The sequence below is a fragment of the Rosa chinensis genome, chromosome 6, assembly GCF_002994745.2.
Source record: "Rosa chinensis cultivar Old Blush chromosome 6, RchiOBHm-V2, whole genome shotgun sequence".
Lineage (NCBI taxonomy): Eukaryota > Viridiplantae > Streptophyta > Magnoliopsida > Rosales > Rosaceae > Rosa > Rosa chinensis.
In genome coordinates this window covers 60354626-60630350 of record NC_037093.1, presented here as the reverse complement: position 1 = coordinate 60630350, position 275725 = coordinate 60354626, and the positions used below count along the sequence as shown (strand labels likewise).

The following is a 275725-nucleotide window of genomic DNA, read 5'->3' as shown; positions in this document are numbered from 1 at the left end:
TTAAAACGGTGTTTTATCATGGTCTTAGAATTTTATTTTTGGAGAAAGTTTTTCATAAGATGTGAGCCGTAACTAGTTTTTTGTTTAATATTATAAATTACATGTTTTATGACTTTATCATGGTCTTAGAAATTTTAAAAGAAGAACAATAAATTGTTAAGCTCTTTTAACATACGGAGCAAAAAAAATGCTCTCTTATTTTCTCACGAGAGATAAAATCATGGTCTTAGAATTTTAATTTTTTGGAGGATTTTTATTTTTTAGAGAGTTTTTCATAAGACATGAGTCGTAACTAGTTTTTTGTTTAATATTATAAATTACATGTTTTATTATGGTCTTAGAAATTTTAAAAGAAGAACAATAAATTGTTAAACTCTTTTAACATACGGAGGAAAAAAAAAAAATCTTGTTCTTGTAAAAAGTCGAGCCCTCTCTCCTAGGGTTTCGTGCAAGCGGCGACTAGTTGCATGACCGTGTCTAGAGCCGTTTCTGGCTAGCAGCGGCGGCTGGTTTGAAGGCAGGAGATAGCGGCAAAGTGTTGGGCGGTGGATTCTGAGAGGTCTTCGTCAACGGCATTTTGATTTTGGCAGAGTTGTTTTTGCAGGTTTGGATCCGGTGGCTCGACCGTCTGTGCTTGATGCCTGGGTTTGATTTGGTGTCGGTGTGGAAGGCTCTGCTCAACTCGAGGTTGCGCAAGGTGGGACAGATTCGTTGTTGCCGGTCTAATCTGTTGAGCGTGTCGGGGTTGTGGCCCGGTTTGCTTGGATACAGCGGGGAGGCGACACAGATTCCTCCATCTATGGCCTTCTAGAGAAGATGGCCGCCTGAATTTGTAGCGGCAATGGTGTTGCTCAGAGTGGTTTCCTGGGCTTGGAGTTGGGCCTGGGGTTCTGAGTCTGTTTCTAAGTGAACTAAGCTGAGCCTAGTTCGTGGGCTATCAAGGAGGATGCCTTGACACCCTCACTGGTTACTTAGTGAATTGGGCAGGCCCGGCCCAAGAGTTTTAGACCTACTTAGGCACGTTTGGGGCTAGCTATGGTCTTCAAGTGCCAATCTATTCGGATCATGACTTTTTCAAGAGTTGGTAATTATCTTGAATGTGATTGGTGTATGTCAAGTGGCTTATGGATAAGGAGGTGCTCCTATTTGTTGTCTAGGAAGTGGTTTTCTGTTAGTACCACAATTGCGTGATTGGTTAATAGAAGGCTAGTGAATGATTTTGCCCTAGAAGACATGGAGTTTCTTTGTTTATAAGTTCGCTAATTATAGCGAGCTTATCATCGACTTGTAATGAGTTTGCTTAGCTTAGATTAGGGTTTCCGGATTTTCTTGCCAGTTATCTTTTTGTAAGTGCAGCTAGACTCTAGCCAGTGGCAGTTTGCCGGCTATTGATTCTAATGATATAAATTTCTATTAAAAAAAATAAAAAATCTAGAACAAAAAAAAAAATGCTCTCTCCTTTTCTCACGAGAGAAACCCTAAGGCCGTCACCAGTTTTGACTAGCAGCGGCGTTGCAAATTCACTGATTTAAGTCAGCGAGATTTCTCAACTACGTAGTGGTCCTGAACCTTAGACATGGAAGAGTGGCAACGCTTCTTTCTACTCCCCTACTTGGCGGCGGCGACGATTGGATTCGACAGAGCTGTTTGATTATTTTAGCTGGGTCGGGTTCGTCTAGGTGGCGGATCTAATTCCCAGATGGTGGTCATCTCGCCTGCGGTGGTGCGAGGTTCCTTGTCTTCTGTCTTATCGATGATAAGCGAAGCAGGGGTATAAGCTGACTTGGTGGTTGGCTTGGATTGGCATCTGTTTTGCTCGAGGCCGACGACGCTTGGGATGGGTTTCAAGGCTTGTGTTTCTAGTATCTTCCTGCTGGCAGGAGCTATGGTGAGGTACTGGTGGTGGTTTGCGGCGATGGCATACCCATGCCGGAGTGCAGACAACGGGGACAACTACGGAGGAGATTTTCCTCTTCTCTAGGGTTTGTTTTTGTTGGGCTTGGTATTGGGCTGCTTATCCAATATCGGTTTTGGAATGGGTCAGAATATGATTGGGCTGCATGGGCCTTCTTCTAGGTTGAGGCTGATTGGAGCTTTTCTTTTTGGGAGGTTCTGATGAATGGAAAGGGAATGGATGGTGACAAGTCACCTTTTACTCCAACTATTGTTTGATTGTTGTTCCAGGTCGCAAAAACCGGTACTCGATTGGTTCTGTTATTTTATTGCTTGAGAAATTGTTAGAATAATGGTGCGTGAATTTTCTAAAAGGTAGGTGTACTTTAGGTATGTGGTGTTCTATTATTTTAGAATAAGATGTTTGTATGTTCTAAAGAACGACTCTTTCTGTCGACTCCATAGGGGGGGTGTGTCGTTTGGTACTACTCGCATAAAACCGAGTTGACCTCTTCAATTAAAAAAAAGGGTCTTAGAAATTTTTATTTTTTAGAAAAAACTTTCCATAAGACGTGAACCGTAACTAGTTTTTGTTTAATAATATAAATTACATCTAGTGGACCGTAAAATTTTCAATTAGAGTTTAGTGTGAATAAATTGGATATCATGATTAGTCCGAAGGTTTGTTAAATTTGTTTACCATACATAATACATAAGAGGAAACCATGAAACTATGAGGGCAGCCATGAAAACCTTTATTTTAAAATGCGCCGTACAAGTGGAAAATACGAGCTTCAAATTCTCTTCAATATAACAAATGAGAACGGTAAGACGGCTTTACGTTTGCATCATCTCAATCCAAATGAAAAAAAAAGTGAGGGTCCCACGTTACCATTTACTCTAGCTAGTTTTGTCCCGTACACTGCAGTAATTAATAGAGGAGGGATGCAAGATAAAAAGAGTATCTTGTGGTGAGGTGTTGCAGAACTGCAGAGCACAGCAAACTTAGGCGGCCTCTTCGAATTAGATCAGGTCTGGAGGGAGTGTACTTATACAGTTTTTGAAAGGACCCCGGCTGCAAACAAAAGATTCCTTCGAGAAAACTGCGCCCACAACAGAAGTCGAACATAACATATCCTTCTACCATTAACTAAGAAATGAAGAAAGAGAAGCTATTAATCAGAATTTTTGCATTTACCCGCAAGGAGTAGACAGGCGTACACTTGGTTGGTAAAGTCTTCAATGACCTCAGTCTGCTAGCACTTCCACTTCTGCTGATCCAAGTCATTACTTAAACCACGTTTTCTTTTTTAAGGAGAGTATCAAAACAAGGGAAGAATAGCTTTGGGAAACTAACTCACTTTTCTTCAGCTTTTGGCAACTTTGTACTTGCAGTTACGTCCCATAATTTTACCGTGCAATCAGCAGATCCAGAAGCAAGGAGTGAACCTTCACCACTGTAGTTTACAACAAGAGAATATTTTAGAGATAATACATGTACAGTTGTACACCAGTACCTAAATGACAATTTCCATTCAATGTGAAATTCGTAGTATGGAGAACAAAATGAATATCCACCTGAAAGCCAATGTCCATACGCATGAGGTATGACCCATCAAAGGTGTAACGCAGCGGCCACTTGAAAGATCCCACATCATGATTGAGCCATCTTCATCACCCGAAGCCATGTACCGACCATCAGGTGACATTGCAAGAGATAAAATCATACTCCTGTGGCCAATGAATATTCGGACACACTCTCCACTCTGCACGTCCCATAATCTAACTGTTTTGTCACTAGAACCAGTTGCAATGTAGTTGCAGTTGGAATGCCATTGTACACACTAAAATATCAATTTTCAATCCATTAGAATTGGTTTTGAAGGATTGCAACACAAGGTATAATCAATTCATGTTCAAACATCTTCAAAACACACAAGTATACTCCCAGAACAGAGGCTTTAAAAATATAAAAAAATCTGCAGAGAGAGAGAGAGAGAGAGAGAGAGAGAGAGAGTACTGACATCAACATCAGATAAGTGCCCTGCCATTATTCTCAGAGGCTGTATTCTGTCCATAGACCAAATTCTTGCTGTTCTATCATGTGATGCACTGGCAAAATAATGACCTACTGGGCTAAACTGCACCAGCAGAAATGCTACCACATTAGAGTATAATTATAAGACTGAAAAATAAAAAAAAGCAAAAAAATGTTGGACCAAAAAAGTCTAATATATAGTGCCTTCCACCAGAGAGGAGATATACAAGCAAGCAGATGCATTTCAGAAAGCTGTTGATAAAGATTCAGCCAATCAAATGTACCTGAACATCCCAAACAGGGTAGTTATGACCCTTGTAGCAAACAAGATTGGAATTTAGGTTTGTGCTCCACAACCGAACTGCAGCTCAGCAATTTAGCTTGTTACTGTCATAAACAAGTTCCTTGGAACATATAGAACGCAATACAAACCCACAAAGAGAATAATGTAGGTCAACGTACTAGTTGAGTCTGCTGAAGAGGAAAGTATAAAATCACTCAGAGGATTGAAAGTAGCAGAATAAACTGGCCCTGAATGACCCTGAAACAATGTATATGGCCTTTTCCTACCATTTGATCCAGCAACTTGTTCACTTGAAGCGGTACCATTTTCACCCTGCAGAATTGCTGACACAAGCATTGTTTAATATAAATTTATAGTAAACCACAGTATCCGAGCAGTGAGCAGAAAACAGACAAGTAAAATAAGCAGGAACATTTTCAAAGACGTATCAATTTGTTTACAACCAATTCTCCTATGACAAGCCAGGAAATCATGAGTACAATGTTGGTAATAAAGAAGAAATTAGACAACGGAAAACACAAAACAAAAGGCACCGTAAAGGATTAAATGAAACTACTTTCTCCGCAAACCTAAAACTATAATTGGTCATACTTTTCACAAATGATCTTGCATTTCCTCATTTTTTGATAATTGAACTTCTTTAGCACGGTGGACAAATGGATATATCCCACAAGTGCCAAGTAAAAGCACAAGTATGGTTTAGATGACAATTGCAAATTTCAAAAACAACTCTCATTGAGAAAGGCTGAAAGCATCAGCATGCATGAAAGCAGAAGTAACCCAGAATTTTCAGATAAAACCGAAGTTTATAATGACTTACAACCAACATATTGTTGCCCTATCTTTGCCATATCCCAGACCTGTTGAAGAATGCTTAAATATTAGCACTCAGGTGAAGGACAAGGGGAAGAATATTGAAGTATAAAGAGCAGATGAAACCTTCAGCGACGAGTCAGAAAATCCACCAGCAACCAGGGATCCATCATGGGATATAGATGAACAATTTAACCTAGCAAATTGTTCAACAAAAAGATAAATAGTGGAAAATTGGACTCAAACACTACCAATCATCATTGGAAAGGGAAAGTTGAGGACATTACCCATTGTGTGTGTTGATAAATGTATAAAAGCTGACAGATGGCAACGCAGCACTACTCAACTGTACACGGTTTCTCAAGTCCTCAAGAATAGACTGTTCAACTTCTGTTGGACTGAAACAATCAGGAAAAGATTAATCCATAAACCGCACCGGAACCTAAACATGAACCACCAGTTACGATACCCAGACTGTCAACCCAAAATCATACAAAAAGGGTATATCTTAAAAGTATTAAGAATCCAGTACTTCATAGCTTGCTTCTACTACAGGGTGCAATTCACTCCAATTAACCTCAAGTTATACAGTTTTCTAATTTTATTAGATCCATTACAGATTAGCACCACCAATATCTTGGCAATTGCAAAGTCTTATGAGAGCGAAGAGGGAAGAGACCAAAAAGGAAAAAAAAAGAAAAAAAAAAAAGAAAGAGGATTCCAGAAACTACATTACTGGCAAAGTAAGTTCTGGTTTGACTCGTGGTGCTGTAGGTACAGTGGTTGCCTCGGGGCGTGCACTTTTCACTGTTGCACTAACAGCCTTGTCCTTTTTTTGCTTTTTGATTGAAGCACCCTGTTTACCTCCTTCAATTGATTTTTTCTGAATTCAAAAGATAAAAATAAGAATAAAGACAGATATCATCACAATCAAAAGTCAAAGTTAAAACCATATTACTCAAAACACTAATATTTATGAAGCTATGGAATTATAATTCAAAGCAGATTTTCACCTTATTTTCATCACCCTCCCCTTCTTTGGTTTCCCCTTCTGCTTTTTCAGAATCTAAAGCCATTCCCCCGGCCTTTTCCAAGCGTTCTTCCAAGGAATCTTCAAGCAACTATATCAAATATAGGATTCACAGTCAAATTCCAGCAACTAAATGGAATATATAAGCGTGACTCTGCATGCGAACTCAAGAAAACAAACCAGATATTTCAATAAACACATACCCGACTGGCACAGAGCTTATAACTATAGAAATCTTTTGGCTACAATATAAAACCCGAAAGCTTCACGCAAGGAAATTTTTCAGTAATGAGTAGCAAACCAACCTTACTATATATGCAAATTTTTCTATCAGTGCTTAATTAATCATATACCTTACAGATAAACTGAGAAAGCTACCTCATTTCTAGCTCAACTATATATGTTTCTTTAATCTAACAACAAAATCGTTGCACTTTCACCTACATAACTACTCTGGTTTTTCTATAGGCAGATAACTTTGCAGAGGTGAATGAAAAGTATTGACCAAAAGGATTATTGTACAACTATATTAAGTAACTATCATTATTGCAAAATCTGCACAGCTAGCTGTTTCTTTGACAGACAAACAATTGCTACCCTCTTTGAGAACTTGCAAATAAAGACAATGACTACAATTATAAAACAGCAGTTTTAGGTAGCAGTTAAAAGTAAATTTTAATTTGCAAAACGTGAAACAAAGGAAGTTTAGCTTTAAGAGCACAAGCTACTTCCAATATACAACAAAATTATTCCTTATGCAACTTGTTAAAAGAGGTTTGGATTGTTCAAATTGAGCAGAGGAACACAAAGGAAAATGACATATGCACTATACTACTCAGCAGCATTACTGACTAACCCCCCAATGAATTTCCTTCTGGTTTATTTGATTAGCCGACTCCTGGCTGCCTCCAGTAAGTGTTACAGCCTCAGCATCATCAGTAATTGAGCTAGGTTGTCCAGGAGAAACTGCAAAACCAATAAACACACACATAGATACAGGAATCCATTATAAAAACATATAAGTTGTTGTCAAACAGATATTACCTTGGAAATTAATATGCTCATTGATAATCCCAAGCATTGTGGTGGACTGTGACTTGTGCAAAAACTGTAGCAGAAGCTCGTAGGAGTACTGGAAAGACAGTTGACCAAAAATAAGAAGGTAGGAGTACTCAAAAAACTAAAAACAACCAGAAAGTTACCTGACATATCTTTATGTTCACTTTGCTTTGCCTAAGAGAATGAGCAAATTCCATCTCCTGAATAACAAGAGAAGGGTGAGAGATCATCTATGGTGTTGATGTACTCTTGAAACATAGATGCAATGATGATTGTTCAGGAAAAAACCACCTCTAAATGAGAGGGAGAAAGAACTCCTTCCAACTTCTGTAGATCTCGTAGGTGCATCATTTCATGGTCTTCACGGAAGCTATTGAAAAATGTCCGAGCTGGTAATATCCACAATAGTCATGTAAGTATAAAAGAAAAGGGACCATTTGTGCACCCATTGAATTGCATATATGTCAGAAATATGAAATAAATAAAAACTGGCAAGGAGTAAGAAACGCACCTTCTTGAATATGACCTTTGGCAACCAGATCCATGAAACAATGAATGAATACCGGATAAAGAACACGAAGCAACTCATGCTGCATACATATAAACTCAAAGAATAGTAAACACATTGAATTAAAGTCCACCAAAAAGAAACCAAGAAATCAAAAGATTAGTTTACCCGGTACAAATCCAGAGAAGTATAAGTCCATGACCTCAACTTGGCATATCCATCTTGGTAACGTGCTGGACCATCCTCAAATCTGAAAAACAAAACAGTATCACTAGTGATAACGAAACAAGCTTGAATCAAGAAGACTAGCATAAACAAACCGAAAAAAGTGAAGAGTGTTGGAATTTGTACTGTACTTCATTGTACTACAAACACTGACAATTGAGGGCGAAAAACTGATATGCCTGATACCGGACAAGGAGGATTCAACTCCCAGATCTAATTGATGACAATGTTGTAGCTATCCTACAACTAACTGATCCAGCAAAGTGAAGAATTCCAGAAAGTGTTCCATGGGCGAAATTTGGTACACAGAAACAAAATCTCAGCTCCTAAACTGGAATATGCATATATATATATATATATATGAGACGCTTACAAAACAAGAGCCGAAAGTGTGTCCTAAGCATGAATATGAATGCGAGAGAGAGAGAGAGAGAGAGAGAGAGAGAGAGAGAGAGAGAGAGAGAGAGAGAGAGAGAGAGAGATTGTACTGACTCGGAGAAGGCGAGGATTTGCCTGACGACGTCGGGGTCGAATTGAGAGACCGGGGAGGAAGACGGCTGAAGTTCTTCTTGGAGAGCGTGCTCCGTTAACTTGAGCCCTTTCTTCTTCAGGTAGGCTTCCACGAATTTCTGAAGCTTCTCCTCGTCCATTTCAAACAAACTAGCAACCTCTCCGATTTGCTTTCTTCCTTTTATGTAAATCTTCCTCGGCTCTGAAATCCTGGGCCGTATTCAAGCTTATGGGCTTCAAACAGTTTGGGCTTTTTTCTTTTCATTACTTGCTTATTGGTTTCCATTGCTCTAATTTAGATTCTGGAGTCCAATCATGTAAATGGCAATGGTCCCAAAATAAAGAGTGTTCATGACCATTTATTGGTTAGGTTAGACCGTTAGAGAATGAGATTGGGGTCAATCGCTTATATATCTCATATGCTCCAATGTGGGAATGGAAATTTTCATAAACAAAACCAGGAAACCTCTATGCATATATAGTTTGTGATAGACTGTATCATCGATCACCAAGGTACATTTGTCACTTGTTTGAAACTTGTAGCAACCTGCACTGATTTCTCAGACCCCTCCCGATCTGCTTTATCTTTTTCTTTCAAAAAGTCAGCCAACCTGACCCGAAACTCTGCTTCTTCTTGCTCTCTTGCAAGTCTCGCGTCTTTGTACGTCTTTGATTCTGCCGCAAGGCTTGCAAGCTTGCTCGCTCGGCTGCGCATGAAGCCCACATTCATGCCTAACATCTCACAGGCTTGCAAGGTCTTGTCCCACGTCGAAAACTCAGACTCCTCGGTGGTAATCTTGCAGAATTTAATTGCATCTGCAATATTGACCGTCTCAGAGATTAGTCCAGCAACCAGTTGGCTGTTAAGAGACTCCACAAGATTTTCATGCAGGTATGAGTTTTGGCTGCGGCAAAGCTCATAATATTTCTTCAGGACGAGTTTAGGAACCAAGATGTTACAGCCATTGAATATGATCTTGAACTTCTCGATGCATGTCACTTCTTTAAAACAAGTGACAGAAGACTCCGAAAGCCCAGCTCCTTTGAAAAATTCAGGGTCAATATCATCTTCACTCTCTGCACCGGCTTCATAATTGTCAATATAATTGAACATATCTTCTTCTTCACTCTCTGTACTTCCGACATAATTGTCAATGTACAATATATCTTCAGAAATATCAGCTATTGTTGGAATACTACATGTAGTAACGGATGCCATTTGAGAGTCCTCTGCGTGATCTGAATTAGGTAAATTATACAAGGTGACTTATGACTGCAAAACCGGCCAGTTATCCAAAAACCTGTTGAATTTTTAAACAACTTACCGGGAAACTTCAGTTTTTTTGAACCATTTGGTTTAACTATATAAACCTAAACAAGTAGGCAGCAAAAGAATTAGTGGTTCTATTTTACAACGTATTTGCATCTTCAAATAAGCTTTGCATTATAGAAAAAAGCCATGACCACAGAGCAATGACAAATGTTAATTAATTTAACTAAATGTATCACAATGTCACTCTCAAAATCAAACAATATACAGCCATGGATCTAAACAAGCAATTGAAGGACTGAATCATATATATATTTACCTTAAATTCATTAGCCCTGACTTTTTGGAAGACTAAAACATCTCCCTCAAGCAAATGGTGATGAATGGAAAACCCTCTCCATCCAGCACTCAGTCCCATCTTATGACCGAGATATGCTGTTTTGAACTTATCGCCAGTTTCATCTTCCAATATAATCGTCTGGTCGCTTGTTCCTATATGTTTGTGGCAGAATGTCGAAGGAAGACCCTGCCAAGTGCCAACCCAAAATCCTTATAACCGTATTGGGTACATACACTACGTACTACTAGCTAGTTCTTGATTACCTTGCTAGATATAACTAACAATTTTACAAAAATTATACTACTGTGAAGAGAGAGTGATCACTGAGATTTAATTACCAGCCAGAAGCCTCCAGCAACATGTGATGGAAGCATCACTTTGACAAAATGAGGACATTTTACTGGCATTTGATCTGCAAGTTCCTCAGCTCTTTCGAGAAGTGATGATTTCTCAAATATGGCTCTCTTTAATCGTTTCGGCCTAGTTGGTAAAATTTAGATTTCTCACCACAAGTAATGTATTAGGCAAAACAAAATATAAAGTAATAATTCTCTAACCTTTGAGCTGCCTTCTTTGAATTACCACAGGCCACCTGTCCAGAATGTAAGGGTTGAATGAAAAAGAAAAAAAATGATCCATCAACAAACTGTAATTAAAATATTAAAATAACTGCTACCTTGCCGGCCATATCAAGAAAACGATTTAGAATTTGGCTAAAAAACAAGTTTGAAGTAGATAATTTTAACTCCCATATTGTGGGACATGCAAGGTCCCTCCGACCTTTTTGAATGATGCAAAAATTATATTGGCAATAGCATTGCAAATAGTTGTGTCTTATAACCAAATAGCATACGTACAATGAACATAAAAATGAAACGTTCTTCGAAATTAATTGCCAGTAGGTCGTTGCTATATATAAAAGGCTCGATGATGCACATGAAAATGTTCAAACTATATCCAGAGAAAAGATACAAGTAGCTAGTAAACTTAATGTATAGGAAGCCCAGCAGGGAAGGGAAACAAACAAGGCAAGGTTGATTAAAGCTCACGCATGCAGCGCGCAACTGCTTCTCACATTGTTTTCAAGTATCTGTTTCTCTTGTTTATTTGAAGGTCTTTCTCTCTTAGCGATCTTCTTAGCCTAATAAAATAGTAGATTAGTTACTCTGTTAACAACCAAACCAATTCAATTATAAGCTGAAACAGAATTACCTTGGAGCTCTGTTTTGCCATTAATAGACGTAGTCTCTGAAACTGAGAACAGGGAGTAAGTGAATACTGTTTTTTCTGTTTACTTGTTTTCTTTGCAGAGAATCAAGTTTGAAGACTGTACAAACATAGAGGTATATATAAATACACAGATCGCGAGAGAATTGAAAACATGATCGAGTTGAATTGAAACACACGTACAACGGCTAGAAGATTACCTCAATTGGGGGCGCCTTCGAAGGTGGTAGTGATCGTCGTGTCAAACGTACTTGACGCCGTAATCTAATCGTGTCACGTTCCTTAATGATAAATATAATGAGTCTTTCATTTGATTTAACCTTCTTGTTTTTTAGAGAAAATTTAGAATCATCAATTGGCATTTAACCTAATTGAAATATTTAAACTATTGATTGCAATCTAAGCAAATAAGTCCGAGAAAGGAGAAAAGAAAAAAAAAGAAAGAAGGAAAATATGTACTATAAAAACCATAATCACGTACCGATCATGAACGTGGTGGGTAAACATATTAGGGCATCTCCAACAGACTAGCTATTTCAACAAAAAGTTATAAATTTGGTTAATTTGAGATAGTTTACCACTCCAGCAGAATAGCTATATGAAAGTCAAATTTGGCTTTTGCTAAAATCTCTAGCTAAATTTAGCTAGGGAGGAGAGAGAAAATAGCAAAAAGCTAAACACTCCACGTTCAATTTTTTTAGTTTAGCTAACACTGCTGGAGGAAAAGCTAGAAATTTACTACCTAAATTTAACTTTTAGATGATTTAGCTAAAAAAATAGCTTTTACCTAAATTTAACTTTTAGATGATTTAGCTAAAAATAGCTTTTAGATGATTTATCAGATAAAGTAATCTGGGGTTCACATCCAAAACCAATTGGCAATGGATAGAGTGGCCCAAACCCTTATAAACCCATAGGCAAGGTCCCATTTTTCCCATGTGGGATGTATATATTCTCAACACGCCCCCACACGTGTGGCGAATTTTCAAGCCATACACGTGGACAACTTGGGTGACGTGGAGCCTGTGTGGCCGTTAGGCATGCACACGTGGGTAACCCGCTCTGATACCATGATAAAGTAATCTGGGGTTCACATCCAAAACCAATTGGCAATGGATAGAGTGGCCCAAACCCTTATAAACCCATAGGCAAGGTCCCATTTTTCCCATGTGGGATGTATATATTCTCAACACGCATAGTACTAGAATTCAGGCAGCACTCCACTACTAGAGACCAGAGTTGCAAGTCCATGCATGATCACCATGATGTGTGTCAACCCTATCAGTAGAAGCAGAAAAGTTATTTTATATAGGGCTAAATACTGTTTAGTACCCTGTGGTTTGTGCCCTACATCAATTCAGTCCCTCGACTTTCAATTTCATTAAAAACACCCATGCATTATCAAATCTCGTCAAATAGATCCTTCCGTCATTCCTCCGTCAACTGCAGCTGTTAACTCGCTGACCTGGATGCCACGTCAGCTCCTATAGGCCCCATCTCTAAGGAAATTGTCCATGCCTCCATTCTAACCCATAAATCCTACCATGCCGAGCATTGACTTTCTCTGCAACAAGGCCCTGTTTCCGATTCTAGAATAGTAAAAGACTAGAGCAACCATTCAACAATCTCGAGATCGAAAGTATACATTTAAAGACTATGATTTGCGAGTTGTCAACACACTGCTTGGCTCTTATTTCTGCACAAACAGCTTCTTGAGTTCAACCGGTGATGGAGTTCGATCTTTGGAAATCGATTTCAGCCAAACTCAGTTTCCCAAACTCACTGTCGAACTGGTTTGATGATGAATCGATGATTTATGATGTCAACAACCAGCAACCTCCCAATGACTCACCTACAGCAGCAGTCGAGACCGAAGCCAAGCCCAGCAATGCCGGAAAAGTCACCGGCGTTGAGGAACAGCGCCGAAACCGAGAGCAACTTATAAACCAAATCAACAAAACTCTATCAATTTCAAAACCCAATTAGACTAACGTGTAGAGCATGATGAGAGGATTGATTTCCATACCACTTGCAGCTCAAACGGTGCCAGAGTCGCCGGAACTCGCTGAAGTCGGCTGGAAAAGTTTCAAGCTTTCGATCGTCGATTCTCCTTTCTCGTTCAATGCATGGATGATCCGATACCACATGACTGTTGGCAACGGTGAGACGAAGCTAACGATGTCTGTGAGCCGGCCAGAGGTAGCCTGACGATGAAGTGCCGACTGGATAATGTTGTCGGGTCACGGTCTCCCCCTTTGCGGGTCGAGGCTTCAGGTTGCTTCTGGAGTGATCTGGAGCCTTGATTAGATCAAGGGGCATTTATACCCTAAGCTTAATTTGTTTCAAGGGCTAGGATGAAGTGGTGGTTAGATGGACGACCACGATTCCATCAAGGAATTTCCTTTTTCTCTAAATCATTTTCTAAAATAGCATAAACGAGGGCATGGGCAATTTGAGAATTTTTCCTTAAAGAAGGGCCCACAAGAGCTGACGTGGAATGCCAGGTCATCGAGTTAACGGCTGCAGTTGACGGAGGAATGACGGAAGGATCTATTTGACGAGATTTGATAATGCAAGGGTGTTTTTGATGAAATTGAAAGTCGAGGGACTGAATTGATGTAGGGCATAAACCACAGGGTAATAAACAGTATTTAGCCCTTTTATATATTAATTGGAGGAATATTAATATGCACCCATGATCGATCATAGGTGATAGTTTTTGAACCCAAAAGTATTTTTGGCAATATCCTTTAAGAGGGTTTGTGTAACGCCCCAAGCTGCACCTCACCAGCCTGAGCTCGTTACAGTGCCGCGAGTCTCTAAAACATAAACCAAACTCTCGATTTACATCCAAGAGAACCGCTAGACATTTTGTTTGAAAAACTTTTTGTAAAAACACAGCGGAAGCTACAAATATTCTTGAGGTGAAAAACTTGAGTTGCTGAAATCTATTTCATTTGTCTAGAACTTGAATGAATGTTCACACGAAGGATACAAACTTTAAGGAATGAGAACTATAATCGCCACAAGCTAACTATCAACAACTTTCGGAACACGAAGTTCGAGAAAAAGAATGTAAAACATAGTCCAAACAATGGTTTACCGGACTTCTTCCGCACACCCAGCTCCGTCCGCTTTTGTCCTGTCACCAGTGCACGGTACCTGCATCCAAACTGTTGTAGGGGTGAGCTTTCGTCCTCGCTGCTCTGCAGGAAACTCTACCACGACTAGGTTTGAAAATCAACTCAACTTTGTAATCATTTGGATTTGGGCCCTGTGTGAAAACAAAGCGAATACATATATAAGAACGACAAACTTAAAAACTCGATGCATGATTAGAAAACTACGTGCGCTTTACCTGATGGCCTGGTTCCGTAGAACAAACATCTGACCTTACCAGTCACAGAGCGCCAAACTTAACACACTAGCTACACACACGGAACCGTGTCATCATTGCGATTGCGCACCGTCCGACCGGTGTAGCTAACCCTCTGGATGTTTAGGGGTGGCTAATCCCCAAGGAAGTCATCGACCACCTTTCCGCTCTCACACACCGCTATCAACAATCTTATATGCATGTTAACTTAAAAACATTTTAAATTTGAACTGACAATGTACTTTCATCATGCATCACATATATAATCAAATACAAAAAATCACTAGCCAATAGAGAGTCCCGAGTCCCCTACCTGGATTTCAAAGCTTTACCATTTCACGTTGTTCGGAGATCACGAACCTTCCGTTCCTCGGGTAGCTGGAGTCCTAGATTCCGACATGATTCCATATCAATAATACTTTCTTAGGGAAATAATTATGTAAGCCTCGACAAATTAATTTGTCCGACCATTCCCTAGTTTGACCAGGATTGACCGTTTTGACCATTGTTCGACCAACATTTGACCAATTGTAATAGGTTCGATAATTAACCCAAATTACCGAACATTTTACTTTAATCACGGTATCGACCATATATATTAGGTGCCCCCAAATTTTATCAAGGCCACCCAATATATACACATTTCTTTTCTTTACTCACTAACATTTTACAAAATGCTTATACAAACCAATGTTATAACAAATTCCCAACTTCATGAACAAATGAATTCGAGTATCCTTAACAATTTCGTCACATAGTAATTGGAATTACTATGGACACCCGACCAAGCTTATTCCATTCTCAATTAAGGTGTGCCCAAAATACTAAGGACACCTAAGATCATAACTTGACCATTTTTTTTTTCAAACTTTCCACAATCAATTCGAATAACCTGCCTTGGCAACATAAACTTGCAAAACCAGAGATAATCTCAAATCACCAAACCACACATCAATTCAAATCAAGTCATTACTAACCCACTCTGCACATGCAAACAACAAAGCAATCAATCCCAATCCAAAGTTTCGATACCAGTAGCTAGCAGATTCATCAACACAAAATCGAGAAGCTTTCAATTTCACATACACTCAAATTCCAACAATTTTCAGAGAACAGAACTTTGATTCGAGGTTCTGCATTATACCTTTGAAAGCTTTGATTCGAAAACTGTTGCCTCGGTGCTCAAACTCGGTTCTCCTGGACAAAGTCGATGATAAACTGTTGATTCGATGCCCACAACCCAGCGAGTTCCCGAACCCAGGTCCAAATTGTGGTCAGCCTTCGTCAACAGGAGCAGCGAAGCCAGAACGAACCAAGAAAAGCCAGAGAAGTCGCCGGCGTCGAAGAACAGCGTCGGAACCGAGATGAACCCAGAAACGAAATTGTCAAAACTTGATCGAATTGAAAAACTAAGTATGCTGGGGTGTAGAGCATGACGAGGAGAGGAATTTTCATACCACAGACGGCCCAAACAGTGGCCGGAGTCGCCGGGAACTGCAGAACTCGCCGGAGAAGTCTCGGAGATTCCAGGCGTTGAGTCTCCTTCTCCGTTCACTGCATGGATGATCTAAGGATGCAGGGAGGTAGGCGACACAGAGACGAAGACGTGGGTGCCCGCGCGCCGTAGTGGGGTGGCCGGACTTGGAAGTTCCGGTCGGGTCTCTCTCTCGGGTCGTGCTGAGTCTCGGGTCAGAGAGCACCGAGCTCTCCCTCTCTCTCGATTCTTCTGGTTCTTCCCACTAACAAAACTCATGTATATAGCTTGATCCAATTAATGATGGATGGCTAGGATCAAGCACTGGGTAGATCAATGGCTGGGATGAAGCGGTGGTGAGATCAACGGCTAGGATTGCACCGCAGAAAACCCTATTTCTTTAATTTATTTTCTAAAATTTAACCACTTCGGAAAATCGCTATAAATAGCTCGGGTGTCCGGAAAATTCTCCGAAAATTCCAGCGAACTCGTCGTGTCGTATAGTTTATTATCCAACTCTTAGATTGAGGATTTCACTTTTTGAAAATTTCCTCGAGCATTTTGACATTTATCGAGATCGTTGAATAATTTCACGTACGATCTCCATTAAGCTCGATACATTTTTCCGGGACTCACAGTTTGGCATAACAGGCCGATACCTGGGGCCAAAAAAAAAATCTACTTGGATTTGGGTTATACCTTCGCCCATTCCGGAATCCATAAGGAAAACGAGCCCTTAAAGGATTCGAGTAGTAGAGACCGATTAGGAATCTTCAATCAATAATCCTTCTATGGGAAGGAACCGTCGAAACCCTAGTTATAAATACCAGGTTTCAAGGGACAACAACTCTTCAATCAACTAATCGCACAGATTATCAAAGTCTCTCTGGAGCAAACCTACCTTCAACCTAGTTGAAACCAGCGAAGCAAGGGTAACACCCTAGCAACCCAGCGAAGCTAAAGTCACGCTTTAGCAAACCCGTGCTTTCTCTTACTTCCCGATGGCGTAAGAGATCACACCATAAGTCCTTACCCGTAAGGCAAGAAGTCTTTTTTTTGAAAGGCAGAGAAAAGAACATGGTGACGAGGTTGGCGCTCTCCTCATCCACAACGTTTGAGAAGAAGTCAGGTCAAGGGACGCCTCGACAACTACACCGAAAGGTGTTGGCACGCTCGCGTACTCAAAAGAGACAATTTGTTACCCAGACTGGTTTTGGAGCCAAACATTTTGGCACGCCCAGTGGGATTTGCATTAGAGTTTCTTTGCGTTAACAACTACAAAAATTGAATCAGACGACACCTCTCAGACTAGGGCTGGGCACAAAACCGAAAATGGGCAAAAAACCGCCCGACCCGAACCGGAAGAATGGTCCGGTTAACCAACCCGATCAAAAAGAGCAGGAAAATTCAAAGGACCGAGCCGATCCGAATTGATGCGGTGCGGCTTCGGTATCGGGTTTGAGACCGACCAAATAAAAACCGACCCGACCGAATTTAATTAATATATATTTTTATTAGCTATTTATTTCCTATTGGTGCATATATCCTTACGATATATCTTACCGCAGAGTATTCCTATGACTAAATAAAACTGAAAAGTGGGAACCCTAGCTCTCATTCGCAACTGTCTCTCTCCACACACAGACACAGCCGCTCTCGGCCTCTCTCAGTCTCTCTAGTCTCTACTCTCTAGTCTAAAACCCTAGCCCCAAAACCCAGTCAGATCGCAGCTCGCAGCTCTACATCAGCTCGCAGCTCTACCTCTACATCAACTCTCTGGCTCTCTCAAACTAAGATCGATTCATTCAGTTCATTCGATTCATTTGCTCTCAGCTCTATGGTGAGGTTTTGAAACCAAAATCTCTTCGATTCATTCGCACATTTATACTGGATTTTGACTTTATACTGTGTTTTGACTTTTGACTATGTTGATGTGGTTTTAGTGTTTTACTGGTTTAGATTTATAGGTTTTGAGATTGGGTTTTGTTCCGCTTGAACTGTTGACTATGTTGCTTTATAGTTTATACTGTGTTGTTGTGTGTTGATGATAAGCCTGGGTTTGGATTTATAGCTTGCGTTGTTCCTGATAAGCATTCTGTTAAGAAATGTTGTAGATTGTTCGATATTTTTCGATTCATTTCACAGTGCATACATATATCAAAATTGGTTGTGTTGTTGCTGATAAACGTAGTTCTAAACTTCTAAACTTCCAATATGCTTTGTTCAGATGATGGAAGGGAATTCAAACACTGTGACTCCTACTCCCACAAGTGTAGAGGCTGCATCAAGCATAGGGACTTCAGTACCCTCATTCCCTGCTTCGGAAGTAAACCTTACTGCTGCTGGTGCGATTGTTTCAGTTCCACCTGGTCCTGCTGCCCTTGTCTCAGGTCAACCGACTGACTCTACTGCTGGTACCGATGCTCCTGGACTGGAATCAACATCGAAGAGGAAGAACAAGTCTGTGGCTTGGGAGCACTTCACAAAGATGAAGAATCCAGATGGGACTCCGATGGCCAAACCCCGAGCGAAGTGCAACAATTGCCCACAGACTTATGCCTGCCACTCCAAGTCTAATAGGACGCCAAGCATGAAAACCCATCTGCTTTATCAGTGCAAGAAGTGTCCGCTGTACATACATGCCAAGAAACAGAGGTACTTGACTTTTGATAGCATTGAAAATGGGGGTAATGTTGTGGCTGTTCAGTATGATCCGGATAGGTCTAGGATTTTGCTTGCTAAGATGATTATTAGAGATGAATTGCAGTTTAGTCATGTTGAGGGGGAGGGTTTTAAGGAATTCATGCGGGTGACAGTGCCTAAGTTTCATCTGCCTTCTCGTAGAACCATTGCTAGGGATATATGGGATTTGTATCAAAATGAAAAAACAGCTCTTAAAAATATCTTGGCCACTTATGGACAGCGAGTTTCCCTCACTACCGACACTTGGACTTCCATCCAAAATGTCAATTACATGGTCTTAACTGCTCATTTCATTGATGACCAATGGACTCCATAAGCGAATCCTAAGCTTTGTTGTAATTCCTAATCATAGGGTAAAACCATCGGGAAACTTGTTGAGTCATGTCTTATAGGTTGGGGAATAGAGAAAGTGTTTACAATTGTTGTTGACAATGCTTCTCCAAATCAAGTGGCACTTGATTACATGAGGGAGAAAATAGGGAATTGGAGGGAGTTGGTGTTAGATGGTGTGTTTTTGCACATGAGATGTTACTGCCACATCCTCAATTTAATTGTTAAGAATGGCATGGAGGAGTTAGATTCAAGTATTCATGGGATTAGGAACTGTGTTAAGTATATAAGGTCTTCACCTGCTAGGTTAGAAAGCTTTCGGAAGTGTGCTGCTCAAGAAAAGATAGAGAGCAAGGGTGGGATAGTGCCGTTGGATGTCTGCACTAGGTGGAATTCTACGTATTTCATGCTAGACATTTCTGTGAAGTTTAAGAAAGCATTTATGAGAATGGAAGATGAAGATTCTCAGTTTGAGAGTTACTTCCAAGAAAGGGTTGGTGGGAAAAAAAGGGAGGGGCCTCCAAATAGTGCTGACTGGGAGAAAGCAGCTAGATTAGTGAAGTTTCTGAAAATCTTCTATGATGCCACTCTCCAATTCAGTGGTACCAAGTGTGTGACTGCAAATCAGCCACTGTTATGGATGTGTACAATTGTTGCTGAGTTAGACAAGTGTGTGAAAAGTGACGATCCTCTAATGGTGAGCATATGAGTGTCAATGAAGCGAAAATTCGACAAATACTGGAGAAAGTTAGAAGACATGAACAAGATCTTATTGATTGCTGTTGTGTTAGATCCTAGATATAAGATGTTGTATCTAGAGTACTTTTTTCCGAAGCTGCAGCAAGATAGAACTGTGGTGGCTGAGATGGTTGATGAAGTGAAATCCATGTTTCTGCAACTCTTTAATGAGTATGCAAATTCTGATCCAGAGGCTACACAAGCAAGTATGGATATCACACTACCTAAAGTTGATTCTAGCAGTTCTGCTCAAGGTGAGGACGATAGCCATGCAGCCAATATCGATGAATTTATGATGCTGAGGCAAGAGAAAGATGTGGTGGAGATTAAAAATGAGGTAGATAAGTATCTTTTGGAGGCTACTGAAGACCCTTCTAATCCTAAGTTCCAGATCTTAGAGTGGTGGAAAGAAAATGCACCTCGATATCCAATCTGTCTCAAATTGCATGAGATGTGTTTCCTGTCCCTGCATCCACAGTGGCTTCAGAGAGTGCTTTTAGCCTTGGCAGCCGAGTGGTGGATCCTTTTAGGGCCAGCTTGACTCCTAGAATGGTTGAGTGCCTTGTGTGTTGCTCGGATTGGTTAAGGGTTGCTGGGAAGTCTCTATTCAAAGAGCCAACCAAAACTGAACTTGAGGTCTATGGTGAATTGGAGAAACTTGAGCAAGGTAAAATTTTGTTTTAAGTTTTCTTATTTTTAGTGTAACTTTTATTCAAATTTGTAAACTTATGTTAGTTTTTGTTCTAACATTGTTTTCATGTTTGTGCTGCTAGATGTTGGAATTACCAATCTTTCGGATATTGAGGAGTGATTATGCAGATCCGCTTGGTACAACCGTACAAAATACATAGTTAATTAGATTAGTTTATTTGCTGGATTATCTTGCTGCAGCTCTGCGCCTCTGCCTATCTCTTACAGTTGCTAATATGCTTTGTTTACAGATTATGGTCGATGGAAGGGAAGTAGCCAAGATGAAGAATGAAGAATGAAGAATGAAGAATGAAGAATGAAGAGGAGAAAGCCAAGTTGAAGTGTTGCTTATGTTCTTAGCTTTTTTTAAAAAAAGATTTCTTTTCAACTTAAGCTTATGGTCTTGAACTTTGGATTAGTTGGTTTGTAAACTTAAGTGGTTCGGAACTGTTTTGGATTTGTATTGCTTGGTTGCATGCTTCTGATTCTGGATTAGTAATATGCATGTTGGTATGGTGATTATGCTTTCTTCTTTGTGTGTCAGTGAGTCATTAGGTTGATAACTTGATATATCTTATGTTGATCATTTGCTCAGTACGTGACTAAAATGTTGTTTGTGTTAGAACTTTGATTCTTTGAAGCTCATTTTTTTCTCTGGAAATTGGGCCATTAAAAGTTGTAGACTTGTAGTCATTGAAACAGGTTGAAAAATATGGAAATCTTCAATATTGGACCTTAGAAAATTTGTAGCCCTTTTTTTTTTTTGAAAACTGGGCTAGTATTTAAAAAGCCCATAACCGAACCGGAAATCCGGGTCAACCGAAAAACCAGCCCACAAAAAAAAATTCGGTTGCGGTTTGGATTTTGGCCCAACCGAAGAATCCGGGTCGAAAACGGTTTGGGCCCTAACCCGACCCGATCCGACATATGCCCACCCCTATTTCAGACGACGCATCATAATTTTCCGTCTGATTGATTTTTATTTGTTTGGACGTCGTTTTTATAACATCCATCGTCTAATATGGAATTATGAACTAGTTCCGAAGACGTTTTAAGACAAAACCGTTGTATGATCCTAAAAAAATTAAGCGGCAAGTTTCCCACCATGTTTGTGCGAGTCCTTGTTGATAGGATTTATCCAAATTGATATAGACCGGGCTTGAAATCCCAACACTTCAGTAAAAAAAAAAAAAAAAAAAAAAAAAAGCCCCAAAGCTCATTCCTCACTTTCTCGACAGCGCCTCACTCTTTCTCGACACAGACCCAAAACCAAAACCTAAACCTAAACCTCCTCACTCTCTCGACAACGTCTCCCCAAAACCAAAACTTTACCCTTCCAAATCCTCACTCTTCACTGTCTCCCCAAAACCAAAACTTCACTCTTTCAAACCCTCACTCTTCGCTCGCGCCTCACCTTCAAACCAAAACTAGTCTCTCTAACCAATTGTTCGCTTGACATCGTCATGGCAAAGCCTGTTCTCCCTCACCATCTCCGGTACCAGCCCCTCAAGGCCATCACCGACCATAATCCAAGAGGTCGTCATCCTCTCCGTCGATCTGAAGGCATGCCTGGTAACCACTACTACACCGCCGTGTTCTAGCCCCACGACCACATCATGGGCTCCCCTCCAGTGGTCACTTGAACATGGTTATTACACCTCCGGCGGGAAGAAGATCTCGGCCACCTCGATCTACTTCCAGAGTCTGCCTTATAAGGTGAATTCCTCCACTGGGTCATTGATTACGACAAGTAAGGGGAAAAGGCCTTGGATTTCAGGCAAAGATTGACACCTAGGTTTTGTGTGATTTTTCGAATCGGAAGAACTAAATTGGAGAATCGATGAGTAACCAGAATAACAGAAATTTCTAGATAGAGGCGTTCAGGCACAGAGTGGTGGTGGATCCGAAATACGCCGACAAGACGTGGAAGGTTTTGGAGCATGCTAGTGGCCTCAGCTTTGAAGAACTTTACAGGTTTTTCAATCTCTGGCCACCGGCATGATGATATCAGAGGACGAGGATGAGAGCTTGGCTCCATTCCTCAAAACGGAGGTGCTCTCAGAGGTCTCCAACTAGGTATCTACTTCATCTTTCTCTCAATTTTTGATTTCCCCTAATCTGTTCAGTTTCAAAATCCGATCCTTAGGGTTTGGTTTTCTTCAATTTGTCTTGAATTTGCGTTTTGGATTTATTGGGGATTGATTGGTTTTAGGGAGGTTGTGATCGGAAACTGCGGAAATGGGGTTGATTTCAGGGATTTTGTGCACAATTAAAAGAGATCCATTTGTGTGTATGGTTGTCGAAACCAGTTATTTAAGTGATACTGGCCTATAAGAAAACTATTTTCTTTTGCAGCGTGATGAAGAGAACATGGTGGATCTTGGTAGAAATTGCCCGGTTGAGTTTAAGGAGTACTATGTCCAAATGCAAGCTGCCAAAAGAAGCCAAGCACCTGTTCCTTCACAGGTAATTGGAGTTTCTTAAGCCTTACATTACTTCTTATATGCATAAAGTTGTCTTTCTGTGTGAGATTTGAGAAGAGGCTGCTATTCCATCATGATGGAAAGAACAATTAAAGATCATGTTCTGTTTGTTTCTCTTAAAATTTCGCTCGCAATGGCTTGTAAATTTGTGATTTTGTTGCTTTTTGTTTGATTTTGTTTAATTTGAGCATGGTGCACACACCAGATATGATAATCTTAGTTTCCTTATTCACAGGTCCAACCTCGTTTTCCCCAATAATTGATGCGGCAATTGACATTGTTGAAAAAACCAATGGACAATACCATGTTTTTGTCATTATAGAAGACAGACAGGTTGGTGAAATATGTTCAATGCCCTTTAATTTTTATTTTTTTTCACATGGTCATTTCATTTTTTCTTTATTGTACATGTTCTTCTTACGGCCTTGAAATGCGTCTATCTTCACGTAGGTTACCAGAAGCCCTGATACTCCACCTGGAAGATTCAGTGCCCAAGAACAAGCGACTGTAAATTCCATAGTTGCTGCTAGGTAAAGTAATGCATTCTGCTTCTAGAGCACACTAATTTTTGTTTATAGTGTCCTCATTATCAGAATTCTTTAAATAGCAAATATCCTCTGTCAGTTATCTTGGTTGGAGTTGGGGATGGACCGTTGGATGCAATGTAGCAATTTGATGATAACATTCCTCAACGAGCATTTGACAACTTCCAGGTACGTAATTAAGTGGCACTCAGAGTTAATTTTTATTTCCATTCGATAGCTTGTATCCCACGACAATGCAGATCATCTTTGTCTTGTATAGGTTGGTTATATAATCAATATTAACATTTTGGTGGCTTCCTAGTCATGTGCTGATTTTATTGATATGACTGAAGATAAGTTATGAGTTCTCTCTATGAGGAATGAACCATATTAGTTTCTTACCTTTTTGTTGATGGTGGTGCTCTTTGAAGCATGGTTACGGATATGAAATATTGAATGATACAAGAACTTATCATCATTAGGATGAGATCATAGGATATCGTGGGAGTACATAAATTAATATTAGATGATATATATTACATTTTTCTATACTTCCCTTTCAATATTTCATAGAAAATTCGGTTATACCTGATTTCTATACCTAAGCCCTAAACCTCTAAGTCCTTAGAGGTTGTTTGGCGACCGGAAAAATGGTGACTATGATTGTAGTTTTCCTTCCTTTATTAGCTTTGTGTTTCCTTTTTTTCCAAATATGATTCCTAGTTATGATCCACATGACAGTGAACATGGTCTGAAGTAGAGTATATACTGTGAGTTTGATTCTTTGATTTGCTCTATTGGTGTTAATCTCTGTTTTGTTTCTCACTGCTTGCATTAGTGTTCTGCTTTCTTAATTCGTTATCTACAAGTGGGGCGGTGGCAGGTGTGAACCAAATAGCCTTAAAGATTTGTTTTCATAGCTTCATTGATACGTTAGTTCACAAATTGAGCCAATTCCTATTGTCTTGTATGAGCCAATGTCATACCCAACTAGATTGATTTCTAACTTCAACTACCCTTTGTTTTATGTAGAGTTGGCCAGAGAAAGGAATCTAATTTTCCATTAACTTCTCGTCTTGTATATACAACTTGCTTTCATAAATTTTATTTAAATAACTTCTTTGTCTTGTTGGAGCAAACATGCTTCTAGATTCAGATTATAGTAAATTATACTTGTAGACTATCTTGTTGCAGAAGACTTTTCTAACAAAAGAATTGGACTATATGAATTGGAAGGTTGTGATAACAAGACCACAATACATATTGGATATTGCATCGCAGATTGTTTAATTAGCTTTATGATAGTGCTTTATCAGAACAAATGGGTATGTGCTGGCATCATTTTGATCCTCGTATTTACTTTTCCTTCCCCATTTTGCTAAAGGTAAAGATGTATCTTCAAGGGGTTTAGTTGATCCTATTGGTGGACTTTCTCGGGCTGTTGCAATAGCAAAGCTCAAGGCAAATATACCACAAGACACAGAGGTTGGTGACGAAAATCTTATTTCAGTGGCTAGGCATAAGATTTTATACCTAAGCCTACCTCTAAGTCCTTAGAGGTTGTTTGGCGACCGGAAAAATGGTGACTATGATTGTAGTTTTCCTTCCTTTATTAGCTTTGTGTTTCCTTTGTACATAAATCAGGTGTGATAGTTTTTATGAAATTTAGATTTTGTCTTTAATCAGGAACCTATGTAAATCAAACTAGTTTAGGAATTGATAAATTTTGTTTTTACTCCAAAACTTTGCACATTATCTGCATTTATGCACACAAAGATGTTACATTCATAATTAATTAATCTAATTGCAAGTTTCTGTAGATGTGATTGATCATTCACTTTATTTCATGATTCAACGCATATATACATAATAATTGATGCAATTTTGAGATAGCATGGTAACGACTAATGAGGTATATTACAAATGTGCATGAAACACCCATTATGTTTTCAGTTTTACAAATGAATATAGTTTAACTGTCAATTTTTATGATAATGAAGAATATGACATCTAGTTATCTATGCATGTGTGTACAGATGCATGTATATATTTGTAAATTTTGAACACATTTTAGGTGTTTCTAAGGGAAGGATAAAGGGATGAAGGTGGAAAATGATAAATCTGTGATTGGATAGTTCAACAACAACAAACTAGAGGTTCATGTATTTTAGTTGTAGAATAGTAGGGGTGCAGTAATTTGATCTAGCATCTTGAGAGGCTTGTGATACTTTTGCTATCTGGGTACTAGACTAGATAATTCTGTGATATCTCAAAATGAGAGATTCCCTTAAATGCTTTAGTAAATCAAAAACTAAATGCTGAACTAAATGATTTATCTTTGTCTTGTATACAATAGGTGTTGGTAGTCTCGGGTGAGCAGCAAAGCTTGCAAAGCTAGACTATTGATCCAGATGCAGCTGGAACTATAGAAAGACAGCAAAAAGCTCCTAAAAGGTCTATTCGTATTAGTGCTTGGAAGCTTGCAAAGCTAGATTCCAATGATGCCATGAGAGCGGCAAGCTTGCCAAGCTAGACTCCTTAAGTAAATTTTTGGATGTATATTGCTAGGAGAGTACTATTAGATGTACTCCTTTTGTGGATAAAAGATTACCTTTGCACAATCCATTTTGGTGCATGACGTGGATTATAACAATTTCTTCTATATATTGTTCAGTTACTGTTAATTTGGTCACTTTTGATTCCGCTTCCAGCATATATAATGCATTGAATCATTCTTTTAGTACAACGATAACCACACAAAACTGTCATATGTACACAATATTTACAATAGCCTTAAAATTAAAACTGTCGTCTGAATGCAAAATAGATCACGGACGTTATGAAAAAACTGTTGTGTGAATAACAATCACACAACGGTTATAAAAAAAAAACGACTTCTGAATCACAATCACACAACGGGTTTTTAAGTTCCCCGTTGTCTGAGTAACGTTCACACAAACGTTAATGCTGTCGACATGGATGCCGAGTTCTTCAGATGACAGTTATCTAAATTAAGTTTCATCAGACGGCAGCGAGATATACGACAGTCAACTCCGTATCAGACGACAGTTTTTAGCCGTCGTCTGATTCAATTTTTGTACTAGTGGTTCGCCACCATTGGGAAGTCAAGCGGAAACCCTTACCAAAAGGTTAACGCTAACAGCCCAAAGCATAAGACCTCCAGTTACAGGCCGCACTCTCGTGCAAACTGTCGTGGTCTTTCCGAAGAGCAAGTTATCCAAAGGTTTTCTCTCAGCCCGTCATCGTCCAAGATATCGAATCTTGAACAGGGAGGAAATCAACAGCCCATTTCTGAGGGCGGGAATTCTGCCACGGCCCACCCCTAAGGAGGTTGGTGACATTCCTATAACCACTAATGCTACTGTGGCCGACACGGTAGCTACAACTGATGAGTTTGTGCCTACCCCTATCCCAGAGAATGCAAGCATCGAAGAAAAGTTGGCCATCATGCAGGCCAACATTGAGAACTTTTGGGAACATTCGAGCAGGTCATATGTGGAGTCTAAACGAGCTACTCTCAAGATGTTCCAGCGAATGGATCGGGAGACTCATAAGCGAATGGAGGGCGGTACGCGCCAGGCTAAAGAGAACCACAAGCAGCACATGGCTATGATGGCCGCCCAGAGCAAAAATATTGCCACCGAAGTTGCGGCTATTCGCAATGAGGGGTCCAACCTCACAACTCAAGTCGCCATGTAGAAAGTCGAGTTGGATCAAGTTAAAGAGGTTTTGAGGAAGACAATAGGGAATCCTAACACTATCGTTAGCACTCTCGGCCAACCTGCGGGTCCGGAAAGTATGTGCCACCAAACGCTAGAGATAAAACCAGTAACAGTAATACCTCAATACCCCCTGTAAGTGCTACTACTTTATCTGTCAAGAATAAGGAGAAAGCCCTGGTAATTGGTGGCAAAGACAATACCATATCACCGGTCGCACAGAAAAGCAAAAACCTAAAAAAAGTGAAGGTACTCTTCCTGATCCTGTCGTGTTTGCCCAATACGATAGCGATGGAGCGGAGAATGTGTATCAGGAGCTTCCAGGGAACTATTATGAGATTGACCAGGCAGGAAATCAGTCAAGATAATGGCCTTGGCGAAGGATGTGTTTGGGCAAACTCCTACTCTTCAGCAGTCGCATACCCCTCATGTCATTCACCTAGGAGAAGGGACAGTGGCTGCTAGTCAGCCTACGCCTACTTTGCAGACTAATCGCCAGACTGTAGCGATGCCTCCTCCTCCCGGGCCAAAGTATGTAAGACGTGAGGAGGTGGAAGAGATGATCAGATTGGCTAATCCAAGGGCCAATCTTGACGAGGTCTATGAGGGACCTTTTCCGCCGCACATAATGCTCACGCCCTTTCCCAGGGGCTACAAGAATATCATATTCTCTACCTTTTTAGGAGAGGATACTGAGAACGTGTCGACTCACTTGGCCAGGTTCAAGGTGCAATGCGGCCAATATCAGAATGATGACAGCCGAAAATGTAAGATCTTTGGCACTTCTTTATCAGGGACTGCTTTCACCTGGTTCTCCAAAACTGATGCAGGGGTTGGTTGCCAACTGACCCCCAATGGAAAAGCTATTCCGGGATACCTTCAGAGCTATAGAGCCCGAAGTTGACTTGGCCTCTCTTACAATGGCTCAGCATCCTATTGAGTCTGCTGTGGCTTATCTTCAGTGGTTCCAGATTCAAAAGGCCAAGCTGAACATGGTACTGCCGGCGAAAGAATTGGTTAAGTTGGCAATCAAGGGCTTGGAGCCACGCCAACGAAAGAAGCAACATGGCAGCTTGTTCAAGTCCATGGGAGAGCTAATCACGGAGGTAGACAGCTTCGAGCACCTCCTCAGAGAAACTGATGCCAGGAAGAATGCATCTAAGGGAAAATACGTTCCCAGGAAGCACCAGACAATGGCTGCTATAAATTACCAGCCAACCACATATGATCCCTATTATTAGGGTGAAGAGGTGTTTCTGGAAGAGGATGAAGAGGAGGAGAATGATGTTTCTGCCTTTGAACTAATTGGAAGAAAGAGTTCTGTGCTTAAGCAGTTGAAGTTGACCAAAGAACCAGTCAAGCTCAAGTCTGTGGCTTTCACTAAACCTGAATTTGCGACTTATACATATGATGTGAACAAGCACATGAGATATTGGATGAGATGATAGCCGCGAAAATGGTGAAAACTGACTTTGGGCATTTCCCCAGACCAGAGCAGCTAAAAGGAAAGAAGTATTGCAAGTTTCACAATCTGTGGAACCATAACACAGCTGAGTGTGTTAAGCTGAAGGATCAGATCTAGGTTTGGTTGAATAATGGGAGTCTGTAGGTCGAATCCCCAACTACCGAGGCAGTATTAATAGATCTGAACCCTTTCCCTAATACAGGGGTGAACATGGTTGATATGTTTTGGAATAGAAAGTGCCAACGGAAGCCAACTCTCGACTTGTCTATTGAGAGCAAATGGGGTGAAGAGGAATAGGTGCCAGCAAAGAAGAAGCTTAGGCTTGTCAGTGAAGCCTCACCTATTATCCTGTGTTCACGATGCAAGGAAGAATGTGGCATCCAAGTGTCACACGAAGAGGTCGAACAAACATTCCGCTTTGGCTCATTCCCACCGATTAAGTGGGCTTCGCCCTTGCGAAACTTCCAACCTTCCAGCCCTAGAGGAAGAGATAAAGCTGAGACTCCATCCTCTCCAAAAGACTCCAACCTATTCAGGAAGTTAAGAGCTGCAGTAGAGGAAAAGAAGCAGGATGAGAAGGACAAGGGCAAGCAAAAGGATATCCTAACTAAACCATACATTCCACCTGCTACAACCTCTGCCATCAAGGAAGGGAAGTGGTACACTAGAGAAAAGGGTAAGGCTGTGGAGATCAGCCCTTCCAAGAAGAGAAAGCTGGAGCACAGATTTGGAGAAGCCAAGCAAACATTAGAGACTCTGGATCAGGGCCTAATTAAACAGTTGCAATTGGTTAAATTTCTAGAGCAGTATCAGAGAGAAATGGAGGTGCTAGCCGCCAAACCTGTAGTGGCCCCCCGTAGTTTCCAGAAACAAGCGAGTTCAGTGTCTGGTGCACCCAAGCCTAATGTCTTCTGCAGAATCACTAAAGAAAAGACACCGCCACCTATAAAGAAAGAAAGCTCACCAGCTTCAGGCCCAGGTTGTTTCTCTAAGAGCCTGAAGCAACGCCCTAACACGGAGAGCTTTCAGTGGAGACCTAAGAAGATTCAGAGTATAGTGGTCATAGCTTCAGGAGATGCTCCAACAGAGAAGCAGAGGCAAGACCTACCAAAGTAAATTCCCGCTCTCAAGGAACAAAAACAAGATTAGGTGGTGGTCCCCATGGAGGAGTCATTGGTCACGTTGCTAAGCAGTTCAGTGCGGAAATCCCCGCTGACAAACCCAAACTCGACCTTGACGACGATATGGACGAGACAGAAGGGGTGTCCGGGTGGACACCATTTGCGGCATGGTCTACTTATTACCCACCAAGTACACTCTACCGGTTACAGCTCAGGAATGTGTAGAAGCTGAAGAAGCCGGCGAACAGCTGCTGCAGATCACCTCAGCAGCCATGACACTAGTGGAAGAAGCAGTGTTCCTAGAAACTGAAGAAGCCAACAGCAAATATTTTTTCATGAGTTTTAGAAGGCCAACACTGGCCATGGTGTAGCAAATGAGGCCATTATACATCACGGCAGAAGTTAATGGCGTCAAGGTTAGCAAGATCATGGTTGATGCAGGGAGCAGTTGTGAATGTCATTACTACAAGGACCATGCATCTGTTGGGAATCAAGAATTAAAAGATCCAGTCCACTTCCCTCACGCTCAAGAGTTTTGCAGGCACTGTAACCAAAACTTTGGGCTTACTTTTCCTGCTAATCAAGATCGGCCCTACAGAAGGTGTCTACGCTTTCTTTGTAACGGACTGCTATGCAGCTTACAACGCAATTCTGGGCAGAGACTGGATTCATCGGAGCTACTGTCTTCCGTTTACCTTCACTAAGAATTGATCATGTGGAACAGGGTTACGATAAAGCAGATCGAAGTAATCAAGGCGAATCCTAGACCTTTCCTTCTCTCCGCGAATTACGTAGATGCCATGTACTACTTGGAGCCAATCACTCCATTGCAAGTCAGTGGCATCGACAACAAAGGCCGCCTCATAGGGGTGACCGCCTCCGAACTAGCACAGTGGGGGCTTACGCTCCCAAGGGAAGACTGGAAAGGCCTGGCCACGCTGTGCCTCAATCTCAGATTAATTAATGGATTATTGCCTTCCAGAGGAAGGAGTAAAGGCCTTCCACTGCTTGTATGACAGGTTGTCTTCATACTTAGTGGAGAAAGAGGCCTATGATCGAGTAGCCACACTGGAATGAGTCAACGAAGAGTTCTCTGACCAAGAGGAGGAAGAGGAGGTAATTCAACTCGCTCCAACCGCATTGGATGACACTCCTCCAAAGGTCAGGGACCCCATCGAGAAGGTTAGTTTGGGAACAACAGCCGAGCCCATGAAAGTGGCTATTAGCACAAACTTGGAGCCTGGTGAGAAACAGAGGCTCATTGACTTATTGCAAGAGTACAAGGATTATTTCGCAGAGAAATATGAAGATAAGCTAGGCCTGTTACCTGATTGGTTTGCCACCAGCTGCCAACGTTGCCTGATAGGAGGCCTGTAAAGCAAGAGCCGTGGCAAATGAACTTGGAGACCCAAGTCTTGGTCAAAGAGGATACTTGAGAAGATGCACCAAGTCAGGAATTATCAGGGTGGCCAAATATAACAAGTGGCTATCCAACACAGTCCCTGTTCGCAAGAAGAATGGCAAATAAGGGTCTGCGTTGACTACAAAGACCTCAATACTGCTACTCCTAAGGACGTCTATCCCATCCCTGTTGCGGATATGTTGGTGGACGTAGTAGCAGGGCACGAGCTATTGTCCTTTATGGATGGGACAACAGGATATCACCAATTCCCGGTTGCAGAAGAGGACAGGCACTAGACTGCTTTTCGCTGCCCAGGCTACGCGGGGGTTTTTGAGTATGTGGTTATGCCGTTTAGTCTAAAGAATGTAAGGGCCACATACCAGCGAGCCATGAACCTAATCTTCCATGACATCCTAGGGAAGATTCTAGAGGTTTATATCGATGACGTGGTCGTTAAGTCCAAAAAGAGCGGAGACCACATTGCGGACCTAAAAAAGGTCTTTGAACTCATGCGCCTGCACAAATTGAAGATGAGTCCAAGCTGGCGACTTTTTGGGTTTCATCATTCATCAAAGGGGTATTGAAGTACCTGAGGATAAAGTGAATGCAGTCATCAACGTGTCTCCCCTGTGAACGAAGAAAGTGCTGCAAAGGCTGCTGGGCAAGATCAATTTCTTAAGGCTGTTTATCTCCAATTCTGCTGGCAAGATTCAGCCTTTTTGTCCATTGTTGAAACTGCAAGGGCAAAATGAGTTTGTTTGGGAACCCAAGCATCAAGAGGCCTTCGACAGAATTAAGGCCTACCTCGCGAGTCCACCAGTGCTCGTTCCTCCAAAACCCGGATTCCCGCTCAAGCTTTATATCTCCGCGGCTGAGGCTTCCATTGGCAGCCTGCTCGCACAAGACGATGAAGAAGGAGTTGAACATGCTATCTTCTACCTCAGCAGAACATTGACGGATTGCGAGACGAGGTACACCCCAATGGAGAAGCTGTGTCTGACGTTATACTTCTTAGAGTGTAAGTTGCGGTACTACATGTTAGCCTTTACTACGTGCATTATAGCTCAGACAGACTTGGTCAAATATATGTTTTCGCGGCCTATCCTCAGAGGCCGTAATGGCAAGTGGGTGCTGGCTTTGTCAGAATTCTCTCAACAGTATGTTCCCTAGAAAGTGATTAAGGGCCAAGCCATCGCAAACTTCCTGGCACACCACCCCATGTTGGATGTACCGGCAGTTCGGGATTTGGAGGTCGCGACAGAGACGATAGACTGACTGGACTTGGCCAGTTTACCTGAGTACATTATGCTGTATCAGGCCACAGTCTCGCTACAGCATTGGATGGCTCCAGAAAGGAAACAATGGCTGGGGCTAGCGTCATTCTGGAAAATCCGGCTAGGGACTTTTTTCATACTCCTTCTAATTAGAATTCTGGTGCACCAACAACCAAGCTGAATATGAGGCCCTTATTATAAGCCTAGAGGTGTTACTGGAATTGGGAGTTTGGGATGTGCAGGTTCTAGGAGACTCACTGCTAGTCATCAACCAATTTCGCGAAAAGTTCAGATGCACAAGTTTCTTGCTTGCCCCATACAGGGACCGAGCACTTGAACTGCTTGCCTGACCAATTTGATGACGTGGACCTGAAGCATAATCCTCGCTAGCACAATTTTGCCGCGAATGAGTTAGCCCAGCTGGCTACTGGCGTAACCTAAAAATATGGCTTTCGCGAGAGGATTTTGAAGGCAAAGCGACGAACCTTGCCTTTGTGGCTCGCCAGGGCTGACCCACCTGATGAACCCATAGTGGCTGTTATGGATCCTACAAATGTAGACTGGCGTGTTCCTTTCATAAAGTATCTCAAACACCCTGACCAATCCACCGATAAGAAGATCCATTTCCTCGCACTTAATTATTTTCTCCAGAATGATGAGTTGCACTTAATTATTTTCTCTGGAATGATGAGTTGCGCAGGCGCAGAGAAGACGGCATGGACTTCAGATGTGTATATCGTAGCGAAGCAAAGCACCTAATGTGGGAGGCGCATGTAGGTGTGTGCGGGGCTCATCATGTGGGCCCAAAGATGCACTGGCTCATTAAAAGACATCGTTATCGTTATTACTAGCCAAACATTTTGAAGGACTAGATAACGTTCGCGAAAGGTTGCCAGGATTGCCAAGCACATGGGCCAGTCCAGCATATTCCCAATATCCCTATGCAGCTTATCATTAAGTCCTGGCCTGCGCGAGGTTGGGCACTTGACTTGATTGGAATGATTCACCCCCACTCCTCTCTCCAACACAAGTTCATTATCGTTGCTACTGACTTCTTCACCAAATGGGTAGAAGCTGAGCCTTTGAAAGAGGCTTCCTGTGCCACAATCTAGCAATTTATCGTTCACCATATTATTTGCAGGTTTGGCATCCCGGAGGTCTTGGTGTCTAACAGGGGGGCAACGTTCATGGGCGACGAGGTTGAAAAGCTCATGAACAACTTAGGAATACAGTTCATTCATTCCACTCCCTACTATGCTCAGTCTAATGGCCAAGCGGAGTACAGTAACAAAATTGTCATCACTCTCTTAAAGAAGATGCTCACAGAGAATTCTCGCCAGTGGCATGAAACACTATACGAGACTCTTTGGGCTTATCGCACCTCTAAGCGCAATCCTACAGCAATGACACCTTATGCTCTCATGTTTGGCCATGATGCGGTCTTGCCCTTAGAAATCAATGTTCACTCTTTGCGAGTACAAGAACAACATCATCTAATTGGTGAAGATTATGTCCAGGCCATGGGGCAGGAACACGAAGCCTTAGTGAAAAGCACTTGGAAGCTTTGGACAGTTTAGTCATGGAGAATCAGAGAGTCACTCGCGCCTACGACAAGCGTACAAGGGGCCGCAGCTACAAGGAAGGCGAGCTTGTATGGAAGGCGGTTCTTCCGCTGGGGGGAGAAGTTGGAAGGCTGTGGCAAATGGACACCGCGATGGGAAGGACCGTTTGTTATCCATAAAGTTCTGGAAAAGGGGGTTTTCCACCTTAGAGATTTGGGCGGCTACATTCACCGGAATCCTATCAATGGCCGATACTTGAAGAAATACTACCCAAGTGTTCGGGAGTTCGAAGACCCACCAGATGCTCCCTCGCTAGGGACTGGGGGGCAACCATAGCCTTTCTATGCGCGCAACCTTATCTTCGCAAGGGCCTATTCCTGAGGCCCCACTCTTATGTACTCACCTCGCCTAGAAAGACTAGGGGCAACGCTCTATATATATATTGGGCTCTGTTTTTTAGGCCCAAGTTTGTTTGAGTTTTTCGATTCAATTTTTTAATTTCTAATAACAATTTTTGACCATTTTTGACAAATTAGTATTAAAATTCATGTAACAAAGCCTATACCAGAGGCTAATATGCATCAGAAGATTGAAAATTAAATATTACTATATTCATAAAGTCGCTTTGCTGCCAAAAGCAGTACAATATATTCGCTAAATTACAAAGCCAAAAGTGACAAAAATAAAAGCAGCTGAGTCTTCTGAATCTTCTTCCAAGAGGAGGCAGCTAAGGAATTCAACATCAGCTTCAGCCTCTACACCCTCTTGAACCTTGGCAGCCACTATCGTCTCTACTCGAAGTGTTGAGAAGGACGTGCTCAAGTTCATCCCAATCCTTCCAATTGTCCATCCTTCTAGCCAAAGGCCTTGTTACTGATAGACTTCAGAAGATCGCGACTGCTAAGTTGCCCCATTCATCTCAGGGGAAAAACGAAAGTTCGTTCGTTAAGCCTAGGAGGTGGGGCGCCAAAGAAGAGCGGTTGACCTCAAGGGGTCTTCCACATTCCTCCAGCATGCTCCGCATGAGGGATCCTCAGGAGGATGAGCCCTCAGGGGTAGATTCCCCTCACGGGAGCGCCTCATGTTCTTTAGCGAATATCGAAGCCTGGTAAGTTCCATCCAGGCTTTTAGAAGACAAAGACATGAGGTTGCCTGAGATTAAGCCATAAGGCCTACCTCAGGCTTGAGATTTCACCATAAGGTCTAAGATCTAGAGGCTAATGGTGAGATCGTGGAGAGAAGATTTCTGAAGAAGAAGGAAGATGAGTAAAGCTTGCAGAACCATTTCTAGGTAAGCCATGTTCTGATCTTCTCATCACGAAGGTACAAGTATTTATAGGGCCAACCCAAGTGGCCTCAGCCCTTAGATAGATAGTTGAGGAATCGTGATCAACTCCATCAATAAGATTAAATACCATAATCTCGGAAATAAAGGCGAATTAAAGACGCGTGGGAAACGGAACGGTCTTCAAGGAAGTAACCGCTCAATTTTGAGATTATCTATTCTGAACCGCCATAACTCATAATTAATGCAAATTTAAAGTTAGTGATGACTACGAAGACAAAGGCGTTTTTGGGCTAGTAACTGGACCAAAATAAGTAAATGATATATATATATATATATATATATATATATATATTATTGGGCTAGTAATGTTTAGTAATACAAAAGATAATGGGCCTGATGCTAGAGGCCTAAAGTCTCTTGGCCGCGTAGGTTAGGCGGAGAAGATGATCGTCCAAGCGGTAACCTGCCTGACAAGCAACGTTCTCGGCCTGTTAGGCTAATTCACAGGCTTGGGCCAGATCCTGAGTCAGCACCTCGGGAGCGGCCAAGGGTTGCTCCAATTGGGCCTATTCTTGAGCAATTCCAGTCCTTACGGTGGCTAACTGGGCTTGAAGGTTTTGGATTTGAGACTCAAGGTGTTTCTCTTCAAGCTCCATATCCTTGAGACGAGAGACCCGTTCGTCTAGAGAGCTTCGCAGATCTTCCATCTGGTGGGCGAAGGCCTGATGCTGCATCCGGATATTCCTGGCATGTGCTTCTGCGGCCGCTTTGCCCTCGCAGAAGCCAGGGAGATCACCCAACAGTTTGTCTAGTGCGCCAAATTGAGTGGCAGTCAGGGCGTCCTCGCAGCGAAGTACTCTAACAACTTCCCAGGCCCGAGCGAGCGCTTCAGGCCCCAACAAGTTAGGACCCAGAAGTCCGCGGAAGACTTCCTTGCCCTCTTCCACAACACCAGGAGGAGCCACTTCAAGGACGCGAACTAACCTCTCCAACCTAGAGGGTTCTCCAGGAGGAGTGTCACGCCCCTGATTTTTCACATGAATAAAAATTGATATATAATCTCATAATTATACATGCGTGATGGTTTAGCCATCAATCCACAATACTTGGAAACTTTTTCCCTTTAAACCAAGTACATATTGATGTCCTGAAACCCACTATGTCAAAATTGACCACTCCACAGAGTCATATATTACATAAGCTTACAAATTAAATTGTCATCACAAAATAAAACATAAATGCTCCTCAGAGCTTACGACATAGTGGAAGTCATAACAATGGAAAAGCCAACAAAATTTGCTTCCTACCCATTTTTCTGCCAACAAGCTACCTCAGCTTCAACCACGATTACCCTGACCTGTAGGATTAACTCCTACACCATTGAATAGTGCACCGGGTTGCCACACAACAAACCCGGTAAGCTTATGAAAGCTCGTATGTGTAACTCATGAACATCAATCAACAACTCACACACATATCAACTTAAGAAACAATACTACCATGATTCCTTCTAACATTCCATGTCCTTTCGGTGGAAAGGACGAAAGGACAACATAAGTCATCGCTGTGACAAAGTACTATATGCTAACTCAACAATCAATAAGCAATTCAAGTCTCATCTAGACAATAAAAGAAGAATACTCTCAATACTCTCTCTTAACTATACATTTATGAGTCTCCAACAACCTCGACCGTCACCCCCATAAGCTATAATGGCAGACTGTACTTACATAGGCATTTGCAAGCATAATTAGCTACAATGAGCCACGCTCATACTACCACCAGTGGTACCAACTCCCTCCAAAGGAGCGACCTGCGGGAACACATCCAAGCAGGCTACCGCCTGAGCCCCTGCTTACCCCCAGATCACCACCGACGGGCCGCCACGCACCCCGCCAAGACAGCATCAGAAGCTCCAGAACCTGGGGACTGAAGCACATCAGTCCCACATCGAAAACATGGAGAAGATCAGCTCCATCCTCACCTATCAAAGGTTCTCTCTTCTCTCTTCATTAATTACGCATTTACTACTTACCTACGGTTACTTTGTCAACATAAATACATTGACTAACTTAGGCATTGGAGAAGAGAAGACCGCCCAACGCAGTCTCCCTCTGATGCCCTATGTATTTTACTTGATAGGTAAACGGAAGTTCTGAATATCACAAGTAGCGGTCTATCCATCGGATCAGCGTTAACCGAAGTCCAGCTACCGCTGAACTTTTAGACATTAACATTGGCACCGTCTGTGGGAATCCTTGAAACAAAAGGTGATCCACCACAACTACCATGAATAGCGGTAGCGGGGAAAACACTCAGCAGCAAGCGGACCAATCTGCCGACCCCCACCCCACAAACCTGACAACTAACGTTGACCCAGTGGTAAACGTTAATCATGCACTATTCAATACCCCATCAAACCTTGCGGCGGAGACCCAGCCGGGCAGTAATCGCCCACCGGTCCGGGACCTCGCCGCTATGTATGAGTTGGCCTTGGCGGACCTCCACAAGGCAAACAGGGAGCGCGAGCAGGAGCTCATAGAGAAGGCCGAGGCCCAAAAGCAGGTGGCCATGCTGATGTCAATATTCGATGAATTAAAAAAGGCACTGGAAGCAAACGCTAACATAGCACACAGCGAACAATCGCGGAGCACCAGACACAGTCGACCCAATACAGGCGGAATGGTACCTGTACCAGTCATACAAATGCAGGTACTGCTGAACCTACCAGAAGTGATGGGCCCTCCTCCTCTGCCCAGCCTAATGATGGAGCAGGAGGCGGAATCACAGCCAAACGCTAGCCGCCAGGCAACCAGGGCCAGAACAGAAGGTAATCCACCCACCCCCGGGCGGGAGCTGGTTCAGCTGAACCTCCAGGCGAGGACCGCTGGAGAAGCAACAGCCCTAATCCTGGAAAGGATGCAACAATTAGAGCAAAGGCTAATCCGGGCGGAGGCAGGCGCCCCAGCGCCAACGCCAAATCCGCTCTTTACATCCAGACCAGGACTATTCACCGCCAGGATCCTGCAGGCCGTCAAACTAGCACACGCAAAGACACCAAAGATGTCACACTACAACGGAATGTCCGACCCCTTCGTCCACATGGACACCGTTAAGAAAGTTACTAACAATAAGGGATTTGATGACGCCACCCTCTGCCACTTGTCAGCGAAACCAGGCTCCATCGACTCATTCCATGCACTGTCAAACACTTTCCTCTCTCGGTTCATCTTGTTGGCCGCCGAACATCACAACACAACTCAGCTGTTCAACCTTAAGCAGGGGGTAGCGGAAACATTGAAGGAGTTCGTCACCAGGTGGCGAGCGGCGGCATCTCAGTGCCGCGATCTCGACAAGACAATGGCGCTGGCAGCCTTCAAGCAAGGACTCCTTATGACAGGACCCGCCCAGAATTCCACCCTGGAATCCGAAGTGGCCCTGCGGGACCCACTTTTAAAGAAGGTTTACCAAAAATTTCGGCATAACCTCCCTTAAAAATGGACAATCCAAAAACCTGTGGAAAACAAACTTCACTTCTAATAATCCAACCACAAACTCCTGGAGCCACCTTGCTCCCATCATTCAACCAACTCAAGCCCAAAAATAATAACAGTGTATCAAGAAATTCAAGTCTAAGAAACTCCAAGATTAAAATACTACAATTCACAAAGTTAGGTCATAGACCTCGAATATAATTCATACAAGTTTGGGTTCCAAATCCCATATTAATCAGAGCATTCTAGGAATATAAATGGACAAGAAGTGCAGTAGGCTAAACAGGTAACCTACAGAATGTGAGGGCGGAAGCAGGTGCGGTCACTATGGCTCACTCTCGTAAGCCGAGCAGCAATACTGCAATCTGGGCATTTGAAACCGAAGGGCCCAGGGGAAAGTATATAAAAACGTTAGCGTGAGTGGACAAAAATAAACGATTTTAAACCAAATGAATTTTATACTTTCCCACATTTATTTCTTTAAAATTCCCGATGCATGCAATGATTAACAAAAATAAAATAAGAGGAGTTCCGCTCATGAAAGCCGACTAGCCCTGCTAGTCAAACAACGATAAGAAGAGATTGAAACTGTTAATGCTCAAAAGTCTGGCGGTAGCCAAACCTTGGTCTAACGCTGGTCCGGCAGGCGGACCTCTACTCTGCCTGTCTGAGGATTACTGCTAGCTGCTAAACACAAGACAGGGCGTTAGAGGGAGACCGCGTTGGGCGGTCTTCAACTCTCCGATGCCTAAGTCAGTCAATGCATATAGGCAGCATAACAATAATGAGTAGTAAATGCGTAATTAATGAGGAGAGAGGAGAGGACCTTTTATAGGTGAGGAAGAGGATGATCTTCTCCTTGTTTTCGATGTGGGACTGATGTGCTTCAGTTCCCAGTTTCAGTAGCTTCTGATGCTAACTTGACATGGCGCGTGGTGGCGCGTCGGCGGTGCTTTGGGGTTGATCCGGGGCTCAGGCGGTAACCCGGCTAGCTGTCTTTACGCCAGTTACTCATATGGTGGGCGTTGGTACCCCTGGCGGTACAATGAGCGTGGCTCATCATAGCTAATTATGCTTGCAAATGCACATGTATGTACAAGTCCCCCAAATCCCCAGTCAAGGAGGGCAATCTTGGTTGGGGAGTTGATCGGCGGTTTGAAGCGTTTCTCCCGCTAGACTTTGCAGAAGCATAATTAGCGTCAGTGCGTCGTCAACCATGGATTTACTGAGCAAACGCTTTGTGCCCTTTCTGGTGGGCCCCTGCTAGGCCCCCCAGGGAGTCCCCCACTCCCCGGCTAAGATGGACCTCCGGATGGTCGCTATTATTGTTTGTTGAGGGGGAGCTGCACGGAGCAGAGGGTGTTGGGTTGCGAGCCCAATCTTAGCACCCAAATGACGGGGGTCAACGTACCTGATCAGGGCTGTCGTAGACTGTTGACTAGTCCCCGTGTCCCGTAGGGACATTCTGACCGCAACTCCGCGTGGCGGCGTTGTCAGAGAGGCGTGGCCTCGGGATCCGCCGCTGGCGGAAGTCCCCCCGCTAGATGTAGCAGGAAGCAGCGTCAAGTAGACGTGCTTGGTGGTATTTTATTGAGCGGTATTGCGCTGAATAAAGTACGCAGCTTGTCAGATGAGAAAGGGGGTCCGCTAGCGGTGTGCTGTGTAGCGGAGGACGCCCCGTTTACCGAATGACAAGAGAAGTTCCGTTGGAGACTTCGACGGTGACAAGAGAAGTTCTGCTGGTGGGGTTTCGCTCAGTGGACTGTCACCTGGGAGATGACAAGTGAGAAAATCTGCTCGCGGGGTTCCGCTCAGCGGAGACTCCACTTGGAGGATGACAAGTGAAGATCCGCTGGCGGGGTTTCGCTCAGCGGAGACTTCCAATGGTTGGGGGTTTTCTTCTCAAGTGGTTACTTCCCTTGGAAGTTAAAGGAGACGACGGTTGACACGTGGCCAACTCCTAGAGGGTTAGCGTCTGGAGGCCTGTCTCCTAAGCCCAGCCGTCCTCTCGTCATTAATGCGAGTGATGATGGATTTCGTAACCGAGGCGACGCCTCGGTTAATCCGGGGAGTTAGTGAAGACGTGGGACACGTGTACGGTTGCTACGTGATGTCGTTTTCTAGCGGACGGCTCAGGATTGCTTGATGTTGACATAAAAGGGGGGGAACTCAACGAGTTTCGACACTTCTGGAAAATCTTCAAATCTGAGTCGCCTCCTTCGAGCCTTGTTCGTCTGTGAATTGCGAAGAAGATTCCCCGGTTTGCGTGGAGCTGTCGGACTCGAGAGGACGAAATATCTGTCAGTGAAGACGAATTGCACGCCACAGCTTCGACGTGAGGTTGGTATTTCGAATCCTTTTCCTGTTTCATTGAATCTGCAATGGTGGTTTCTGGGTTTTGCTACTTCTGTTAATGGTGTGATCTTGCTTCTTTGGTGTTTTCTGAGGGTGTAGAGAGAGATTTGAGGGAGGTTATGGTGTTTGACAGAGAGTTGGGGTTTTGGGTTTTGCTAGATGGTCGAATCTGGGTTGAGTGTGCGTTTGTTCTTGTTTTGGTATTTTTCTGGGTAATTGTTCTTGATGTTTTTGCACTAAACGAATATAGGTAAAGGCTAGATCTTGTGTAAACTGACCGGTTTGGGTTTTAGGGTTTGGGATGGCTAGCGTCGTAGAGATTTCGAGCAGTGAGGATTCCGGGTCTGACGTGTCGTTCAGCGCAGCGGATAGAAATTTTATTGACTCGTTGCGTCCGTCTGCCCGTGCAGGAACCTCACTGCCAGAACCGCTAGACATCGAGCCGCTACAAACCATACCCTGGGAAGTAGTAATGGGTCGTGCTTCGCGCCCCGAGAGTTCTAGGGCCAGGGAGGCCGCCGCTGCTCAGAATAGGCGTGAGGAGCGGTTGGCAAGTAACAGCGCTGCCAGTGGCTCCGCTGACGGGGGAGATGCGACAGGGGAGGATACCGAATAGGCATGGGTTCTTCCGGATGGGATTCCTGTTGACGAGGCGGGAGGGCGGATGACCGTTGCCAATGTCAACCGGATAAAGAGGATGTTTTGGTTGCCTGGCATGGTTAAACTGCGTCCACCGACGGTGGATGAAAAGGCTTCAATTCTTCCCCCGGGGTTTGCCGCTGTGCATGAGGCAATATTCCGCCAGGGAGTGACACTACCGCTCGTGCCCAGTCTTCAGATCTTGGTGTGCGAGTTCGGCCTAGCCTTTGGGCAAATCTGCCCTAACATGTGGCGATTGATGTTGGCGATGACTTCGCTGTGGCGGTTGTCCGGCTGTGAGGGACCAACCGTGGCGGAGGTGCTGCATTTCTATGAGCTGACGTATGTGAAGCGTCAGGGCTGCGGAGGCCAAGTGAACCTAAGCCGCCGCCAGGGAGCCCCCAAGTTGATAGAGAACCTGAGGGATTCTATGTCGTATTGGCGGGACACCTTTTGCGTTGCCACGACGGGGTGGGAATATCAGGCGGAATCCAATGACGGGGAACCGGCGTTTAGGATTAAGTCAGAGTTCCAACCTATCCGAGGTGGTTTGTCGGTCTCCGCTGAATATTACCGGCGGTTTACGTTGTGCTTAGTCTTGAACCTTGCTAACGATTATCCTTGTTTTGCAGTGGGCTTGCGCTACAACCTGACTCGTGAAGAAGAGTGTCGTGTGGCGCGCATCAAAGGTTGCTGGCGGAATCGCAATTTGTTGGACTTTCGCCTACTTACCGGTTGGGAGCTGTTGGTCGATCAACGATTGACTCGCGCCGTTGGTAAGAAATCTCCGCTACCTTGTACACAGTTACTTTGGCCCTGTGGTTGACTGAGTTGCTTTCTGTTTGTTTAGAGACGCCGCCAGGTAACGCTAGGAGCCGTGACGCGTTTGCCAAAGCCATGGACCGCGCGGAGATTGACAACTTTTTGGAGGCCATGTATGCCTCAGGGGATGCGGCTCAAAAGACAGTGATAGACCCGGTGACGCTGGCGGTGAGCCCATCCGAGGTTCCGGTGGTGCTGCCAATGCCGCTGCACTCCCACCTGGGCGCGGACGGCCTACCCGTTGTTCAGGCGGGTGCCAATGTGGGGGGTGGAAAGAAAGGGTCTGGCGCCGCGCCGCAGACAGAGAGAGTGCCCAACGTGCGACGTGGGCCACAGAAGGTGGTGGGGTCAAGGCCTGCGGCCGCTGAACAGACGCGGTTGTTGCGGAAGCGTCGGCAGAATGACTCCGACGAGGAGGATGATGATGATGCTGAGGTTATCGGGGTCCGCCAGCAAAAGAAGGCCCGCCAAGCTCCGCTGAAGGCGCCAGTGGCCGCTGCAGAAGAGGCGCCTGCGAGTGACCTGGACTCGTTTGCCGCCTATGCCGAGTTCATGACCGACAATGAACGGGGATTTCTCTACCACCTCTGCGAGATATTGGGGTTTGGTGGTCTGGCGGGGATTTCCCGCCCAACGGCGATTGACGGGTCACCCTTCAGCTCAGCTTTTGGTCACCTTTCGGTTGGGCTGCATGAGATGTTCATGGCAGCGCAGAAGCAGCCCGGGGTTGAGCGGCAGCTCAGGGACGAGATCAGCGGTCTCGAGAGGGAGCTGGGGGACGCCAAGGACAGGCTGGCGGATGTGGAGCGGCGCCTGACGAAGGCGGATTGCGACGCTGCGGATGCTCGCGGCAAGTTGGAAGTGGCAATCCGGCGGGACGTGGAACGGAACGACCACATCTCCAGGATGGAACAAGACATGTCTCTGCTGCAGGAGCGGGTGACCGCTAAGGAGAAAAAGATTGATATCCTGCAGCGGGAGTCTGCCGCCAAGCAAGCAGCGGTGACGAAACTGGAGGCTGAGGTAGCTTGCCTGCGGGACGAAGGGACCCGTGCCGCTGCCGCCGTTGTGGAGAAATTCAAACAGTCGGCGGAGTACAAAAAGGCGATGACTGAATCGGCGAAGGCTGGCGCCCTAGCCAACGTGGAGATGCTAAAGCAGAGGGGCGCCATTGACTTTGCGAAGGCGTCCCAGCCACCTGTTCTGCCAGTCCAAAATGCTCCGCCGGTGCAAGCTGCAGTTCCTGTCCAGCCTGAAGGTGTTCGCTCGGGAAGCGGGGAAAGTGGTGCGCAGCCAGCAGATGGTTCTCAGCAGACTCCTCTGCCTACCCAGTCGGAGGTGTCCCGTGCTGGTTTCCTGGCGGCACACACTCGGCCGGATGGCACCATAGAGACTCCAAGTCCTACCGCCAGAGGGTCTGACCAGACAAGCCGCGCACAACCACGGCCGCCTGCGGAAGGTGGAGATGTTGAAGCCAACCCGAAGAGCTGAGCTCCTACATGTGTTGTTTTATATATATATTTTTTTTTTTTTTTTTTTTGTTGGCTGAGTTTCGACATTTTGAAGTAATGAACAACTTTGGGTGGGGAGTCTCAGCCCTGAAATGAAATTTCAAAGTTTGATGTTTGTCATGATATGTTTGTACCGCTAGAGTTTTGACTTAGAGATTTTTCTTTTGCCAAGCAATGAAACATTAAAGGAATTAAAATTGGTCCAAGTGCACAACGTAGCGGACGTGGTCCGCTGACGATTCCTGGCGTTGCCAGTTGCCCTCAGTGCTAGACTTGGTAACAATGGTTTGAATAATTCCTCGTTTCATTGATAGCTGACTGTTCAGCGTTTACAAAAGAGGGGTAGTACCCGTTGGGTAGCTTCCCTTAGCTAAATATTGAACAAAAATTTAGCTAAGTCAAGATGCCTTTGGGTAGCGGCATGACTATTTGTAATAATACCGAAGGTGTTCGGTATTCCAAGGGTGGGTCGTTGTGACGCCATCCTTGTCCAGGTTGATGCCGTCAGTGTTGGTTTCTGGGCGGTAGCCCTCGACTCTGGCGGTGGGTTGAGTAACCTCAATAGGCAGGACAGCCTCCGTTCCGAACATCATGCAAAAAGGAGTTTCACCAGTTGCGGAAGTTGGGGTTGTTCTGATGGCCCATAGAACTTCCGGGAGTTTCTCCGCCCATAGACCCTTTGCTTTGTCGAGTTTTTTCTTCAGCAACTTTTTGATTATCTTGTTTGCTGCTTCGACCTGACCGTTGGTCTGGGGGTGGGCGATAGATGCAAAACTCATCCTGGTACCCAAGTTGGCGGTGAAAGAGATGAGCTCCTTGTTGTTGAACTGTGTGCCGTTGTCTGTGATTATTGTGTGTGGGACACCGTAACGGCAGTAGATGTTCTTCCAGAGGAAGTGAATTACCTTGGCGGTAGTTATTGCCGTTAGTGGCTCCGCCTCTATCCACTTGCTGTTGTAGTCGATAGCAACTATGATGTACTTGAACTGGCCCTTGGCGGTTCGAAATTTTCCCATCAGATCCAGGCCCCAAGTTGAGTGAATCCATGGAGCGATGATGACCGACAGTGGTTCCGCCGGGGCATGTGGGAGATCAGCAAATTGTTGGCATTTGTGGCATGATCTCGATACCTGGCGGGCATCATCGCCTAGAGTAGGCCAAAAATAGCCTTGCCGCATTGTGCGATTGGCTAAGGATCTGGCGCCTGAGTGGTTTCCGCATTCTCCGCTATGAATTGCGGCCAGAACGACCTTTCCCTCCTCTGGGGTTAGGCAGCGGAGGTTGGGATGGGTGAATCCCTGGCGGTACAGCTTGCCGTTCTGGATGTTGTAGCGGGTTGCCCTCCGCTTGAGTTGTCGCGCCTTAACTTTGTCTTCCGGCAATGTGCCGTTGCGCTTGTACTCAATGACTTCGTCCATCCAGCTGGTATTGACCTCAATGTTGAAGATCTCCGCCAGGGTTTTTGTGATACTTGGCTTGTCAAGACACTCCACTCTTGTGTCCGCTGGACTCTGATGTGGCTGGGCGGTTGCCAGTCTTGCCAGTGAATCAGCCTTGGCGTTCTTTTCCCTGGGGATTTGTGTGATGTTATGAAATTTGAATTTCTTGAGGAGTGCCTTAACGTATCCCAAGTATGCCGCTAACTGTTGGTCCTTGGCCTGGAAGCTGTCATTGACCTGGTTAACGACCAACTGGGAATCACTGAAGATGTTGACACTGTCAGCCCCTGAATCGATGGCGAGGAGTAAGCCGGCAATGAGTGCTTCGTACTCCGCCATATTGTTGGAGGCCTTGAAGTTGAATTTCAATGCGTATTCCACGTTCAGCCCCCCTGGTCCTGTCAGAATGACTCCGGCGCCGCTGGCCTTGGCGCTGGCGGAGCCGTCCACATGCAGGTTCCAATCTGAGTGTAGGGGAGCTGGCTCCTCAGCGGTTACCATTTCCGTCCCGGGCTCAGCCTCCGTGCCGGGATTGGGCTGACGCTCGGTGAGCTCAGCGATGAAGTCCGCTACCGCCTGGCCCTTCATGGCGGTTCTTGGCTTGTAATCTATGTCAAATTCACTGAGCTCGATGGCCCACTTGCTGAGGCGCCCTGAATGTTCAGGGTTCTGCATCACCTGTCTCAGCGGTTGATTAGTTAGCACATGGATTGTGTGTGCTTGAAAATATTGGCGGAGGCGCCTGGCGGCAACGATGAGTGCGAGAGCTAGCTGCTCCAAGGGTGGATATCTTGTTTCTGCCCCGTTCATGCCTCTGCCGGCGTAGAAAACTGGGAGCTCGTCCTGTCCCTCTCGCCGGACAATGGCGCAACTCACCGCTGATACCGATACCGCTAGGTATATGAACAGTGTCTCTCCTTGTACAGGGATAGAGAGTAGTGGGACTGCCGCTAGGTAATCCTTCAAGCCCTGAAACGCCGTCTGACATTCTGGGTTCCAGTTGATGACTTTCTTGTGAGTCGTTTTGAGGAGTTTGAAAAATGGGGCACACCTGTCAGTGAGCCTGGAGATGAATCGAGAAAGGGCGGTTAACTTGCCTTGGAGGCACTGGACATGTACCTTATACTCAGGGTCCGCCAGGTCGAGTATGGCCTGTACCTTGTCCGGGTTAGCCTCGATTCCTCGTTCACTGACGATATAACCCAGAAATTTGCTGGCGGTGACGCCAAAGAAGCATTTTTCTGGGTTGAGGCGCATGCCATAGGCCAGGAGGATGGTAACTATGATCTTGAGGTTTGCCACATGTCCGCTGGCCTTTATACTCTTGACCAACATGTCGTCCACGTAGACTTCGATTATCTTGCCCAAATGTTCAGCGAACATAGCATTCATCAGCCGCTGATAAGTTGCACCGGCGTTCTTCAGACCGAAAGGCATAACATTGTAGCAGTACAGGCCTTTGTCGGTGGTGAAGGTGGTACACTCCTGATCGCTGGGATGCATCTTGATCTGATTGTAGCCGGAGAAAGCGTCCATCATGCTGAGGAGTTCATGCCCGGCTGTTGCGTCAACCAGCTGATCAATGCGTGGCAGAGGGAAACTGTCCTTTGGGCACGCCTTGTTGAGATTTTTGAAGTCGACACACATCCGCCACTTGCCGCTAGGCTTCTTGACCATGACCAGGTTGGAGATCCACTGGGGATAGACTACCTGGCGGATGAATCCCATGCCCTGGAGCCTGGCGACCTCCTCTCCTATGGCGCGGTATTTCTCCTCGTCAAAGGCCCTTCGCTTCTGCTTGATAGGATAGAAGGATGGCTTGATGGTTAGCTTGTGTGTGATGATTTCAGGAGAGATACCTGGCATGTCTGCATATGACCATGCGAAGACGGCGGCGTTGTCCCGTAGGAATTGAGTGAGTTCTGCCGCCACCTCTGGGTCTAGCTGAGCTCCTATGCGGACTGTCCGTTCTGGGTTCTCGTCGGAGATGCTGATGACCTTCAACGATGTTTCCGGATTGACCGGTTCCTTCTTCACATATTTCTTCTCCTCATCCCTAGGATCCTCGAAGATATCTGGTGGCGGTGCCTGATTTCCTACCGTTAGGATTTCGTGGCGGCGGGTTGACCGTGCAATGGTGGTTGAGTAGCACTCTCGCGCCAATTGCTGACTTCCCTTGACACAGCCCGTGCCGTTGGGTGTGGGGAACTTCATGAGAAGCATGTATCCGGCGATGATGCATTTGAGCTTGTTGAGTGTCGGCCGTCCTATGATGGAGTTATACGAACTGAAACAATCCACAATTATAAATTCAGTATGTACCTCCGCCATACATGGACTGAAGCCGATGGTTAACCGCATGTAGTCAGAACCCAGCGGTTGAGTGATATCGCCGGAGAAGCTAAGCAATGGCTCATGGTCTTGTAGTAGTTTCTTGTTCCGCTTAAGGTTGTTGTAACAACCGCTGAATATGACATTGACAGCAGATCCGCTATCCACCAGGATTCTTCCCACTGACCATCTGTCGAGAATGGCATCGATCAGAAATGGGTCGTCATGGGGTAGATGTACTCCGCGCTCCTCCTCCTCTGAGAAGGTGATGGGCTCCCAACCAGACTTTGGGAGTTTGGCGGATCTCTCGTAGCGGATGTTACAGACTTCCTTTGGGTGATTGGCGCGTGCGTAACGCTTTCTTGCCCTGTGAGACATGTTGGTGATTAGAGCCCCGCCATCGATGGTGTTGATGCGGCCCAGTGGCTCAATGTTGGCAATCACAGGTGGCGGTTGGCGCACCTTGAACTGATCCATCTTGCCGTCACGGTACAGGGTCTCAATGGCCGTTTTGAGAGCGTTGCAACTGTTGGTATTGTGACCGCTGTCCTCGTGGTATTTGCACCACATGCCGGTGTTTCTTGGCTTGCCCTTTTTGGGGAATTTCGGTGAGGGTGGCGGTGGTATCTGATCCTTGCACTGATTGTAAATTTCCTCGTACGAGGCTGTGAGGACCGTGAATACCGCATACCGCTGAGAGGACTCCGTCTGCTTGTTGCGATTGTCCCCATGGGATGGGCGGTTGCCCTTGTAGTGGTTGTCTTTCTGCCTCTTGCTTTGATAACTGCCCTGTTGCCACTCCCTCTTCTTGTCAGCTGGCGGTGCAGTGGGGGCTTTGCTGGCGGTCTCCTGATGGCTGGAGGAGGGTTGAGACGACCTTGTTGGTGTTGCTGGTGGCGGTGGGGTTTCTCCATATGTGATACTCTGCCAGGGCATGAATGACCGCCTCACTCATAAGGTGATCATACGCCGCATTTGGATGATTGTAGTTGAGGTGATAGAGGAATGGTCCCTTGAGGAGTCCCTGCTTGAAAGCCGCCGAAGCCATTGTTTTGTCGAGATCGCGGCACTGAGATGCTGCCGCCCGCCATCTTGTGACGAATGCCTTCAATGATTCGTCATCTCCCTGCCTGACGCCAAACAACTGGCTCGTGTTGTGATGACCGGCGGACAACAAGATGAATCGAGAGAGGAAAGCATGAGATAACGCCTGGAATGAGTCGATGGACCCTGGCGGACACTCGAAAAACCAACTCATTGCCTCACTATCCAGCGTTTCGCTGAACAAGTGGCACAGGGTGGCGTCATCAAATCCCTTGTTGTTGGTGACCTTCTTGAACGTGTCCATGTGGACGAAGGGATCGGTCTTACCGCTATAATGTGACATTTTTGGGGTCTTTGCAAACCCTGGTCTGACGGCTTGCAAAATTGTAGCGGTGAATGGTCCTGGCCTGGACGCGAATAGTGGGTTTGGGGCTGGCGCCGGGGTGCCTGCCTCCGCCAGGATTAGCCTCTGTTCTAACTGCTGCATCCTCTCCAAAATTTGGGCGGTTGCGTTGCCAGCGGGGCCTGCTCGGGCGCTCCGCGGAACTGACCCTCGCCCGGGAATGGGTAGATTGCCCTCAGTCCCTGCTCTAGTCCTCGAGCGGTGGGTGTGCAGCGATGACTCCGCCTCCTGCTCCACCAGTTGGGGGACAGGGGGTGGTCCTATTCCTGCCAGCTCAGGTGGGTTTAGCGGTACCTGCATTTGCACAATGGGTCCTATACCAGCGGTAGGCCGGCTGTGTCTGGTGCTGTGTGACTGCTCACTTCGTGCTGGGTTGGCGTTTGCGTCCAGCGCCCGCTTTAGCTCGTCGAAACGTGTCATCAGCGTGGCCACCTGCTCTTGGGCCTCAGCCTTTTCCTTGCGTTCCTGCTCGCGCTCTCTGTTTGCTTTGTGGAGGTACGCCAGCGCCAGCTCATACAAGGAGGTGAGGTCCTGACCTGGGGGGCGGCTGCTGCTTGGATTTGTTTCACCGCCGGGGTTGACCGGGGTGCTGAATAGTGCGCGGTTGATGCTTACCGCTGGGTGGGCGGGTTGGGGAACTGCGGAAAGGTCTGCCTGCTCCTCGACATTTCCCCCGCTACCGTTAGTCATGGTAATTGTGATGGGATGACTTTTTGTTCAAGGTTTCCCACAGACTGCGCCAATGTTAATGCTCAAAAGTCTGGCGGTAGCCAAACCTTGGTCTAACGCTGGTCCGGCAGGCGGACCGCTACTCTGCCTGTCTGAGGATTACTGCTAGCTGCTAAACACAAGACAGGGCGTTAGAGGGAGACCGCGTTGGGCGGTCTTCAACTCTCCGATGCCTAAGTCAGTCAATGCATATAGGCAGCATAACAATAATGAGTAGTAAATGCGTAATTAATGAGGAGAGAGGAGAGGACCTTTTATAGGTGAGGAAGAGGATGATCTTCTCCTTGTTTTCGATGTGGGACTGATGTGCTTCAGTTCCCAGTTTCAGTAGCTTCTGATGCTAACTTGACATGGCGCGTGGTGGCGCGTCGGCGGTGCTTTGGGGTTGATCCGGGGCTCAGGCGGTAACCCGGCTAGCTGTCTTTACGCCAGTTACTCATATGGTGGGCGTTGGTACCCCTGGCGGTACAATGAGCGTGGCTCATCATAGCTAATTATGCTTGCAAATGCACATGTATGTACAGAAACTATGGTACTCAAGGAAATAAAACCAGCCCCGCTGGCTAAAATAAATCGGACTAGCCCCGCTAGTCGAAAATAGTATAATGAGTAGGGGAAGACGATAGCCATACGAGTGAGCCACTCAGGCTCGGGTGATAGCCTCCCAGGCTAAAGTACTCCCATTACTCCCGTAATATACCCTTACGCCACTATGTGTAGCGATAGGATACTGGGCTTCAGAATTACTGTCACAGAGACAGTAACCAGTGCCACAAAGGCGGAGGGCTTCGGTGATCCCATCACCTCGCCACAAAGGCGGAAGATCAAAGCTAGCAATGATAAGTCACCCAAAGTATGGCAAAAGAAAATCCGAAAACCTCATAAATCCATAAAACTTCCCCAACTCTCGTAAATGAATTTCCAACGACGTGTCCCACACGCCAAGATAATCTCAAATTCAAAATAAATAGGAGATAAATAAATATAAAGATTTACTCCATCGAAATCTCAAATCGCCGAATATAAATATAATATAAATAGTATAAATCCGGAAATCACATCGGAAATAAATAAATAAAAGAAAATAAGCATAATCCAATGACGTGACCCCGCACGCCATAAAACCTTCAAATAACCAAATATCCAAAACCATTTCTGAAAATAACCATATGCTCGGGAAAGTAATACGATGAATAAATTATAACCTCGGAACCCATTAAATAAATGCATGCATCATTCTTTGAAAAATAAAAGTCCACTCACAGTATATGATCAATCCTGACGTCGCTCGGTATTTTCCTCGTACGAAGATTCCTCTCGTCCTGTACGAATAGCACTCGTAAAAATATATTTACAGGACGGAAATTAACTTTACGATAATTAGAAATTGAAATTCATAACATCCCCCTTCAAAATTCAACTCCTTAATTCACATCGAATCCATCCATAATACTCCAACAATATTCATTCATCGATATATAAGTTCTAAAGTGAATTCGAAAGAAATTCGACGATCGAATTCACGTAAATCAATAATTAACCATTTATACTCAATTCGTAATTCCTCCAATTCCCACCAAACTTCATGTATACAATTCTACAGTCATTATAGGGTTTATGGAGCCAAAAATTGTAATTAAAACTCAGCTCTACGCGCCACCACGCACCACCCACAGTGGCCGCGCGTGGGGCCCACACGCCACCGGCAACCACCACCAATGGCCACCAAATTTTGGCAGCACCACCTACTCAACAGACCCAATCTCTTTCTCAACTACAACAAGTTCCAATTTTACCTTGAAGGGCTCCAAATTGTCCGGTGAAATTTTTCCAAAAAACTCCAAGAACCCTAGAAATTTCAAATCGTTAATTCAACCTCTACACTGCAAATTGAAATGAAAGACCTTAGGGGAAATGATCTATGTCAAAAACCGAACCTTCGACGCCGGTTTGGTGGCCGGAGAAGGCCGGAATCGCCGGAAATCGGCAAAACCCGCAAGTTGCTACAGTAACCTTCCCAGCAAGAAATCGAGCTCCTCCGGCCAAATCTCCTCAAAATACCACCACAGATGCGTCAAGGGGGAGGAGACGAGCTTGGGGATGGCCGGATTTCGTCGTGGGTCGGCCGGAGGAGGAAGAATCGGGCTGAAGAGGAAGGAAATGTCGGGGGAGGAGAGAGGGAGAGTTACCGGGTTTCCGAAAATGGAAACCTACAGTGGTAACTTTCCATATATATACTTTTTTTACCATGAACAGTAACTTCCACATTTTAAGCTATAACTTTCATATACGAACTCCAATTTTTACGTACCACATATGCACACGCTCGGTTTAACGTCCTCTACAACTTTCATGAAGGAAATTTTCTCAAATTGTTAACCCATAAAAAGTCAACTTTTAGCACCCCCCCTAAAAGATAAAAACTGAAACCGAGGACGGCAAAACATAAAGAAATTCACTTCGACACAGATCAAGGATAAATCGAAGACGGGGCGTAACAATTCACCCTCCCTAAGAAAAATTTCTTCCTCGAAATTTACATACCTGTCAGAACAGATGGGGGTATTGTCGTCTCATTAGATCTTCCGGTTCCCAAGTAGCTTCCTCCACCAAATGATTACTCCACAGTACTTTAACTAAAGGTATCATCTTGTTTCTAAGGACCTGCTCCCTTCTGTCGAGTATCTGGATCGGTTTCTCCTCATAAGTAAGATCCTCCTTCAATCGAATAGGCTGTTCTTCTAAGACATGAGAAGGATCAGCAATATACTTGCAGAGCAGGGACACGTGGAAGACATCATGAATCTTTGACAATCTCGGAGGTAGTATTAATTTGTATGCAACTGGGCCAACTCGCTCTTTAATCATAAAAGGTCCAATAAATCGAGGACTGAGTTTCCCCCGCTTTCCAAATCTTACAACGCCCTTCCAAGGGGACAATTTCAAGAATACCCAATCACCTTTTTGAAACTCCAAGTCTTTCCTGCGGTTATCCGCATAACTCTTTTGTCTACTTTGAGCTGCCCTGAGTTTCTCCTTGATCAACTTAACTTTTTCAGTGGTAATCCGTACAATCTTTGGGCCTATGAGCTTTCTTTCTCCCACTTCATTCCAACACAAGGGAGTACGGCACTGCCTTCCATAGAGAGCTTCGTAAGGAGCCATGTCAATACTGGAATGATAACTATTATTGTAAGCGAACTCAATCAATGCCAGATGGCTATCCCAACTTCCCTTGAATTGCATAACACAGGATCTCAACATGTCTTCCAAAGTTTGGATAGTTCTCTCTGATTGCCCATCAGTCTGTGGATTGAATGCCGTGCTAAAACTTAATCCAGTACCTAAAGCCTCATGCAGACTCTTCCAAAATTTTGAAGTGAAACGAGGGTCTCGATCAGAGACAATAGAAACGGGTGGTCCATGAAGTTTTACGATTTCATTAACATAAAGTTCCGCCAGCTTGCCCATCCCGTAAGTTTTGTTGATAGGTAAGAAATGAGCAGACTTAGTGAGTCGATCCACAATCACCCAAATACTATCATGATCATTACGAGTTCGCGGAAGACCCGAAACAAAATCCATGGTGATGTGCTCCCACTTCCACTCCGGAATAGGCAACGGCTGTAGCAATCCCGAAGGTTTCTGTCTTTCTGCTTTTACCTGTTGGCACACCAAACACCTACTCACATATGCTGCAATTTCTCTCTTCATATTTCTCCACCAATAGTATGGTTTTAAAGTTCGATACATTTTTGTCCCGCCGGGATGCATAGCATAAGCAGAATTGTGAGCCTCATCCAAAATTTCTTGTTTAATATCACGAAGATTAGGTACACACATTCTATTTCCAAACATTAAGGCTCCATATCTTCTGAGAATAAAATCCGTTCTAGTGCCATTACTCACTGCTTCTTTTAATTGTCTCAGATATTCATCTTCATCTTGTGCCTCCCGCACTTTATCAATGAGATTCGGCCTCGCATGGAAGCTAGCTATCAATGCTCCAGACTCATTCTCAATCGTCAAATTAACTCCCGTAGAACGCAACTCATAAAGTAAAGGAACTCGAACTGCCTTCAAATGGGCTAAAGAACTAGAGGGCTTTCGACTAAGTGCATCAGCTACCACATTGGCCCTTCCCGGACGGTACTCAATAGTGCAATCATAGTCCTTAATCAACTCTAACCACCTCATTTGCCTCAAATTTAAGTCCCTTTGGTTAAGTAGATACTGGAGACTTTTATGATCCGTGAAAATCTGGCATCGTGCCCCATAAAGATAGTGTCTCCATAACTTAAGTGCAAGTACTACAACAGCAAGCTCAAGGTCATGAGTCGGGTAGTTCATTTCGTGAGGTTTCAGCTGCTTAGATGCATAGGCAATCACATTCCCATGCTGCATCAACACACAACCTAAGCCTTGTCTTGAGGCATCACTGTAAATCACATACTCCCCGATATCATCAGGCAATGCCAGAACTGGGGCACGAGTTAAACGTCCTTTAAGTTCTTGGAAACTTTGTTCACACTCCTCCGATCAAACAAATTTAGCACCCTTCCTAGTCAATTTAGTGAGAGGGGCCGCAAGTCTAGAGAAATCCTGCACGAACCGCCGATAATAACCAGCTAAACCCAAGAAACTACGAATTTCCGTCACGGTGGTGGGTCTTCCCCAATTCAAAACCGCTTCCACCTTTTGAGGGTCCACACTAATACCTTCAGCTGATACCACATGACCCAAGAATCCAATGCTGTTAAGCCAGAATTCACACTTACTCAACTTGGCATATAGTCTAGCCTCCCTCAAAGTCCGAAGTACAAGCTTCAAATGCTTAATATGAAGCTCATCACTCTTGGAGTAAACCAGAATGTCATCAATAAACACAATCACAAAACGGTCCAAGTATTGGCGGAATACTCGATTCATGAGATCCATAAAGGCTGCAGGAGCATTGGTTAATCCAAAAGGCATCACCACAAACTCATAGTGACCATAACGTGATCGGAAAGCGGTCTTGGGTACATCGGACTCTCTTATCCGTAACTGGTGGTAACCTGTCCTCAAATCAATCTTAGAAAAGACTTTGGCACCCCGCAATTGATCAAATAAATCATCAATCCGTGGTAATGGATACTTGTTCTTCACTGTGACCTTATTCAATTTTCTATAATCAATACACAATCTCAAAGTGCCATCCTTCTTCTTAAGAAAAAGTACCGGAGCACCCCAAGGGGACACACTTGGCCGAATGAAACCTTTATCCAACAACTCCTGTAACTGGGTCTTCAACTCTTTTAACTCAGCTGGGGCCATTCTATAAGGTGCCTGATATATAGGTGTAGTACCAGGGAGCAATTCAATGGTAATGTCTATTTCTCTTTCTGGAGGCAAACCAGGTAGTTCATCAGGAAACACATCCGAAAACTTCCTGACCACAGGAATATCCTCAATGTTCAACACCTCCCTCTTTGTATCCACAATGTGAGCCAAGTAAGCCTGACAACCTTTATTCAAAAGCTTTTCAGCTGTAATGGCCGAAATCAGGCAAGAGGAGAGAATGTTCCTCTCACCACGGAAAGTGATTTCCGGTTTTCCTGGACTTCGAAACACTACTTCTTTACGGAAGCAATCAACCAATGCACCATGTGTTTCCAGAAAGTCCATCCCCAGAATTACATCAAATTCAACAAGATCTAGAGGAATTAGGTTGGCCTCCAGGCAAGAACCGTCAACCATTACACCACAACCATTAAAAACTCAATCTATCTTAAGTGTCCCTCCCGCAGGTAAAGAAACATACCACTCGCCAATAAGGAGTGACGATGGCACATTTGCAAAACATGCGAATCTACTTGACATAAAAGAGTGCGTCGCACCAAGATCAATTAAGGTTAAAGCAGGTTGATTAAAGATAAACAACATACCAACAATGACTTTCGGTGAATCACGGCCCTCCTGCTAGGTCATGGCGTGCAGTCTAGCATGTGTCACAGGACGACCTCGCTGAGCCCTGCCCTACTGAGAACTAGCTCGGCCTACCGAGTTGGTGCGGGCACCGCTAGTCGACCCGCCAGCAGAGGACTGACCAACAGTCTGAGTGGGGGTAGATCTGGCTCCCTGAGCCAAAAGAGGGCAGTCTCTCCTGAAGTGGTCCTGCTGACCACACATAAAACATCCCACTGTCTGATACTGCCCAAACTGAGCTGACTGGCTAGTCGAAGCCCCACTTGAACCACCATGATAACTCTTCGACCTCTCGAGCTGCCCAGACTACTGTCCACTAAACTGACGCCGAGAGAATCTCCTGGCACGTCCTCTGAACCTAGCACGGGACCTCGAACTGGAACCACTGCTCTTCCCACTACCAACTGAAGAACCAGAACCGGATGTAGAAGTAGCCCTCTTAGATGGACCCTGGTTAGGGCCACCAGGATCCCTAGGGTGAAATCCAGCAGGTGAGTCCGACTCAATGTCCATGGCATAAGATACTACCTCAGCAAAACTCCGGTACGGTGTGCCTAACATCTTATCCTTAAACTTTCCTCCAAGTCCCAAAACAAATCTACGAATCTTATTTTGCTCAGTGCGAACCAAATCCGGCACATGGTGGGCCAAGGAGAGATACTCCTGCTCAAACTCCAACACTGACTGATCATCTTTCTTCACCAAGCCCAAGAACTGGTCTTGCATCCGATTGAGGTGGGCATCACTAAAGTACCGTCCATAGAAATGGGTCTTGAACATATCCCATGTCATCGGGCCAGCATTTGCAGGGTCATTGACAACATCAGTCCACCAATGCCAGGCGGTATCCTCAAGGAACTGTACTGCCAAATTCACTTTCCTGTCCTCTGGAAGGTCCATCTGGGAGAAAACTCTCTCCATCCTGTCAATCCACCGCTGAGCCTCTACAGGTGAGGCGGCAGAAGAAAAAGTCTGAGCCCCATGCCTCCTAGCACGCTCCACAGTATAGTCGGTACGTGACCCGGGGAGCGCTGCAGCAATCTGCCGAAAGAACTGCCCAAAAGTATCCGCAAACCTCCTAGGTATCTGCTCATCATCCTCAACAGGAGGAGTTCCCCTACGTGCTCGGCGATTTCGAGCCATAGTACCTGAAGAAAGAGTATTTAAGAAGTTCAAGGATCAGTACAACAAGGTATCTACTTTACATGCATAATAACACACTAGTACCGAAGAGCACACGATGGGGATCCGCCGCGGTCGGGCCATCACTCGGGAGGTACCAGGTGTCATTAGGCATATAAAGTAGCAAGGAAGTAAGGAAGTCTACAGAATCTAGAAACCTAGTGCTTTGATACCAACTGACAGGACCCGCCCCGAATTCCACCCTGGAATCCGAAGTGGCCCTGCGGGACCCACTTTTAAAGAAGGTTTACCAAAAATTTCGGCATAACCTCCCTTAAAAATGGACAATCCAAAAACCTGTGGAAAACAAACTTCACTTCTAATAATCCAACCACAAACTCCTGGAACCACCTTGCTCCCATCATTCAACCAACTCAAGCCCAAAAATAATAACAGTGTATCAAGTTATTCAAGTCTAAGAAACTCCAAGATTAAAATACTACAATTCACAAAGTTAGGTCATAGACCTCGAATATAATTCATACAAGTTTGGGTTCCAAATCCCATAGTAATCAGAGCATTCTAGGAATATAAATGGACAAGAAGTGCAGTAGGCTAAACAGGTAACCTACAGAATGTGAGGGCGGAAGCAGGTGCGGTCACTATGGCTCACTCTCCGATATCCTAGATTCGAAGAACCAAGGCCTATCATGTTAGGTCATCCATGAGCCCAAACATTTGTGGACACCCAGTTTGAATTGCCCCAAAACTCAATTTAGGCTAGCACTATGCTATGGGCAACCCACAAGGGGTGGGCGCCCTCCTTACATCACCAGCGATTGCTTTCCATCGCCGCCTTACCATGCTTTAGGTCAAGATATTCGACTACTAATAACTTATCACACACTATAATAAAATTATATATATATACAGGCTTGCTCTGCTAAGGAGGTCCATTTCTTAGCTAAGGACGGATTTCCATATTTTGACCACTTTTCGATCACATATTCACATCCATATTCAGACATGTAACATATAATATATATATATATATATATATATATATATAAAGCCTTGCTCTGTTAAGGAGGTTTGTTTCATAGCTAAGGAACAGATTTCCATATTTTGACCACTTTTTGTTCATTTTTAGATCCTAATGTATAGATCACTTATGTAAATTTTCAGCCAAATTGATGATCGTTAAGATATCGAACTCGATTAAATCAATGAACGAACCGAATCTGTGCAACCTAAACCATTTGTGTTCATAATTGTAAATTGCAGTTTCGGATGCCTTAACGAATATCAATTTTGCTGAAAATTTGCAGAGATGATCTATACATTAGGACCTAAAAACAGAACGGTTAAGATGTGAATATGTGATCGAAAAGTTGTCAAAATATGAAAATCCGTTCCTTAGCTAAGGAACATACCTCCTTAATAGAACACATGTGTGTGTGTCTATATATATATATATATCACCTTCTTTTCCATATTCAGACATATATATATATATATATATATATATATATAAAGATCCTATCCAAAGCGGAGCTCCGCTTTGAAAATTAACGTGTGAAGTTCGAGTTTTGGGTTACTTTTCGGTTGCACATCCACATCTCAACCGTTCAGTTTTTAGGTACTAGTGTATAGATCGTCTCTACAAATTTTCAGCCAAAATGATGATCGTTAAGGCATTGATAACTGCTTTAAAGCTAGTACGGTTCAGGTTGACAGATTCAGTTCTTCCATTGGTTTAAGCGAGTTAGATATCTTAACGATCATCAATTTGGTTGAAACTTTACAGAGATGATCTATACATTAGTACCTAAAAATTGAATGGTCGAGATGTAGATATGTGACCAAAAAGTGACCGAAAACTTGAACTTCACAAGTTAATTTCAAAGCGGAGCTCCGCTCTGGATATGATATATATATAGCCATCGGTAATCACCTTCTTTTCCATATTCAGACATGTAACATATATGTATATATATATATATATATGTGTGTGCGCGCGTGTTTGTGTGTATTTCAAAACGATCAACAAAAAGGTATACGTATTGGTTTACAGGAATCAATTGGTGCGCATGCGCAATGAAGCATTCATCACTGATGACATCAATATGCATTCCATTATGTATATACGGAGCATTTGGAAAGAATAATGATAATTATGACATATAATGGTCACACATTTAATGAATCATGTATTCAAGCACATCGATATGTGATTGATGGTAGGAATCACATTTGTATTTTCTCTTAAATTAAGGGAAATCGATCAAATAATGATGCTAATTGGTTTTAGGTGCAAGGTAAGTGAGAATTAATATGATGGTGATGGTGCGAGAAAAAGTTAGTGTTTAAGTAGTTTAGATTCTGGGGTGTGTCAATGGGGTCGATCGGGTTTGTTGTATTTGGTCCCTCTCCAGGCTCCAGTCCACTAATGCTCGCCTGCCTGCACTTATATACAGAATAATCTATATATTAATATAGCTCTCTTCTTGTTGTCGGGTAATTGGCTTTACTTGCAAATGGGGCTACAAGAATTGAAACCTTTTATGGAAAAAAGAAGAAGATAAATTAGAGAGACAAAGCAGCTGTTTGAATCATGTGTCACTTATAAAGATCGAGCCAGCTGTACCTATATATTCCAGTTTTCAAAAGCACGTCACATGTGATTAGGGGACCCCAAACTCATTTGTATTAAGTCGTCCATATGTAATCAAAGTTAATCGTGTGGTCTCCATCCGCTCTTGTTTTCCAGATTAAGGTTTGCCATCGTTGGGTGGACAAGTTAACCTAACTATTAAAGATTCATGACGTTGCAGCTGCTAGACAATAATGACCCACCCTTAACCACCATCGCGCGTCTCTACCTGTAATGCTATATATGCTTGCTTAACTTAATCATTCCTATTGAAGCTTCTAGAATTCTTATCTTAATTTCTAAGTTGTAAGACTCTATTATACATGATATATATTCTTGCCAAACTCCTCTTTGGACGATTAGATTGATTCCAATATACTCCTCTTCAATCTACATTTATTCTAAAATCTTATTTGTTTTATGGGAACGAAAAAAAAAAAAAAAAAACCTCTACTTTCATATTCACACAACAAGAGAAATAAATACATAAAAAATAACAAATCTACACTTATCTTTTGCGAAAACTTTTCAAAAACCCTAGGCTCGATGAAAGCAGACTAGTGACAACAGCGACGGAACCTCTTGGTTCCCTCAGATCTCTGTGTGGTCTAGCAAGTGAGGCTTCTTGTCGTGGGTGTCGAAGTCGTGGTGCTCTCTTTCTCGGATTCAAGTGGTCAAATCCCTTAGAATTGGTAGTGGGTCGGGGCGGATTTCAGGCGTTAGGCAAGTGATCGGAGGTGCAACATCCGATTTACTCTGCAGGTGCTTCGAAGAACCAAATTTCAGCAGCGGCGTTGCGGGCCGGCGTCGGTGCAATTCGATTCAGTTTGCTCTCAATCAGATTCATATGGTTTTTTTATTTTGTGCTATATACTATTTAATTAAAAAAAATTCATAAACAATAACTATTTTGAATTTTGTTATTCAATAAAATATATAGATTATTCAATCGGTTGATCGTACTTGATGGGAATTTATCTTTTTCAATAGAAAAAATTGTTGAAACTTCTTTGAACGATTCATCAATATATTAACATTTTTCTTTGCAATTAAAATTATCAATATTGAGATATATTTTTTTTAATACAAAAAGACTATAATTTAAAGATCATTAATATCGAGATATTTAACGTCCACAGTTTATTGCTTGAAAATAAACTAAGAGAGTAGGACTTTGACTAGGTCTAGAAATCAGAATATTATACATGGATCATAGTTTATTTGTTTCCTATTTCAACGGCTAGTGTGGATGGTTGTCTCACGAGCTTAGACGTTGATCCGAGCATCGATGATCCCGTTTTTCTTAAGCTAATATACTTGTGGAGCACATCATTGTTCCTTATCTGTGCTACAGTCACGACTCTCTGAGTTTGACCTGCACAACTTGCAAGAGTACTTTTCTTGAGGTCGGCAACCTGTTTGAATTTTTGAATTTTATAACTCGCTATAGAAATATCTGCAGAGCAAGCCCCGCCACACAGGGAGTATAATAATTCCGCAAGCATGATCAAAAATAAATTCAAATTGAAAGGACTTCCATCCATTTTTTATATATATGTTAGTCTTGTTTTTAATTTAAAACTGTGTTTAAAAAATATAATTAATAAAAAGTTATTACAATTATCTGTAGTTATTATATATGTAAGATTTGAAATTCTATTCTAAAAAAAAAAAAAAAAAAAAGTAAGATTTGAAATGAACGTATACAGTTAAAAGATATAGTATTTGTATTCTATTGGAAGTGCCTACATTGTTACTTACTATTGGATTTAAAGTCAACTGTCTAAATTTAAGGCTAAGAAATATCCATTAAATTTTTAGTCACCTAATGAGAAAGTGAAAACTACCATATATCTTTTTTTATGAAGCACATTGCTTTAACTTGGAAACTAAAAAAGGCTAACAAAATTCGAGAGAAATTATATAGGAAATCCTCCTTGTCCCCCATAAGTAATGACAAACAACACAACAATTGTCATGATTTTGAGACTTTTATATCAACACTAAGCTCTATTTTAGAAGAAAGCCATTAAACCGACAATATGATCAAGCCCTAATACAACTTATATTACTTGCCTTAATACGCAATTGTGATATATACATTATAATTGCCGTAAGACTTGTTATAGAGACCAAACTTGTTCCGGCTCTAAAACTCGAAATTCGGAGAAAGAAAAGCCCATAAGATAATCTTGATTTTTCTATTAATAAATAAAGTATGTTTTTTCACTCATAACAAATCCATCTTTTGAAAGGAGAACTAAATCTAAAAATACCAAATTAATCTCAATTATTTTTATTTTTGAATTGTACAATGACTAATAAATGAAGGGTGTTTCTAAATGTATCCAACAAATATCTTAACATACCTAGCCCTAGAATATTATATTAACTTTTCTATTAATAAATAAAGTATGTTTTTCACTCATAACAAATCCATCTTTTGAAAGGAGAATTAAATCTAAAAATACCAAATTAATCTCAATTATTTTTATTTTTCAATTGTACAATGAGTCAATGACTAATAAATGAAGAGTGTTTATAAATGTACCCATCAAATATCTTAACATACCCAGCCCTATAATATTATATTAAATTTTCCAAATTTACCCTTAAGTAAAATACACCCAACAAACTTCTAGGCTGCAAGCACCATTCAAACCCAGTAAAGAGACCATAGATGGCCCAATTCTGGTTTTGAAACGAAGAACATAACCCATTGCAAACCCAAACCCTCCCCATATCTCAAGCCTTTCATAATCGACATGGCCACCTGATCCTCCTCATCCGATCCTTCTAATCAGGAGGCTGTTGCAATAAGGAAGAGAAACAAGTCTGATCAAATTAAGTTCTTGATTCCTCTCATCTACACCTCTGTTCTTCCCCTCATTTAGCTCACAATGCGGAAGAATCTGATTGTGCAGGACTGTTTGTTTACTACTGTGTTAGTTGGAGCATTTGTTCATGGCTCTTATTTGGTGACGGATCTTTATGATATCGAGAGCAAGTAATTTTGCAGAGCATAGTTTGAGATATGAGGTAGCTTACATCTCTTCAACAACTTTGAATTGATTTGCAGATTCTTTGCAGCTCAATGCTTCAATGGCTTCCAGAGTATATTAAGACAATTTTGATACTGTCTCTGGATCATTTCCAGATTGTATCAAGTTATTATTAAGTATTTACAAGTACATTTATTTTCCTTTAAAAAAAAAAAAAAACACCATTCAAACCCAGCAAACATATACTTGATAATGATATAAACCTAAATGTCATCTCAATCATCACAATTAAGACTTGAGAGTTTAGACCAAAGAGAAAGAACACTAGTCTTGTTTTAGGAGGAGCCATTGATCAGGAACTTTCATGAATCAATCAAAGTCATCAAACATGCTGACAGCAAAAATGTGTGATTTGTCCAGCTTGTATCCATGAGTCTTCTCCCTGGCAAGTTCGGCTTCCAGATGAGTATTGAACTCAATGAAGCAACACGTATCCCATAGTCTTCTACATCTCTTGGATCTGGTTGCTGGGTTTGTAAATCAAAGCAAGGGTAAAGTTGGAAAGTATAGGACAATATTTTAAATACTAGGTGTATTTAGATATTTACTTAGTACATTTAAAAAGACTCTAAATGAACTAGAATCAAACTTCGAATAATGCTAATTTAAAACAAAAGACTGGATGTGAGGAAAATTTAATGGAACAAAGAAAAAAATCAATACTAATCAGTTTGTATTTCTAATAAATCCAATCCGCCAGCCAAGTCCTTATTCTTGGCATGAAACTGTGGACTAAATAAACAAGAGATACAAAAACAAAGCAATTAACAATTTTGAAAAGGACACAAATATCACTCCAGAAAATAAAATAAATGAAACTAAATTAGGTATTGTTTTCCTACACGCGTCCACTTGTTATTCGCCCACCGCACCCTATCAAACACATAAAAAGACACGATCTTTTTCTTCATTCTGTGTGCGACCCCAAGGGCTTACTTACCAGGTGCTCCAATGGCTTCAGGCCAACCTTCCCTCTCTCCCCACCTTTCTATCACCCAATCAAAACCTTCCTCTAACAATAAACTGCCAGCGCCATAAAGCCCACAGCTTCACTTACTTTAACCGTTGAATGGAATCAGTTGGAATCAGCTTCTCTGCCATACTGTCTTGGATTCCTCTCAAACACTCCTCACCCAACACTCCAAATTAGAACCCAACTTTCTCTACCAACAACAAACCTCATTTGAATTGAATTGAATCCAATTGCAGCAATGGAAGAAAGGAGCGTGTTGTTCGGTAAATACGAGATGGGAAGGCTGCTGGGCAAAGGCACCTTCGCCAAAGTGTACTACGGCAGACAAACAGAGTCCAACGAAAGCGTGGCGATCAAAGTGATCAGCAAAGACCAGGTTAAGAAGGAAGGCATGATGGAGCAGATCAAGCGCGAAATCGCAGTCACCCGATTAGTTCGCCACCCAAACATTGTGGAACTCAAAGAGGTGATGGCCACCAAGACCAAAATCTTCTTCGTCATGGAGTACGTCAAGGGCGGCGAGCTCTTCGCTAAAGTCGCCAAGGGAAAGCTCAAGGAAGATCAAGCCCGCAAATACTTCCAGCAGTTGATCAGCGCCGTCGATTTCTGCCACAGCAGGGGAGTCTCCCACCGCGATTTGAAGCCCGAGAATCTCCTCCTCGACGAAAACGAGGACCTCAAGATCTCTGACTTCGGCCTCTCCTCTCTGCCGGAGCAGCTCCGAAACGACGGCCTTTTACACACCCAGTGTGGCACCCCTGCTTACGTGGCACCCGAGGTCCTCCGGAAGAAGGGTTACGATGGTTCTAAAGCTGATATATGGTCCTGCGGAGTCATACTCTTCGTTCTGCTGGCGGGGTTCCTTCCGTTTCAGGACGAGAACCTGATGAAGATGTACAGGAAGGTTTTCAAAGCCGAATTCGAATGCCCGCCGTGGTTTTCAACCGAAGCCAAACGACTCGTCTCCAAGTTGTTGGTTTCCGATCCTGAGCGCCGAATCACCATCCCTGGAATCATGCGCGTGCCTTGGTTCAGAAAAGGGTACACGCGCCCCCTGGCGTTTACGGCAACCCCTGAACCTGGTTCTGAAAAATCCGAAGACGATTTTGGTTCTATTGCCCCTGCTGCTGCCAACAAAGCGTCGTCGCCCAAGTTCTTAAACGCCTTCCAGTTTATCTCATCCATGTCTTCCGGATTCGATTTGTCGAATTTGTTTGAGAGCAAGAGAAAGGCAGCGACCATGTTCACCTCCAAGTGCTCGGCAACTGCTATTATGGCCAAGATTGAGCATGCGGCCAAGGGCTTGAGCTTCATGGTGGGGAACGTCAAGGATTTTAAATTAAGGCTACAAGGCCCAAATGAAGGGAGGAAAGGGAGGCTTTCGGTGACCGCGGAGGTCTTCGAGGTGGCTCCAGAGGTTGCGGTGGTCGAGTTTTCCAAGTCCGCTGGGGATACTTTGGAGTATGTCAAGTTTTGTGAAGAAGATGTTAGGCCTGCGTTGAAAGACATTGTTTGGACATGGCAAGGTGACGGTAACAAAGTCAATGGTGAAGACTGAAGATTAATAACAGTAAGAAAAACAATCTGGGAAACACACACTAACCCGGATTTTAGGGGTTCAGATGAGTTTTCATTATAGTTGATTCTGTTTTTACATTTTGTTTTGGTTTGATGGAGTAGGACCTGTACATAGTTTGTGCTTGATTAGCATTTCAAGTAGTATATGATGGGGTTTGAATACAAAAAGAAAGGAAAGGATGGGAACAGAGGATGTTTTACATAATTGAGCATGACTAGCTCTTTCGGCATCCGTGAAAGCAAGAGCTGCATTAACCATTCCAACTTTGACTAAAGCAGACCTTAGAGGGACAAACTAACAACATTATTTGTAAAGCAGAGGAGAATGGTGGAATTAGTACACTGTTTCTAATTTTATTTTTTGGAGAATTAGAGTTCCATATTAATTTCCTTGTTCAATTGATATGATTAAAGTTGTACAGTTAACACTCCTCATTTCATAGCGATTTGTGCAAGTTTATATGTATGCATCCGCTATTATTCCTTTCTTCCTCTTTTTCTAAACCTATCTAATTCAAACGACATCCTTAAAGAGTGGCTACGGGCGGAAAGGTGCGGGTCCGTCAGTGTTTTGGATGATCATGCCGGCCGGTTTTGGATTTCTTAGACTGACCTGTGGAACTGATGTATGATTCAATCAAAAGGTATTGAAACGGAGTCAATTAACTAGTAATCGGAGTATCAAATTGGCCATAATGATTAATGAAAGGCAGGCTGTTGTTGTTAAATAAGATTTTTGTATGCGAAAACGGCATAATAAACATAACTCAAATTTACTGTAAGAATTAGTCGGTTTTATGATCTTAAATGTTATCGATTTTTAATAGTGATTCATTTTGTGGAATGTAAGAGCAAGTCCACCTGTTGAGGTTGGCAGATTAATACTTTTGACTGCTTTTTGCCTTTCATTTCCACCATTTAGGTTGTCATGTTAGATACTGTTCACAAAAGGTCACCGAATGTCAGTTGGCAGGTCAAGAAATTGACCCAGAGTGACATTTTGTGAACAGTATCTTACCTGTCAACGTAAATGGTGGAAATGAAAGGCAAAAGCAGTCAATAATAGTGACCTGCCAACCTCAACGGGTGGATTTGCTCTAACAATTTGTCATTTCATTTTAAAAATAAAAATAAATCTCATTTGCAATCAATCAAATATTTCCATACATATTACGTTTCTTAAAGGCTGGCTAGTTTGCAATTGCATCCTCATTTTGAAGTGGAAGCTAGAAAGGATGACGTGGTCGAAAATTGGGTTCCAAGTTTCAAACTTGAAATGAATTCATATGCATTAATTTTAGACCCCAAACAAGAAACCCAATAATTCATCTTTAATTTTTGTGGGAGGAACGAGGAAGAGGAAGACCAACCGAGTTAGTCCTCCTAATCCTAATAAATGGTAGCAAAGACTGGTAGCTTTTCAATAAAAGTATATTTTGGAGCTAGGAGAGGAAACTAATTACTTTTTTTTATTATTATTATTAAGCTAGCTAGATTGTCGCACGCACAATATACCTACAGTGAACCACCAATTTAATTGGATGATTTGAATCAATCGCTGTAAAGTGGAATCCAATTATATAGCTTCATGATCGAGATATATATATATATATATATATATATATATATATATATATATCTCACACACACATGTGGAATCTTGCTCTGCTAAGGAGCTCCTTAACTTAGCTTAAAGAACAGATTTCTATATTTTGACCAGTTCCGATCACATATTCACATCTTAACCGTTTAGTTTTTAGGTATATATGAGTAGATCATCTCTGCAAATTTTCAATCAAATTGATGATCGTTAAGGCATCCAAAATTACAATTTACACGAACAGTTCAGGTTAGACAGATTTGGTTCGTTGTGTAAATTGCAGTTTTGAATGCCTCAACGATCATCAATTTGACTGAAAATTTCCAAAAGTGATCTACTCATATATAACTAAAAACAGAACCGTTAAGATGTGACTATGCGATCGAAAAGTGATCAAAATATGAAAATGTGTTCCTTGAGCTAAGTTAAGAACCTCCTTAGCATAGAAGGTTTGTATATATGTGTGTATATATACTAGTTTTCTTCATACATGTTCTGCACGTATAATTTTTTTTTTTTAAGAAAATGAAAAAAATAGATGAAACACAACAGTTATTGCAGAGAGAAAATAGTGGGATCATTTTTTTTTCTTAATAAAAATCTATTTTGTAATTATCATATTTACTTTTGTGATTTAATTATTCTCAAAGTTTTTTAATTTTTCAAGATTAAATTTGTCAAAATTTTTAATTTTGGCTAACAAAATCTCTTCACTTAATAATAACAATTTATTGGAAAGGTGACCGTGCCTCCGTGAGAGAGATTCTCTCACATATGGAAGATCTTGATCTTAATTGGGTGTTAGAATTTTTGACGCGTGTCCAGCAAGCAAACTACTAGTTATCGATGGATTACAAAGTGCTTAAGTGGAAATGTGGAATCGAACTAATTAGTCGAGTAATGCTTCTTGTTGCAAGGAACAGTGTGATGGGTCGATTGATGCTTTCTGGCATGTTGTTTTCTGTGGCACCATATACATTTAGTCGACACAGATTGCCTTGCAAGTAACTAATTGCAGCCTGCTGGGCTAGCACACTAATTGACTCAATATTTCATTAATAAGTTTTATGAGGTCCAGAACTCCCGCTCGAGTTTTAATAGATATGTATGGCCGGGCAAATGTGTCCAGCTGCATTGCATTGCCCAACAAACTTAAGCTACCTACTAGGGCTATAGCTAACTTCACAGACTATAGCTAGGGTTCCCTCCCCTGAGCTAAGCTAGGGTTCCCTCCCCAGCTAGCTGGCACTTGCGCGTAGGAACAGGATCCATCTTTTATGTTTATTCTCTAAGCTCTGTGCTTGCTGGGGTACAGATCAATCGATCATTATGAACAATGGAGTTATGGAGAATGATCCAGGGGACCGTAATACTCTAAGACTAGTAGTTGATGCCAAGTGTTAACCTCTTACTAGGACAGCACTGTACACCCACTTCCGCATCCACATCAGAAGATAAGATGAGGGTTTTCACCTTTTAGTGAACAAGGTCGATCGGGGAAAGGGATGGCTTCTCAAACCACCTTCACATATTTTGAAATTAATTAGATATTTGAATTGACTAGCTAGCAGCTTCTTTCACACAGAAAGAAAGGAATAACAAAGATCTCTTTTGGATTCGATCATGATGATCGAGGAAGGTCTTGATGAAACAAACGCACTTTTGGAAGCCCCTAAACAAACGCACATGAACTCAATCCATGGTTTCGATTATCGATTATCAGGTCCCTAGTTTTATAGAAAACAAAGCCCAAACCATTCATTTTCAAACTGGATCCAGTAAAGTATATCGGTTCCATGGGCCCAAATCACAATATACTTATGTCTGGTCCTGGAAGCATTTCTCTTTTTCTTTTTTTTGAGATAAATGGTGTCAAACTTTATTGGAAGAAAGAAGTACTAGTGATTACAAAGGTCATGACTCATGAGCAATAACCTCATGAAGAAAGGAAGGAACAGAAGAATAATAAAAAGCTTGGCCTGTAGATGAAGCCTGCAGCCAACAAATGAGCTGTCTTGTTTACATCTCTTCGTGTGTGCACAATCCGGACATTAGGCAGTGCATCCAAAAGCACTCCTAAGTCTTCATATATGCGTCTCAATCTAGATAGATTAACTCCAGAGCTAGAACGCTGCTGCATAATAACCAATGAGTCTATCTCCACAGTGGCAAGTTGCAAGGACCACTCAACAATAAACTCGAGCACCTCCTTGCACGCTAAAAGCTCAGTGTGCTCCGCAGAAACCAAGCCAAGCACCGGCTGGCCTTTACCCACAAGAAAGTGGCCTGAGCTATCTCTCAAAATTAGGCCAATTGCACCTGCTCCAGATGCAATCACAAATGCCCCATCTATGTTTATCTTAACACACCCATCTGGAGGACTCTGCCAACGTACCTCTCTAGCACTTCTATTTAGTTTTACCTTTCTCGCATCAAATGGTTCATCCCCAAAAATTTAACCATGAATTATTTTTTTATCATTTTGTGAAAAGATGCATAATAACTTGGCAATAATATGAGTAGATCATCTCTGCCAAGTATACTTTACTGGATCCGTATACACTTTTTACTTGGCAATAATATGAGTAGATCATCTCTGCCAAATAACTTGGCAATAATATGAGCATAATAACCATGTATATTTCCGTATACACTTTTTAACTCTTCACCAAGTTTGGGATGATAGAAGTCGAGCCCCACAAAACAAAATAAACAAGTAATACATGATCAACAAACTAATGAAAACAAAAATTGGGCAAACCCTACACTTCGAAAGAACGAAATCAGGAGCTACATCCCACCAAATCAAACCATCTAAAGAGAGGCTGTGATCAGCAAGAGCATCCGCTACTTGGTTCCCCTCGCGATAAATGTGAGAATAGCGGAATTGCATTTGAGAGATGCGGTGTAAACAATTTAAACAAGAAACACGAAGTTGTCAAGGCACTAGATGGGGAGATTTGAGGAAGGTAAAAACTAGAGTAGAATCAACCTTTAACTATACATGTTTCCAATCCTGAACGCAAGCCAACTCAATGGCTTTGATTACTATCATGACTTCAGCAGCAATGGAGCTACGAATATCCAGATTGCAGCAAAAAGCTCCAATTACATGACCACGAAAATCACGAAAAAGTCCACCATACCACACTTAATTTGAGGCAGTCCTCCAAGCACCATCCGTATTAATTTTAACCCATCCTATAATAGGAAGAAACCAATTAACTTCAATTATACGGGGAGAACGTCTAGGCCGACAAGGGACCCGAAGCCTCATTAAAATACAAAGCTCTTGGACATTGTTAAACATGGTACCTGAAGCAAGCATGCTAGAGGAAATGATCTGCCCACTAACCAATTGAAAAGCACCAGCCACATTAACACAATCACCATCATATTTCACTTTGTTCATAAACCTCCAGAGACACCAAAGCACCCCAACTAAAGCAATACGCCAAAGCTCATGCAATTGTGCACTTCGGCCAATTAATAAACCATGATGCAGCCTATCCAACAAAGAACCATGAATCCACCCATATCAAAAATAAATGCAATCTGTTGCCAAAGTGACTCCGCAAAATATTGTTATAGTCTTTGATTAATAATTGCCTACAGATGGTCTCATTGTCTTACACAAATATAAAATTAATTGATGGGTTCTTTGTCTTTAATTAGTATAAATTACTCCAAAAGATACAAACATTGATATACACGTGTATGCATTGGTTTAAGAATTGCATGGAACGTGAAACACATATCTTAAATATCACTGATTCATCCAATTGTATCCCTGACACCAATGGAAGAAAATGTAAAAACGAAACTGTTTGACATGAAAATCAGTGCGGTACAAACTGTCTCTTTTGAATGCGCGAGCGTGCCAGCATCGTGGGGTGCAGTTGTTGGGGCGTCCCTTGACCTGACTTCTTGATCAAGCGTTGTGGACAAGGAGAGCACCAACCTAGTCACAAAGCTCTTTTCCTGCCTTCTGAGAAAGGACTTCTTGCCTTACGGATAAGAACTTTGGTTGTGATCTCTTCGCGTCACCGAATCGATACTCAACGTTGTAGGCTGAGCAGAACAATCACTGGGAAGTTTGGAGAAAGCATAGGGTTTGCTAAAACGTGACTTTAGCTTCGCGGGGGCTGCGAGGGCGTTACCCTTGCTTCGCTGGTAGTATCGGTGGCAGTAGCACTAACAGTCGGCTCTTGGAGAGACTAGGACTGGAAGTACGGTCGCTGGGTTTCAACGAGATTGAAGGTTTGCTCCGGGGAGGCTTGATAATCCGAGGGATCGATTGATTTGAGAGTTTTCCTTGATTTGTCCTTGAAACCTGGTATTTATACCGAGGGTTTCGACTGTTCCTTGCCATAAAAAGATTATTGATTGAAGTTCCCTATTTAATCTCCGCTACCTGACTCCAATAAGGGCTCGTTTTCCTTATGGGTTTCGGAATGGGCGAAGCTGTAACTCAATTCCAAGTAGACTTATTTTTGGGCCACAGGTATCAGCCTGCTATGCTAAATCCACTAAAAGATCTTGTCAAAATTATTTTTGGGCTCAAACAAAAACCAAGTAATATAAGCTAATTTCTAAACACAGCATGGTGCTAAAATCTGAATGCTACTGTGCTAATTAAGGAACTTGTAACTTGTCATCATTTTAATTTTTAACCATGCATGACGTCGATCGAAACACGCATATTAATTTATTTAATGTACGGTGCAATTCCCATGATCGAGCAGGATCATTTCAATAGCTAGCTTGACCTTTATCGTATTAGTTTATTTGATTCATTAATCAGCATGCATGTGGTGATATATTGTGAGAAATCATCGATAGAAGTTTACATCAAGAACTGCATGCATTTGATCACAAACTAAATATCTCATGTATAGTCTAAGTGACTCAAGTAACTTTAATTTAATTCATTAAATAGCATTTTTAGCAGGCTCTCTATTCTTGCTCCTTAGCTATTTTAGAGAGCATGTTTAACTTTTCATATAATGTAGCTGCTGCACCAGACTCCTAAGTGACTCTCTATTATAACTTTTAACTATCTCGCTCCTAAATATAGAGATCCAGATGAGACTCTCTATAATTTAAAACATTCATTTTGAGTTATTTTATGTAATTTATAAATACATTTAAACTATTTAATATTCCTTTAACAAATAATGTAAATTCAAAATTAGCTAAAATAGAGAGCACTGATACATGCGTATTTCTAAAGTGGCTAGCCAAAATGACTTTTTAGCTACTTTAGGTAAAATTTGACTCAAAAATGGCTAGCATTGTTAAAGATACTCGTGGCTCTCTATTATAACTTTTAGCTATCTTGCTCATAAATATAGAGAGCGAGATGAGGCTCTCTATAATTTAAAACATTTTCTTTGAGTTATTTTATGTAATTTATAAATATATTTAAACAATTTAATCTTCATTTAAAAAATAATATAAATTCGAAGCTAACTAAAACAGAGAGCAGCTAAATTAGAGACTTAATATCTGATTCCACTAGCTAACATAAAAAAAAACCCTAGCCGCAAGTGAATCCCTCTCAAAGCTTTTCTCACTCGTCCGGCGACGCGTTCTACGGACGTTGTTGCTGGACAGGTAGCCTTGTTGCTGTTTATCGGCAAATAGTGGCATCTGGTCCTTGGTCAACAGGTTTTCGGGTTCGAACAATGAGATGCAGGGCTTTTGGCCAGTCGAGATTTGGTAGGAGGATCGGAAGGTGCGCACCTGGTCGAAGTTAGACGGAGGAGCCGTACGGGGACGTCTTGGAGGGGGAGGCTGGACCGATCTGGCTTGGAGGGTCTGCTGGTGGTTGGCTGAACGGGGTTGCCTTGATCTTTGCAGGCTTCGCTAGGTGGAATCCGATCGGATGGGATCTTACCTCTGATCTAGTCTGGTCTGATGGCTGGTCTGGGACAGGAAACCCCAGATCGGGGGTGATGGATGGTTCGTTCCCGATCTGGCTTTGGGGGAGTGGTGGTGCTGAGGTGGTGGTGAAGTGTGCGGAGAGCGGCGGTGTGTTTGTTCGTGGCTCCGATCGTGGTGGCGGTGGTCCGGTGGGAGAGGTGGTGCGACAGCGATGGTTTCCTGCTCGTTTGGATCGACCTCGGGCCTGTGTGACGTTAGGCCCAAACTTTGCTGTAGTGGGCCTACTGTGGGCTGAAAATGGAGTTGGGTCTCAAGTTTGGGCCTGGCCTTAGGTTTTAATTTCTTTTATGTTTTTACTTATTTATGTTGTTTAACTTTATTGCGCATTATGCGAGCAATAAGTCCCTACCAATTTGGGTTAGGGCTTATGGTTTAGGGTTTTGGTTTGTGGTACTAGCAGGTGTTCTAGTTGTGTTAGGTATTAGTTGTTGGGTCGGGTGCACTGCAAGTTGTGGCAGAGACAATATTCTCTTTGGCCTTCTAGAGGGTCGTTCCTATTCTGGAGTTGGGTCAGCAGTGATGGCGAAAAAGTCTAGCCATGGCATAGACAATCATCCTTGGCCTTCTAGTGGGTCGTTCCTTTCTGGTTTCGAGTCGGAGGCGATGGCGATTTGGAACATCAGTGGATTGACGGTGTTGACATTAGGGTGGTGACGGTGTTGGGTTTACTTTAGTCCCATGTCCGACTGTCCAGCAATTCACTTTGGTCGGGTCCGAAGTCACAACGAGTGTTAACTTGGTCGATCAAAGGCAGGTCAGGTGGACTTTGGGTGGCGAGTTAGTGTTGACAAAGTTTAGTATTAAGGATCCACTGCTCCTGCGCATGTTGTCTTTGCCATATAGTTAGTGTGCAAGTTTTTTTAGTCGGAGCCCTTCTGGCTCCTTTAGTCAATCATTATAGAGTTCCAGTGTGAAGTCTAGTGGCCATTTATGTGTAAGAGATGGTGCCCAAATTCATTGTAACCAGTTTATTATTAAAAATAAATTAATTAATTAATTTAAAAAAAAAAAAAAAAAAAAACTAAAATAGAGAGCACTGATGCAGACGTATTTCAAAAGTGGCTAGCCAAAATGACTTTTTAGCTACTTTGGCTAAAATTTAACTCAAAAACGGCTAGCATTGCTAAAGATTATCTAATCAGCATGCATGCATATGTAACTTCTTACTTACTTCGATCATCTCACATAATAAACTCTACATTCAAACTTAGATTCTTTTTTTTTTTTTTTGAGTAAACTTAGATTCATTTATATACGCTAGTATTTATGATCAAGTTTCCATACATATATATTCGATCTAATTCTATATTGGGAATTGAGGTGCTCTTTCGTGGAAACTTGAAAGAAATTAAGTTAACAAGTTGCAGACGTTGTATATATAAGTGCAACATGTAATTGGATAGTATTTATACCGATATACATAAGTATTCAAGTCTCAACAGTCAACACTATAAATAGTTGTAGATACGTAACACGAATTCCACACGCCTGGAATATTAATCGATCACGTGACTTTGAGGCTTGACTAACTTATGTATACACGGTTGCTTGCTTGGTTAATGTCAATTGATCGAGCTATAGCTTGATAGTCTCTTTCAAGATCGTTTAGAAAAGACTAAGAAACTACTCTTCTATATACTACTGACTGCAAGTGTGACATCTTTCCATGAATCAGTATAATATATCCATCTTCCTTTGTCTTACGAAAATGATATATAGTTATATACCAAGTTACCAACACTTATTGGTTTAATAACAAGCATGCATCACGACTAATGCCTCGACTTTAAATCACTCCGGGACTCTTAAATTAGGAAAATCTTGTGTCATGTCAATATAAAGATTTAGAGTATATAAATATATAGACCTACAAGGTCTTATTCTAAGTTTAATTTCATGGGCTCATGCAACAAGCTAGAGAATATCAAAAGCGAAATAGTTTTTTTTTTTTTAATAAAGAGATGGTGCGGCTGCCCTCAAGCCTTTACTAATGAAACTATCGAACACAAGGGGGGAACATGGAGCCTAAATCCCTGATTACCATAGGCACCTAGAGAACATCCTGAAATAATATCATGACTCTCTACTAAATAATTGTATTCAATTACGCACCAACTAGCAAAGAGCGCTCTGCAGGCAACTCTATTTGCTTTACAGTGGTCACACAACGGAAAGATATATAACTCGATCTGCAACTCGATTACAGCATAGCATAACTTCCATACTCACAGTTTTCCCATCATGTTACCACTGGAAAATACATCAACTGGAAATAGTATTTTAGAGTCGGTTTGAATTTGAATATGGGATTCTAGTCATTTTCGCATCCGAATCTATGACAGAGTTGTTGTGTTTGGATTTAGAATATGGGAGCTCGATCTAGTTTTTGTTCGTTAGAGATTGTAAGTTTATATGGTCGAGTTTAATTTGTTGTCTTTGTGGAACTCCACCGGCAACATACAAGTACAGTAACATCGTTAATTAGTCAAAACAATTACAAAAGTAATGATAACTAAGTAAAATCATTTGTCTGGCTAGTGATAACAATTAATCCATAATCTTTTTAAAAAAAAAACAATTAATCAATAATCTATCTGACTAATTAGTCCAGTCGACATAGAAGAGAGTGAGACAAGCAGCTAGTGTCACATTTTCGGTTTTCCGGCAATCCAATTTGACAACTTGCTAGCTAGCTAGTTCACATTTGACAGTAGTAATATAACTGTAGGTCGATTAACTATTTAAGTCAAAGGTCGGTAGAGTAACATCAAATTAATATTTATATCGTTAGTTAGTCAAGCATCAAATTCATGTGATCGATTAATATTCCAGGCGTGTGGAATTCGTGTTACGTCTATCTACAACTGTTTTGGAAATTATTCTATGCACCGACGGTGTAAGTGACCCAACCCTTATAAAATAATCTCAACCCTTGATATATCAATTTCATGTGATCGATTAATATTCCAGGCGTGTGGAATTCGTGTTACGTCTATCTACAACTGTTTTGGAAATTATTCTATGCACCGACGGTGTAAGTGACCCAACCCTTATAAAATAATCTCAACCCTTGATATTTATTATAAACTTTATTTTTAATAAACAAAAAGTGTATTTAATGCAATCTAACCATTCATTTATGTTGGTGCAAGTGCACGACGGTGCTCTGAATAATCTCTCCAACTGTTTATAGTGTTGAGACATGCATATGTACGTGTATCGGTATAAATACTATCCAATCATGTTGCACTTATATATACAATGTATGCAACTTGTTAACTTAATATCCATCTGATATCGTTAACATCAATATAGATCTGATAATCGAGAAATGATTCTTATGCTTAATATATGAACCTCAAACTAATTTTTAAATGAACTAATTTTTTATTTTCATTCGGGAATGCATATAATGACCTTATAACATCACAATAGTCGTTGGAATTTCATAAGTTTTCTCAATATAGATCTATGATATTTATGAGGAACGATCACAAAATCACCAAGTTTTAGTGTGTTTCATTTAGTAAGTCTAGCTAGTTATTACTTTTTGAGGTACGTATTAGGTGGATTTTCTATTGCTGAGACATCACAATAGTCTTTGGAATTTCATAAGTTTTTTCAATATAGATCTATGATATTTATGAGGAACGATCACAAAATCACCAACTTGTAGTGTTTCATTTAATAAGTCTAGTTATTACTTTTTGAGGTACATATTAGGTGAATTTTTGATCACTGAGACATGTTTTAGTAGTAGACTTGCATGAACATCAGAAATCTCATTTTTTAACAAAATTGCATTTCGACTTATGCTATTTGATCATATTTGAGCCAAAACCCCTTACTATAACACATGATGTTTTGGTCATAAGATATAATACCCCATAATGTTCGTCTGCACTAGTTGCATATGCATTCTAAAAAATTTAATTCTTTTCACACAGCAAATAAATTAGTTAAAAATGGGATTTTCATTTCACATCGTGTGACTCTCTCTCTCTCTCTCTCTCTCTCTCATATCTACGACGTGTTTAAGAGCTAGCATATGTAGTATGGAATTGACCATATGATATAATGAAGTAGGAAGTAACCAGGAAACGGGATATATGGTATATGCTTGAATATTACATATATCTTAGCTAGATCTGGATCTATTCTTCTTCTTCTTCTTCTTCTTCTTCTTCTTTATTTAATAAATTACCAGCGTATGGAGACAACTAAAGAAGAGGAGAAACACGTAGATAGATGGAGCTGAATATATACAAATTGAGGTGCAGATCGAAGAGAAGAGAAGAGAAGAGAAGAGGAGAGAAGATAGAAAAGTCTAGGGTTGGTTGAAGGTTGAAGCTAGGTGGTCGGGTAGGTCCAAGACCTTTCAAAACCGTGTTCCGCCGTCCCAGAGTGTTGTGTAGCTTTTGACGAGTCAATATTGTTGATAAAGATGGATATATCGAATTTAGACTTATTGCTGGAGCGGCCCTGCCAACCACTTATTCATGTATGCGTGCATTGCATATAGGCTAAATCTAACTATCCTCCGACTACTTTTTATCTTGTTTGTCGCAAGTTGAGGCTTGACCTTGACCTTGATCACTACCAAGACTTTGATATATACCGACATGTAATTGAATACAATTAATTCTTGGCTTCCCATATCGCCAACTCCATCTCCATCTCCGCTCTTTCCTCGCGTTTTCCCTCCCACCATTAATTAATTCCTGTGATATCAGGCCTGCCTCTCAGTCCGGTCTTATCCCCAACCTAGCTAGCTTATATATGCACTGCTCAGCCTCAGCTACACCCTTAGAACAGTCCTGAGCAGTTTACCTCCGGTGGAGAGCGTCAAGCTAACTAGCCAAGATATATAGCTCCAGAGTCAAAATTACTTCAATTCATGGATTCTTCAACGTGGGTGAACACTTCTCTTGGCCTCAATCTTGTTGCTAACGACTCACTCCAAGCCATGGACGAAGGTCAACCTCCTGTACCGACTATCACGGTGAGTACCATATATCTAATGCTTTCATGTCTTCAGATCATTTTCTGATATGTTGTACGTCTTTCAGCTTTTCTTGTTAATTATGTAATAACCTGATGGAAATTATAAGTACTCATTCATCTACTTGGATATCCATCAGAAAAAAGTAGGAGAGTTTGAAGGAGAATATGATATATTTGAAAGCAACCTACGATCAGTGAAACAGGAGGTGAGAGTATTTGATAATTTATCTTAGACAGCTGTTGGTTGTTAATTAGTTCTACAAATCGGTCTCATTATTGTACTAATTAAGCATGTTCTTTCTATGAATGTTGAAGCAGGCAGGTGCAGGTGGTAGTGTATTAATGGCTCAGGAGTTAAATAGAATAAGTTTGGAGAACAAGAAACTGACTGAGATGCTAACTGTACTATGCGAGAATTACAACTCTCTGGAAGCTCATGTAAAGGAGTTGATGACCACCAAACAGCTGGCCTCTGAGAACGAGTCGATGATCTTAGGAAATAACTGCTTGATCAAGAAGAGAAAGTCACCAGTTGATGATCATCAAGACTACTGCAATAACGTCAATATGATTGGATTTACTACAAATACAAGTACTGGGGAGACAAGCTCCAGTGACGAAGAAGCATACAAAAGGCCCAAGGAGATGAGCAACGTCAACTTGAAGATTTCTAGGGTTTATGTTCGCACTGATGTCTCTGATACGCGCCTGGTAATTGAGCTAGCCCTAAACATTTATACTTTGTATTGCCATATATAATTAAGCTGCACCTAGTAGGCGAGGACCTAGTGCATGGGCTTAATTATGTTCATGTACTTACAATTGGAAATCTTCCGATCCACTAATTAAGAGCTTAGCTTTGTTACTTTCTCTTGTTTAATTTGTTAATTACTTACAGATTGTGAAGGATGGATATCAATGGAGGAAATATGGTCAAAAGGTCACCAGAGATAATCCTTCTCCTAGGGCTTACTACAAGTGCTCTTTTGCCCCAACTTGCCCAGTTAAAAAGAAGGTACGTATATACTTATTCGTATCTAATTAATTAACCTCCCTCACTTTTTCCTTGTTTACTTTGTAGCAGAGCTTGAAATTCAAAAACAACATATGAAAACTAATTCTTAATTGTTGCTTTGATATTTTCTACGATCAGGTTCAAAAAAGTGCGGAAAATCCATGCCTATTAGTGGCTACATATGAAGGGGAACACAACCACATACTCCCCGCCGAACCTCAAGTAATAACAATAGATCACGGTGATCATCAAGGCCAAGGTCGAAATCTAATTACTACTGCCCTACCATTACGTCATGATCATTCCAGTATTAGTTTGGCACCCAAGAGATCATCATCACCATCTTCAAGTCCTACTACCGTGTCTATGTCTATGTCGTCGTCATCTGTACTTGACAGTTCAACAGAACCGGGTTCATCATTTGGTTACAAACCGAATCAAGGAAGGCAAGCTTCCGATGATATTTATGAAGAGAAGGCTACTACTTTCCAACAGCTTTTGGTCCAACAGATGGCTTCTTCGTTGACAAAAGATCCCAATTTCACAACTGCTCTTGCTGCTGCAATTTCTGCAGGAAGATTTAATATTTTAGACCAGCCTCATCCTCATCCTCCCATCCCAAAATGGTGACCGAATTGCTGTATCTTTATAAATTAATTAGTTAACAAGTTAGAGCTAGAGATAGATATATATCAAAGATCGAATAGATCCATTATCCATGTGGCCTTTCTCCTGTTTTTTCAAGTTTCTGTCTATTGATATCTATGTCCTTTCAGAGTTGTAAACTGCTCTTCTGTGTATATAAATATTCTCGTAGTTTGAAGAACTGGAGCTGGTTATATATTCTAATTAGTAATTTGTGTGTGTGTGTGTTCTTATTGTTAGTTAGTGGCTACTTTTTTAAATGTGGGATGAAGTTATATCACACTGGTATTATCTATATATCATCTGGTATTGGATGTTGTATAACACGTATTGCTGATCGAACAGACCTCTTTTATAAATCAGTTATATATGATATCAATAATATTATGAGGGAAATTCACTCCCCATTCTACAACATGCACTCCACACTATAAGTTTTTATTTTTGGTATCTTAAGTTTTGTCTTTCTCCAATGTGAATTATAAAATGTTTGATGTTAATTAAGATAATAAAAAGAAAATATGAAGTGTAGATCGTAAAATGGAGAGTGTGAATTTGACTCATCTTTATTATTATTGATGAGCAAACTAAATATTAAAAGGGTGTAATATTTAACCATCCATTCAAGACTGAGAGAGGATGCATATATATGGAAATAATTCAGGTATATTAAAAGCGGTGCATCAATGTTCATGGACTAACTAGGGCTAGCTATTTGTAATGTAGTCATGGATCGACATAAATGGTAAAATTGAAGTGCTCGTGGAATAATATAAAGTGATCGAGAGTGTATATACAATTATGTTGCAAACCATTGATTTTCTTTCAGTAGAAGTACATAACCATCCACACACACACGTGTGTATGTATGTGTGTGTGTGTGTGTGTGTGTATATATATATATATATATAGTAGTTAGTCGCCAACGAGGGTTGTTAGGAATGACAAGGCATTTGCTTGAATGGAACTCCATCCAACTTCGAGCCCCAATATTCATAAGTACCTCATTGGTAAGTTGTTGTATACTGAAGTTCTGTGGGATTCATGTGACGCTGATGAAGGTGTCAGCTTCCTAAGAGTCTGGGTCATCATGAGGCCTCACTGTCGGATGCTTATGAGGTCTAACTACTCTGACGTGATAATTGACGCTATACCCAAATGTTAACTGAGTTCTTGCGGATCATATGTGGTTCATACTGTTTCTAAACTGGTGGACTACCTCTCCTATCCAAATATATATATATATATATATATATGTATATATATATATATATATGTATATATATATATAGTTTAAACTAACCAATATTATTAAGTGGTATTCAATTGAAATTCCAGTTGTAAATACGTTGAAAGATAATTTTTAAGTAGCTAGGACAGGAATTAAGTCTTGGAAATGATTTGATTAAAAGGTACGGTCGAGGTCTTGGTCCTCTTGGGCTTATTATTCAAGCTGGTCTTCTTTCTTTACGACCGATGTGGAATATCCAATACAGATGCAAAAGCAACAGCTCCGCCTTTAGTCTTTACACGTGAAAACAATTTCTAATGTTATTGATTGGAATCATTCGATCATCGAATAGAGGAAGTGGCTTCACGTACTAATCGTACTACCCACTATAGATATTATTCCGCATTCATACTAGCTGCATGTGCATATATGACTTGGTCTCTCAAGTCCGATATCGAAGGATGAGATTGATGGCGTCCAATTAAGCATGCCGGCCAATATACATGGACCTTGCGTGTGTTACATTTATGTCATTTTCTTCTTTTCTAGATTCTTTTTGAAAAAAAGAAAGAAAGAAAAAGAACATTCGACTAAAGTGCAAAAGAAATTTTTTCATAAATGAAGAACAAGAAAATGACATCTTGTGTAATTTAGAGGCATTAAACTCTGTTAATTAAGGGTCTTTCTAAATGTACCAACAAATATCTAAGTACATCCAGCAAATCAATTTTGTATGAAAAGATAGTTATATCTTCATATAAAATTACAGTAATAGTCATGATAAATAAATATAATAACAAAAAAACCCATAAAGTTTGAAACTCTTTTTTCTAATTTTTCTATAGTAGTTCACTGTATTCACTCCCCCCCCCCCCCATTTGTCTTGCATATGTCTCACTGTTCTGTAGCTTTTGTGTATTTGGGTGGAATATGGACAGACTTGGGTTCGGGAACATGTGTGTTCATATTATGACATTTATTTTGTTTTGCATCGCTCCTTTCTGGATCTTTAACTTGGCTGCTGTTAATATTGACAATGAGATTGTTTGGGAGGCTCTTGCAATTACTGGTATAACTTCTATTTTGGTGAACCGACAGTGTCTGATTGTATGTTGTGGCTTTTCTGTTGTTGGTGTTCTCTTGCCCAGGAAGTGAGAACATGGAATACCTGTGACATTGTAGAAGACATGTTTGCAGAAAAGAAACAGATATTCCAAGCCACCCACCAATGTCACCCTTGCCCCGTGAAGATGGAGTAGGTCAACTTGGGTCTGGTCTAAATACTCCTTTGGGGAACTACTCAAGCGCAACTAAGACCAGCATAATTGGTTCTCCAAGTCCCAACATATTTTCAAAGGGACTGTATAATCCAGATAGGGCACTTTCTTCAGTTAAAGAAGAATCTCATCCAACAGGTAAGGATAAAACTATGACCGCACCTGCACCCTTATTGATACGAAGAGAAGCCATATAGCACCACAAACTGGGCATAAGATTTACATTGCATTATGATTTGTATATGAATTCCTGTATATTTATTTGTAGAACTTCCCCAAATCTTTTGTGTTGAAAAGAAAGTCTTACCCCAGTTGACGTTTAAGCAACTATTTCACATGGTGGACACAACTGCTAGTCTAGGCAGGTTTAGGTATCAAATATTAGCGGAAAGAGGGCTTGTATAAGTGGATCATAAAAGTAACTCAACCAAGGGAGATAATTGGGGTTTTGTTGGGTTTAGGTTTTGTTGGGCGTGAGATTTGTTGGGTTTAATTAAAAATAAGGGTATTTTTGGAAAAATTGTTGGGTGTAATTAAAAATTCTATCATTTTGTTAGGAGTAAAAAACTTGTTGGCTCTATATAGATATTTGCCAGATACATTTAGAAAGTACTACTAATATAGATAGCTAATTGCTGGCTATTTGCTCCTTTTGGATCTTTCTTACAAAAGCCAAAAAAAAAAAGTTGTAAAAGTAAAATGGAATTGGAATTGGTGTACTCATTTCATTTCATAGCCCCTTTATATATGGATGGAATTACAATGGAAATATCGATTAACATCAATTACAATAATGATAGTAAATACTGATTGTGATGTGATTGCAATTCCTTGATTCCCTCTTCGTCTGTTTCTTTGACGAAGGCACATAATGTGTTGTTTCTTTAACACTTCCCCTTGTGCCAAGTCAAAGACAAAATGGTGCATGAGTTGTTGCCTCACTAAAAACCTTGCCAAGTAACAATAAAAACCATGTGGGACAAAAAATACACCTTGATCGAAGGAAAAGAGCACAACGCACCTTCTACACTTGAGGATGACATGTGTGTGTTAGACTCCCCCTAAGATCTACACCTCTCCCTGATCCTTACATTAATTAAGAGAGATTGGAAAGTCTTCTCATTCCTATGTTTTTCACATGTTTCTCAAATGTGGCCTTAGGCAATAATTTGGTGAACAAATCTGCCACATTCTCCTCAGACCTTACTTGATTCACTTGAATCTTGAGGAGGGTCTGTTGTTGCTGATTGTAGAAAAACTTTGGCGATATGTGTTTCGTATTATCACCCTTGATATATCCTAGCTTCATCTGTTCGATGCAAGCTGCATTATCTTCATAAATGCAAGTAGGCTCTTCAGGGTTAAAACTCAAACCACTAGTCCCTCGAATATGTGTAATGATAGCTTTTAACCATATATACACTCATGAATCACCTCATGTAAAGAAATGATCTCTGAGTGGTTCGAGGAGGTAGCCACAAGGGTTTTCTTGGTTGATCTCCAAGATATCGTCGTGTTCCCAATGGTAAATACATAACTAGTTTGGGAACGACCTTTATGTGGGTCAGAGAGGTATCCAGCATTAGCAAAACCAACCAAAACGTCATTTGGCCTTTTGGTGTAGTGAGTGGTGCTTTCACCATCAACATTTCCTTTAGGAATTGCAGTTCCATCTGCGGTCCCTCTTGTCTCTCTGTAGGGAAAGAATAGTCCCAAGTCAATGGTTCATTTTAGGTATCGAATAATCTTCTTGATACTATTCCAGTGACACTGCGTTGGCGCTGAGCTAAATCTAGCTAACAAGTTCACTGAGAATGCAATGTTTGGTCGAGTACATTGGTCTAAGTAGAATAATGCACCTATTGCACTTAGATAAGGAATTTCAGCTCCTAACACCTCTTCGTCATCTTCCTTTGGACAAAATGGATCTTTCTTTGCATCCAAACTTCGACCGATCATGGGAGTGCTAGCAGGATGCGCTTTGTCTATGTTAAATCGCCTGACTTTTGGACATACGCAGACTGGTGGATTGGTATTCTACAAACTCGGTGTTCTAGTTCAAGGCCTAGACAGAAACGAGTTTTCTCAAGATCCTTCATCTCAAATTCGAATTTCAAGTAGCTAGCAGTTTCTCTTATTTCATCAAGAGTACCTATTATATTCATATCATCGACATATACAGCTACAATTGCAAATCCAGAACTTGCTTTCTTTATGAATACTCAGGGGCATAATTCATTGTTTTTATATCCCTTCCCAATCAAGTAGTCACTTAGGAGGGTATACCACATCCGCTCGGATTGTTTCAATCCGTAAAGTGAGCGTTTCAACTTAATTGCAAACGCACTCCATGGTTTAGAGTCACTTGTGTAACGCCCCAAGCTGCACCTCACCAGCTTAAGCACGTCACAGTGTCGCGAGTCTCTAAAACGTAAACCGAACGCTCGATTTACATCCTAGAGAACCGCTAGGGATTTTGTTTGAAAAACTTTTTGGAAAACACAGCGGAAGCTACAGATATTTTTGAGGTGAAAACTTGAATTGCTAAAATCTATTTCGTTCGTCTAGAACTTGGATAAGGACTCACACGAGGTACGGATTTCATTGAAATAGAATTCAACTGAATTTAACACGAGGCTAAATAACAATAAGCTCCGAAACACGAAGTTCGAGAAAGAGAATTTAAAATAAAATCCAAACGATGATTTACCGAGCTTTCGCACACCCAGCTCCGCTCACTACTGTCCCGTTACCAGTGAATAGTACCTGCATTCATATTGTTGTAGGGGTGAGATTTCGTCCTCGCTGCTCAATAAGAACTCTAACTCGACTAGGTTTGAAATCGATAAATAGATTTTGGAGCTCCAGTATGAAAACATGCTTAAACCAAGTATTTAAAAAGAACGACAAAATTTAATGTTTTTCAACTTGAAAACTTATGTATGATGCTTAAATAAATACGGTGCCAAATCCAAGTTTTACCTGATGGTCGGTCCCATAGACCCACTACACGACCTTACCTCAATTTAATTTATCACCAGGTAAGTGTAGCGAGAGCGTCCGCTACCTAGCTACACACACGGATCGGGTCATCATTGCGATCGCTCACCTTCCAACCGGTGTAACTAACCCTCCGGAGGTTTTGGGGATCGAACCCAAGGAAGTCAGAGCCACCCTTCGCTCTCAAGCCATCACATTTCTCACATGGTTTGGTTAGTATGCATTGCATTTGAACATAACCAAACCATACCAATTAACATGCATCATTTAATAACAATATAAGAAAATCAATAACCAAGGAGAGTCCTGAATCCCTACCTAGATTCCGATGCTTTCCTGCACGTACTCCGAGAGTCGCAAACCTTCTGTTCCTCGGGTAACTGGAGTCCTAAGTTCCAACATAAGGATCGTTAATAACTTTCCTTAAGATTTAAGGAAACAATCGACACTTTAATTGTCCGACCACTTTCCTAGTTTGACCAGGATTGACCAATCACGACCAACTCACTAATTGGGACAATTACCGAACACATCACTTGCAATTGTTATATAAACAATTTCTATGCATTTACCTTCACCTCCTAAATCCTTTAACATCTCAATTTGAATTCACTTAATGTTCTCGTCACATAGTAATTCTACTCAAATTACTATGGACACCCATTTACCTTAAACTATTTTCCAAGCTTCATAAATCAATTTCAACATGCTTTAACACACTGTCCAACTACTACAAACCTATGAGAACTCAACTCAAGTTTCTAATCATTTGTCTCACCCAGCAGGATATATTCATGACTTGATCATTACCAATACAAAACGTACAGAAAACTAGTGCAACCAAATTCACCCATTTCACACAGTTTGGTTCACAGATCTTCAAAGAGGACCTACCCACCTTGATATAAACTCTACTTAATAACAGAAGCCCCAATTCAGCTGAAAAGCTTCTCCATGGAAGAACACGGTAAACCAGAATTCCTCTCCCTGCTCTTCTTTTTCCTCTTCACAAGCTCTCTATCAACTCAGCTTGGCGCTTAAAATCCAAACCAAATTCACGAGTTCTGCAATTCGCAACAAAGAACAATTCTGGCCTCGAAGCTCCAAATTCGACAAGCAACACGGATTAAGTTCGACCAGGGGTGAGTTCGTACTCAAGGATGCCGGAAATGAATCGAGAAACCCAGAACGATTGCCTGGGACGACAATCGTGGCGGCGTCAAATACCAACCCATAAAACACAGATCATTAAACTCAGCGTAATTCAGAAACTAGTTACACCAACAAGTAGAGCACGACGAGAGGATTGTTTTCATACATCATGCAAGTCGATCGGTGGTCGGAGTCACCGGAAAACACCACAGAACCGGTGGAACAGGCGTTGCTTCTCGCCTTCGACTCTCCGTTCACGATCGTTGCATGGACGATCCGAGGATAGGAGGATGTTGGCGACGGCGAGGCGAAGAAGATGGTGGTCGTCAGTTGTCGATCGGTGGCCGGACGACTCCACTTTGGTCGGGTTTCTTTCTCGGGTCGGCGACTCCGTTTCGGGTCAGAAGCTTCGAGCTTCTATCTCGATCCTTCTGGTCGTCCAACCGAGCCAAGGCCTTTTTATAGGCTGCTCTAACTTAATTTCGACGGCTGTGAACAATCGGTGGTATAAGTAATGGCCAAGATCGCACCATGGTAATTTCTTTTTATTTAAATGAATTTTCATATTTCTCAAACTTCGAAAATTCATAATAAATACTTCCGGCGTCCCAAAAATTCCCCCAAAATTACCACGAACTCGTCGTGTCGTGTACTTTATTATAACATTCTTAAACCAAGAATTTCACTTTAGAGAAAAAATTTGAAAAATAATCTCGAGCACCTTTAATAATTACCGAGATCGTAAATTACTGTCTTAACGATCTCAACTTAGCTCGACAATTTTTCCGGCGCTCACAACTTCACTTGGGTAATGTAAGACCATCAGGCACTTTCATATATATATATATATATATATATATATATATATATATATATATATATATCTCTGAATCAAGATCTCCATAGAGATATGCAGTAACCACATCCACATCAAGTTTCAGTCCTTCGGAAACTACCAAGCTAACTAAGTAGCGGAACGTTATAACGTCCATTACGGGAGAGTATGTCTCCTCGTAGTCAATTCCAGGCGTTGTGAGAAACCTTGCGCCACAAGACGAGCCTTGTACCTCAGGACTTCATTCTTCTCATTACGCTTTCTGACAAAGACTCATTTATGTCCTACAGGCTTTACACATGGTGGAGGTAGCATTATCGGACCAAATACCTGTCTCTTTGTTAGAGAATCTAATTCTACCTGGATTGCTTCTTTTCATTTACGCCAATCTGCTCTTTGTTGACATTCTGTAACAGAGCGTGGTTCGATATCATCGTGCTCTATGATTTCTTGAGCAACAGTGTATGCAAATACATCATCAATGTGTATGGAAGATCTTTCTATCAACTCATACGCACTCTCATAATCCATTGAGATTTTTTTGTTCTCTGGAATCATTTCAAACATCGGAGCGTCCTCCAGTATTGATTCATGGACATAACTATAATCAGAGACAATCTCATGAGATGGATTCTCTACATTGATGATTAATAGATCGGTTTGTGCCTTACTCGCCCTCTTCTTCCTTGGGTGAGTGTCAATAGAACCAAGTGGCATCCCCCTCTTCCTTTGGTGAGCCATGGCCTCAACCACACCTCCACTAAGTGTGGTTGCAGTGCCTCTATCTGAGGCACCATGCCCCTTGTTGAGGACTTCTAACCTTGCAGGCACATTTGCAGCTAATATAAGTGATCTCGTCATTTTTGCGATATCAGTAAACGCATCAGGCATCGAATCTGCTACGTTCTGAAGATCGATTATTCTTTTCACTTCAGTTTCACTTTGTGAAGTGCGGGGATCAAAATGAGACAGAGTGAGGACAAACCACGACAATTCCTGTCGTTCCCTTGGAAAATCCTTTTTCCTATCTCCCCCTAATGACGGGAAGACTGTCTCATCAATGTGACAATCTGCAAATCTAATGGTAAAGAGATTGCCTGTCAAGGGTTCCAAGCAGCGGATAATTGTTGGGGATTCGTATCCAACATAAATAATTAATCGTCTCTAAGGACCCATTTTGTTGCTCTGTGAGGGCGCAATAGGCACATATACTGCGCAACCAAATATGCGTAAGTGTGAAATGTCAGGCTCATATCCAGTTACCAACTGATACGCATAAAATGGTTGGTTAGCAGTGGGTCTGAAACGAATAAGTAAAGCTGCGTGCAATATTGCATAACCCCATGCAGATATCGGCAGGTTGGTGCGAATAACCAATGCCCTAACCACCATCTGTAGCCTTTTGATGGTGGCTTCTGCGAGACCATTTTGTGTATGCACATGGGGTACAGGATGCTCTACATCGATCCCGATAGACATGCAATAATCATCAAATGCTTTTGATGTTAACTCTCCAGCGTTGTCAAGCCTTATAGACATGATAGGGTGATCAGGGTGGTGAGCCCTTAAACGTATAATCTGTGCTAGGAGTTTTGCAAATGCAGCATTTCTTGTGGACAATAAAGTGACATGTGACCAGCTTGTCGAAGCATCCACCAGAACCATAAAGTACTTGAATGGTCTGCATTCTGGATGGATAGGTCCACATATATCTCCTTGTATCCTTTGTAAGAATGGAATGCATGTTTTGTTTTGTATTTTAAGCATAGGAAGGTCTCAATCTTGTTTTTGCTAAAGAACAGGGTCTGCAAAACAAGTGATGTGCTTTTGAAATAGTCAATGAGGCATAATGGGATGGAGGTAGTTTTTCTGGTACTTCAGAAGGCAATGACTGCATTTGAGCAGTACTAGAACCGACACCTTGCAGTGTAGCGGATTTTTCTCCCATTTTATTTTTCACTCGAAAGAAGGGATGTCCATATGAGTTCTTTAAAATAAGGATCATCATGTCACGACCAGGGTGCCCTAGGCGGTCATGCCAAAGCCTGTATGAGTCAGTGTCCCACATTTCATTGTTGGTGATAACATAGGATTCAATGATCCTAATCGTAGTGAGGTACAGTCCACTAGATTGACTCATAAGTTTCTCTAAAATGCATTTCCTTCCACATTGATTAGAGGTAATATAAATGTATTCAGTTTCATTCTCACAGTGTGTTTTTACATGATAACCGTTGGCACAAATATCTTTAAAACTTAACAAGGTTCGATTAGCTCTTGGTGCATACAGAGCGTCTCTGACTTTAAATATATCTCATATTCTTTAGAGTACTTCTATTTTAGTAGAATGATAATCTTTTCATTCTAATAATTTTTCTTGTTCTAGATGTATTGCTTTACATCTTTATAGTGCTATTTCGAACCATGTAAATATGTGTATAGCAAATAAATTTGAATAAATTCAGTGATTCAGAATAAAATTCAAAATTTATTAATAAGCCAACGATAATCAAATTAAGGTCTTGTTCAGAAATCTAATTCAAACTTTAAGACCAAGTAATAGTCTAATTAAAAATGAGGCATTATGTCTTCACAATTGTTTTTGGAAAATAAAATAAATAAAGCAGATCAGTCAAAATCTGGGACATCGGTTGACTGGGCAAGTTCCTTGTTGCCATTAAAGTCTGCAATTGTGAGGTTGACGTCTGGGTCATGGTCTCCTTCTTCCATATAGTGAGCCTCTTGTTCTTTAGACTCCCTATACCTCTTGTAAGTGGTTGCTGCTATGTTGTTTGCTTGGCAGTTCTTGTACCAATGCCCAATGATGCCACACCTATAGCATGGTTCATTGCCAACTCTATTCGGTTTGACTGAAGGGTTCTTGGGTGCCCTTTGCACCTTGTTGCCATGACCACTACATCTCTGCGCTATACATTGGGAGGGCCTCCAGGGCCCATATCACGACCCCCATGTCTCTTACCACGTGGTGCATTATTGCCACGTGGGTAGGGATCAGCACGTCTAACCCCCTTTGTATTGGGGTTCTTTCCACCTTTCACTTTGTAATAATTTGTCTCAGGAATTTTCTTTGTCCAATGGGCCTGGCATTGTTGCTCAAAAGAACCTCATCATGCCTCTCAGCCACTTGTAGTAGGTTGATCAGCTTATTGAAGGTTGTGATTCTTTTGTTGTCATACTCCAGCCTAATTGTTCGCTAGTATAATTGCTGAAGTAGGAAAAGTGGAAAGAGTCTTCTGGATCATATCATCTTCTGTGAGTTCCTTTCCACAAAAATTTAGACGTGCCTTGAGGCGCAACATGTCCTTGTTGAAGTCATTGACCCTTTTGTAGTCAAGCAAGCGGATTTCATTCCACTGAACGGTCAGTTCTGGGAGCAAGGTGTCATGAATGTTCCCAAAACGTCCCTTAAGGGCATCCCACAGTTCTTTGGGTGTCTTCAACTGAATGTACTCCCAGCGTAGGCTAAGATCAATATGTCGCCTCAGAAACATTAAGGCATTGCTTTCACCTTGTCAGATGGTTCATCATCTTTGGGGTCAGTGGGAGTTTTAATGGTGGCAGTGTAGTCTTTTACCATAAAGGCAGTTTCTACATCGGAAACCCAATAGTGGTACTCAAGTCCTTCTGAGTCCAAAATGTCAAATTCAGATCGAGTGGGATCAGCCATCTACATAAACAAGAGAGAAGAAATAAATTAAGCAGTCATAAAGACATCCACGTGAATTATTTTCCAAACATATGAATTAGATTTCAAGACCAAGATTCGTAATTGTCACATTTTTTTTTCAATGCTATGTGAAAATACTTTATCACGGTAAGTGTGTGTGTATAATGCACATGAATTTTCATTATTATGGCAAAGCGGATTGTATATGTTGCATTCTAAAAATAACCATAGCACATTTAAACATAGCATATATAAAAATAAACTACATGGCATGCTCAAATTTCACAAATATACAACAAATTATATACTACACATAATAATAGCAATAATATATCATACATAAAATAAAATGTAAACAATAGCATAATACAAAGCATGCGTAGGCATAATTTATATAAGCGTAAATAAAATAAAGCATGCTCAAAATTTCATAATAAAAACATAAACAATAAAATATAGAGCATGCTTAAAAAAATAGTAAACATAAATGAAAATCACATGCTTTAAATTCAATGAATATATATCACATATATAACAAGCAATAAAATAGCATGTTCAAAAAAATTCTAATTATAAATAATTAAATATACCATAGTATGAAATTAAATAAATAAAAGAGAACATACTTGGTTTCGAGAATAATAAAACAATCCTAGCACACGCGTGTTGATGCAGGCGTGCGTAGCAATATTTTTGAGCTTGAGAAAAACTGGGCCGTTTTCTCTCTCTTTTCAGTAGTGGGCCACGAGACCTTTTTTTCTTTCTTTTTCTTAGTCTGTTTTTTTTTTTTTTTTTTAAATTCTTTTCTGGGCCGCATGGCCTTTTTTTAATTGGAATTCTTTTTTCTCTGGGCCGGACCTTTTCTTTGGGCCGGCTCACTTGTTTTTTCTCTTCTTTCTTTTTGTTTTCCTCTTCTTTCTTCTAGTTTTCTGGTGTGGAGGTAGCGATGCGCTGGGCAAGAGGCCGGTGGAGGTGTCGTCTACTCCTGGGATCCAGACGTACAAGGCAGAAGCGTTGAGGCTCTAGAGGTAGCAACAGCAGTGGTGAAGGGGAAAGGCCGGGCTGGGGGCCGGTGAAGGCTGGCGGAGGGGCTCGAGCCCGGTCTGTTGCAAGGGCGTCGGGCAGAGGCTGGAGGTTGCCGAAATTCGATTTGGAGCAGATCGGGTCTGAACAAGGTCGTGATCTGAACGACGGAAGAAGAAGGTGATCGGGTCTGGACGAACTGGCAGTCGAAAGAATGATCTATGCGTGCGAGCTAGTTGAGGCCGGTCTGGCAGGCTGTGGGACGCGCACTGGAGGCCGGTGGGTTGTGGAACGAGCGCTGGAGGCCGATCTGGCCGGTGAGGACGTTGCTGGGCTTGCTCCTCACAGGGGATTGCTGGGGAATGCCGCGTGCAGGTGGGTTGGGGTGTGAGGCCCGTGTGGGCTGGTGGTAAAAGGAAGAGGCCGGAAAACTCTTCTCTTTTTTTTTGTTTAGAGTGGCGGCAAAGAAAAAAAAAAATTTCTGGGGTTTTTTTTTTTTTTTTTCGAAGCTAGGGTTTTTTTCTCTTGGATATTTGCTCTGAGCGTGCTGATAACGTGTAAAAGTAAAATGGAATCGGAATTGGTCTACTCATTTCATTTCATAGCCCCTTTATATAGGGATGAAATTACAATGGAAATATCGATTAACATCAATTACAATAATGATAGTAAATACTGATTGTGATGTGATTGCAATTCCTTGATTCCTTCTTCTTATGTTTTTTTTACGAAGGCACATAATGTGTTTTTTCTTTAACATAAGTCAATTATGTTTCTTTGACGAAAGCACATAATGCGTTTTTCCTTTAACAGAAGTCAATTACTTAATCAATTTGAGATTACTTGGTGTTTATGGCACGTAGAATTATACGAGATGCATGACGTGCAGGTTGTTATGCGGTGACGTAAATACAATGATGCATGGGAAGGGACACCCTCGGTATGGTTTCGTGAATGGACTTGAGCTCTCGGTTTGTGCCTTTCATCATGTCGTTAGGTTTGGTGTTTATGGTACGTAGAATTATACGAGATGCATGACGCGTGCAGGTTGTTATGGGGTGACGTATATACAATGATGCATGGGAAGGGACACCCTCGGTATGGTTTCGTGTATGGACTTGAGCTCTCGGTTTGTGCCTTTCATCATGTCGTTAGGTTTGGGTTTTAGGTGATTGACTAACAACATTAATAATAATATCATATGAACAAAGACTTTCGCTGCCCGAGGATGCATCATCTTAATTTTAATCAAATAGTATTCCAAGTGTGTTCTCATGGCCAATCGCAATATATTGAATTTTAATTATTGAATACAGAAAGTCTTGCTCACATAAACCACAATTTTGAGGGGCTATATGAAACATGGACTCATTTGAGGTTGAAATTAAATCTACAATCTTTAAGTTGCAGTTATTATAAAACAAATCGTTAATCCTAAAACGTGTGGTTTATTGAGTATATGAAAGGAAGTGAAAAAAAAAAAAAAAAAAACTGAAAGTTGTTAGTTTTAGATGGCTCGATGAAACAAAAACCAACGGTTGGCAACAATATAATTCTATATACGATCACGCGTCGGTGGACGCTGTTGTCTAGCGATTCCTTGGTTTTTTCATAAGAAATTAAAAGGCAATGGAGTGGAAGAAATACATAAATACATAAAAGAAAGAAGTCATCAAAGACTTTATATACAAAGACCATAATATAATGACTTATGACTCATCATGTATCCATCTGCTCACATCACAAGAGTTACGTCGTCACTCGTCACACATATACGTTGTCCCGTTTCTAAACACGTGGATCGACTTAATTTCCAAATTAAGTTGTCTTATCACACAGAAACGCATAAATATGGACTAGTTAAGCTAGAGATCGCAGTCAAGCTAAGGAAACTTTCCATTTACGGTCTTGTGTCGACTTGTATTTGCGTATGTTGAATCAATTCATTCATTCGTGTGAAACTTCCTCCTAGCTAGCTAGCAAACCTTCAACCTATATATATTTATATGGTACTACTGCATTCGATCACCAACTACGGACTGATTCTTATTCATTAGCTTCTTCATTCGATTTCGATCATCATCAACTCCATCACTTCCTGTACATGTTAGTCTGTTTCAAATTTCCTCGATCTCATCCATCTTTAATAGCTTTATCTCCTGGCTGGATAGTTAATTAGCTAGCCAACAGTTTATTTGTACGTCATCAAGCTAACTAGCTAATCCAATCTTCATCACTGGCTTATGGAGTATCCTCATACCTCTAGCAAAGAAAAGCAGGTACTTGATTGATTGGTTTGATGATTAGATTCTTGGATCGATCATACTTGCTGATTTTCATGCTGTTAATTTGATGTGATCATTTACTCAATTTCTATATGTTTGACCTAATAGTCATTAATTAATCGCTACTTTCTGGTCTTGGGTGGAAGGTTGATCAGCAGGGAGATAGTCTGGAAGAAGACCTGCAATGTGTGCGAAAAGAGAATGAAGCTCTAAGATTCCTACTTGAAGCTATGAGCAGAAAGTACACTAGACTTGAGTCCCAGCTCCAACTGATCCGACTCGATCTCCAACAAAACAAGTCTTCAACACACGATGATCATGATCATCATGAGATGACTACTACTGGCTCAGGATGCTCATCATATGATATTTTTGATCCAACTGCAAACAAGAGGGCAAGAACAACTGCTTTTTCTCATTGTGATCACCAGCAGCATCATCACTTTCCAGTAGCCAATAAGACATCGCAGTTCCTAGTGAGAACCGACTCTAAAGACAACACCCTTGTAAGTAGCTAGCTAGATGGTCTATGCATCAATCAGTTCGTGATAAGTTTTCGATCTTAATCAACTAACTAGTGCTTAGTTAGCTTTCTGCTTGGGTTGAGTTTACTTATTAATAAATTGTGAATGAATAAATGAATATTACAGATTGTGAAAGATGGATATCAATGGAGGAAGTACGGGCAGAAGGTGACCAAGGACAACCCATCATCCCCTCGAGCTTATTTCAGGTGCTCCATGGCTCCAACTTGCCCAGTCAAAAAGAAGGTACAGAGATGCATGCAGGACAAGTCAATCCTTGTGGCAACATATGAAGGCCACCACAACCATGACATCATCAATAATTCTAATTCCCTACGGCTTGGACAAATAATTTCATCTTCATCTTCATCACCACCAGCCCCAGCTCCTCATAATCAAATTATGTCTGTTGATTTTCCTCCAGCAGTAGTACATGGATTGCTACAGAGCAGCAGTACTAGTACCGCAGCTGACCCTATTACTATGAGGAGTCCTCCTTCTCGGCGGGAGCCTATCACGCTTGATCTTACTCTCTCCGGCTCTAAATCCAAATCCAATCAAGAAGAGAACAGACCAGGACGAGGAAGCCCTGCTGGTACTACTAGTACTAGTACTAGTACTAGTACTAGTACTACTGATCAGACCTGTGAAAATGAGAAAATACAAGAATACGTTACTTATCTAACCAAAGATCCGAATTTCACTGTAGCTTTAGCTGCTGCTGTTGCCCGCTCCATTAAAACTGATCAACCTGCACGTAACCCCTAAACCATTGTATTAAAACCATTGAATATGGTACGTTAGATAAGTTTCGCAGATTGTAGCTAGGTAGGTTAAAGCAGTGGCGGAGCCGAGGAGGCAGAAGTTTTTTTCTGTACGTGGAGGCAATCAATCGTAGAAAATTTTTAAATCTCACAAATATCATCCATTAATAAGAAATTTCAATATGTGTGTGTACATAGAGAAAAAATACAGAAAAATTCATGTAATATGATAATTGTAGGAACTAATTACATTTAATTTCTGGACATAATTTAGATGTAAATCTATTACAAAAAATTTCAATGGGGGCCACAGCCCCCTGTCGTCGTATATTGGCTCCGCCGATCAAAGATGTAGAGGAATGGATGCCCATGGTGACCGGAATCAATAGAGAGTTGTGTCTGCTAGACTTTTTCTGTCTTTGCTATAGTTGCTAGCTAGTATTCATTTTTGTTTGTTTATAAAAGTATTTGCGTTTCCATCGGATATCTGAGACTGAGAGGAGCTACTAAACATTCATCTCTCAGATGAAAGTGGCTGAAGCATGCGTGCTCATACGTAATTGAAAATTGGGAAATTGGTATAATCTAATACGACTTTAATTAACTATTTTGGCTACAAGGAAGTTAAATGTTGATGCCTAACCTACCCTGCTAACCTGACGTTGTTGTAGAGACCAAAGAATCAAAACAGTATTAATTTCAAGTCGTAAGCTCTCTCTCTCTCTCTCTCTCTCTCTCTCTCTCTCTCTCTCTCTCTCTCTCTCTCTCTCTCTCTCTCTCTCTCTCTCTGAGGGCGGCTAGGTTTCCTTTGGAAAGTTTGGAGGCTCTCGTCCGGCGGCTCCCGTGCCGCACCAAGCTATTAGCCTTGTCGGTAAACGGTGAGTGCGGCCGGGCGGGGATGTTTTGATGGTCGTTCTCAGACTGTGCTGCGGCGACGTGGCTTGGACCTTGACAAGCTTGCAAGCCTGTGGTGGGTCTGCGTCTTCTGATCGTTGGGAGGCTCTAGCGGTGGCAGACTGGTGGTTTCGGCATTCTCTGCCTTTGATCGACGGCGGCAACTGGCAGGACGGCGTGAGGTGGGGCTTCGACGAGCTCGTTTTGGATCGGAGTCTTCCGATCTGGTATGGTTGCTTCGGTACCATGCAGGGAGGAGGTGTTTTGGGCGAGGTGGTGCTTCTTGTCGGCGTGCTGGCGATGATGGCAGGGTGGATGGTCGACCGACTTCTACTCGTGGCGGTGGCTAGGGTCTCATCAACGTGGTGGAGGCGTGGTGGCTGCTGCAACTTGGAGTTGGGCTAGGGTTTGAGTGCTTGGATCTGGGATTTGCTTTGGGCCCAATTTTATTTTTTTGTATGTTATTTTCTTTTGTGTAATAAAGCTCCATCTTTACTGATGAGTGCAATGGGCCTTGGCCCTGTATACCTTGTTTCTTTGGGTTGTTACAATGTGTCCACGGGTCAGTACTGATGTACACCAAGAAGGTCTTAGGCGGATGTACTGGTTCTTTGGTGTTGTAGCTTCTTATTGATCAAGGTGAAGTAGTCTAGGCTAGTAGTCATTTTAATGTGTAGTCAGTGCACTACTTGAGCAATGAATGTAATGGGTGATCTTCGGATCTCCTAGCTTGACCTTGTACGGTCGTATGATCTTTTCGATCACAAGAATATATCTTCATTTCCCCTCAAAAAAAAAAAAAACAGTATTAATTTCAAGTGATGCAGCTTTAGTCGTTGCTCACTCTGTCCTTTCATCTATACTGAAAGCCAGCCATGCACGGACTAAACGACGTCTTGTTGCCTCACAGGTCCCTTTCTTATCTCGACCAGCAAAATGAGTCTCCATCCAATCTAAAAACTTGGTTTCCTTCAATTTTTGTTCCTACCATAACGTTCCTCATATTCCTTTGGCCTCTCAACAAGGTTGTTAGCACTAGCACCGACAAATGAAGTCCTCAATTTTAATATGGGTGGGTGTTTAAGTAAAACTGAAATTGTGAGAGAATTGAATCGTACTTTTATTGACAATATGGGCCTTTTTATATAGAGGATTACAAGACATAGAATTAGAGTTGTGCAAGGAAAGATAATCGTACAATTAATCGAATATCTATGAATATCTCTGAGAATACCCTATTACAACTAAGTTAAGTAACCTAGAGTTTGGGCTAGACACATATTCTGGATTTACTTGGACCTCTAATTTTTTTTCAGTTGTTAATTGACTTTGTCAATTTATATGAAAGACAAATAAGGACAAAGAGAGAAAAATGAATTAAATAAATAAGTAAATAATCTTCTTACCTCCTCCAACCAAATATAACATTCAATTAATTTTTTTTCCCTGATATTTCCTTATATTGCCTATATAGTTTTATAATTTACTTCTTCTAAAAATAAAAATAAAAATTATAATTTACTTAAAACAATTAAGTAAAAATAATAATTTCTATACATGGCCTATCATTTATTACAAATGTAAATTCAAAACAATCTGATTTGAAATTTTCTTAAACTAAATTAATTGAATATTATGATATAGTTATTACTTAATCTTCCAACTCAATACCCTTGAAATCATTCTTTTAGCAAATTCAAAAGGGTTCCAACAACATATCAAGATCGAGAACCAACCATCTACTTAATTTTGGTGGAGGAGAGACCTACTCATAAGACAGCAATGTCATGTGATTTTGATTCATTTTTCTTCTCGTGGTTGAAAATATAGATAAAAAGTAGAATAATAGATTGTTGTATCTCATGTTCAAAGGCATTTTGATAAAAATAAAGAGGTATGCTTAGCTTTTCAAGTATTCTAAAAAGTAAATTAGAGGTGTACTAAGTATGAGAGGTCCAAATAGCAAATTTGAATGTCCAACTAAAACCACCATTTTAATATTTCTCACAAAAAGACTTATTTATAGACATTAAAACAAGTCAACTCAAAATTTCATCCGGATAAGACTTTGTTGGATGTCTCATAAGACATTTCAAATTTGTCCCAATCGCGGGAAATTCACTTCCGACCTCCGGTTTCCTAGGAAAAATAATTCGTGATTTAATAATTTGTACTTTGAAACAAAATGATTCCTTGCACGTTAGGCCACATAGGATAATACGAGTTCATCATATCAACAAGTTCATACTCTATGCAGCTAATCCTCAAATAACTGGTTGATTTTATAATATATTTCCCTCTACTATCATCTCATATCAAGATTTACATTCCTATATCTGAAAATGAAAAATCATTATGTAACTAATAATATAAAAAGGATGGTAAGCTAACTATTGGGCATTTTTATACAACTCCTCAAATGTATCTCACAATTAGCGGCTCATCGAACAGGCTCCATGAACTCTGGAATCAACTTCTGCTGCAAAACAATGGACCATGTTATAGGAAGAATTGTATAATCACATGTAAGTAGGGAGCCGGAGCTTCCAAAAACCAAAAAAGGAAGATCTAATAGGATTAATACTCACTTACAGTGGACGTCTCCATTTTCTGCATACCACGAACATTACTTTTGAATCATATGACATTCTACTCCACGTCATCAAAACTGATGGTCAGATGATTCATTCATAGATGGAAGAAATATATCCATGTGAGAAGAGCTTTGTTGCTCAAAAGTACGTGGTTAAATGATTCATTATGATTTAATATTGGCACTCTTAATGGTAGTCTGTATCAAGCGCCCTGATTCCTTTCTTGAAAGAGTTCCCGCTTTCATCTTCTCATTTTCTGCCTCCTTCAGGGCTTTCTTTCTCTCGAATTCAAGCTGCTTACAGTTTTCCTCATGAGCTCGGACAAACATCCTCACAAAGTTGAGCAGAGTAGAGACAACTAAAGGATAAATTTCCAATAAGCACAGAGAAAATATGACACATTAAACACAAACAGGTAGAAAGGGAAAACAAAAGCACAACGCAGCACTTGATCACAAGAGGTATGCAGATGATAAACTGAAATTGTTACAACATATTTACCTTGCTCAAATGGGCAACGAGAAGGATCTTCCCCAAAATAAAGAGCCAATGCATCTGCATTTCTTCCCTGAAGACAGACCCATTGAATAATACGCTTAACAATGTTTTCGTTTCAAGTCACAAACAAACCATTAGTGTTCAAATCCAACTGCTTTAAGCAAAACTTCATACATACCACATTAGAATAGAGTAAAGCCAAGGACCTCACTTCAGCTTCAGCATGACCAAGAAACTCCTTTAGTGTCTGAACATTTCAAAGTGCGTAATATTAAGTGAATATTGAAATAACAATATAGAAACAAAATACTATGAACAGCAACAAGATCTTTGCAATTGGTAATCTGTTTGATATGAGAACCTTTATGGTATTCATTTATGATGACCATATTTTTGTTATCAGGAATACCAAGAAGTGGTAGATACTACTCTCAAATTTATCTGAGACTGGTCCTCAACGAGTAAACAAGGGGCATCAGGTCATTGCATAATCCCGAGGAGAGGTAATTACATGTACAAACTCTATCCCGTTTCATTTTGGTTCCTTTTCTTTCATCGGAAACTTTGGTTACTTTACATCTTTCTTCTTAGTTCTCTTTGAAGCTTATTGTATCCTAAAGGCAATTTAGTTAGCTAACCCCAGTGGATATGTATGCATGAAGGAGTGTATGTAACCTTGCAAAAAGTTTCTGACACTGGACCATCATTTTCTGAGGCAGTCAACTCTTGTACAACCTTCTCTAAGCCTTTGCTGATGGCTTGCATTTCCTCTGCCAGATATTTCAATTGTATCTACATAATAATTGAAAATTCAGCTCACTCATGCCAAATGTACAAGGAATTTATCGTACCTAATAGAATTCAAAAGAAAAAGGATATCATACCTTTGTTGAAGCCTCCAAACTTACAAGGTCTTTAGGAAAATCAAGAAGTTCTGGCAGCTTTTCCACTAGTACCTATAGTTTGTTAAAGGTGAATATTATGAACACAATTGCGAAGGAGCTCAAAATTCATGACGTTAGAACAGCCACTGTTCAGTTTGTATTTAAACCTAAGAATTTGTTTTCTGTTGCTAAATATAAAAAAAAGTTCTACCAAATAAAATGGACCAAAAGTCTTAAAAATGATGTTTCACCTTACAAAGGTAATGCATGAGAGTCATCTTGTTATTCCGGGCTCGCGTATCAGTGAGCTTTAGGAGGCTATCCAATCGAAATCCAATAGCAGAACCTATAGGAGTAATTAAATAAGATAACTGCTGCCACAGAGAAAAAATACAGGGCATTGGAGCTTTAAGGAAAAAGATCTTTAAAAATAACCACAGAAGAAATAGGACCAGTTTGATACTAATTATATAGCTTTTTGTCTTCTATGCATGCCAAAGTAGTTTCTTTCATAAGTTACTGCTTCTTTGCTACGATTAACAGAAAACTATTTCTAACTTGCAACTCTGGTATTTCTACCGCAACAGCTGTACTTTAACTTTTGTACAACATCAAAGTGTGCTGTGAGATATAACATATCCATACTATATACATCATGAACATAAACCAAATATACTCACCTCTTGCAGTTCCATGATTCAAGGCATTACCCAGAGAAAGAATGGTTTGCATGATCCTTTTCAGCTTTTCTGAATTTCTGATCTGAAAAGCACATTGATTGGAATGCTTTATGAGAAAATTGTTCAATCAAGAAAAGAGCCTTAAATACTAGAAAATGAGAAGAAGCTTGCCTCATCTGCTACTGAATTGACGGTGTTTAAATTCTTTCTAAGGTCAGAAACCTGAAAAATGCAGCGCCATGGACAAATGTATAACAACAAGCACAAGACTAAGATATCCTCCGGAACTTCACAATTAGAGAAACTGTCCTTACCTGGGAATGGAATTGTATTTTGAATGCGAAAACTCTGAGCTTGGGTTCCACCCGTGGCACTTTCATTAATTCTAGGAAAAACTGTCATAAGTTGCATAAGGAAATTAATGTATGCATCATGACGTGAGAGGTAAACAGGGGAAATTATAATCCACACTCACCTGTTCACATTTTCCCAAATTTTCCTTATCTCCGTTATAACCCTGCCCACCAAAGCATAATATATTATTCAAGAAAACAGAAGGCCTACATACGTCTTGTATGCAATTCCAGGTATAAAAATAATCAGCTCAAATATACAAAAGCTCTCAACTTGAGGTGGAGTGGAGGATTACAAATAGAAAGTTACCTTGAGTAAGTCCATCTCTTCTTTTGTTGGACAAAACTTTATGAGGTTCTCAACCTGATCAATATCTAATGCTGACTCATCCAAGGTGAGCACTGAACTCTGAAAGACGTTAATAAGGAAAGCAAGGAACCAATTAAACAAGCCGGAGTTTCTTGATTAAGAACATTCCATTGAATATCTAGATACCAGAACACAAGCATATATCATGCATCTATTAGAGGAAAGAAAAAAAAACGCTTTTATAACTGTCCTACTTAATCAGGACATCATGTTCCGTAGTCAAGTCAAAGGATACAAAATCAACAGAAATATCCCACAGTGAATAACTGTTTTTATATAAATTGAAACAATATAGAGAAATACGATGTCATCCTATTACTGGCACCCATTCATTTACAGAATCACAAATTAAACTCAAATTGTTAAGGAGCATATACAAGCAATGAAATAGATATATGCCTTTATATTTAGCTTACCATCAAATCAGGCAAGGGAATTTTAACTTTAGTAAGCATTATTTCACAGTTATAAGCCCGCCTTAGCTCAATCTGCAAGAACCAGAACATCCCTCGTGAATATTGGGGCAGACAGACAACTCAATTAATCATGTGTAAAAGAAAAAAGACCTAGAAAAGGAAATCTGCTAAAGCGATATTCAGTTCATGGCATATGACTTGCAAAAACACAAATATCATATCTTTTACAATATGCAAAAAAAATGATAATCAGAGAGCTGTTGCAAGCATGGATAGACTTAAGTGACCAAGCACCATTGCTATTGGTTTGGTGCAAACATACTATAATGTTCCATCTGCACAAACAGCTAAATCAATATTTGATCCATATTTATACGCTACAAAATTCCTTGAGGAAGCCATCGGAAAGCAGAACCAATTATAATCACAAGTTAACAAACTGTTACTAAAAAAAAAAATGGAAAAGGTATAGAGTGCTACTTACCAGCTGAACTTTCTCAGATTTAGGCCCTGTGGCTCGACGTCCAGATTTCCCCCCTGAATTTCCATGATCTGAAGTTGGAGTAGCTGCAGAAAAAAGACTCTCAAGTTCTGACATGTCAAACTCTGGAGCCCTGGAACACAGTTAATGAAATCAGAATTATAAGATTTTGCATTGTATGAATTGAAAGATCCCTTAACAAGTGAGGCATACTTGGTTGCTTCATCAGGCCTTTGAGCCTCTGCCCATAAGCTCCCTTGCATCGCTCTTGTTAATTTTAACCAATGATATGGCTTCAGATTCGCCTTTTTAGGTTGAGCCTGATTTCTTGAATTTGAACGCAATAGACCCCGTCCCTTTGCACTAAATGGAACTCCAGAAGGTGGTCCGGGAATTGAAGGTACATTAACATTACTAGCCCTCAAAGGAGATGTTGGGGCGGAACCAGCAGTTTTTAATACTCCATTCGGAAGAGGAGGAGGTGGTACGGGTGGAACAGGTGCAGAATTCTTGGAGAAGGATTCCTTTGATGCAAATGCTGGAGGAGGGGGTGGTGGTGGTGCTGAAGATGTTGCAGCAGAAGTTGAGGCAGGCCCTGAACGTAGAGGAGGTGGAGGTGGTGGAGGGGGACCGGATATGACTGGTGCTGACGGCTCCATATGCAGCACAGAAGAAGTGGGACAAGCAGCTGAAGAAGCAGAACCAGGGGGTGGAGGGGAAGCTGCAGTGGAGGTTTTGGCAATGGATGATGAAGGTCGTCCTGAAAAAGGAGGTGGCGGAGGGGGAGGTGGGGTTGAAACTGAGTTCTTGACAGAGGATGATGTTCCTGGGAAGGAAGGAGGAGGTGGAGGTGGAGGCGGATTTGGGGCTGAAACTGAGTTCTTCACAGAGGATGTTCCTCGAAATGAAGGGGCAGGGGGAGGAGATGAAATTAAATTCTTGACAGAGAGACATGGAGATGCCCCTGAAACAGAAGGGCGTGGAGGCGGAGGCGGAGGCGGCGGAGGGGGAGGGGGAGTTGACACTGAGCTCTTGACAAAGGATGATGGAGATGCCCCTGAAAGGGAAGGAGGTGGAGGAGGGGAAGAGGGAACTAACGCTGACTGACCTCTTCCCTGTAATGTAATTTCAGAGCCTTGGAGTGCATTTGAAGTTTGTTGGGTAACCGCTGCTGGCAGGGGAGAGGGTGGATTAACAGCAGGAGCCTTTGCTACAGTTGCATTCCCTGGCAATGGTGATTGTGATGATGACGGTAGTCGAGGCGTGGGAATAGACAGCTGACCAGGTTGCACAGATTTAGGTACAGTTAAAGCAGCAGCTGGACTAGAGTGGGAAGGTGGAGATACAGTCACAGGATGTGTGATTTGTTCTTCACTACTTGATGCAGCGTGATCATGCAGCAGAGCTGTAATGCCAAGGGCTGAAGGTGCACTTTGATATCTCGACATAGGCACTGGTGATCCTTGCAAGGAACTACAATATGAAACTGGTGCAGATAGTGAAGCTTTATGTACTCGCTGAGTTATGAATTTAGATTGGCCAGGCCGTTGGAGAGCTACTTGCAGTTCTTGGGGTTCAATCTTTTTTCTACTTAAATTGGCATCTACAGACAGATCAAAGTTTGACATAGATTGCTCCCGAAAAGCCACATGAGTGGGACTCTTGACATTATTTTCTGGCCCCTTTGGTTCTGATTGAAGTTTTGCAGGAATTGACTCTGCCAAGAACCTGCCTGTTTCCGGAGCATCAGTACTGACTTGTTTCCCCTGAGCCACGAATGTGGAACTCTTGATATTACTTCCTGATTTAAGTTTTGACTCTGGCAATAACTTGCCTGTTTCTGTAGCATAAGCATAAGCAGAAGCACTGCCATGTTTCCCCTGAGCCACGCAGGTGGGACTCTTGATATTATTTTCTGATTTAAGTTGTTCAGCAGTTGGCTCTGTGGTATTGACTGAAGCACTATCCAGTTTCTGAATAGCATTTGATGACGCAATCCGCTGGAGCACATTAAGCTCTACATCTGTTTTTGGATGCAGCCAATCTACACTGCTAAAGATCTCTTGGACTTTTGCAAATGCTTCCACTGGAAGGCCATCTTTGTCCTCAATACCAGGCAAATCAATTGATATAAGAGAAGGACTGGCATCCATCTCCGAGAAAAGAACCTTCAATCAGATAAAAATTAATAATAGTATTATTGGAGATGAAAATAGTAGTAATGTAAACAAAAAAAAGAAGTGCTGTTATACATTAGGAAAAGCAGAAGGGGAGGATGGATACCTCTGCTCTGAAATCCTTGGGAAATTGATCTTTGACATTCCATAGTATGTCTATTTCATCACGATTAAGCATTAGAATATTGGACCTTATAAATGCCGTATTGAACATGATTCGAAACATCATCTCTTCACGTTCCAGATCATGATCCAAACTAATACACTCTAGAACCACATCACCTTGAACATGGCAGTGGATATCAATTTTAACTAGTTCACAATCTGCCTGCACCAATATATGAAGAATTAGAATGAACTCCTTAACATCACATGTCTACAACACATTTCCATATCCTTATCAGGAGATACATAAATGTGATCAACGTACATGAGAACAAATTATCAAGAAAAAGCTCTTGTTGAGCAATGAGAAAAAAACAGTCAAAACCATCTATGATTACCACCAAAAAAAAAAAAGAGCATGTAAGTGAAAGAAATGCCTTAAACCACCTGCTTGTAATATCGTACAAGTTTGCTCCTTTTTGGAGTAGAAAACAAAACTTTAGGAGTCCGATGAGCAGCCCTGAAAGGATCCTGTCCATATATTCTAAATATTGGACGGCAACCACCCTCTCCATCCAAATTAGGAATTAATCTAATGATTATGCAGTCCAATGTAAGTGCCCTATCCAGTGGAGGCCATTGCGTTCCAACATTTCTTCTTGTTATATACTGAAGATACCTCAGCTGTGAGGGCATTGGATTCAGCGGTGACATTAACTGCAGAAGTTCTCGAGGTGCTTGCTTGTAGATCATGTCTAACGTCTTGTGCTCCCCAGTGTACTGCTTCCGGTAAATCAAGAGTGCAGCCAGCATGAAGGCCAATACCAACCATCCACCTCGTTCACAATGCATCAAGAGCACATTTTGGTGACCGAGTGATAGCCAGCTTTCACTTGATCTCAAGAAGTGGTGGATTGTCTCCATTGTGAGAAGTGGGCAACCTTCATAGTGTCGCGGGTAGTCCATTACTGTCATGTCATACTCAGACAATATATTAGCAATCAGGCTTTGGTTTTCTCCTTCTCGAAAGTTAAAGACCATGAATGAAGCATCAAGGAACTGTTCACGGAGTTGACCCACTATGCCTCCTATGTAGACTTTATACTCATCATCTTCCCAAACGTCCGTGCTAAAACAGCAATCAAAAACTGCATGTGGAGAGAAATTAATAGCAATCATCTAGGAAAAAAAATGTACGTGGTAAATTCTTCTGCAGCACATACATGTAATCCAACAAACATACAAATAGTTCTTTTCAGTAATATGCGCATCGTTCAACTTTCAAAGGGTATATAAAAAGAGAAGATAAAATGGATTATTACATAATAATGCATCATGCCACACAATTTTAATAAATATTAAATTGTTCTCATATTACAAATAAGCTCACAAAGGGCTCCATTACATTTATATGGAAAAAGTAAGTTATCTGCAAATTTCTTTCTTTCTATGGGTAAAATCATTGTTCAATAGTTGAACAATCTCCATTTCCATTCATGTAGTTTCTATAAAACTAGTAGAGTTCACTAAGAATAGACACCTCAAATTAAAATAGCTAGGCAGTTAACTTATGAGTACAGAATCTAACAAATAAATACGTAGGTTGGTAGCAGCACCAGTGTTTGAAATTGAAGACACAATGTGGAACCCAGAGAAAAGCAAAAACTAGAATGAGAAAGTAGAGAGACGCATACCATAAACCCTTTCGGAAATCTCTAAGAGGCCATCAGGCGGCTTCCGATAGAAGAACTTTCTGAAGAGCGCCATTGCGTTTCAAGATCCGAAAGAAGAAGCAAGGAGCGGACCTAAAACCGCAGGGACATTGGGCCAAGACACAAACCCATGGCAGGCGATATAGCAGAGATCACAAAAATTGGGAAATGTATATAATGAATAGGAGTGGGGTGATGATGAGATGAGAGTGTGGGATTTTGCTGGGTCTCTAAGGAAAACTTTAATCGTGTTGCTGTTGTTGTTGCAGGGGCTGTCTTGGCATTCACACTTGGGGTGTGTGTGTGTGTGTGTATCAGAGAGAGAGAGAGAGAGAGAGAGAGAGAGACTTAGCTTTCAATCAAGAACAACAACAACAAAGGAGCGTCGTCGTTGGGGACTGGAGACAGAGAACGTGAACGTTGTGAGCTTCTCCTCCTCGTACGTTATAGTGAGAGGAAAGAGAAACAAAAGTCGGATATTGGGAATTTTGTTAAACAAAACAGAAACAGAACAGGAAAGAGATAATAATCAAGGAGAGGAAACGAAGGGGGATCGGGGCTTTGTCTTTCTCTTTCTCTCGGTGTCTCTGTCTGTAGGTTACCAGCGACATTATTAAAATGGAGTGACGATAATGATGTGTCCTTTGATTTTATTTCCTTTCGCTTTTTCTTTTACACAATTATTTCCTTACTTTACTTGCGCACGTGCCTGCGTGCAACTTCTCTTCCTGACTCACTCCATCGCACGAAGCCACAAACCGTTTTCTAAAATCATTTGTTTCACTCTTTTATAAATCAGCGAAATTATAAATAAGGATCCATCATACTTAAGTTGTCAAAAATAGTCATTACCTAAACAATTTAACTTTTTGATGAAACAATGAAGCACATCCAAAATGACCCTACAGTACCTATAACGAAAAACTCAAATGCGCATGAATATTGTGGATCTTCTTGCCAAAATTTCTCATACTACAGTATGTTCGAACTTCATCTCCATAAGGAGAGGAGTCTTCCTCACCCGTTTAACTACATCAACAAAAAAATACTAGTTCAGCCCGAAAACCAAAGCCCAAACCCGACTCAAATAGCCTTGACTCGTGACCCAGGCCCACGAATGGCAAGCAAACCATATAGGATTTTGCCTTCCCTCACCACCTAACAACCTTACTCACCTAATGGACAATTTTAAGTGGATCCAAAAAAATCCTAAGAAAGAATGTGTTGCATGCGCCATAAAAGTAGAGTATGGTATCTGTGCAATAATGCTCTTCCAGTGGCGCACAACATCTGAGCAAGCCACCAACTTTGCCGATGTTTCGTGGTCTGTTGTCGGACGGGTGATTTCATCCAAGGGCTAAAGGGCGTTTTCCTTGGAGTGCTGCTGCTTAAAGTTTTGGTAGGATGGGCTTTAAAGGTGATTCTGGTGCAACACTTCTGAAGCACGGTGGTCGGGCTGTTCTGATTATGGGGATGCCAATGGCAAATTAAGAGGGACTAGATTTTGGTGCGCTTCGTTTCCAAGTGGCAACGCTGGTGTCTGGTGGACTACATCAAATTGGCATATGGGTGAACTCAAACCAATTTTTGTTCTGGTTTGCTTGAGTTTACGTGTTTGGGGCTCATGGGTGGTCGGAGTTGCTTTATCGGTGGCATCTGAGATCGGAGACAACGTGGTCATGGTGGCGTTGGAAGCATCGATGTTGTTGTGGTCGTTGTTGTAGCCACTGTGCGAAAGAGATGGAGACTTGAGCTGGGTTCGGGTCGTTTTGCTAAGGTTTTGAGTGAGACTATCCTTTGGGCTACCCTCACTTGGGCCTGGGTGTTAGCCCTAGGCCAATCATATGTAAGTAGCTTAGTTTACTTTCAATAATTCCCTACGTTTTATAGGGAGCTACGCATTTTTATTTGTGTTTCTAGCAAATCTTCTGGAGTAATACCGAAGGAGGATTCAAGCTATTGTTTTCTGTGAGCATTATTCAATGAGTAACATATTTCTATGTACCACTGAGGGTGCTAACACATATTCTTCTTTTGTTTGATGGCAGCGAAAAGGTATGGAACGACCATTTTGGCTTGAGATGAATAAAATCATAAACTTTTGTCTCTTGATTCGGCATCAAAAAAAAACTTTTGTCTCTTAATTAAAAAAGAATGGACAATTTTAAAGAACTGTGAGAGCCAAATGCATCTCAACCGCATCTGTTAAATTAAAAAACTGAAATTATAACAGCTTAAAACTGTGTATTTGTTTTCAACTATTAGATTCATTTATTTCTCACACTCTCTTAAAAATTATTCCTTAGATAAGCAGACCTAGTTATTCTAGTTCTTTATTTGTTGAGATTTTCGTTGTTACGTGTGTTTCCTAGTGCATTAATAACTAGTGACTAATTTTATGAAAGACGGCGGGAAGTATCAACTTGTAATGTTCTCAAACCTTTGCCCCAACAAATTAGATGCCCACCACATAATATTATCATCTTGAGTAACTAACGTGAAACAAGAACTAAGACACGCAAATTAATGTAGGTATAAGGGTTTCAAAGCTCCAAAAAACAGGCAAATTATATGTGCCACCTGATTTTAATATGTCTAAAATACCAATGGCTCTTGATTGTGGTGTGGGACTTGGTTCAATGGGCCAAATATTCTATCTCTCTTTGCTTCATTGCCCTTGACCAAATTAATAGAAATCACACTTTTTACCACCTCCGGAGGGTAAATGGGTTCAAACCTCTTGAGTAATACTTTTTCACCCAACACCTTCATTATGATAGTGCCATTTTGAACATTAATTTTTATCCCCGCGGTAGCCATAAAAGGTCTACCAAGAATGATAGGTATGTCCTTGTCACAATGAGCTCCATCATCCATATCCAATACCACCAAATCCGCCGGTAAGTAGAACTTGTCAACCTTGATTAACACATCTTCAATGACGCCCATAGCTCTAATAATACTCCGGTCCGCAAGTTGCAAGAATATAGGAGTAGCTTTAATATCTCTTGCACTATTGGTGAGAAAGTCTTTGATAGAGTTTTGATGGACCTTGGTTCAAGTGTGAACATTATTTCTTTTGAGACTTTAAAAATTATCACAAGCCAACCGACCAAATTATTTAGCCAATAAAAATTGGAAGGGCCACTACTTTTTATTTCTCGTTTGGATTTATGATGAGAGGAAAAAAAGCGGATATGTTTGTTCACTTGTTGTGTACATTAGAATATTAGAATTTAATAGGGTTGTACTTGGTGTGTCGGTTGGAAGAGAAATTTTGTAGTACGGCAGACGTGCCATGTGACTGGTACGTCCGATCAATTATGTTTATCTGTTCTTTATTTGTATTTCGAAACTGCTCATGTTTAATGAAAATTAAATACCCAAAATACCCCCTGCATATGCACTGATTGATGTAGCACACCTGCTATACCTAAGAATCTCTTGCCGGTTAAGAAATAATTAGTAAATAACAACCTCAATTTCATATTTTTACAAATTTTCACCAACACCATTTAACCGATATTAATTTGGTTTTTGGATAAAAGAGGTTGGTGAACAGCCACCTTAGTAGTCACGGCCTCACGGGACACCAACTGATCTCAATGCATCCGATTATTTATGACATTGTTAGTGTGATCAATTTTCGTCAATATTTAGGAGGGGCTAATCACCGACTAAACTGAATCAAAACCAAGTGTGCAATCTAAGATAATAAAGTTATCTGTCTCCCTTCACCTTTCCTGGCTTTCCATGCCACCCCCCACCAATCGGTGATGGCAATAAGATTTGAAACAGGCCCCGATGGTAATGAGGTAATTAGCCGAGAGACAACAGATTTTTTTTATTTTTACTAATTTGTCTCCTATCATCAAATTGAGGTCAAATTTTATATAACTTCATCCAAAGTTTCGTTAAACTCAACTTTAATGTTTCATATACTCCAAATGAGTTACCTTAACATGTTTCAATATGTTTCATCGATGATGTGAAATAACCAAAATATCATGTTAATGTGTGAACTATAAAAATGCTTGAGTGTCATAAAACAAGAGGTGAACTTAACAAATTTGCATCTAATTATTTAAAATTGTCGATATAGAGGGAATTCAGTTGTTTTGTCTTTGAATAATATAATATGTGAGGTGAACTTAACAAATTTGCATCTAATTATTTAAAATTGCTAATATAGAGGGAATTCGGTTGTTTTGTCTTTGAATAATATAATATGTGAGGTTTTAGATGAATACTAGCATTTCCGTCTTCTTACACAGGCGTGTGAAATATTTATTTAACGCCCCAAACTGCACGGCCTGCACCTCATCAGCTTGAGCACATCACAGTGCCGCGTGTTTCTAAGACATAAACTGAATGTTCAGTTTACATTCTAAAAACCCGCAAGGCATTTTTGTTAAATATCTTTTCGTAAAATGCATAGCGGAAACATCGAAATACTTTTTGAGGTGAAAACTTTTTAAAAAAATCATTTATCAAACTAGTTTGTCTAGAGTGATTTTGATTCACCAGTAAAGTAAACAAGACTTGACACATTTTCGATACAAGACGGAACAAGGACTATTAAGTTCCGTCGTCTTTCATAAGTGCATCTCTGTAAGAGAAAGCTTGAAAAAGAATAACATAAAGTTCCAAAGCTCCGCGAAAACGGGAGACAAAAACTAGGATTTGGGAAGCACAGGGGATTTTTCAGCGCCGGTTCGGCGGCGCCCCCGAGTCGACCATGGCTTATGGCCTCATCGACGAATGGCGGGTGTTGCCGGACTGGTTCGTGGAGTCTCAAGGCTTCAGGTTTTGCTTTTTCTTCATTGGTTTGGGCTCTGTATGATGCGTCCCTCCTCTCAGGAGGCAGCGCAGGTGTGGTTGATGGGCAATTGGCGATCGGCAACGGCACAAATATGGAGTAGGTGGCCAGAAACCAGATCGTGGAGGCGGCATGCCATGGATTGGATTGTATGGTGCTGGTTACTGATCTACATTGCGTCGATAGTCAGAGCCTTCGATGGTGGAGCTTTCAATGGTGGTTTCAGGCTCTCAAGCCGGTGGAAGCAAACAAGCGGCAGGGTACGGTAAATTCCTTACTGGTTTTTGGTTTGGGTTTGTGGTTTTGGCCTGGATCCCACCGAAAACAGGCAGGGGGTTTGGTGTGGATTGTTGCGTGGGTTGCAGTTCTTCGGCGAGCCGAGCTCAAAGGGATTGATTTATGGTGGTGGTTTGCCGGCGGAACACCTGGAGAAAGTAAAGAGGATTGCAGCGGCTGATTTGTGATTTTGTTTAAGGTAGTTTTTTTGGTTCGGAATTTGGTTAGGCTTTCCTGGTCTTTAGCATGTCCCTACTCATTTGAGCTAGGGTTGGGTCAAATTGAGGTGCCATGGATGTGGTGTCTTTCCTGGGGATGAATTGGTTTATTGTTGGTTTTATCTTATGGTCAATGTGCTGACAAGCGATCCTTGCACGTGGTCTGGTACCTTTGGGACACGGTGTGGAGAGGGCGTTGGTTTTTCTGGCGGTTGTCTATGAGGTAGTATCAATATTCTTGGGATTCTATGTAGCCCGAGAGGTTGGGCGATATAGGTGGTTAGGGGTTGGGCCCTTTTGGCTCATGGAGGTCATTCTTGACGGACCAGTAACTAGTTTAGGTTTCAGGGAGAAGAGTGGGGAATTCTTGTCCAACACCGGTCGATCTCATTTTATGTAATCTAGTTTATTTTAATAAAAGTTTCTTATTCTAAAAAAAAAAAGGACTATTAAGTTCCGGATTAATGACTTTCAAGAAGTAGAGTTCAAGACTAGACACGGAACCTGATTTCCATTACAACTATTCACCAAAGCTATTTCCGCACACTCTGCTCCATCAGTCAATCCCGTCACCAGTTCACAGTACCTACATCGACACTGTTGTAGGGGTGAGCTTTCGTCCTTGCTACTCATTGGGAAAACATCTCGACTAGGTTTGAAAACAATATAGTATTGCTTTGTGGCCATAGTATAAAAATATACTCAAAACCATGTCATATAAGAACGACAAATTTTATATGAAAACCGATGCATGATGCTTAAATAAATATGGCGCCAAATCCAAGTATTACCTTATGGTTGGTCCCATAGACCCACTACACGACCTTACCTCAAATTAAATTAATTAATAACCAGGTAAAGATAGCGAGAGCGTCCACTGCCTAGATATACACACAGAATCGGGTCGTCATTGCGATCGCGCACCGTCAGACCGGTGTAGCTAACCCTCTGGAGGTTAAGGGGATCGAACCCAAGGAAGTCAGTATCACCTTTCGCTCTCAAGCCATCACATCTCTCACGGTTTGGTTAGTACGCATTACATTTTAACATAACCAAACCACATAGACTTAACATGCATCGTTTTATAAAAAGCATAATATAATAAAACCACTAATCGAGGAGAATCCCAAATGCCCTACATGGATTCCAATGTTTTATTTACGTACTCTAAGAGTCACGAACCTTCTATTCCTCGGGTAATTGGAGTCCTAATTCCATTTACATATCACTTCCAATTGACTTAATCGCATCGCATAGTAATTCCGTTAAATTATTATGGACACCCATATTACGACTTAAACCATTTCTTAGCATCACTACGGTTCACACTTTGATATCCGACCAGTTTTGACAACAGATTCACCAACTGATCCACAATTTCTTCCTTATTTCAATACATGCTTCAAACTACAACAACAACGACAATTTAATAAAATCAAACATATAAGCAGGAGATCAAATTCCAACAACTATATGACCAGTTCTAACTTGAAAAACCTTCCACAACAGGAATCAAATTCCAACAGAAATCCAACAACAACAATCATAATCTCTAGCTCACCTTACTCGTATGAATTCAAGATTAATTGTGAGATGCTGCCTTCGCTTTCTCGACAAAGGAATACAGTGAACCGGAGAAAGTTCTCCTTCACTGTCTCCACTTTTCACCCATTCGGCGATTTCGATAACTAAGCATCAATAACCCATAAGTAAAACACACTGTGATCGGAATTAAACCCAAAAGGAAATTCAAACCGCCACCACAAGTGGTGGTACTACAGTGGCAGCGTGCACCCCAACTCACCACTTCAATCTTTTCAATGTATCGAGCTCATCCAGGTGCCAATTCGTACTCTAAAAGGTCGGAGACAAACCCAAAAGCATAGAACGACCAAGGAGGACTGTGGTGTCCGAAAAATTACCCGAAAATTCTCACGGACTAGTCACGTCATGTACTTTATTGTAAAATCCAAAATTTTAAGATTTCACCTTGTGAAAAATTTCGATAATTATTCCCGAAGACCTTAATAATTACCGAGATCGTAAAATTTATTCTCAACGATCTCACTTTATCTCGATATATTTTTTCAGGGCTCACAATTTATATCCTTACTTTTAATTTAGTTGAGCACGATTGAGTATGGAATATTAACTTATAACCTAAGCGCGAGATCGTAAGTTCTAAATGGTATAGTCAGGGCATATTCATTTTAATTAGATTTAGTTCATGCATTGTAACCACCCGTAGACTGAAATTCTGGCAAGATTTTATACCATAATTAACGATTGCTTCATCTTATTATGGCATGAATCTGGTTCTTTTCAAAACCGTTGGTGCGTATACAGAGAATCATTCCATTAACTTTCCTAAATAATGGTTTTGGCTTGTTAGGTTGATTTATCACCACCTTTTGTTTTTTTTGGTTGGTGCTGATAATTCCAAATTAATACAAAGTGAAAATAACTGGACAACAATATTAAAAGAAAAAAGAAAACCAGCACATTTGAAATTTGAAATTCAAAATTTGTTTCGTAGAAATTAAATAAAATTAAATAAAGGGGTTTGAATGTTTGATTATCAAATTCCATGAAAAAATAAAATAAAATCTGGTTGGGAATGATCATAAATACTGTATTAGAGTAGAGAGAGGAAATGGAAATTGAAATCGGTAAACCCTAGGGGAATGTGCGGCGAAGTCCCAATGAATTTCCCTCCATATCTGTTGACGATTTAAATCTGTCCGTCCACTCTGTCACTGGGAAATCATCGCATTTATTTCAGAAAGATGCAGAAGGAGGAGGAGGAGGAGGAGGTTTCGTCCAAGTCCTTTAAAACCCACGAGACTCGCCGCATTCTCCGAATCGCTGATATTCTACTCGACGACAGAGACGGAGACGGAGACTTGTTTGAAATGGACCGACCCCGAAAGACCGACCACCACCTCACCATTATACAGTGCTCCACGCCGCGCCGGATCGTCTCCCGATGGTTCTCCGCTCTCAAGCGTGCCAGACCCAGAAAAGTTAACGCACGGAGCGACAACAGAGACAACGAAATCGTCAAAGAAAGCAATCTCGCCCGCACCATGTGTTCCACAAATGGTTTCAACAGCGACGGAGGGCCAGGTACGACTGAAATGAAGTTGTTGATTACTTGTATGTTTTGTCGAGTCTGGTTCATTTTTCTTATGACTACAAATTGCAGGACGTTGTGGTATGGATTCGAGCTCGTTCAATTTGGGGGTGGCGTGTGGTCTGCTTTGTGTGGTTGCTGCTGGTAAAAATGAACTGAACAAGATGGTGGAATTGCGGACACAGATGGAGCTGATTCTTCAAAATGCCAAACAGGAAATGGGCAGTAAGAATGCACTTATAAACGACCCTAAGCCGGCGGCGGAGTCTAATGAGATTCATTTCGCTTCTTTCTCCACCAATTTCCAACAAGCATCGACCTCTGGTAGCCAGTTTTCTCTTCAATCTGTTGGCGGCCGCGACGAGTGCTCAGATTATTGTGTTGGAAATGAAGGAGAAGGAGGAGACGAATACGTGGCAGGAATAGATCAACTAGAGGCGGAGCTTCGAGCCGAATTAGAAAGAATGCAGCTCCAATTGGATTCAGAAAGTAATTCATCCATTTCAAAGTCCCCACAGCAGCAGAGGCTAGAGGTACATATTACCCCTTCTTTACTTTTTAAGTTTAAAAGATGGACTTGATTTCCTACTTTTTTGGGGATTAAATACCTCGTGAAATGAATGTTTTTCAAGTGTTGAAAATGTGGCAGGGTATGGGAGGCATTGGTTCAAATCGTCGTGAAGGGGACTCAGCATCAACGGATTACAGTGATCATGAAATGCTCTGGGGCTGTGGATTTGCTCCGCTTGAACTTGAGAGAAAATTGCATCTAGTGCTGGAAGCGAGACAAGAAGAGCGGATAAAAGAACTGGAAGATGCTTTAGAATGTGCAGAGCAGAAGCTTGAGGAGAAAGAAAGAGAGGTGTCTTGGTGGAGAAACGCTGCAATACTTATGTCGGGCCATGATCCAGAACCTTCATATTCGAATGGTTAGGAAACAACCAAATTGTACAGAGGGTGAGGATTGATTTCCGTTTTGAAGATTGGCTGTCCTGGTCTTTCAATTGTAGTAGTCAAGTGTGACATGTAACTAGTCAGTCTGTTTATGATTGAACTTTGTACTACTTTGATCCAGAATATATCATCATAGTTTTGTCTTTTCACAGTTGTTTTCCATTGTAAGCGAAACAAATTTACACACAGCTCAACCTATGCAACTAGTAATGAGCAATGACAATGAGTGTTGTTTCCGGAAGCATTTTATTGTTTAATTTTGTCCTTTCAAAGAAATCGGGCCAAATTATTAAATTTGGGTCTCTAATGCACAAAATATGGGCCAAGTCGATTAGTTTTGGATATCTGTATCATTGGGCTTCTATTATTGCTGTTGTGGTGTTTATTTTATTTTTGAATTTCTTATTTTTGGTTTAGTGTGCGTTTTATTGTGACACCTAGGCATATATACGTAATTGTTGGGTGCGTGTATTTGGTGGGATGGTAAGGCAATGATTTCTCATTTTTCAAGCTCCATCTAGAGTGAGGGTAGAATGGAGTTAAAAACAAAATGTAGGTATCGTTAGTTGACTCATGGGCCTGGGAGCCCGCAAAAGCCTGGCAGGGTCCCAAAAAAAGCCCGTTCGTGAGAGGCTCACCTTTTGATTGAGTAGTTTATTATTGTGACGGAAGTGCTCGAGTAAGGGAGACACACAATACATCATGATCATGGGCTGCCGCTTATTTTTTTATCCCATTTTTTGTATTATAGCAATGCAAGAGTCACAGAGTAATGATATTAAATCCACTAGCTAGCCCAAGTGGCTTTGGGTAGGTGGCGAAGTGGTTGTAGGTTTGTTTAAGTCTTTGTACATTGACACCAATCATATGATTCTGGACACAGACCTTCTAGTTCCACACCGGAGATTCTTGGCGGTTGATTAAAAACAACAAATAGCATTGAAAATGATTCTAACAAATACACAAAATTATATAAACTATTTTTTTAAAGAGAAACACTAGTAACTTTTCCCTCCAACCTTTTCTTTTTACTTTTTTCATTCATTGTGTATGTCATGTGTACTCCATTAAGATATAAAACTCATCATTTATTGCATTGAAAAATAAATCATCATTTTTCCTTGTCTACCCCTTCTATTAAATGTTCAACATTCTTTTTTGTTTTTCATATTTAAGTTTTTGGCGTAGAGCTTTTTGCTGGGCTCTCTTTTCTGGGTTCATGCCTTCATGAACCCATACACAATGCTAAGTTTTTTTATTTTTGATAAGATACACAATGCTAAGTTGCTATCCCTATATATGGCCTCCCCCACCCACTCAATCCATAATCAATTCAAATTAATAAAAGATGAAGCAGCAACATGCCAATAACTAGGAGTCGGTACATACTGATCGGGATGATGAGGTGTGTTTGACGTCAGCCCCAAGTGGTGATTCTAATTGAGATTTCATTGTAAACAAGGAAATCTGAAAACAAACAGAATACAGACATGTGTACAAAAAATAATAATTTTATTAATGATTTGAGTGCGGGTTACAATTTTTGGTACTACTCTGATTCCAAGGACTAAAAAATCGATTATATCCTCGAAATTTCTGCGATATTTCCCTTTTTTTAGAGTCTCGATATATCTTTGACTTACCAAGAGAATATTGAGAGAAATTTTCGAAATTTCGCAATATTTAGGGAAATTTTTGAAATTTTCGCTATATTTAGGGAAATATTCAAAATTTTCTTGAAATTCTGAAATTATCGCCACCTCTCGCTATATGTGGCTAGTGAAAACTAGCCCTTGTCCTTATCCAATTCGACTAAACTGATAATATATAAAAAGAAAAACTTCAAAAAATTATAGGGTCATGTATTGCACTTTGTGTCTTTTCCCTCCATGCTTATAAATCTTTTAATTATCTAATTTACTAACTAGTAAACATTGGCTCTATTAAAAAAAAATAAAAAAACTTTCCTATATATTTCAATGGACCATTTTCTACTTCTTTTTCTGTTTATTTGAAGACAGAATTTTTTTTAGCATATGTAATTAATTGTAAAATATTATTATAATTAATAATTAACTCTCCTAATATTATTATAAATTTAATTTTTGTCTTTTATTTCTAAACTTTGCCTAATTGCTATGTATTGCTTTCATAGTTATTAGGCTCGCTTTTGAATAAGTGAGCAGTTGTCTAATGGGTGGTGTTAGCATACCACGTCCTAAACTTGTCCTAGGCATGGCAATGGAAGGTATGTATCCGTACCATTATGGCTTGAGATTGAATGAATTGATGTTTGGCTCAAAAAAAAAAAAATTATTTTTGAGAATTCTCATGTAGAATTTCATATCTTTGTCATGTCAGTGTATTTTATTATACTTCAAATTACTGCAATCATTATATAATTAAGTTCATATTTTTTTGAAATATTATAGGTAACATTTTATGAAAATTCATTAGTGATTTCCATGTTACTTTCTAAATTTCCATTATTTTTTTCAAAAATTTACTTAGATCGAAATTTCCTCGATATTTCCATCAAAATTTTCATTTTTTAGACTATCGATATTTCTTCGATATTTTAGTCCTTGTCTGATTTTATCTCCGACGATGTTTTTCACTCAAGGGCTTGACGCTTGATCTTGAGTTGTACGATGGTCACGGGAGTTGACACGTGACGAACGTTTTGACTTAAGGTTGGTGAGGAACCGGCTATTTCGCAGCTTGATGGTTCTTCATGAGCTTGCGAGGCTTCTGAAATTTTAAGAGTGTTTTCTTCTCTTTTTTGGTTGAAGTCCTTCTCTTGATTTGAGATGGGGTATTTTAGTATTTATAGTGTCGGCGTCTCTCTCAATTTGGAATGCCTTGATGACACGTAATTAATTGCATTTTCCTTAATAGCATAATTGAATCAATCAGCCTCAATTAATTGATTTAATCACGACCATTAAGGAATTAGCCAATTAATTTGATGGCTGATTTTAATTGTATTTCATTAATAGCATAATCAAATCAATTAGTTTTAATTAATCGATTTAATCACGACTATTAAGAAATTTAGCCAATTAATTTGATGGCTGATTTTGATAATTAATTTCAATAAATTGACATCTAATCCGCAAATGAAATTTAATACTTGATTTGACTCGGAATCAATTGATTTAATTTGATTAATCCGCTTTAATATCAGCTGATGTAGTCGGAACAAATTTATTTATTGTCGTCGAGCTTTTTATATGCCGCCATGTGTCATTCTCGGAGTCCACATGGTTTTACTGACTCACAAGCCACGCGTACATGTTGGTGGGACCGCATGTCAATTAAATTTGGTTGGTCACAATTTCAAGTGTTGACTGAATTATTTAATGAATTTTATCTTCATTAAATTCTTGTGTCTACATTCATTTAATGAAAAATTCATGATGAAAGATTACAATGACCGGAGATGACTAGTCATCGAGGGTCGTTAGTAAATCAAAAGCTTACGAAGATTCGTGTTTGAGTTGGGAGTTCTAATTTTAGGCGCTAGGCAATTTATTGAAATTTCGTCGATTAAATGATGATGATGCAATTTGTAGGAAATAATGAAAATATATCACTGGAATGGAGGTGGAAAAGGAAACCCAGATTCAAAGAAAAAGAGAATACTAAACCGAGGGGGAGACAGAGAGTTAAGAAAAAGTCAACCATAGTTTGAAAGAAAATTGGAATTAAATAAGAGTAAAAAAGAAAAGAGAAAAATTGTCTAATTAATGTATTAAATATCTGATTTTTAGGAATAGTGGAGTACACATGTTATGTAATGAATAGAAAAAGTAGAAAGGGAAAGATAGCTAGCATTCATCTTTTTCAAATTCCAGCTTCATACTGAACTAACAAAAATCTTAAGTTCACATAGCACAATAGTTCAAACTTACGTGAGTATCAACTAATAAAAAACGTGATCATATCCTCACTGTCTTATTATTAGATATTTGAAATCTGAGACTTTTTTCTTCGCAAGTGATTTATTAGTTTGCAGTGAATACAGCAAATAAGGTTTGAAGATAACAAATTATCCGTAACTCCACAAATCTTTCGGCAACTTTTCTTCAGAGTTGTCATGTCTATACATGTGTTTACAATTGTTCTAGAATTAGGTTCAAATCAGCAATCAGTCAATCACACCGAAAAAACAATAAAAAGAAAAACGTTCAAATTGAAAAATTTGGGTGGGTAATCCGCGTACCCGTGTGGGGCTCCACTTTCTCACCCGTTAAGGAATTAAAGAAAGAGACGTTGTGGGTCGTGCAATCGCGTCACGCCATTCGCACGCTACCTCTATTAAGCATTAACCCGATTAAGCAACCTTCGCTTCCCTTGCCTTCCCTTTTTGCCTTCCTTATAAAGAGAGAATGAGATGCCAGTATTGGGCACCTTCCTATCTTCCATAAACGCTATTGCTTGTCACAATCTGCTCCTCATTCCTGTCCGTTACAAACTTATAAAGGTCACAATCTTCTCTAATCGGAAACAAATTAACTGCTCCCTCTCTCTCTCTCTCTCTCTCTCTCTGCTGCCTGTTTCACGTTCAACGATCTCAGATACGCCAATTCCAAGGTTGTTATTCGCTTCCCTCTCTAAAAATAGTCCTCTCTTTATTTGTTTATTTCACGGCAGGAACTTGTGTCTACACATATCTATATATATGTGCTCGGAATCCCAATTGCCTGTCAACTATTTAATTAAACAAAAATGGGGGGTTTGGGACTCGTTCATCTTCTTCTGGTTTTTGTTTTAACATCTGGCAGTTGCAGTTGCAGCAGACGCATTCTTAACATGGCAGAAGCACCAAAACCCAACTCGGCGAGCAAGAATGAGTCGCTGACGCTTGAGAAGGTGAGACAGGGATTGATCAGCCAAGAAGACACCATCGTGTTTAGGCTGATTGAGAGAGCCGCCTTCCCTCTCAACTCTCCTACCTACCACCACAAAATTTCGTCTTCACCTTCTTTGTTTAACTTCATTGTCAAGAGCACCGAGGCCCTTCAATCTCAGGTAACTAATCACATTGCAATCATTTCTTCTTCTGTTCGTTTCTTGGTTTCGGCATTAATTTCACGTGAAATGTTTTGTTTGTTTCTTCATTTCTCATTTTGAAATATCGTAAAATCCAAACTTACATTGTCTCTGTATAAATCATATGGTCTGGTCTATTAATAATATATGTTTGTGTTAGTGCAGGCCGGTAGATACGAAATCCCTGAAGAACTGCCTTTTTTCCCAGAAAACTTACCACCTTCATTGCTGCCGCCTCCTGCTGATCCACCGGTAATTCTTTACCTACCCACAAAGTCTTAAGTCTTTGTATTTGTATTTGTCTCTGTCTCTGTGGATGTGCCTTTTCAATTTTGTCTCTACTGATCTCTTTTTTGATATGACGAATGATATATTGTGTACGTATATATAGGTATTGCATCCTGCTGCAGCTTCCATTAATCTTAACAAAAAGATATTGGATATATATTTGAAACAATTGCTTCCTCTGTTTGCTGAACCCGGTGATGATGGAAACTATGCAGCAACTGCCTCCAGTGATCTTGATTGTTTACAGGTATATTGGTTGACATCACTTATGCTATTGGTTTGGTTGGTAACTTGGCCCCATCAAAGTTTCATTGTGCGCATTAGTGATGCTCTTATTCATATTTTAATCCATTCTTTTAAGATTAGATTAGGAACAATGCATATAGTCCACTAGCTAGTGTAGGGGCACTTGGGTGTTTCAATAAGTTATTCAGATAAAATTAAGTGAAACTGAGAGTTTGGTATTCATCACACTTGCTGCTGCTGCAGGCAATCTCTAGAAGGATTCATTATGGCTTCTATGTTGCTGAGGTCAAATTCAGGGACGCCCCTCAAGATTATGAGCCTGCAATTCGCGCTCAGGTATGCTTCAATTTCATTATTTGGTTCTTCATTGTCAATGAACTAGCTGGTTCTTGATCAAATGCAAGTACAAGTACTGAACTGGTTGTTTCAATTTCTCCAGGACAGAGAAGGTCTCATGAAATTGTTGACATTTACGAATGTGGAAGAGCAGGTGAAGAAGAGAGTTGAGAAGAAAGCAGTGATCTTTGGGCAAGAAGTGAGCCTTGACAACAACACTAACAGTGTAAAACAAAATGGAACTGTAAATGGAAAATACAAGGTTGATCCGTCTCTAGTTTCTCGTCTCTATGGAGAATGGGTAATGCCTCTCACAAAGGATGTTCAAGTTGAGTACCTCCTTAGACGCCTAGACTAGACACACTCAAGTTATTAGACTACGTCCACATTCAAGTCAATCTCTGTCCAATTTTTTGTATCTGTATTATTCACAAATTCATGTGAGATGTGAGGGTCATGAAACTTCAAATTTGAATCATTCAGCCTTGTTAATATGTTATTAAAGATATGATACGCACGCCAAGAAAAAAAAAATCAGAGAATATTATCATATCATACCCAACTGGTCTTAATTTATGCCTATTGTCAGCTGTATGCCTGGAAATTTATGTGTATTAGACTCTTTCAGAGTTTCAAATGCAATTTTTATTTTATCTCATTAAAATAAATAGTAACAATCCATCGTTAAATTTTAGCGGGCAACTAGCTGCTGGTCTCCAACAAATGATCTTTAGGTGTTACAAAGAAGTGTGTTAAAAATAACTTCCAAGGATAATCTTAAAATGGACAAAATCTAGCTCACAATCGACAAAGCCAAGTTTCTTCTTGCTTTTCTTCATCAAGCATTGCACAAAATTCAGTCTCCTCTTTTGTGTGAATCACTCCTACATAAATGGCTCTCGAGACGCGGTTGGCAACTCCAGCTCAGGCTCAACTTCAGGGAGCGGAGAGAAATAGCAGTCAACCATGTCTTTAGACACTTCTTTCAAACTAGGAGGGTCCCACTGGAGATTGGCATGGAAATTAGTCATATGATCACAGCTTGAAAAGGGGATAATAGAAAGTAAGCCACACTTGTGAGGACTAAAAGTAGGGTGGGTACCTTGGGTGCAAAGTCCTTTTCCACTAATCTCGCCCAAACACCCTATTACGTATACAGTAGCAAAGCTTGATGTAATGGCCAGATTAAAAGATGCTTAAAAAATTGATATTTGAAAACCCCATACCTCACAGAAGTCGCTTGAGACCCGTTTGGAAATTCCATTTAGGGATATCCGGTATTCACGAGCCAGACATTGATGAAGAGATTCAAATCTGCCTTCACGTATCTGAATCAACAGGTGAAAGTCAGGCATAGATAGAAAATCAATACAGGTATAACTCCATAAAATGCTAGGGAGCAATAACTCACAGATCGTAGGGAAACTTTCAAACTCAAAGGGGAGGCATCTTTTAGTTTCTTGAGGGCCGTGGTGCACCATTCATCATAAGAATCAGCAGCTTCCTTTTCCTGAGCAGTTCATTACTTTCTTCTAAGATATAGTACCAAAAGTAACTTCTAGAATATGCATAAACTGGGTAAGATTTTCAAGTTATCTTTTATATCCATGTGTTACATTCCTAGACCTAAGACTGATATAGGACAATGATTTGGGTCCTAACCATGGGTAATATTGAGTCCCCAGCAAAACCAATAATGACCTACTTATGTAGTGACCAAACGTTTAGATTGTAGAGTAAGTTGTATTTTGGTTTAAGAACAGATATATCATGCTTACCAAAGCATCAATAATTTCCTCAACCGTGTCATGGCTGAAACATCTGTCAATCCCTTCAAGCCTGAGTCGACAAGAAAATTGGAGGTAAAGCAAGTCAGACAAACAGATAGATGATACTATATATAAGTTCTGTATTGTGAAATCATGACGTTATTGCTGAAGTACACAATGAGATCATTGAGATGAATATAACTTTAGTGCAGAGGAACTGCCCCAAGCATCAAAGTTGGAAGCAAACCAAAGGACACATATATGTTGATAATCGACAAAAGGATTAATGCTTGTTCCCGAGGTAATAGTAATACAGAACAGAAAGGAATCTCTCTTGTGGTTGAAAATTTTAACATATACAGCACAATTTTTCCTTAACTCTCACATGTCAATTTAAACAATTGGGACTCAGGTATAGAATATATAATCCACCTTGTAACGGTGATTCATTATTGATAAGTTATATTATGGTCCTGTTTTGTTCAGAAAACCCTCAGATACTGAACTTTGGTATTTTAAACCAAACCAACTAGACATGTTTATGAGTTGTCCTGTCCATAACCGGAAATTGTATAAAACATCTGTTTTGTGTGCAATGATGTTGTTTCATATGGAAAAATAGCAGCTAGGCCCACAAACTTGATGCTTGGACATTATAAGTCTTGGAACAGGGTATATGTGTCTGTTTTTTTTTTTCCTTTCTTTCCTTTTTCCCACCCCAGTGTCCCATTACATCGGACTTGCAGCTGATGTGCAACAAAAGGTGCCATATGACACCAAATAGCTGCAATCTCAACATTCAGGAACTTCAATTCTACCCCTTCTATATTAACTACATATCTTACCAATAAAAGCACACTTCTTTTTCACTTAGGAATTTAAGGTTTTCACAGATAAATATGGACAAAAAGGAAGAAGAAAATGCGAGACCAAGAGATATGTGATAGAAAATTACTTAGCAAGTATACTCTTCTGGTCTAGATTAACAAGGTCACCATACTCTGCAAGAGATGCTTTTATAACAGATGGTTCGTCTGTGACCAATTTACCCACGCGTTCTTCAACCATAGCAAGTCTCTGGCAGGAAGAGTTTTCACGATCATCAGATGAAGATTAATGACAAAATACTGAAAGCAAAAGAATGAGGTGTTGAGAATACAAACTGCATTTAATACATAATGAGTGGCAAGGCCACATGCAATCATCTCTACACCATTAAGCTTGTCCCCTGTAAGAGCTAAGTATTCTCCTGCACAAATGAAACAAATAAGACAGGTGGTGAATGAAATGAAATTCTTCCACATAAATGATATAGAAATTGAAATTCTGATAAAGGCAGAACATCTCCAATTTTCTAAGTATACTTTACCTAAGTAGCCAGGTAGACGAGAAAGATAATATGAAGCTCCTGCATCAGGATGGAAGCCTATTTGAGCCTCTGGATTGCAAAAAACCTGCAAAAATGTGGCACATCAATAAGACATGACACAAGCCCACCTCATTTAAGACATAGAAAAAGATGCAGAACTGTATTTTTTATCAGCTCTCTCTCATGAGTGAGACATTAGCATATCTCTTCAGGTTAGAGTTGTTTCATGGCTAGACATACTAGACATATAGTTTTGGTGAAATCTTCTACATTTCATATGATATGAGAAAAGAATCAACTACTTCAAACAAAACAGAACCACTGGTAAAACTCATTCATTATGTAAGCAGCAGTCACATACAGTTTTATCAGTCACCACACGAAACATTCCTGGGAGTGAAATTCCAGCCCCACCTCCCATAGTTATACCATCCAAGATAGCTACCTGCATGAGTTCTGATTAAGTGATCATCAAAAGCACATTTAAGTTTGTCTAGGCACTTGATTGCATATTCTGCACTTAAACAATTTGTAATTTTAAAGAAGTATTAACATGTGTAGAACAGAGTATGCTACAAATCAAATTATGCTACTGTTTGTGAAAGAAAATCACATGATCCCACATATATACTGCTAAACTAGTATTAAGCAAACTGGTAAAAGTAATCAAGTAGTTAGGTACAAAGAACAACAATGTCGTCAACATTATAATGTCCCACTGTTTCATGTGATAGATTTCAAAAGAAGCTCTCATCTGATACTCACATGTGGCTTCAAGTATGTTCCTTGAATATATACAAACTTATACAATGTCTCGAAAAATTTTCTGCATTCCTCAACTTTCCCTGCACATTATGAAAACAGATGAAAAGAAAACCGACATGTCACTCAGATAGTAGAAACGGGATTCTGAAAAATTAAAAGACATATGGAATAATTTGTTGTCTTAAGTTATTGAAGATTAAACAAAATGATGAAAACCAACTAGTCTTGAGTTGGAAGCTGATAAGGGGAACGTAAGTCTACCTTGATTGACTAGTTGAAAAAGGGTAACAGCATCCGCACCGGAACAGAAGGCTCTCCCATTACCCTTTAAAAAAGAAAAATCAAGATAGCAAATGAGACAAGAAGTAAATTTGACATAATACTAAAACCATACACGCCTATAATATAAACCCAACAAGTGTGTCCGCACAGAACAAGATGATACCTTCATCAAGACAAAACCAATATCCGGGTTATCTTCCCATGATTCATAAAGTCTCTTGAGGCGAGATACCTATAAACAATCCCAAAAAGATAAAAACTTGTAAATACTTGGTTATATGCATCAGTAAGCAACTGAGGAAACCCAGAAAACAGAGAGCAATGAAAAGGAAGAGAGAGAGACCATAGCAGTATTGAGGGCATTTAGTGCAGATGGTCTATTGAGAATGGCTGCTCTTGATTTGGTCCTCCCCTCAACCGTGACCTGAATTTAAATTCGTAAATAAAATAGATGAATGAATCAAAAATACAGTGGAAGAATACATAAAAGAAAACAAAGGAGGAGGAGGAGGAGGAGGGGATTCCTGAAATGAAAGAATTAGAGACAGACCAGGTCTTGGGGGTCATCGTGGTGATGTTGGGCATAGTTTGGCTGAGCAGAAAAGGCTCTGTGACGCTGATTCACACACCTCTTCCAAGCTGCTTCAAAACCCTTTGCTCTCTGCATCTCTCTCTCTCTCTCTCTCTCTCTTTCAGCGGGCTCCGTCCGAATCGATCCCAGTTCAGTCTCACTGAGCTAAAACCCTGAACCCGAGCGCACCTTTTCCACTATAACTCACAAAACGCTGTCGACCGTTCGATTTGTCTGACTGCATCTAAAAGTCTCTCTCTCGTTTTGGTCTTATTATTTCTACGGCTCAAATACGAAAATTCTACGATGGACTTGATGCATAGAACATGATTCAATTTCGTGGAAATTAAATTCTGTAACTTTCTTAAATGGCAAAAAAATATATATATCTCAAAGAAACCATGGTTTTTATCCAAATTCTTCCTTCTTTTTATGATTTTTCAGAGAAAAAACACAATAAAATTCATTCAAAAAAATTTGTTCGAGATTTTAGTGTTTCGTTAGATGTAACTCATTCTCAAAATCATGTTCTACAAGTCTAAGCTTATGGTAGATGAGAAGTTCAAGAAAAAAATAAAAAGATTTAACATGATTTGACATACACCGTGCATTTCATGGATGCCTTCAGGATGACACCTACTAATGTGTCAAACCATGTAAACCAAATGATGTGCCGAGTTGTAATGAGATCATTGTTGTTACAGTTAGTCCAACCCTTCTTCATTTCACCTTTTTAGATTTAAACAATAAAAAAGCCCTCTTACCTCTAATTACCACAAGTTTTAAGTTAAGAGTATATTCATGTTGAAATTGTTTAATTTCTGAAAACCAAAAAGGAAAAAAATATGGAGATGAAGAGTGAGGTGAGACTTTAGTAGAGGGAAAGGAAGACTTTACTATGCTTATTCAAGTGAAGTGAAATTACAGACTGTCTGGTTCATTTCACCATCAAATTTTCAAAGAATAAATGAGTTCAAATTCGTTGTGTTATCTTATCCAAACTCCAAACGACCTATATGACATTATCACTTTCATTTACATTCTATTTTCAGGTCATTTGTCCATGACAAAATCAACTGCTCATCATCAGCTTGAAAAAGCATTACCTTCCCCCAACTCTTCAACTGGCAAAGCATATTCCGAATCCCAGTCAGCATCAAAGATTTGTTGAAGTTGTGAAACAATGGCAGAGTTATTTGTACCAAAACTGACACCCGCTGTCGTATAAAAGTAATCCCACACAAGATTGCTCGTCCCAATATGGGCTCGAACATCGCTTACTGCATACTTGCCATGGTTAACCCTGGTGTAACCAGGGTATATATTTCCAGTACGAGTACCATTGCCAGTTCTGGCAGGTCCTGTCGTGTTGAAACCTGGGACCATATAATACTTGATCTCAACTTTCCCAGAACAGTGGTTATACTCGGATGAATTGCAGAGAACATTAGAGTAGAGGAGAGATTTCAGGTATTGATCTGTGCTGTTGATAAAATGTGCCCAGTGTGCTACCAATAACTTCAATGTTGCATTCTTTGCAAACACAACCTACCAAATACCAGTCGAATGTTTTGTAAGTTCAAAGCTTTACTCCATGGAAAAGGACCAAGTACACGAAAATAAGTAGGAGTCGTAGCAATGGATGTTACCTCTGATATTGCAGAGGAGAGGGATGCCCAATAAATTGTATGCTTCATAAACTGGGACTGACCAAGCCAGTCCATGGTACTAATCCTGACTGTCCCTCCACTTCCTACAGATTTAATAGTCTCTATCCATGCTTGTTCATCTGCCTGGTACTTGCCAAATGACAGCTGCTGACCACAAATGCCGTTAAAATGGATATATAAGAAAATTCGGAACAACTTGGAGCACAACTGAAATATGAGAACTTTGTTTTTCAGCATCTTGATCTTTTCAAAGAGTTCCATTTCTTTCTCATAATTACATTATGATACCAACTTCTCATTTGTATGCACCTAGAAGATTTGAGTGCATAATGAACACAAGATAAAACCATTATGTCCAGGAAGTGACTGGCCAATTACCTCTGGAGGAGCAAAAGATAGATAGCTGGATTGGGGTTGCAAACTTGAATAATTATGTCCAGGAGTCTGGAGCTGCATTTTGAACATATGAGGGTCTGACAGTATGGGGTATCCTGCTACATGGTCAGTCTCCACAATCCCAGGGAGAGGTGAACTGCATTGACAGAACCATACAAGACTTTAGTAAAGTTGAAGAACTGGATTGTATGAATCCTAGAAGCATAGGAGATAAAACTAGTAAAAGGAAAAACTGCAGTGGGTAAAGCATCTAGATTCTAGACACTTGAGGCAAAGAAGTTGATACGCGTATCATCTAACATTTCAAACTAACTAGAATTGAACTTGGTTTCCATCACAAACCCCAAAAATACATACCTACACCTTGCTTTAGAATCCACGAAATGCGACCAGCAAGGAACTTGTCTCTCGGTCTGCCACTGTTTATCTGATACATTTGTTGTGTAAGCTGTAGAATTAAGAGATGCAAGTTTCCACAGGTTGTCAAAGTAGGTCTCAACCTTTCTCGCTATTTTTGGACAAGCAGCAAGATAAATTCCAACTTCCTTGACCTACAACCAACCCATTCAGACTCCCCCAATAAAGAATAATAGGACATGACATGTAAAAACAGTAAACCATACAAAAGTAACAGGATACACTCGTTAAAGTAGCAAGGTTTGAAGAAATACTTGTGTGAGAGATTTCCAGTCATTGTTTGCAGACCCAATATACACATCTCGCCGATCTGATATCCAAACTTTGGCATGGACTATGCCAGAACCCCACCATTCACTAAGTAACAAAGTGACATTCTTCACATTGGGCCTTCCTGAAGCAAGTTTGGAAGGCTCTTTGGTGTAGTCAGGATATACACCTGAGTGTGATAGTAGCCTAAAACCCCATAACAGCATCAAATAAGAACAATGCATTTGATAAGATAGCTAAAAGACACAATCTTTAAACTAGCACAGAAATGACATGTAATTTAATGGCTTAGTTTCCCAAGTCAAAGTCGTGTACCTGATAGTAAGATTGCGATTAGCAGCATCATCAATGGCGCCATAAACGGAAGCACCTTGGTGAGCTCCAAATCTCTTCATGTCCTGTTTTGAGTATCCAAAATCTCCAGATTGAGGGTCTTTAGGATTGGCTTCAAACTGCCAGTACTGAGCAATTATGTCCAGTCTCTGTGATGAGTTCCGCGCCAGCCACCGGAACACATCCGCTGCACAAAACAAACGTGTGCAATCAGAACATAATCAAATTCAATGAATTGGGTTTTGAGATAAAAACAACATATATATATATATATATATATATATATATATATATATATGTTACCGGTGGAGAGGACACCAGGGACACGACGGAGACCCGGCATGTCGGTGGGGATTGATTGGACCAGCCATGCTTTGCATTTCGCCGAACCTGAACATTCAGAGACGGGTAGCAAAGAAAGGTTGACTAAAACCCAAACGATGACGACGATAATGCGACTGTGAATGACTTTCATCTTTCTCTTATCTCGACTGCGTAACTGTGTCTGTGTATCATTATACCGTTTGTGCACAAATACAACAATAGGCATAAAGTCAAACCCCGCAAACTCGAATGCTAATCCAATAGTCTCTGTTATTCCCAATTCTGTTTCATCCTTATCGGCATTAAGTAAAAGTAACAATCATGTCTCATGTAAAAGTAAAACAGTAACAATAATCTCAATCATTATTCATAGGCAACGGTCAATTCTATTTTCTCAAAACATCGCCATAACATGACAGTCTGATGAGTTTGCAACAAGAGTGAAAATGAACTGGCACTTATTTAAGATCAACATGCATGCACAGAGAATTTCACAATTCGTACCAAAAGAAGTCAAGGCAATGCCACCAAATAACTGATTACACTTTTAACTACAGTGAACTCTGTTCCCTTTGAAAGTTTGAAATAATAACATGCCAGCCACAGAAAGACAATTTGATCATTAGCTACAACAAATCCTACCATTTTTGTACACTTGGCAGTTGAATTTTCCTCACTTCATTCAAATAAGATACCACCCTAGGATATAGAATGCCTCCTGTGTCTCGATGAAACAGACTTGGAATCACCAGGAACTATAGAAGTTGGGCTCTGAGAACTCCCAGAAGTCTCCGAGCTCTTGTTCTCTCCATGCCCCCCCTTCCCCACAGACCATAACTTGTCAAATATCCTCCTTGACCTAGACGGCAACAACTGCGCACCACTTCTACTATTCTTGCTGTTCTTCTTACCCAATTTCCCATTCTTCTGCAACTCTTCGCTTGCCTTCATTTGACTCAGCTGTTTTCCTAAAGGTTTGCAGTTTTCTTCTGCTGTCTTGTCACATTCTTCATCCAAATTTGTGGTGGAATGTGAAGCATCGGATGGATGGTTGTTAAGGGACCGAGCAGCAGCTGAAGATCTCACCTGCTCAAAAAAGAGAACTTGGACAACAACTCGCAGGGGAAGCTGCTCGTTCTGTGCAGCATCCATGGATGCCTCCATTGTCAGTTTCTTGACATCCATTAATCCACATATTCTTTTCCTTTCAGCCTTTGTCAGACTAGGGTGCTCCTGAAATCAGGAAAACTGATCAGTACTCGATAAAAAAGTTCACCAAAATCTGAAAGAGGGACATGTTTAGCAATCCACAGAAATGGCACCAAGTACAAAAGGGAATGCAAACATAAATAAAACAGGTTCCAATTTATTGTGCCAAAGATGTCCGTTTTTGAGACCAGGATGTGACAGAAAATTAGTAAATCAATCCTATTAGCTATAAGATAGGAGGATTCCTGCATTCTGTCTACTTAAATCTCTAAAGCACGACAAACATCTCACATGAGAAGCAAAAAGCATGATGATGTATAAATAAGAAAATGACTGAACCACACATGCACTTGACATGAAAGCATACCTTCAGGTAGATATCAATGGCTTTGTACAATCCATCATGAATTGGCCTCGCTAGCTCGGGAAGCAATTGTGACAAGTCTATGAAACTACTAAGGCTAAGATTAGGGTCATGAGCAATTTCGGCAAGATACCCATCAATCAGTCTACCAACACCCACCAAGGATCCATGCCCCAAGATAAAATTATCAGTACCCTTTTCATTCTTCCGAACAACATCTAAATCCCAGTTACTCTTTTCATGTATCACAAACCGATTCACAATGGACTGAACCAATTCAACATCATAAATAGTAATTTGAGGAGACCGAGCAGGGATCAATAAATCACCAACACGAGCTTCAGGTAACTTCAAACCAATCCTGTTAACCAGAACCTCCCTCAATGACTCATCCGCTCCAACCAAAGTACAAACTTTCAAAAGTTTCAGCAAGAAACTGCATGAACAACCCACACCTTTGTCAGATGGCAATAAACAAATAATAGTTTCTACCAGAGATTTGTTTCTCAATGCATGATCATCAGAAATCAACACATCAACAGAATCTGGCAACCATCTAAGTGCATAAGTTTTCAGAGCCTCCCCAATAACGGCACCATCCATTCTTCCTTTTGATTTCACAGCAATCATGACACGCCTGTAGAGATCAATATCTAGCTCACATATATCTTCAACCCACCAATCCCTTGGAATATTTTCCATTTTGTCTCGATAATTAATCCCTTCTTCAATAATTTTATCAGGCTCTGTTAATTTTCGGTTGTATGTGTAGGACCAGCTGATATTTGCAGGGTCGACAGAAGTTTTAGAAGCGATTGAATCTATGCATCTTCCGACAATCTTCAGATCCTCGGACCATGACAGAAGAGGTTTGGTGGTTTGGAGAACAATAATGGTATCTTTCCAGCTACGAAATATACTTGAATTCAGGAATACTTCAATTTTATATATCAGGTTACTGCGATCAACATCCTCGGTCATCTCCAGATACTCAGCGGCACAACGAGCAGCCACAACATTGTAAGCATTGAGAGTAACAGTCATTCCATAGCAAAATTTTGCACAGATTTCAAAGGAATTTGCCCCACCAGGGAAATCATCCATGCAAACTTCGACGACTTTCTCCTCATTGGCTTTAGGTACTAGTTTTTGCAAGCGATTACTCTTGGAAAGGAGAGGGAACTGAAAATACAAAGAGATTCAGCAATACAAAACAGAATAAGCTTTGCTAGAGAAAAGCATCATTAAATTTAGAGGGAATATACCGTCAAATGAAAGAGCACCCCAGGTTTTCATTTTGCAAAAGAGGAACATCAAAAGTGGGAATATCACATCATATATCACCACCAAAACAAATCTAATGCTGTATTAATAAAACATACCTTGTGAAGGTAAAATTGCATTTCCCCAACCTTTACGATGACATCTGAATCCAACTCAGATGTTACATATCTGCATGAGCATAGGAAGATAAAATTGAGCCCAAAGAGTCAAGGGCAATACAAACTATAAGAAGGAATGCAAATAAAAATTATCTTCGAAATTGGATAGCATATCACAACAATATATGCACCACTCCCGATCCATAACAAACAAACATAAGAAACATGGAGAGCAACTTAATTTCATCAGGGATAAAACAGAGATGACATGCTCAAAGTATTGATAAAGTATACCTATTTCCCTAAAGCTTCTAATAACAAATGGTGCAACTTACATTGCTAAAGTAGATGAACAAATTCATCTTATGTTCAGACATTTGTTAAAAAATTAGATTACAGTACAAGGAATATGACATCCTTACATTACTCGGGAATTGATTACAATCATCAAACTTTTAACAACTACAGCTATAGATTGGTCAGCATTTTGGCAAGAGAATGGAATAGGGTCCATTTCAACCACTTCCTGTAGTGTTTAGGTCGTAACACTCCTCATATGAGGCTAGATGGCAGCTTAGTGCAGAGTTTCTATATTTTTCTTAGTAGTTCACCTTAGAGAAGCTAATCTGAGGAAACTCCAGGCTCCAAGTCAGGGTCTGGAAATCAAATTAGATATAGCATGCTGTAGCACAATGTCCAAAACCTCTTTGACTTGGAAATCAAAAGTTCATAAGGATACTTAACTTTCTAATTTCTTATAAGCTTGCAGTGATTAGCAAAGATCTACCAGTGGAATAAGACCACACTGGACTGGAGTACAGCCAAATAAAAAAAAAACAAATATCTGTCATTGTAGTCCATGCTGTAATAATCTTTCAAACTAACTAATAGATGTAGCTCTTTTCCAGCCTAACAATACAATTTGCAGCCAGAAAACCAGCACATGCAGGATCTGACACAGTCTCGACCATTTGCATATTTAATCAGATTAAAGGCGATCCACCAGAAGATAAACATGTCATCTTTTTTATACAGATCCAAGTTTGCAAGATATAATCACCAAGCTGATCTTGTTTAAAGATTAAAAAAGAAGAACATGCAACTAAATGGTTGATTGAACCACAATATTGGTTAAGAGGAAGAATTTGCCCAGTGTGGTTATGATTTGAGAGCTTGGGTGATCACATATGCCTTGCCCAAAATTTGGACCACAAACACAAACTCACTAAAAATAGGACATTCCATTGCTGGACCACCTCCTGAAAGGCCTTTGACACCCTAGTCTCTCCCTTTTACCATACTGTCAATAGCAACACTTTTGAGATGAAAAAAGAAAACAATGATAATAACATCACGAACGCCCATGTGGTTTCTCTTACTTTGTTTTCTTATTTATTATTTTCTCTATGTCCTTCCTATCCAAAGAGAAGATTTTTTTTTTTTTTTGCTGTATTTACCATCACCGACTCTCCGGAAGAATTAGCCACTTACAACTGAATAAGTGCACACTCATACAAACAAGACCTCAAAACTTATACGCGTTAGACAAACAAAAAAGGTCCAATTTCACAACTTATACAGGAAAATAAGACCTAAAACTGGGGATCGAAGAGACGCATTGAAGCAGAGGCAAAGAAAACAAATATAATGCTAAAACAAGGGCTCTTCATTATGGGGGATAAAAAACAGAACAAAATTCGAAGAGATGAAAATGATTTGTTAGAGCTGATGCTCGAGTTTGTAGTAATATTACAGGTGTGTGCACAGAAAAGAGCACACAGAAAAGATGAAATATGTTTACCTGATCAACTTGCCATCAGCTTGAAACGCATCAGGCTTGGACCCTAACTTCATAAACTTCATCTTGACCCCAAAATGCCCTTCTAAGCCACCACAAATTACGGAAACAAGTCTTGAGAAGAGTAGGAGTAGAGCTACACAAAGACGGGCTCCGTTTCGTCCGAATTAAGCAGCGGCAAATGTCGAGTTTCTCTCTCTCTCTCTCTGAAACTCTTGAAGACCAGGAATGGAGCGGTCTCTCTCTCTCTCTAGTTCCTCGAATGCTTGTGTTTCTCTCTAAAACACGCAACCAGAAGAGAAGGGAAGACCATAAATTTTGGAGCGAGACAGAGACTGAGACAGGGACAGAGACTGAGAGAGAGACAGGGACAGACAGCAGGGGTGGTGTGGGCTTATGATACCAGCACCGCCTCCTCGAGCTTGGTGCTTTTCCCATTCATTTCTTCCAAGCCTTTATGATGACATTGATGACGCTCTTTATCTTTACACAAATACCAAACCCCACGAAAACACAAAATCTAGGGCAGACAGGGGATTGTTGTAATTTTGCATCAATGGCAAGGGTACACAGAGGAATTGTTCTCCCTAGAGACAAAGCTCATATCATAAATTCTCGCCGCCTTTGCTTTAAATCAACCCTGATCCTCTGAAGATCTTCTTCTCGTTTCTTATTGTTTAAAGGGCGCAAATCTCAACGGCTCTTCTCTCTCTCTTCTGCTATACGTGGTGATATTTCATATCTCATCGGTTTGGCTCTGACGGTGTTGTCTCCTTTCTCTCTTCTCTTCTCCTCCTCGTCCTGTATTTTGCAGAAAAAAAAATGAGAGAGAGAGAGGAGAGGGAAAGTTAGAGAGAGAAAGTGTGAGTGTGTATAGAGAGTAGGGGACTGTGTTACAGAGTGGCTCAGATGACTTTTTAACTAGCTTTTATGCCGTTAAGGCACGCCACCCTTTAATGGACTATCTTACCCCTCCTCTTTTTCTTTTTTTTTCCGCTGGGTGTCTCCCCGTCGCCTTACACGCCGGAGCCGGAGAGGTTGCCTTACGCGCCTCGTGAGAGCGGATGATGTTCCCGCCGTTTGACGCGTAGCTTATATTGACAACAACTTTTGACTTTTGAACCCATTTTCCTTTATAGTCAATACTACGCTAACCGAGGAGAATTTTGGGTAAGTTATCTATTTACAGGATGATTACACCAATCGTGCCGTTTATTTTCCATTCGAGTTAGTTTACCCTTTACTCCTGCAAATTTGTTTGATTATTAGCTTTAGGTATTGTTTATTATTTTATAAGAAAAATTAAATTATAAAGAAAATCCTCTAGCACAACCAGAGTTGAAAAGAACTGCATTCCTAACTAAAAGGGCAAAATTGTTTTCCCAATACATCTCCGCATCATTATAATTACTTAAATTTATTAAAATATCAACTGAAAAATTAGCTTCATGAAACACATGATTAATTGCGAAAGAGTCAAAGTCGGTGATGATGTGCTTCATATCTTAGCTTTAGGTATTGTATATGGAGCCATTGAAATAGTTTGATTTATACAAATGCTAGCGTTGGTGTTACTCAGTTATTTCATATTTTACATCGAATTAGTCTATTGACACATAGGGTGCGACTATTGTCACCCTACCATTTTCTTTGTTCACCTTACAAACATTTGAATTATTGAAATACTATATTATCTAAGTGCAAAATGATTAATAAAGTACACTAATTTTCTAAAATCCAAATATGTAAGAAATATATATATATATATTATATAAGTAATTAATTAAATACAAAAACTACTTAATTTCTCATTGGATAACATTAATCTTTATCTTCTCACTCAAATTTGAATTTATTACTGTTTTTTTGTCCTTTTGTTGCCTCCTCATCATTAATTCATTATTCAATTCACAAAACCATTACTTTTAACTTCATCAAAATCTTTGCAAAATTCTTTATGAACATCGAAAGTAAAAATTTAAAACACGAAGAAAAAAAATTAATCTCTTCTTCATTGATCATAGTTGTAAATTTACAAATCTTTTTACATAGATTGAAATAGAGAACATTGAAATTCCTGATAAAAAAAAAATTTAAAATTGAAAGAAATTTTTTTTTTAAAATGGGAGTAAATTAGATTATGATTTTATTAAGAAACTTTAATAAATTTTATTTTTTTTATGAGTATAAATTAAATCAGATATTTTCATTAAAAATATTTATTTTCTAATTGGATATGTCATATAAGGATATTCTTAGAAAGAGAAATGAGTTAAATAAATAAATTTAATAATTGAAATTAAAATATAGGGTGTAATGAGCAAGTAGGGTGAACAAAGAAAATGATAGGGTGGCAATTAGACCTATAAATGGACCGGATTTGGATCGGATCGACCTAAATCCAAACCCGTTTACTTAAAAAAAAATCGATCCAAACCCGCTTCGTTAACCCGGCGGATCATTAATAGCTCAATCCAAATCCGTATCCGTATCCGCCGGATTAACGGATACCCGATCCTCTAATCCGACCCGTTTATAATTTTAAATATTTTAAAATTTTAAATAATAATATTAAATTTATATCATGATACTTCATAAGATATTAATAAAATATTAAAATAACATGAAAAGTATCATCAAAAGTAGAATTACATTATCAAAAGTTTTAATGCTTCTTGAAATCTTGGGTGATGGACTATCCCTTAGATTTCTGCAAAAAAATTGTATTAGAGATTCTTCATATTTTATATTTTATATTTTTTTAAAATAATATTTTATTATTACGAAGGGGTATTATCAAAAGTAGAGTTACATGAAAAGTATCATCAAAAGTATAATTACATTATCAAAATTCTTAATGCTTCTTGGAATCTTGGGTGATGGACTGTCCCTTAGATTTCTGCAAAAATATTGTATTAGAAACTCTTCATATTTTTTATTTTTTATTTTAAAAATAATATTTTATTATTACGAAAACGGGGCAGATCATTAACGGATTGAATCGACCTAACCGTATTTGATCCGTTAAATAAACGGGTTAACGGATTCGAATCATTAACGGATCAACGGATCAAAATTTTCGATCCAAATCCGTCTAATAGCCACAAATTTGGAGCGGGTTTGGATCAAAATCCGGTCAATTTACAGGTCTAGTGGCAATAGTCGCACCTGGACACATATAGTGTGTAATATGCCGATTACAATTAGTTGTATCTCACTCATTTGTAATTTGAGGCACTATTTAAAATTTGTTTTCTTTTTTTCTCTTATAGAGATGTACCTTATAGATTAACTCAATTTTAAATTTTATATTATATTGAAAGTATTAATGCATCATAATATCATATGCGTCGCACATATCTTTATAAGATGAAAATGTTGATTACTACATGTTCAATTTAAATATGAGCTTCAAATTCATATACTTTTGTGTTCATGAGACTACTCTCGTTCTTTTTATGTTGAAGGGTTCTCAAAACAATAAAAACCAAAGAAAAAAAATGCATCAATCTCATGTTTTTTGTTACCATACACTATTCCGGGCTGAAATTTTTTAATGAATTTGTCGTTTTTTGTACTATTTTTATCCATGCTCATAATCATATTAATTTATGAATTCTTTATTTAAAAAAAAAATTCCATGACAATGGTTAATTGTGTAACAGTAAAAACAACAGTGGCGTACATTTATTGCATGCAGTAAATAGTACGTAGTAAATTGTAAAACAAAACGTGATAGTCAATAAGTCAAGTAGTCAAACGAGGAATTCAAACAGAAACAAGTAATTCATCAATTTGGTTCGAGTCAGATCTATCCAAGGCAGTAACCAGTCAACTACTCAACATTACAACTTAAGCAACTCTAACATTTTCTCTATATTTTTATTTTTCTTTATTTTAAGGGAAAATGAATCTCTTTTGTTCCAACAAATTTTCTATAACTATCCATATTTTAGAGATAATAAAGAAAGAAAAAATAAAATTTCCTAAATTTACAACAATTTCTAAAAATTTAAGAAAGAGTTATGGAGATTTAGAGATTGCTGTAAGCTAGATAGGAAATCTGTTGGAGTTATAAAAGAAAAATTACTTAAATCTTTGATTTTTACTTTCCGACCAAAGAATTTATGTTCAATAACCCTTAGATTTACATCTAAGGATGGAAACAAAACACCTCAACTTAATAATCATTCTCTCTGCCATTGAATTTACATCCAAGTGTAGTTGAGCATTATTTTTTTGGTCAATAACTGATTAAGTGATCATTTTTGATAAAAATTATAAAAAAGCTGTTGAAGTTACTTATTAGTCAATAACATAATTACACCTCACAAATCAGAATTACATGCATCAAACAAATACACGTGGACCGTTGCTTCGATAGTTGGTGGACTAGCTCCAGTCCTTCACCTAACTTATTATTAACTCTGCGATTGATTCAAGTCAACCTTATCCAGTTATTCGTCGATATCAAATTAACTAGCTACAGCTTCCCAGAAGACCAGACCATACTAACAAAGTCTTTTAAGCATGTACGTAAGCTAGGGTTTAAACTTTGTGAATTCTAAGTACGTTTCTTGTGAGCTTTACGCTCGTATATTCGTACCCTTTCATTGAGGAATTTGCACTATCGATCTGAACCATGTTTCCCTGGGCTTTATATACATGCATGATTATATATCTACTTTGGTATGATATATATATGTATATAGGCCTGGTCCCTGCTAAATCTAATTCGTGGTCGATGCATATATATAACAGCCATATATAACGAACTAACGAAGAACAGCCATATATAGCCTTAGCCAGAGGGTCTGAGATAGTAGCTCTGGGCATGCATGCAGCGGAAGGGAGCGGGGGGACCTTTAAATTAAATTAGGTGGTCGTACTCCTACATGTGTTAGAATCTGCTGGATATATATACACATCGGCTTAAATGTTTGCTTCATTTCTTGGACAAAGCTAGCCAGCTTGACGATTCATCCAGAAAGAGAAAGAGAAAAAGAAGCTTATAGCAGCAGCTATAAGCTAGCTTTGAACAGATTCATCATCAGATCCAGTACTTCCTACAGAGAGCTAGCTAATAGCTATGGTGAGCTAATTAATCCTTTCAAATCTTTACAGCTGCTGCTTCATCATTGTTCCTACCACTCACTCAACTACTCGTTCTGCATTTTTTCCCAAACCTTCAATGATCGATCAAGTCTCTAGCTAACTCGGGTCGATATTTAATGTTTTTACAGGTAATCAATAATGACAATATAAACATGCCGGGGATCGAACTAGCTAGCTAAGTATAAATATATATCAAAACTCTTTGTCATTTCAAAGTAAGTATGCCCGTAAAATAATTAGCAAATTATATATATATAGGAGGTTAATCAGCTACCTCTCGAGTCTTGTCCATCATTAGATTACCCAACTTATATATCTTTTTCGATCTCATTCACACTGTAATTATATTTTATTGTTTTCACTTAATCTATGGTGGAGTAGGGTTCCACATACAGACATGTAGCTCCCGGATGTACAGCCATGATCCAGTTGGTATACTGACGGCCCTGTACCATTTGTGTGGCATTTTGTTGGTTTCTAAGTCTCCATGGTTGGATAGACCGTTTTTCCAACCTCATACTGTGATGGAGAGTATGTAGCTCATTTTTCGTCCCCTTGGACGATGGAAGTTACGAGTTGGCCAATTATTGGCTCCTGTCCTGTAGTGTTTTTTCACTTGTAACAGTTTCTTTAATATGAATTAAATGCTTTCATTAGGTAAAAATAATTTAAAATAAAAAGTGCCACGTTTTTCTCTTTTTCTATGTCAATAAAAGCTCGGTGTCAAACAGTCAAACTTCACCGAGATATGAAGTACTTATAACACATTTCGTAAAAAAAAATAAAACGCATAATAGAATCAATGAAAAGAGTAATTCAACAAATAAAAAAATAAAAAAATAAACACATACATGTGGAAACTTCCATCATTGTTTTCTTTTCATTAAAAATATGTGCATTGCAGTATATTAGGTTAATTATAATAACTTTCCCTCAACAGTAACTACTTGCCATTATTATTATTATTTCCTTTATATGATCTATGCAATGCCGAACTTGTGTTTTCAAGTCTATAATCAACTTGTAGCTTTCTATTCTAATCTAATCATTCAAATTAAGAAGAAATGTTTAGGCGTGAGCCTACCATGGACGATCGATCCATGGATCATAAAGAAGTGCGACGATGGAGGACCCGAACTACTTATAGTGGCAACATTATTGGGCAGTAGGGACGAGCTAGAGGGACCATATATAAGTACCAATTTAGGTTGGCTGAGGTTGAGATATGAAATGTTTTTTGGCATAGGGCTGAGGTTGATTTATACACGTATGCTTTCGTTAAGGCCTCGTTTGATTTGCAAAAAGAAAAATAGTTTATCTATCTTTCTCATGGAAAGGGAAATGAAATTTTCGACGAACTTTCAATTTCGATATTTTTTTCTATTAGGACCTCCATATTTGTTCATTTAACCTCTCATCTCTTTATACTTTCTATTTTCTTTTTAAAAAGTAAAATTTACTGAGTAAACCTCTTTTAAATACCTAACTTAACCTTACTCATAAAAGTTTTTTTTTTTTGGAGCATTAAAGGTGAGTTTTAATGCTCCCATAATTATTTATGTACCATAAAAGAAACTTGACGTTGTTAAAAAAAACTCTGAGATAATTATTGAAAAAAGATAGTGTAACTAATTAACAGAAATTTATTTGGGTTTTTCAAGCCTGCTATTTCATATTTAATTATGGATTTTCAAAGCTTAGTTTTTATGGTTTATGGTTGCATGTTGGATTTTAGATAGGTTGCGATATTAAATTTGTTCATGCTCTGTTTTTTTTTTATTATTTATTTTTGTCTCATATACCGCTTCACAAACTTATTTGGTTAGTTTACTTGAGAGTTCTCTACCCCTGTTTCATGATCCTCAAGAGAAAGACCTTTGTCTATTTTTTCTCTCTTGCAACACAGTATTATTTTTATATAAGTCGCAAGTAATTTTAATGCATTTTCTCTTGATTTTTTGTTCTTCGTAAGCATTTCTAAACAAAGAAACTATGAAATTAGAACTAAAATGGAAGGGAAAAATTCACAAACAGTACACCAAGTAAAGGTCACTAATAACTTTCATACATAAAGTTCCAAACCAAGCATTTCGGTACACAAAATCTGAAACTCGACCCACTATCAGTACACGACATCAATGACGCCGTTAATTTGAGGGGTAATATGGTTTTTTTTTTCAGTTTTTTACTCTGAGCATCGGGCTTTCTTTCTCTGGGCACCCAGCGCTCTCTCTCTCTCTCTCTCTCTCTCTCTCTCTCTCTCTCTCTCTCTCTCTCTCTCTCTCTCTCTCTCTCTCTCTCTCTCTCTCTCTCTCTCTCTCTCTCTCTCTCTCTCTCTCTCTCTCTCTCTCACTATGGGCACCCATCTCTCTTCCTCCCTCCCAATCCCGATCACCTCTGCAATTCCAACCTAATCAATCCACAGTTTTTCACCTCTGCTGAATCAACAACCATTATCATAATCCTAATCCCGGTGTTCAACAACAACTACAACAACTCCGGGTTCTCACCGCCTCTTCCGGTCCTCCCCAACCAGAACCCGACTTGCTTCGCCACCAAGCCGCCCAAGACCTTGATTGAATAGATCGTAATCCATCTCGCAGATCATCATCCAAAACCCAATTCCAATTCCAATTGAATCTTTCTTCTTCATCATCAAAACCAATCAATCACACGCATACCCAATTTCTCTCTCCTCACCTTCATCTCAGCGATTCTCTCTCTCTTTCTCTACATCTTAATTTGCTAGAAAATCCTAAGAGGTTATGATGAGAGTGCGGGAAGAGAGCACCGAAGCTTTGCTCGAAGAATAAGAGGAGAGAGAATATGTTGGTCATACGTGACGTAAAACCATAGTGGAATCAGTTTTCGGTGACGGAGAAGGCGAGGTTGAAGGCCAAGCAAGGAGTGAGAACTGTTGGGCTGACGGAGGCAGATGTGGTGGATCCGGAGATGGGCGTAGGGATTGTGGTGGTGATCGGTGGTGGCGATGAGATTAGAAGTGGGGTTAAGTTTCGTGGGTATGGATTTGGAAGGTGGAGGATATGCGGTGGTTGCCAGGGTCGAGGTTTCTGGGTTTGGGCATGTGGGGGGAGAGAGAGAGAGAGAGGGAGAGAAGGAGAGAATCAGAGGAGATAAGGAGATTTTTTTTTTAACCCAAAAAATGAGCCAGAGTGTGATAGTACTAAATTACCCTTTGACAAATGCATAATGGTATTAGAGTTAACGACGTCATTGACGTCGTGTCTACATAGTGGGTCAGGATCGAGAGTCCGTGTACTAAAATGATCGGTTTGGAACATTATGTATAAGAATTATTAGTGGCATTTACTTGGTGTATTGTTTGCGAAATTTTCCCAAAATGGAAATGAATAATTAAAGTACTGTAAATGTGTTTCCATTATTACAAACCTTTGCAGAGGGAAAATATTTTTTTTCCTAATTAATTTGTTGTCTGTAACAGTGTTTATGTATAAGGATACATATGTCATTGAGTAATTAAAAAATGAGGGAGGTATAGTGAGTAGATTAAGATGTCGCAATAGAAACTCTCTTGGTAATGTAAGGAAAGTTATCTGGAAAGTTGTTAAAAAGTTGTAATTAATAAAATAACATAGTGTGTTGTGAGTAATAGTAAGGAAAAAAGGAGGGAAAGTCATTCATTTGGAGTATGAAATGAACCATTTTCCCTCTATTTTCCTTTGGTTTAGGAAAGTATTTCATTTCTTTTTGCATCTCCTTTCTCTTTGCATCCCAAACATAGGAAAATAACAACTTTCATTTTTTGATGCTTACTTTCTGCGAACCAAACAAGACCTAATTTGCTTGACAAATAATGATGTCTATCCATTAGCCAAAGAATAATGTGCATGGTGGACCAAACCATTCGTGTTATTGTGCACATCAGTACACGCTTTATCTACATAGACACATGTTGCAAGTTTGGGTGATATATATATCTGCATGGTGGTGCCAGCTATCTTAAAGCGAGGTCGACATTGACCTACCCCACACATCAACCTCTGCTTCCTCTGGTACCTCAAACCACAAACCCCCAATCACGCACTGAGGAAGCTCAATGTAAGTACCAGGACTGTCACTTGGTCGGTTCGAATCGGGTATAGATATTACCAACTTCAAAACCAAAGCTTTCGGTTTCAAAATTGAGTTACCAATTACCAGCCAAAATTTTCGGTTTTTAATCATATATACCAAATTCGGTATTTCGGTTTTTGGTATTACCAACTTTAGAACAATTAATTCATTGTAATAAAAATTAGAATGAACAAAACTAGATTTTTCAATTTTATAGTCATAAAATTTGTATTCATCTACTAATTCTAGCTTTATTTTGTATATATGACATCAAGTTTTAGCCAGTTTCATTAAAACTAGGTTATTTAACCATTTTTGACTAAGTTAGTTAAAATACATGTACTATTAATGTAGTAGATGTAATAATGTTCATACTATTATGAAATTTTTTATGTTTATTTCTTAATATACATGTATGTGTATTGAAAACCGTAGTATATAAAGCTATTATTTATATTTATCGGTAGATTCGGTATTTACCAAAACCAAACCAACTTTTTAGGTAATTTTCGATTTTGGTTCTATCAGTTTCGGTTACCAAAAGTCAGTTTGCCAAACTTAAAATATCGGTTGGTATTCGGTCAGTTTGGTAATTACCAAACCAAGTGGCTGCCCTATTAAGTACCAAAGGCACTGCCCCAGCTACCCCATTATACATACAAATTTATGCATGCCATTTTATTTAATTTTAACCAAGATTTTATGTCGATCTTAGACCTATTAAGTCACTAACTCAAAATAGTTATGGAAATCAGAAATAAAATTAGTCTATTCTATTTAAATGTCATTAATTGAAATTTGAAATGGACCGGTCATCATCATTCGTATTAGAAAGAAAGTAAATATTTGTCACCAAAAATCCATAACCATACAAATTCAGCATTGAATTAATACATTTAGTATTAATTGGTCATTGGATCGATGACCTTTGACTTGGATGGAGGAGCACCCTTTCGAATTGAAGTCGAGGAAGACAAAATGTATGGTTCATGTCTTAGAGTTTCTTGTGTTTTGGGCTCTTAACCAATTCTTTACCCAAAGCCCAACTGCCCAAGTAAATATCAGCACCAGGTAAAGAGCCCAACTTCCATATCTTTTTTTCGGTTGAATCCAACTTCCATATCTGAACAGTGAACACCTTACTACTAGAAATTAGAAAAGGTTGGCTTCGACGTTTAGAAGGCTGGTAGGTAGTGATAGTTCAGATCTGGCGCTGGTTTCTACAATTTCGGTGGCGGGTCTTATTCCTCAGCGGCTCAGCGCCTCGGAAAAGAGTTGTGGATTTTGGTATTTTCTTGTTGGATTTTTAGTTTGGTATTTACTTTTACTTTTTGTTTGTTTAAGATAATAAAAGTCTCTGGTCTTTTGATTGAGCTAAGGTGTGGTTTGAAGGCAGTGCCATAGTTATTGCGTTATTTTCGGGACTAATTATTTCTACTTTTTTGGTATAAACTAATCATTTCTTCTTGGATATGCTATTATTGTCAATCAGTCAATATGATGACGAATGATGATTACACGTGGTGATTGTGGTCTAGCATATTTTGGACATGGTGTGGAATAGGATATTAATTTTTTGCCTATAGTTGAATATATGAAGCCTACGAAAATAAGCGATCAACTTGATAGGCGAAGTGGTGTTAGCTCAGTGATTATAGCACCCACTTCTTAATGATGAAGTCATGAGTTCGAGTCACCATGTATAAGGGTTTTAAAAAGAAGAAAAAAAAAATGATAAACTTGATAAAAATTTGAGTCCATTCGGCTCAAGATATCTATAATGGTGTTAATAGTACATAAGATTTGAAATATTTAATTCTCACTTCCCATTTTCATGTCTATAATTTGAAATTAGATCATTTATATTGGGACATACATATGATAATTAAATAGATAGGCATATCCGAAATCAAATTAAATCTGACACAGTACATGTCCGAGTCTTGGAGATGCTCCTGCCTGATATAGTACATTTGAAATACCAAATTTAACAAATTTGATACAGTTATTTATATCTTATCTTTTTTTTCTTTTTCTTCTTATAAATTGAGATTTGGAACTCATTCAAGCTGAAACGTTTAACCTCACATACATATTATTACTTGAAAAACAATACACGTGCGGTGACGTAGAATCAAAACCTTCAAAACTAATATTACACTGATACCATAATGATCAGAGTTCTTTTTCACAATGTTATGATTTTAGTGTTTTATTTATTTATTTTAGAAATGAGTTCATTTATCTTTATTCATACTTTTATAGGTATATTATAATATATTCTTTATTGAGTTTAACTATTATGATATTATCTGACTTCAATGTCTATGTATTATGATTAAAAAAAAAAAAAAAAGTCTATGTATTAGTATGACCGTTGAATGATATCATTCTTATTTGACTAAAATCAATTGCCGTCATATGAGCACTAAGCCACTAATGGCATATTGCGGTTGTTATACGGTATACATATAACTTGAAGTACACAAAAAGTGAAAACGTTGCAGAAATGTCAATGTCGCTCAAGATCTCTCATAGTCCCTTGTGTCGCACAACGACATGTCGCTTTAAAGGGGATCTGACACTACTGTATAAAAGGAAAGGGGATCTTCTCTAAGATTTACTTTAATAAATGACATTTTGGGCTGGGCCTTGTAGAATGACTATCCATGGGCCAAAGTGAGACAAAGCACCTCTCAGTGACACCGACAGAGTGCACCGGATCTCACCTCGAGTCCACTCGTCTCCTTCTTTTTAAAATACTTTTTTGACACCGATAATTTATTGTTATTACAATTTTACGCATCAGACAAATACGAAGCGAACCACAAATACCAACCAATAAGTAAAACAACCCCTCCAGATCTAGGCCTTCTTCTCCTTTCTCTCTATCGCTCTCTCACAGTCAGACTCGGAGGCCATGGAGACTCTCCGATCCAAGCCGGACCGTTCACTCATCATGATCTCCGCCATCTTTCTACTGCTCATCCATGGCGCCAGTTCCTTCTACCTCCCCGGAGTCGCTCCCGAGGACTTCATCAAGGTCAGCTCTAAATCACTTTGAAATCTGTCTCTGATTCTTTTTCTTCTTCTGCAAATTCTGTATTTCTGTGCATGAAATGAGTGATCTGTGTGTTCGATTCTCGGATCTATTAGTTTTCGTCGAGAAAATGAACTGATTATGTAACTTTTGATTTGCTCTTAAGAGATTTTGTGAAATTGATATGAATTTATCGTCGTTTTTAGTTGTAGTTGACCTTTAGCTGAGTTCAAACCCCGAGACGTATTCGTTTTTTAATCCGTGTTCCATGTTCTTCAACCAGTCGTCAATTATGCTTCGGCTGTGCTCAAGTGTTAGTTTAATGCGTCAATTATGCAAATGGTAAGAGTATGATAAGAGTCATTTGCTGCTGAAACTAGAGATCAGATCGATGTAGGTCATAGCTGGTAGAGATCCGCATACATCGTAGATTACTTCAATGAGGAGCTTTACATTTGGTTCCACTGGATTTCAAGTTCTGCTTGTACAAATTTGAGTTACTTCTTGCAACTTAGATTGCGTATTTCTGGTCGTTTTACTTGGCTTGAACTATAAGACCAAAAGGACTTTGACTCAGGAGAAGGATCTCACAATGCTGTGATAACGCTTGATGTTTTGTATTAACCTCCCTTCACTTGGGCTTTTCGAATGCAGGGAGATGATTTGAAGGTGAAAGTGAACAAATTGACATCTACAAAGACTCAGCTTCCTTATTCGTATTACTCTCTCCCTTACTGTAAGCCCGAAAAAATTTTGGACAGTACGGAGAATCTTGGTGAAGTGCTTCGTGGTGATCGGATTGAGAACTCACCCTATGTGGTAAGTGTAAATTTATTTGTAACTCTAAAGCTGCTTGCTCTCCTAAGGTCTCTAACTTATTTTTGAATCTGTGCAGTTTAAAATGCGGGAGCCACAGATGTGCAATATCGTCTGTCGGTTTACACCTGATGCCAAAACTGTAAAGCAGTTTAAAGAGAAGATAGATGATGAGTATCGAGTGAACATGTATGTACTTCTCAGACACTTCATTAGATAGGGTATTTGTGATTGAATTTGCATATCATAACAAAGACCCTTTTCGAATGATAGGATCCTTGATAATCTGCCTCTAGTGGTTCCCATTCAAAGGCCAGATCAGGAATCTCCTACTGTTTATCAGCTTGGCTTTCACATGGGGCTTAAAGGCCATTACGCTGGGGTATATGAATATTTGTTGGCACCATTTTTTTAATCATTTAGTTATTTACTTCTGTTAAAAGAAAAAAGAAAAAAAGGATTTGTGGGTGATTTTGTTATTCTGTATCTTATATTCTTACGTTATGTTGTTTTGCTCAGAGCAAGGAAGAAAAATATTTTATCCACAACCACTTGGCATTTACTGTCAAGTTTCACAGAGATTTGCAAACTGAAACTGCAAGAATTGTGGGATTTGAGGTTAAGCCATTCAGGTAAGGTTTTTCTGGATCCTTCTATTTTACTAAATTATCCTTCTTGCTGAAGTTTCTTTCTGCAATGTCAATTGATGATATGTTTGTCTGACTGTTCAATCTCTACAGTGTTAAACATGAATATGAAGGGAAATGGAATGATGCGAAGACTCGTTTAACTACCTGTGACCCCCATTCCAAACACACGGTTGTTAATTCTAACTCTCCTCAAGAAGTTGCAGAGAAACAAGAAATCATATTCACATACGATGTTGAATTCCAGGTGAGTTATTTAATTCAATACATAACTCATTAAACTGGTTGTTCTTTTAGCAACTTTTATTGGTGTACAGGAGCCTGTGTAGCTTGCATATGTAGTTTGAATGGACAATGCCTAAATTACCAAACATGAACTTCTTTTCATCATTTGTTTCATATTTTAAGTGTCCATTGTGATGTAAGTGGTGAGTGGACATCCGTTGTTACTTTTCTGTGCTGTCAATAATCTCCTTAATTTTTTCTTTTCATGTGTATTCTTTAGGAGAGTGATGTAAAGTGGGCTTCTAGATGGGATGCTTATCTGTTAATGAGTGATGACCAAATTCACTGGTTTTCAATTGTCAATTCGTTGATGATTGTCCTCTTTCTTTCCGGAATGGTAGCAATGATAATGCTAAGAACACTCTACCGTGACATCTCCAAGTATAATGAACTTGAGACCCAGGAAGAAGCGCAGGAAGAGACGGGATGGAAGCTTGTCCATGGGGATGTTTTCAGGGCTCCAAGCAATTCAGATTTGCTCTGTGTATATGTTGGAACTGGGGTTCAATTCTTTGGGATGATACTTGTGACAATGATCTTTGCTGTCCTTGGTTTCCTCTCCCCTTCCAACCGAGGTGGTCTTATGACGGCCATGCTTTTGCTTTATGTCTTCATGGGCCTTTTTGCTGGTTATGCCTCTGCTCGCTTATACAAAATGTTTAAAGGAACAGAATGGAAGAAAATTGCTTTCAGGACTGCAGTCTTGTTCCCAGCAGGCGTATCTGCCATTTTTATTGTCCTAAACACACTTATCTGGGGTCAGAAATCATCTGGAGCTGTGCCATTCGGTACAATGTTTGCCCTGGTCTTTTTATGGTTCGGGATCTCGGTCCCACTTGTATTTGTTGGGGCCTATGTTGGGTTCAAGAAGCCAGCACTAGAGGATCCCGTTAAGACAAACAAAATCCCAAGGCAGATCCCAGAACAGGCTTGGTACATGAACCCAGTGTTCTCAATTCTAATAGGAGGAATCCTCCCATTCGGAGCAGTTTTCATTGAACTGTTCTTCATCCTGACCTCAATATGGTTGAACCAGTTCTACTATATCTTTGGTTTCCTCTTCTTGGTCTTCATCATCCTCATTGTCACTTGTGCTGAGATAACCATCGTGCTTTGCTACTTCCAGCTGTGCAGTGAGGATTACTTGTGGTGGTGGAGATCGTACCTCACATCAGGCTCATCAGCCCTGTACCTCTTCCTGTATGCTACTTTCTACTTCTTCACAAAGCTTGAAATCACAAAGCTGGTCTCTGGGATGTTATACTTCGGATACATGCTTATTGCTTCGTACGCATTCTTTGTGGTGACTGGTACCATTGGGTTCTATGCATGCTTTTGGTTCACGAGACTCATCTACTCATCTGTGAAAATTGACTGAATAGATGCGATTGGGGGTTTTTGAAGCTGCTCTCTCCTGGAAGGTGCAACACATATGTTACTAGTGTAAGAATTTGAAATTAACTTTGGATTGTGCTTTCAAATGTATCCTATTATTGCTCAATTTTGAACCATGACAAAGCCGTCAAGGCCATAATTCTGTTAGAGTATATTTCTATTGTTTATTTTTCGAGAATTCATCTCAGTTGTTGGGTACCTTGTACCTTGTACCTTGTTGATTCATATTTCTGTATTTGATGGTGGGTTTTCAAGGTAGCGGCAGAAATGTTGTTGTCCTCTTTCCTTTTAGGTAGGATATGGTTATGTCCTGTGAATAATTGAATGAGAACAAGGAGGCAAGTTTCTCTTTAATAAGAAACTGTCACTCTGCAATGGTTTGTCATCTAGCATTCTAGCATCTTTGTTGAAGGAAAGAAGCAACTACTTGTTAAATTACTGCTAAAATGCACAACCTCTTTAAAAACATCAAAGAGCAAAGCCGAATATTATTGTGATCTGCACGAAACTAGCCCGCAGATATCAAGAAAATTACAACTATAACAGGATTATTAGTGCTCAATGGACAGCGCTACTACTAGTTCCCTTCCGGCCTGGCGTGGGCACTGTGTCACCCGGCCTGGGTTTTGTGTCCTCAGGGTCGGCGATATTGGTGGAAACCCTGGCAACATCTCGTGCAGAGGCTTCGGGTTTTTTCAAGGCGCAGAGGGTGAAGTAGCCTATGGTGGTGCAGATGAGGAAGCCACCGAGGAGCATCCCAGTGGCGCTAAAAGGAAGGTTGCGCCTCTGGTGAAGAACACCCCCAGGGTTATGGCCAGGTGGCCTTTTTGATCCCTCCACTCCTGCCCCTTTGACTTCCTCTGGACTCATTTTGTGAGTGTCTGCCGTTTTCCTCCACTCTTCATTCCCGGCTGCCATCTCTCTCTCTCGTTTGTTACTTGTGTTTATGATATGCGAGTGATTGATGCAGTTTAGCAGTGTGCAAATTCACCTCTCCGTCTCGATCTCTCTTCTTTTACATGTTACAAGGCACCAACTCAAGGTTCGGGCAGTTGACACGTAGTGGGTTCGTGTAAATAGGATTCACAATTTTGTCAGAGACAGGTGGAGTGCATGCAGAAGCGGCACCGACCCGGTGTCCCAACCCGAGCTCGGGTTGAACTGAGAACCTGGGCCGCATTTGTTTTGCGCCATGAGTTGAAACTGAATTTCCAGATGGCGGGCATGCACGTACTGTGCTCGACTTTTGATGCCCTTGTGACCGTTGAATGGGAACCAGCCGTTTCTGCTTGGTCATAATTTATCTTTTTCCCGTTGGACTTGGCCTTTTCCCCCAAAGCCCATAACGGCTAGTTGTCTTCCTACCTGTATAAATTCCTCACAGACGACACAACTGGACCACAATCCTCTCAAGCCGTTCCTCACTCTCTAAAGCTCTAATATTTCAATTTCTCTCTCTCAATTCAAAAACACACTCCGTTTATCAATCAATGGCTGGGTTTTCATCAAGAGCTGCTTCTATGCTTGTCGTGTTTCTCGTCTTGCTGAGCTTTTCAGAAGCCAGAGAGTTTTTGGTGGGAGGCAAAGCAGACGCATGGGCAGTCCCTTCTTCTGAATCCCAATCTCTCAACAAATGGGCCGAAAGCAAACGGTTCAACACCGGCGACATTCTCGGTAATCTTTTAATTTCCATTTTCAAATCCAGTAATTAGTTAATAAAGCTCTCAATTCCCCCATCTGAAAAACTAATGAACTTGTTTTTCCTTGATTCAGTGTGGAAGTATGACAGTGCAAAAGACTCGGTCTTGCATGTGACCAAGGAAGACTATGTTAACTGCAACATGTCAAGCCCAATCAAGCAGTACAAGGATGGTGAGACCAAGATTGTGCTTGACAGACCAGGACCCTTCTATTTCATCAGCGGAACCAAGGACCACTGTGAAAAGGGACAGAAGCTCGTCGTTGTTGTTATGTCTCCCAGAAACAGGGCCTCTACCATCTCTCCGGCGCCTTCTCCCGCGGTCGAGATCGACGGTCCTGCCGTTGCTCCGGCTCCGACTAGCACTGCTTCGCCTTTCAAGGCCGCTGGTGTCCTTGTTGTGGCACTAATGGGGTTTTCGGCAGCTCTCCTCATCTGAGTGAGGTTTTAGTGAGCATTGGGCTGGGCTTTTTTGATTTGGGCTTCTTTGGGTTTGGTGATTTATTTTATTCTTTATTGGGGGTATATCTCAGAGAGGAGGTTTCATCTTAGATGATGTTATATGTAATTCCATCTCCTTTTATCATAATATATATTAATTTCTATATCGAACTCTTTCTAAATTGAGTAAATTCTAATTCTGTTGTTACTTGTTACAAAACAACTAAAGATTCTCTACCGGACTTCCATGTCTCTGAACTCTGGAAGAGATGGAAGAACATGCAATTTAGGTCTTGAATCAGTTTTATACACAAGCTCAAAAAAATATAGGTCTTCAATTACTTGGCAATCCGATTTAGCCTGAAGGGCTAGAAAATTAATATTGTATAATTGAAATAGCTGATGTTACACAGAATCCAAAAGGCTGCTGTTCGAAGCAATGGAATTCACAGCAAACTCTCCTTGTGGATGAGAAGTGTGAGTAATTGAAATAGTTCGAAGCAATTCAGCCTCAGTGAAAATTGCGAGTATTTTGTTACATAAATAATAAACCCATCTTTTCCTTGAATTCTCCAACTCAGAGACTACAAAAACGACTAACAAATGGCCCATTATATGCCACATGTTCACTTGATATCACTTCAGTTCGCCAAGGCCTGGTGGCATTCCTAAACTCTGAGCAAGGTTACTCATTCTCTCCTTCATGGCCTGAACAGATGAAAACAAACACAGTTCTATTAGTTAAAAGAAGTGAGCTATTTCTTAGTCCCCAAAAATATTTAAGAGATAACAGTTCTTCTCACCACGACACTCTTCTGGTGTGCGTCTTTGTATGCTTCAGTAACCAAAAGAGAGACTTTCTGCATTACACAGATAGAGAGGAAAAGTTAAAACTTACAACTAGGCCTGACAATTCAGCCCATGACCCGTTAACCGGCCGCTAAAAATCCATTTATTTCCACCCAATAACTTAATGTGTTAATTGGCTGCCAACCCGTTAACAACCCGTTAGTGAACGGGCGGAAACGGGCTGCCCGACGGAACCCATCGAGCCCAGTTAGAAAAAAAAAGCAGTCTAACTCTCGCTTCTCTCGCAGTCGCAGCTCACTCTCTTCTTCTCCACTTTAGCCTCCCGAACCCTCTACCCATCTCTACGCCGCCACTCTTAGCCGGCGCTGCCAAAGAGTTCACCGACGAGAACTCTTGACTTGATAGGACTGGTGAGAATGGACTCGGTTGCTTGACTTGTTACAACTTCTTCATCTTCAGCTTTGAGGTGGCTCCATGGTGAGTCATGCTTGTTCTGTTTCATTTATGTTTTCTTAGCTTTCTTTCATGGTTTGAGTTGTGGAAAATGAGGAACTTGGTCGGTATATATTGGTGTTTGCGTATGTGATTTTAATTGATGATAATGAAAGGAAGGCATTTTCTGTATTGTTCGAATCTCATCCTACGATTGTGTTTTTCTATCGATCTCTGTATTGTTTATTTTCTGGGATTTGCAAACTGGTGGGTGTTTGCATTTTCTGGGTTTTACAAACTGGGTTATGTGTACTTGACCTTCAGACCTTATATATATAAAAAGGTTGTGGAGTATCCGAATGCGATCCATGGGTTTGGGTCGGTTCAGCGCGAACCAGAATATGGGATGCTTATAGAAGAGGTGAAGAATTTCGTGCATTAGCAGAACATGGCGAAATGATCTCTTTCTCATTTGATTTGAATAATAGTTGGAAATTAGTTTGGATGTGTTTTTTTTCTGGGTTTCATTATCATGGAATTACATAGATTATTTCATGTTGAAGGGATTATTTTCCTTTTATTTTATTTCTTGAGATTATGAGCTCTACTCTCTCAACTCAGAAAGAATAGATAAGAACATTACAGCTTCAGTGAGTCATGGTAAGCTATAATGAGATGATTCAGCCACTTGTTGTAAACCTCATTTCGAAGCAAGAGATTTGGTTTTTATCTTTTGCTATTGAATCTACGTACTAGTGTGAGTTCTGATGTGCATGTTTTCAAGTAGAGATTATTAGAATCATTCTAGTGGTGGGAAGAAATAGTAACTTCTCTGTATTTGGTTTGCCAAATTTACTTTAGAGGTATCGCCACCTATGGGTGTTCAAAGTTTCAATCTTGTTTGTTGTTTAGGATTGGGGTTTCTGATATATGCAATTTCTCTTGTGATTTTGTGAACTGGATTGTGAACTGCCTCTCTTTCTTTTTGTGTAATTTAGACCAAGACCGAACTGATTTGGAGCAACTTACATCTTCAGTGTTGGATTTGACATTGGACGGACAAGGCCACACCAACTAAAGACTTTTTTAGTTTCATGTAATGATTTGTTTTGAATTTGTAATATTTTAGTTTCAAGTAACATTGAATTTAACCTATTATGAGAATTGTGAGTCTAATATGTATTTAACTTTTGATATTTTGATTTAATGATTTTCTTTGAGTTTGTTGATTTTCAAAGCAATAATGAAAAAGTGTTTCAATGGGTAATGGGTTGGAAAAGGATTAATTTTTATTTTTTATTTTTAAAAATAGGTAATTGATTAGAAAAGAATTTTAAAATGAAAAAAAAAAAACCTTAGCGGTCTTAACTGGTTCCAACAGGTAACCCGCGAACCCGTTGGGCTTAACGGGTTATAACGGGTTAAGCCCGTTAAGACCGCCAACCCGTTAAGCCCGCCCGTGACCGCACTGTTGCCAGGCCTACTTACAACTATGATCAATAGAAACTCTCTCCCTCAATCTTCTCCCTCGCACATAGAAAAACTATGAATCTTGACAAAAATGTGTACACTGGCAAATGGGTTCAATATAAACTTTACTTACTTCGGCTCCTAGTTCCATAGCGGCCTCGGTTATCTCTGTGCGTACTGGCTGCTGGTTACCAGAAAGCGTTACCTAGGGACAAACATTACTGAATTCAGGGAAACCAGACACAAGAGTACATATAAAAGACCTTTTGAGGGAACTTACAAGTTAAACTACCATTGAGAATTTGAGATACAAGCAAACAAGCAAACTTGGATGCCCAAATTGTACATATAAAAGACAATTGCCCTCTAGCAAGAGTAAGACATACCTTTATTATCTCACCTTCACAGTAACCATCAAACTCGGCCCTGTAAAACAGAAGATGAAAAAGATTAATAACACTGAAAGGAATATGAAGTAATATGAGTATCACATTACTGGGTAGAATATATAGAACATACGCAGCAAGCTCTTTCTGCACACGCACTGCTTCAACTTGTACTACATTTTGGGCTTTCTTAACTGTTTCATACAGATTTTGCATATTACCGAATATTCCAGCCTGTATCAAAGTGGAAGGTCACCGTTAACATACGAGTACCTGAACTTAAAAAATTTAAATAAAGGGTTCTATTCTTTTCAATCCCTGAATAGCTTCAGGCTGGCAAACACAGAACTTAGGAGACTGTAGCAGAAAATACCAGGCTAACCAAAATTTTCTTACCTTGTGGACAAATTCATTAGTTTCTGAACATGACACGTGTTCCATTAACCAAGCGTGGCCATTGCCACCAAAATTTCCTATAATCTACCTCAAGCTCCCAATGCCACCATTGATTCAGATAAGCGTTACTTTCAGCCTAGCTACCCCATAAGTATACAAAAATTATAGTTAATACATACAACTAGACCACCAAAGCCTCGTACTTGATATCCAACCCATTGCCCTTATTTAGATCTCCTCGTCCACCAAATGATGCAAGATATAGTGTATGATAAGTTGACAGATATCTGGCAAACACATGTTGGGCGAATTAAAAGTGGATACTGCCATATGGTAAAACCTGGTCGACCTAGAACTGCTGAAGATATGGTACTCAGCTCCTTAACATACGGGTCCCAACTTAGCAGGTTAAGTTGGACGAAGCATACATAAACTTAATTCAGTGACCTCCGATGATGCATAGAGAATCGGCAAATCCCCTCTCATTCTAATAGAAAATGTATTGACTAGATATGGGCAGGGTATCTTCATAGAAGTGAACGGAGAAATACATGAACGGAAGCAATCAAAGGACAAGAAGTATCAAAGACGATGAGATGCAGCAAAAATGGAAAAGCAATTGTAAAAGAGGGAGGGAGGAAATATGGCAGACCTTATCATCACCCTTTTCATTGTTATCCTTTTTTCCTCCAAATAAGCCATAAACACGGGATGATCGGGCCGTCCTCGCAGTCTTAATACCAGGCCAGGACACTATTGGACTGCCTGGATACGAGCTCACTTCACCTGAAAGGTGCAGCAGAGTAGACTGAGCAGTGAGTAAGCAAGCTTGATTTGGGAAAGGGGAAACATTGCATTGTTGCCCAAAACGGGGCATCAAATTATGAATACCCATAAATCCAATTACAATAATGGTCAAACATTTGAACCGTAACTAGTGGCTTCTTGTTCTTGTTCCCAAAGTGTGTGCATAAAATTAGCAAGTAAAGAAACCCAATTTCAGTTCCTATCTTGGTTCAAGTGAAGCCATATACGTTGCTAAACAAGATTCAATTCAAGGCCTTTACGCGCAGAAGCAGAACCCAAAAGGGAAAGACAGAGAGAGAGCTTACGGAAAGAGTGATGGTCTGCGGAGTGGGTGAGTCGGTGAAAGCTGGAAAGGCGCGAGGAGGATAAAGCACTGGTCGAAGCCATCGAGAGAGTGGAGGAGGAGAGGGTTCAATTCGGAGGATAGATAATAATAATAATAATAGAGTGGTGAAATAGGGAAGGAAAGCTCAATTTTATTTTACAGGATCGAATGCCCTTCCACACTCGCTGTCCTTCGGTTTGGATTATCTGATAGGATGCGTTTGACTCTTTTGTACAATTGTACTTTGCACCCAATATTTTTTCCGTATACCATTTGGCATTTTCTTTTGTGAAAATATCCGATTTTTTTTTTCCTTCTTCTTTCCTATAACTTTTGATCATTTATCACTGATTTTAATCCTCGTTCAATTTATATAGAGATATAAGTCGGTGAGCTGTTGATGACCCTATTAGTAACACCAACATTACAAAGTTAATAGGCTAAAGTTTGAATTCCAAAACCGCTTTGATCAACCAAGTACTCAACTCCGAATTATATATAACCGATTGAAGAAAATCAAATGAACTCTGGATCCGTGTCTAGTTGGGTTTAGGGTAAAGACCACAAAATTGTTTGGCTGCCACAAATTTACTTGCGTTAAGGATATCTGTTAAACTCGAAATCAACATTATCACATTGTTGGCAAGCATGAGTGCGTTGGCAAGCATGAGTGCATGACTATGATTTTCCCTGCCTAAACATTACCATACATGAAATACCTTCAAATCCATGAATCTATACCTTGGAAGATATAACCAAATAAAGATGCTAATTCATTCCTCTTGTAAATAAGAAAATGTTTCCACTAACAACATGCTTAAAAATAGAAATACAACAAATAAACGAACATGCTAGCTAATACATTCCTCAGGTAAATTATGAAAATTTTTCTACTAACAGAATCCGTTAAAAGTATGAAAACTTGTACTGCCACCAAACTGAAAAGCTCCAAAGAGAGGGCAAACATAATGAACACCAGTGAATTTGGTCTCAGCAAATCCTGTCAAAGTAGAATAAGAAAGAAAATAGTCAAAAGAGTAGTGTTCATTTATAAACTTTGGAAGCATTTCATGCGAATTCTTATCCAATGTTTTAACCTGAATGAAGGGGCACATAATATTAGCAGACGGAAAGAAATACTAAAGATAAAGCAAGTAAAGAACTCATCTGAAGAGCTATGTCTTATCAAGATCATTTTTTTTTAATGACTCGGTGAGTTATTATAAGTAGGAGCCACATTTGTACCTAGCATGTACAGTATAAAGGCAAAGAAATAAGTGCTCAGGATATTTCTGTCTATGGATATGCCATTGATAACCAAATTAAGGTCCTAACTGAACAATAGGTGTTTCGTAGAGTGTCTAAGTTTCCTCACAAGATTCAAGTAACAAATTTTTTTTCTTGGTAATAAGATTCAAGTAACTTTGCACCATGCATTTCCATATCGGCATCAAATTCTTCATTTCACATTGGTAATAATGGTAACTAGTACTCCTCCCAAATGTAAGGGATTACCAACATCAGAAGGATATAACTACACTCATTAGCAACTCAACCATCAACTCTGGCATGCTGAATTACATGTAATAGGATACTCCAGTTTTTGCGTTCCAATTTTAACTCAGAAACACACACACACACTTTTACCCAAGTAGCACAACCAGCAAAGCCATACTATTATAGGCCAACAATAGAATGGGCACCTAACGACTAGTGTTTTTAAGAATCCAATAGTAGAAACTAGACTAAGACAATGAACAACCAAATAACGGAGGTAATAAGACGATAATGTGAATAAGAGTGAAACAAAAACTTTACCAGCAAAAAAAAGAGGAAATCAGTCCAAATTGAGATTATCTCTGTCTGAGAACTCAGCCCTTAGAGGTCCCTTAAGACCACCATTGTCATCACCAAGAAGCTCACGAGCAGCTTTCTCTAGAAAATCCTTGGCAGCAGATTGAACTGATTGTCTGTTAGGTGATTCATACTTCCTCTTCTTTTGAACATTCCTTTCCAGATGCTTCATCTTTTTCCCCTCCGCTTTACTAATATCTCTCATACCCTGCCTCTGATCTGAACAAAAATGAAGAAGTTTTGAGTTAAAAGGAGAAAAAGGAACAAGTTTTGCGTTAAAGAGTTCGAGTTGTTAAAAGTGATGATCCTGAGATGAAAAGGCAAATGAGCAGCTAGCTACCTTGGGTGAGGTCTGGCAGAGAATGCTCAATGAAACGGGTTGCTGCCTGATAATTTAAAGTGGTGGATGGTCGCAACGGTGCTTGAACAAAACCAATGTGTCAATTGTAAGACCATAGCCAAATGCTGAAAACAATTTGAAAAATCTGAAATGTGACGGCAAATTAGACAAGAGGGTATGCATACCTTTGCTCAAATCTATGAAACGCTGTAGCTTCTCCTGATACAATTTTAACCTCTCCTACACCCAAAAAAAAAAAAGTCACAAAAAAGCATCGGCCAAGCTCCTATACAAAGATGAAAGAATGAAGCAAAGTATGAAAGAGAGAGCGCGCAGCCCAATGAATCATACAAGCTCGGTGTTGACGCGGTGGTCGTCATCATATACTCCACTGCACCTCAACCTGACTGGAAAACAAACAAACGAAAATCAAAGGTTTTTTTGTTTTGAGTGTATATATGGAAAAATCAATGAAAAAATTGAGTAAAAGAAAGAAAAGAGATATACGGGTGAATAGAGTGGTAGTGAGATTGGAGAGCAAGAGAAGTGAGTGGGCACGCTGAAGAGGCGGCAATTGGGCGAGGACTTGGGGGTCAGAACAGAGAGCCAAGAATTGGGGCAACTCGGCTCCTACTTGCTCTACATGTCCCATGCTTCTCTTTACTGACTCCATCACTGAATCTGGTATCACCATGGAGCTGCTGCTGCTGCTGCTTCCCTCCATTCTCTACAAACTCTCACCCAATGCGCTTCAGTGACCTCTAGGGCTTTGTTTTCGCCAATTAGGGTTAAATGACAGTTTTACCGAGTAAAAAAAGAGAAAACAGTAAAAAAAAAAAGAGTCATCTTTTATATTTGGAGCCAAGCAAACCCCACCCCCCATATATATCCATTACCAGGCCTTGAGCGATAGAGAGCGCGAGAGAGGGAGAGTGTACCCGCTCAATCAAGCCAGCAAGCCAGCAAGGAGCCTTGAGCGATTGAGAGGGAGGGAGAGTACCCAATTAATCAATCAATCAATCAATCTAGCAAGCAAGTAAGTCATTCAACCACAAAAAATGCACATGTATATCCTTTAAGCCACTATTCTCTCTCTCTGTTTGTGTGTCTCTAATCTATGGCATTATTGATACTCTGCTCTTCAACTATGTGCTGCTGTACTAGTCTTGCTTATACTGACACCACCACTAGTAGTAGTAGGATATTTGCTATAAGCACCCACACTCCTCCTCCTGTTCTACATCCACCAAAATCAAAGGTTTGGCCTTGTGGTTCGCTGCTCAACTTGACCAGCAAGAGGAACAAAAGGTTGGGTTTCTGTGGCTTTGTGATCAAAAGGCCGCAGCAGCAGCAGGAGGTGCTGGTGCTGGTGCAGAAGAAGAACAAGCCCAAAACTTCAGTGTCTTCTGAGGAAGTTGTGACGGTTCTAAAGTCCATTTCAGACCCGACTTCTGCCTTTTCATTCTTCAAGTCCATTGCTGAGTTGCCTAGTGTGATTCACACCACTGAAACTTGCAATTACATGCTTCAACTCTTGGGTGTTCATAGGAGGGTGGATGATATGGCTTTTGTGTTTGATTTGATGCAAAAGCATATCATTAACAGGAGTGTAGACACTTACCTCATTATATTTAAGGGTCTTAATATAAGAGGCGGGATTCGAGCAGCCCCGTATGCTCTTGGAAGGTTGCGCAAAAATGGGTTTATCTTGAATGCATATTCATACAATGGCTTGATCTATATGCTTATCCAGTCTGGCTATTGTAGGGAGGCTCTGGAGGTATACCAAAGGGTGGTGTCAGAAGGACTTAAGCCGAGCCTCAAGACTTACTCAGCACTTATGGTGGCATTGGGAAAGAGAAGGGATGTTCAAACTGTTATGGGCTTACTAAAAGAGATGGAAACTTTGGGGCTCAGGCCTAATGTTTATACTTTCACTATATGCATTAGAGTACTCGGGAGGGCTGGGAAAATTGACGAGGCATATGAAATTTTCAAGAGAATGGATGATGAGGGTTGTGGCCCCGACGTTATCACTTATACTGTTCTCATTGATGCTCTTTGTAATGCAGGTAAACTTGATAATGCCAAGAAGTTGTTTGCAAATATGAAAGCAAGTGGTCATAAGCCTGACCAAGTAACCTACATTACGCTGCTGGACAAGTTTAGTGATAGTAAAGACTTGGACACAGTAAAAGAATTCTGGAGTGAAATGAAAGCTGATGGTTATGCTCCTGATGTGGTTACTTTCACTATACTGGTTGATTCTTTATGCAAAGCTGGAAATGCAGATGAGGCATTCAATATGTTGGATATCATGAGGAAAGAAGGGGTCTCACCAAATCTTCAGACCTACAACACGTTAATTTGTGGCCTTCTGCGGCTATGTAGGTTGGATGAGGCATTGGAACTCTTCAGCAGTATGGATTCTCTTGGTGTTGCACCTACAGCTTACACATACATCCTTTTCATTGACTATTATGGAAAGTCTGGTGACTCGGGAAAAGCTATTGAGGCATTTGAGAGGATGAAAACTCGAGGCATTGTTCCTAATATTGTTGCTTGTAATGCCTCTTTGTATGGTCTTGCTGAGGAGGGCAGACTTCAAGATGCAAAACATATTTATGATGAGCTTATATACAGTGGGCTTTCTCCGGATTCAGTAACTTATAACATGATGATGAAGTGCTATAGTAAGGTGGGGCAAATAGATGAAGCCATCAAGTTACTCTCAGAGATGGAAAGAAATGGGTGTGAGGCTGATGTCATCATAGTTAATTCGTTGATTGACATGCTTTACAAGGCTGGCCGAGTAGATGAGGCATGGCAAATGTTTTACAGAATGAAGGAAATGAAACTCACTCCAACAGTTGTGACCTACAATACATTACTGGCTGCATTAGGGAAAGAGGGTCAAGTCAGAAAAGCTATTGAAATGTTTGAGAATATGACTGAACAAGGGTGTCCTCCAAATGCAATAACTTTCAACACAATCCTGAATGGCCTTTGCAAGAATGATGAGGTCAATTTGGCCTTGAAAATGCTTTGCAAGATGACCGTGATGAATTGCTGTCCTGATGTTTTGACCTATAACACTATAATTTATGGCTTAATCAGAGAAAACAGAATTGATTATGCATTCTGGTTCTTCCATCAGATGAAGAAACGCCTATTTCCTGATCATATAACATTGTGCACCCTCCTTCCGGGTGTAGTAAAGGATGGGCGCATTGAGGATGCTCTCAAAGTTGCTGAGGACTTTGCATATCAGGTTGGAGTTCAAGCAGACAGGCCTTTTTGGGAAGATTTGATTGGAGGGGTTGTGATTCAAGCTGAAGTAGACCGAGCCATTTTATTTGCTGAAAGGTTGATTTCTGAGAGGATTTGCCTAGATGATTCTGTTCTGATACCTCTACTTCGATTTTTGTGTACACGTAGGAAAACTCTTGATGCTCAGAATTTGTTTGCAAAGTTTACTGGAACTCTTGGAGTTAAGCCAACACTAGAAGCATATAACTGTTTGATCGAATGGCTTCTTAAAGACCATTTCACTGAACAAGCTTGGGATCTATTCAAGGAGATGAAAATTGCTGGCTGTGCCCCTGATGTATTCACCTACAATTTGTTACTTGATGCTCATGGGAAGTCTGGGAACATCACTGAACTCTTTGAATTGTATGACGAGATGATTTGCAGGGGATACAAGCCTAACACCATAACGCACAATATAGTTATCTCCAGTCTTGTGAAATCTGATAGCCTAGACAGGGCTATAGATCTATATTATGATCTTGTAAGTGGTGATTTTTCTCCTTCTCCTTGTACATACGGCCCTCTCATAGATGGACTTTTCAAGTCGGGAAGACTAGAAGAAGCAATGCATTTCTTTGAGGAGATGGCAGAATATGGATGTAAGCCTAATTGTGCGATCTTCAATATTCTTATAAATGGTTTTTCGAAAACAGGTGATGTGGAAACTGCTTGTGAGTTGTTTAAAAGGATGATTAAAGAAGGAATAAGACCAGACCTGAAGTCGTACACCATTCTCGTGGATTGCTACTGCCAGGCTGGAAGAGTGGATGATGCTTTGCACTATTTTGAGGAGTTAAGACGAAGTGGCCTTGATCCTGATTCAGTTTCCTACAACCTTATGATTAATGGACTTGGAAGATCACGGAGGATGGAGGAAGCTCTCGCTCTTTATGATGAAATGCGGACTAGAAGAATTACTCCCGATATTTTCACCTACAATTCATTAATACTCAACCTTGGACTTGTTGGAATGGTGGAGCAAGCAGGAAGGATTTATAAAGAGCTACAACTTACTGGTCTTGAACCTGATGTGTTTACTTACAATGCTCTCATTCGGCTGCATAGCACTTCTGGAAATCCAGATGATGCTTATGCAGTCTATAAGAACATGATGGTTGGCGGCTGCAGTCCCAATGTAGGAACATATGCACAGCTTCCCAATCAAACTTGACTCACAGGAGATACGCATAAGCCACAAGTTTTGCACATGAATGAATCTCTGAATCTAATGTATATGGAGTGATATGTTCTTCCTAAACAACTGAATTGGTGCTTCAGGGTTTTTCTCTGAACACAATTCCACGGTGTTTACCTCACTCACATTCGATGATTTCGGTGATGATCGAGTGCACACAAGTCCACTTTTTTGGTGTTGATTTTGTCATCTGAGCTTGGATGTGCATCTACAAGGAATATCATGTATGGAAGTCCTCCAATTCAGTTTTGATGTACTCCTGTATGTGGTGCAACTGCAAAGGTTTCTGTTGTTATAGTGTATATGATGTACCTATAGTATTATAACTCTGGCGCTACCTGCTCTGTTAAATACTGGTTCCATCAACATTACATACTTACAGTACCGTAGATGGATATACAATAATGTCATGCTGCGATTGTTTTTGTGAAGGGTTAATTGAAAAGTAATGAGATGGATTTTTAACTTCGGTCTGAATGTGAAGTGGACTGTGTGTGTCCTGAATCAATCTTTCAAAATGTGATATTTTGTTATGTATGCTAAAGCTATTTGGTGGAGGAGTTGGAGGAAGGAAGGTTATCATCCGAGTCCCCTCCTTACCCATACATAATAGACACCAGAGTATGATACGAGATGCACTTGCTGCATGAAAGTCTATCGACACTACAGAAGTCTCATAACGACCTCACTACATATAAAATCTCAGGTGTTCAAGGCCACATCATGCTAAGGGAAATTCTGCTAGACAAAAGAAGCTCATAGTACTGCATTCAAGATCAGGAATAGAACAGTCGCCACAATTAAAACTGAAAACAAACATTCTTCAATCTTGCTTTGGAAGGAATGTTGGAAGGATACAGCAAGGTAAAGGAGACTGTATTATCTGTAGCAAAGCCAATGAGATTGTTCCAATTCGCACAAATCTCTGTATTTTCTTCATTATCTAACATAAAAGTAATTTAAACATTCAAAGCAACCTCATCTTGCACTTCAATTTTTCTCTTTCCAACTCGTTTGTCATTGATTAACCAAGTTTTAGACTTCTTCTCTACTCTTTTGGGCTCCCAAACAAGTTCTTCTCCTTCTTCGTGCACCACATGGGAGTGTTTACTTGGAACAGCTTCACTGGCATCATTGTTCCTCTTCCTTGAAAACTTTTTTGATTTTGTGTTGGAAGTTTCATGCTGGACAACTTTTGGTTCCGTTTCTGCAGATTTTAGCTTCTGCAAATGCCTCAGCCTTCTTCTCAGAAATCTGAAGCGCAGAAAACAGAAATCTAAAACATTAGTTACAAACTTCTGTCAGTTTTCTACATTCTGACAGATAAATATTGTACAAATATCATACCCAATTTCAGCCAAAAGGATGTCTCTCTTCTGCTTTGCAGCTTGCAATTTCTTCTTCTTAGTTACAACCTCCTATTAAAAAGATACAAAGAACCATTCACATATTCATACCATAAAAAATATTAAAAAAATCCCAAAACACGCAAATTGCTTGCGCTTCTTCCAACTAATGTCTACTTGATTGCTGCCAAAAAATGTATGCAAAATTAAAAATATAGTCTTCCTTTTTATGTCCCAAGCCCAAGGCATTTGATTTTATATACACAATTGGGTTATTCAGAATCCAGGATTCCTCACTTAATACAACCAAGTCTTATATTGAGGTCAGTTTTCAAAATTCAGAATGCTATACCTTGTGTTTTCTCGAAGGCTAACTATCTAGGAGGTTGCGAGATAAGAAAGGTACTAGGATGATAACAGGGCTTGCGAGATAAGTCTTAAAAATACTAAAAACATGATTAGACACCTTAACCAAAAACCCAATACGAAAAGTCAAACAAACCTTTTGGAGGTCAAGGTGATCTTGCAGAAGAGTTTGATGTCTCAATTGAAGCTTAGCTTGGTCGTCAACAACATGGTGAGCCTCAGAGGTGTTCTTAGAATTAACAGCCACCCTTTTCATTACGAAAACCAATCGGAAAATTCCGGGAGCGACGACCTTAGGTTATGTAGCAAACGAAGTAGAAATCTGAATCCAATTAGGATATAAGATACCGTCTGTGAATACGATTTGATATAAGAGAAGAGAAGGAGCCTAAAAGGAAAGAAGGAATAATAGTAATAATGGGGAGAGACTGGAAGAGGGAACGTGAGAAGGCGAAAAGGCCCATGAAGGAACGAAGGTCGGAGATAAGAGTAGTAGCAATGAGTGATGAAGATGAAGCGAAGAATCCAATCAATCCATACATAGAACGCAAGGGCAGATGTGGGAAATAATAATAATGTTACGGTTGGTCTTGGAGGGCAGCACAATTGAGCATGATAGTTCTCTTTTGTTTTTCTCTCCTGCTGAGCTGAGATGAACTGGGCCATTTTAGATCCTTCTCCTTCGCTTCGACCTTTGTCTTTCAAAAGTACCAAAATACCCTGTTTAGAATTTCAGACCCGAGTTACTAGCTTCTCTCAATTTCGGACATTTGCTCGGTCGCCCACTAATGCTCTGCATACAAGAAAAAATTGGGAGCTAGAATTGTTTAACTAATCACTAACTGAAAGCAATGGCAATGGGATTTAGATTATACAGCTTCTCAATGAAAATCGTATCATTCATGTCCTTGTCCAAAACACTTGGTTCTACTCGCTATTTATTATCTGTACATGCATACTATACCAGTTGTATCTCAAGCATAAACAGCAACATTCACCAGCATAAAAACGAAATGTTACTAATTGCTGATCCATTAATCTTCATGCTAAATCATCTACAGTTACAAATCTGAGAACCAATCTGAAAACAGTGAAATATGCAGTCTTGGCTCTCCTGATTTTGGAACGCATTAGCTGTCCGCTAATTTGATTCACTTTCACTTGGATTTGCATCCGTTCCAGGTCCTTCTTCTTCGGTTGTTGAGGATTCCTGCTGCTTACCCGCAGATTCAACTGGCACAATGGGCTTCTTGAATTGCACCAAGATCATGGTCATGTTATCGCATCCCTCCCCACCAGCAGTCGATGGTGCCAAACATTTGTCAAGGACTCTTTCAACCACCACAGACAGTTTGCTTTCCTGCATGATTTCCAATCATATGTGTGTCACAGACAAGGCAATATATTAAGCCACAAGAACATACGCCATTATAGCCTGGGATCACTTCATTTCCATTCCAAAAGTGATGTGGTCGATTTGAAAACCAAAAGGTGGGAAAAAAGGAATGATTATGCCCTCACCGAGCTTAGCTGTTCATGCACAAAATCTACCAGTTGCTGGCTTGACATGCAATCCCTGTAAGATATTAACAAAAGCAACAATCACCGACTTTAGATTCTGACAAGCATCCATAACACAATTTATTAGTATGAAGTATTAAAAGGAGAACTGTGTGAGCTGAAGCTTAAGTCACATTCAGGTATGATGGTAAACTAGTAGGTCCTAGGTTCAAATTTCATCCTTTGCAAGTGAAGCATAAATTACTATTCATCAACCTTCTACCCTCAACTTCTACATAGAGAACATTGAAGTCAACTTCAAGATTAGCAAATAAATAAATAGATAGATAAAAGAAGAACACATACCAGATACCATCACATGCTAAGACCATAAACTCATCATCATCACAAAGTTCAACCTAATTACAAATATAAGAAAATAGATTAGTATGGAATAAAATAAAGCCAATAACTCTGTAAATTTTCATTTTGACAAGAAAACAGGAACTATAACACAATTATGAATCAAGATATCCCCAACCACCATTTCATCAAACCCACAATATTTATTTTCTTTTAGCAAAATAATAATAATCTGGTCAGAATTGTTTGTTCTGCAATGTAAAACATACAGTATTTATATCAGGACTCGCAGTGACAATTTGCTTTTCCACTGGCAAGAATTTATTCTGCTTGAATTCCATGTCACCTGAAATATATTCAGAACTATTGTAAGGATGGGGACTGCTCAAGCCTCCCTTTAGCTCCTTCCACATATATGGACATGCAGTATAAGATGTTCAAAAGGTATGAGTTTGCACACCAAGTGCACATTTCATACAACTAGCCAACAAGAAGCGAGTGTGAATCTTTTCACTTGCTGAATCTCCAAAGACATGTAATGCTTTTCGGTGACAATCTAATAAACATTTAAGAAAAGCTAGTATACTATGAATTAATGCGCAGAAAGTAGAATGACACCTATAGCTCTTGCAAGATTCAAACTGCCATTGACTCGTCCTGCATGGATAAAACCACCAGCTTTTAAAATCCTTTCCTTCTCAAGCTCAAGTTCAGGTTTGTGATCTCTGGACAGGTTATATGCCTGAAAAAGATGAGTCAGATCAAAAACCATTTGTAGAGTTTGCTGAGAATCAAGAATGTAGAATATTCTCAGTTGTAGACATGTTTAAAATTTCAAACACCCTTGGTAAATTCAACTATGAAAAGTAAAAACCCTTTCTATTGTTTAAGCGATCAACAGAACAATCATGCAAAAGAACACTGGAAACTGATAAATTACCTGACCCTTCCTAGATATCACACAACGAGAATCACCAGCATTTGCAACAACAAGTTGGTTGTTTCTAATAATTGCAACACAAGCTGTGCTCCCAGAAGTTGGACCACTGAAATCAGAGTGAGGCCCCTGAAAAGAATAACAGAGTTTATATTATGGAATGCATTGACACCATCATACGAAACCTACAGGTATGAGGAATTGAAAATAGGAGTGCAAGTGAAAGATTGGGACAGAAGGACGGAAAATAGAAGAGACAGAAAGGAGCATGTTTCTCCCTTGTTTGATTGGCAAGGAGGGAAAAGAACTGGGCTTGTTTGATATAAATAGAGTAAACATAAATAATGTAAAAGCAGCATTTATTAGACCGATGTGTATTATTATTAAGGAAAAGAGCTGTCTGCATTGTCATGGGCCCATTCTTTCCTTCCTCCAATCTCCCACTTTTAGGAAGATTAAGAAATATAACAGTGGACAGGGAAAGGTTTGTATTTTTGTGTGTTGCCCATAATTCATCCTTGAACTCGGGGCACAGTGAATTTCACCCCAGTGAAAAGTTCAGATGTATGTGGAGATTCTTTCCTTCCTCCAATCTTCCACTCTTGGGAAGATTAAGAAATGAAACAGTGGACCAGGAAAGGTTTGTATTTTTGTGTGTTTGCCCATACTCTTGACATGGTGCTGAATTTAGCAGGGAAAAGATTATAAGTTTATAACTGAGCATACAATTTTCATTGTACTGAATGATTAAATGCTGAACTACCAGAGGAGTCCTAGTATTCATATTACTATACAATAAACCCAGATAAAGCAGAAAAGTAAATCATAATCCTCTCCCGATAAGACATATTAACTCCAATCAAGTTAATGGTTCTTGCACCTACCTCCTCAAAAGCCCAATCATCAGCTTGATCATTACCCTCACTGCTCCTCGGAGACCAGATTAACCCTTCTATCATGCCAGTAAATTTGTTTATCTTATCTCCCAGAACAGCTAACTCTCTCCAACCCCTTTGTCCACGCATCATTTCATCCATTCTGCACAAATCAAAGGACCAACATCCTAAACGTTAAAAAAAGAAAACAAAGATTCATAACAAGACCATAACTTCAGAGGTAGATACCAAGACTTTGTTTTATTTTTCAATTAAAATTATTTCCAGTTTGATATCTCTATCTCAAGTATGTGTGACCTCATAAACAATCAACAATGATAAAGGGATAGACCCACGCAGCCTATTTTTAGCTTAAAGCTAGCCATCTGAAAGCAGCATCTACTTAAGTAAGACAATGCAGTCAAATCCTTCTTCAGCAGGATGACACAAATTTGAGACTCGGTTAAAAGTATAAAAAATATACTACTTGAAATCTGTAGCATCTGATTATATATCAAAACTTTAAGATGACAGTCATAAACTCTTCTACTCATAGCATGCATTTCCTCAGGATTCAAGCATAGACAAAATAAGCTTACTATGCAAATAAGCTGAGAAATTGAAGGACCATCATTAACATGGCATGGAAGTAAAATTGTACAACATACTAAATGATAAAGATTATTATAAAGTAGAAACCATTACAGAAGGCTCTAGAATCTTCTCGATTGCTGGTTTAAGTACTGATGCGCCCTTTTACAATAAGCAGCAGTTTTATATTTGTACTTGTCCCCTCCACTCGGGTAATGATACAAGGCAACTGAATATAGCATTAAAGGTGTAACCTGAAAAAAGCTTTTTGAACAGAAGTTCCTATGTCTCCAGCTGAATATGCGTCATTCTTGAGCATTTGTCGGTGAAGATATTTGGCACAGAATTTAGCAACTACCTTTCCTGTAGAATTATTGGTCTCGGGTGAGTGACAAATCTAAAATAAATCTTTACAAACTGCATATGAAGGTCCAAATTGTCCAACCACAGACAGAAGGCATTCATTCTTTTGTAACACAGACAGAACTGACAAGAAATATGCTAATCAAATTCACCCCACCCCATCTCAAACAAATTGTAATACAAAGAACGAACTAACTCCTTCACTATTCAAATCAAGCATTTCTATAGCTTATAACAACTTCTGAAGTACAATATAAGTATTGAGTTATTGACTGACGACAGGACTGCATTATAAAGGTTGGTATGCATGCTTAATGTGCAGACAATTGTTTAGTCCTGCTACAAACCTAGAATTATTAATCTCACATAAAAGGAAGAGAAAGCAAAATCTGTTGATTAAAAGTTTTACATACAAAGAAGTACCACCAGAGCTTATCATATGCTTCCATATAAGAATATGACCAATGACTGAAGGGAGAGGAAGAGGGGGTAAATCCAACAAAGGTATATGAACTAATCTTCTAGAACAGATAGTGATAAATGAAATTACTGATTCTTACCTCCATGGCCATCATAAACACCAAAGAACGAGGTGGATGCATCTAGATCGGGATATGCTGCATGCTAACCAAATAGTAACAAACAGCATACAAAGTTAGTAATGATACGATTACTAACAAACAAGAAAGAAAAATAATAAATAAAGGAAAATTTCTTCTTATACAGTGGTCAAAGTTTGAAGAAACCAGAAAATTTGTTAGTCTCCATCATTTTTGAAGCAAAGTTGAGCAAGAAAACACTTGGTAGACCACATTGTAAACAAAGAAGTTGTAGTAAGAGGAAAGTTTGATATACTAACAGCATCCTCCATAGTTGCACGCCATCCTTGCATGGACGATAGACCATATCTGACCCAGCCATTCTCTCCATCTTCAGAGAACTTGTCAGTTTTGGGCGTGCTGAGATATATACCCATATTCCAATCTAAAATCAAACATTCAAACAAAAACTCGGTCATCAACAACACAATTCCCACAGTTTCTACAAGCAGGAAAGGAGGTTGGGCCAGAAAACATATCAGGACCATCAGAAAAGTCAAATTAATTATTACTCTTTAAATCAAGAGTAAACAAAGCTAGGGGTTACAGGAGTAGGATCGATTTGATCACGCTCACAGCAATAACTCAGTTCAGTAAAAAATTCATGATCCAGACCAAACAAGAGTAGATCAGCAACTCGTTACTAGTTAAATTCAAAAGTAAATTATGCAAGAATTAACAATCATCGCAAGCATATAGTTTACATTCGTTTGAGGAAAGAACTGAAAGATCCAGATGCTAATTTGTAAGATAAATCGAGAAATGAAGCAACAAGAAGTCGTGGAGTACAGATTACATGATATGAGAGTCGGGGCGAGGCGAGGCCCGCAGAGGAGCTCAAGATCGAAATCGGAGACAAGGAAACCAGAGCTACTCAACAGTTCAATTCAGAGAATGACAGAGAGAGAGAGAGAGAGAGAGAGAGTCCATGTCATCGTCGCTCGCAAGTAGCAAAGAAAAGTAAGATGATGACTTTTGGAATAAGAAGACTGTTTGTCAGCCAAAGCGTAGACCAGGAAATCGAGAATGCTCAGGGACACTGTTCAATATATTTCCAATTTCCTTCTTTCTTTCAGAGATATAATAATAGCGAGCCTCATCCACACCTAGTCTGTCGTCTACCCTAATTTGCTTTTCTTTTCCTTTTTCTTTCTCTAGCTAATTTTATTTTACTTTTTGGGTCCACCATCCTCCTCCGACAACTCTCTCAAATTTCAATCTCTCTTCCCAATCAATTGTAAATCCAACGACAGTTTCACTACCTAACTCAAATGAACTTTTGCTTTGTTGCATATTCCCATATTATATCATCGTAGTTGATGAGAATCGATTGATGATATCACAAGTTTTTTTTATTAAAGATGATCAAATGATTTCACACCTACCTCCATGATGACTCGAACTCATGACTTCGTCATTAATTATCAAACATATTGTGTCGTGATATTTATATAAATTTGTCATTTTTTGTGTGGATAAAATAGAACATACCAATAGTATGCTCCGGTTCATAGATAAAGAATAGTACAGAAAACTACTCCATTGAAACATTTATGCTCAGAGTAGTCTATGCCACATAAAAACATCTCACCTTGCCAACAATCTAGTTTACCTAACTTTACACGCTGAGCACACAATTGTGGTATGCTAAAGCTAAGTACTTCCACAAGACTCATAGAGACATTCTTACTAGTATAGACAATTAATCCAACTAAAACAACTAGACCACTACGGGCTCTTCCCCTCTACAAGGGTTAGAGCTTTTGACAGGCCCTACCAGCCCAAACATTAGACCAAGCCCAAAAGCCCAAGCCAAGTGACAACCCGAAACAATGGCAGAAACTCCAATCTGCCTCTGACAATCCATCGTCGCCGCCGCCGTCAGAGGTTCAGGCGGACGGCCTTGCCAACATAGCATCAACATCTCCATCCCTGGCCTCTTTACGTGCAGTAGACCAGGTTGATTAGCACTGGAGCAGGAACCCGATCTTTTGTCTGCCTCTCTTCCACTCTGATCAGCAGTAGCGAGGCCGACAATAACTATGAGCACGACCACCACTTGCACCAAATCCCACGTCTCCTTCCAGTAACACAAGTCCACACCACACAAAGAGAAGCCCAGATCTGTGTAGATGTAGGGAAGTCAAAACGAAACCTATCACCAACGAGGACACCGACCAAGAAGCAGGCAACAGTGTCTGGGCACAAGCATGCGCAAGGCTTTCGAAGAAACACGCCGACAGAAGACGGCGTCTGGGCCCAAACGGCAGCGTGTGCAAGGCTAGAGCACCGCGGCGCTCTGCTAGGGTTTTTTGTGATATATAACCAACTTATGCACTTGAACTAAAGCTTCCACATTTATAAAATTTGTCGTTTGAGTATTAGTTAGATGATATATATCTAAGATATTGATATTATTATTTTTTTCGTTTTTTCTCTGCAAATAATATGATTAAGATTTAGTGCTTATTTTCATTATTGAAAAAGAAAAATACCATTTGGGAAGTTGATTGCTGCAGTTGGCTGCTTTTTAGCCCAAGTCAAGACATAAAAAGGCGGATGAGTGATGACCTTGTTAAATTCGTTATCCATCAAATATTCAAATACATACCCGCGGGAATATGCAACAAAGAAACTAATGACTCGTGCTTGTTTCCACTTGCAGGCATGCATGTGAAACTGATGATGATCACCCACAATTGGAAAGAACTTCAATTTCATTTCATTTACCAAATTACATAACAAGATGGATCTCCTGCAGTTTCAGGCATCGTCTGTTTTAGGTGATATAAGAGATGGGAGTTTGGTTGGTATCATATCAATGTCAAAGTTGTCAACCCATCGAGCTCAAATAACAACTGTTTTTCTCAGCAACTGGTGGCCGACTAGAGGCTAATGCTTATTTTCAACACAAACTTGATGATATTGGATCATAATCAAATCCTCCGGCTGATACGATAACATGTCCATTACTCAATTCATGTGGATGAGTACTAATTGGTCTAAAAGAAACAATATCAAACATCCCAATACGTACAGCTGTTCATGAACCAAATCGATCTACTCCACTAAACAAATTCAGAATATTTGGCCCGGGAAAAGAAAATGATAAATAAGGATATGGTGTGTAGAATAAGTTGGTGTCAAATCTGTGGGCTGATTGAGCTTCCCTAACCCACTGAATAAATAAATAGATATTTGTCTGGTCCTAACAGTTGGTTACGTGATTCCTTGTTCCGCCGCCTGTTTAAGGGGTCAAATATTGCCATATTCTGTCCATTCTATTTCTGCTTCAATCTCTCTAGTATATGAATAAAACAAACAACTCACTGCAGGCTAACATGCTTGTGTGCGGTGCAGTCTATGGTTGTTTCCACATTTCTACCAACACTTCAACAACAAAGACTTCCTATCGAATGGAGCTAGCAGTTGAACTCAAATTAACCAGTGTCCATGAAAGGTCAAAGTTTGTTTGGGAGAGCCTGTCAATTTGTCATGTACTACTACTAACTGCTAAGCAAGTGCGTCAATATACAATACCATTCTCATCTCCAGCCATAAACTTGTGAAACCTTCCATTAATCTCAACTAAGCTGCAACCTGCAGTCTTTTCAATCCCGGACTCATTCATCATATCTCTCCATCTCTGTGCTTCTTCCCATTCACCGCATGACGCGTACAAGTTTGCAAACATCATGTACTCCCCATCGCTCCGAGCAGCCTTGGTCGAAACGATTAGCTTCATTGCTTTCTCCCCATTTTCAAGGTCCTGATGAATCACACAAGCACTCAGCAAAGCACCCAAGATGGACTCGCTTGCTTCAAAAGGCATTGTCTCTATGAGTGTCAAAGCACTGTCGAAAAGACCCGCTCTGCTCAGAAGGTCGACCATGCACCCATAATGCTCTGCCTTTGGAGTAATCCCGAATTGCTTTTCCATTGAATCAAACAATTCACATCCTTGTTCTACCAACCCTCCATGGCTGCAAGCACTTAAAACCCCAATGAAGGTGATATCATCTGGTTTTACTCGACAATCGGCTCTCATTTGGTTGAAGATTTTCAGAGCTGCGTGGCCAAAACCGTGAAGAGCAAGTCCTGAAATTATGGCATTCCAACAGTAGACATCTTTTTGTTTGAACTTGTAGAACACCTCTAAAGAGTTGTGTATGCTTCCGCACTTGGCATACATATCTATGAGTGCTGTTGCTACATGGGGACTTGAAGCCTGCCCGGAGAGTTTGGCATATGTATGTATTTTTATGCCAGTTTCAAGCGACCCCAAATGAGCACAGGCAGATAAAGCAGCAGTCACACTCAGATGATCCGGTTCGATATTTCCCATCTTCATTTTGTCCAAGAATTCGATTGCCTTAGAGTAAACCTGATTGTTCAGATAACCCATTATCATTGTGTTCCAAGTTATGACATTTTTCTCAGGCATCGATTCGAACAACTCACGCGCTTCAGCCACATCTCCAGCGTTCATGCACGCCAATATCATTGAGTTCCAAGACACAATGTCCTTGTCAGGAATTCTATCAAAAATGCTTCTGGCAGATATGTTGCTTCCGGTCCCTGCGAACCCAGAGATCATAATATTGAAAGACAAAAGGTCCTGTGATGGCATTGTATCAAAGACTTGCACTGCATTCCCCGTCTGCCCACTAGAAGCATACGCATATAACATGGAGTTCCAGGCTACCACATCTTTCACAGGCATTTTATCAAACGCTTTGCGGGCAGCCGCTACGATTCCAAGAGAAGAATACATTTTCAGCAGGGCAGTTTGGACGAAAAGATGGTCACAAAACCCAGTTTTCAGTATCTGTCCGTGAAGTGCTAACCCTATACCCAAATAGGAAGCATTACCTGCTGCTTTCAGCAAAACCGGAAATGTATAGTTATCAGCAAAGAGACCAAGTCTTTGCATTTTTACATACGACCGAATTGCCTGCCCGGCGTTCCCCTCGAGCACTTGAGCCTTTATAATATTATTCCATTTTTGAAGATCCGGCGAAGTCGACAGGCAACAAATGGAGTTGAAGCTCAGAAGAGCCATCTCAAAACATTAGCAAGGGAAGGGAAACGAAAGCCTTAGAAGATAGATGATAAGGTTGCCAAAGCTACAGGACAAAAAATACTATCCATATGAGAAAACACACAGACAGATGCAAATTCCAGAGTATTTTTGGTACAACGATTCCAAAACCAAGGAACCTGTAAAATCATCTCATTCCCGGGATAAAACTACCCAAGCTCGAGAAGAATACAAGACATCATGATGTTTCTCAGCTTAATAAACAAATCCCCAAAATTAAATATACAACTGAATAAAATTATCCTGAGTTGCTTAAAATGAAAACAAAATTTCAAAAATATGGGAAATAAGCAAATCTACTCCCTATTCCCCTGTAGCCAAATGTCACAAAGGCGAAAATGTTTTCCAGTGGCCATAGAAACTGGCCTGAATCAGGAAAGCAAACTTTTACACGCCTGAATTTCAGTTTCCTGGCTAGCCAAAAAATCTTGCGATGTAATGCTCTTCATAGCAGCACCAAAAATGGCCGACCGATACATGTCATCTTCCACCTTCTCAAGGATTTCCTTCACAACCTTGAAGTCCAATGCCCCTGCCAGAGCCAACTTCCCAATAATCTCACCAAAATTATTTGGTGCTTTCGGCAAATCAATGCCGATTTCGTCCAACATTGACCCATATAAAAGGCAACCAGTCCCTATATCTCTCGATGTCAAAACGTTTTTACTGAACAGGTACTCGAGAAGTTTTATGACCGGTTCTACACATGGTGGGCTCTTATCCAGAGCAAGAGCAATAGCTTCTTTAACAAACTCAGGATGGTAGGCTGGGGCTTTCAGCTCCTCCACACATTGAAGTGCCTCATCGAGAATCCGAACACTGAAATATTCTTCCAGCAGGGATACAGTTTTTTTAAGAAGAGCAGCAGAATTTGGTACTGTTGCAGGAATCAGAGGTTTAGCAGAAGTCGGTACAATTTCAGGGGCCAGAGCCTTCTCAGAAGAAACTGATGATGCAGCTGGAACTGTAGGCTTGGCGTTTTGAGCAAGAGGTTCAACTCCAGAAATCAAATTAGTTCGAGGAGGACCACCAGAGCCCTGCAACAAGGCACTTGTTTTCCCAGTTATGATTCCACCACTGCCTTGAGGTAAAAATTTTGAATTAAGAGACGGTGCTTTGCTGATCAACGGTGGCTGGACACGTCCTCCAGATGGAGAGTTAACCAAACCATCGCGCTTGGTCATTGATCTAGATCGATAAACCTCCCAATTGTCAGAATCAAGTCCAGGCATTCCCGGCATTTTCCTGCTTCCAGGCATTCCAGGCATATAGCCAGGCCGGGTAGCAGGAAGACCTCCGGGGCTCAAATCCCCAGAGGCAGCTGCAATACGAGCATTCCTTATCGTTGCCGTTGCACCTGGACGCAACCCTAAGTTCTTTTCTGCTTCTGAATGAATTTCAGTTATAGTCTTTGCTTTCACCTGCCAAAACAGAGATAAAAACATAGAAGTTAGAAACACAAGAACCAACTATGATGCAGTTAATTTCATAGTTGGTGAAGTTCCAGACCCTAATCACAATGAAAGAATGATGTAAAACATACCACATTTTAAGAAGCTTCAAAAAGTTCCAAAGAATAAAACGATAACAATTGTGAAGGAGAATTCCTAACTATTAAACAACCCCTCCCTCCCCTATCAGCAACAAGGAGAAATATTAGAATCACCTCTTCCCGTCTTGGAATCCAGTTGTTGGCCCGCATATCAAGAACATTGCGGACCATGAACCTCAACCGTGGTGCAAGTTGGGAGTTTGTAGTCAGTTCCTTCAACCTACTGAAATAGGTATCGTTGATTCGGCGAGATTTTTGGCTCTCATCAAGCTGCTTACCAATGGTGTTGAAAAACTGACATATTGCCTCTACATTCTCTTCAGCAGGGCATGTTTTTCCATCATATCCCAGAAGCTCCTGTATTACACAAGAATCTAGTTAGTCCAGCAGTCTAATTCCTTCAAAGAACAGCCAAGAGAATGTGAATTAACACTAGAAAGGACCTGAACAATATGGTGTACAATCTTTTCAGGCACCATCTTCTGCTTTAAAAGTTCCCCAATAAGGCGTATGTTTCCTAGAGTTCGCAACTTCAGCATTCGTTCTTTATCTCTGCATTCCATTTCTTGCTCAGGAGCAGTCATCTGCCTAATTTCTGCCCTCAGGTTGTCAGCACCTTCGAAAGCCTCCTGGCAGTTATTCAACAGGACTCGTTTAAAAGTGATTTCTTTCCCACCAGGCTCCTCAGGTGGAAAAGGAGGAAGTTTCGCATTAAGATCCGCACATAAAAGGGCATACATCGGACAAAATGTTGGCTCCAGCACAGCCTTATCAAATATCAGAAAGATAACATCCTGCAACGCAAATTGAACTCTCAAGCTTTTTAACCAGAAAGCATAGCTTAGTTTAGAGTACACAACAACCAAGGTATTTAGCAAAGCATACCTTCAAAATATCTGGATTTGTGATTCCAGAGTCAATTAGTTGACCCTTGAGAACATCAAACTTCTCTGGGGTCAATTTGTTCAGTATACTACACAAAAATAAGAGCAGCTTATGCAAGTTAATCACATAGAACACCAAGCAGTTGCAGTGTTGCACATAAGAAAATTTGGATGAAGGACACTTATATTGTATGTTTTAACTAGACCATCAGACTTTATTCCTTCCTTACAACAATTTTAAAACGTAATACAAGATGTGATATATTCCAGCTAAGAATTAATACCCTTTCACTGTCTTCAATACACGGTCCTTCTCAGAGAGATTTGCTCTTCGAGCTGACCATGGAACCTCCGCCTTAAGAAGAACAGGAGCAGGTCCTGCCTGGTTTTGTGCAAAAGATTAGAATAAGGGGAACACTAAGGGAACCTACAATTGGAAGGAACTACCAATGATTTAAGAACTAAAAACACAATGGACCACAATAAAATTCTAAATCTTACAGTCTGCAATCATTTTATACTAATTCTCAGAAACAGTGATGATGATAAATATGCCCTATGCAGTACTTATTTTCTACTGGCTACTGCATAGATCAAATATAGGAAGAAAAGAACACTAACGTGCAGTATAGCAAGCGAAAACATAGAATCTTAAGAGATCATGTATATCTTACACAATCTGATAATAATTTATTACCACTTGGTTACCAGAAATTTGTGGCCTTGCAAATTGTTGGTCCTGCTGGTTATTCAATCCCTGTCGCCTTGAAAAATCATTTCTTTCCTCTTCAGAAGCAGGTAACTGTCCAGATCGACCACGCCAATCACGGTTATCTAACTCAGTATAACGACCTTGCGATTGAGGCTGTGGCTGAAGATTTTTTTTCAAGTAAATGTTAGAGTTCTTAAAATAGCTATAACATATTCAAGGAGAGAAATATATCTGATTAATATTGCAATAGGAAGCCAAATACATTTGAAATTATCAAATTACATGGACTCAACAGGTGTAAAAATGACAGTTAACATTCACAATTTTACCATCCAGATAATTGCAACATTTACTTAAATAGAAGCAGATGGTGATAAAACTCACGTTGGCATCTGTGCGTCCCCAAGTAGGATCATCTCCACCAAACTCGGCCTCTATTTCTTGTTTAATCTTCAGAATACCCTCGGGGATAGTAGTGGCAGCCTATACAAGAAGTACATATCATCATACAGTGTATAAACTATTGGCCCAATTTTGAGAGAAAGTATGGTAAGAATGTGTGATATGCTACTTCTTCTGCTGCTCAAGAATCAAATGGAGGAACAATATGATAGCTATTAGGAAAAGTGATCAGAACAAGTACCTCTCTAAGCTGCATTAGCTGATCTCTAGTATATCGAACACGCTCACGACCTTCAAACCGCAAGTCACCAGTCTATTACAAGAGCACGCTTGAAAGAGTCAAAATATAGAATTGTGATTCTCAGTCACTTGACTGAATACAAGAAGCAAGCATACACAGAGGAGATATGTTATCGGTGCAGTCATGAGGAAGTTGTATACCATGAGCGTTATAATTGTAATGTTGATTCTAAACAGAAACCATTTCACAGAGCAGAACTATAGAAATACAAATTGAATCAATCACAACTTGTTCCATTTCATGCAAATAAGACCAGCAAAATGGCAAGAGGGGGAAATTTGGATAGCAACAGAGAGAAACAGGAAATCCAAATTAAAGGTGCAGATCTGCGAAACAAGCAAATACATAATTGATATAGATATCAATAAGATTGTTAGGTTTAGGCGGGACCTTGAAGGCGGAAGAGAGAGCAGCATTGGAGGATTGAGGCTCTGAAGAGGAATCGAGGCGAGATGTGAGGAATCGTGGGGGGCGCAGGCCAATAGCGCCGCCGGGCCTCAAACTTATCACAGTCGGATCCGCCATCATAACTCAGCACTCCGCAACCTAACCTTTTTGTTTTTATTTTTTATTTTTTTGGTTATTGAGATAGATAGAGAAGCGGACGGCCGTCGGATTGGTTGAGACTTGAGAGAGAGAGAGAGAGTGGGAAATGGTGGATAGGGTTAGGTTTCTCTTCTGGGAGATAAGGACAGGAAGAGGCACTGTCTCTCTCTGTTTTACGTGCAATCTCCTCGCAGCAGCTGCAAATTTAAGAGAGGAGGAACACAAACGCAAGCCCTACTTAAAATAAGAGTGAAAACCAAACCCTCAATTGCGATTTGCCCTTTTTTTTCTTTTATTTTAAATCTACAAACTCTCTCTCTCTCTCTCTCTCTCTCTCTCTCTCTCTCTCTCTCTTTATAGGGGATAATTATGGCCCCATTATTTCTTACCCGAGATTATTTGATCATCCATTTTATCGAATAAATAGATAATTCGTAAAATGTTTTTGGTTGTTGTCAACTCATCAGTTTGTTGGTTATAAATACGGATGAGCAAATGAGAATTTGATCAGTTTTGATAAAGATGATTTCTACACTACATTTTGAAATTGAACGATTTTATTTATGATTATATAAAGTGAAAATATAACAGTTATAAATGAGTCAATTAATGAGAAAGTTTACACATGAGAATTGAGTTACTTGATATATAAACTCTATTTGAAATCTCTTTTGATATTTGATACATAGACTCTATTTGAAATTTTGTATCTTTTAGGGGAATCAATTCAATTCATATATTCTAAATCACTGCATGACTGCACATATAAATCATTGCACAATTGCACTAAGTCATTGCTAGACAATTACATACCCTAGAGCATAACCCCCCAAAGCAACACATTGCCATTCATATTCGGCATAACGGACATAATATTCCTGGTAATTAAAGTCCATTAAAGACTTTCACTGCACACGCATTCTAGAAGAACAAGAAAACGTTGAAAACATTAAAAACTCTTATCAATACAATCTCACACCATTGACCTTGGTACATGCATAACCCTCACCCAAGCCTCATCATTTAGCCCTTCGGCCCTTGCATTAGGGCTGGCCGGCAGGGCCGGTCTTGAGGTTTTTGATGCCCCGGGCAAAAAAAAATTTGGTGCCTAACTACCCATATATATATATATATATATATATATATGTATATATATTCATATGTAAAACAGTACAACTTTAAACGATAAACATTCGAGCACAGAACAATAAAACAACGATTGCGATGTAGCAATTGTAAAGACGTATGCATCAACATATCAACCTGCAACTTCTGACTTCCAATTAATGCATCTAAAGATGCTATGTTTGTAGAGAAAGAGAGCAAAAAATAAATAAATAAATAAAGAAAAAAAAATTCCATTGTAGGGGAAAAAAAAAGTCGATCTTCTAGTGTTCAGTATAGATTGAACCTGTAACTAACTGACTAAGGATGTTAAAAGCTGCAAATTGAACATCAGCGGTGACAGTATAGTCGAGATTTTGAGATTACAGGCACAAAAATTTATAATAGTTGTTAGAATAATCAACAAATACCACAAAATGCCAGTAATAGAACTTATAATGTCCAAAATTTCAACGAATTTAAAAATTGAAGAACACCCACCATAAAAAAAAATAATAATAATTTAAAGAACACCCAATTTAACTATACCTATTTTGATCGATCTCTATTGCAGCTTGAATCGATGGAATGTCAAAAATTGTGTCTGATCACCGTAGAAGAAGAGAAAAATATAGGAGAGAAAGATTGAGAGGAGGTGACAGATGATGAAAATAAATTGCTTGATTGAATAACCATTGAAACCCCAATATTTCAAGAGAAATTTGTTTGTTTTTAAAGTTTTAGAGAGAGTTAAGAGACTCTTGAAATTCGTCTGCTATAATTGTGTGTACAATTCTCAAAGTGAGGAGAAGAGAAAACCATTTCGAAGTGAGGAGAGGAGAAGAGAAGACACTGCGTTTGGGAACAAAGCAATTTTTTTTTTTTTTGTTTACCGTCGACATATACTATATATAATTTTTTTTTCATATATATATAACCTTATTTAAAAAAAAAAAAAAAAAACTGTGCCCCCCTCTCACTTAGGCCCTGGGCCGTCGCCAAGCCCGCCCTTGGGCAAGGCCGGCCCGCCTACCCTTTCTTAAATAGGGTAGGGTAAGGATCATGCAAATGAAGTCCGGCCCTACCCTACAACCCTATCCTATTAAGCCTGTAAGGGCCAAGCCCAGCCCGGCCCTAAAAGCCCAACCCTAAAATTTATATATTATTTTTATTATTTTCTATTACATAGGCTTTGTTTTCTTTAATTTTTATTTTCTTTGTTACACAACAATTAATATTGGGAGATTTAGAGAAATAGTTAATTGAATATAATTACCTTAACTAAATTAATAAATGTTATAAGTTAATTATATATATATATATATATCTTTTTGTGAATATAATTACCTTAACTAAATTAATAAATGTTATAAGTTAATTATATATATATATATATATCTTTTTGTGTGTGTGTGTGTCTTGTATTAAATATGATCAACAAAAAACAATAAGTCTTGTATTACCTATATAATCATTGAGTCACATTTTGAGGAAAAAGAAAAAGGGCTAAATACTAGTTAGTACCCTGTTGTTTAGATCCAAAATCAATTAAGTATCTGGACTTCTAATTTCATCAAAAACACCCATGCACTTTCAATTTTGATCTAATAGGTCCAATTCGTTAATATTCTGTTATGGGTTCAAGTTATAGTTGGATTATTTGTTGAAAAACTATTTATTTTTAATAGTAGGACTCACTCCTAAATTGACTATGCAGACCACCTCGACACCGCATCATAAAACATAGGTCATATATGAGCCACATTAACAAGTTAAATAACTCAATTGTCGGAAAACTAACAAATTGGACCTATTAGATCAAAATTGAAAGTGCAGGGGTGTTTTTGATGAAATTAGAAGTTCATGGACTGAATTGATTTTGGACCTAAACCACAGGGTAATAACTTGTATTTAGTCCAATATATATATATATATATATATATATATATATATATATATATACATATATGTATATATATATATATTTGTTAAACAAAATAAGGCCCTAGTTGGCCATATTTGGAAGGTCGGCCCTACCCGGCTATAGAGGATCGGGCTTTTCGGGCAGATAAGAATTAACATATTTAAGCCCCGGCTCGACCCTATCCGGTCCTAAAATTTGTTGACTTTGACTAGGCCCTGCTCGGCCCAACCCTAAACCCTAAAATTTAGGGTATGGTCAGCTCTAGCCCGGCCCATGATGACCCTTACCCTCACCAAGGCACGCAATTGTGGTATGAAAAGTTATGTAGTTGCTATAGTTTGCCATAGAGACTAATGAAGAATCAGCTGTTAGGAGGCCTCCACTTGAGTGTGCCCTTCTCATTAGGCCCACCGCAACTTTTAAGAACAAAAAAATGAAAGAGAAAAGAGAGCATTAAAAGCCCAAAGGCCCAGTACCAAATATCTCGTGTCAACGCTTGTAGGTTGATCATTTGCCAATATTTTGGAGAGCAAACATCTTTTGATCGACGCCAAGTCAATTATTGGATCCCAAACCAATTGAAACCTAAAATCCCCAGAATAAAACCATCTTGGCCTACCACACAAATCGGATCACCCAAATTCCTTGATAGGTAGCCATTGCAACACCATCCACGGTCGTCTTCTTGATCAACAGTTCCATCATTGTCCATTTTACAGTCTTATTGGCATCCCAAAATACGTTGATTAGCCATGACAGCATCCAAAGCCAAAGCCAAAGCCAACCCGGATCCCAGACTACCCATCGCTCCAAAACACCCAAAAGAAGAATAACTAGTGCAAGACCGTAAGAAGCGATTGGAATTGTTTCTTCATTAATGTGTCAAAACTCTATATACTTGGCAGTGTAATTTGTAACATAGCTGTTTAAAATTAAATCAACCTTCGCAATAACTAGGGCAGATAGAGATCATTTAATCATACGATTAATATCAAACAAATAAATGATTAGTTATGAAAATATTAATTTTCACCAAAATCATTAATTCAATTTTGCATGATTAAACAATAGAGTAATATTTCCGTTATGTCACCGTTTTGTTAAAGCAAATGAAGTAGTCAGTTGTACATTATTTACTAATTGGTGCTTATGAAAATATATAGACTTAGTGGAGACTTCTAGTATTATTTCAAGAGGTCCTCTTTGATGCTTATTGTAATTTGGAGTTCAGGCCTTTACGTTCCGCCGGGTGTATTCTTCAATTTCATTAATCAAAGTTTAAGGGCAGCCACACCATGCCCATTTTAATTTGCATTAATAAATGATATTTGAACATTAATTTAATTTTTGTGCGATTAAACTTGAATTTGGATTCGAGTATTTTCCTTTCTAGGAAAAAAAGAGGAACATATATAAAGCAAAACGAAAAGGCCACGTGTTACCTCACCTTCCACAGGAGAGCTGGTATAGAGTTCATATTTAGCTGAACGAGCTGTTTTAGAAGAGACTTTATCAAAACTCTCGAGTTTCCAAGCAGACGAAAATGGCTTCCATTTCTCTCTCTCCAACAGTTCCAAAAGGATACGTTGAAATGAAAACAAAAACAAGCCCAAGTAGTTCAGCTCCATGCCCATCCATGGCTTTCTCGATCCCGCCCATCAAATCCTCACTCGGCTCCTCTAAATCATCACTTTTCCAACATGGCTTCTCTCTACAATCATCTTATTCAAATGGGCGCTTCTTCAAATCCCGTCACTCGGGTGTTTATGCAAGAGCAGCTACTGAGAAGACTCTCTATGATTTTACAGTCAAGGTATATTACTGTATCGTATATTTTCGGGTTTACCATGCGAAAGAACCAAGAATTGTAACTCAATTTTGTAAATGTTTGGAATTGATGCTCGTGAAATGAATTAAGTATTTAATTTTGGCAACTTACTTGATACAATTTTATGGACAAGGCATGGATATTATGTTTTATTGCTCATGCAAGGATTTTGGTTTTTTCGTAGGATATCGATGGAAAGGATGTCCCTCTTAGCAAGTTTAAGGGGAAGGTTCTTTTGGTTGTCAACGTTGCTTCAAAATGGTAACCCTTTGTTATTGACAGACATAGACTCCTTTGGATTATTTTTGTCTTTTTAAGCTATTTTAGTGAAAGGACATCTGTTTGGAAATAGTTGCATTCTTGTGATATGAATTTATCCGAAATTGTTACAGTGGCTTGACCTCATCAAATTACTCAGAACTGTCACATGTCTATGAGAAGTACAAAACTCAAGGTAAAGCTCCAGTTATGGAAATTCCCATCAGCTAGTTTTGCATAGATTTTTCCTCCACAAAGACTTCCATTTAATGGACTTTTTTTTTTTTCCATTTCTGAAATTCCTTTGGAAGAGTCCTTTTAGTTTGACCCTTGACAATTTCGTTTTCTTGTTACACAAATTCACATCTTTTGGGTTGGTGATGGTGGTGGGTGCATGGGGCAGATTAGCTCTAGAATTCTAGGTTTTTACTAATTCATCTTTTGCATCAAAACTCTCTGCAGAAATTTTATTATCATGACTTCCGTTTGAGTGAGAGTTATAAACTGGTGATAATAGTTGCTGGATGTGTGTTCAATCTCACTGTAGGATTTGAGATTCTAGCTTTCCCTTGCAATCAGTTTGGGGGCCAAGAACCGGGATCAAATACGGAAATCAAGCAATTTGCTTGTACACGATATAAAGCCGAATTCCCCATTTTTGATAAGGTAGGTTTATAAGCTCAACTACATGTCCCTGCATTTCAATTTTTTTTTATGTAAATTTTTATTAATTAAGTAAAGTGTTTCAGTCAAGTACTAAAAATCTAAAGGTGCATAACAGGTTGATGTCAATGGTCCCAGCACTGCTCCGGTTTATCAGTTTCTGAAATCAAGTGCGGGAGGTTTCTTAGGTGACATTGTCAAGTGGAATTTTGAGAAGTTTTTGGTGGACAAGAATGGTAAAGTAGTGGAGAGGTATCCACCAACAACATCACCTTTTCAAATTGAGGTATACGCTTTTCCTTGTTTGAGTTTCTGCAATTCCTTCATAGGTGTGTTTCCTGAGATAGTCTCTTTCAGTTTGTAACCTTTTAGCTTGCATTGTTGGCTGCTGTTGCAGCTTTCATTGGATAGGATAAAAATTTCATTCATAGCCAAAAATAAAGGCGATTGGTTAAGCACGTAGTTAACGAGACTAGTAGGCAATGAGGACAGAATGAATCTGCCCCTAAACTTGGTATTGGTTACAGAAATGACATATGTACAATTTGAAGATGGAAAGCTTATATACTGAGACATTTAGTCAAAAGAGCATGGCAACTTGAGAATGGCAACTTCAGCATTTAGGGAATAAATTTGATCTATTGAAGCCAATAAAGAAATCTGATACAAATCTCTTTACAAGCATTTATGGTATGAGTAGGAGCACACTACCATGTATCTAATTTTCTGTAAACAATTTCAGAAGGATATCCAGAAACTGGTTGCAGCTTGAGTAAAAGGGCAGGACAACACTCATGGAGTGCACAGTAAGGGGAAGATGGGGGAGGTGCATTGTTATATATGAGGGGAATCTCTGTATATTAAATGGCTTCGAATTTCATACGTAGCTGTCTCGTCTCTAGTTTTTTGTTCTTCCTTTTCTATTAATGGACACACTGCGTCTTTTCTTCTTCTATTTCCTAATAGCATATATTACTAGTTGTACTCCTTAATTTGATATTTGTTTTTCCTATTCTCTCTATCCTGTAGATTGTACAAGATTTCCTAATTCTGAAATCTACTGCACACTCGACCTAGCTTTTTCGGTCAGTTTTTGTTTTGTTTTCTTTTCTCGGCGAAGTCCTGTCAGGTAAGATTTGGGAATGCTCGACCTTATTTTCATCCTGAGGTGGAATTTAGCAGTGGGTATTCCTGCTTACGTCTCTGTAATCATGGGAGAATGCGTTTCTGTAATCCTTAGCAGAATATTGATGGATGCCCATCATTGTCATAAGCCAAAAGCTTTGCCTTTGAAGTCTTGCATCTTATTCTCCCCCGATAAGCATTAACTCATCATGGAAGAATGCGTTTCTGTAATCCTTAGCAGAATATTGGTGGATGGCCATCATTGTCATAAGCCAAAAGCTTTGCCTTTAAAGTCCTGCATCTTATTCTCCCCCGATAAGCATCAACTCACATGTAAATGGGGTGGAGGAGTAGTTCTTCAAAGTCGAGTGTCACAAGGACTAGTTTTACAAACTAATAGCCGGTCATTCTTGTTAAAAATGTGTTTCGATTTGAGACTCGATTTCTTCTTTTTTAACCCTCAGGCTAGATCAATTCCAGGTCTTGATACTTTTGACCAAGAATCTACTTGATTCCGGTATAATTAATATAGGTATAACGGAAACTTCTACCAAGAACACAATGTTATCCCAAAAAAAAAAAAAAAAAGGATTACGCGTCTTATTGACTTGCGGTCTTGCGTTGACTTGCCCAAGCTCAAAGTCTTCGGTAGAAAGTATGCAAATCGGACGGGTGGTTCTCTATCAAAGACTAGTGTAGCGGGGTCCCTTGGTTCTCTATATATTGCCCTCAACATTGACGTGGCTCTAATCCAGTGGCCTCTCAAGTCTTCTTCTTGGTCGCGTCGTTGCTACGAAATATTGTGCGAGCTTTTCAAAATTCTTCACTGTCAGCTCTCTGCTCTCTGCTCTCTCTCTCACATACATGGTAACTCTTTTCTCATTCATCTATTTCTCCTTTGTTTGCAATTCCTTGTTTTTCTCAACTAATGGTATGCTCTCTCTCTCTCTCTCTAAGCTTGACAGCAGATTCTCTTTTGCAAAATTAGGGTTTTTCATTCCAAATATTTGACTCTCCCTGTTCTTGGATCATTATGGAACCTGAGTATCTATAAATCCGCGCTTGTGAGAATCCAGAAAACTGTGATATCATTTAGCTTTCTTGTTTCAAATTTTTTATTTATAGGAGATTGAATGTCGAAGACGATCTTTAAGTAGATATGAATTTGGCTTCTGAAAAGCGCAACTATGTCTAGAACGATTGGTTTTTATCATGATTTTTTTTTTTTTTGAATTCTTCTGGTGTGAACAGTGTTTTTCATGTTTCATTGTAAGCCGATGTAGCAAGAAGACATGCTTGTGTCTTGTTCGAATGCTGACTATATTGTATTGAACATGTGTAGGCTAACAAGCACACCATCATTCTTATGCAAACTTCACAGAACAAGGCAACGAGAACTTTTATGGATTATGGTTCAATAAGTCAAGCAATGGATGGTATGCTGTATTTATAGTAGTTGCTGTTTGCACAATTTTTTTCTTACAGGCATTGTTGTCATTACACTTGCATTATTACCATCCTTAATTTGTTTTTTCCACTCCAGAGTGAAGTTAGCTCTTCAAGGTATGCAGTTGCCTCATCATGTCATAACTCATAACAATGAAATATATAATGTTGGCAAGGGAGGAAAAAAAAAAAAACACCTATGATCTGCTTATTTCTCATAAGTAACTGCAGATAGGGCTACTAACGTGCCATAAGACATTTACTTACACCCCAGCTCATAGGACGAATAACCAAGTTTATCCTTGAAAACTTGAGGCACCTTGCTTCGCAACTGAGAGCCGTAAACCGTCATGGTCTAAGGAAAGTAAGATTTAGGATGCCCTTAGCAGATCTGAATGTCTACTTTATGCAGAATCCATAGAGAGATCCATTTTTTTTTTTTGGATTAGATAACCCACAGAAGGGCACCTGAAAGCTGAAATTTATCACCTTTTCTAGGAATTTTTTTTCTTCAGTTTCTAGTTTCCATTTTCCTAGTGCTTTCCATCATACTTGAAAGGTACCTATGTAAGTTAGTTTTTGGATTTATAGTGTCTCAGGTTTCTGAGTTCTGGCTAGCCAAATAATACATAGAACTGATTTTGTTAATTATACCTTAGTCTGTAGAGAAAGAACTATGCATGTCATATTACAGGTTTTGATAAGGCTAAATTGTAATTATGAAAAATCACTCATCTGTTGGGATAAGACCTATGAGAATTATCGATGATATTTTAGAACGTAATTTCTTTTTCATTGAGACGGAGGTTTTAGAATTCACACATCTTGCCTGTGTCTCCTGTTTTCAATTGTCTGTGTATGCATCTTTATATTTATCTTTCTGGTGATCATTTCTAAACCTCTGTTCACAGTTGCATACTCGAAATATTTTTGGCTGAAAGGGGTTCTTGGGCCCTAGATATAATGTGGTTATAACCCTCAATTTTTTTGCATCCATTCACTAGAGGTTATGCTGTTGTGCCTGCATAGGTATATGTGGACTATATGAGAGGAAGCTCAGGGAGTTAAATCCAGCAATTAGAAATATGTCTTATGACATCGGAGATCTCTACAATTTTATTGATGGCCTTGCTGACATGAGTGCTTTGGTGTATGTCTCTCTCTCTCTCTCGCTCTCTCTCTCTCTCTCTCTCTCACACACACACACACACACACCCACCCCAACCAGTGTAGCCTGTAATTGAACAACTTATATAGTTTTATGTTAATGATCTCTGGATACTGGGTTAGAAAATTTAATGTGGTTAATTATGTGCTATATATTTGGCGGTTGCCACTTAAAATCAAGGAAGGAAACTAATACTGTGCCTCTGGTTTGGTTTGCAGTTATGACCACTCAATTCAGGCTTATCTGCCATATGACCGACAATGGATTAAACAGCGGACACTCCGACATCTACAGAAACTGGCACATTAAAAGCTTGGTTGGGTAATGATTGCCGGAAGAGTATTTTATAAAAGGATTACCTATTGAAGTGTATAATTTGAGACATCTGGGCTTTGCAGCTGGTCTGCGTTTAGTGTTGTACCGTTTCCCTTTGTGCACATATCTTTAAATTATCTGTCACTTAAAAGCAACTTTTGTTGCCTGGCTTTCTGTACTCGTTGTTTCAAATGCTTGATGTTGTGACATTGGATTTTGTATTCTCTAGCTTTGTACTTCATTGTGTTGTAATATGGGAAAGAGTTTGTCACTGTTACAATGTTAGTACTTTCCACTCTTCAAGCCTCCTCACTTCAAGCCTGATTGCGTTGAGCCTCTGGTTCCAATATGAGGAGCTTTCTCTTCACTCTGGTTAAGGCGTTTGGCTTTGCCCACAAAACTGGAGTTTGAAAGCTGGTAAAGGTGGTGGAGTTGTTGCTTGCTTGCTTGTTTTGACTCTCAAACACTTGATTCTTAAATAGAAACATTTCAGACAGAAAAAACCAAGCCCGTGCAATACCCATCTAAGACACTGGAATATTTTGGAAGATATACCCTTACAATATAACACCAATTAATTCCTTTTGGCCAAGTAACACCAATTAATACTCAAACTTTAGGCTAGTTTCTGTTACACAGATCCTACACTAACAGTATAATTGCACAAAGCATACGGAAGGTCCAGAACTAACTAATGGCTTCTCTGCCGGACTAGTACAAAAATTTGCAGTACAAAAGCAGCAAATCAAACAACCTACTCTCCTTAACACAACTGAGATAAGTGATTCTTTTGACGAAATACTAGTATGTTTGCCAAATATTTGTTCAACAATTGCCAGGCTCCCTCTTCCAGGAGTCGTCAGTAACCAGTCACCTCACGACCTTTGAACCGAAACAACCAAGAAATCCTCTCCCAGAATAAGTATCTGGCTTAGCTCCATCTTAGACCTGGATGTCAGTTCATGTGAAAACACCAGATATCGGTTTTCTTTCAAATGAACCATATGCCAATCTTTCAAGATTACGACAAGAGTCCCAACTCTTTTCCAAAGAAGGATAGATCATTTCATTCTCCTTCTCCTATCCCTGTCTCTTCCTCTATCTTTATCATGGTCATCCCTCTCTCTACTTCCACTCTTCTCCCTGTCCCAATCCCTCCCCCTGTCACCTTCAAAATCATGGGCTCTATCTCTGTCTCTATCCCGCTGTCTTTCTCGGTCTCTATCCAAATCATATTCCCTGTCCCGGTCTCTGCTTGATGATTTCTGTAACGGGCTATCACTTTGGCTTCCGCTGCGGTGCCGCTTTCTTGAAGCATCACGGGAATCATCATCCCTTCTATCCTTCCTCTCAGAAGAAGTCCTCTCTGGAAATCCAAGGGAAAGAGTATAAGCACACACCTTGAGTATTACAAACAAATATGATGTCCAATAATTGCCACAAATTTAAGGTAACACCCTGAACAATGGTGACACCCCATATAATCACTCTAAGCTTCTTACGATTACTATTAACACCTGAAACGATCTGAACTAGTTCACATTTGGATCCCCAGAAAGATAAATATAACCCAGCACAAGTACATTATTCCTCACATATAGATCTTGTCTTCTAAAAAAGTTAGTACTTACTACGCCCAGAAGCATCTTCGCTAGAATCAGATAACCCGTACTCCGATTCAAGTCGTTTGCGATGTATTGCAACCTTCCTCTCAATTTCTTCAGGACTTTTAATTCCCCGCTCCTCAAGAGATTCACGATATTCTATCAGAGCAACTTCCAAACGTCTCAACTTTTGCCTACAGCAACACAGTCAAGCAAAATCTAAGCACTATTTCGCAAGGGTTACAATAAAGATTAAAAAAATGCTCTCTAACAAATCACACTTGACAGAGCTTAGAAAAAATAAAGGGAAAAAAAAATAGAAAGGTCAAACTAGTATTAAAATACCTCTGCTCCTCACTTAATCCACTATCAGGCAGTGCTGGAATTCTTGCATCAGCAGCAACCTCCATCTCATCAGCTTTACCGGGACCATCACCAGTATTTTCACTTCCAGAAGATGAGTAGCTTAACCCGAGACCCTTGTCACTTCGCTTTTGGTCATCATCACTGTCATCATCCTCTCGGGCCCATTTAGAGGCCGTTAGAACAGGATCACTTTTTTCTTTCTTGGTTAAAGGTTTTAGTTCAGGTTGTGGACTGGTATGGGTCTGGGCCATTGATAAAGACCCTTTCCGTTGAGGCTGTATCTCATCCTCTACATAACGATTCCATCCAGACAGTCCCAATGGGTCTGGTTCAATATTCATTTCTTTTCGACTACTAGAATGTCTAGCTGAACTTGAATGGTTCTGTGTATATTTCAAGTCATCATCTAGTTCATAGCCCCTCTGTTTTTCTGCCTCTTCCAGACTAAGCAATCGTGCAACCATCATTTCTCGACCACCAACAAGAGACAATCCATTATGCCTGCAGCGTCTTTCTAATTCAGCCATGGGAAGGTTCAACAACTCCCTCATAGCTGCTCCTTTGCCCATAGCCAAAGCAGCATCTTGGTTAGTTTTAGCAGCATCACCTGCATCTTCAGTAGTCTTTTTCTCTATATCAGGTGCATCACCACATACAGAGTGGAAGGGGACCACACCAGAGTTCCCAGACCGAATAAAAGTAGCCCGCAATCCATTGACATAGGCATCTGAAAAAAGAAACCAGTCTGACCATACTTGCAATACTTTCAGAACTCTTTCCTGTGGAAATTCAAGCAAAATATACATCAACATCAGAGAGATAAGTATATAAAAGGGTATAACTACGGCTGGATGAAACTACCATGTAATCTTACCTTAAGGGCCTCAGCAGTGATCCTTCCCGTAATGCTACGATACAAATCATTAAAGCTCTCCATTATGTCTGGTAATGTTGCTTCAAATTTGGTGCGGTATGCAGATGCATTTTTCACTGGAGCGCTGCTATTGTGAAGCACATCAGAGACAAGCATGAGTCTAGCAACTTTAGTTGGGATAGGGGTCTCCTTAAGAGTCAAAGATTCTGTCAGAACCTCAACTATCTGCAACAGAAAGACAACATGAGAAAATGCACGCATAGAAAAGTATGATGAGCTAGTTTAATGGACCACTGCTTTCATTTGTAAAATTTTAATGTCAAATTGATTAAGTTATATTATCAGCATTACCTCCCCAGCAGCATCAGCATTATCCAATGCAAACCCCATAGCATCCTTTATCTGACTCCTCTCTAATGTTAATGCGCGCAACATATCCTCAAACTCATCCCTTTGTGGATCAGTGAGCGTTCGTTCTGACTCTACACGCTACAATATAATGAAAAGAAAGTTAGACCATGTGAAACTATCTGAATTAGATTTTCCTATTCAGGTATGTGACAATTACCCTGCTTCTCCCTGCAGCATAAGTGCTACCAGACTCTTTTTCGTGCTCAGGGCTTTTTAATGTTGGAAGAGATGGCGGGATCCATCTGGAAGAGATAAATTCAAAATTGCAACATTATTATAGTTCTTGATATCAACTAACTAATAAAATTTATGAAGTCCATAACAATAACTAGGTTACAGAGAGACAAAAAAGTATGTTTTACTTACCTTCCACTACCAGTAATCATAATGAAAGGTTCAGTTCGCCACCTTTGCAGCGTATCGCCCTGCATTCATCACAACAACAAAATCTTCAGTCAGAACAAAAATGATCCTCTTATCATGGAAAAGTTCAGAAGTTATTTACACCAATCATGTCCATAAACATATAACATTTACCTGAGCAAATGAATAAAGCCTCCAAACATAGTAAGTATGCTCTTTTGATCCAAGTTCAAACAAAAAATGGAAAAGAGGATTCCCTCTGCCTCTCTCCATAATAGCTTGTTCAAACGCACATCCACCATCCAGAACATACAAAGCCATTGTATCAATCACATGGCGAAGGTGATCATCTTCCGGCGGAACAACCATTATATCAGGAACATTTGGGGTAAGAACCTACTTACAAAAAAGATATACGAAGTAAGAATACAAGGTTATTAGAGAACAGTAAAAAAACACCAAAAATAAAAGAACAAGTTTACTTACCAGTTCGGAATTCTGACTAGGAACAGAGGTGACAGGTGGGCCTGATGGACCAGACAAAATTACAGTGGCACCCTGTAAGAAGAAAAAGAACAGATGTACTTAGTGTTGGGGTTGAGACTTGAGAAGACGTCAACTCAAAGATGTGATAGGTAGGAAACAGCACAGAGCTGATTCCTATTCGAGGGATAACAGTTGGTGAGGAAGGTTGCATCTACCCAAGGTGGAAATTGTAGGGTCTGTGACACAACAACCTATATAATATAAGTGAGTGCGTTCACTACTGATACTACTGATGCTTTTTGAGATATAACCCCACACCTAGAGATGTCCACAGGCTTGATATCACCAAGGTAGGAAGACAGGTGGTGAAGGTGGGTTCAATATCATTGCTATATGATACTAATAAAAGTGGGCACATGGATTCGGCTCAACACTTAAATTGATGCTGAGACGTTCGCTCCTTTCTAAGCTATGATCAGTCAGAAAGCATCAAATTCAAGAAAATGAATATGCAACACACCTCCTTACTCCTGATGGCCATATGTCCTGGAGGGGGTGCAGGTAACGCTTGTGATGGGAGAGCTACAGACTTCCCCCATCCAATCTTCAACTCATACTCATAAACAACTACCCCTGCACATAAAAGATTCTCGTTCATCCTTTTCTATCCTTGCATGTCCATAGTGCATATAGATTTATTCAAAAAGCAGATAATATGCTACACTAAATTCAGTCAGATGTAAAATTAGTAGTGCAATGATCAGCCAGTATAGGACACATTAAAATATATTTCCTCTATGATTTATATGCTTAAATTCGGCAGCCAAACATTATTTTCTTTTATAGAGAACATCAGGCTACTTGGCTGTAACAAGCAGTATCCAATAAATGGTAATAGCTTTGTAATACAAATCTTTACACTTGAGACATGAATGTCTCTAATAAACTTGTTAGGGTTAACTTTTAGCTGTTAATACAGGACTCCTGATCGGCTGGGACGCCAAAATCAGCTAGAACTTTATATTTGACAATCTTGAGGTACGGGGATACTTATGAGAAGGCAGTAAATTTTGCGATGTTACAACTACGACTGATATATTTTCCAATTAAGAATATAATCTTGTCTATGTGTAGAAAACAAATCAAATCACAAAGTGGGCAAGGGGGATGCTTCAATTGTAACCAAACCTTGCATTTCATCCTTTGCTGCCTGTCCATCAGCTCTATTCATGAAAGCTACAAAGCCACAATTCCTTTGACGCCTCCGTTCCTCTTCAGTCCTAGGCCACATTATTTTCACGCTGGCAATAGGCCCAAATCTTCCAAAAGTTCGTAAAAGAAAATTTTCATCAACCTGGACATATCAACAGAGTATTCATTGACAAAAGTCCTTTGTATCATGCGCAAAAGAGAACCAAGTAGTTTTTTTTTTAATTTTCTTTTTTAAAAAGATGGACCACACCTTTGGTGAAAGATTTCCAACATATAAATTAGTAGTTTGTGGATCGCCATCATCAAATGATCCGAGAAGTTTTCCACTTGGATCAAATTCATCAGGCATTTCATCAAAACGACTAGGGGCCTGCAAATAGTGTTATCTTAGTGAATATATGATTTAAGATTAGAAAAACAACATTGATGGAAAGGTAAAAACAAATGATGTACAAGATAAAGATCTAAATGGCATATTTGTATATAGATACTAGAATCGAACTACGAGTGAAAATTTGGGGCGTAAATGATACAGTAGTAACAGTAACAACATTCATCAAATAAAATGCACTCTCCTTGATGCCAATATATATATATATATATATATATATATATATATATATATATATATATATATATATATATGCATGTATTAGTTTAATAAAAAATAGATGCATATAGATGATAGAAAACAAAGCAAACAAGATACACTGGAAACTGAAAAAGACATATAACCGATTCATGACAACTGGTTACTAAATCAGGGAGCTAGCATTCAAACTATCTTTCCTGTGAGATTTAAAACTAGCTCATACCACAGAACTATCGTTCGGTCGCCCATCACGCCAATGTTCACGGTCTTGATTTCGCCTCTCCCTCAATTCCTGCTCATGCTTCAGCTCCTCCATAAAGTGATCTATGTTTCGAGACTTCCCCTTCTCTTTTTCCTTCGGCTTTTCCTCCTCCCTCTACAACGTGTAATGGACAAGATTGAGAGCCAAACTACCAGAAAATTTACTTTGAAAAACTAGATATGAAGCCATTTCCTCTATCTAGAGACTAACCTTCTTATCAGATTCTTTCCCTTTGGATGCCAAAGGAGGTGGTAAGAAAGATGGCACATACCTGCAGAAGATAATTTAATGACAAACTTGCTTGTTACCAGAGCACTCTTACTTGACAGTAATTGATTAGAATATACAAGAGAAAAGGGTAGTAAGAGATAATAACATTATATCAATCAGCTATAGCTTATTTTTACTTATGCCATTTTAAGGAGCTAACTTATAGGGCCGGTTCATTCGTTTCTGCAATATTTTTGAGCTAAAAACTTGAAAGCAATATAAAATGCAAATATTACTAAACATCATAGAATCAAATATGGGTTTTTGGTATTATGAAGCTAAACTATTGAAAAGAAAAATGACAAGCAACTATTTTCCACTAAAAAAAGTATTTGATACTAAGCCATACAGGCCCATAACTTTGTTTCTGTAAAAACCTCACTGTAAATGAATTAAAAATAAGGCTTCCACAATGTCTCAAGTGCACATTGTAGGTTGAAGAAACACAGGATGACAATTCATCCATGACTGTCAGCCAGCCATAGGTTAGTATTACGTGCATAAGAGCATATATATATATATATTGATGCTTACAACCTAGAACTAAATGCATACTTAAGATATTGTAGAAATCCTCGTGGCATTTGACGGTTTATGAATGAAAAGTAGCAAGCTCATAAACCGTTATCAAAAGAGAAGGGGCATGAGCAAGATATGTAAACAATTTAACCTGATCTATCTGAAATCTATAGTGGAAGACTTGATTACCATTTATTTTCTAGACTGGGAACAGAAGAACATCATATACAAGCTTTGAGTTTATTCAAATGAGATGAAACTTTATTTATTTCTGTCTGTAATGCCATGAAGTAAAAGACAGGAGTATCCAACATGTTTCTATTTTAAACTCTTACACACCTTAAAAATTCAAAATCATTCAGTATCAAATTATAACCAATATAGTTGTTCTAGTCATGATGGCTTATCAAAGAGCATTGCAGCATGGTTAATCAAAAGCATTTCTTTACCTACTCCCCTTCTTTGGAACAGATACCCCATCTTTGGACTTTTCACCTGCGATCCGCGAATGAATAAAAAGGTCCATACTTTTATTAAAGTGCACCGATAACAATAGAAAACTAGTTTACTTATCCAGAGCCATAATACGCAAAACAAATCACAAGAAACTGAAAGTTGAAAAACAAAACTGGGAGGCAAGGCAGTATAGAGTGTTGATGAGCTATACTAACCTTGGGAATCAGGCTTAACCCTTTCATTGGGATTGATGGTCCCTCCTCGCACAAAAGCCTTTGAGCCAGGTGCATTATCCCCTTGAAAAGACTCCACGAACTCCGCATATAACCGAGCTGTTTCATCCTCCGCTCTCTGCAACAACCACAACGAATAACATCAGAGTCAGTAAAGTCAAAGTAATTCGAATCAATCGCAATCGCAATCGCAATCGCAGCAGCTGAACATCAATGGCAGCACCGCACCTTTTTCTTGGCCTCTTCCTCCTCTCTGTGCTTTTGGAAGGGGGTCTTCTTCCGCGTGATGAAGAAGGAGCTCATTTTGCATCAACTTCTGCAATCCGATTCATCAATTAAACAAAATTTGCACATGAAAAACCAAAACCGATATCATTCTGAGATACGAATTTCAAAACCCGATCTCCGAATCAAATCTACTTACCGAGCTTATAGACTTGAAGCCTTTGCCGCTAACCCTACCAGTCGGATTCCGATTGCAAAGCCCACGCTGTGGAGGATGACCGACGACCGACAACCGACAACCGACGACTATGAACGTAGAAGGTGTACGATCAGAACACACCCCTCACGCCCTAATTCTTAACTTGGGGTCTCGACCCGCTACTGTATACACTTTTTGCTGAAAACAAAATCCTAATATAAATAAATAAGGAATCCTAGATGGAAATACACTTTTTTTTTTTTTTTAATTTGTCAATCACACGGTGTTTTTAAAGACTTCCTAGGTTTACACGGTGACACCTAGGTTTACACGGTGCTCGGAGATCTTGTCAGAACGCTTCCTCCTCCGGGCCACCAAGAATATATTGGGATTTAACTCCAATAAGCGTCGGCGGGATTCAAACCCGGGTGTAGGGATTCCACACCTGAAGGCTCTTACCAACTCGACCACTTGTGGTGGTTAGATGGAAATAAACTTGGCAGATCCTAATTCTAATTCTAATCCTAATCCTAATCCTAATCCTAATCCTAATCCAATTCTTTTCTCTTCTCACTTACTACTTGGGCTAACTCTAACCGTGTGTAATTTTATTTAGATCGAACAATCCAAAAACGATTTCACATTAAGGAATTACAACCAACAACGTACTAAACATCCTCATTAAAAAGTTTAGAGACTGATGTGTTAATGAATCTAAGGACGACTAAAAGATTGGCCATGTGATTAAGCCAAGTTGACCAAAATAATTAGCAATAACTAAAATGTGACCACAATAAAAAGTAATTATATTGAACCTTGTTCTGTTGATGAATGTCAACATAGAACTGATCGGTCAAGATTGAAAGAAGCAATTTAGCTTAGATTATTTTCCTTATCCGAACATAAAGTGTTTGGACTGGTACTACTACACCACCAATGTTAAACCTATGAACTTTAAATGAATATTCGTAAAAAAGCGTAATGAGGGAAACAAATTAAGGTTCTCTCAATGTCCTGACTTAATTATGAAACGACTTACTCTCCCACAATGTACATAATAACATTTCACTTCCTAATTAATTTGAGAGTTTTCGAAAAACCATGTGTAATTGTTTCAACGATATTTATTGTTCTTTTTTCGATTCCACCAAAATTATCGAATTAACCATATGTATAGTTGATGCCTCAACACAAAAGAATACATATCAAAAAAAATTTCATTCAAACATTTTGCTCGCATGGTATCTTAATATGTTTTGTCGCATTATCATGAATAGCTATCCGAGTGATTACAAAAGGTTAATGTGAATAATAAAGAGCACATGGATGCAATAATACACGTTCAGTATAACCGAAGGGGACCTTGTTTAGATCCAACTCTTTCCAGTACCAAAATAAAACAACCCTGGCTTGGCCTCCTAAACATGTCTCTGAAATGTAAAGTGATAGTGTTTATGTAAATGGTGTTTAGTCGGCCTATTTGCCATCAACTCTGCTTACAAGGGAAACCAATTCAATGTTCTCAGCTTCTGGAGTTTCAAATTCGATATCGTCTTTCGTACTCAAGATTTCAGTTGGAAGAATGGAAGAATTGGGATCAACTCTAGGTACCAAAAATAGCAGACATAGTGGAGTTAATCTCAACACATTCCTAATCAGAATTGCAAGCCAAAGATTATCGAATTGTGTCCGTGTAACCTTCAATACATGCAGCAGGAAGCCTCCTCCCCAAGTCGCCGACAGAAGTCCAACATTGTCAATTGACATGAGCAACGCAAAAAAAGTTCCTTCAATTCCTGTGGGGCAAAGCTTTGAGCTAAGCACCAGAAGAGGCATCCATTTGAGCCTTCCAGTCATTTGCGACACACTTTCATCAATCACAACAAAGAAGTAATCAGGCATGCCAAATCTCAAATTTAACCGCAAGACCAGCATCAAATCTAGCATTCCTGATAAACCATAAACCAACTGAGTCCAGAAGAGCAAGTCCCGGAAAGGATGATCCTTTAGGACATACTGATAGAGTACTGCCCCCAAAATGGAACCAACTGAGCCTATAGAGAATATAAATCCCACGTTCTCCTGCATAAAGATGTGAATATTAAGTTTTACTCATATTGATTGCAAAGAATGAGCTAAGTTTTACTCAATACCTGAGAGAAAGATGGACCCCCCTTTGAGTCTGTATACCAGAAGAACATTCCATCAAGGATGTTCAAGCTTAATGCAAGTGATAGGTACATGTATAAGCATGGTCTCCATACGTCAGGGCATTTCAATGTGGTCCACATAGACTTACCAGCATCAATAAACTTCTGATTGACCTGTGCCCAACAGGCAATATTAGACCATGAGCATGAAAAAACCAAGAACCAAAAGAGTATAAGACTACCTGCGTGTAAGCGAAATTGGGTGAATGAGGTTCCTTAAGCAGAGTTCCAAGTAAAAACACAAGTCCAGATGGGATTGCCAACAAGCCATATACCCCCTGCCATAAAATGATCACTTTTGTTAACTTGAGTATGGAAAAACAAAGACAAGTTGTAATGCTTTGATCTGCACCAACTGAAAGAAGCTAACCTTTGGGCCTATAAGATGAACAAATATACCACTGACAGAGAATCCCAAAAGTGCCCCGATGGAGGAACTCAAGGCACACAGGCTTTGCATATCGGCTGCAAGTGAATGATGGTTAATACTGTTCTGTGCCACACAAGCATCTATGGTGACATCGGCTACAGCTACTCCAGCACTTCCAACTGTTAATGCCAAGATGGCAAATGCAATGTGCAGCTTTTCATGGAATGATAACACAAGCATAGCGATCACGCCAATGGAACCTAATATGAACAAGTTATTAACTAGCTAATTAGTAAACAAAGTCAGCAAGATCCTAATTTCTAGAAGACAATATATAGTTGGTTCATGTGGAAAGCCCCAAAAACACAAAATGAACTGAAATTCACATAAATGGAGCTAAATCAAGTTTCTGGCATTGAAGGCAGAACGGGAGCATGCACATATGTATATATAAATAGCTATGATTGAGCAAAAAGATACGAGTTTTGAGTTTAAGATTGAAACTGTGAAAGTAAGTAATTAATTGCCTGCTAGAATGAAATAAGGGCGTCTTCGATAGCCAAAAAGTGGGAGAACATCGGTGAGGAGACCCCAGAGAGGCTTGACAAGCCATGGAATAGAAGTAATTCCTTGATAAAATTGAGCTTGAGAAGGCTGCACCTTTTGAACATCCTTCATGTAATATTCTGTGCCCACCCGGTACATGGCTCCGCCAAATCCTTGACTTATTCCATAAACAACAACCACCCCTAATACAAAACTCCAATGCAGTTCCCTACACAGCATCCTGAACCATTGGATTGGACTTGGACCATCACAACACCTCCTCTTCGTTTCATTTTCTTCTGCAATATCAATTCCACCGCAGGGTTTGAGTTCTTCTTCCTCCTCCACCATCATTTACTTTCCGGCTCCCGTGTACTGATTCAGATCAGTCCACTCAGATTGACGGATCTCAAGAAAGCCTGGTAGTCTGGTACTGGTAGCTAGCTCACACAGACAGCGGCGTTGACTTTGACCAACCAAACGGTTTAAACCCTATCCTTCCATCCTCTGATCTTGGTTTCTACAGTGTTACCGTTTGGTACTGTCTTACTTTCATCCTGTTAAGAAAGAGAGTAGTTTCTTCTTCTTCCTTCAGCCGGAAACAAGAGAAAGGTGGTTGCTTCCCTGACAGTCACCGTTCACCTACATATATACCACCAATGAGGCGATGACACCGATCAGATTTATTCATGTACTTCGGGTATTTTGAGGTGAAGCCAAGGGCCTTAAAAAAAAAAGGCCCGCTCTTGTTCTATTACCCAGTCAGAATACGCTGCGTACCCAGTGACTGTGGCTACAGTGCTGATTGGACACTCCGCATGATCTGATCTCACGACTCACGAGTCATACAGAAAAACTCTTTCCAAACAATAACTCTTTCATCTTAATGGATAACATTCAATCTTTTACCACATCTTACCGAATCCTTACCAAAAACGGGCCCTCAAGAATTTTTAGATGCCTTCTTTATGGCGTTTGTCTTGCTCTTTTTTAAATTTTTATTTATTTATTATTATTATAAATGAGTTCGTTAACAGTACATTAATGTACCATGTATCGATACATCAAGTAAACTAATTCGATACTGAGGTAGACTAATTATTTATGATCAAATCAAGCTATTCTACTTATTTATGCATGAAGTCACTCTACCTCTGTACAAAATCTAGTCTAGTTAATGTATTGGTACACTAATCTACAATAGAATTTTCCATTATACATTTGCAGATTTGCTTGTGTGCTTGACATTCTAGTACAATCATAAACGACAGATGAGAATTAAGAGTACCAATAATCGAGGAACAAATGATAGACATTGGGAAAAAGGAAGAAGCAAAGTTATCGGAACCCCAAATAAACATTAGTTCCAAAGATCTATTCTGTGTACATGACTGACCTGCAGTCAAAAGAATGCTGAGCAATAATCTGTTAAAGAGAACAAAACACCTGACATATAGAAGAGATAGTTCTCCACCAGTTCCTTAATATCTCTCAAAAACCATTCACAAGATACCCATTAACAAGTCATTAACAGATATACTGGAATTAGTTACCATGTATTTCTGCTTCAATCTCGATCTTCAGAAATCTACCATTTGATGATGCTTTTCACTTTTTCAGGTGCTCAATATGGATTTATGACTTCCTCCAGGCCAGAAGGATCTCATTCCTGCAAAAGTTTCTTCAGCAGTGGCAATCTTCATTTTCACCATCTCCGTGGATTCGTGCCCAGCCTGCCTTGAATGTATATACCAGAAGCCCATTTCTAGTTCAGCGAAAACTGCAAGTTACAATCACTCTAAACATTCTCTTTAGCAGCAACCGGCAACCCTATGAAAAGCCTCCTTCCGTGTGGAAACTGGCAAGCAACTCAAATCTTCTTTTGCTTTATAGTAAAGCGTCTTGTGCACATAAAACATCATATAGCACTGTGAAGCTCTTACAACCCTCTCATCAACCTCACTAATCCAAGCATTGTCACACTTATACCATTGCTCTTTTATGCGTAAATAAGTTAAATAATGGCCAGAGTCTAGTGTCCCAGAATGAGTAATAACTGCAAAAATCTCAAATTCTGTAGAATTATCGGAATCATCACCCTCAAAGGCAAAGATTCTATTCCCAAATCTGTTTCTGACAATCGAAGAGGACAGATATGGAGTCATGTCTAAGGAGAACGGAAAATGCATATAGCTGTCGATTTTCCTCATCATCTTTCTGACCAGGGAGTGCTCGAATCGTTTTATATGCAAACACAACACCAAAGGGAGCTTTCTAATAGACAGTTGCTTCGATGAGTCTCGCGGTTCTTGACAGTTTTGACAAAACAGCTTCTGGTCTGTTCCCAACTTCTCTGGTTTGGTGAACAAGTCTAAACAACCAAGAAGAGTAGATGTACTGCTGTTGTCATTTCGTTTGACAGGCTTATTAGAGCAATGGTTTGTGTCCAAGTCAAGCGATATGTCCAAACAAGGGTCATAAGTTGTTGAAGTGAATCCACAAGTCATACAAGTGACATCTGATCTCAACTGTCCAGAGAAGACCCTATGAGTAATACACTGGCAATCTCCACTATCTGTGAAATAGAGGATAACTTTGTGAGTACAAGAGAACTATTTATCAATGTAAAAAAAAAAGAAACTGAACGTGCATCTATTACGTTTACAATGCACTATGATCCTCTACCTACAAACGCGTCCAATCACGTTGAAAATCTCAAAATTCCTTAGGATATGGTCGAAGATGGTTACATATTCTACCTTCCTTCTTACCAGGTTGACATACACTTCAAGGTATAATCTCTCTCTTGCAAAACATAAGAATCAATAGCATCCATATGTTCAGGAACTTCAGGCATATATGAGACCTCAATGAATAACTAATTACCTCTAGTTTGGTTCCTTGCTTTGCTTTCTCTCTCATGGATCCCATCTAACACTGAAATGAAAAACTCATGAGCATCCTGCTGCTCATAACTTGCCAGATTTTCTGAATGCTGCCACCAACTTGAGATAAAGGATAATTCCATCAGTTTAAAGGTAAGTCCATTTAACACTTCAACTAAGTAAACTTATACATCCAAGAATCAACAAGGTATCTAGCATCATTTTGTAAATAAGGGTCGACGAAAATTACAAGAGGGCGCAATCAACCCCAGCAATTCCATGTGACTTCTTCCAACTAGATTTCCTTGAAGCTTTCAGTTCAAGCATATAAAGACAGATGAGTAGGTTGAGTGTCTTTCTTGAAGGATATGGGTTAGATACCTTAATAAAACTTATGGGTTTCTAAACTTCATCTCCGCTTGCTAAGACAGCAATATGACACTTTCTACAGTGTTATCAAAGCAATTTCAAATATGAAAACTCTCAGATACTTAAACGCGAAATGAACAAGCCTAAAACAGATGTCTATTGAATAGAAATCATTCATCAAATCACAAAACCTAAGCAATATTAACTTGGCAAGATATGGTGGAACGAAAGAGCAATGTCAGACCTGTAAAGAAATTGGGCCGGGCTATAAGGAGTGCGATCACCACCACCCGAGTAGACAGCGGAGAAGATACCATCAAGCTCACAAGGGAGACAGAGCCGGTTGGCCGACCTCTTCCTGCACGTCCTGCGGTTATGCCGATCACTCAAGAAGTAATTTCTCATTGGAGGAGCATGCAACAGTGCTTGCAGCACAGAATTCATGAAACAAGTATTGCCCAAATTATTGAGTCCCCTCAAACCTAATGGATAACATGATTTAGCCCTATGATCTCTCATCAAAGCCAGCTGTCCTGACTTGTTCAAATCTGCCAATTCTACCCCAGAACCCAGCCTCTTCCTCTCACACAGCCTCTCCCCTATACTATCTGCACTGTTTCTGTTTGTGCTATAACTCAAGTCCAACATGTGTTTAGACATGACAGTCTTATCAAAATCAGGATCGTAGACCTGATCAGAGCAGGCACAGCAATAGAGCTCAGCCCTTTCAATGTCCACCGCTAAATCATGGCCAATCTCAGACTGGGTGTGCAAAAGGGTGTGACCTGAGCATGAGATTGAAGAGCAAATCAGACAAAAATAGAGTCTACCTTGATACCCATTACAGGAACTGCATCTGGATATCTTTGTGCCCGGATTCTCAACACTTGTCCTTCCATTCGGGGTGGTCTTGAGGCACTTTTGGAGTGATTTATACCCACTCAGGCCATGTTTGAGCTTGTAAGCTGAAAGGTGCTTGCAGGGTCTTGGGTTTGTGTATGAAGGTTTTCTTGTCGACATCTTGCTGGAGATTAAGAGAAGAATCTCTGATTTGTTACAAGTATAAATACTGAGACAGTAAGATCCAATTTCCCACCAAAAATATGGACTAGGAACAACAGGCTTGGATCTATTTGGTTGCTGTTTAACGTGAGGGGACAGAGGAAAAGGTCTGAGACTCTTGAGCTCTGTTAGTAGGGGATGAACCGATGAACTCTGAAGAAGGTGCTTTCAAGTTTTACATAGCATAAATTATGATTTCTAAACCGACTCATACAGTAACCCAGAAAAACAAAAAGTCCAAAAATCCCGAGACTTTTACCAATTCCAACCCTCCATGCCTCCATTATTATTATTATTTCTTTTTTTTTTTTTGAAGTGAAGACCATGGAAAGGATAGTACAATTAGCAGCAACAACAAAGTTTGATACCTCCTCTATCTACGTTATTCGTTACAAATGCTAGACCACCTTTTGTTTTGCCTTTGAAAAAATACGTAACATGTAGTTTATTTTCGAGTGATTTTGTCCTGACATTCAATTGGTATGTAAACTCCCTCAAAAATTGTCCTCAAACTGCCTCTACTCTTATTTTGTCTTATTTTTGATTTTTTTCACCTCACCATCTTCCCAAATCCTTCTCCTACGTACCACCAACGTCCTCCGACCACTTCAGACTAACCATATGCAGCCACATTTGACAACGCCAATATTATCTCTGATGAGTTGACAACGTTCTCCAGCCACTTCCAACTATTTGCGGCCACTTATAATGACGTCACCATTATCTCCGATGAGTTGACATTTCAATAAAAAGTCACTGAAAGATTGCACTATTCTCAGTTCAGACCGAAAAAGTTATTCTATTGTTATTTGGTTGAAGATTACGCATAATTTTAGTTGATTCCCACTAGATGTTAATTTTGGTAAAACCCCACCGAATTGTAACAAGTCCTGGTTGAATTCATCCCAAAATGTCCAGACTTCTTGGTCGATCCAGTTGTGATTGTACCTTGATAGCAACATTCTCTATAACAAAGGAGGCTAGATGGATATTTATCAGATATTGAAGTATTGAACAAGGGAGACAAAAGAAGTGCATCAATGTCCCATAGAGCTTTATAAAAGAAAGGCTTACAATTTATCTATTATTAGTGCTCTCTGCCAATATCCTCATTGCAATAATGCCATCTATTGTGCTGTAGGGAAAGCTGACAACCTTTGAACGCATGAGAGGTTTGATGGGGGAAGATAGGAGATTGCAACACAAGCATTTGAGAACTTGCTCACATGACAACAAGTCAACAATCATACTGTATATGCATCTGGTTAATCATGTATTCCCTATGCATAGAGCCATCACCAGTCGCAAGCAGAAAATAACGACAAAAGAAAGTACCAAGCTTTTAATCTTCAGCTTCCCCGCTGATGATGGCCAAGAGCCCAAGACTATGATCAGCCATAGCCACAGGGCTCAAACTGCTTCCAGTAAATTAAGCAGAAGCAAAAGCCAAAAGGGTCTGAAATAGAAATCAGCATACAGAAACAGTTTATATACCCTCCTACACAAACAGCCCGGATGATTATCCTATCCTATAAACAGACATACCCAAACCAGATACCAAAGTTACTACATTACAGAGTTAGAGCAAACGAGAGTCTTTAATAGAATAGACAAAAGTAAGAGCCGCCCCAAATCCACAATTCAAACATTAATCCACACATAAATACAATCCATATATTTGATCCACTTTTAAACATACTAAACATCCAAGATCATAGTTTGAGCCAGAAGCAAAAGGCCCTTATTTGGATTACAGAGAGAGATAAAAAGGGGAATTTGAATTTCAAGAAACAACACGGCCAACAACGGGGTACTTAGCCTCGAACTTGTTCTCCCAGTCGGTGAGGACGCCGATCTCCTTGTCGGAGAGGCCTTGGACGTCGGCGGTGATGTCTTCTTCGTTCTTGGTCATCTTGGCCAGAGCTCGGCTGGCGTCCTTGCCTGCGAACATGGCGTAGGGACCTCCAGGACCGTAAAACGACTTGCCGTTGGTCACGTCGAAGATGCGGCTCTTCACTGCCACGTATATCGGCTTCGATGGGTCTGTGCCGTTGTACTGTCTCAGCTCCTCTGCTGTTAGCTCCATCGCCATCGTTACCTTCCTTTCTTCGCTTTCGCTGCTTCGATAATCACCACCTCAGGCTCGGGAGGAGGTTGTTGGATTTCAATTATCGCTCTCTCAAATGACGCTTATACCCCCGAACAAATTTCTTATTTTCTTAAGAAAAAATGCGCAAATTTTATTTATAACCTTCCCTTTCTTTGGTTACAAGATAATCTTCCCTTCCGACTCAGGCAAGACCTGTTTGTTCTGGTATATAGAACCTGACATTATTAACACTGGAACAGAAAAATGATCATACTCGTCTGTTTATTACCGGGTGACTAATAAAGCATATTCTGAAGAGAATGAAAATGACTAATAAAGTATAATTCAGTTTGGATTACAATCCCTGAAAAAGCCAATGCTAGCAAAGATCAAACTGTTAAAATATAGATTTGATGATAATCCATCGAGTAGCTTGAATAAAAGTACTACAAACTGGCTCTATGCCCACCACAAAATTTAGTTGATATCATTTGAACTCTAGAATCACATGAGACCAAGTCACATGCTATGCGCCATCAGCCAATACACAGCAACACATCTCCTCCTCCTGCTTCACTTTCTGCAAGTCTCATTATCCTTGCTGATATGGGCAGCAAACCGAAACAAACATGGATGTCAATGGAGAGGAATGCCACCACCAGAATACTCAACCTCCTGAAAATTGGACGAGAAAATGTTAAAAGAGCTATACAACAGCTAGGAGAAAGCCATCAAGAATGACAACCTAATGCCGCGAAACATTTCAAAGAAGCTTTTTTGTGGCAGAAAATATAATCTCGTCACCCTCCCACAAAGAGAGAGTTAGAGGCCAGACACCTAAGATTTAGTTCACATCCCTCAGGAATGGAACAAAGACCACATTCCAGATGAAATTTAATGCTAGGGGAGGATAAACAGTACCTGAGCAGGGGGTAAGGATGAAACCCAGTCGGATGCATGTGTAGGAAGCAAACCCAATGTGTTAAGCTGCCAGGAACAATGAATATTTAACAAACTAAATTCCTTTAAAGATATCATTAGGGATAAAGCAATTAAGAAGGCTAAAGAATAATTCACCTTCCAGACACCAAGTGCCAAACCCCCCAAATTAAGGGCGATGAAGAGCAACTTTGGGCCAAGAAGATCCACTTTGCTGTCCTTGTAGGGCTCAAAAACTGCAGAACCAAATTTAAAAAACACTACATCAAGTAACCCAACGCCATATGCACATCAATTATGCAGCAATGCAGAGATTCATGTATGTTAGGCTATCCAACATGGATTTGTACAGAGTCATATGGAGCGATGGCTAATGGAAAAGCAGCAACTGTTGAACAAGAAAAGAAAAGAGCAGACATCTTACCCTTTCCTACACCTTGTAAGGCACTTATGGGCTGCCAGAGAGCAGAAAATGTAATTCCAATGCTGAACAAATGGACAGTGCTGCCAGCCATCCACATCATGAAGCCCATCATTAACAAATTCTTAAAGGGGGCCTGAGCAACTTCCCAAGCTTTCTGCACAAACAGAAAGAACCATAATCTTATATTACAGAAAACAGTGACCATCAGCCTCATGCATCCAATATGGAAAAAACACTAGTTCACAGTCTACAAACATCTAATTCCCATGGAGGTCATAGTTTGTAATCAACTCATTATTAAGTTCAGATGTAAAGTGAAACTTGTTATCCCTACATATAGGTCTTGAAATCAAAGAGCAAGGAAGAGAAACCCTAATCCAACTGATAGTAACATTAAAACTGGATGTGAAATTACCTGAGATTTCCATGTCGATTCAGCTTCCTTCTTCTGGCGACTCACAGTTGAATCGTCCTACAGAAAATTAGGGTTTAGGTCGAATTCAAGACCGAAAATCCAATCGAGAGAGAGAGAGAGATGGTAAGGGGTACCTGATCGGAGGAGGCCCTGGAGAAGCCAGGAGGGTCAGGAACGTCGCGGCAACAAGGAGAGGTTGAGTTGTCCGTCAAGTCAACGGCCCATCTTCGACCGGCTCCCATAACTCCCTTTCCCTTCTCCATTCTTGCTCTTCGATTTCTCTCACACACAACTCTTCGATCCAAAATCCAAATAGAATATGCCCTCGACTCCACTTCCGGTAGGCACTCCGCTCCTTTTCTTTTCCCTTTATAACAGTACTTTTTCACCTACTTTCTTGTAAATCCACCACCCCACCCCCCCCCCCCCCAAAAAAAAAAAAAAACACTAAAAAAATGCTTATTTGGCCCAATAGAATTTAGACTAAGTTTTTCGTCGTAAGTGTGTGTGTGATCGGCTCATGAAAGACTAAATTTACATAAAAAAAAAAATTTATTAGAAGAAAAATTAGTTAATATCTATATTATTATTAAGATAAGAGGTTTTATTAGTCAAAACAGAAAAAATGTACTAAAATGACAATGAAATATTAAAAAACTTTACAACTCATAAATTAGATAGGGGTAATATAATTAAATTAAAAAATAAAAAGAAAATAGGAAAAAGAAAAAAATTAATGAAAGTGAAACAAATAAGAACTTGAAAAAAACTACCCTAAAAACTACCCACTCTTGTAACAAAAAAAAATCTCAATTCTTATTAAAAAAAAAAAACAACATTCACGCACATAGTGTGTGAGGCCCATCTAGTTATAATTAATCTAAGTACGTAAAATTTATTATAAAAAAAAAAAAAAAACTGAAGGTGGTTGTTAAATTTCTCTAAGACCAAATTTTTTTAGAATAAGAAATGCCTAAACATTTTGTTGGTGTGGAGAATAGTGTTGTCGGCATCAGAGTTATTTCGCTGGGATCCAGACGCGATAGTGGGCAAGGTCGGCGGTGGTTCAGTGGCTGGCAGCGGCGGTCATGGTCTCCAGGGCGAGATCCTGCAGCCTTCGTCTAGGGATTCTTTCCAATGGAGATAGATCCAAGCGGCCAGCATGGATGGAGGCGGGCATGGGGTTGGATCGTCGTTGACTCGGCCTGTTTGCAGGTTGCAGTTGCGCGCCGAGCTCTGTTTGCTCCATTTCGGATTTGGTTGGTCGGCCTAGGTAGCGGCAGGCGGAGGTGGGAGCGTGGAAGGTGGTAGGCCGCGACGGGATTCCAAGAGAGGCGCTGGTACGGTGGCTGCCGTTTCTTGACATGGGCTTGGGCTTGGGCTGTTGGTTTGGGCATAGTTTTTGGCCCAACCTACTTTACTAGTTTTATTTTTATTTCCTTTTTTTAAGGAACTCTAGGTTAGTAATTAGTTTTAATTACTTTCAATAATTTCTTAAGTCTCTTAGGGACCTACGCACTTTTGTGCATCTAGCGAATCTTCTGGAGTAGTACCGATGGAGGATTCAAGCTATTTCGATGTATTTAATGTCAAATGAGTGATGTAGTTCTATGTACCGCTGTGGGTACTAACACATCTTCTTGTTTGTCTTGATGGCAGTGGAAGGATATGTAATGGCCATTATGGCTTTTGATCAATATATTGGCTTTGCCTTCCTTCAAAAACATTTTGTTGGTAGAGATCCATATAGGAAAAAAATTTAACGAAATTGCTCGAGATTGATTTTTCTAAACATGCTCTCCAGGAAAAGAGCCAATATTCAGTGGTCATTGTTATAGCGTCTCTTTCTAATACTATAACATGTTCGAAGAAACTGCTACGGACAGTGAGAAGTGGCAAAAGAACAGTGAGATACATAAATTTGAGTAAGATTAGACAACCAGAAATCAAACAATGCTTTCTCTCACAGAGTCGCAGTATTAAATGCAAAATGGGGAGGGAATTAATTGTCACAAAGAGAAGCTACCAAAATCCATACCACAATTTGAACAGTTACACTACAAGTACAACATAAGGTAAGTAGTAGATGTGTCCTATATCTTACACATGTAGTGTACATAGAAACTACAAATTAAAATTCTGAGCTTTGTTCATACTATTACAACTCTAAGGTTTGCCATGACAGGTCCAATAAAAGCTAGTTCTTGTAATCTGCATTATGGTGGCGATTTAATAGTCATAAGGTACAACATACGTGAATGCAACCAAAGATGTAGATTGCAGAGAACCGACGACCGTGAATCACCGTGTCAGCAACCATAGCAAGGGGAATTGTCAAGGACCTGCATGCCCAACGTTGCAACTAATGGAGATGTCCAAACCACAGAAAGAGGCCTGTCCAAATTTGAGTCGGTGTTAGAAGGAATTTATGTACCACAATGGATGTAAAGGCTGCTTTACAATTCATACCAAAAATAATCTGAAAGAACGTACACTCCCAACAGAGCCATGCATGCATTTAACAGCACAGCTTCCCCAACAGATCCTGATGGCGGAAATTCAAAAGACGGTTCGATCCCATAGCATTCAGCGGCCTATAATGTCCTGGAGTAGCCAATTATACAGCAGAGTGTTCCAAAGATTTGGTGATTTTCGAGAAAATGGTACGTGAAGAACTCTTCTTTCGCATTATTCCTGATAAGGTGTCTAGGTATGTATTTGGCAATTCCTAAAGAGACAATTTTGTCTAATATATATATAGCTTTCATATGTCTCCTCACATGTAAAACGATGCGGAGAAGAATCATCCGCTTCTGCCACGCGTCACTCTGTACTCGCCAATACTCTAGCGCATCGGAAATCGCCGGACCGCCGCCGCTCATCCGAGTATCGAACCACGTGGCCAAATTGGGCCCACTGAAAGAAGGCCCAAAGCCCAGGCAGCTACTCTCCTTGCCGCCTTTTCCCGGTCGACATTTGCCGGGGAAGAAGAAGAAGAAGAAGAAGTCATACCAAGACGGCGTCGTTTCACGACCCTCACACGTCACCGCTGTCAGTTGGCTCAAGTGTTACTTCCATGAGATTGACGACACTGCCATTCGGTCCCATTTCAACAAAGGTCTTGTAAGTAAAACTTGATCAACTCTTCTCCCTAAAGTTTTTGATTTTTATGTCTCAATAGTGTGTTCAATTTAATTATAGGTTCAGATGGAATGCCCAAGTTCAGTTCGGAAGGAAGGGCAAGTGAAACATATGAGAAAGGTAATCATTTTTGCTCATGTTGTCAGGCTGATTGTGTAGCAAGAAAGCATTTCCATTTTTATGTGTTGTGATGACTCTCTTTGAAATAGATTAGGCCTAGTGAGGTAATGGAGGAAGGTGCAAGAGTATATGTGCCCGTATCGATTGCGGATAGTAAAGTTTCAAGGAGATTTGACTGCATACCGAGTGAGACATTGTACCCAAATGCGGATGAGATTGACTACTTGCAAAGGCTTGTCAAGTACAAGGTCCAACTCCTGCACTCTTGTCAAGTTTCATCAATGTGTTTACGTTTCTGATTGTTGTATTTTGGGCATATGTCAGGACTCTGCTATAATAGTGCTGAACAAGCCCCCAAAATTGCCGGTTAAGGTTAGAATCTAGACTGTGCCAGTCTTTGTAGTGTCTCCTACTGTTTCATTATATCAGCATGTTGTGTTACCGTTTGATTTAATGTACATGTAAATGATTTGGTTAGGGTAATGTGCCAGTCCATAACAGCATGGATGCGTTGGCAGCAGCAGCGTTATCTTATGATTATGATGAAGGTCCTAAATTGGTACGATATCAGTTCTATATGACTCCCATCAAATAAAATTCTTGGGGTTTTGAAGAACATGCGGCTTTGTATCCTAGTTACTAGCTTTTCTGTAGAATAGACTGTTCATATCAGCAGTCTTCGACGTACTCTTTGGTTTACTTTTGAACTAAGTTCATTCATGTAGTTTCTAATTGCATAATCTAAGCTTATTATCAGGTTCATCGGCTTGATAGAGAGAGCAGTGGCCTCCTTTTAATAGGAAGAGCAAAAGAAAGTGCATCTCTTCTGCAGTCATTATACACTGACATCAACATTGGGAAATCATCGTGCAGGGTATCGTACCTCATGTTTGTAATCACTCGTCTAGCACCAGGCACTAGCTTGTAATATGAAATATGTAAAACTTTTAAGATTTAATTCTCAAAATTGACATGATTTGGATAATTCTAGGCTTGGAATGATGCATGTAGAGCAAAATGTCAGAGGTACTGGGCATTGGTTATAGGGGTCACCCAAGGAAAAGGAAGGCTTAATTTGTGCTCCTCTTACGAAGGTTCTCTATCTCTAAAGTCAAGTTTCAGATATCTGTTGTGAAGAAGTAGTGAGATTGTATTTATTTCATCATTGATTGCAGGTGCATCTTGACGATGGAAAGACAGAGAGGATCATCTTGGCTCATCAATCAGGATTAGAAGCTTCCCAACCGGCTCTAACTCAATATCGGGTGCTTGGTCCTACGATAAATGGATGCTCATGGATTGAATTACAACCACTCACTAGCCGAAAGCATCAGGTACAAATTCCTTCATGATACTTCTGAAAAATCAGAATTGGTGGATACTGAATTTAAGGCCGTCTATGATTTTCATTTCTTTTGTATTCGTACAGCTCCGTGTTCATTGTGCTGAAGCTCTAGGCACACCAATTGTGGGTGACTATAAATATGGGTGGTTTGTTCACCGGAGATGGAAACAAATGCCTCAAGTCGATATTGAGCCAGCAACTGGGCTACAATACAAGTTGCGGAGGCCAGCAGGTCTGGATGTACAGAAGGGAAGTGTTCTATCAAAAGTCCCTCTTTTACATCTACATTGTAGAGAGCTCGTACTCCCCAATATTGCTAAGTTCCTTGTTTTATTGGATCAGAAGTTAGACAACCAGCACCCTGTAGATAGTTCGAAGCCAGATGTCCTTCGGTTTGTGGCATCAATGCCAACCCACATGAAACTTAGTTGGAATCTCATGTCATCGTATTTGGTGTAGAGGATAGGTTAATAAGCTGTCAATCAGCTCAGTTCTTCCCCTGATAGAATTTTCCAAAGCCTTCGTTTGACTCACTTCTTTGAGCACTGTATATAACCAGAATATAGTTTCAGAGTATACGAGAAATTCAAAACACATAGACGTTCAATGCCCGTTTTGCTAGTTGCTAGTTGTATCACTACCGTCAGGTTAGCTAAATTGATGTCAGAGTAACAGTGAAAGTTTCTGTTTGTTATTTTTGAATGTTTTGTGCGCTAAGGGCAACAGCTTGTTTCTTTTTCTTTGTTCATCCATTTTCTTTAGATCTTGCTAGTTTCTCTTGAGGTTATATATCTTATCTTTTTATGTAGTATCAGGTTTAGTTTTATGCTGAGAGCCCTAAACTTTGAGCCCTCAACTAGACAATTGACAAGGCGGGAGTTGGAAGAAGTAGAAGCCTCTCAAACTGAGAGCCCCCTCTCTCAGTCCTCGTCCTTTTAATGAAATATGAAGTTCTTTAGTCATAAACTTATAACCATTAGGGAGGTATCCAAGTGATGCGACCCTTCAATTTGTCAGAAATTAAACAATGACTCTGTCGTTGTTTCTCACAAAGTCACAGTTTTGATTATAGAATGCAAAATGGGGAGGGGGAGAGAAGCTACCAAAATCCACACCACAATTTGAACACCCTACACTACAACTCTACAAGCAGTGAAGACAATGGCAGGCAAGTGGTATACGTGTCCTATATCTTACATATGTAGGCCCACTTTGAGATAGTTTAGCTTAAATTATAAGCAGCTGTAGTTTTTAACTTATGAAAGCTGTTTTTTACAAACTTCAACTTAATGGTGTAACTTTTGAAATAAACTACAGTTTTTTACACCTTAAAAACTATGTCAAACCGGGCAATAGTGCATTATACAAACTACAATAATTTTGAGCTTTGTTCATACTATTACAACTCTTCCTTGCTAGAAAACTTGTTTGAAAGGTTTGCCATGACAAATCCTGCAAAAACCTGGGTCCAATAAAAGCTAGTTATTGTAATCTGGATTACGCTGGCAATTTACTAGTCATAAGTTATAAGATATATACCTGAATGCAACCAGAGATGTAGATTGCAGAGTAACGACGGCCGTGAATCACCATGTCAGCAACCATAGCAAGGGGAATTGTCAAGGACATGCCCAAAGTTGCAACTAATGGAGATGTCCAAACTACAGAAAGAGCCCTGTCCAAATTTGAGTCGGTGTTAAAAAGAATTTGGTAAATTTTATGTACCACAATGTATGTGAAGGATGGTTTACGATTCATACCAAAAATAATCTGAAAGAACACTCCCCACAAAGCCATTTAACAGCACAGCTTCCCCAACAGATCCTGATGGTGGATATTCAAAAGACGGTTCAATCCCCATAGCATTCAGCGGCAACACTGCATGCAAAAACATTGCTATGAGAGGTGCACTCCAGGAAATAAAACATTAGTAATGAGCCCGTGGAATATCTTCATATAAGCCCTCTCCGCTTGTGTAAAGTGTAAACCCATAGAAGGATAGAAACCAAAGTTCAACCATCTTTTAATTTCTGCTCTATTTTCTTTTCTTCTCCCAACCTTCCTAGTAAGATGATTTTGTGCTAAAAAGCTCTAGAAGTCATCATAGCAATATAACCAAACCCTAAACCAAAATGAAAAGTGATGGCCCGAGGTATAGTCCAATGGCTCTAGTTAACAGAAGTTTCACTTAAAAATGAGGCTAATGTAATCTAATTCGGCCAAAATATTTGGATGATGAAGACAATAAATAGATCATGGAAGTACTATTCCACTCACCAAGCCACCACAGACCAAGAAGAGTGAAGAGACCAATGTATCCGAATAGCTTTTGCACATCAGCCTTATCCCCTTCCTCTTCTGATCCAGCAAATTTCTTGAGTAACACTAGGAATAAGACAAGTAACTCAAAGTCACAGAAGAATTTATATAATTTGATTGCATATCAGTTGTATATCTCAGTTGATGACTTATGTTGTAAAATTCCAGTAACACTGGATTTCTGGATGGAATAGTCATACCTGTGAATAATCCATATGATGCTGCTGACACAAGACCGAAAATGTCTCCTGTTATTGAGTGCTTTCTAGTCCTTGGCAAGAGGAACAAAATGGAATATTACAAAATTAAGGATAAAAAATATGCGAGTAAAAAATAAACATAACATCAAGGAACTCAATTGATCTAGCTACAGAAGAATCTATTTCTATAGCTATTACATAAAAGTCCAACTAAAAATGGTTAGCAATTTATATTGAAACTTTCAGGATGTGCTTCTTACGAAAGAAGGCTGTCACCTGTCTTGCTGTAAACCAATGATTGTCCCCCCACCCCAGGTGGTAACAAAACAAACTAATTCTACCCTTGAAAGGCAACTTCCGGTTACTACGATCTTCCTATATAAGCTACAGCTTTCACAAAAGCTAGGGAAGCCAAGGTGGAAATAGAATACAATTGGTACTTGAAACCCATGGGATGGGCAAATAAGAGAAAGGAAGAAGACCCTTAAACAACAAAATACAACTGCTGGTTTAAGCAACAATAAGACTTACTCAGAGACGCTCAGCAGTTCATCAGGCGCCCAAGTTTTTCCAGCTGTGGTCATGGCAACACCAGCCATGCTGATAAAAACAGCAGCCATCTTTGCAATGTTTATGGAGTCCTGACGAAGAAGTGCTCCAAACAAAAGTGTAAAGAGCCCCGATGTAGAAGTTAGGACAGTTGTACTTGCAACACTAGTATTTGCCAGTGCAGAATTTGACAAATACTGCACGAGATCAAAGAGATTTCACTAAGTCACTCATTGTTCTCTTAAGGGACATTGATGACATTGGCCAAAATCATACAAGTATATCTACAATACTGCAATAGATTTCTAGATCCGTTACTGCAATATAATCATTGCTTCTGAGGAGAAGTGACAAGTAAAGTCTCAAATAAGTCATGCATGTTACCTCTGTGATAAACCATGCTGGAGTAAGTATTAAGCCAAATTTTGCAATTTCCCATGGACCAAGTTGATTACTTTTTGCAAGAAAGTAAGGCTCATCTACGTCATTCTTATCCATTACAGGGCGCCCCTCTTCTCTATCACTGAGGTCTTTATCAGTAATTAAGGAAGTTGTGACATCTGTTTCTGCACTGTCATGAAATTCATTTTTTCTCAGTAAGCTGCAGATCCGGTCCTTGAGGGCTGCTATAGGTAGATAGACGACCATGAGGGACACACCGAGATAGGTGAGTGAAAAAGGCTGTTTGTACTCGGTGAAAATTCTCTGCAGTGAGAACAACTTGTGAAAATCATAGCAATATAAGCAAACATCCTAGCCTTCATATATCTGCTTTAATCAGACAGGTAACAAATTAATGCAACTCAGGCTCCATTTAGTTTGAAGTATATGATGGAAGAAAGAATATTTCAGCAGAGAAATGCTTTTCCCAAATAACTAGAACAGAATCTGCTCAAACAAAATTCAATCCGCAAAGAATGATCATCCCGTAAGAGACGAATAATTATAGAAATGGGACAGTAAGAAAATATGATCACTAAAACTGAAAGAGACAGAGAAAAGGGGGGAGGTTGAAAAGAAGCATGTAACCTGAGTAACCTCTGCAGAGGCGACCCATATGAAGACGACGGCACCAATCAACCCCAATCCTGCGTTGTATTTCCAACCCATCACCAAAATCAACAGAAAGGTTAAACTTTAAGCTCCACAGTAATTTTGTTCCAAGTTTGGGGCTTGCGCAGAGTTACTTGTATATGAAGGTGAGGGAATTATTGACGAGAAAGCTTATCAAAATGGGAAGAGTAGAGTAGGATTCAAGTTTCCAGCTTCCTTGTAGGACGTCAGTGTGAGCGATAAGTCTATGATAGTGACACCTGGTTTATGTTTGACGGTAAAGGTGACACGGTGGTACATATTTCGTACCTTTTTTTTTCTTTTTCTTGTTTTCCCAATGGCATTACGTGAGGTCATCTCCGGGTTCACCCCAAACTGAACCAGAGATGAAATCTTCAGCCCGCCACGGACAAGTGTGAGACGGTAAAAGACGGCTAGTTTACACATGCAAGAGCGCCCAGTCTAAACAAAGCAATTGTAAATTGACCATCTTCACACATGGGAAGCAATTAAAGTGGCCAGGATGAAAATATCAAACAGAACAATATTGCTATATGATCAATAGAACTGTTTGAAAAGGTATTAAGAAGTACACTGGAATTGCTAACGCAGTGTAAACCTCTCCACTGAAAGGACTTCACCGCCGCGTGACTTTTGACGTAGCCAATACGAAAAATCAATCCAATATGAAACAATCGAGTTTACAGTATACAAGTAGTGTTGTTCATAACAATCCCTTTCAATTAGCCAACTGTTAACTTGTTTTACAACTGTTCTAACTCCTAACTCAAACAACTCAACATGTAAACAATTCAATCTTCAATCTTCCTTGCAATCAATGGTCTCACTGACCTTGAGAATGAATTATGAAAATGTTAAAGTATGCAAGAGAATACATGAAACAAGCAACGAGAGTTTTTCAGTAAAAGTTTTGAGTAAACTTGTGTAGTACATGGAAGAACAATTTTGACACACAAAAACTCTACAAAGAAAATAGTTTTCAAAGCTTTTTATAGAGAAGCAAGACTCGCCCTCAATCAAATCTCTTTTTCATATCAATCAAGATGAAAAATAAGGAAAGCTTTTAAAACTGATTTGATAAACATTCAAAACCCAAAACTCCCTAACTTTTAGCAAATCAATCGTTTATTTGATATGCATCATTAATCCATTTAATGCACATAACAAAAATAAATCATTTAGTCTATATGCATATCAAAGATAATGATGGAATGAATACAAGATCAGTTAGAGCAATTTTACCAGATTTTCCTTTTCAGATCTTGCATGCTTCTTTGACTTCTTGAGTCACCGGAAAACTTAGAAGAGTCCTTATCCTGGTTTTCTACAACTTGGAAACTGGAAAGTGCTGGTAGCTGTGGAAAAGTTATGTGTTGAGTGGTAATAACCCATTATACTTACACATGAAGAGCTAAACCGATAGTGGCAATATATATATATATATATATATATATATATATATATTTTTTTTTAAATTAGAGAAAAGGGCATGGAAATGAAATGACAGAGGGAAGAATTAGCGTATATCATTATTTTGCACAATTACAAGGCTAGTAACAAAATTGGTCGGGAGGGGGAGGGGGAGGGGGAAAACAGGGTTTAGGTTGTACATGAGTACTGGGGTACAAGGCTTCGTTGTCGAACAAGCTCGTGCATATCATGAACAATCTTGAACACAGAATCAGGCCTTGCCAGCTTCAATGCGTTTTGCGACATCGCCTGCAGCTCATCAGCTTTTGGACCAAACCACTCTGAAACAATCCTTGCTATCTCTTTTGGAGATTTAGAATATTTCCCACACCCGTTTTCGACAACATATGGGACATTTCCAACTTCCTATAACCAAAAGAAATCTATCATTTACTACATTTTCCAGTAAGAAGGTTCTCAAATTATATAGTAACACTGTACACAAAAAGAGATGAAATTTAAAAGGAATAAAAATGTTTGTATATCACTGTAATAAAATTGCAGTGAAAATTAAGACCGTCATTACCTGCCCGGCAATGTAATCATTCAGAATAATTGGGAGGCCTCTTATCATTGCTTCTGCAATAGTCCCTGGGCCCGCCTATTAAGAAGATAGTAGTAACTAAATTAGTTGAAAATACAACAGCAGAGATTGTCAGGATATATTCATGGTGGTAAGAACTGAGGAACTTACCTTTGTAATTATGCAATCACAAGCTCCCATGCCTTCCTCCATTTTAGTGACAAATCCCTTCACCTAAATACCAAGTAACTTCAGATATCAACTTCTGTCCCCATGCATTCCTCCATTTCATTGAAAAACCATTAACCTCTAATATTAATGAGTTTCAGCTATTGACTTCTATACATACAGGTATAAACATGCATCTGTACGAATGTTGCATAGGCAAAAAGCTCTGATGATTAGGTAGGTGATGTGTTCCTAGAGGGATGTCATGCTAGAATTGAATTACAAATGAAATTGCAGATGAGTCTTGCCAAGGCATTCAAAAGCCTAGGCCACAAATCATTGGTAGAAAAAGAAAAGCATATGATACACATGCTGAGCTTGGAACTTCACTTCAGATGGTATAAAATACCTGGACAGGAACCTTCCAATCGATTGCGCGCAACTTTTCTGCAAGCTTTTTGTTGCGGCCACATACCACAAGGACCTGACCCATAGGCTCCCCAAGATTTTCATCATATAATGCATCCCCAAGTGCTCGGGCTGTAGCCTCAATAGGACCCATCCCTTCTCCTCCTCCCATCAGCAACACAGCAGGAAGATGCTCTTCCATTCCTAATTCTCTCCGAAGCTCAGCCTACAGTAGCACACAGGTAAAGTGTGCCAAAGGTAAGCATTATCTCAACTCTTTCGAATTCCACACTAGATTTCCAGACCTACTATATCATCTTTACTAGTATTATTTTTTCCATGACAAATGTTTTTGTTTTAACGTAACAAAAGAAAGGTAATAATTTGATGGTTTCAAGCTTAAACTTCAAATTTATAATCCCATGTATCAGCCTCCTATTTATATAATGTCATCCATAACCGTAACATAAAACAGGTGGTAAAGATTTCAACTCCCAAGAAAGTTGCAACCATTTTCTTTCAGTTATACAAACACTTATTGTGGAAGTCTTGTGGAAGTCGAGTTAAACAACAACAAAGAAACTAACCTTTGGTCGCACAGGTTTAACAAAAGAAGGCCGCACAGGGAGGCCATAAACCTTGATTTGTGAAGGCTTGAGTCCGGCTTTCGATGCTCTTTTCGCAACCTCAGATGTCGGACAATAACATCTTGTTACAAGCTTATGAAACCTGAGAATGAATACATATAATAAATATCAAAACTATAATTATGAAAGGACAACATTAGGAAAGGCTTTGTGCATAACCAACCATGTAGGATGACAAGTGCTTAAATCTGTGATGACTGTAGTAAAAACTATCTTCTCCAACAGACCCTTTTGCCTCAGTACACGAAGTGGTACGTGTTGCATCAGCGGATGCACACTGATAATAATATCTGGCTGGTATTTCATCAGTCCTTTGGCAACCTCCCTGCAAACAAAACAAAACAGAATCAGAGAAAATAAAAGAAGTACTACTTGCCAACCCTGTCTTTGAATTATAACTTGACAAAATTAACTTGGATTTTTTCCTCAAACATTATTATATTTGCTACGTCAGTGTATCAGGTTCTGTAAGAGCATAAAATGACACCAAGTCCTCAAGGTCAGCGTTTTCCTATTAGATTATCTAACACTACAGCGCATCAGATACATTTGCAAAATTTTGTAAAAGTTACGGTCAATCACTGCTGCAAATACAAAGCTCCAACCGAGTGTAATTAGCATATACAATATTCTAAAATTTGTTTAAGTTATGAGCATGATACTATATGGATGTCAACTTTCTGAGAAGAAAAGCATGGACCATAGTCACCATACTTGACAGAAAACAGACTAAATGGACTAGAAGCATTAACCTTGAGAAATGACCAAGTCTTACCGAGCTATAAATGTAGAAGTCGCAGCAAAATTAGATTGATGCACCAGGCGTGGAGCAGTTCCATAATATGTCATTTTCCACAATGGTCCATGTTTCACCAAGAAATTATAGCTCCTGGGAAGTTGATTAAATGGCCAAGGCGTATGATCCGACCATAAGTCTGTAACAAACACCTGAGACATGCACTCTTAACACAAAACATGATCAACAAATTTATACTTCCACATCCATTTAGTTTTTTTTCCCCAAGTGATATGTTTCATTGCTGAACAAGAAAGACAGGGAACTGCATTTTTTTAAGTCTTGTGAAAGTGTATATTTGTGTCATATGCTACGGTGTTACTTTATTACAGTGGTGTATAACTCTTTGACAAACAATATTGCTAGTTCATCTTCATCATGGTCCATGACATTAGCCAAGGAATCAGATAGTTTGTTGGCTAATCAGATTTATTACGCCTAATAACTGACCTGATATTCATCTCCAAATTCTTCATTAAAGGCTGCCTTAATAGCTTCTGCTGAAGCTCTATGACCGCCACCGGTGTCACTCATCAAAATCAGCACTTTTTTGGCGCTGCCTGCCACCGCACCATTCAAGGCTGCTCCATTATCGGTAAGAGTGCAGCCATTGTCTCTCAATCCATTATTGTTGTCCGCGGCACCGGCACCATTATCTGATCCATTGCTATCCCCACCACCAACGCCAAGAGAAGCGAAGCCAATAGGGAATTTGTCACAATGGAACCTAATAGCTCTATTGAACTCGGTGACAATTCTCCGAATGCTGGAGCCGCTGCCTCTAGTGTTCAAACTGAGAGAAGCACTGACCTTGGGGTTTCTGGGCCCATCAAAGTAGAGGAAATTAGACAAAAGGGCGGAGTGGCCCTCAGAGCGCAGGTTTCGAAACCTTGTGCTCAAGGCAAACCGACCCAATTGGGACACAAGGTCATAGACAGGACTGGGTTCCTGGGTGGTGGTTATCGAAGGATTATGCATCGCTGGACTATGGGGTTGACAAGTGTGCTGTAACAGGGAGATTAAACCATGGTGATCTTATAGGAAGGACAAATGCGTTTTGAGTATCACACTAACACGCATGGAAAACAAAATGAAAGTAGACAAGAGAGAACAAGTTACATACAGAGGGACTCTGGGTTTTAGGGGATTAGGCTTCAGAGAGAGTCGGAAATCTTCGAGGGGGTTCGTGGCCACAGAGCAAGGATTTTGGTGTGTGCGCGCGTGAGGGCGAAACCGAGAAAGAGAGTAGAAAAAGAATAATTAGGCTCAAAAGAGGAGTGGGCTGGCATGGGCTGGGCTGGCTAAGGTTTAATAACAATGATCATGTGTAGTGCATGTGTCAACTGTTGCTAATTTAACTGAATGGGGTTGGACCAACACTAGTGGAGCACAAAAGGGAAACCATGTGATTTTCATGCAATTTTTAGTTTTCGAATCAACCACGCACAATAAGGTCTTCAGTCTGTGCAGCCCATGTGGTTTATATGCCCCATTATTCTAAAACGACCCTGGAAACCATCCAGGAGCCAACAGAGTCAACAGCACCGTCCATTTTTTTTCATATGCCCGTCTTTTTATAACCGCACCCATTTTTTATGAACCACACCTCGTTTAGAGACCTTTAAAGAGTAATTTTGAATTTTCCAATGAATTTGTGCATGTTAAGGAGTGGCTCGTAAAGAAAAGGGTGTCAATTTCAGCATGTTAAGGAGCCTTACTCGATCCAATTATGACCTCAATACGTAAAAGCATCTCCATTTACTATTATATAACAGTAATATAGGTTAGAGCATTGGCGTACCCACGGTAGACCCAAAAGGGTCTGGCGCGCCATTGCAATTCTTGCTTGATGCATTCATTCCTTCATTATATATAAGAATATAAGATTATGCTATTAGTTAAAGTATTTCCACTAACAAACATAAACAAAGCTCCCATTTTTTATGAACCACACCTCGTTTAAAGACCTTTAACATACCCAAACGTGGAAGTCAGGGACATGAGTGCATATTTAGCTACCAAAATAATGTGCCGCCTGATTTCTTTCATGGGATGAGAAAATACACTTAATTACATCAAAAATAAGAAAATAGAGATTTAACTACAGTCAATAGAGCTCCATCGGCAGCCCAACTTTCATCTGTAGAGTTAAGGAAGTCCACTACCTCTTTGGCATCCATCTCAAGCAATACATGAGTGTACCCTCCATTCCTTGCTAAATGAAGACCTAAAGATGCAACATAAAGCTCTGTTGCCCTTGGAGAGAAATTTCCAGTTAAACCTTTGACAACAACCAGTAATATAAAACCATCTCAACGACGAATCACAACCCCTAAGCCCCTACGCCCATTCTCCATATTAATTGCACCATCAACATTGATTTTCACAAAAGGGAAAACAGGCTTTACCCATTTGGGACATGTAGAGTGAGATGGCTGTAGGTTTCTTTGTCGCCAAAAGGTAAGAAACTCCTTATATTAGCACTAGCAAAGTCTTCCATCAACCTATAAGCTTTCTGTAATACTATTGGAGCAGCAACCAACTTATTGCAAATAATATAATCATTTTGTGCATTCCAAATACTCCAACTTAATGTACACAGAAAGTAGCATTTCTAAAGAAGAAAAGACACTAGTGTTAGAATCAACATGGACTTGTCACACATTAACATATAGTAAATTGATAATTAGCTTAATGTCAAAACTAGTTCAGCATGGACACAAACTATAAATCAATACTAGTAGCTTAATGACGCAATGTATCAATTCATTAAGGATAGTAATAATTCATTGCTTAGTCTACAAGAAAGGCTACAAGATGTGATACATTAAGAATCTAACTAGGAAACCTAATCCGATAAGAAATGCTTTAATGGGAAGCTCCTTGAGGGTTAAGTCACCTATATATATATATGGATGAATGGGTCCCTGTTGCCACCGACGTTAATTGCATAAGTTCTGTCCATTGAGAAGCAAGGTTGGTAAGTAACAGAAGGCCATATTCAGTGATCCCGCCAGTGATTGCTGAAGGTAAGCCTTGATCCCTTTTGTGATTGTTGTGCATATGTTGTGAGCATGTATATGGTTTTAACAATTGGTATCTGAACATAGGCTCACAAATATGAATTAAGTTTTTGCTTGGCATCAAAATCGTTTTAGGGTTTTGCAAAAAAAAAAAAAAAGGAGGGTTTTTGCTTTACGGGTCAAGTAACTGATCAGGTAACTGACCAAGTAACTGGTTAGGTAACTGATCAGGTACCTGACCAAGTAGGTAACTGACCAGGTAACTGACCAAGTAATTGGTCAGGTACCTGATCAAAGTAAGTTACTTAATCTTGGACCAGTCACAACAAACACAAGAGCCAGGCCCAAAACCCTACCCGAAGCCTTAAGAACAAAGGACCGTTGTTCTACAACGGTCAGTTTCGATCAAGAAGAGGGTATGGGACTGGATTCGGAAGTGTTTGAGGTGTTTTCATCTCAGAAGGGATTCAAACCCCGATTGCTGTGAATCAAGATACCAAGAGAAATTGTTTTGCTGTATCTGGTTATCAAATTCACGCTTCCGCTGAGACTTTTTGCAGCAAATTGGGGAAAAAGCAAAAACAGGTTTTTCTGTGAAAATTGGTTTCGATTCATAGCATAATTATTAAGTTTTTTGATTGTGCTCAAGAACCCTAGTAGCATTCCCGGCGTGCGTTAGGCTAGAGTAGATGGTGACCGGATGAAATTTACAATTTCTTGATTATTCTATGGTTCTTGGAATCGAAACAATTGTTTGTGCTTGAATATGCATGATGAATTGATTGCTTGTATGGCATTGTATATGTGATTGTGTAAAACTATATGAAGAACAAAAATCTCTCAAAAATTGTTTACACATTGTTAAAGTTGACAGATACAAGAGCTTATTTTCTTACAAGGATGAATCTGGATAGAATATAAAGTAAAAGAGCTCATATGTTTTGTGGTTTTTTGTTGGCATAAGTGATTATGATGCACAAAGCATTCTTCATTGATGTTGGCAGAAAACACTGATTAGGTAACTGACCAAGTAACTGGTCAGGTAACTAATCAAGTACCTGATCGAGTAACAAAACTGAAATTGTGTTTTGTGTTTTAAAACTATGCTTTAGGTTTATCTTCCAAAGAAGTGGTCAAGTATGGTTTTAGAATACAAAACAGCAGTATGCATGGTTGATGAAAATAAATACGGATACTTAGAAATTTTCCTTCTGTCTAAAGATGTGGATAAATTTTTTTGGATAACTTGTTTTCATTGAACATGGCATATTGATAAAGAACTCCAGGATGTTATGCTTCTGCTCAAAAGTGTTGCTTAACATTATTTTTGGTTATGGACTGACATGAATGCAAGTATGGATTGTTTAGGTTTTTTGTATGTTCTTGTTTTGGTTGCTTAAAGCTTAATAAAACACAGAAAACTTAAAGTTATTTTCTTTACAAATTGAGAACTCACTCGAATTTTGTTTTGCTCCTTAGGTAACTCTTACATGAACTTGAACAGTGTCTTGATGCTAACTGGAACCAACTATAGAGCTTGGCTAGATTCTATAGAGAATTCTATGGGAATGCATGGAAACATAGACTATTGCTTTACTGAGGATAAGCTTGAAGAGTTGAATGAAAAGAGCACCAAGAAACTGACCTCTACAAGAAGTGGCATAGATCCAATAGAATGACTAAGAACCTCATTCGTACCTCCATGTCTAAAACTGTCAGGGGAAGTATAGAGGAGCCTGAGCTAGCATCAGATTTTTTGGAACTCATAGATGCTAAGTTTAAAGAAAGTGAAAAAGCAGAAGCAGCTAGGCTAACCAAGGAGTTTCATGATTTGAAGTACATGGGTCCAGGGGAGTTAGAGAGCATATTATGAAGATGATCAATATAAATGGCAGACTCAGGGAACTCTTGATGGGGGTTAGGGATGAGCAGGTAGTGCATTATGCACTACATTCCTTGCCTAACAGTTTTAGTCATCTTAGGACCAGTTACAACTCTCAAAAGGGAAACTGGACTCTAGATGAACTTATATCCATCTGTGTGGATGAGGAATCTAGGATCAAGGAAGAAAAGGAACCTGCTACAACCATTAACCTCATTGAGAAGCCTAAAAGGAAAAAGCCCCCGAATAAGCTCAAGCCTACCAAAGCCATAACTAAGAGTTCAATAGTTACAGTGGCCAAGGAAAACAGGCCATTCAGGTTCAAGTGCTACTTTTGCAAAAGAGTAGGACACATGAAAAAGGACTGCACTGGCTATAAGAACTGGTTACCCAAAAAGGGTAAGATTTTTTCTAATACAGTTTTTTCCTTAGAAATTAATCTTATAAATGTTGAACCACAGTCTTGGTGGATAGATTCAGGCTCACCTATTCATATTTCTAATTCCTTACAGGGATTCATAAGGAGGAGAATCCCAAAAAGTGATGAAGTGAACTTGTGTGTGGGAAATGGCATGAGAGTGGCAGTCAAAGCTATTGAAACCTTAAAGCTCGATTTAGGATTAGGAAAATTGTTAGTTCTGGACAATGTTGTTTATGTACCTTCCATGAGAAGGAATTTGGTTTCAGTTTCTCTTTTAGTAAAATCTGGTTGCAGACTTGTTATGGATAGTAATGGAATTCTTATTTCTAAAAATTCTGTTCAAATTGGTTCTGGTGTTATTATGAATTATTATTTACAGTTAAATTGTTCAATGGCTCAACAAGAAATTTTACTTGTTGAAAATAACACTAACAGTACTAACACTTTAACAGGAGTTAAAAGAACCAAACTAAATGAAAAGTCTGCATTTTTATGGCATAGAAGACTCGACCATGTTTCAAAAGAGAGACTGAAAATTTTGGTGAAAAACAACATTCTAAATGAACTTGATTTTTCTGATCTAACAGACTGTGTGGAATGCTTTAAGGGAAAAATAACTAATACTAGAAAGAAGACTGCATATAGAAGCCAAAATTTATTAGAACTCATACACACTGATATATGTGGACCATTTAGGCATCAAACTATCTGTGGGAATGTGTATTTTATCACATTCATTGATGACTTTTCTAGATACAGTTATATTTATCTACTTTCAAAAAAGGCACAAGCATTGAAAGCCTTTCAAATCTTTAAGTCTGAGGTAGAAAATCAACTAGAAAAGAAAATCAAAACAGTAAAGTCAGATAGAGGGGGAGAGTTCTATGGAAGTACACTGAATCTGGCCAACAAAAAGGTCCATTTGCCTTGTTTTTGCAAGACAATGGAATTACAGCTCAATACACAACACCCTATAATCCACAACAGAATGGTGTTGCAGAGAGAAAGAATAGGACTCTTTTGAATATGGTTAGATGTATGATGTGTACAACTGGCTTACCTAAATTTTTGTGGGGTGAGACTTTAAAAATTGCAAATTATATTTGCAACAGGACACCTAGCAAAGCTATAAAAAAGACTGCTTTTGAGCTTTGGTGTGGCAAGAAACCTAGTCTTCATCACTGCCATGTTTGGGGATGTCATGCAAAAGCTAGGATTTATAATCCAAGCTTGAATAAACTTGACCCCAAAACTGTTAGTTGCTATTTTATAGGTTATCCAGATAAATCTAAAGGCTATAAATTATATTCTGCTCATTATTCACCTAGAATTTTTGAAACACATCAAGTAAAGTTTTTAAGTGAAAAAGTTCACAATACAAATCTTGAGGATTTAACCTCAGGTTTTGAGGAAATTGTGTCAGATGAGAATATAAGTGTAGCATTGCCTTTAGAACAAGATGTAACTGATCAAGTCACTGGTCGAGTAACTGATCAAGTAGCTGTATCTGGTCAAGTAACTGATCAAGTACTTGTAACTGGTCAAGTAACTGACCAAGTAACTTATCAAGTACCTGTAGCTCAACCTAATCCTGAACATCCTCAGCCTAGAAGATCACAGACAGCAAGAAAACCAACTTATGGGGGGGGGGGGAGAGAGTGACTACATTGTTTATCTACAAGAAGCAGAAATTGAAATAGACTGTGCAGAGGACAATGATCCAACTACATTTAATCAGGCCATTGAAAGTAGTGAATCTCATCAATGGCAGCTGGCAATGGAAGCAGAAATTGAATCCATGAGCCAAAATGCAGTTTAGGAATTAGTTGAACCTAACCCTAATCAGAAACCTATAGGTTGTAAATGGGTTTTCAAAACCAAAAGAGATGCAAATGGCAATGTAGAAGACATAAAGCAAGATTAGTTGCCAAGAGTTTTACACAGAAGGAGGGCATTGACTTTACTAAGACTTTTTCTCCAGTTTCTACAAAAGACTCGTTTAGGATAATCATGGCTTTAGTGGCTCATTTTGATATGGAGCTACACCAGATGGATGTTAAAACAGCATTCTTGAATGGTGAACTAGATGAAGTGATTTATATGAGGCAGCCAGAAGGATTCGTACAAGCTGGAAGTGAAAAATTAGTGTGTAAGTTAAGAAAATCAATTTATGGCCTAAAAACAAGCTTCTAGACAGTGATACAAGAAATTTGATTATGTGATTTCTACTTTTGGATTTACAGAAAATCTTGTTGATAAGTATGTTTACTTGAAGACAGTTGGGAACAATTTTATTTTTCTGGTATTCTATGTGGATGATATACTCTTAGCTAGTAGTAATCTAAAACTGCTTAAAGACACTATGAATTTTTCTGTCAAAGAATTTTGACATGAAAGACTTATGAGAAGCATCCTATGTACTAGGTATTGAGATTGAAAGAGATAGGGCACATAGACTACTTGGTTTGTCTCAACAGAATTATGTTACCAAAATTTTAAAGAGATTTGGTATGAAGATGTGTGCAGCTGGAGAAGTCCCCATGTCAAAAGGAGATAAGTTAACCAAGAAGCAAAGTCCCAATAGTGATGTTGAAAAGGAGAATATGGAGTCAAAGCCTTATGCTAGACTTGTAGGAAGTCTCATGTATGCACAAGTCTGCACTAGACCAGACTTGTCTTTTGCAGTATGGATTTTGTCTAGATTTCAATCCAATCCAGGCCATAAGCATTGGGTAGCTGGGAAGAAAGTGTTGAGGTACCTGCAGAGAACCAAGGGTTATATGCTAGTGTATAGGCAAGTGCGGGATCTGAAACTTGTTGGATTCTCAGACTCGGATTTTGCAGGGAATTATCCAGACTCCAAGAAGTCGACTTGTGGATATGTGTTCATGCTTGCAGGAGGTGCTATTGCTTGGAAAACCATGAAGCAAACTCTTGTTTCAACTTCTACTATGCAAGCTAAATTTATTGTTGTATATGAAACTATGTGTGAAGGACTTTGGATTAGGAATTTTCTCATGCAGACCAAAGTATTGAGTCACATTGTGGCTGGCACACTTATGATTTATTGTGACAATGAGGCTGCAGTTTTCTTTAGCAAGAACAGTAAAAGGTCAAATAATTCCAAGCATATTGATCTAAAGTATTACAGTGTTAGAGAAAGAGTAAAGCATGGTGAAATAGTTGTTTTGAGTATTAACACAAATTCACAGCTAGCAGATCCTTTCACCAAGGCATTGTCAGTGGCTGCATTCCAGAAGCATATAGCAAGCATTGGAATTTTAGCTAATTTAGATGCTTAGGTTCAGTAGAGAGTTAGTTCAGTTGGAGCCATTTGAATTTCTAAGGTTTTTGAGTTCTTGTATTTTCAGTTGTGATCTTTTGACTTTATTTATCACAACTTATTTGTAATGGCAATTTATTATTATCAATAAAAATTTTGAGGTATTTTCAGATTTTGGTTATTGCTGCAGCTTTTATTAAATGTTCTGAAAATTGTTGATTTTGTACTTAAAGTTATACTTGCTATCAGGTGGCTTAAATCATGTTTAGCATGATGTTAAGGTTCAAGCAATAATTTTAAGCCATCAGTGTTCAGTAAATTTGCTTGAGTTTCTGGTTTTAGAAACATAAAGTAGGACCTAATATATGTTTACTTGTTGATACACATTAACATATATTGTATCACTTCTGGTTGAACATATGTGGATTGCAAAAGCTTATGTTAGTGGTTTTGAAACTCTGCATTTTTGTTAAAATGTATACTGTTTCTTGCTCTGCATAAGTAACTGTGATCTGACCATGTTGGAATGGATTTTTGGTTTGATTTTGTTGTCTGGCGAGCACTACAGTAAGTTGAGTAGTATCTGACATTTTCTGGTGCAAATTATCAAGCTTAATATGTGTCAGTCTAAGGGGGAGATTGTTAGAATCAACATGGACTTGTCACACATTAACATATAGTAAATTGATAATTAGCTTAATGTCAAATCTAGTTCAACATGGACACAAACTATAAATCAATACTAGTAGCTTAATGAAGCAGTGTATCAATTCATTAAGGATAGTAATAATTCATTGCTTAGTCTACAAGAAAAGCTACAAGATGTGATACATTAAGAATCTAACTAGGAAACCTAATCCGATAAGGAATGCTTTAATGGGAAGCTCCTTGAGGGTTAAGTCACCTATATATATATGGATGAATTGGTCCCTGTTACCACCGACGTTAATTGCATAAGTTCTGTCCATTGAGAAGCAAGGTTGGTAAGTAACAGAAGGCCATATTCAGTGATCGAGTTTAGCAGCTGCATAAGATGGAATCCATGCTAGTGATTGCTGAACGTAAGCCTTGATCCCTTTTGTGATTGTTGTGCATATGTTGTGAGCATGTATATGGTTTTAACAACTAGTGGCATAGCGAAAGAAGTCATTGAAAGAGCCTCCTTTCCAGGAACCCACCAAAGAAAAGAAAGGAGTTATAACCACAGTTCTTTCGCTGCTTTACAATACCATAAAGCATGTAATTTTGATTCAAATTGTTGATTACAACGTCCACACATAGGAGAAGAGATAATATGTCTAGAAAATAAGTTACCGGCACTAGGAAGAATTGCATGAAGACACCGCCCTAAGAACAATTTGATCTTATTCAGAACAGGCAACTTCCATAAATTCTTCCAAGTACAATCCACCACGGAGATTGAAGATCCTTCATTACCTGCCATAAGTTCCTGAATAGCCTGTGCAACCCAATAACCACTCTTAATAGAATATTTGCCTGAAGAATGAAAGTGCCAAATTTGCTTATCTTCCACATTTCTGGTAGGTAATGGGATAGATAAAATAAGTGCCACCTCCAAATCAGAAAAACAATTGGATAGAACTGCCAGGGGCGGAGGGATGAAGGGGCACCCTGGATCACATGCCCCAGTTAGGTTTCTTGGCACAAGTTGATTTATATATATAGAACCAGGACAAAGAACAAATTCAGTGCAGCAAGTCAGCAGCTAGTCATGCAAGTCTGTGAGGAAGGAAAGAAAGTTTGGAACTTGTTCTGATCAGTGGAAACCAGGGCCCTAACCTACCAATTGGGCTTTTTCTTTTTCTTTTATTTAGTTTTTGTTTCTTTTTGTCTTTTCTTTTCTATATACTTTTGTCTTCTTTTTCTTATATCAATATATATATATATATATATATATTATATCAATTCTTATCTTATCAAAAATTATTTAATATATTAATATCTAGAATGGAAATCAGGTTTTGATATCCTATATAATATAATATTATTATATAATATCTTTCATTCCCAAACCTTTTTGACATCAATCATAGAATTGATTACAATTAATATTTACAAATTTCTCAGTCCAATGCGGAAATCATTAAAAAAAAATTAATTAACGTCATTAACATGTATTGCCGCAATTGAATGAGAACGATATTTTTACTAGTGTAGATGATGAGACTATTATGAAAATTGAGGATAATTACCGTTGTTAGATAAAAATTACATATAGAAATTTTTTTATGCTCTGATATTATCAATATTTTTCTTTGTGCCCCAGTAAACATAATTTTCTGGCTCCGCCACTAAGAACTGCAATATTCCAAGTTTCGTCCGGAGTAATTATAGAGGAGACACAAGTATCAGATGGGAACATGGGTGATGAACTGATTAAGGATAAGAACCTAGTTGGTAGCCAATAGTCTAAGCAGATCTTTACATAACAGCCATTGCCAATTCTCCAACGTAATCTAGCTACAAGCAACTCCCTCCCCCATAATAATAATGATCCAAATAAAAGATGAGGAACGCCCTTCGCTAGCAGTGAAAAAATCACCAGTATGAGAGTAGCGAGCCTTATAAAGAATGACTAAATTTTTATTCAAATAAGATAAAGATTACACCATGTGGGAAAAATCGGTGGTGGAAAATTCCCCACTCTCTTCCCTATTAGAACAAGTTACGGGTCTATCATCATCGATGACATCCATGAGCCAAGAGGGCCCAACTTCTAACCAACTACGACGCCCATTTAACCGGGTTACCAACTGAGCAACACCATGAGCAGCACCATTAGCCACCCTAGAAACATGATGAACACTTCGAATACCAACATACCCCAGTAGGAATTTAATCTTCTCTACTAGCACTCCTTCCACTGCCAGACAATCCTCCTCCCTGTTTATCAAATTAACAGCCTCCAAACAATCGGTTTCCACCATCTCAGGCCTCCAACCATGCTCTATCATCATCTCAAGCCCCAGGATCACTGCCTTCAACTCAGCAGCACAAGGCTTAAGGCGACTTTGGAGCCGCTCACCCACCGCAAGTAGCAGTTCACCATCACTTCCCCTTATAACACAACCTATACCAACCTGATTTCCATTATCAAGGACAGATGCATCACAATTAAGTTTCATCATACCTTGAGATGGAGGAGACCACCTAGCCTGAACAATGGGATTAGACATTGTACCACACCTACCAACCTGCTCTCGTACTTGCACCGCAAGCAAGTTATTCCAAATAGAATAACATTGGCGAGCCTTATAAACTCGAGCAACTAAAGAGTTTGGAAATAAGAATAGACGCCAACACTGCTTAGCCAATAATGCCTGGTTAAAGTGTTTAAAGTCCCAAAAACCCAAGCCTCCAACTTTCTTATTTTACAAAGCACCAACCATTTTTTCCAATGCACGTACACTACGCTGCCCATTCTTTTTACTCCACCAAAATTGAGCACAGTGAGAGGCCAACTCATGACACAAGCCCATGGGCATTCGAAATCAACTCATATGATAATTTGGAATAGCCTGAACAATAGCTTTCAAGTTTCAACAACACCAGCTTCCCCCACCTTTGATAAAAGTTTTCACTTCCAACCATTGAGGCGAGCTAGCACTCATTCCCTTACTGAACTGAAAATATATATATTGACAACTATTATTGAATTATATATATTTACTATAACATTTAAAATGTATTAATTAGTCTTTATAATTTTTTTGTGGATTTAGTCCCATTTGAGAATATTTTGATTCGGTCACGTTGCAAGGAAAAAGTGTCTCAAACTTTTAAAACAAAATTATTGTAGAATCACATTTGTCAATATTTTTTTTTTTGGATATTACATTTATTGATATATATATATATATATATATATATATATATTGGTCTGATTGATAATTTGTTAATAAATAAATAAATTTTGGTAAAACAGTTTTAAAGGGTAAACAAATTCGAGTGTCTCCGCGTTTCTCGGAGAAAAGCATAACAATATCATTTTCAAAGAAAAGTCGAATCGTTTGTGTTTTCATGTTCCGTCTAGCGGCACATCTTCGGGACGTTGTCGTTAAATGGGTAGGTCTCGATTATCAGTCTGCCTGTGAAGGTTCGAGGAGGAATATAGGTCGGAAAACGCAGGGGCGGAGCTGTGTTAGGGTCCGGCTGGATCCGGAACCCCCCAAGCTTTGTGTCAGATATACAAATATATATATATATATATATATATATATATATATATATGCATGCATGCTGTTAACCAACCTGAGGGAAAGGAGAAATTCTTGCATAGGGCCTGCCGCACCACGTGGCGGTGCGGCCCTCCAATCAGAAGAAAGAATTTTTCCCCTCTTTTTTGAAACTGCCCCTGGTTTTTAATGTGAAATACTCAAAATACCCCCTACTTGGGCACTGATTAGGCTGCCGCATTGCCACGTGGTGCGAGTGCCGTATGAAAGTCTCTCTCAAGGGAAAGATCTTCTCTTCATGTAGTGGCAAGTGGGCCCCCCCTCCCCCAAGCCACATGATGATCAATCCCTGTATAAAAGTGTAATAAAATAATCATAATAATACAAATCAATGATATATTAATTAAAAATTTAATTACCTTTTTCATTCTTAGTGGTGGTTTTTTAATTTTGAAGCAAGAGTTATGTATGATTTTGTTTCTAAACTATAAGGTGTTTCTAAACTATAAATTCCTTATGAATTATATTGTATATAATTTTTATTTATTTTTAGAGTAGTTTTTTTTAAAAAAATTCTATCTCGAGTTCTAGACCCCCCCCCCCCCCCCAGTGTTTAAATCCTAGTTCCGCCCTCGGAAAACGGACGCTCGTTGTTGGAGCTTTAACGGTTTGCAATTGCAGGGATCAAGAACAGTTCCACAACCCTCGAGTTGGGCCAAAACCAGAAAGGCTAATCACAATCACCTTTGGCCGAGGTCGTGGAAGTCTAGGGGAGGGCGAAGTGCTCAATTGATGCGACATTACAAATCTAGCTGCAATCCGACTGCAATGGCTATCCGGCTATGGTTGTTGGGCGTCCTTCATTATTGGAGTGCTTCGATAACATGGCTACAATGTTTGTGTGATTCGGCGGCGCAGAGGATCGACAGTGCTGTGGTCCGATCACTGGTTCCGGCTTCGTTTGAATGGCATGGCAGTTTGTTGGTTGCGGTGTAGCAGTTCTGACTCGGAAAGGTTGACAGTAAAGAGACACATGGGTCTTGGGCCTGTTTCCAGTCATTGGGCCTTTGTTGGTGGGCTTATATTATGTTTTATTTAGTTTAATGATTTGTATCAAGTTTAGGTGTGTTTTATTTACAATAAATCCTTATCATCTCTTGGTAAAGTCATGTGGGCTTTGTATCAGGTTTCATACTCAATGCCTTGTATGCCTCAGCGAGGCGGCAAATCATGAATTGGGTGCAACCTCATAGTGGTAAGATGAAATGTACTTTTTTGGTTTGATGACATTAGTTTAACTTTCTTACATGTCATCATTATTGTAAAGCAAATAAAGTAGTCAATATGACATTCTTTGCTACTTGGTGCATGTTCGAATGCATTGTAGTAGTGGAGACTCCTATTATTATTCGGGAGGTTATCTTGCGATGTATTGTAATATGGGATTTAGGCCTTATGTCCCCCTCCCCCCTCCTGTATTCATCAGTTTCATCAATCAAGGCCTAAAGGCGGCCGCACCAGCCTTTATTTAAAAAAAAAAAAAAAAAAATTTGCTTCTATTAGTTTTGTTATTAGAAACTCAAATGGCAACCCTATTGTTGCATCATGCAGGATAATTGGACCTACAAACATTTTAGTTGCTGAAGTCACTGCCTTAAGAGAAGGATTACATACTGCAGCTCTCCAACGGATGTCTCATATCATTGTGGAAGGTGATTCTAAACTCTTAATGGACTATATTCAAGGGAATTCGTCAATACCTTGGATCATATGGCTTCTTGTGAGAGATGTTAGACTTTTAGCTCACCAATTTTAAGCCATAATCTTCAGACATAGTTTTAGAGTAGCTAATTTCTTTGCAGATCATTTAGCGTCCCTAGCTTATAAGTTCCATAATCCTAAAGTTTGGTTTTATTGTCTACCCCTTTCGGTGTCTCTAGCGTTCCAATTGGATCAGCTGAGAGGGAGAATTTCTAGAGGTTTTTATTTTGCCCGGTAAGTCTTTTTTCTCATAAAAAAAAAAAGAAAAATAAATAAATAAATGGGAAAAGGCTAGGAGAAAAAAGAAAATTCTGAGTGGGCTCGTTTGCTGAATATTCTGAGGTGCCAGGTCCAAGCAAGAAAGTGGGCTGATTGCTGAAATAAGGTGGGAGTTTTGGTTAGCTGTGTGCCACAGGAAAACCATATAAAATCAAAATATTATAAAACCACCGCCTTCAAGAAACCCAAATTCTGTCCTTGTTTTCCTCTTCACAACTTGTAGAACTCGAAAATGACGAGCTGTATGTGTTGCAGGTCATCGATTGTGGCCAATCCGATTCACAACGATGGTTTTGTGTCGTTGACCACGGCTCTAAGTCGTGTTGGGGTTTCTGTTCCTCATGGTTCAAGAACCAGGTCCCTCGGGAATTCAAGGGTTCGCGGCGTGCGAGCTTCAGCTGTGGAATCCTATGAAGGCTCCTCTAGTTTTGTTAATCGCATGGAGAAAGCCTGGTTAATCTCTAAGGTAGTTTATCTCTCGTTTCCCCTATCTGTCGTCTGAGATTTTACATGCTTCGATTGTGTAATGTGTAGTTACTAATTGGGTTTTGGTTCAAACATCAATCCAATTGTTAATTTTAGTAAGTTCAGTTGAGGCGACTTTGAAAATTTGATGGTAATGTCTGACCAAACGCTGCTTAATATGGTGGAGTATAACCTTTATGGTCTTGATTTGTTGGATGGTTAGTTTGGCGTCTTTAGATGGTCTAGGTCTTGATTTGTTGGATGGTTAGTTTGGCGTATTTAGATGGTCTATTACTGAAGAAGATGCAGGGTTCTTGATGGTGGTCTATATTTATTCATTTACTGGAAGTCATATCTTGCCGGAAAGGAAGTATAGGATTATTTTAGGCTTTCAGCTATGATTTGTCTTATGTGGAGTATAGATTTTGGATTTCTTTGGTGCTACTAGAAGGTAATGTCCTATATATAACTGAAACACTTACCGACATAGATTGAATACAGAGATAGATGTGTTGGTCTTTTTTTTTTTTTGGGAGGGGAAGGTTCTTGGTGAATGTTGAGGACGCACATGCAGCCGGTTTCAGCCATTTGAAAATCAACTGATGAGGGCGTCTTGTTGTTTTCTAATATCTTCCTTGTTTATTACTTACAGCAACCAAGGCCTGTTGCTTGTTCTTCTTGCAACTCAAATGGGCATATTGAATGCAAATGGTGTGCTGGTACGGGCTTCTTTGTTCTTGGCGATAACATGCTTTGCCAAGTCCCTTCAAAAAGTACTAGCTGTGTTATATGTACTGGAAAGGTAAATCAAATTTTAATATGCCACTATACAATTTCCTACATGCACTTGCTATATGTAACATATAATTAAAGTCCCCTATATCTTATGTTCATCCAGGGAGCAATGCGATGCTCAGATTGTAAGGGAACAGGTTTTCGTGCCAAGTGGTTAGGACAGCCTCCTATTTCCAAGTAGCAGCTTTGGTTGATAGAGATCTGATGTCGAAAAGCTTCAAGCATCAAAGTTCAAATAGAAACTGTATTAACGTAGAATTCATGTTGTATCATATATCCTGTTTCAATAGGGTTTATGGTCCAGTTGTTGTAGTTGAATATTCTTTAAATCACAATAAAAGTTAGATCCTTTATTGTTTAAAGTCTAACAAGTCTTTAACTCCTATTGGATCGTATCTTCACTCCTATTGTTTATTGTAGTTGAATATTCTTTAACTAGTCTGTCCCCAGAACATCGCCAGTTTCTGCCTTTCACATATTCGTCTTAAACCTTGAGATGCAGTGGAATTGTGTTTTAACCGTGCCATGCCTTCTTTCCTTCCGTTGTTTCACCTGCCAGAGGGTGCTCATAATACTGATGCCGTATCTGGTGTTTCATCAACAATGTATTTGATAGGAAAGTGCACAAATCATTCGAGTCAGATTCACACTAGAAACATGTGTTTGAAATCAACATGCTTTTGAGGCAATACCAACGAGTCAGATTCACACTTGAAACATAAATTGGCCGTCATATAGCTTGCCACAAGAAAGTAAGCTTTTTCTCCCACTACAACGCAATACCAAAATTAGCAAGGTACAGAAATTGAGAAGTCATCAGTTCCATTACTCTCAGGAGCTTGAGATAATGTGTGTTTCCCAAAGCCTTCGATCATCAAAGTTGCTCAGCATCTTCAGTTGCTTGAAACTATGGTTGAAAATAGTAACGTATTGATATCATGCACATCTGTATCTATTTCATCACCTGCATCAACAACTCTTCGTCAATATATTTACTCTACATAAACCAATTGCTGAATATAGGTTATGGAGGTTATCTGCAGCAGTAATAGAGAGGGTGATAAAGAAGTACACAACAGATGAAGGAAACAGGGGAGAAAACTTAAAATTGATCGGCAACTATCAAACTTCCTACTTTTCCAAAACCCGCCTAATCTAGAATTCACTCGCACATACTTTTTTCTTTGATCCAAATAAACTCACTTAGAAATGTCTACTCAGTGATAATGTTCTGTGATAAAGCTGAGCTAATCTGAACAACAATCTCACATAAAAATGAAACTTCCTTCCATTGGCTAATTTGTTGATAAGATAAGCCTCATTACTTACACCCCTTTCATTATTGATGAATAGTGGTGACTCATACTAGTAGAAGCATCAATTGCCCCAAAACGGTGCTACTGATCATAAGAAAATACAATTCAGTGGACTGTAAATCATTACCTGCTTTTGATCTAGCTTGAACCTTCCACTCATCGATGATCTGCAAAAAGGGATCAATATGGTCATAAGATTCTGTTTTAGGCCCCTTTTATGTACATGGAAATCAGCAAAGCTGTAACAAATGTGAAGTTGCTGGGGGAATGTAGCAAGGCTTAATTGTAATTTATCAGAAGAACAAAGCTACCCGCAGTTAAATGGGCATTATTTTACATAAACTTAGCCCTGCCGATAGCTAGGTTTGATATTGGTTGCTTGCTGGCAAATGGTGCAAGTACTTGAGACACCATCTGGAAACTAAACAACCGAGCACCATGCAGTATATGCTAATAAAACACATATTACAAAGATACTCCATTTGATTGCCATAAGGATAGAAACCATGTTCTCAACTATCGATACATTGCTGACTGCATCCAATAATCCCAAGGACCATCAAAAACTTTGGAAATTGCAATGTGATCATGCAAAGTAGTTAACTTTTTATATATACTACCCCAAATACACTAGTTTAGCAGTGCAAATAACAAAAAGATTACCTGATTGAAGTTGGCGAAAGCAGAATCATCAGAATCAGTATTGGGGGAAATGCCCATGGATGCCTCCATCCGCTGCACTAGATTTCTGTTCCCGACGAGAGTGGTCCTAGCCTTGTCAATCAAATCCTGCAAAACCCAAAACCCTATTCAACAAACAAAAGCCTAACATGCTCATCAGATATAGATATAGATAAATAGAGAGAGAGAGAGAGTGATACCTGCTTGGCTGTTAGAAGTTGACGGCACTGGTCTTCCAAAGTGGACAAGTCTTGCTGAATTTTCTTAATTCTAGAAACCAGCTTCATCGGGTTTGCATTTTGGGGATAGATTTGCTGAAACTCCTTGTCGAGCCTGTGCTGAACCACTGTCAGATCGTGGTTCGCTTTCGTCAGCAGCCTCACCAACCCCTCCGTCGCTTCATGATGCTCTTGCCCCATTTCCCGATCCCACTCACCGCACAGTGCCTTCTTCCATTTTCCACTTTCTTCTTCTTATTTTCCCTATTTTATTTTCAAAAAAAAAAAACATTAATAAACGGGTGGGCCGGAGAGGCCCGGCCCGGCCCATAACAAGTTCTTACTCAACAAACATAAGGTTACCTCGCGGAGGAGAGAGAGAGAGAGGTGGCGATGGGAAGCGAGGACGAGAGGGTTCTGGAGAACCAGCTAGACATTCAATTGCAAGAGCAAAAAGACTCTCTTGCAACCCTCAACCACGCCTTAGTCTCCGACCCCAACAATCCCGAGCTCCGAGCTGTACGTACTCTCTCTCTCTCTCTCTCTCTCTCTCTCTCTCGTTTCAACGCCTCGCTTTGTTCGGTTGCCTATGTTTTGTATTAATTGAATTGGTGGATTAGTGTACTTGATCATTTCCTTTAATTCATAGGCTTAGTAGCTCAAGTATGATTTCAGTTGTGGTGATATAATGGAAATTGGGTTGAGATTCTAGTTTCTAAGCTCTTCATAGTACTTTGCTAAGACTTACTCCTTCGCATTGTCACGTGGCGCTTACATTTTACCAGCTTCAAGAGGAGGTTGTTCAGGCAATTAAAGATGTCGAGGAAGGGCTTCTGCACCTAAAGCGTGCACGGTTATTACGAGAAGTCGATTCAGCTCTGGATCCTTCTCATCACGCTGATAAGGATGTCAAGGAAGAGACTCTTGATCCAACGGAGGTTCAGCCAGAGCCTCTTGAGGAACCAAGTTACAGTGTTGGATCAAAATTTAGGTTCCGTCACTCTGATGGACGTTGGTACAATGGTCAAGTTATAGGACTGGATGCTTCTAATACCGCAAAAATTGCTTTCCTCAATCCTACTTCTGAAAATATGCTGGTGCGTACATTTCACTGATCCTATGTTTATCCCGTGAATTATAATTTTTGTTTCTATTTTCTTCTTTTAGTGATTGTGAGAGCAATACTATCCATGGGTGAAAATTTCTTGTAAAGTTGAACCAGATGTGTGTCCTGTCAATAATACTAATGCTATAAAATCACTTCAAATTACTACTTATATAACCGTTTCAATATGTTGATGCTACATAACCACTTCAATATACTGATGCTGTATAACCACTTAAAAATACAAATGCTATACAATCACTTCCGTATGCTAATGCTACACCACCAAAGTGCAGATTTGCAAGTTCTTTCTACAACAACGATGTCGATTTGGTACTAACTGCCGCTTATCACATGGTATGTTGTACTCTTATCTATTAATCGATAAGTCTGTACTGCAACTCTAAAGTCTCCTTGCTCCCATTTTTGCATCGCTATTAGCATTCAGAGCAATTTATTGGTTATGACATAGATTGGTTGGCATAGCCACGCTATAGTTTAGGTTGGTGAGCATAGGCAGGCTATGTTTAGGTCCGTGGGCATAACCAGGCTGTATATGTTTCGTTGTATTTAAATTCTTTTGAGCTGATTGCATTAACTTTTTGATTCGTATGTTTATTTATTTTTTATTTTTTCGAGCGATAGGAAATGTGTTTTTCAGCTCGGGCACGATGTTTATGTAGCTTAACTTGATTTCTTTTGGTTATACTTGTATAATGCATGCTTCTGAAAACTGCTGACAATACCTTCTGTTTTTTCTGAACCAATTCGTTCCAGCAGTTTTGATGTTAACTATCTTTATTGCATACAGGAGTTGACGTCCCACTCACCTCCTTGAAAATGTATACGCCAACTATGTGGGAGCAGTCACTAGTAGGGTCAAGTATTTGGGCTGTCTCAGATGGTGAAGAAGGTATTTGGAGGAAAGCTGAACTTGAATCATGGGATGGTTTACTTGGGGTTGGGAGAGTTGTTTTCCAAGATGATGGAAGCTCTGCAAATCTTGGGGAAGAAGCTATAGCATTATCTGAGTTTGCTCAAATGAGTGAAGAAGAAGATTCTAGCTCAGAACAATCTGATTACAGTGAGTACGAAGACGAGGCCTCACAGGGTTTAGGATTTCTTGAAAGCACCCGACTACAGAGGGGCATTCAGACAGAAACGGCCATATTTGCTAAGTGGGAGAACCACACCCGTGGTATTGCTTCCAAGATGATGGCCAATATGGGTTACCTTGAAGGGACAGGTCTAGGCGCATCTGGGCAGGGAATTGTAGATCCCATCTCTGTGAAGGTCCTTCCACCAAAACAATCTCTTGATCATGCTGTGGAATCTTGTGAGAAGGAAGAGGGCGAAGGGAATCAGGGAAAGAAGCGTAGCAGAGGTGGTAAAAGGAAACGTGACAAGAAGTTTGCAGCATTGACAAGAGCAGCGAAAGAAGTGGAGTCAACACCTGATATGTTTAGTTTTATTAATAGCCAACTTGCTATGCACGGTGAAGCTTTAAATGGTGGATCAGCAAAGAAGCAGCAGAACAAAGGGTCAGGGGAGGGGAAGAAAGTTGATAGGCGGGATTTGGTGGCTTATGAGGATGAAGTGAAGGAGTTGAAGATGCGAGTTGGAAAGCTAGAAGAAATGGTGAGTAGAAACAAAAAAGAGAAGGTGGTTTATGAGGCTGCAATGAGAAAATTGATTGAAACTCGCAGACTCTTGGCAGAGCGGGAGACAGCTCAGGCTTCTGCATCAAATGCGGTTGTCAGTAGAGAAAAAGAGAAGAGATGGCTTAAGTTTTAGGATCAACATTATTATCTATATATCATTTGTAATCATAGGCACACAACCATCCTAACTTTGTGGAACCATGAAGGTTTTCTAGGTCAAGATTTGGTTGTGATCACATAAATTGACGATTGACCTTTGTATGTTGTGTCTTAAGCAAGGTTTCAAATTTATTGGAAACAACCGAAAATTTTTGTCAAAATTTTGGTAATTTGATTAGATTTCCTTTAAAGCTAGTATTACATATATCAAACTTTCAATCAACATTATTTAGATCAAAATTTTCCATCAAAATTGAGATAGCAACATATAGGTATATGGTCATGGGTCATGGTATACGTAGTGGTCCGGGTTAATGTCATTAATCCACATAACTTTCACTTTGTCATGATTAGTTCTCTTAATATTTTTTTTTCACCTCCTTGTAAGGTCCCAGCCAATTTCGAATGATATGATTGGCCTGGCCCCATTACATGACAATGTCACGTGATACTCCGGAACCACAGAATAATTAATCATAACAACACGTTCGAATAACATCAGGAATTAGAGTTGTGTTTAAACAAGGAATTAAAATAAATGAGGGGTATGCTCATACACTCTTCAAATACCAAAATACTTCTCATACACCCCACAAACTTATCTTTATCACCTTTCACACAAAACCTTTTCCTTTTTCTTCCTTTCTACCCAAATCAGTTAGTAGAGTACCATTAGTAACCTTTTTACCTTTCACCATCTTTTATCATTTTAACTTTTACTGTTTCACTTTGAACAATATTTTTATTTTATTTTTCTGTTGGAGCGAGATGGGCCCATATCTTGAAGTTATTTGTTTACATATCAATTACAGGTACAGACTCATTCTCTATATTCAAAGGTAAACAATTAATTTTTACCATTCATAATTTCAATCCTTTCCAGACTAGACTTACTTGCTATTTTCAGCAAAACTAGTAAAGAATTAGCAGAAGAAAAAGAAGGGTTGAGAAAATTAAAAGATTTTAGATCAAGGCTCAGAAGAGAAAATTCAGGTTACTGGGATATTATCTTCGTAGTCCAGAAAAGAATCTATAAAGTTGAGAAAAATATTAAAGAAATTAAAGAAACTCTTGAAGAGGAACAAAAATATCTTGATTATCTGAGTATCGGTGAGATCCGCAAAAAACTGGTATCAAAGCTTGCTTAAAAGCTAAAAAAAAAAACAAAATATCCCCAATGGGGACAATGTTTGAATTAATTATAGAGAAGTTGGAACTCTATATTAAAATTTCCTGATGAGAAACATCAGAATCTGATAAAAAAATTATCTAGATGTCATGATCATCTAAAAAAATTACCAGATATAATATTCCAATTAGAAAAATTGGAAAATAAACTAGATTATATCAAAGATCTTCCTAAAAGGGAAGAAGAATAGTTTACAAGTGTTAATAGAAAAAAAATCAGCGAACAGAAAGAAATATTGGATTCTATGAAACAATTACTGAAGAATAAGAAAAGTCTTCCAGTAAAATCCAAGAAATCTAATGGATTCAAACCATTAGAGAAACCTATAAACAATCTTGTTCCAAATATGATTTTTCCAGAACTAACAACAAGTCTGACTAGCATCAAGTATGAAAAACCAGAACACTTGGTAGCAAGAGATGCTAAAATGATGAGCATCTTTGGGAAAAAGAAAGGAGCACAGCTCCTAAACGCAGAAGAATTCGAATACAATGAAATAGAACAGGAGGTAAAAAAACTCTTCAGTTCTGAAACTAGATTTTAAACAAATCTATAAAAGAGGAAAATTTGAAATGATGATTGATGTATAGCCATCATTTCAAATTATTGGAATTTACAGCTCCATCTACAACAAGAGAAACAGATCTCTTAATGATCACTCCTCAAGAAGTTGCTAGAGCAAAAGCAAAAAATCATCATTTTATGCATATTGGAGCAGTCCAAGTTGACATAAAACTTCTTACCCGAGAAGGCATAAATTGTTTAGTCTTATGTGTCTTACAAGACAATAGACTAACAGATTTTCAAGCTAGTCTATTGGGAACATTTAAAGCATCTTTATGCAATCAAGTGGCATATTTCAACTGTTTCCAAAACTTCTGAACAAGCTTAAAAGATGGTGCTCACTGTCTAAGACTGAGAGTCGAGACAGATGACATAAAAATAAAAGAAAATATGCAAGAACTTGCAACAATATACATAATATACTATAAACTGATGAGTACCACAGTAGAACCCAAGACAAGGATATCAAATATCCTAGGTCTTACTACTGGGTTTCTCACAGCTAAAACAACCATTCACAACAAATACACAAGGTTACTTAGAATAAAGTAACCTTTTTCTATTGAATGGAAATTATCTGGTCCAAAGAAACCACCAGAAAGTGCTAAAGCGGCAATCTGTGAAAGCAAAAAGATTAGAGATATCAGTTTAAAGTTTGACGATCACAGAAAAAGTGATGTATGTCCTGAAAATATCAAAATAAACAAAATTTTCAGAAGATGCAATAGCACTAGAGAAGCAAGTACCAGTGGTACTAAATTTATTATAGAAGAACCAACAAATTCTATTACTGAAAAAGAACTAGAAGCTGATCTAAATAGACAAGTAAATGTGCTTAGAGCAGAAAAACTCTATGAACTTTATAATGAAGCAAAATCTTGCAAAGATAAAATAAGATTGGAGCAACTAATCGAAGAAATAAAAAATTTCAAAGTAGGAAAGGTAAGAAAAGTCCATCCCTATCAAGATATAGAAATGGAAGAAGGAGAAAACTCCAATTCTAAAACTTTCATCACTAGAGAGAAGGGAAAACTAAAACTCCCTATCCAGAAAGCACTTACAGGTAGAGAAGGAGAAATAAACTCTCAAAAATTCTTCCCAGAGGACAATCTGCCTAGAGTGCCAATTACAAATTACGGTATAAGCATGGCTAAATCTAGACAATCCTCTAGATAAAGGAAAAGCTATTGACCAATGGATAGATAGCTTCATGATGGCTTTTGCTCTCACCCTTGAAAAATTTGAAGCATCAGATCTTCTGGTGTAATGAAACTACTCTCACTAGAGTAGCCAAGAAATACTACTTCTCGTTCAAAGAAACTGAAAGAAGAAAAGACTGGTTAGAACATATCAAAAACTCAAAATCACCATATGATTTTGCAGTACCCCTTGTATGAACAATTCTGTGGAGATCTCTAAAACATAAGTGAAAAGGCCAAAGAATCTGCTAAATCAAACACTCAAGATCTACGACATGCGATATTTTGAAGAGTATCGAAATGAATTTCAAGAATATTATTGTTTAATAAGTGAACTAGAAAACACTGATCTAGTAAACCTGTTACACGGAAAACTTCATGAACCATGGAGAACAGCTATGAGAGAAAGTATAGCTGAAAAACTAATTGAAAGATTTTCAGTAGGAGGAATTGCTGATAGATCCGAATGGATTTTCCCCGCCAGAGGACATGGATCTGTCCTACAACTCATTTTTTCTTTTTGGCGGCAAACCGAGGCGAGTAATGACTAAATGGAGCTCTGAGGCGGATTGGATTTAGGCGGCCGCCTAGGAAGGCTGGGCGTCTGTCTGGGCGGGCTAGGCGGTTTCAATATATGTATTTTTTTTCGCGACACCTAAACTCCAAATCGACGAAACCTAATCACCCAAGCACCGTGCCTCTACACCGGAGCTCTGCCCAAGCCACCGCACCTCTACACTGCAGCTCTCCCCAACCCATCAATCAAACCAATTATGATCGTGAAACTGAAGTCGCGGTGGATGATACGTCTAAAAGATGCACAACTTAAACCTTGCACTCAAATTTCATCGTTGATAATATAGTGATCAAGCTAGGGTCATTACCCGCTGAAGATTGTTCCTAAACTGCTAACCAAATGTCACAAACTACTCTAAACCATGCTACTGAACAGTTAACGAAAATAAATTAATTAACTAACCTAGACTCGATGGAATTTTCTGAAAATTTTACAGGACACTAAAGACACATTGAATAACACGCATACATAATTTCAGAACAATCAGAATTGATTTGATAATTTAAATAATTCACGTAAAACTGAACACAGTAAGATAACAAAGCAGAAACAGATTTTATAGCTTTAAACTATTGATAGAAACAAAGCTAAGGACTCATTCTCCACCACCAAACACACTCAATCATATCAAATCTCAGTTATGGAATCTTAATTCTCAATTGAATTTACTCGAAGTTAACTCACAAGCTCGAATTAACCCATTACCCTTTCTTAGTTCCTCGTTAAGTGAATACAAGCTCACCACTTAATCTATTTCCGATTATGCAGCCTAGACACAAGCTTGCTAAGTTTAACATATCAAAATCATTAAGCAAGAAAAGGGTTTGGATAAATCTAGGGTCACAAGTACATTGGTAGTCTTGCTAAACCTAGGGTTTGAGTCACATGTAATTCAAGAAGACATTTTGCTACTCAATTGGAATCAACACACGACATATACGAATCTAGTGTTACTCCTAGCATTAGAACCCTAACCTATTCATTTAGTTATGCACCTAAACAAACAAGTAAAGATTCATCTTGTAGACACGGTGAAACAAACACTCAATTGATAATATAGAAAACCAAAAACTGAATTGTCATCAATATATATGAATTGAACATGTTTGGGGCTTTGAAATCGCCCCTAACTACAAAAGTATTTAGCTAGACATAGTCATGAATTCGCTGAATGCATACATCAAGAGAATCGAAAAGAAAAATAGAGATGAAAGAAGGAGGTGAGATCACGGCTAGATGATGGCAGAAGATGTCGTTCTCTCCTTTCTCTTGTGCGGCAGAACGTACGTCTCCCCCTAGACGTCCCTTCTTTTTTTTTGCTTAGGTCCAGTGATTTTCACTTCTTTTCCTTTTAGGATTCAAGTAACTTCTCCTCTAAAATTTCTAATAATTTTCACCCATAAAAATATGTCATATATCTCTAATAAACAGAGATATTCAGTTAATACTCGTCGGTGGGCTTCTAAAAGGAATTTGGGCCTCAAATCGTGGATTTCCGTCAAAGTGTCAGATTCTCGGACTGCCCAACCTTTCTGTACTAAATCGACCATAACTTCTTGTAGAAAAATGATATGAATGAACCGTTAAAAGTTCTGGAAACTAGACATCCAAAGCTTTCCAAGCATATAAAGTTCACTGTCTAGTTCGTTCTGAGCTGCTCTCAGTTTCATGTTGTAGTTGACTGATCTGCACAGGCAGATTTACTGATTTAGCTTCCTTTCTTCTACTTTGCTCCATAACACCTACAAAACATAAAAATAAAGTAAATGACTCAAATAGATGGAAAACTAGCTAAGAAAACATGAAGAAATCAACACAAAATCATGTACATTTATGAGCTTATCAGTGGAGACAGCCGTGGCTTTTCAAGCTTGACAAAAATTATGAAAGGGGAAGAGAAAGAGAGGATGGGAGCTCACCTTGGTCGATCGGAGCGAGAAGAGAAGAGAATAGCATAGAAGTGAATAGGGAACCAGATTAATCTGTCAAGTGTGACAATGAGTTTGCCGATGTCACCTGCTGGGTTCTCCAGATCTATTTTTTTTCTGGGACTCTGGTGGTCCAAGTAGTCGATCTGTTGGAGTACTTTGAGTTTGTGGTTCAACTTGAATAGGAAACCCATATTCCAGGTCAAGTGTTTGACCGGCATTAGAAACGGGAGTAAACTATATTCCTATAAAATGTGCTTATTAAGCTTATTGTATATTATAGTAAGTCTTCATATATCTTCTAATAAAAAAGTCTTTATATATCATTTAAGTATATATTGTTCAAGGAAAACCTAATTTGTGTTTAGCCCAAACTCTAGGTTACTTGATCTAGTGGTAATATGATTTAATTAGAAGGATCTAGAATCCTAATCAATGTAGAATTACTTTCCTTGTATGATTGAGATTCTATGCATTGTAATCCTCTATATAAAGAGGCCCCTATTATCAATGAGAACACACAGCAAATTCCTCTCAAATTCAATTTCTCTAAAACACGTTATTAGCACGAAGCCCTAACCCTGAAATAAATAGCCAAACCCTGATTCAAGATGCTAAAAACCTTGAATCCGAATACAAAACCTTGAAGCCTTTCTTTCCTCCACCTCACACCTTGAAGAACTCTATCCCAGGAGTCCAGAACCGGCAGCCCCACCTCAAGAACCGGCTTGAAAACCACCGAACCGGCCATCGGAAGCTCTATACAACTAGCAGCAAATATTCCACCGGTTCAACATCTTCCGGACCTCCGATTTCCACCAAATTTTGATAGCAGAAGCCTCTCAAGTCAAAGATGCTGGAACCGGAAGAAAAAGTGAGAAAACCGGCCTAAAAATGCGTGAACCGGCCGACTAAATCTCCTGCAGAAAACTGGCAGAAAAGAAAAGAAAAAAAAAAAAAAGAGGGAAAGGAAGCCCAAAAGCCCAAGAAGCAGAAGCCCAAGCCCATGGTAGAGGCCAACTGACGCAGGCCCACTTCCACTGCCACATCAGCACTGCCACGTCAGCACACTGACCCACTGCCACGTCAGCAAATAGGGACCCACTACCATATCAGCAAACAGGGACCCACTGCCACGTCAGCAACAGGGACCACACTGCCACGTCAGCGGTCAACGGTCAACTTCGGTCAACTATTTTCCGGTGACTTTTTAGGCAGTTTTCCGGCGACTTTTCGGGCCATTTTCCGGAAACTTTTTCCAATCAAATTTTCCGGCGACCTATTTCGAGGTATTTTTTACTAAACACTCCCGTTTTTTTAGAGTTTTTAAATTTAATTTCTCTTCTTTTTCGGGGACTTGCAACCTCCCTTCTTCTACCCCCCTTTCTTCATTATAGGGGAGACCAAATTAAGCCGAACTGTGAGGGTTCGTGCTCACTCCAAGCTTAGAGCTTGTTGAGATCTCCAAACTTAGAGTTTGTAGAGAATTTATGATCGACCACTTACATCATTGTTTCGATCTAATCCAATATCTCTTGGAATCGAATTTCTTGGAAGCGACTACGCTCGGAAATTCCTAATTTCTTGGAAGCGATTACGCTCAGAAATTTCATATGTTTTCATGGTAGCCTATTTCGCTCCGAAACTAACCCTAATTTCTTGTTCTCTTTCAGGATGAGTAACCTGAACAAATTGGACTTTGCTCCATTGAGAACAACTGGCTCTGGATATCACAGGTGGGTTCGTGATATCTGCCAACATCTCAAGGCTGATGGAATCCTGGATATGATTCTAGAGCCTAGCCAGGACGTGCTAACTGTTGAGCAAGCTCAAGCTTTGGAAGCAAATAGAGCAGCCTTAGAGGCAAATAAGGCAAAAGCCATCATCCTAATGACTCGTCATATGGATGATTCGCTCCAGTACGAGTATATGAATGAAGAAGACCCCAGAAGGCTGTGGGTCTCACTCGAAGAAAGATTTGACAACGTCCGTGACTCCTTGCTTCCTGACCTAGAAGTGAGATGGCATAGCCTCCGCTTCTGTGATTTCAAGTCAGTTCTTGACTATAACTCGGAAGCACTTCACATTAAATCCTTAATGGAATTCTATGGTAAAAAGATCACAGATGAGATGTTGATTGAGAAGACTCTCTCTACCTTCCCCATCTCTGCATTGATGGTTGCTAAGAACTATGGAATCAATGTAAATGCAAGACGGATCACAAGGTTTCATGAGCTCATTGGAGCTATGACTGTCGCTGAAAAGCATGACAATATCCTTGTGAAGAACTATAATTCGAGATCCGTGGAAACAGAACATATTCCGGAATCCAATTATAGTCGCACCTCTAAGAGAGGGCGCCAAGAGCGAAACCCTAATCTTAGGTATACTTCTGGACATTCTGATCCATATAATCGCTCTACTTGGGAAGGTAACCGCCAAAATAGGCGAACACGGAACCGAAAAGGTAAACGTGGAAAGAGAGAGGGAGGAAACGCCTCTGGCCATGTTGGTGGCGCCACCAACACTAAGAGCCATCTAAATGACGCTTTCAAAGCGCCTCAATCAATGGAGTTCGAGCAAAGAGATGTATGTTCTCGATGTGAAGTGTCTGATCATTGGGCACACATTTGTAGAGCTCGTGAAGAACTTGTCACCGCCTACAAAACATATTGTGAAGCAAGAGAAGCTCACTATGTGGAACAAGAAGATCAAGAAGATGATCTAGAGTGAAGGGTTGAAGACTACAAATCTGGCTGGGATCAATAGATCGCCAATTCTGTTTAAGTCTTTATTTTCTAAGAGATGTAGGCGATTGCCATATTACTTTTTATTGGATTAGATTTTCTTTGATCAAGGAAACAATGATGTACTCCGTTAGCTTATGAATAAAATTTCAAGTGCTTTTCATTATGACTCAATTTTGATTCTGAGCATATGACTTTGTGACTACGATGGCTAGACCATCAATATTAATTCAAGGACATGGAATAGCCCAAGTTCCACTTGCCAAATGGCACCTTGATTACTGCTGTCACAGAAACTCTCTACGCTCTTAGGGCAAATCGTATCCTATGAATAGCCAACGAATTCCATGCGAAAATGCATGTAGAGAACGGCAATGTGTTCCTTTGCATTACCTCTAAGACGCATCTTAGAGAAATTTATGTGTCTCTCTAGTGGACTTTATGTCACTATTCGAGCTATTAAATCCAATAAAGTTATGAGAGAAGATCTCTTGGATTTAGACACATATTGGCTTTGTCACGACAGGATAGATCATCCTAGTCATGATATGATGATCCGTCTACAAAAAGATTTCACACGGACATCTTTTCTCTCTAGCAAAATGAAGCATGAATCAAAAGTTGATTCTTAGACTAAGTGTGACCGACGCTGCTGCCTAGGGCACCGCCTCCATCCACCACCAGCCTAAGGCTGGCGTAGTCCTTATCCATGACGCCATGGATAGCGTCCATCATGGTGAGGTGATGTTGCAATCACCAACTTACTTCACATAGCGTTTCGAATGCTCAGGCCTAACCAAAATACTTGATGGTTGCTTCTAAGACCTCTCGCTCGTTTTACAAAGCCCGTTCCTTAGGGACACTAGGACTGAGACCGTCCTATGCAAAGGATATGACAATACTCATTCTGTTCTTACAAAGAATCCATAGGGATTTTGTGGATTGATTCAACCAACTTGCGGACGCTTAAATATTTTATGATGTTAGTTGACACGCAAACACGCTGGTCACGTGTTGTGCCATTGTCCACCTATAAATGCTGCTTATGCTACACTCCTAGCACATATCATATGACAATGGGCTCACTCCCCAAATCATCCTATTCAGTCAATTGGATTTGACTATGCTAGTGAGTTTACATCGAAAGACTTTCAATGGATATTGCAATGGGCTTGATGTTGGACATCACATTCCTATGTACACACCCAATTGGTCTCACGGAAACGACTACGATGGTAGTCCGAACATTGGTAATGCGCACCAATCTTCTTACATTCGCTTGGGGTGATGCAATATCGCATGCAGCTATACTAATTCGTCGACGACCTACTGCCACTCGATGTACCTATGCGTTACAGCTAGTGACTGGGTACACGTATTTTGTACTTACGCACATTTGAGTGAGCCATTTATGTGCCAATTGCGCCGCCACAGCGCTCTATGATGGGTCCTTACAGACGAATGAGCAACTACGTTGGATTTGAGACTCCAACAATCGTCAGCCACTTAATGCCCTTGCAAGGCGATCTCTTTACCGCTAGATTTGTAGGTTGTCACTTTGATGAGACAGTCTTCCCGTCGTTCGGGGGAGATAAGAACACAGATGTTTAATAGGAACGACAGGAATTGCCGTGGTCTGTCCCCACTATGTCTCATCTTGATCCCCAGTGGCGGACGCAGGAATATATATCACTGGGGGCAGGTTTCAAGTAACTCATTTATTAACTAACTTGTACCAAATAGGAAGCATAGTTTACTCATTCAAAGAAACATAGTGTAATAGAAAATTTCAAGTGACTCATTCATTAACAAATTTGCACCAAAGAGGAAGTAAAGGAATGCAATCAAAGGAACAGTTTACTAGCAAATGTCATGTGACTCATTCATTATAAACTATCATGCTCAACTCTTCAACTTGGAAAAACAATGTCCAATAGTAGAAAAGGTTTAACAAAACAGAGAGCTTGCAAGAAACAAAAAAGAGCACATACCTAGAAAAGCAGAGTACTTCCACATCTATAATTGTCCTCTACGAGGTGCCATGTTTTGAAAACGCTGAATAATAGACTCATTGTCAATGGAATTGAATATATCCTTCTCAAGATATACAATTAAGCAGTCATTCATCCATTGATCTCCCATTCGATTGCGAATTCGATTCTTTATAATATTCATGGCAGAGAAAGCTCTTTCAACAGAGGCTGTTGCAACAGGAAGTACTAGAGCCAAAGTGATCAGCAAATAAGCATAAGGATATGTCTTATGCTTTCTTGTCTCAACTAATTTCTTTGCAAGATCAGCAATCCCTTGCAATTGTTGGAACTTGTTGTTAGATCGCACATCATCAATATAAGTCTCTAACTGACATTCTAGCAACAACAACTCTGATGCAGAAAAATCATGAGGATAAAGCTCAGCAAGACGCATCAAACTTTGCTTATTATAAGTTGCAAATGAATAATTAGGACTTAGAGATGCCAAACAAAGGAGAAGTTCAGTAGTAGCCTCACTGAAACGGTTATCTAGCTCCTGAAGTTGGAAATCAATTACTGCACAAAAGAAGTCAAAGCGATAGTAATGCATATTTGTCATTTCAGGAGCTCTACGCCTTGATTTTCCTGGACATACATATTGATCATCCATGTTTGGAACACTAATGTTCTCTTTTCCACAAAATAGAACAACCTGCTCAAACAAAGAAAGCCATCCACTCTCCCTAAAAGTCTGCAATTTTCTCTTGCACACTTTCACTAAATCCATAGCATTCACAATGTCCTGATCATCTTTTTGTAGTGCTTGTGATAACTCATGAGTGATTCCAAGTATAATTCTCATCAAATGCAAACTGAATATGAAATCAAATGATTGCAGCAACTTCAAAGAAATAAAAGCTTCATGCTTCTGATCAGAACTCACTTTATCAAATGCTATTTCATCCAACACATCAATTATGGAAGAAAACATGAGAGTAAAGTTTAGAAGAGTACCATAATGTGAGCTCCAACGCGTATCACATGAACGCTTAATTTCAGTTTCTTGATTGAGTCTGTGTCCACTTGTAAGTTCTCCAACTTTAAGTGCCTCAATGACTTTAAGAGCTTGCTTTTCTCGCAGAATGTCTCGACGTTTAGAAGATGCCCCAACAATGTTTACAACACTACCAATTGATGCAAAGAAAGCACCTACAATTTCATGTTTCTTGGCTACACCAACCAAAGCTAATTGAAGCTGATGTGCAAAACAATGAACATAAAAAGCACTCGAGTTCTCCTTCAAAATAAGGGTCTTCAGACCATTAAGTTCTCCACTCATATTACTGGCGCCATCGTAACCTTGACCACGTAGCCTAGAGAAGCTTAATCCATGTTTAGAGAATAGTGCATCTATAGCTTTCTTAAGTGAGATTGCAGTAGTACTCGCTACATGTTCAATGCCTATGAAGGATTCAATCACACACCCATTTTTATCCACATAACGAAAAGTAACAGCCATTTGCTCCTTCACAGATACATCCCTAGATTCATCAACTAGGATAGAAAAAAAGGCATCACTCATGTTTCTCATAATAACATTTGTAGTTTCAACAGCAGCAGCATTAACAATGTCCTTTTGAATCCTAGGTGATGTCAATCTAAGATTTGCAGGAGCATTCTTCAATGCAACAGCTCTCACTTCATCATTGTGATCAACAAGAAATTGCAAAAGCTGAAGAAAGTTACCTTGATTGCTTGAGTTCTCTGACTCGTCATGACCACGAAAGGCAAGGCCTTGTCTCAGAAGAAACCGAATGCAATCAACTGAAGCTTCTAGTCGAACTCGATAATCTATTCGGGATTGATGCACATTCTGATCAATAATGTTTCGAATATGCTGCTTTTCATTCATCAAAGCTTCACATTTTTGCAGTGCTTGATTATGGACACTATTCTGCTTCCCTACATGATCATGCAATCTTTCTTTTTTCTTCCAATTTTGAAAACCAATACCAGTAAAACAATCACCTCCTCCTTGCTCACCAACATTTGATTTGAACAGATAGCAGCACAAACAAAATGCAGCATTTTTGGCTACGCTATATTCTAACCAATTAGGGAAGTCATTAAACCAATCAGAGACAAACCTTCGTTTCCCTTCTCCGCACTGTATTTGGACAAACTGATGATTTCTAGGCTGACAAGGACCTCTTAGCAGATACTCTCTTCTAATTTGATCCCTAATATCGGGATGATAATCTGAAATTTTAGTTCTTTCTCCAGGATCAGAAGGAAGATTAGCCAAATCAATTTCTACCCGACTTTGTTTTGATCTTTCACTCTCTATGAGGGGTGATGATAACTCATTTGATGTTCGTTTAAAGAATCTCTCCATCTTTAATCTTTCACAACTGCAATTTTCATAAAAAAAAGTAACTTAATCTAATCAACAAAGTCATATATTTGGGAAGTAAACTAGAAGATAAAGAAGTAACCTTTAAGATACATCAATGATCAATCCAAGGCTGAGTTGCAGAAGAGCAGATATGGAAAACTAAAGGAGTCGATGATGTCGGACTCGAATCAAGGACTGGAAGTATTGAGTTTGGTTGTTTGAGTCTGAGTCTGGTTGTTTGGGGATTCTCAGTAGAATAAACAGAAGAAGAAGAGGTCTGGGGTCGTCTGGAACTCTGGGAAAAGGGAAATCAGCCTTTGCATATATAAAATTATATATGAATGATAAAGATTTGGTGAGAAGTACGGTTGCATATGTCAATATATATAATATATATATTATATATATATATATATATATATATATTAGAAAGGAAGTGTCAAACAAAATATATATATATATATATATATCGTAGTGGGGGCAGCCTTTGCATATATAACATGGCCCATATAAAAAAAAACAAAAAAAATGGTCAATTGCCAAATGTCAAAAGCTCAGTGGGGGCAGCTGCCCCCACTCGTCCCACTGTGCGTCCGCCACTGTTGATCCCTATTAAAGTGACGAGATCACACAAATATGCTGCAAACATGCCTGCAAGGAAGGACGTCCCTACGAGAGGACGTAGCGCCACCCTACATGGAGGTAGGCATGGCGCCAATGCCAAAGAGAGTGGCACTTTGGCGTTACAGGCCATGGCCCCAGCTAGGATGCGTGGGAGGCCCGTGGGTTCGAAGGATACATTGGCACAAACCAATCCTCGATCATCAACACTCAAAAATCCGTCTCATGAGAATCTTCCAGGTTATGGTTATCGTTGGGGGACGCCTCAACGTCAGAACCTATTCCTGAGAATATAGAGCTCTATGAAACTTACACTAGTGTACATGAGACGTGGGATAGAAACTCCATCAGAATTGATGATGTAGTTGCGCATGAGTCTTTGAGTTAGATGATATTGAACCATGCTCCGTTGATGAATCAATGCCAACGTAGAGAGTTTTTGGCCTAAATGGAAAGATGCGATCCAGGTTAAGATGGATTCTCTAACGAAGAGTAAGGTTTTCGAGCTAGAGATGCCAACACCTCCTAATATAAAACATGTTAACTAATGGGTCTTCGTTAGAAAGCGTAGTAAGAAAAAGAGATGGTAATCTCGCCTTATGGCGCAAGGCTTCTCACAAAACGCCCTGGAATCGACTACGATGAGACATATTCTCTCGTAATGGATGTCATTGCACTCCACTACCTTGTCAGTTTGGTAGTTTCCAAATAACTGAACATGCAGCTTACAAATATGGTCACTACGTATCTCTATAGGGATCTAGATACGGAATATACATGAAGGTTCATGGCGAACTTCATTTACCCAAGTCAAGAGGTTCTAGACCACGGAGCGCGTTTACAATAGGGTTGAAACGCTCACTAATGTGACTACTTGATTGGGAAGGGATATGCCCACGCGTTTCTATGACAAGTTTCGCATTCTATCGCGGTTCATGTTGGACATGATCTTCATTAGGAACCCTTAAAGAGTTAAGGGAAACCGCTGAACACTTGAAATCTGAGTTTGAGATGAAGGATTTTGGGAGAACACGATTATGTCTCTGTTTGGAACTTGAGCATCGTGTCGATAGATGCTTAGGCATTTTGACAAGGTCAAGCCTTCAAGCACCCCCATGATCATCCGTAGTCTTGATCTTGAAAATGATTCTCTTCGTCGAAAGGATGATGACGAAGATGTGCTAGAGGCAAAAGTGCCTTACTTAGTACAATAGGCGCATTATTGTACTTATCCCAATGCACAAGACTGGACATCTCATATGTTGTGAACTTGTTAGCTAGATATAGCTCTGCGCCAACGCAACGCCATTGGATTGGTGTAAAAGATATCTTTCGATACTTGAGATGTATGAATGATATATACTTGTTCTATCCCTATAAAGAGATGATGGATTCGGACCCATCACACACCAGAAACGCCGCCAACGCTGGCCTGCGTTCTCTATCCCCATCCCAAAACGACATGTGTTTTGGAAGGTTTTGCTGATGTTGGGTATCTCTCTAACCCACACAATGGTCACTCCTAATCCGGTTAAGTGTTCACCATGGGAAAAGACCGTGACATCTTGGAGGTCGACAGAATAGACCCTAGTCGCTATATCTTCGAATAATGCAGAGATCATCGCTCTTCATGAAGTGGTTTGTGAATGAAAATGGATTGGATCCATAGTTACGCATGTTTGAACAATTGTGGTCTGAAGTCTACCGCAGATGAGCCTACGAGCATTTAGGATAATGCTACTTGTTTTGAACGAATGAGGCAAGGCTACATCAAAGGCGACAACACCAAGCATAATCAGCAACAACAGACACTCCTCGAGATCAAAGTGAACTAGGTTCGATCTGAGGACAGTGAGGCAGACTTGTTTACTAAGTCATTGCCCAAATCCACGTTCGAGAAACATGTGGCAAGAATTGGCTTGCGGAAATTATCTGAACTCCCATGATCGTAGTCATCAGGGGGAGGCGCAGACATCAGGGGGAGATGTCTACATGTTCACCTCGAAACGTGAAGGGTGTGTTGTGCTCTTTTTCCCCTTCGACCGAGGTTATTTTTGTCCCACTGGGTTTTTGTTACTCGGTAAGGTTTTTAACGAGGCAACGAGAGAAGCACCGCGTTTGGGCAACACAAGGGGGAGTGTTCAAGGAAAACCTAATTTGTGTTTAGCCCAAACTCTAGGTTACTTGATCTAGTGGTAATATGATTTAATTAGAAGGATCTAGAATCCTAATCAATGTAGAATTACTTTCCTTGTATGATTGAGATTCTATGCATTGTAATCCTCTATATAAAGAGGCCCCTATTATCAATGAGAACACACAGCAAATTCCTCTCAAATTCAGTTTCTCTAAAACATATATATAGTTATATACTCTTTTTTATATTTTTATGTTCTATAAAAATAAATAATAAATTAAAAAATACAAAACCGCCTAGGCACCTGCCTGGGCGCCTGGGCGCTCCTCCCCAGCCCACCGCCTATAGATTTTTTGAACCTTGGCTACTGGTGTTCAGTTTGATGGAAACCAGTTTACCATGAGAAAGGTAGCTAGAGATGTTCACATCACCATCGGTGGAGGAACATTTCTCATTAACACCCTTTAGCAAGCAGAAGGCCAAGGAGCATATTTCTTGTTGGGAAATGATTTCCTTCTCCAACAAAGATTTGTTCAAGATGAAGAAGGTATGGGCTTAAAAAAAAAGAGATAGAATATTTTGGGCAGACAGAGTTACCCAAGCAAAAAGTATAGTAGGACCAAACTTTGTTACTTGATATCAGAAGTCGCAACAAAATAGTGGTGACTATAAGCCCAGATTTGAACCTTTGCCACAATATAAACAACAGACAGAACTGCTTATTGAAGAATCTTTTGATGAAGAAGAAGAAACTAGTGACGATGAAGAAGCTAGTTTTATAGATGAATATAACCTTAAGCACTTTCAAAAATAAGCTTGAATCCCAGAAAATCCCTACGCTTGAAAAAATCAAGAAAATGCTTCATGAACATAATATAGATGTCAACCCTCAGAAATTTTGGAAAAAAGACCCAATGATCTGTGAATTAAGATTACATGATGTAAGTACAAAAGTTTGTAAGTTTTATGTGTTATCATCCCCATACAAAAGCAAGTGAAATATCTTATCCCATTTCATCCTTAATTAGAAGCTGGAAAACAAAGCCTACAAAGTTCATCAAAACTGGTCTCGGAGAATTTCAGGTAATTGCGTCTCATGTATAAGCACGGGATTGCAACATGTGTTGCAATCCCCGAGTCAATCCTAGTCAACCCTATGTTTTAGGGAGTTTGTTTTTGGAAAGTATTTTTTGGTTTTCAAATATTATTGTTTTAAAGATATTTTCTAACTGGTGAAATCGTGCCATTGAAGTCCTAGTCATTTTACGATTTGTTTATTTAAATTGGAAACTCTTTTATTAAAAAGTCTTTTCCTATTAGGAGTCCAATTAGGGCCAATCTTTGTGATTGAGGATTTGGTTTTTGTCCTCCATATATTCAGAAACATGAGGTTATTTGGGAACTGCTTTTGAGACTCAAGAATCATTGTTCTTCTTGTGTTGCTTAGAAAGAATTGCATAGGAGTCTTGAGACACTTGTTCCATGTAGAAGTGTCTCACCAATCATTCATATACATGCATTGATTCTCTCGAGATTAGTGGAGAAGATTGGTGTTGCAAGTGGAGCGATATTTGCAGATCATTCAAGTGAAGAAGAAGGTCAAGATTGAAGACAAACACCTCTCTAGTGAGTCTAGAGATTGTAGCCGCGTAGAGAGCTATATGTATTTGTAAAGAACCATATCCTTCATCAATAAGTTGATTAATTTTATTTGGGTTCTCAAGAGTAAGAGTCTCGCAGTGTTTTTAATCTCAAAATTGAGGTTTTCACTGCGTAACCAAAATTGTGCTTTCTGTGTGAATTTTTTGATTTATGCCCAGTAAGGATTGCAACGTGTCTATCAATCCCTGTTTTTCAGAAAACACATTTTGTTCTTGTATTTTTCACATGATATGAATGTTATATGTCATGTTAAAGCCATTCCTTAGTACAAAGAGGAAGATAAAAAAGAATTCAGAAAAGATATAGAAGATCTCCTAAAAAGAGATTAATTAGACCATCTACTAGTCCTCATCATGCTCCAGCATTCTACGTAAGAAACCATGCAGAAAATGTTAGAGGAAAGGCAAGAATGGTGATTGACTATAGAGACGTCAATAAGAAAACCATTAAAGACGGTTACCAAATAGCTCAAGCAGGAGACTTGATCAATTAGCTCAAAAGAGCTAAAGTCTTTTCAAAAATTGATGCAAAGTCAAGTTTTTGGCAAGTCAAGATGCATCTAGATAGTGTTCCTCTCACTGCATTTGGAACACCACAAGGTCATTACGAATGGCTAGCAATGCCTTTTGGCCTAAAACAAGCCCCTTCAATCTTTCAAAGAAAGATGGATGACATCTTCAAACATATTGCTGAATTCGGTGTCGTCTATATCGATGACATCCTTGTCTTCTCAAACAAAGAAAAACACATGAAACACCTTTATGAGATTGTTAAATTAATAATTCAGCATGAGATCATTTTAAGAGAAAAGAAAGTCTTCTTTATTCTTGATGAAGTTGATTTTCTTGGTATAAACATCAAGAATGGAGTAATAAAATTTCAACAGCATATCCTTCAAAAAATCTGGAAATTTCCAAATAAAATTCCTGATGCTAAAAGTCTAGAAAGATTCTTAGGAGTTATTAACTATGGATTAACAGCAATGTTAATCCCAAAATCTCAGGATCAATAGCAATGTTATCTCCCAAAACAAGTTCTAAAAGAAAATGGAACTTCACAGAAGATGATGAAAAAATTGTGAAGCAGGTAAAAGCCCTATACAAAAATCTCCCTCCTCTCCAACAACCAAAAGAAAATGATGAAATCATACTTCAAATTGATGCTAGTGATAATTACTGGTCCGGTGTTGTTCTGGCAAAAAAGCCTGAAACTAACATTGAAAAGATCTGTAAATTTTTTAGTGGCAAGTTCAGCCCTACAGAACAAAATTATCCCACAGGAGAAAAAGAAATCTTAGCAGTCAAGAAAACAATTTTGAACTCTCCAGCTTTTTTAGAAAAACCTTTTACTGTACTCACTGATTGTGTTAGAGTAAAAAAATGTAAAAATTTTAAACTTGATAAAACTGTAGATAGAGGAAGATTAGCAAACTGGAATTATTTCTTAACCAATATGATTATAATGTTAAATTAATTGCAGGAAACAATAAATATCTTCCTAACGCCCTAATAAAAGAAATGACAATGTTCAATAGAAGAGAAAGTGGTGAAGGTTGCAACCCAAAAACTAGAGACCAGGAAAAGAGCCCGAAAATACTGAAGAATCCAAGAAAAAAATCCTGAAAAGTTTCTTGCTAAGTCCAAAAGGTCTAGCCACAACTGATCAATCCCAGGATAATGGATTGGCTAGCTCGTCTCGAACAACAGACAGTAAAGGCTTATCAAGACCGTTTAAGGCTGTTGCTTTGCCAAAAAGGAAAATCATTCCATCTGGAATTACAAATGTTTTTAATTACCAATTAAAGACTTTTGAAGAACCTATGTTCAAAACTCATAGAAGGTTAGCCTATCATCAGAAGGCCATACTGGATAACATTTTGTTTGCTTTTCAGGAAATAAATAGCGGACTCATGTTCCCAGCTTTGTTTGCCTTAGCTGAAGAACTTCATGAAAACGCTAGACCATTATTCGAAGAATTTCATGAAAATACTACACAACAGAGTGTTGTCCAAAATGAAAAGATTCAATATCTTGAAGATCCTAAAAGTGCTAGAGTTCCTATTTTGGCACTAAAAGAATTAGAATGATTAGACTTTCATAATCTTATTAGAAGTCGCAACTCATGTCTTCCTCAAACCCTATTTATTGTCCTTGGACCTTATGTTGGAAGATATGTAGTTAATATTCAGAGTGAACATCCTCAAGAACACAAGCTCTGACTTGTTGAAAATGGTTTTGTCCATAATCTCTAGACAAAAACAAATGATGATCTCAAAGGACTGCCCACCATCATAGTCAACATAGTCAAGAATGTTAGAAAGAATGACTGCATTCTTAGATTGAAGTTTAGATCTACTCCACCAGAGTGGATCCAAAAGAAAAGTGGTGAAGTTGACTACATTTCTCCATACCATTATGTGAGAATTACTCAAAGAAAATATATGCAGCCTGCATGCGAAGGATATAATGGCCAACCAAATTCTACCATTCTCTGGATGAAGCGTGAATGGAAAATAACTCTTTCGTCCTAGGCTATAATTCGGAAACAGATGAGAATATGTAAAGAAACAGGTGTAAAAGGCAGATAAAAGCAACTTTTGCTTTTCATAAAGTAACTTTTGCTTTTCAAAAGAAGAATATGCTTTTCAAAAGAAGAATATGCTTTTCAAAAGGAATAAGGTAAAAAAACACTTCACCAAAGGAGAATCTGTTTTTCGTCGACCGACCGTAATCATGTGAAGCACTCACAGAAGCAGAAAATAATTAAATTTCTTGTATATTTTTATGTTTTGAATTTTGGTTTGAGTTCTGCTCCGTTTATAAGGAGTTTTAGAGTCAGTTTGTAAGGCATTAGAAAAACTTGAGATAAAAGCTCTCTCTTCTCTCAAGAAAAGTAAGATAGCCAGAATGCTTGTAGTGTAGCTAAAGTAGCAGTGTGCCTTCCTTCTTGGAAGAAATCGTGTAAAGTGGTGTGCTTTCATTTCAAGTAAGTATTTGTAATTGTACTAATGGATAGCTAAACAACTTTTTAGCTATTTACCTAAGAACGAGGCTCTGAGTTCTTAGCTTGTAATTATGTTTAAATATATAATTTCAGATTGCTCATCCACTTCTTCAAAATTTCAATTTTATGTTAAAATTATTCTGTCTTCTGCCTTTATCCTGTATTATCTTAAAGTTTAGATTTTCTGTTTTAAAGAAGAAAAATAAAAAAAATTGGGTTATTATCACAAATGGTACCTGAACTATACCTCAATCTTATCGATGGTATCTGAACTTCAATTTTGATCACAACCGGTACCCGAATTTTTCGATTTCATTTTAAATGGTACCTAGAGCCACCTCCGGTCAATATTCCAACTAAAAACAGCATGTGAGGCGATCATAGTGATGATTTTAAGGGTTGCGATCATATATAGTGATGATTTTTTGGTAATAGACTTGCCTTGAACTTGAATTTTTTTTTTTAATTTTTAGATTTGGCTTTTTTGACCTGAATAGTGACCGAAGGTGGCCTTAGGTACCATTTAAAATGAAGTCGAAAAGTTCGGGTACTGGTTGTGATCAAAATTGAAGTTCAGGTACCATCGATAAAATAGATAATAAGTTCAAGTACCATTTGTGATAATAACCCAAAAAAATTCTAATTTTTTACTAAAAACAAACAACAGTGATTACATTTGTTATAAGTAACCGTTATGTGAAAAGTTTGGGCATGTTGAAGGCTAGTTTCGTTTTTCTCAAAAGTTTAAAAAATGTGTTTTTCTAAAAAAGAGTAAAATTTTAAACCAAAAGATCAGCATAAGATATAAGTGGCAGTGTGGCACTATCCTAAAAAAGAATACCTTCTTAAGTCTTTTTCTATGAAATGTGTAAATGCAAACAAATACAAAGGGGAGCTTCGATCAAGATCCGACGGCTCATAGCCCGCTCAGGCGTCAACTAAACGCAATGTTGTCTCCACGAAGCAGCGCCAACTCTTTAACTTTAAAACCCCACAGTCTCTCCAATTCAAAAAAGAAAAAGAAAACCCCTCCTCTTCTACTTCCATCAAACTCTCTCAAAAAAGTGAAAAACAATTAAGCATCAATGGGCGAGGCAGGGGACTCTCTTCCTACGAAGCCGACGACTAGTTCAGTGACGATCGGCTCGTCGCTGATTCCGATAATCAACAAGATGCAGGACATTCTGGCTCCCGTAGCCTCAGGCAGCGAATTGTCCAAGATTTCGCTGCCGCAAGTTGCTGTCGTGGGAAGCCAAAGCAGCGGTAAATCCAGCGTCCTCGAGGCCCTCGTCGGCCGTGACTTCCTCCCTCGCGGCTGCGATATTTGCACTCGTAGACCTCTCGTCTTGATGCTCGAGAATCGCCCGCCCAATCCCGCCCAAGATGCCGCCCAAACCGAGTGGGGCGAGTTTCGGCATTTGCCTGGAAAGCGCTTCTACGACTTCACCAGCATTCGCCGAGAGATTCAGGTACACCTGCACGCTTTTACTTTTTACAGTTCAGGATACTACGGGTATGAATTTTCAAAATTTTCTGTTACTTCAATTTTTGCTCACTGCAGGCTGAGACTGAAAGAGAGGCAGGATTGAACAAAGGAGTTTCGGATAAACAAATTCGGCTTAAGATTACCTCTCCGAATGTCCTTAATATGACTCTTGTTGATTTGCCTGGCATCACTAAGGTTCCTGTGGGAGATCAACCTAGTGACATAGAATCAAGGATCAGGAAGATGATAATGGGACATATTAGGCAAGAAAATTGCATTATATTGGCAGTTACTCCTGCCAACGCTGATTTAGCCACCTCTGATGCACTTCAACTCGCTAGAGAAGCTGACCCTACCGGTATCCTAACTATCGCTCTTAATTTAACTTTACCTGCATACATTGTGTTCCATTGTTCATTTGTTCCCTGAATCCATACATTGTTCCCTATCACTGACGCAAATGCATTAACAGGTTTTCGTACCATTGGTGTCATCACCAAGGTTTGTCTTTCTCCTCTTTGATTCCTGGTTTTGTGCTTTGGTAAAAGTCTGATAAGGCACTGTTGTTCTGTCTGTAGCTGGATATAATGGACAGGGGCACCGATGCCAGCAAATTTTTGCTCGGGAAAGTTGTTCCCCTTAAGCTTGGTTATATTGGTGTTGTCAACCGTTGTCAGGAGGTACAAATTATTCAAATAGCTAATCTGTCTACCACTTGTTTTATTTGCTACATTGCTGCCAAATTTATTTCCCATGACTAAGAGTCTAAGAGTATATATGGTGATATTAATTGGGCAATTTTATAGGCTATTTTTCAAAGATTTGAGGAGCTGGTATGACCTTTTAATTGGTTGTAAGTGTGAATTCTTATTCAAGAGCTACTTGGATAATGTATGCCGCAATGTGGATTAGATTGGAAGTTCACATTAATGCCTAATCTGGCTCTATATAGGCTAATCATTTGCCTGCAATTATCAATTTGACGATTAAAACTAGCTCATCTCTTCAGATATTTTCATATAACCAACCATCCCCAGTTCTTGTATATCGTTTTTCCATCATTGATTTCTCTTGGGGTTCACATGTGGTAGCCGGCAATCTTCACCTTTCATATAGGCTAGTTATTCATATAGCATAGCATTTGTGGGACGTACTATACATTGACTGCTCTAGTCTTGACTCATACTAAATACACCTTAGATCTGCTTACTCGCACTCATAGTCCATTTGAGGGTTAGTTGTGATAAAATGAAGCCACTAAATCATTCTGCATAAACATTTGGGGTTGGATTGTTAGTTTAGTTGACACCATTTCTTTTAACATTCTCTGTTCTTGACTTTAAAATTTAATGTATTGTGTGAATGCTGGACTATCTTTATTTTGGAATCTTTGGATTTGAATATGGGGGTAATACTCTTAAGTCTAAACAACTGACATTACAAGCCACTGTGGTATACTGCCTGGTAGAATTTTGTCCATATGTTCACTGAAGAAAAAGGAAGAAAAATATATTACGCATTATCTAATGTATATATTGAGTGCTTGCTCCCTTTATGAAGTCCACGCTGGAATTAGGGTCGGAGTTTAATACTCACCTAGCATTTTTACTCTTTTCTTTGTCACAGGACATTAATAAAAACCGTAGCATTGCTGCAGCACTTGCTTATGAGGATAAATTCTTCCGCAATAATCCAGTAATTTTCACTTTTTCTTTTTTATTTTATTGACTATTGAAAAAATAATGGTAATGGTGTATTGGAGCTTAGCAAAATTTTTCGTGTGCCATACATGTTAAAGGTATATAGCAGTCTCTCTGATAGTTGCGGCATTCCCCAGTTAGCAAGGAAACTGAATCAGGTTGGTATGCATCCTACGATTGTTTGGTGCTTATGCCTCTTCTTGCGCATGGTATTATTTCTTGCTTCACTTATTGTCATTGTTGTCACGGTTGATTTTCTGTTTTAGATTCTGGAGCACCATATCAGGATTGTTCTCCCTGGTTTGAAGGCTGAGTTGAATTCTCAGATGAATGCTATCTATAAGGAACTACAAACTTATGGAAAAGTTATGGAATCCAAAGTAAGTTTCAGTAACTTACATTTTTAAGTTCTCTGGTGCTCTTACTGCATGTGGACAGTTAGGGTTGCCATGTTGTATTTACCTTCAATTACTTATATTCAGCTGGGGTCATTGTTTTTCCTTGATATTTGATATACCTTAAGAACATGATTCATTGGTTCTAGTCTTGGAAATAGGGGTATTATTGCATTCCTTTTATCCTCTATAGGACCCATAACCTTTTACATTCTCTTTTTAGTTGTCAAACATCATCATTTAAGATTGAGCTAAAATATGATGATTTAGTTATGAGTCTGTGTAAGCAATTTGTTGTTAACTTACTGCTACTACTGGTCTTCTATGTAGAGAAATGTAGAGAACATGCATTCACGATCAAAATGTTTTACTATGCTCATTCTTTTTCTGTGTATACACGCACACATACACATTTGACATGGATAGTATTTTGACTTTATAGTTTGCTCTAAGTACTTTGTCCCTTTTCCTGAACAGACAGATCTGGGAGCAACTTTGTTGAACATTTTGTCAAAATACTGTGAAGGTGAGATTTCAATTTCCTGGCAGAGTAAAAGTATATTTATTTCAATTTCCTGGAAGTGGACACGTTATTCCAGCAAATGATCATCTAAAGAGGATCAAACAAGACCAAGACAGTTGGAGAGAATTAAATTTGAAAGTTGGAGGTGCTATTGTGACTGTGAGATGAGAAATGATGTGTGTGTGTGAGACTGCAGCCATGTGCTAAAACTGAATTTTTCTGTAAAGTCTTCTAGTATTCTTTCATCTCTTGTAATTTTATGAGCCTGATATTTGTATTTTTTGTTTTTTTTTTTTGTTTTACACTTCTTGGTATTTAGTTTCATGCTACTTGCTTATGCTGTTTGAGCACTAGCTTTTTGATGTTACTCTTCTTGGTGATAGTAATGTTCCTGTTTCCCTTTCACTAATTGACAGCTTTTACTGCCATGTTGGATGGAAAAAATCCAGAGATGTTAACTAAAGAATTGTCAGGTGGAGCCAGGATCCAGTACATTTTCCAGTCAATTTTTGTAAAGAGCTTGCAGGTACTATGTTTGTTATGTGTAGAAATATGAACATTGTCTGTTTACTACATACTTAAACGAAAAGGCCTGTGTCCTACTAAAAATAATAATCCGGTACTACTATGTTCTCCATTTCTGCTTGATGTGAGCATGCTTTGAAATTTATTTCTTGTTCAAGGGCCTCTTACTGTACAAATTTAATATTACAAAGATGCTATCACCTGATTGCCTACAAACTATCCATAATTGTAGGAAGTAGATCCCTGTGACGATGTAACTGATAATGATATTCGAACCGCCATTCAAAATGCATCTGGTACAAGAGATGCTTTGTTTGTGCCCGAGGTGAGTTAGGTGACTATATTGATGATGCCATGTGGTGTCCTACATTCCATTCCCTTGTCTAAAAGTTTTAAACCAGTGGCGGGGTTGCATGCGGTGGGTGATAAGCATTGTGTTTGATTGTTTTCAGGTCCCATTTGAAGTTTTAGTTAAAAGAGAGATTGCACGCTTGCTAGACCCAAGCCTTCAGTGTCTTCGTTTTGTTTATGAGGAACTGGTTAAGGTGAGTTATAGATACATGTCTATGTGGCACTTTTAGAATTATACGTTTCCATGAATCAAGAAATGTTGATAACTGAAATTTTTCTGTGTAGATTAGCCGCACTTGTGAGGTTACTGAGTTGCAAAGGTTTCCAGTATTGAGAATGCGTTTGGATGAAGTCATGGTAAACTTTTTGCGTGATGGTGCACAGCCTGCTGAGAGAATGATAGAAAATCTTATTGAGATGGAGGTATCTCTCTGTCAACCGTATAAACACTGTTATATGGGTATTCTTTGATCTATCGATCTTGTCATGAGAAGAAAAATTGTGCTTAGTTAGGACTGCTTTATGTTTCCTATCAAATGATTGTTCAACAAGCATTTGCTCTGATGCTGATTTGGACCTATGCTGACTGATCTACTTTCTTTCATACAGGCAGATTATATAAACACTTCGCACCCAAATTTTTTAGGTGGGAACAGAGCTGCTGAGATTGCTATGCATGAGTTGAAATCACCACAGGTAGATGCTACAACGCTAGTGCAAAAGACAATTTATACTTATCAAGCAGCTATATTTTGAACATGATGGGTGAATCCTGTCAATTGTTATCCTTTTTTTTTTTTTGATTAATTTTCTCTAACTCAGACTATGCTATTAGTTTTATCGAAGTAAGTCGATCTGATTTTGGAAATTAGATCTGATCTGATTTTATATCTTAGAGAAGGAAATGTATACAAGTTTGATCACAGAGAAAACAATAGACTTAAAAATATAGGGAACAAAAAAAAACAATAGTCTATAGGACAGAAGACTTCATCCCATACAATTGGAGGTGCTTCCTACGGGTGTGGGTCCATACCATCTAAGAACTTCTCCTGTCACATAAGCATGAGCTAGTAAACTATTAAGGTAGAAGCCTGGGCCAGAAAAGTAGTGCTAAAATGAACAAGTACAAAAATGAAAATCCACTCTGTTCTAGTTCTTTTTCTTCTCTTGTTTTGTGCAAAAGAATTTCAGATTTGGACTCTTCCATGGCTATGGCTCTTTATTTTCCTTTTAAACCATCTTTGTCCCAATCTGAAATATTTTCATGAATCCAATTGAATGGGGGTATGTGAACTAGTATTCAGATGGCCTGACTTCTTTGAAGGGTGCCTTACAGGGAAGTCCTTCACAGCTGAATAACAATAAACCCGTATCTGGTAAGTCATGTTTCCATTATTGCAAAGCATACTGCATACCTCTGTTAATAAGTTGCCTTATTTCATTAACATTGTTTCTTGTGCATAGATATAGGATGATGGTACAGCCATCTGTCATCTTGTCTGCCATTTCTAAAATCAATAAAAATCTTATATCTAATTTAGGAGGTTCCACAAAGACTTGGCTTCCATTTTTTGGGAATCGGACATCATCTGAAGGCTCCCCGGATAGCAGATCTTTCGGTGATCAAAACCATTCACAATCGATGCCCTCTGTAATCCAATTGAGAGAGGTAATAGTGTGGTTTACTGTGGTTTATTTCTTCTTTTTAAGTTATTCTTCATGTTAACTATTTCTTTATTTTAAGATTTAAATGCTTCCATTTTTCTCTCTGTTCTTGCTGATTTCAGCCCCCATCCATCTTAAGGCCAATTGAAGTGACAGAGCATAAAGCAGTGGAAATTGTCATAACCAAATTACTCTTGCGGTCATATTATGACATTGTCAGAAAAAACATTCAAGATCTTGTTCCAAAAGCAATTATGCACTTTCTGGTACACCTATATTCTTACATTTGTTGATATCTCCGTACTATTTCAAGCATTCTTGATTATTTTTCTTTTTTCCTTTTGACACTTTTAAAAGTTGATTGACATGCATCATTTTTAATATGCTTTAGGTCAATCTTACAAAACGGAGCCTTCATCGAACCTTCATTCAAAAGTTCTACAGGTATGTTTATTACTACTTGGTTGTTTTGTTTTATGGGCCCTTGGTCATCTCTCTTTTAAGCTGGACATTGTTTTCTTTTAACCGGTCATCCTCATTGTTACATAATTTATTCATTTCTTGATTGAGCTTCAAATAATCCATGTCCAAGTGCGTCCTTGCTTTCTATTTTGTGATGCTCGAAGACACTGCAGTTGTACACCTAATAGCAAACACGTATCGTAGTGCGGATATATCATGCCCTACCTGTATTTAAAAAGAGATGCATCACTTGTTACCAGGAAAAAAGAGGAGAGATGGCTCTCTGATATACATATTAACACACACACACACACACACATATAGATGGCCTCATAGTGCGCGCGCACGTCACAGGGGGCTAGTATATATATGGAAAAATACTTGAAAGCCTTCATAAGATACTTTATTGAGTTGGATGATGGCTTAATGTTTTTGTCAGGATAGGATAAAGTTTTCATTGTCAAGGATGTATTATTCCAAAGCTTATTCTTAAGTTCTCAGAACTTGAGAAGCTTCGCAGTGTGGTTATCAAGCTAGTTTCGGCTTTGATAAACAAAGAAAGCACTTCTTGAATCACACGTTCAGTTTCCATTGGTTCATAGTATAAACATGGGAAAGATGGTTAGTTTTCAAACTTATGATGGTGGTTTTTTCCTGCTATTATGCAGAGAGAACCTGTTTGAAGAACTGTTGCAGGAGCATGATGCATTTGTATTGAAAAGAAAACATATCCAAGAATTGCTCCCAGTTTTGGAACAATCTTTGCAGGTAGTTATTCTGTTTTAGACAGTAGATTGCTTCTTAATATTTTCAAGAGTAGAACGTACTTACGAGGGGAGCACCCTTCTGCTATTTCCTTTCGAGAAGAATTAATATAGAAACCTCAGTAGTTTCTTTAGCCTGTAGAAATCCTCTATGTTATGTAGAAATGATTCTAAATTTCTTTTGGTTTTATATTACCGTGTTTCTTTCTTCTAGACACTGGAGAAAGTTGAATTTGATGTCTCATGCCGTACTTCTAGTTTTGGAACTGATGCTTCCACTGAACTTCCAAGAATTACAAGGATTTCACCACCCCATCAACAATACTTAACAACCAGTGGTGAGATGAGTCAATCTAGATACCATTCATCCTCCAGATCATTTGTTACCAACACTACAGCTTGAAGATCATTTCAGCAAGAAGAGTGCGGTTTTTGGTTTTAGATTTGTTAGACTGTAACTGGTAACTATGCCATTGTCTTTGGTGATTACCAGGTTGTACAGTGAATTCCTTTTCCTATTTACTGAGTATTCCACAAAACAGCTGTGAAGGTCCATCCACCAAAGCAATCTCTTGATCATGCTGTGGAATCTTGTGAGAAGGAATAGGGTGAAGGGAATCAAGGAAAGAAGCGGAGCAGAGGGGGTAAAAGGAAACGTGACAAGACGTGACAAGAAGTTTGCAGCATTGACAAGAGCAGCGAAAGAAGTGGAGTCAACACCTGATATGTTTAGTTTTATTAATAGCCAACTTGCTATACACGGTGAAGCTTTAAATGGTGGATCAGCAAAGAAGCAGCAGAAGTGCAGAACAAAGGGTCAGGGGAGGGGAAGAAAGTTGATAGGCAGGATTTGGTGGCTTATGAGGATGAAGTGAAGGAGTTGAAGTTGCGAGTTGGAAAGCTTAAGGAGTTGAAGTTGCGAGTTGGAAAGCTTGAGGAAATGGTGAGTAGAAACAAAAAAGAGAAGGTGGTTTATGAGGCTGCAATGAGAAAATTGATTGAAACTCGCGAAGTCTTGGCAGAGCGGGAGCGGAGCAGCTCAGGCTTCTGCATCAATGCGGTTGTCACTTGTCAGTAGAGAAAAAGAGAAGAGATGGCTTAAGTTTTAGGATCAACATTATTATCTATATATCATTTGTAATCATAGGCATACAACTATGCTAACTTTGTGGAACTATGAAGGTTTTCTAGGTCAAGATTGGTTTGTGATCACAGGGATTGTTGTACATAAATTGACCCTTGTTGTTTTCATCATAATGTTGTCTTAGGCAAGGGTTCAAATTTATTGGAAACAACCAAAAATTTTCTCAAAATTTTAGTAATTTGATTAGATTTCCTTTAAAAACTAGTATTTCATTATCATTATCGAACGACAATATATCAAACCTTCAATCAACACTCAAAATTTCTGTCAAAATTTTCTATTGAAATTGAGAAAGCAACCTCCCCGTACAACTTCATAACACTAAAAAAATTATAACATAATCCCGTATCATGGTACATGTGGTGATCTAGATTGATGTCATTGGTCTACATAACTTAGATTGATGTCATTGGTCTACATAACTTACACTAATTTCTGATGAGAAGTTTTAAGAGTTAATTACATATAAGTGCATCTTTAAATGATTTTTTAGCCATTAGACCACCAACTAATTTTTTCCCTCATAAGGCCACTAGATTAAAAATAGTGTTATATTTTAGATATAAAAACTAACATATTTACATAAATGCCACTAGAGTAAAAAGTCAACAACCATTCTCTCTCTCCTCTCCGGCGCAGTCTTCGGTCAACTCTGGCCGACCTCCGGCCAACTTCCGGCGGGTCTCCGGCAAACTCCGACGACCACCAAAAGCTACTCTGATGAAATTTCCGGCAACCTCCGACGAGGTCACAAAAGCTACTATCACCATTAACAAGAGCTACTGTCACCAATAAAAGATACGCTCCCAAAAATCAAAAGCTACTAACACCATTAACAAAAGCTACTGTCACAAACATAAAAAGATATTCTCACCAGCAACAAATAGCTACTGTCACCATCACCAGTAACAAAAGCTACTCTCACCATCACCAAAAGCTACTATCAAGCAAAACAAAAACTACACTAACCAACACCAAGACCTACTCTCACAAAAACTAAAAGCTACTACCAAGTAGAAAAAAGCTACTCTCATAGACTGAGAAAGCTATTCTCAAAGTCTAACGAAGCTATGAAAATAAAAAGCTACTTCCATAGTTTTAAAAAATCTACTACCATAGTTATGAAAATCTATTACAATAAATGTCGAAAGCTATAGTCAATGTGCTAAAAAGCCATTATAACAAAAGCTACTAACATCAGCTTGAAAAGATACTAACAGAGACATAGAAAGCTACTATCACTGATTTTGTTGTAACAATTATAAAGAGCTACTAACGTGAAATCTATCAAAATGAAACGGACTTGATAAAAACAGTTCAAACACTCCAATCAAAACAATTATAAATTTACAATATCAAATACTCCAATCAAAACACTCCGATTTCAACCAAACACAACAAGGACATTCTTAACAGAAAGTTCGGCAATTCTCATTCTCTGCTGCAATTATAATCTATCCCAATCAGAAAACTACAATCAATCTACAACAATATACTGCCACCAAGCGATCATCATTTGATCTAATAGAGATCAAGAACGAATTGGGAGAAAGGAGGCAAAATAGTAGCATATTTAAAATCAAATAGGTTGAAATTGTGTGGTGTTGCCAAAAGAAATTTCAAACTGCTAAATGAATCCACACAAACAAGATCACGTTGTCAACTCTAATATAAAACTAAAACTTGTAAAATGGTTCAATAAACTAGACGAAAGCTATACAATACCTCCCAGTTAACAATTGACTACAAGAATCATGCTACCATACATATTCAGGGTGAGAATAAAAACAAAAAATTGCATCGGATCATAATATGTTTAATTTGCAATCGACCTAAGTAAATTGACAACAAACATTAGCACATCAAAAAAAAAAAATTCACAGTTCTTCCATCTCAATTGTTCCTTAAGTAGCATTATCTCAATTTGAACTGAAATTCAGCTAAAGAAAATATGCAATCAAAAAGCTTTCTAAAAGTGATCGACATGGAGCTCGAGCGGTCAATGAGTCAGGGGAGAAGTCGTTGTCGCCAGTGAAGGTATGAGTTTTCGTCTTGGATGGCTTTGACAGCACACTGGATCGATCGGGTCTCGTCGAGCTCAACGTTCCATATCAGAGTTCTAGTTCGGTGACGCTGGAGAGAGGCAAGATTTCTCCAAGATCATCGCCGGGTTGGAGTTTCCTTCGAAGGTCGAGACGATGTCATCGTTGTCGATCTGTGGGAGAAGCAAGGGAATCCGTCGGCGGCGATAGTGATCTGTGGGAGATAAGAGTCGGCGAAGGGAGACAACAGCGGAACCAGGATCCAATTCCTGTCTAGGCTAATTAGAAGGGCACAATAATTTTTTTTTAGCCAGTAATTTATACAATCATGAATCATCATAGATTCATAGCCTCACCTATCCACCGACCATCAGACCATGATCAACAAAGACATCACTACATCAGTCGGTAATTCTAACTAAAAATACATTCATTAATCATCAATTCATCATAGCCTATTAGCGGATTAGTCTATGAGGCGGCTATCCACCGAGTGACCGACTCACCAACCATGAATCCATGATTAAGAATCAAGATCCTTAGCTAACATGGAATCTCTCTCTCTCTCTCTCTCTCTCTCTCAGTCTCTCTCCCCCAAACCTCAACTCATACACAAAAGCCCAACTCACAACCAGTGGTAGCAAACAGAATCGACATTCGGCAAAAAGAGATCTGAGATTTCTTTAGGGAAACCCCATTGGGAAAACAGAGCAGGAAGAAGAAGTGATAAGTGAAGAACAGAGGAGATCGATAGAGCTTCATACCTTGTTTCAATCGATAAGTCCATAACCTCCATCGAAACACTAGAGTAGTGTGACTGTGTGAGGTTGTGACTGTGAGCTGCTGTGGGAGCTAGGAATACACAGGACTTCTACATATAGTTTTTTTTTTCTTTGGGCTGGTATGGGCTGGAGGTATATATATATATATATACACACACTTAAGGGTTTTTAGCCCAAAATGTTGTCTAGGCTTGGGCCCATATAGCCTACCATGTCCTTCCACCACTGACGGCGAAGTCGAACAGATATGGGAGATCCAGTTGATTCTGCGAGATCTGGAGTTGTTGATTCGCTAGTCTCGGATTTGGGCTAGGGCTCTGGTATTAGGTACCTGAGGAACAACTCAGACAGGTTCGGCGAGGACTGGTGGGTGGTTCGTGCACGGTGGTTCATGGTTGAGAGAGTGAGGGAGGGAGAAAACTGCAGTTGGATTTTACAGAGAGGGAGAGAGATACGGTTTTGATTTA

The 275725-nt window shown here is 39.6% G+C and overlaps 35 protein-coding genes and 1 pseudogene across 48 annotated transcripts; 14 read left to right on the top strand and 22 right to left on the bottom strand.

The window, feature by feature from the left end:
• Window positions 1–2619: 2619 nt before the first annotated feature.
• On the bottom strand, window positions 2620–8540 carry LOC112173595 (transcription initiation factor TFIID subunit 5). Of its 3 annotated transcripts, none has more exons than XR_002925605.2 (19): window positions 8363–8540; window positions 7814–7895; window positions 7649–7727; window positions 7429–7526; window positions 7281–7337; window positions 7123–7210; window positions 6935–7044; window positions 6062–6169; window positions 5780–5931; window positions 5336–5446; window positions 5175–5244; window positions 5056–5095; window positions 4394–4558; window positions 4216–4292; window positions 3918–4034; window positions 3472–3737; window positions 3251–3350; window positions 3092–3164; window positions 2620–2996 (listed from the first exon to the last, which is right to left on the bottom strand). XR_002925605.2 is itself a non-coding variant. In XM_024311268.2 (19 exons), the coding sequence occupies exons 1-19, from the start codon at window positions 8518–8520 to the stop codon at window positions 2943–2945; spliced, it is 2001 nt and encodes a 666-aa protein (XP_024167036.1). In that variant the 5' UTR covers window positions 8521–8538; the 3' UTR covers window positions 2620–2942. The 3 variants fall into 3 exon arrangements, 2 of the variants coding, with proteins under 2 accessions (XP_024167036.1, XP_040365260.1); XM_024311268.2 differs by having other exon boundaries at window positions 3255–3350; window positions 8363–8538; XM_040509326.1 differs by lacking the exon at window positions 8363–8540 and adding an exon at window positions 8002–8075 and having other exon boundaries at window positions 3255–3350.
• A 345-nt stretch (window positions 8541–8885) lies between these two features.
• Window positions 8886–11536, bottom strand: LOC112171710 (B3 domain-containing protein Os01g0234100). Its single transcript, XM_040508618.1, has 7 exons — window positions 11418–11536; window positions 11203–11317; window positions 10548–10582; window positions 10329–10470; window positions 9970–10176; window positions 9706–9751; window positions 8886–9619 (listed from the first exon to the last, which is right to left on the bottom strand). The coding sequence occupies exons 2-7, from the start codon at window positions 11221–11223 to the stop codon at window positions 8886–8888; spliced, it is 1185 nt and encodes a 394-aa protein (XP_040364552.1). The 5' UTR covers window positions 11224–11317; window positions 11418–11536.
• Window positions 11537–63854: 52318 nt separating this feature from the next.
• Window positions 63855–65944, top strand: LOC112174730 (CBL-interacting serine/threonine-protein kinase 5). The gene has a single exon (XM_024312524.2). The coding sequence runs from the start codon at window positions 64170–64172 to the stop codon at window positions 65487–65489; it is 1320 nt and encodes a 439-aa protein (XP_024168292.1). The 5' UTR covers window positions 63855–64169; the 3' UTR covers window positions 65490–65944.
• Window positions 65945–77708: 11764 nt separating this feature from the next.
• Window positions 77709–79930, top strand: LOC112174734 (probable WRKY transcription factor 40). 3 transcript variants are annotated; one of them, XM_024312529.2, is made up of 5 exons: window positions 77709–78057; window positions 78197–78265; window positions 78378–78770; window positions 78958–79074; window positions 79213–79930. In XM_024312529.2, the coding sequence occupies exons 1-5, from the start codon at window positions 77953–77955 to the stop codon at window positions 79702–79704; spliced, it is 1176 nt and encodes a 391-aa protein (XP_024168297.1). In that variant the 5' UTR covers window positions 77709–77952; the 3' UTR covers window positions 79705–79930. The 3 variants fall into 3 exon arrangements, with proteins under 3 accessions (XP_024168297.1, XP_024168296.1, XP_040363540.1); XM_024312528.2 differs by having other exon boundaries at window positions 78375–78770; XM_040507606.1 differs by lacking the exon at window positions 78197–78265.
• A 13889-nt stretch (window positions 79931–93819) lies between these two features.
• On the top strand, window positions 93820–95982 carry LOC112174736 (probable WRKY transcription factor 40). Its single transcript, XM_024312532.2, has 3 exons — window positions 93820–94204; window positions 94357–94716; window positions 94861–95982. The coding sequence occupies exons 1-3, from the start codon at window positions 94169–94171 to the stop codon at window positions 95500–95502; spliced, it is 1038 nt and encodes a 345-aa protein (XP_024168300.1). The 5' UTR covers window positions 93820–94168; the 3' UTR covers window positions 95503–95982.
• A 2662-nt stretch (window positions 95983–98644) lies between these two features.
• Window positions 98645–107264, bottom strand: LOC112174725 (formin-like protein 6). Its single transcript, XM_024312516.2, has 18 exons — window positions 106645–107264; window positions 105398–106098; window positions 104952–105173; window positions 102882–104836; window positions 102672–102801; window positions 102188–102259; window positions 101712–101810; window positions 101524–101565; window positions 101363–101443; window positions 101220–101270; window positions 101049–101130; window positions 100620–100714; window positions 100369–100440; window positions 100160–100276; window positions 99663–99731; window positions 99488–99554; window positions 98981–99344; window positions 98645–98871 (listed from the first exon to the last, which is right to left on the bottom strand). The coding sequence occupies exons 1-17, from the start codon at window positions 106715–106717 to the stop codon at window positions 99151–99153; spliced, it is 4122 nt and encodes a 1373-aa protein (XP_024168284.1). The 5' UTR covers window positions 106718–107264; the 3' UTR covers window positions 98645–98871; window positions 98981–99150.
• Window positions 107265–114584: 7320 nt separating this feature from the next.
• On the top strand, window positions 114585–116211 carry LOC112174735 (protein POLAR LOCALIZATION DURING ASYMMETRIC DIVISION AND REDISTRIBUTION). The gene is made up of 3 exons (XM_024312531.2): window positions 114585–115101; window positions 115181–115641; window positions 115758–116211. The coding sequence occupies exons 1-3, from the start codon at window positions 114762–114764 to the stop codon at window positions 116040–116042; spliced, it is 1086 nt and encodes a 361-aa protein (XP_024168299.1). The 5' UTR covers window positions 114585–114761; the 3' UTR covers window positions 116043–116211.
• Window positions 116212–120450: 4239 nt separating this feature from the next.
• LOC112174738 (chorismate mutase 2) lies at window positions 120451–122544 on the top strand. Of its 2 annotated transcripts, XM_024312534.2 has the most exons (6): window positions 120451–120658; window positions 120856–121096; window positions 121283–121369; window positions 121509–121652; window positions 121895–121987; window positions 122091–122544. In XM_024312534.2, exons 1-6 carry the CDS (start codon window positions 120459–120461, stop codon window positions 122343–122345), a joined length of 1020 nt encoding a protein of 339 aa, XP_024168302.1. In that variant the 5' UTR covers window positions 120451–120458; the 3' UTR covers window positions 122346–122544. The 2 variants fall into 2 exon arrangements, with proteins under 2 accessions (XP_024168302.1, XP_024168301.2); XM_024312533.2 differs by lacking the exon at window positions 120451–120658 and having other exon boundaries at window positions 120682–121096.
• Window positions 122545–122617: 73 nt separating this feature from the next.
• LOC112174731 (3-hydroxyisobutyryl-CoA hydrolase-like protein 2, mitochondrial) lies at window positions 122618–126995 on the bottom strand. The gene is made up of 14 exons (XM_024312525.2): window positions 126723–126995; window positions 126516–126596; window positions 126336–126404; window positions 126152–126215; window positions 125891–125970; window positions 125487–125570; window positions 125126–125210; window positions 124920–125005; window positions 124712–124833; window positions 123766–123826; window positions 123399–123497; window positions 123214–123315; window positions 123090–123131; window positions 122618–122991 (listed from the first exon to the last, which is right to left on the bottom strand). The coding sequence occupies exons 1-14, from the start codon at window positions 126837–126839 to the stop codon at window positions 122872–122874; spliced, it is 1212 nt and encodes a 403-aa protein (XP_024168293.1). The 5' UTR covers window positions 126840–126995; the 3' UTR covers window positions 122618–122871.
• A 621-nt stretch (window positions 126996–127616) lies between these two features.
• Window positions 127617–130402, bottom strand: LOC112174729 (phospholipase D Y). Its single transcript, XM_024312523.2, has 7 exons — window positions 130133–130402; window positions 129812–130016; window positions 129481–129682; window positions 129167–129360; window positions 128792–128945; window positions 128393–128557; window positions 127617–128291 (listed from the first exon to the last, which is right to left on the bottom strand). The coding sequence occupies exons 1-7, from the start codon at window positions 130377–130379 to the stop codon at window positions 127830–127832; spliced, it is 1629 nt and encodes a 542-aa protein (XP_024168291.1). The 5' UTR covers window positions 130380–130402; the 3' UTR covers window positions 127617–127829.
• A 192-nt stretch (window positions 130403–130594) lies between these two features.
• On the bottom strand, window positions 130595–135813 carry LOC112174728 (BTB/POZ domain-containing protein NPY1). The gene is made up of 4 exons (XM_024312522.2): window positions 134910–135813; window positions 133109–133178; window positions 131730–132908; window positions 130595–131386 (listed from the first exon to the last, which is right to left on the bottom strand). Exons 1-4 carry the CDS (start codon window positions 134969–134971, stop codon window positions 130853–130855), a joined length of 1845 nt encoding a protein of 614 aa, XP_024168290.1. The 5' UTR covers window positions 134972–135813; the 3' UTR covers window positions 130595–130852.
• Window positions 135814–146925: 11112 nt separating this feature from the next.
• On the top strand, window positions 146926–150567 carry LOC112174727 (transmembrane 9 superfamily member 8). Its single transcript, XM_024312521.2, has 7 exons — window positions 146926–147159; window positions 147811–147975; window positions 148052–148161; window positions 148246–148354; window positions 148492–148604; window positions 148713–148866; window positions 149125–150567. Exons 1-7 carry the CDS (start codon window positions 147037–147039, stop codon window positions 150280–150282), a joined length of 1932 nt encoding a protein of 643 aa, XP_024168289.1. The 5' UTR covers window positions 146926–147036; the 3' UTR covers window positions 150283–150567.
• A 279-nt stretch (window positions 150568–150846) lies between these two features.
• LOC112174743 lies at window positions 150847–151455 on the bottom strand. The gene has a single exon (XM_024312539.2). It carries the CDS (start codon window positions 151215–151217, stop codon window positions 150858–150860), a length of 360 nt encoding a protein of 119 aa, XP_024168307.1. The 5' UTR covers window positions 151218–151455; the 3' UTR covers window positions 150847–150857.
• A 183-nt stretch (window positions 151456–151638) lies between these two features.
• LOC112174741 (early nodulin-like protein 1) lies at window positions 151639–152610 on the top strand. The gene is made up of 2 exons (XM_024312537.2): window positions 151639–151973; window positions 152073–152610. The coding sequence occupies exons 1-2, from the start codon at window positions 151790–151792 to the stop codon at window positions 152435–152437; spliced, it is 549 nt and encodes a 182-aa protein (XP_024168305.1). The 5' UTR covers window positions 151639–151789; the 3' UTR covers window positions 152438–152610.
• A 171-nt stretch (window positions 152611–152781) lies between these two features.
• LOC112174740 (nucleoid-associated protein At4g30620, chloroplastic) lies at window positions 152782–157202 on the bottom strand. Its single transcript, XM_024312536.2, has 7 exons — window positions 157046–157202; window positions 156586–156719; window positions 155671–155771; window positions 155538–155577; window positions 155285–155356; window positions 153243–153299; window positions 152782–153147 (listed from the first exon to the last, which is right to left on the bottom strand). The coding sequence occupies exons 1-7, from the start codon at window positions 157125–157127 to the stop codon at window positions 153076–153078; spliced, it is 558 nt and encodes a 185-aa protein (XP_024168304.1). The 5' UTR covers window positions 157128–157202; the 3' UTR covers window positions 152782–153075.
• Window positions 157203–157817: 615 nt separating this feature from the next.
• Window positions 157818–160070, bottom strand: LOC112174739. The gene is made up of 6 exons (XM_024312535.2): window positions 159767–160070; window positions 159611–159666; window positions 159445–159499; window positions 159260–159340; window positions 158884–159138; window positions 157818–158065 (listed from the first exon to the last, which is right to left on the bottom strand). Exons 1-5 carry the CDS (start codon window positions 159981–159983, stop codon window positions 158903–158905), a joined length of 645 nt encoding a protein of 214 aa, XP_024168303.1. The 5' UTR covers window positions 159984–160070; the 3' UTR covers window positions 157818–158065; window positions 158884–158902.
• A 91-nt stretch (window positions 160071–160161) lies between these two features.
• On the top strand, window positions 160162–164235 carry LOC112174726 (pentatricopeptide repeat-containing protein At4g31850, chloroplastic). Of its 2 annotated transcripts, XM_024312520.2 has the most exons (2): window positions 160162–163052; window positions 163225–163411. In XM_024312520.2, the coding sequence occupies exons 1-2, from the start codon at window positions 160377–160379 to the stop codon at window positions 163261–163263; spliced, it is 2715 nt and encodes a 904-aa protein (XP_024168288.1). In that variant the 5' UTR covers window positions 160162–160376; the 3' UTR covers window positions 163264–163411. The 2 variants fall into 2 exon arrangements, with proteins under 2 accessions (XP_024168288.1, XP_024168287.1); XM_024312519.2 differs by having other exon boundaries at window positions 160162–164235.
• A 307-nt stretch (window positions 164236–164542) lies between these two features.
• Window positions 164543–166205, bottom strand: LOC112174742. Its single transcript, XM_024312538.2, has 3 exons — window positions 165615–166205; window positions 165114–165184; window positions 164543–165020 (listed from the first exon to the last, which is right to left on the bottom strand). The coding sequence occupies exons 1-3, from the start codon at window positions 165732–165734 to the stop codon at window positions 164726–164728; spliced, it is 486 nt and encodes a 161-aa protein (XP_024168306.1). The 5' UTR covers window positions 165735–166205; the 3' UTR covers window positions 164543–164725.
• Window positions 166206–166386: 181 nt separating this feature from the next.
• LOC112174733 (probable protein phosphatase 2C 60) lies at window positions 166387–171824 on the bottom strand. The gene is made up of 11 exons (XM_024312527.2): window positions 171503–171824; window positions 170967–171091; window positions 170668–170731; window positions 169999–170107; window positions 169163–169316; window positions 168282–168407; window positions 167960–168083; window positions 167611–167687; window positions 167345–167397; window positions 167000–167054; window positions 166387–166838 (listed from the first exon to the last, which is right to left on the bottom strand). The coding sequence occupies exons 2-11, from the start codon at window positions 171081–171083 to the stop codon at window positions 166620–166622; spliced, it is 1098 nt and encodes a 365-aa protein (XP_024168295.1). The 5' UTR covers window positions 171084–171091; window positions 171503–171824; the 3' UTR covers window positions 166387–166619.
• Window positions 171825–173300: 1476 nt separating this feature from the next.
• On the bottom strand, window positions 173301–175793 carry LOC112169968 (pentatricopeptide repeat-containing protein At3g29230). Its single transcript, XM_024307093.2, has one exon. It carries the CDS (start codon window positions 175766–175768, stop codon window positions 174233–174235), a length of 1536 nt encoding a protein of 511 aa, XP_024162861.1. The 5' UTR covers window positions 175769–175793; the 3' UTR covers window positions 173301–174232.
• A 195-nt stretch (window positions 175794–175988) lies between these two features.
• Window positions 175989–180440, bottom strand: LOC112169967 (eukaryotic translation initiation factor). The gene is made up of 9 exons (XM_024307092.2): window positions 180049–180440; window positions 179599–179670; window positions 179340–179438; window positions 178941–179114; window positions 178528–178625; window positions 178245–178332; window positions 177803–178153; window positions 177474–177716; window positions 175989–177228 (listed from the first exon to the last, which is right to left on the bottom strand). The coding sequence occupies exons 1-9, from the start codon at window positions 180184–180186 to the stop codon at window positions 176179–176181; spliced, it is 2313 nt and encodes a 770-aa protein (XP_024162860.1). The 5' UTR covers window positions 180187–180440; the 3' UTR covers window positions 175989–176178.
• Window positions 180441–184726: 4286 nt separating this feature from the next.
• LOC112169965 (phospholipid hydroperoxide glutathione peroxidase 1, chloroplastic) lies at window positions 184727–187070 on the top strand. Its single transcript, XM_024307087.2, has 6 exons — window positions 184727–185045; window positions 185245–185321; window positions 185453–185514; window positions 185866–185984; window positions 186100–186267; window positions 186724–187070. Exons 1-6 carry the CDS (start codon window positions 184776–184778, stop codon window positions 186751–186753), a joined length of 726 nt encoding a protein of 241 aa, XP_024162855.1. The 5' UTR covers window positions 184727–184775; the 3' UTR covers window positions 186754–187070.
• A 749-nt stretch (window positions 187071–187819) lies between these two features.
• LOC112169966 (enhancer of rudimentary homolog) lies at window positions 187820–190323 on the top strand. Of its 2 annotated transcripts, none has more exons than XM_024307090.2 (4): window positions 187820–187973; window positions 188449–188542; window positions 189582–189702; window positions 189939–190323. In XM_024307090.2, the coding sequence occupies exons 1-4, from the start codon at window positions 187971–187973 to the stop codon at window positions 190027–190029; spliced, it is 309 nt and encodes a 102-aa protein (XP_024162858.1). In that variant the 5' UTR covers window positions 187820–187970; the 3' UTR covers window positions 190030–190323. The 2 variants fall into 2 exon arrangements, with proteins under 2 accessions (XP_024162858.1, XP_024162856.1); XM_024307088.2 differs by having other exon boundaries at window positions 187887–188037.
• A 252-nt stretch (window positions 190324–190575) lies between these two features.
• On the bottom strand, window positions 190576–198304 carry LOC112169963 (protein RRC1). 2 transcript variants are annotated; one of them, XM_024307085.2, is made up of 18 exons: window positions 198108–198304; window positions 197912–197999; window positions 197666–197801; window positions 197444–197489; window positions 196416–196476; window positions 196167–196319; window positions 195602–195721; window positions 195328–195493; window positions 194660–194772; window positions 194140–194211; window positions 193828–194049; window positions 193657–193715; window positions 193448–193532; window positions 193231–193368; window positions 192880–193104; window positions 191985–192784; window positions 191667–191833; window positions 190576–191401 (listed from the first exon to the last, which is right to left on the bottom strand). In XM_024307085.2, exons 2-18 carry the CDS (start codon window positions 197984–197986, stop codon window positions 191097–191099), a joined length of 2943 nt encoding a protein of 980 aa, XP_024162853.1. In that variant the 5' UTR covers window positions 197987–197999; window positions 198108–198304; the 3' UTR covers window positions 190576–191096. The 2 variants fall into 2 exon arrangements, with proteins under 2 accessions (XP_024162853.1, XP_024162854.1); XM_024307086.2 differs by lacking the exons at window positions 197444–197489; window positions 197912–197999; window positions 198108–198304 and having other exon boundaries at window positions 191097–191401; window positions 197666–197802.
• Window positions 198305–199348: 1044 nt separating this feature from the next.
• LOC112173527 (probable folate-biopterin transporter 2) lies at window positions 199349–202061 on the bottom strand. Its single transcript, XM_024311161.2, has 5 exons — window positions 201215–202061; window positions 200688–200947; window positions 200500–200595; window positions 200261–200431; window positions 199349–200189 (listed from the first exon to the last, which is right to left on the bottom strand). Exons 1-5 carry the CDS (start codon window positions 201585–201587, stop codon window positions 199584–199586), a joined length of 1506 nt encoding a protein of 501 aa, XP_024166929.1. The 5' UTR covers window positions 201588–202061; the 3' UTR covers window positions 199349–199583.
• Window positions 202062–202559: 498 nt separating this feature from the next.
• Window positions 202560–205803, bottom strand: LOC112172567 (ubiquitin C-terminal hydrolase 22). Its single transcript, XM_024309957.2, has 3 exons — window positions 204732–205803; window positions 204120–204238; window positions 202560–203808 (listed from the first exon to the last, which is right to left on the bottom strand). The coding sequence occupies exons 1-3, from the start codon at window positions 205505–205507 to the stop codon at window positions 203045–203047; spliced, it is 1659 nt and encodes a 552-aa protein (XP_024165725.1). The 5' UTR covers window positions 205508–205803; the 3' UTR covers window positions 202560–203044.
• A 1363-nt stretch (window positions 205804–207166) lies between these two features.
• On the bottom strand, window positions 207167–207713 carry LOC112173611 (probable steroid-binding protein 3). Its single transcript, XM_024311291.2, has one exon. It carries the CDS (start codon window positions 207639–207641, stop codon window positions 207333–207335), a length of 309 nt encoding a protein of 102 aa, XP_024167059.1. The 5' UTR covers window positions 207642–207713; the 3' UTR covers window positions 207167–207332.
• Window positions 207714–207947: 234 nt separating this feature from the next.
• Window positions 207948–209796, bottom strand: LOC112173610 (ER membrane protein complex subunit 4). Its single transcript, XM_024311290.2, has 6 exons — window positions 209551–209796; window positions 209417–209473; window positions 209002–209155; window positions 208716–208813; window positions 208560–208625; window positions 207948–208313 (listed from the first exon to the last, which is right to left on the bottom strand). The coding sequence occupies exons 1-6, from the start codon at window positions 209677–209679 to the stop codon at window positions 208275–208277; spliced, it is 543 nt and encodes a 180-aa protein (XP_024167058.1). The 5' UTR covers window positions 209680–209796; the 3' UTR covers window positions 207948–208274.
• Window positions 209797–212195: 2399 nt separating this feature from the next.
• Window positions 212196–214481, top strand: LOC112173514 (annotated as a pseudogene).
• A 759-nt stretch (window positions 214482–215240) lies between these two features.
• LOC112172532 (uncharacterized vacuolar membrane protein YML018C) lies at window positions 215241–218357 on the bottom strand. Of its 2 annotated transcripts, none has more exons than XM_024309922.2 (8): window positions 218120–218357; window positions 217475–217795; window positions 217073–217287; window positions 216542–216606; window positions 216300–216407; window positions 215783–215900; window positions 215562–215697; window positions 215241–215484 (listed from the first exon to the last, which is right to left on the bottom strand). In XM_024309922.2, the coding sequence occupies exons 1-8, from the start codon at window positions 218198–218200 to the stop codon at window positions 215422–215424; spliced, it is 1107 nt and encodes a 368-aa protein (XP_024165690.1). In that variant the 5' UTR covers window positions 218201–218357; the 3' UTR covers window positions 215241–215421. The 2 variants fall into 2 exon arrangements, with proteins under 2 accessions (XP_024165690.1, XP_024165689.1); XM_024309921.2 differs by having other exon boundaries at window positions 216542–216612; window positions 218120–218352.
• Window positions 218358–219656: 1299 nt separating this feature from the next.
• Window positions 219657–223422, bottom strand: LOC112173289 (probable monogalactosyldiacylglycerol synthase, chloroplastic). 2 transcript variants are annotated; one of them, XM_040508733.1, is made up of 8 exons: window positions 222627–223422; window positions 222156–222328; window positions 221544–221705; window positions 221321–221462; window positions 220735–220959; window positions 220329–220391; window positions 220161–220235; window positions 219657–220000 (listed from the first exon to the last, which is right to left on the bottom strand). In XM_040508733.1, the coding sequence occupies exons 1-8, from the start codon at window positions 223152–223154 to the stop codon at window positions 219764–219766; spliced, it is 1605 nt and encodes a 534-aa protein (XP_040364667.1). In that variant the 5' UTR covers window positions 223155–223422; the 3' UTR covers window positions 219657–219763. The 2 variants fall into 2 exon arrangements, with proteins under 2 accessions (XP_040364667.1, XP_024166664.1); XM_024310896.2 differs by having other exon boundaries at window positions 222156–222342; window positions 222627–222767.
• Window positions 223423–237167: 13745 nt separating this feature from the next.
• LOC112172909 lies at window positions 237168–238643 on the top strand. Its single transcript, XM_024310413.2, has 3 exons — window positions 237168–237487; window positions 238139–238288; window positions 238385–238643. The coding sequence occupies exons 1-3, from the start codon at window positions 237254–237256 to the stop codon at window positions 238460–238462; spliced, it is 462 nt and encodes a 153-aa protein (XP_024166181.1). The 5' UTR covers window positions 237168–237253; the 3' UTR covers window positions 238463–238643.
• Window positions 238644–238902: 259 nt separating this feature from the next.
• Window positions 238903–240732, bottom strand: LOC112172342. The gene is made up of 4 exons (XM_024309638.2): window positions 240479–240732; window positions 240261–240386; window positions 239725–239764; window positions 238903–239245 (listed from the first exon to the last, which is right to left on the bottom strand). Exons 1-4 carry the CDS (start codon window positions 240695–240697, stop codon window positions 239175–239177), a joined length of 456 nt encoding a protein of 151 aa, XP_024165406.1. The 5' UTR covers window positions 240698–240732; the 3' UTR covers window positions 238903–239174.
• Window positions 240733–240852: 120 nt separating this feature from the next.
• Window positions 240853–243582, top strand: LOC112172341 (zinc finger CCCH domain-containing protein 18). Its single transcript, XM_024309637.2, has 4 exons — window positions 240853–241015; window positions 241282–241593; window positions 241898–241958; window positions 242413–243582. Exons 1-4 carry the CDS (start codon window positions 240890–240892, stop codon window positions 243393–243395), a joined length of 1482 nt encoding a protein of 493 aa, XP_024165405.1. The 5' UTR covers window positions 240853–240889; the 3' UTR covers window positions 243396–243582.
• Window positions 243583–253641: 10059 nt separating this feature from the next.
• On the bottom strand, window positions 253642–255993 carry LOC112171709 (zinc finger MYM-type protein 1-like). Its single transcript, XM_024308851.1, has one exon. The coding sequence runs from the start codon at window positions 255991–255993 to the stop codon at window positions 253642–253644; it is 2352 nt and encodes a 783-aa protein (XP_024164619.1).
• Window positions 255994–264413: 8420 nt separating this feature from the next.
• Window positions 264414–272539, top strand: LOC112168743 (dynamin-related protein 3A). 4 transcript variants are annotated; one of them, XM_024305647.2, is made up of 20 exons: window positions 264415–264885; window positions 264978–265260; window positions 265375–265403; window positions 265481–265582; window positions 266529–266597; window positions 266701–266760; window positions 266869–266982; window positions 267475–267523; window positions 267937–268046; window positions 268278–268370; window positions 268498–268590; window positions 268682–268819; window positions 269006–269092; window positions 269697–269775; window positions 269941–270068; window positions 270187–270330; window positions 270456–270508; window positions 271195–271294; window positions 271505–271658; window positions 271902–272539. In XM_024305647.2, coding segments are annotated over exons 1-20 (2271 nt in total). In that variant the 5' UTR covers window positions 264415–264501; the 3' UTR covers window positions 271904–272539. The 4 variants fall into 4 exon arrangements, with proteins under 4 accessions (XP_024161413.1, XP_024161415.1, XP_024161416.1 ...); XM_024305645.2 differs by having other exon boundaries at window positions 264414–264885; window positions 271505–272539; XM_024305648.2 differs by having other exon boundaries at window positions 269736–269775; window positions 271505–272539.
• Window positions 272540–275725: the final 3186 nt, after the last annotated feature.

What these genes read in the sequence shown, in the direction of transcription:
- LOC112174730 (XM_024312524.2), top strand. Translation starts at nt 64,170, where the DNA reads ATGGAAGAAAGGAGCGTGTTGTTCGGTAAATACGAGATGGGAAGGCTG.
- LOC112172532 (XM_024309921.2), bottom strand. Translation starts at nt 218,200, where the DNA reads ATGGGTTGGAAATACAACGCAGGATTGGGGTTGATTGGTGCCGTCGTC. An exon ending in CCTCTGCAGAGGTTACTCAG is followed by an intron (nt 217,796 to 218,119) that starts GTTACATGCTTC and finishes TTCTCACTGCAG; the next exon opens with AGAATTTTCACCGAGTACAA. An exon ending in GTTCTTTCAGATTATTTTTG is followed by an intron (nt 215,698 to 215,782) that starts GTATGAATCGTA and finishes AAATTTGGACAG; the next exon opens with GGCTCTTTCTGTAGTTTGGA.
- LOC112173595 (XM_024311268.2), bottom strand. Translation starts at nt 8,520, where the DNA reads ATGGACGAGGAGAAGCTTCAGAAATTCGTGGAAGCCTACCTGAAGAAG. An exon ending in CAAAGGTCATATTCAAGAAG is followed by an intron (nt 7,527 to 7,648) that starts GTGCGTTTCTTA and finishes GGATATTACCAG; the next exon opens with CTCGGACATTTTTCAATAGC. An exon ending in GGCACTTATCTGATGTTGAT is followed by an intron (nt 3,738 to 3,917) that starts GTCAGTACTCTC and finishes TTGATATTTTAG; the next exon opens with TGTGTACAATGGCATTCCAA.
- LOC112174725 (XM_024312516.2), bottom strand. Translation starts at nt 106,717, where the DNA reads ATGGCGCTCTTCAGAAAGTTCTTCTATCGGAAGCCGCCTGATGGCCTC. An exon ending in GATTTCCGAAAGGGTTTATG is followed by an intron (nt 106,099 to 106,644) that starts GTATGCGTCTCT and finishes CTCCACATGCAG; the next exon opens with TTTTTGATTGCTGTTTTAGC. An exon ending in TCATGCATTACCTTTGTAAG is followed by an intron (nt 100,441 to 100,619) that starts GTGAAACATCAT and finishes AACAAACTATAG; the next exon opens with GTACTAGTGGAAAAGCTGCC.
- LOC112169965 (XM_024307087.2), top strand. Translation starts at nt 184,776, where the DNA reads ATGGCTTCCATTTCTCTCTCTCCAACAGTTCCAAAAGGATACGTTGAA. An exon ending in TCTATGATTTTACAGTCAAG is followed by an intron (nt 185,046 to 185,244) that starts GTATATTACTGT and finishes GTTTTTTCGTAG; the next exon opens with GATATCGATGGAAAGGATGT. An exon ending in AATTCCCCATTTTTGATAAG is followed by an intron (nt 185,985 to 186,099) that starts GTAGGTTTATAA and finishes GGTGCATAACAG; the next exon opens with GTTGATGTCAATGGTCCCAG.
- LOC112173610 (XM_024311290.2), bottom strand. Translation starts at nt 209,679, where the DNA reads ATGGAGAAGGGAAAGGGAGTTATGGGAGCCGGTCGAAGATGGGCCGTT. An exon ending in AATCGACATGGAAATCTCAG is followed by an intron (nt 209,156 to 209,416) that starts GTAATTTCACAT and finishes CTGTTTGTGCAG; the next exon opens with AAAGCTTGGGAAGTTGCTCA. An exon ending in TGGCACTTGGTGTCTGGAAG is followed by an intron (nt 208,626 to 208,715) that starts GTGAATTATTCT and finishes TGTTCCTGGCAG; the next exon opens with CTTAACACATTGGGTTTGCT.
- LOC112174740 (XM_024312536.2), bottom strand. Translation starts at nt 157,127, where the DNA reads ATGGCTTCGACCAGTGCTTTATCCTCCTCGCGCCTTTCCAGCTTTCAC. An exon ending in GTGAAGGTGAGATAATAAAG is followed by an intron (nt 155,357 to 155,537) that starts GTATGTCTTACT and finishes GTTTGTCCCTAG; the next exon opens with GTAACGCTTTCTGGTAACCA. An exon ending in CTATGGAACTAGGAGCCGAA is followed by an intron (nt 153,300 to 155,284) that starts GTAAGTAAAGTT and finishes TGTGTAATGCAG; the next exon opens with AAAGTCTCTCTTTTGGTTAC.
- LOC112174726 (XM_024312519.2), top strand. Translation starts at nt 160,377, where the DNA reads ATGGCATTATTGATACTCTGCTCTTCAACTATGTGCTGCTGTACTAGT.
- LOC112169967 (XM_024307092.2), bottom strand. Translation starts at nt 180,186, where the DNA reads ATGATGGCGGATCCGACTGTGATAAGTTTGAGGCCCGGCGGCGCTATT. An exon ending in GGGGACGCACAGATGCCAAC is followed by an intron (nt 179,115 to 179,339) that starts GTGAGTTTTATC and finishes AAAAATCTTCAG; the next exon opens with CCACAGCCTCAATCGCAAGG. An exon ending in GGATTCCAAGACGGGAAGAG is followed by an intron (nt 177,229 to 177,473) that starts GTGATTCTAATA and finishes CTGTTTTGGCAG; the next exon opens with GTGAAAGCAAAGACTATAAC.
- LOC112174736 (XM_024312532.2), top strand. Translation starts at nt 94,169, where the DNA reads ATGGAGTATCCTCATACCTCTAGCAAAGAAAAGCAG. An exon ending in CCTCTAGCAAAGAAAAGCAG is followed by an intron (nt 94,205 to 94,356) that starts GTACTTGATTGA and finishes CTTGGGTGGAAG; the next exon opens with GTTGATCAGCAGGGAGATAG. An exon ending in ACTCTAAAGACAACACCCTT is followed by an intron (nt 94,717 to 94,860) that starts GTAAGTAGCTAG and finishes TGAATATTACAG; the next exon opens with ATTGTGAAAGATGGATATCA.
- LOC112172567 (XM_024309957.2), bottom strand. Translation starts at nt 205,507, where the DNA reads ATGTCGACAAGAAAACCTTCATACACAAACCCAAGACCCTGCAAGCAC. An exon ending in CCGGCCCAATTTCTTTACAG is followed by an intron (nt 204,239 to 204,731) that starts GTCTGACATTGC and finishes CTTTATCTCAAG; the next exon opens with TTGGTGGCAGCATTCAGAAA. An exon ending in AGCAAGGAACCAAACTAGAG is followed by an intron (nt 203,809 to 204,119) that starts GTAATTAGTTAT and finishes TCTATTTCACAG; the next exon opens with ATAGTGGAGATTGCCAGTGT.
- LOC112172342 (XM_024309638.2), bottom strand. Translation starts at nt 240,697, where the DNA reads ATGGGGCAAGAGCATCATGAAGCGACGGAGGGGTTGGTGAGGCTGCTG. An exon ending in AACTTCTAACAGCCAAGCAG is followed by an intron (nt 240,387 to 240,478) that starts GTATCACTCTCT and finishes TGGGTTTTGCAG; the next exon opens with GATTTGATTGACAAGGCTAG. An exon ending in TCAAGCTAGATCAAAAGCAG is followed by an intron (nt 239,246 to 239,724) that starts GTAATGATTTAC and finishes TTGTTGATGCAG; the next exon opens with GTGATGAAATAGATACAGAT.
- LOC112171709 (XM_024308851.1), bottom strand. Translation starts at nt 255,993, where the DNA reads ATGGAGAGATTCTTTAAACGAACATCAAATGAGTTATCATCACCCCTC.
- LOC112173527 (XM_024311161.2), bottom strand. Translation starts at nt 201,587, where the DNA reads ATGATGGTGGAGGAGGAAGAAGAACTCAAACCCTGCGGTGGAATTGAT. An exon ending in CCCTTATTTCATTCTAGCAG is followed by an intron (nt 200,948 to 201,214) that starts GCAATTAATTAC and finishes TGTTCATATTAG; the next exon opens with GTTCCATTGGCGTGATCGCT. An exon ending in CCAATTTCGCTTACACGCAG is followed by an intron (nt 200,432 to 200,499) that starts GTAGTCTTATAC and finishes TGTTGGGCACAG; the next exon opens with GTCAATCAGAAGTTTATTGA.
- LOC112169968 (XM_024307093.2), bottom strand. Translation starts at nt 175,768, where the DNA reads ATGGCTCTTCTGAGCTTCAACTCCATTTGTTGCCTGTCGACTTCGCCG.
- LOC112169966 (XM_024307090.2), top strand. An exon ending in AATAAGTCAAGCAATGGATG is followed by an intron (nt 188,543 to 189,581) that starts GTATGCTGTATT and finishes GTGCCTGCATAG; the next exon opens with GTATATGTGGACTATATGAG. An exon ending in GCTGACATGAGTGCTTTGGT is followed by an intron (nt 189,703 to 189,938) that starts GTATGTCTCTCT and finishes TTTGGTTTGCAG; the next exon opens with TTATGACCACTCAATTCAGG.
- LOC112172909 (XM_024310413.2), top strand. Translation starts at nt 237,254, where the DNA reads ATGACGAGCTGTATGTGTTGCAGGTCATCGATTGTGGCCAATCCGATT. An exon ending in AAGCCTGGTTAATCTCTAAG is followed by an intron (nt 237,488 to 238,138) that starts GTAGTTTATCTC and finishes TATTACTTACAG; the next exon opens with CAACCAAGGCCTGTTGCTTG. An exon ending in GTGTTATATGTACTGGAAAG is followed by an intron (nt 238,289 to 238,384) that starts GTAAATCAAATT and finishes ATGTTCATCCAG; the next exon opens with GGAGCAATGCGATGCTCAGA.
- LOC112174743 (XM_024312539.2), bottom strand. Translation starts at nt 151,217, where the DNA reads ATGGCAGCCGGGAATGAAGAGTGGAGGAAAACGGCAGACACTCACAAA.
- LOC112174727 (XM_024312521.2), top strand. Translation starts at nt 147,037, where the DNA reads ATGGAGACTCTCCGATCCAAGCCGGACCGTTCACTCATCATGATCTCC. An exon ending in TTAAAGGCCATTACGCTGGG is followed by an intron (nt 148,355 to 148,491) that starts GTATATGAATAT and finishes TGTTTTGCTCAG; the next exon opens with AGCAAGGAAGAAAAATATTT. An exon ending in CATACGATGTTGAATTCCAG is followed by an intron (nt 148,867 to 149,124) that starts GTGAGTTATTTA and finishes TGTATTCTTTAG; the next exon opens with GAGAGTGATGTAAAGTGGGC.
- LOC112171710 (XM_040508618.1), bottom strand. Translation starts at nt 11,223, where the DNA reads ATGGCAAAACAGAGCTCCAAG. An exon ending in TGGCAAAACAGAGCTCCAAG is followed by an intron (nt 10,583 to 11,202) that starts GTAATTCTGTTT and finishes CATTCTGGACAG; the next exon opens with GTGGCCTGTGGTAATTCAAA. An exon ending in TCAGGGCTAATGAATTTAAG is followed by an intron (nt 9,752 to 9,969) that starts GTAAATATATAT and finishes CTACTTGTTTAG; the next exon opens with GTTTATATAGTTAAACCAAA.
- LOC112173611 (XM_024311291.2), bottom strand. Translation starts at nt 207,641, where the DNA reads ATGGCGATGGAGCTAACAGCAGAGGAGCTGAGACAGTACAACGGCACA.
- LOC112174739 (XM_024312535.2), bottom strand. Translation starts at nt 159,983, where the DNA reads ATGGAGGGAAGCAGCAGCAGCAGCAGCTCCATGGTGATACCAGATTCA. An exon ending in ACCGCGTCAACACCGAGCTT is followed by an intron (nt 159,500 to 159,610) that starts GTATGATTCATT and finishes TTTTGGGTGTAG; the next exon opens with GAGAGGTTAAAATTGTATCA. An exon ending in TCTGCCAGACCTCACCCAAG is followed by an intron (nt 159,139 to 159,259) that starts GTAGCTAGCTGC and finishes ATTTTTGTTCAG; the next exon opens with ATCAGAGGCAGGGTATGAGA.
- LOC112174729 (XM_024312523.2), bottom strand. Translation starts at nt 130,379, where the DNA reads ATGCCTATTGTTGTATTTGTGCACAAACGGTATAATGATACACAGACA. An exon ending in AATCGCAATCTTACTATCAG is followed by an intron (nt 129,683 to 129,811) that starts GTACACGACTTT and finishes ATGGGGTTTTAG; the next exon opens with GCTACTATCACACTCAGGTG. An exon ending in TCTCCTCTGCAATATCAGAG is followed by an intron (nt 128,292 to 128,392) that starts GTAACATCCATT and finishes GGTATTTGGTAG; the next exon opens with GTTGTGTTTGCAAAGAATGC.
- LOC112174731 (XM_024312525.2), bottom strand. Translation starts at nt 126,839, where the DNA reads ATGCAGAGAGCAAAGGGTTTTGAAGCAGCTTGGAAGAGGTGTGTGAAT. An exon ending in TTTTCAACTAGTCAATCAAG is followed by an intron (nt 125,971 to 126,151) that starts GTAGACTTACGT and finishes CATAATGTGCAG; the next exon opens with GGAAAGTTGAGGAATGCAGA. An exon ending in GTGTGGTGACTGATAAAACT is followed by an intron (nt 125,211 to 125,486) that starts GTATGTGACTGC and finishes ACATTTTTGCAG; the next exon opens with GTTTTTTGCAATCCAGAGGC.
- LOC112174741 (XM_024312537.2), top strand. Translation starts at nt 151,790, where the DNA reads ATGGCTGGGTTTTCATCAAGAGCTGCTTCTATGCTTGTCGTGTTTCTC. An exon ending in CAACACCGGCGACATTCTCG is followed by an intron (nt 151,974 to 152,072) that starts GTAATCTTTTAA and finishes TCCTTGATTCAG; the next exon opens with TGTGGAAGTATGACAGTGCA.
- LOC112172341 (XM_024309637.2), top strand. Translation starts at nt 240,890, where the DNA reads ATGGGAAGCGAGGACGAGAGGGTTCTGGAGAACCAGCTAGACATTCAA. An exon ending in ACAATCCCGAGCTCCGAGCT is followed by an intron (nt 241,016 to 241,281) that starts GTACGTACTCTC and finishes ACATTTTACCAG; the next exon opens with CTTCAAGAGGAGGTTGTTCA. An exon ending in TAACTGCCGCTTATCACATG is followed by an intron (nt 241,959 to 242,412) that starts GTATGTTGTACT and finishes TATTGCATACAG; the next exon opens with GAGTTGACGTCCCACTCACC.
- LOC112174738 (XM_024312534.2), top strand. Translation starts at nt 120,459, where the DNA reads ATGCCAGTATTGGGCACCTTCCTATCTTCCATAAACGCTATTGCTTGT. An exon ending in TCAGATACGCCAATTCCAAG is followed by an intron (nt 120,659 to 120,855) that starts GTTGTTATTCGC and finishes TGGCAGTTGCAG; the next exon opens with TTGCAGCAGACGCATTCTTA. An exon ending in AGCCTGCAATTCGCGCTCAG is followed by an intron (nt 121,988 to 122,090) that starts GTATGCTTCAAT and finishes CAATTTCTCCAG; the next exon opens with GACAGAGAAGGTCTCATGAA.
- LOC112174742 (XM_024312538.2), bottom strand. Translation starts at nt 165,734, where the DNA reads ATGAAAAGGGTGGCTGTTAATTCTAAGAACACCTCTGAGGCTCACCAT. An exon ending in ATCACCTTGACCTCCAAAAG is followed by an intron (nt 165,185 to 165,614) that starts GTTTGTTTGACT and finishes TCTTTTTAATAG; the next exon opens with GAGGTTGTAACTAAGAAGAA. An exon ending in ATCCTTTTGGCTGAAATTGG is followed by an intron (nt 165,021 to 165,113) that starts GTATGATATTTG and finishes TCTGCGCTTCAG; the next exon opens with ATTTCTGAGAAGAAGGCTGA.
- LOC112174728 (XM_024312522.2), bottom strand. Translation starts at nt 134,971, where the DNA reads ATGAAGTTTATGAAGTTAGGGTCCAAGCCTGATGCGTTTCAAGCTGAT. An exon ending in GCTGATGGCAAGTTGATCAG is followed by an intron (nt 133,179 to 134,909) that starts GTAAACATATTT and finishes ATGCTCATGCAG; the next exon opens with ATATGTAACATCTGAGTTGG. An exon ending in TGCAATTTTACCTTCACAAG is followed by an intron (nt 132,909 to 133,108) that starts GTATGTTTTATT and finishes TTGTATTTTCAG; the next exon opens with TTCCCTCTCCTTTCCAAGAG.
- LOC112173289 (XM_040508733.1), bottom strand. Translation starts at nt 223,154, where the DNA reads ATGCATAATCCTTCGATAACCACCACCCAGGAACCCAGTCCTGTCTAT. An exon ending in TTAAACCTGTGCGACCAAAG is followed by an intron (nt 220,960 to 221,320) that starts GTTAGTTTCTTT and finishes GTGCTACTGTAG; the next exon opens with GCTGAGCTTCGGAGAGAATT. An exon ending in GTGATTGCATAATTACAAAG is followed by an intron (nt 220,236 to 220,328) that starts GTAAGTTCCTCA and finishes TCTTCTTAATAG; the next exon opens with GCGGGCCCAGGGACTATTGC.
- LOC112169963 (XM_024307085.2), bottom strand. Translation starts at nt 197,986, where the DNA reads ATGAGCTCCTTCTTCATCACGCGGAAGAAGACCCCCTTCCAAAAGCAC. An exon ending in TTGGAAATCTTTCACCAAAG is followed by an intron (nt 195,494 to 195,601) that starts GTGTGGTCCATC and finishes TGATATGTCCAG; the next exon opens with GTTGATGAAAATTTTCTTTT. An exon ending in AGCAAAGGATGAAATGCAAG is followed by an intron (nt 194,773 to 195,327) that starts GTTTGGTTACAA and finishes TTTTATGTGCAG; the next exon opens with GGGTAGTTGTTTATGAGTAT.
- LOC112174734 (XM_024312528.2), top strand. Translation starts at nt 77,953, where the DNA reads ATGGATTCTTCAACGTGGGTGAACACTTCTCTTGGCCTCAATCTTGTT. An exon ending in CTCCTGTACCGACTATCACG is followed by an intron (nt 78,058 to 78,196) that starts GTGAGTACCATA and finishes GATATCCATCAG; the next exon opens with AAAAAAGTAGGAGAGTTTGA. An exon ending in CTTGCCCAGTTAAAAAGAAG is followed by an intron (nt 79,075 to 79,212) that starts GTACGTATATAC and finishes TTCTACGATCAG; the next exon opens with GTTCAAAAAAGTGCGGAAAA.
- LOC112168743 (XM_024305645.2), top strand. Translation starts at nt 264,502, where the DNA reads ATGGGCGAGGCAGGGGACTCTCTTCCTACGAAGCCGACGACTAGTTCA. An exon ending in TAGCAAGGAAACTGAATCAG is followed by an intron (nt 266,761 to 266,868) that starts GTTGGTATGCAT and finishes TTTCTGTTTTAG; the next exon opens with ATTCTGGAGCACCATATCAG. An exon ending in GAAAAGTTATGGAATCCAAA is followed by an intron (nt 266,983 to 267,474) that starts GTAAGTTTCAGT and finishes TTTCCTGAACAG; the next exon opens with ACAGATCTGGGAGCAACTTT.
- LOC112174733 (XM_024312527.2), bottom strand. Translation starts at nt 171,083, where the DNA reads ATGGGTATATATCTCAGCACGCCCAAAACTGACAAGTTCTCTGAAGAT. An exon ending in GTTCAAAAAGCTTTTTTCAG is followed by an intron (nt 169,317 to 169,998) that starts GTTACACCTTTA and finishes TGATTTGTGCAG; the next exon opens with AATGGATGAAATGATGCGTG. An exon ending in TGCATGAACAGCTAAGCTCG is followed by an intron (nt 166,839 to 166,999) that starts GTGAGGGCATAA and finishes GAAATCATGCAG; the next exon opens with GAAAGCAAACTGTCTGTGGT.
- LOC112174735 (XM_024312531.2), top strand. Translation starts at nt 114,762, where the DNA reads ATGCAGAAGGAGGAGGAGGAGGAGGAGGTTTCGTCCAAGTCCTTTAAA. An exon ending in CAACAGCGACGGAGGGCCAG is followed by an intron (nt 115,102 to 115,180) that starts GTACGACTGAAA and finishes TACAAATTGCAG; the next exon opens with GACGTTGTGGTATGGATTCG. An exon ending in CACAGCAGCAGAGGCTAGAG is followed by an intron (nt 115,642 to 115,757) that starts GTACATATTACC and finishes AAAATGTGGCAG; the next exon opens with GGTATGGGAGGCATTGGTTC.